Here is a 288,358-nt window from a genome sequence, read left to right as displayed (position 1 = left end):
CCTCCCCTGCAAGTTACTCTAAAAGATCCTGAGCAAGTAATTAGACGAAAGCAGTATCCAATTCTGATGGCTGGCCGAAAGGGGCTGCAGCCAGTAATTGACCAGTTGGTGAAAGATGGTATACTCGAACCTTGTATGTCACCTTTTAATACCCCAATTTTACCTGTCCAAAAACCAGATGGTACCTATCGATTAGTGCAGGACTTGAGGGAGCTGAACAAAATTATTCTCACCCGTCACCCGGTTGTACCTAATCCCTACAATAATGGGTAAAATCGATCCCCATAGTAAATGGTTTAGTGTGATTGACCTCAAAGATGCTTTCTGGACCTGTCCGTTAGCAACAGAGAGCAGAGACATGTTTGCCTTTGAATGGGAAAATCCTTTTACTGGACGCAAGAATCAATACCGTTGGACGGTCCTTCCCCAGGGCTTTATAGAATCACCAAATTTATTCGGCCAGGTCTTAGAACAAATATTAGATGAGGCTCCTCGGAGAGAGAATTGTCAGTTGATACAATATGTTGATGATTTGTTAATTACGGGAAAACGTACGAATTAGTTAAACAGTATACTGTTGAACTTTTGAATTTTCTGGAGAATAAGGGTCTCAGGGTGAGCGAATCCAAATTACAATTTGTTCAAACAGAAGTTAAATACTTAGGTCATCTGGTAAGTCAGGGAACTAGGAAAATAAGTCCAGAGAGGATACGTGGTATTTTACAGATCCCACCTCCCAAGAATGCCCAAGAACTTAGGAAATTCCTTGGTTTAGTGGGATACTGTAGAATCTGGATTGAAAATTATTCTACCCTGGCCAGATTTCTCTATGATAAACTCACGATTCTAGGGGGCGAAGCTGTTGTCTGGACAGAGGAAGAGATTAAAGATTTTAACTTGGTGAAACAGCGCCTTATTAGTGCCCCAGTGTTGGCTTTACCCGACCTAAATAAGCCATTTGACCTATATACCAATGCGAAAGGAGGTGTAGCCACTGGCGTACTAACACAAGAGAGGGCAGGCTGTAGACAACAGAAGTACCTTCACAGGGAGAAAGTACAAACTCCTTACAGACAGGGCCGGATTCAAACCCTGGTCAGTGGTGCTGTAACACCGTTACGCTAACCACTATGCTAAACGGGCTTCACTGATGATGTCTGCTCAATCAGCCTCCATTTCATTGAACCAATTTGACGTTTGTTTTGTGTCCCAATAACGTCATGCATTCTTCTCTCAGTCTACGTCCTTCTGTAACTGGCTAACACCTCTCAAAATCTCCAAAGTGAGCAAACATCTGGGCAAGGACAGACTCTTCCACAATGGTCCTGCAGGGTGTTAGTCATTGATAGCTCAGGCTCTGGTGTACATTGCTTCACGCTTTATGCACATCTTTCAACCTTTCCACATTGCAATGAGATCTCAGATCATTTGTTGTAGTTCCCTGAATCATTTCGGCTCAACGTATCTCACTGCCTTTGTTTCTGTCTCCTTAAAGCTCAACCAAGTCCAAGGGGGTCTTTCTGAAAGGTTCTGGAGTTCTCGGAATCTTTCCGCTTGGTCCACATTCTTCATGTGCATTGGAAAGCCTTGAGCCTTCACTTCCAATTTCCCTTGAAATCTTATTGCTTTAACCAGCATCCATATATTTCTGTTGTTGCATATCTGAAACAACTGAGCCGATTCTATTGCAATCTCTGCAATAGCTCACCCGGCGCTTGCTCTGCGTCTGTTGCATCTCTTTCCTTTCAGTGTTCTCCAGAGTATGTGCATTACAGGACATTCCCTTTGTGAACAGGACTTGGACCTGTGAGTATCAGCCCATTACTAAATGCTCTCTTGCAGTATCCATACTCATTGCCATGTCCTGACAGTTTAGTTTAACTGAACTCATCCTTTCTCAAGACATAGGTATATTGGCATATCAAAACTCCTAAGCGTAAAGCCCAGGACATCACAGGCAAAACCCTCTCCAACATAGAGAACATCTACAGGGAACACTGGCATCAGAGAGCAGCAACAATCATCAAGGATCCACACCATCCAGCACACACTCTGTTCTCACTGCAGCCATCAGGAAAATGGTCTAGGTGCCACACAACTCGCCCCTCCAGGCTGAGGAACAGTTGCTCCCCCTCCACCATCAGACGCCTCAACAACAAACTCAAACATGGATTTGTTTAAGGACTTTTACTGATTTTATTGATTTTTTTCTCTCTGTATTGCACAGTCAGTTTGTTTACATTTCTTATTTGCCTACATGTATACTTTGAGTACAGTTTTTTTTGCACTGCCAATAAGCGGTAATTCTGCCTGGCCCACAGGAAAAAGTACCTCAGGGTTGTATGAGATGTCATGTATGTTCTCTGACAATAAATCTGAGATCTGACTACTTACAATTCCACACATCTTCCTCAATATTTTACTTCATTTTTGTAGTATTCAGAACACTGTATGTCAGAGCATGTCTTGCCTCCAAGCAAACCATGGGCTGAAGTGATAGTCAGCAATGTTTTGTTTACATGTCCAAGTTTATTACAATAATAAAAGTGGTCTGCTTTAAATGAGCACTTGAATGCTTCATGGTTTCCTTGACAATAGTAAATGGGCTCCTTGCCTTTTGCATCATGTAAACCATAGACTTTTCATTTCTCGGGTTTCCATGGAGCCACATTTAAACTTGGTATATTCAGTCAAAGCACAATGCTGGAGAAACTCAGCAGTTAAAACAGTGTACTTTATATAGCAAAGATAAAAATATATTTCAGGTGTGGTCAACCACTGTCGTGCTATGATTGGCTGCTGCCGGGTGGACACGCCTCCTGAAACCAATTTTTCCCATAGTCCTTTGCATGGTCCCCATTTCACTCTGCCTTGATCAGTCAATGAGGTTGATGGCTGTTCCAGTCTATAATTAATAAAAGCCTATCAGTTTCACAACTTATTGATGGTACATTATTGGGCTTGAGCCTTTCATTAAGGTATGACACTTCGATAAGAACATAAGAAATTGGAGCAGGACAAGCCTGCTCCACCATTCAATGTGATCATGGCTGATCTGATGCTCAGCTCATCTCCATCCACCTGCCTTTTCCCCATATCCTTTAATTCCTTGACTATGTAAAATTCGATCCAACCTTGTCTTAAATACATTCACTGAAGTAGCCTCCACTGCTTCAATGGGCAGCGAATTCCACTGAATTCTATTGATGAAGGCCTCAAGCCTGAAATGTTGGTTATGTATCTTTATCTTTGCTATATAAAATAGACTGTGTGATCTGCTGAGTTTCTCCAGCATTATGTTTTTACTTCAACCACGGTGTCTGCAGACTTTCATGTTTTACTTTGTGTAATCAGGATTTTTGGGAGTAGATAAGGTTGACATTGCCATTACTGACTTGCAGTTTTGCCAATAAACTCACAGATTGTATTTTGAGATGACATTTAAGGAGTCTCGGTGCCATTTCTATTGAAATGGCAATTCCGTGTTCTCGTAAATAAGAGTCGTTGAAGAGTTTAGCCCATTGCACATTAATCAGTTCAATGCTCGGTTCAAGAATATTCCAAATTATTCCATCTTGTCAGTTTCTCCTTGACAATGTGATTCTCAATGCCTTTCCTGGCACCTGGTCAAGAGCATAGATCTTGAAATAGTGAAATATTTCAGATATGCTTGGTTGAACAACAGTAAAATCCCTGTCATCCAGAATTCAAGCAAACGGCAGCCTTGAGCAACTGGCAAATAAAATTGTGGAAAATAAAAAGGTAAAAAATATGGAAATTTAAAATACACATGCCTCACTGTTAGTTTGCCAGTCACACAACCTCAAGCAACTGGAAAATCCACTTATCTGGCATCTACTAACTCCTATAGGTGCCGGATATCAGGGGTTTTACTGTAAACATTTGGCTTTGATAGACATCACCAGTATGTTTGTACAGAGTTACCTGTATTAACAATTTCCCAGTCAGTAATCACCACTGTTTATTTTTCAGCATTCTTATCTGTAAAAGCCTCGAAGAATGAGTTTAACTGCCCCACAATAACAATTTCTTTTTATGCCTTGTCATATTTCCCATCTATGATATTTCTGCTGCCTGCCTTGAATTCCTTTCAGCGTGATCTAATACAATACACCAACGTGCTGGATTAACACAGCAGGTCATGCAGAATCCGTGGAATGCAATAGGTTGTTGATGTTTCGGGCCTGAGCCCTTCATCAGGAATGCCAAAAATCTCATGTCATTTTATTTAGTTATATTTGTTAGAGAACATAGAACTTGACAGGCCCTTCATCCCTTGATGTTATATCTTTGTACATTTTCAAACCACCCACTTTTGTTTTTTTTCTTCTTGACATTTCCATATTTCCTATCCTTGTCCCAGAGTCATGTACCATAGGCTCAACCTTCCAAACTTCTTGCACCAACATCCTTAACAGCCAGCAGATAAGTAATGAGTTACAATGATCTCATTTGCCTGCACACAACAGATTCTATTGTTCTAAGATACAAGAATAAGGTCCTTTGCTTAGTTCAGGGTGAACTAGTTGTAAAACAAATATGGAAACATCATAAGTATCCCTGTGAATGGTTGCATGTCACTGATTAACTGATTGTACCTTCCCTCTTATTCTTTACGTGAGGTATGTGAACTTCATTATTGTACGGACTGAGTGTGAGACAGATCCTAGTGTAGAACAGGCAATAATTTAATTTTGGAAACCTGCCCATCTTATTTAAGATTGCAACATTGCACACTAGCAGAAGCTTACGACTGTATATACTCATGCAATAGTGTAATTTTGTGGACCAATTTTTTAGGGAAAAATTTAGGGTGTCGACGATTACATGCATACTACTTTTGACTGTGATAAGTACCTGCGTCTTTCAAGGGATCAGTAGCTCAGATAGGTGGATGGCCATGGCCCAATTGTAAGTCAATTTTCGAGGCATCAGGAGCTCGAATGGGTAGATGGCCAGAGCCAAGGCAAGAGTCCACAGTCGGGACGTCTGAAGCTCTGGGTGGGCGGGGATAAAAATAGGGGAATGACTTTTGGACAGTATCAACTGTTACACGAGGACAAATGGCAGCCATATTTCTAGCAGGGATGGGCAACCTTTTAATTTTTAATTTAGACATTAACAGGTCATTTCAGCCCATGAGTTAATTGGGTGGCATGGACTCATGGGCTGAAATGGCCTGTTAATGTGCAGTATATTGAAATAAAAATTAAAAGGTTTCCCACCTCTGTTAGACATTTTGTATGCCACATGCAATTAACTACATAAACAATGTATTATTTCCATATTGACAAATCAAGGTGCCTAATGCATAGCCAGTTGTTAAAAGCAGCTGTGAGATTCTGGTCAGTTGTATATTTTTGGTAACAGTGGTAGGGGAAGAAGCAATGGCGATGACACTTGGTGCTCTCTTCAAGTAAGGCCAAGGAATCTTTAATGCCAATATCAACCTTTGGAATTGGATTTTAATTTGATATCCCTTGTGGAGGAGAGCAGGAGTCAAAACAAGTCCAATTTATTGTCATCTGATTGCACAAGTACAACCCGACAAAACAGCATTCTCCGGTCCTCAGTGCAAATCACGCAGACACACCACCAGACACCACACATGAAGCATTGGTTATGTATCTTTGATCTATAAAAGACACTGTTTGATCGACTGAGTTTCTCCAGCATTGTGTTTTTACTTCAACCAAGGTGTCTATAGACTTCTGAGTTTTACTCTCACCACACACATACATACAGACATGCATATGCAAGGCAAGTATTTCATCTATACAAATAAATAACTATTGTTTTGTGCACATGAGAGTCTCGGAGGGTCAGTGTGAGCAGTTCCTTTGGTTGTTCTACATTCTCACTGTCCGTGGGAAGAAGCTGTTTCTCAGCCTGGTGGAGCTCTGATACTCCTTTCTCGATGGGACAACTGAAAGATGCTGTTTGCAGGGTGGAAGGGGTCTTCATTGATTTTGGGCACCCTCTTCAGACAATGATCTTGGTAGATGATGGGTGGAGGGAGTGAAGCACAATCAAAGGGAGAAACCAAAAGGATTTAAAATTTCTGATTGAATATATTTTTCCTTTACTAAAAATGTTGCTTTTACACAGAAAGCCACTTCTGAATGGGTCCATTAAAAGCTTTGGTCATGTTATGTGGATTAAGCTTTTATCTGTCTGGACAGTCATGAATCATTTTAGTCATCAATACGAATTTCCCTGGAGGAAGAAGAAACCCTTCTGCTCGACAGCAGGAGCAAAGGGTTGATTTTGCCTCTTATGTTTAAAATTACCTACTTCAAAAATAGACCCCCCTTTTCACAGTTTGCTGGTAATTTTGGAAGAACAGTTTTTGCTTCATCCAAATAATGTAACCATGTAACAAAATCATTAAACTCTTCGAAACATGGGGTTAACAATTTTCTTGCACGTTTTGCAGTAACTGGTCACTGTTTTATTCAGAGTTGGCATCAGAAGAGATCTAATCAGGGGGCATTCGGGTAACCGTGGTGGGGGGGAGGGGCACAAATTGCTGTTCAAGAATTCACTCAGTGGGGAGCAGGTGCCATCCCTGTCATCTGCTGCGCCGTCGCCTTCTCTCCAGCGTGTGCTTATAGCATGTGGAGATAAAACCACATTATTCATTTTGATGACATCCCCTCTGATGGCGTCACCCAGTCCATAAGCCCCTAGTGACGTTAATGCTGCAGGTGGGGGCGGGGCATTATAGCTCATCTGGGTAGCAAATACCACCCCCTCCCCATGATGCCAAGTCTGCATTGCCAATCTTTCATGAGTTCTAAGGGACATAGCCTCAAGATCCAGGGGAGTAGATTTAGGGATGTAGATGAGGAGGAACTGTTTTTCCCAGGGGGTGGTGAATCTGTGGAATTCGCTGCCCATTGAAGCCATGGACGCGACGTCAGTGAATATACTTAAGACAAGCTTGGATAGATTTTTTACATAGTAATGGAATTAAAGGATATAGGGGAAAAGGGAGGCGGGTGGAGATGAGCCTATCATCAGATCAGCCATGACTACATTGAGTGGTGGAGCAGGCTCAATGGGCCGGATGGCTGACTCCTGCTCCAGTTTCTTATGCTCTTTATGCTACAATGCTTCTTGTGCTTTTACTCTTAGTTGGACTAGATAGTGGTAAAAAAAAACTGCAATTTGGGCTGCACTGTTAATGAGGATTTGTTTGCCCTCTCTGTTGGATGTGAAAGATCCCATGGCACTATTTATAATGAAGTGAAGGTTCTTCCGATGTGCTAACCAACACTTAACCCTCAACCAGAAAGTGAAAAAACAGATGACCTGGCAATTGGCTTAATTGCTATTTGTGGGATTCTCCATATTTTGTACATTACAGCAATGATTACAATTCACACTAAGTGTTCAGTTGTCCGTAAAAGTGTTTTGGGAGGCTCTGAGGTTGTAAAGTCTTTCTATTGTTTCCACCAGCTGTGTTCACCAGAATAATCAGTCTGAATTTGCTAGAAAACAATGGATCAGCAGCTCCAAATAAATGTGAAGTTCCTCTTACATTAAGGGCAGTTTTTGGTTTGAAGTGAATGTCTGAGTAATTTCTAAATCTCAACGTTAATAGCAAAGTGCACTCATCCTGTGGCTCAGTACGACAGCATCATCTGCCAATTAGCTGACAATACCACAGATTCATAGTGGGTTGTTTGAAAAGGGTCAATGAGTCAGCGTACAGGAGGAAGATTGAAAACTTGGCTGAATGGTGCACCAATAACAACCTTGCACTCAATGTCACGAAAACCAAGGAGCTGATTGTTGACATCAGGAAGGGAAAGCAAGAGGTGTAATGATCATTGGGGGATCAGAGGTGGAGAAGATGAGCAAATTTATGTTCTTGGGAGTCACTATCTTGGAGGAACTTTTCTGGACCCAATACTAATGGCATCATGAAGAAAACACCTCAACTCCTTTACTTCCTCAGGAGTTTGCAGAGGTTTGACATGACATCAGAAACACTGTCAAATTTCTACAGATGTGTGGTGGAAAATGTGCTGACCGGCTGCTTCACCAATACCCCCCCGAGCGTAAATCCCTAAAAAAGGTAGTGGACACAGCCCAGAACATCACGGGTAAAACTCCCCACCATCGAGAACACTGCTGATGGAGAGCAGCAGGATTCATCAAGAATCCACATCACCCAAGTCATGCTCAGTTCTCAGTTTAGGAAAAGCTGTTACCCCACCACCATCAAACTCCTCAAGAATAAACTCAATCAGGGACTCCTTTATGCAGAGAAATGGTTAATCTCTGCTGTAAGAAATAAACTGATAGGTGACAAAGATGACGAGGAGAGATCAATGAAGGTGTTTGAAAGGGGGAGTCAATGACAAAATGGAGCACGGGGTAGATTGGAACCAGTGGGATAAGGCAGGTGTGGTAAGGATCTAATGTAAAGGGGAAACTTGTCCCTGGTTTAGTGATGTAAGCAAGTGTGCAGGAGCACAAGGAATTGGCAGTGTCTGGGAAAAGAGAAACAAACTCCCTTTACTACCCTAATTTAAACCGTAAACCTCCCTGACACCACAAAAAGATTTGTGTGCACGAATGAAACATTACTTTTTTCCTTGCATGAACTGCATCTGTGAATATTTATTAATGGATGCTTTTATTTTTATTTTGCCTTTTTCTATCTTGGTATGTTGGGGTAACTTATTTCATCTTACCGTAGTTGGTGTACCCTGGGTACCTGTGTGACTGCAGCAAGTAAGAATTTCAGCGCACCTGCACATTTAATTTTTAATTTTGAGATACAGCACGAAAATAGGCTGATGAACCTGTGCCGCCCAAATTCACCAATTAGCCCCGTTCACTTTAGGAGGGTGGGAGGAAACCGGAGTACCCAGAGGAAACCCACGCAGACACAGAGAGAATGTACAAACTCCTTACAGACAGTGTCTGATTCGAACTCAGGTCGCTGGTGTTTACCATGCCACCCCAGGATATGGCAAAAACCTCTGATCTCATCTAACACACTATGATAACTAATCTGCCATTGTACACTTATATCACATAAGTATGATGCTTTACTGTACTTTTCTAACAATTTTACACAGTGTACTACTTTAGTTTCCGCAAAACAGGACGTCAAGCGCTGAAGAGCTGGCTCTGAATGGGCAACTAAAGCGGCATCGTCTCCAAAGAGTAGTTCACGGACAAGTTTCTCTTGTGTCTTGGTGTGAGCTTGCAGGCGCCTCAGATTGAAGAGACTGCCATCCGTGCGGTACCGGATGTAAACAGCGTCTTCATTGTTGAGGTCTTTCATGGCTTGTTTCAGCATCATGCTGAAGAAGATTGAAAAGAGGGTTGGTGCGAGAACACAGCCTTGCTTCACGCCATTGTTAATGGAGAAGGGTTCAGAGAGCTCATTGCTGTATCTGACCCAACCTTTTTGGTTTTTGTGCAGTTGGATAACCATGTTGAGGAACTTTGGGGGGCATCCGATGTGCTCTAATATTTGCCAAAGCCCTTTCCTGCTCACGGTGTCGAAGGCTTTGGTGAAGTCAACAAAGGTGATGTAGAGTCCTTTGTTTTGTTCTCTGCACTTTTCTTAGAGCTGTCTGAGGGCAAAGACCATGTCAGTAGTTCCTCTGTTAGCGCGAAAGCCGCACTGTGATTCTGGGAGAATATTCTCGGCGACACTAGGTATTATTCTATTTAGGAGAATCCTAGCGAAGATTTTGCCTGCAATGGAGAGCAGCGTGATTCCCCTGTAGTTTGAGCAGTCTGATTTCTCGCCTTTGTTTTTGTACAGGGTGATGATGATGGCATCACGAAGGTCCTGAGGAAGTCTGCCAAAATGTTTGGCCTGGAAGTCAGCCTGAAGAAAACGGAGGTCCTCCATCAGCCAGCTCCCCATCTTGACTACCAGCCCCCCCACATCTCCATCGGGCACACAAAACTCAAAACGGTCAACCAGTTTACCTATCTCGGCTGCATCATTTCATCAGATGCAAGGATCGACAACGAGATAGACAACAGACTCGCCAAGGCAAATAGCGCCTTTGGAAGACTACACAAAAGAGTCTGGAAAAACAACCAACTGAAAAACCTCACAAAGATAAGCGTATACAGAGCCGTTGTCATACCCACACTCCTGTTTGGCTCTGAATCATTGGTCCTTTACCGGCATCACCTACGGCTCCTAGAACGCTTCCACCAGCGTTGTCTCCGCTCCATCCTCAACATTCATTGGAGCACCTTCATCCCTAACATCGAAGTACTCGAGATGGCAGAGGCCGACAGCATCGAGTCCACGCTGCTGAAGATCCAGCTGCGCTGGGTGGGTCACGTCTCCAGAATGGAGGACCATCACCTTCCCAAGATCGTGTTATATGGCGAGCTCTCCACTGGCCACCGTGACAGAGGTGCACCAAAGAAGAGGTACAAGGACTGCCTAAAGAAATCTCTTGATGCCTGCCACATTGACCACTGCCAATGTGCTGATATCGCCTCAAACCGTACATCTTGGCCCCTCACAGTTCGGCGGGCAGCAACCTCCTTTGAAGAAGACCGCAGAGCCCACCTCACTGACAAAAAAAGGAGGAAAAACCCAACATCCAACCCCAACCAACCAATTTTCCCCTGCAACCGCTGTAACCGTGTCCCGCATCAGACTTGCCAGCCACAAACGAGCCTGCAGCTGACGTGGACATTTACCCCCTCCATAAATCTTCGTCCGCAAAGCCAAGCCAAAGAAAAAGACTACTTTAGTGCAGTGAAATTTCAACCATGATATGGGTTTGGAGGTTGTGTTGCAAAGGGTGTCAAGCAGGATTCAGTAAGATCAAAACATGGAAGTCTGCAGACACTGTGATTGAAGTGAAAACACAATGCTGGAGCAACTCAGCAAATCAAACAGTGTATTACAGATACGTAACCTATGAGCAAAATTTCGGCAGGAATTAAGGTAATTCATTATCTGTGAGATAAAATTTTGTCCTTGGTCTCTTGCTTGAAAGCAGCAGAGAATCACCTGCTTTTTCTCACTGTTCTGCTGAAGACCAGCTTCATTGACTTCAAAACAGACATGAATTTTCGCCCTTGAATGCAAGGCGAGTTCAGAGAGTGTATGGTTTCCGACATGCAGCAGCCCGATGGTTTAATAAATCAGTTGGCAGGAAGTAAATGATCATTAAAATTGTTGGGGTGTCGAGGGAGTATCCTCGCATCAACTGGTCACTGCTCAGAGGCAATTGTTCGCAGGGCTCACATGGAGTGAAGTCACTTTCCCAATCCGAATATTTGCATGATTCATGGCACTTAAAACACATTGTGCCTGGAGAAAAATTACTGGTTTGAATGGGCCAATTAAGTTAATTAGTTAACTAACCCATTACACTTTGCTTTGCAAAGGAGTAGAATATTAAATAATAAGTCAAATCAGGTCAGACATCCATCAGAGGAGGTGTAAGATTTATCTTGCTGCTTCGAATGAGGTGTTAAATATGGGTTGTCCTGCTGTCAATGGTCGTCATTCTCTCCGCATTTCCTCTTTTCCCATTGGATTCTTCCTAATGGAATCAAATTTGTGTCCAAAAGTAAAAATATATTCACAGCTGTAGAGTTGTCTGCCTTGATGTCTTTTACATGTAGAATATTTTTTCAATTTCCTTAACTCTAAAGCCTTCTGTGGTCGTGAATTGCACAGATTCACTACCCTCCTTTAGTGAAGAAATTTCTCCTTATCTCAGTCCTAAATCTCTTGCTGTTTCACCTGGGGCAGTGATTCCTTGTTCAGATTTCAGATTTAATTGACAAGAGTACCTGCATTTTTTTGAATGTTTAAACAAAATTCCATACATGCATTAATGTCCAAATACAGAAAAATATCCATTGTACATCTCAAATCAATAACACAGGCTATTATTTACCCTCCTGCCCCTTCACCCCCCTCCCCAAACAATAACCTCAAAGACCAGAAAAACAAAAAGAAAGAAGGAAAAAGAAAAGAGAAAGAAAGAAGAAAGGTAAAAAGAAACCCATCTGGTTACTAAAATTTCACTACATTCAGCCTTTACATCATATTCTGAATTCCAAGGAGTTGATAAGTTTCTCTGAGGTTCAGGGGATACCTTTCATAAACTAATATCTATATTATATAAATATGGGCACCAGATTAAAAAAAAATTCATATTTATTTCTTAAATTATATGTAATCTTCTCTCGAGGTATAAAATGATGTATTTCAACCTGCCATTTGTCCATTCCCAAATGTGAATCTGATTTCCATGTCATTGCTCTATACCAGTGGTACTCAACCTTTTTCTTTCCACTCACATCCCACCTTAAGTAATCTCTGTGCCATCGGTGCTCTGTGATTAGTAAGGGATTGCTTAAGGTGGGATGTGAGTGGGAAGGGAAGGTTGAAAATCACTGCCCTTGACTCAATTGTTACTGAAATATTTTGCTTGAGAAAAATTGTCATTGGCCCATTTCCTTTGGAGTTCTGAAACCGAGCGCATAGCAGTGGTTTTCAAACTTTTTCTTTCCACCTACATTCCACCTTAAGCAATCCCTTACTAATCATAGAGCGCTGATGGCATAGGGAATACTTAAAGTGGTGTGTGAGTGAAAAGAGAAAGGTTGAAAATCACTGCTCGATATTCTTTAGTTTGATTTTGATTTGTAATAGATCTATTAAGTTTATTTCAGCTATGTTTATTGCAAAAGGGAATACGAAAACAAGGAATTCATAGATCTAGAATGACAGCGTACATTCATGAACCATAGAACTAGAGCACACTGCAGCACAGAGAAAAGGCCATTCAGCCCCTCCAGTCTGCGCTGAAAACATCACACCGCTAGCCCCACTGACCTGCACCCATTCTATAACCCTCCATTTACCATGTCAGATGGAAACTCGTTCCACACTCCCACCACTTGACATCACATACAACCCTGAGATTCTTTTTCTTGTGGGCAAGACAGAATGACTACTTAATAGTGGTGCAAAAAAACTGCACTCAATTTACACATGTAAACAAATAAGGAAATGTAAACAAACTGACTGTGCAATACAGAGAGAAAAAAATCAATAAAGTGCAAAAATACAAGTCCTTAAATGAGACCCTGATTGAGTTTGTCATTGAGGAGTCTGATGGTGGAGGGGCAGCAGCTGTTCCTGAACCTGGTGGTGTGAGACTTGGTTCACTAATAACCTCTTTCCTAGTGGTATCAGTGAGAACAAGGTGTGCTAGGTGGTGTGGATCTTTGACGATTGCTTCTGCTCTCTGATGGTAGCATTCCCTGTGGATGTTCTCGATGGAGGGGAGGGTTTACCCATTCTAAGTGGGGAAATATCCTCCCTGCATTCAGTCTGTATGCCTTATCAATATGTAAGCTTCTATTAGATCTCTCATTTTCAATCCTCCTCTGACAGTCATGTTGGCCCAGGAACCATCTGGTGAACCTGCACTCCACTCGCTCTATGGCAAGGGTATCCTTTCTTAGCTAAGGACTCTATAACTACATATACAGTGGATTGTCACCTTGTCATGACAGAGAAGCTTGTGTGATCCTGAGATCCGAAGAGTGTTGCTGTCGGGAGCTCTGATCCTGGTAGGATTACCCATGGTGGTAAGGTCGAGGGTGAGGGTCCTGACAAAGAACAATGCAACCAAGTTTTCAATGGTGGAACAGGCGGATGAAGTTACTCTGAACTCAATGGCTGTGAAGGCAGACGAAGACTGCAACAAATCCATCAGCTCTAATCGTCGTGGAATTCGTTATTATGTGCTTCTTGGAGTGCAACATCAAGTACATCTTAACAAATATACGCACAGGTGTCTTCACTCAGTGGGTTATTTTCCAAGATGGGGCTCATAAGCCACTTGAGAGCCCATAGGAACGAAGACCATCATCCTCGACCTCAAGGGACAGCCATGACAATACAGTGAAATCCCCAATATTCTGAATTCAATCAACTGGCAGCCTCAAAAAAAATCAGAAAATAAATGGATAAAAAATGTGAATGTTTAAAAATAGCATTAAAACTAGTGGTTAGTTCAGCATTTGGCAACACGCAACCTCAAACAACCGGAAAATTCACTTATCTGGCATCTACCAATCCCCATGGGTCCTGGATACCAGAGGTTTGACTGTAATACTCCACATTGGTTTCACTACCACCCAGAAGACAAAGGCACAGAAATAGACCATTGAGTCTGCCCCACCATTTATTCATGAGCTGATCCATCTCTCCACTCAGTCCCATTACCCAGCTTTCTCCCCATAACCGTTGATGCCTTGGCTAATCACTGCAGACAACTTTGGTTCCTGTACTCAAATCATCTTGCTAACCATTTACCTTTATAAACATGCGCTGCACCTGTGTTTGCTTTTGTTGACTCGTGTACAAGGGCACCATGTCTCTTTGTATATCGCCTCCCCAAATAACACAATTTAAACAGTGCACACCTGCTTTTTGCTTTTGTCAGTTCACTTTAATCCATGTTTTATTAAATCCACATAATATCAGAGGGATATAAACCAGCCAATCTCCTTTGTATCCAATGTACCACCCAAGAAATATAAATACACCCAACAATGTATGAAAAGAATGACTGCAAACATGTTGGTTATACAGCTTTATCTCCTGTGTATGCTATGGGATCTGCTGAACTTCTCCAGTACTTTTACATATTTACTACGATCACAGTGCCTGCAGGCTTTCCTATTTCACACCCTTGTTGACCTTTTCTGATGGTGGGTTACGAACTGGTGATGCCCTTGAGGTTTGGGAATAAGAATGTGTCTCAGGCCTTGAACTGTGAAGTCAGTTGTCACATTTGAAGTACTTCTGAATGAAGCCACTGGGTGGAGCACCTTGTTGCACCATCACATCAGGCCAGCACTGAGAGGTCTGGGTGAAAGCCACTTCAGGGGCACTTTCTGCAGCAAGCATCTTGCCTGGGACGACGACAGAAAGTAAAAAGACAGGAAATAAATGTTCTGTTACCCTGATCCATATTGCTGTTATGAGTGACTTTATTTCTTAACTGCGAAAGCAAGTTAACACCCCAGACAGTGGTACATGCTCGATGGGCCGATTAGCCTACTTCATGTCTGGCCATGGCTTCATGCACTGTCAAGGCAAGTCTCTCTGTAAATTGGAGGAACAACACTTGATTTTCCATCTGGGCACTCTCCAATCGGATGCCATTAACATTGACTTCTCTGGATTCTGCTAGTCCACTCCCCAGTCTCTGTCCTTTCCTTCTGTCTCCTTTCCTCCAGTTCTCCACCCCCTTTCCTCTCCATTCACAGAGACATTACCCCTCCCCCTGATTGCTGGTGTGCTCTACCTCCCTCATTCAACTCTTACCTCCTGCCTGTGGGACCGTGCTCTTCCCCCTGCCCCTCTACCATTTAATTCAGACGCCTGCCTACATTTTTGCTCATACTTTAAGCCCAAAACGTATTTGATCCATAAAGTATGCTGTTTGGCCTGCTGAGTTTCTCCAGCATTGTGTTTTTACTTCAACCATGGTGTCTTCAGACTTTCGTGTTTAACCCCTTGGCTGACTTCTGCTCCTATATCTTGTGATCAATCATTGTTAACGATGCCCTGTGTGCTCACAATTGCCCTTGGACGCAGCTGTGATGGGAAAGCTCCCTAATGTCTAAATGTCATCATGAAAATGATGGGGAGGGGCTGAAGAACAGGTGCTGAGTCCTTTGGATTAAAAACCATTATGGATATTATCCCACTTAAAGCAGCAAGCTTGATGCTCCATTTCCAATCAATAGGGGAGCTGAGATCTGGCTGGTCGAGGCCAGTGTGCCACAGGATGGATGACGGTAATTAATCCGTGCGCTTTGGGGGCAGAGAGGAAGAGTATCCTCTCTCCACAAATACATCAGAAATGAAGAGTTGCTGTTTAACTGCCTAGATAAGACTTTAATCTCCCCTGTTATCTTAGCTGGGCCATTAAAAATATAGCAAAGCTACCACGCACACTGGTATAATCAGGTCCATTAGTTGCCACGGCAACCAAGACAAAGGTTAAGTCATTTTCCAGTAGACGAGCACCGCAGATTATAGCAATATGCCACCTTATTGTCAATCTTTTTAATTAAAACCTCCTCCTTAGGCTGTGTTAACGGAGGGGGTCTCGTGGCCACAGTAAACAGAAAGGGTTGAATTACTTCTCTCTAATTTCCTGTTGCCCTTTGAAGCTGCTGATCTTGCAGAATGCTAGACTGCACCACATAGATACACGAGGTAAACACAGGGCTGGGCAACAAAGGGGCAGGAATCATTAACTCAATAGGTACATACGAGGTTGTCTCATGGTTTCCAGACCAGAAGTCTAGCCCAGCCATTCTCAACCTTTCTTTTGGTGATGGCCCCCTTGGGTCTCTGCTCAAAGTTTATGGCCCCACATCCCTGTGATTTTTATAAATTTTAAATTTAATCATACAGCCTTCTAGCCCATGCTGCCCAATTAACCTACAACCCCTGTTTGTTTTGAAGGTTGGGGGAAACCTGAGCACCTGGAGAAAACCCACGCAGATGCAGAGAGAAGATTAAAAACTCCTTACAAACAGTGCCAGATTCGAACCAGGGTCGCTGGTGTGTAACTACATTGCGCTAACTGCTACGCTAATCGTGCTACCCGTTATGATTCCTTCCATACTTCTACCGAATACATTTAAAAATTACGATTTCAGTCCACGACCCCTCTGAAATAGCTGAAGCCCCCGCTGAGAATGGGTGATCGAGACAGAGAAGTGAATTCAGATCTCACCAGACTGGCTGGGGAATATAACACCAAGAAATCAAAGTCAGCGGATCCAAAATCAGTGAGAGGAGGTGAGGAGAAATGACACTACTGCATTATTATATTAAAACAACTGATTGTTCAGAGAAGGAGATCCATCAACTTTTTCCTGTTTCAATCTTACACTTTGAATCAACATATTAAGAAATTGGAATCCAAGATATTTTGTCAGCATTGAATAATCACAGCACAGGAGACCATTCATCTGATCAAATCCACGCCGATCCTTTGTCACGCAATCTAGCTGGTCTCAATCTCCCACTCTTTACTTTGGCTCTTGTGAGCCTATTCTGTCCTTGATTAAAAGCTCTGATCATCTCCGTTAATTATCCTAACAGGCAATGAGTACAATGTTATAACTGCTCTCTGGGTAGAAGACTGCACTGACAGAGTGTATAATAAAATAAAAATCACTTGTCCGATTCTGATGGGGTGAGTGGACATGGTTGCATCATGGTTGTATGGGTACACCTTAAGTCTGGATTGAGAAGATGTGATTTAAGATCTCAACATGGCAGGTCGGGGAATATAACTTCAGATAGATCTGGAAAGAATAAGATAGTATCGATCAGCGTGAATTTAAATTAAAATTTTATTTACAGCGTGGTGGAAGCTGGTTCTGGCCATTTAAACGTGTGCCACCCAATTACACCCAGATTAACCTAACATTTTGGAGGGTGGGAGGAAACCGGAGGCCCCGGGGAAAACCCACACAGACACAGGGAGAATGTACAAACTCCTTACAGCCAGCGAACCCAGGTCGCTGGCGCTGTAACAGCGTTGCACCAACTGATACACTAATCATGAAGCATCTGTATTTCTATAAAAATCCATCTGGTTCACTTTAATCCTTTTGGAAAGAAGATCTGTCATCTTTACTTGGTCATCCAAACATTTTATTACTTTTCAATGATAAGTGGTTCTTAACTCTGAAATCTATTGCTATCTAACAGCATCAGTGATTAGGCTTCATTCCTGACTTCTGCTGTCCTTGTGGAGTTTGCATGTGGTGTCTGTGGCTGTGTGGGTTTATCCTGAATGCTTCAATTTCTTCCTGCACCCCAGAGAGGAAAACAAAATGGGTGCTTAGTTTGGGTTGGGTGAGATGAAAGGCCTGTTATCATGCTAAATCTCTTTATGACTCTTTGACTATGTACTGGTTGAGAAGTTAATTGGTTATTTCCCCTTGGTATGGGTAGGAGCATTGAGTGGAATTAGAAGGAGAGAATAGTGTAGTGCGTGTCGAAAAAACCAAAGACTTGTTGATCCAAACCAAGGCTTTTATTAACTAAAAGACTGGAGCATATCACAAGTAGGTCGACCAGTCCAGAATTACCTGGTCTGGCTAGGAGCAATCCTTTAAGACCTGCCAGTAGGTGTGGCTACACTCTCAGCCAATCACTGTCATCCTACACTTCCATCTGTACATATGTACATATACACATTGGTGATAGAATCTGTACTGTCACATTCACCCCTTGATTGAGAAACGACCCCAGGGTGGATGGAGGTTAGGGGCTGTACCAGTCAGGGGGTCTGACCATCCGGCGTGACTGCCGTGGCACCGGGATTGGGGTCGCCGGAGTCGTGTCGCCGGCAGGCCCGTAGGGTGCGGCCACTGCTTCGCTCAATTCCCCAACGCCGTTGTCAGCAGTCTGGCCTGAGCTGATAGGGTGGTGCTGTTCAAGCACATGACCTGGGGGAGAAGGAATAGGGGGAAGTGATAAAATTGTAGAGTGCATTGAAAGAACCAAAGACTTGTTGATCCAAACCAAGGATTTTATTAACTACAAGACTGGAGCATATCACAAGTATGTCGGCCAGTCCAGAATGACCTGGTCTGGCTAGGAGCAATCCTTTAAGACCTGCCAGTAGGTGTGGCTACACTCTCAGCCAATCACAGTCATCCTACACTACCATCTGTACATATGTACAGAAACACATTGGTGATAGAATCTGTACGATCACAAGTAGGTTAAAGGCAAACAAAATGGGGGACTGGGATCCCTGGGATTGCTTTGAGAGGTAGCATAGCTTTGATGGACCAAAGAGCTCTTTCTACGTTGGAAGAAATGTAAAAATATATAAAGGCACAGGTTAACGAATGAACAATAAATATTCGATTTACCAGCACTAGCATTATCTCATGGATAAAAAATGTCAACCATTTCTATTTTGGAAAGAAACATTAGTAATAGGTCTAAACCAATGGTTTTCAAACTTTTTCCTTCCACTCACATACCACTTTAAGTAATCCCTATGCCATAGGTGCTCTGTGATTAGTAAGGGTATGCGAGTGGAAAGAAAAAGTTTGAAAACCACTGTTTTAATCGTTCCTTATGATATGCTCTATCAATGACTCCAAAAACTGAGTGAGGACCGATAGGCTTTAATACACATTAGATTTCGGCTGACCCAACTCCATATGCTCGAATGAATGGAAGGGGGCAGTGAGGTTGACCTTTATGGCCAGGTCACAGTGGGGAGGGGTTACATGGGGTCGAGTCATTAGTGGGCAGGCCAGCCATTTATCCACGGAGCAGCAACATATCACAACACATTGACACGTTAAGTGCACAGTTTCATAACTCCAAAGGAAATGAGCCAGTGACAATTTTTCTCAAGCAAAATATTTCAGTAACAATTGGGTCTGGAACAGTGATTCTCAATCTTCCCTTCACACTCACATCCCATCTTAAGCAATCGCTGGCTAATCACAGAGCCCCTATGACAGGGATAACTTAAGGTGGTATGCGAATGGAAGGAAAACGTTTGAAAACCACTGCTCTAAACAAAGTCTGCAGACGCTGTGATTGTAGTTTACACGAAATTGCTGGAGAAACTCAGCAGGCCGTGAAGGATTCTTTATATAGCAAAGATAAAGATAGAACACCAATGTTTCGGGCCTGAGCCCTTCATACAATGGTGAGAGGAGGAGCGGAGTCCCACAGGCAAAAGGCCATAGGTGGAGATGGGTCCCTCGTTCTTCATTACCCCTTGAACCATCTCACTGACTGTACATCTGCTCTGGTAAATTATTTCACCTTAATACTTATCTTCTTACCTGGAAGTTAGTCCTTTTAACATTCATTGCTCATCAGGATTAGCCTTTTAATATAGGTTCTCTATAAATCCCTTTCAAAACAATTTATGAATTTGCAGTACTGATGACAAGCTTTGAAGAGGTTTAACTAAGAGCTCTTTACAATATTTTCGAGGCTCTGACAAAATGAATAAGCCGGAGCAGAAATCTAATTCATTCACCTACCCTCATGCAGGCTATCACCACCCTGCTCTTCCATTCCACACAATGCAGTGTGTTAGTGTTAATATGTCTGCCACTAATGACTTTTGGAATTTAGAAGTGTCATGGCAGATGCCCCGAGGCACTTTATTGAACCACTCACTTGGCCATTGAACTAGAGAACATAACAGCACAGAAACAGGCCCTTCTAGTGTGGCGATCCATTTTTCTGCCTAGTCCCACTGATTTGCATCCAGTCCATAGGCCTCCATACCCCTCCCATCCACATATCTGTCCAAATTCTTCTTAAATCTTATAATTGAGGCCACATTCACCACTTCAGCTGGCAGCTCGTTCCACACTCCCACCATTGTCTGTGCAAAAAAGATCCCCCCTCATGTTCCCCCTAAACTTGCCCCTTTCACCCTTAACCCATATCCCCTGGTTTGTTCTCACCTACCCTCAGTGGAAAAAGCCTATCTACATTTACTCTGTCGATATCCCTCATAATCTGAAATACCTCTATCAAAATTTCCTCTTATTCTTCTACGCTCCAGGGAATAAAGTCCAAATCTGTTTAACCTTTCTCTGTAGCTTAGTTCCTGAAGTCCGGGCAACATCCTAGCAAATCTTCTCTGTACTCTTTCTATCTTATTGATATCTTTCTTGTATTTAGGTGACCAAAACTGCACACAATGCTTTAAATTTGGCCTCACCAATGTCTTATACAACTTTACCATAACTTCTCAACTCCTATACCTCTCCACACTTTACAATGGGGCTACCTTCCAACAAGCTCATTGCAAGTTGAAAAAGAATACAGGTATACCTTGTATAACACCGACAGCCCTTTGTCAGTCTCCACACTGATCCCGCTGCCCCACTCTCTCCAGACATCACTGTATCAGTCCCCACACTGATCTCACTGCCCCACTCTCTCCTGACATCACTGTATCAGTCCCCACACTGATCCCGCTGCCCCACTCTTGCCCAACACCACTGTATGAGTCCCCACACTGCCCCACTCTCTCCCGACAGCCCTGTATCAGTCCCCACACTGATCTCACTGCCCTGCTCTCTCCCGACAACGCTATATCCGTCCCTGTAAAAGAAGGGATTGACCAAGGAGGCTACAAAGAATTCACCTGAGAGGAATTATCAATTTTTATTGGAAAAATCAACAATGTTTGTGATTACCTTACGACGGTCACGCTATGTTACAATCGTACCTTGGAAAAATCATAAATCAAACCATCATAAGTAGGGGAGTACCTGTATTCAATACTTTGATTGATGAAGACCAATATGCCAAAAGCTTTCTTTTGATTTCAGATTTCAGATTTATTATCAGAGTACATACATGACATCACATACAACCCTGAGATTCTTTTTCCTGTGGGCGCAGCAGAATTGGTAGTGCAGAATTGTGCACAGCGTAAACATGTAAACAAATAAAAGAATTGTAAACAGATAACGAATGTGAACAAACTGACTGTGCAATACAGAGAGAACAAAAAGAAAATGAATAAAGTGCATAAGTAAGAGTCCTTAAATGAGTCCCTGATTGAGTTTGTTATTGAGGAGTCTGATGGTGGAGGGGGAGCAGCTGTTCCTGAACCCTAGACCTAGACCTCTTTCCTGATGGCAGCAGTGAGAGCAGAGCATGTGCTGGGTGGTGTGGATCTTTGATGATTACTGCTGCCTTTCTATCTGTGATGCAATTTTCAGGGAATTATGTATCTGTATTCCCAGGTCCCTCTGTTCTACTGCACTCCACAGTGTCTTTACCATATGTAGTAACTTGTGAGGGAGGGAAACGTGGCAAAAGCTAAGCACATGGCAAGTGTCATTAAACAGGAAGAACTATACCATGTACTCGCACAAAAGTTGAATTTTCTCAACTATTTTTTAATGTTAAATTCATAAGGTCAACTAAAACATAGATACGACTTTTGAGGGGTTGAAATTCACGTCGATGTATTTCGGCCGAATCAGCCTAGCTGCTTCCACAACTGTGTTTACATCTGTGAATGGAAGCAGACCACATGTTGTGTTAACATACTGCAATTTTACACTAATGAAGTACCCATTCAGAGATCTGATACTTATAGTGAAGTACTGTAAATGCATTTCGTCCCAGTTTTTGATAGTGGTTCAAATTGACTTAGTAATAGGTTAATATAATGTTAGTGATTTTTGGCCACTCTGTGTTCTTATCCGTGACAGTTAATATCTGCCAACGACATGCAGATGAAGGGTGGTGTTAAGGCTTCTGTGATTTTATGGTACGTACAGAATTAAATTAAAAAAAATTTAGATCTACAGCACGGTAACAGACCATGAGTCCATGCCACCCAATTTACACCCAATTAGCATAAAACCCCTGGTACGTTTTGAATGGTGGGAGGAAACCAGAGCCCCCCCCCCCTGGGAAAACCCACGCAGACACGCAGAGAACGTACAAACTCCTTACAGGCACCGTGGGATTCAAACCCCGGTCCCGATCGCTGGCGCTGAAAAGGGAAGTAAATACCCATTTAAGGATACAGTCATTATTGTGAAGAAAATTCCAGCCATTTTTGCTAAAAAATAGGGGTTGACTTTTACATGAGGTCGACTTTTACAAACGGTAATTGATTTAGGGTGGAAATTGGCAACATTCAAGGAACCACAACTTGCATTAGAGCTCTGTTCTTTTACAAATAATGCCAGATAATAAATAAAGAGCAACTGAAGCCTACGTGACTTCCTACCCAAGTAAACACATGCAGTCAGAAAGATGAACGGAGCAATTTCTCTCTCTCTGTGAACAAGAAGATAATTGGCTGCAATCAATCTCTTTAAAATCAGAGACATGCAACATTAATTTACCTCTCTTTTTAACATTGGGTTTAATACGTTTATCTGAAGCAGATTTGCACTTTTGTTCATAAAATGAAATGACCAACACTTTGTTATTCTCAGAATTGAAACTCAAGGAAATTAATCTCGATAAAAGATGCCAACCCAAAATGTTCCAATTACTGTATATAATCATCGATAGTTGACCCCTGTACAGCAGCTACGATGCAAGAAACTCACAGCCACCACGTTGGGGGTTCTCATTGACTGTTTATTTCAAATCCTGCGTGCGTCCCTTTAAGGGCAGCTTGAGCTCCACCCCCGTGTAGGCGGTGACGTCATAACATCTGCCCGAGCTGCGCACTGGATTAAAACCACGAGGCAAGGACGTCCCCTGACAGTGCCATCTTCTCGTGGCGATACAAGCGGGGCCGGTTCGCAACTATTATGTGCCACACAACCCCACCCAGAACTGGCTTACGCCACTTGGGCGGATAGCCTCAGCGCTTGGGCTGAGCCGTTTGGATCGGTTGCGAGAGGTCCAGGTATGCCTCCTTCAGGCGGTCTACCGTAAACAGTTCATTTTTAACCCCAATGTCTAATGTGAAGGTTTTTCCGGACTGCTGGAGGACTTTGTATGGGCCTTCATAAGGGCGCAGAAAGCGCACAGTGTGTGGGACGTGCCGGAAGAAGACTAATTTTGCCGTACCCAGCTTTTTGGGCAGTCCGATTGATCAGGTGCCATGGTGTGTAGGAGGCGGGGGGCCAGCGAGGTGAGTTTGTTACGGAGATCTACCAACAGGGTCGTATGGTCAGTCGTGGAGGCTGTTTCCGGGCTGAAGAACTCACCAGGTAGCGACAGTGGCGCGCCATACACCAACTCTGTGGACGATACTTGCAGATCTTCCTTTGGAGCCGTCCTGATGCCAAGGAGGACACAGGGCAACTTGTCTGCCCATCTGGGAAGGTGAGGCGAGCCATGAGGGCCGACCTAAGGTGGCGGTAAAACCGTTCCACCAGGCCGTTAGCTTGCGGTGGTATGGTGGAGCTTAACCCCCAGAAGGCTCGCCAACTGAGTCCAGAGGGCAGAGGTGAAATGAGCGCCCCTGTCACTGGTGATGTGTGCCGGGATCCGAACCTGGCGATCCTGTGGGCGATCAAGGTCCTGGTGCACGTCTCAGTAGAAGTGTCTTTGATGGGGATGGCTTGATGATGTGGCCCAGTCAACCACCATCAGCAGATAGCCCGCCTCCCTGGACACTGGTAGGGGGCCCACGATATCAACGTGGATGTGCTGGAACCTTTTGATCTCCGGGTTGAACTGTTGAATCGGGGCCTTCATATGTTGGTGAACTTTGGAGGCCTGGCACTGTGTGCAGTTCCTGGCCATTTGGGCGACCTCCTTCTTGAGCCCGTGCCACACAAACTGCCATTACTGACAGTGCTCCACCACCATCTGCACCGATGTTTTGACTGAGGGGTGTGGTAGATCGTGGACCATGCTGAAAGACCACAACCTCCACTGCGGCGGGACTACCAGGCGCAGTGAACCGGTGGAACCATCGCAGACGAACATGTTCGGGCTGTCCGGCAAAGAGATGTTCTGGAGATGGAACCCAGTAATGGCGGTACGGAGGGCCTGCGTTTCTTCATCGTCCTTCTGTGCTTGTGCCAGCTGAGTGTAGTTTAGGCCGGGTGCGAGGCTGTGGTTTGCGGGTAGAGATAGCGGGTCCGCCAGGATGTTGTCCCTACCTGCTCTGTGCCGGATGTCGGTGGTGAATTACGACACGTAGGAGAGGTGGTGCTGCTGGCGACCCCACCATGGATCTTCAGCCATAGCGAGGGCCTGTGAGAGTGGCTTGTGGTCAGTGAACGCGATGAATGGCCCTGTACCTGGCCAGGAGCTTCCGGTCAAAAGCGTTGTACTTGAGTTCCGGGAGTCGAATGTGCCTGCTAAATAAAGCCAGCGGGCACCATTGGCCATCGACCCACTGTTCCAGCACGCCCCTAACGGCCATGGCTGAGGCGTCTACAGAGAGCGTGGTGTGGGCCTCTGGGCGTGGGTAGACCAAAAGCGTGGCATTCACAGTGCATCCTTTGTTGCTGTGAAGGCGCCCTCTGCCTCTTCCGACCAAACAAGGACCTTGTTTTTTGCAGTGATCATCGAGAATGACAGCCACATAATGCGGGCCACACCGGGGATGAAGTGATAATAAAAGTTCACCATATTGACCAACTCTTGCAGACCCTTGAGAGTGGTGGGTTTGGGTAACTGATCCATGGCCACGACTTTTTCTGATGCTGGGGCGGCTCCAGCCGCCGAGATGGTGTGTCCCAGGAACTGCAGCATCTACTTGCTGAACTCGCACTTGGCAACGTTGACAGTGAGGCCAAACTGTGCCAAACAAGCAAGCAGGGTGTGGAGGTGGACCTTGTGCTCCTCGTGGTCATGGCTGGTGATACGAATGTCATCGAGGTATATGAGCACAAAGTCCAGGTCCCTGCCCACTGCGTCCATCAGGTGCCAGAAAGTCTGCGGCACGTTTTTAAGTCCAGAAGGCATCCGCAAGAATTTAAACAGCCCGAACGGGGTGACGATCACAGTCTTACCAATGTCCTCAGGGTGGACCAGGATCTGATGGTAGCCCCGTACCAGGTCGACTTTCAAGAAGACCTGGGCGCCATGGAGGTTTGCTGTGAAGTCCTGGATGTGCAGGACTGGATATCTGTCAGGCATAGTCGTGTCGTTCAAGTGCTGATAATCCCCGCCGGGTTGCAGCCCCCGGAAGAATTGGACCATGTGGAGAGGGGAGGCCCAGGGACTGTCGGACCGATTGACGATCCCCAACTCTTGCAGGCAGGAGAACTCTTTCTTGGCCAGCTGTAGCTTTTCGGGGGGTAGTTGCTTGGCCTTGGCATGCAGCAGGGAGCCTTGTGTGGAGATATGGTGATAGACCCCATGCTGGGGCATGGCGGCGGTGAACTGCCGCTGCAGGATGGTGGGGAACTCGTCGAGTATGCTGGAATACTCGTCCCTGGGAGTGGTGATGGTGGCTATATCCGGCTTCCGTGGCATCGAGGTGGACTGAGTGGAAGATGGGAGCGTTGACCAGTCATTTGCCCTTCACATCTACCAGTAGGCCATGCGCCCTGAGGAAGTCTACCCCCAATGGCGCAGTACCCACTGAGGTCAGCATGAACCTCCAACGGAACTTGTCTTTCCCAATCTGGATCTGCGCCCTGCTGGTGCCGAAGGATTTGATGGTGGACCCGTTGGCTGCCCGCAGGGTGGAACCCCGTGCTCGGGTGTGGGTCTCGAGGGCAGTCGGGGGTAAGACATTCAGCTTTGCTCTGGTGTCCACCAGGAAACACAGGCCGGTGGACTTATCAGTCACATGGAGGAGGCTGTTCGCATGGCCAGCCGCCACAGCCATCAACGGCGGCTGGCCGAGTCGTTTCCCTGAAAGGTACAGGATTGTCTGCACTTATGAACCTGGGCTCCCCAGTGTTGGTGGTAGAAGCACCAGGTGGGATGGGGCTCTGCCGGCTTGTGCTTGGGGGAGGGCTATGACCGGCTGGTTCCTGGGCGGGAGACCTGGCTGAGGGCGGCCTCATTTTCCTTTGTGGTACGCTAGAGGGTGTCTGCTTGGGCTGTGACTTGCCACGTGTCAGTGAAGTCCTCATCCGCCAGCAGGATGTCTTCAGGCATCTGCTCCAAGAAGATCTGGTGGAACAAGAAGCAGGGCTTGTGATCCTCCGCCAGCGCCAGCATCTCGTCCATCAGGGCCGACGGTGCTCTGTCTCCTAGCATGTCTAGATGCAGGAGTCTGGGGGAGCGCTGCTGTGGGGAGAGACCAAATGTGCCCAGAAAGAGATTTTTGAGGGCAGGGTATTTACCCTTAGCTGGTGCATTGTGGATGAGGTCATCCACCCTGCTACAGTTTCCTTGTCAAGCACGCTCACGATGTGGTAAAACATCTGAAGAAAAGTTCCTGAGGCAAAACAGCGCCTCCGCCTGCCTGAACCACATACGTGGGCGATGGATCCAGAAGGGGGGCAGTTTTACGGCAATGGCGTTGATCTCTGGGGGATCCACGTTGGGAGACCAGAAAACCCCAGCTACGATTCAAGAGACTCACAGCCACCACATTGGGGGTTCTCAACGACTGTTTATTTCAAATCCTGTGCACGTCCCTTTAAGGGCAGTGTGAGCTCCGCCCCCGCTTTGGCGGTGACGCCATAACATCTGCCCGAGGCGTTTGCTAGGTTAAAGCCACAAGGCAAGGAGGTCTCCCGACGGTGCCATCTTCTTGTGGCTGCCCCACCACGTGGCGGTACAAGGGGGGGCCAGTTCACCACGAGTATGTGCGCTGCCACAGCCCCTATTTTTGCCCCGAAATTTGGAGTTTTTATATGACCTGTGTAAAAGTCGACCCCCACCCCTAATTTTCGACACTGCCGGCCCATCTGAGCTCTCGTCGCCCTGACAGTGGACCCTCACCACGGATGCCTGCCCACCAGAGCTCCCGACGCCCTGGCTTCCCAGAGTTCCTGATCGCAGACGCTCTTTCAGGGCACCCACCCATCCAAGCTCCTGACGCCCCGAACGCAGACTTACCACCTAGTCCTGGCCATTTGAGCTCCTAATGCCTTGAAAGTTTGACCTTAAAAAAGTGGTCCAAAAAAAATTCATTTATTACATAAGTATATACAGTATCCCTCCTTTTCCCTACTCAGTAGTTTACTTGGTTCCTTTCAAGAATTCTGATTACAGGCAATAGAAGGTTTCAGATCCTTGTCACTCTCTGGTAAAAATATATTCACTAACAGAGATTACACTAAAAGCATATTGTGTTGCAGTTTGCATGGTGACAGAGGACAGGCTGCAGAGCATCTTGGTTTTCCATCTCTCAGACAAAGAGCCACACTTTAGTCTCGGGGCAGGTACAGATACTGAACCTAGAGTCGGTGTTTGGAGCTACAAGGAAATAATATGAATTGTTTGAAACACAAAAGTGCTGGAGAAATTGAAATGGTCATACAGTGTTCTTTATGGAGGTACAAAAACAACATCGAAGTATGAGCAAAAATACACAGAAGCCTGATTAAAATGGTGACGAAGGGGTGTGGGGGGGGGGGGGTGGGGAGCACAGGGTTACAGGCAAGAGGTGGATATGGGTGGGAGGGCACAATAAAAAAATAAGAGGGAAAGTGACAGGGGAATGGAAAGGGTAGGGAGGTGGGAGCTGGAGGAAAGTAGACAGAGAGAGAGAGAGGGAGGAGGCAATGATCCTAATAGAAATTGGAGAAGTTGATGTTGATTCCACCCGGTTGGAGAGACCCCAGTCGGAATATAAGGTATTGTTCCTCCAGTTTTTCAGTGGCTTTTGTTTGGCAGTGCATGCAGCCATGGACTGACGTGCCAGCACAAGAGTGGGGTGGAAATGGTTGGCGACTGGGAGGACCCAGTTATTGTAAGCAGACAGGCAATGAAACCTTCACCCAGTCTGCGTCCATTTTCTCCTACATAGAGGAGACCAAAATGCGGTCACAGCAGATGACCCCTGAAAATTCCCAAGTGAAGTGTTGGAAGGATTGTTTGGGGCCCTGAATGGTGGTGAAGGAGGAGGCATGGGAGCAAATGGAGCATTTCCTGCGATCACAGAGGTTGGTGCCAAGGAGGCGATAGGTGGGAAGGGAGGAGGGGACAAAGGAGTCATGGTGAAGGGAGCAGTCCCTGCTGAAGCCAGAGAAGGGAGAGAGGGAAAGATGTGCCTGGTGGTGAGATCATGTTGTAGAACCATAGAATGCTACAGCACAGAAAACAGGCCATTCGGCCCCTCTCATCTGTGCCTATCATTGTCATCTGTAGTTGGCGGAAATGGTAGAGGATGATATGCTGGATGCAGAGACTGGTGGGGTGGTAGGTGAGGACAAGGGGAATTCTGTCGTTGCATCTGGGGGAAGGGGGCGTCAGGGCAGATGTGCGGGAAATAGAGGAGTTAAGGTCTAAGTTGATTGGTGGGAGAGGGGAAGCCACGTTTTTTTGAAGAAGGACATCTCAGAGTATGAAATGAGGACTTTTTTACCCTTTACTACAGGTGGCAATAACAAATCTTTTCAAGACAGTAAAGGTTTTTTAAAAATTCCTTTATCTTGGGAAAAAAATTAATAGGTTCAAATTAGTTGGATATGGATCCTTAGGCTATAACCAATTCAGTTAAGTTCAGGTTTATTATCAACCCGACGAAACAGCATTTTCCGGTTCTCGGTGCAAACACATATAGAGTCAAACGATACAAGATGCAGGAGGTGTAGTGAACAGATGTACCCCACTTTATGAAGGCAGAGCATTGTATGACTATTTCAATTTATCCAGCACTTTTGTGTTTTAAACATTTCATAAACTGAAAATTCATAAAACAAAGACCCATTGACTATTATTGGAGGCAATTTTTGTAAAAGTGAAAACCCGTTATAATTTCTTTGTAAAAGCAAACACGTTTCTTCGTATATGCAAATTTTCATAATTTAAGTATTCATATTACCTGTATGCATATTTATAAATGAGTAAATATAGTTTAATGGATAGTAGTCTCTCGAAGGGTTGATGTTAGGGATTCATTTAGTCGTTCCACAATTTCCCTGTCCGTGGGTAGAAGCTGGCCCTGATACTCCTGATTCTCTTTCCAGCTGTGAAAGCTGAAAGATGCTGTGAGAGGGGCAAAAGGCAAAATAAAGACTGATATGAAACAAGCTTTTCTGAAATGTGGGATATTGGAGGCAAAATGCAGGTATCAGTGAGGAAAATATGTGTGAATAAGGATGGTCCTTATACCGTTGGCATCTGTATGAACTTTCCACCAGTTCCTGGCTGCTGTATTTCCTACATTACAGCGTTTGATGGCTTCATTGATTGAAATGTACTTTGGCACATCCTGTTGGTTGTGTGAGGTGCTGTATAAATAAATGTTTTTCCTTTAAACCAGTGCAAAATCTTTCTCTATTAGCTTTTATTGTTTTTTTTAATGTCGTGTGGTCCCTGAAAGATTGGTAAGATCCGAGAATGTAATTTGTAGGAAAAGGGAGCTTGAATGATTGTTATAATAAATGTACAAAAACATGCAGAGATGCTGGAGGATCTCAGGTGGTCTGGCAGCGTCCACAGGAGGTAAAGATATATTACTGACATTTTGCACCTGAGCCCTTCTTTTTTTTTAAATGAACCATTTCCTATTTTTTATTAATATGAATACATGAATACAGACTGGAGTTACACAGGAAACTGTAGATGCTGGAATCTAAAGCCAAATTCAGTCTGCTGGAGGAACTCACAGGGTCAAGCACCATCAGAGAGAGAGAAAAGAGTGGTCAATGTTTTGAGCCAAAGCTCTTAATCAAGTCCGAAAAAAAAATGAAGTTCAGAAGCCAGTGTAAAGAGCAATGCCATCACTAGAGTTGGTGTCACTCCCACCCCATGGACCTCTTCTCGTACCAAACCATACAGAATCCTTAGTAATGTTTTTTATACTAATGATACTAGTAAATCGTAATTACCTATATCACCAAATGTAATGGCAATAGTAGTGATACAGACAACTAGCAAAATTAAAATTACAATATCATAGGTACAACCTAAATGTAAAAAAAGACAAATTAGCAATATTTGAAAAAATATATACAGGTACACGATCGTTTATCCGGAACCCTTGGGGGACAGTGTGTTCCGAATTTCGGATTTTTCCGGATTTTGGAAAGCCCACCCGAATTGTGCTGCTTATCCACCCCCAACCCCTTCCAGTTGCCCAGCAGTCTCCCCCAACGGCTGTCTCCCCTGACCGTGATCCCTCGGCCATCTCCCCCGACAGCGGTCCCTCTGTTGCCAGGCCGCCTCCCCCGACTGCCGGACCCTCGGCCGCCAGTCCCTCGGCTGCATGGCTGCCTTCCTCGACCGCCCGTCCCTCGGCCACCCTGCTGCCTCCCCTGACCGCCAGTCCCTTGGCTGTCTCCCCCGACTGCCGGTCATTCGGCCATCGGACGCCTTCCCCCGACCGCTGGTCCCTTGGTCACCTTCCCCAACCGCCAGTCCCTTGACCGCCGGTCCCCTGGCTGCAGTCCCTTGGCCACCTGGCCATCTCCCCCGACCGCTGGTCCCTCGGCTGTCTCCCCCAACCACCAGTCCTTCGACCGCCGGTCTCCCAGCTGCCTCCCACGACCGCGGTCCCTCAGCCACTCGGCCGTCTCCCCCAACTGCTGATCCCTCGGCTGCCGACCGCCTCCCACAACTGCTGGTCCCCACTTGCCAGATTTTGGAGCTTTCCGGATTTTAGGTGTCCGGATAAAGAATCATGTACCTGTAGTTGTAAAAATATAGAATAGAATGTGATAAATATAGTTGAAGATTGCTTAAATGTAATATTTCCTACATGAATACTAACAAAATTGTTTTGTAAAATCTTTCTATATTGGATTACAACTTTATTAGTATCAGTCTTTTTTGATTTTTTTCCCTTTAATTATTATTTTTTTTTTAAATTTTTTTTTATTTTTCACACCATAAATCACATTAACCATGGTACACACTTTTTCCTTTTCACACATATACAGTGCCATTTTCTCCCCCCCCCTCCCTCCTCCCATCCCACCCTCCCTACCTCCCCCCTCCCGTCCATTTAAGGTATAAAATCTAGAATACATTAAACCAGTCAGACAATGTTGTCATTCAATAAAAATACACCAGAAATTCTACTGAGTCCATTCTTTTCATTTCCTTTCCCTTCCGTTAACTTAGGTAATGATTGTCCCCGGTAGGTTTTCGCTATTGTATTTAATGTAAGGCTCCCATATTTGTTCGAATATTTCAATATTATTTCTTAAACTATATGTTATTTTTTCTAATGGAATACATTTATTCATTTCTACATACCATTGTTGTATTTTCAAATTATCTTCCAATTTCCAGGTTGACATAATACATTTTTTTGCTACGGCTAGAGCTATCTTAACAAATCTTTTTTGTGCATCCTCCAAATCAATTCCAAATTCTTTGTTTTTTATGTTACTTAGGAGGAAGATCTCTGGATTCTTTGGTATATTGTTTTCTGTTATTTTATTTAATATCTGATTTAGATCTTCCCAAAATTTTTCTACTTTCTCACATGTCTAGATTGCATGAATTGTTGTTCCCATTTCTTTTTAACATCGAAAACATCTATCAGATACTGTTGGGTCCCATTTATTTAACTTTTGAGGTGTGATGTATAGCCTGTGTATCCAGTTATATTGTATCATACGTAACTTCGTATTTATTGCATTTCTCATCGTTCCGGAGCATAACTTCTCCCATGTTTCCTTTTTTATCTTTATATTTAAATCTTGTTCCCATTTTTGTTTAGTTTTACCATTTGTTTCCTCATTCTCCTTTTCTTGCAGTTTAATATACATATTTGTTATAAATCTTTTGATTATCATTGTATCTGTAATCACATATTCAAAGTTACTTTCCTCTGGTAAACTCAGACTGCTTCCTAATTTGTCCTTCAAGTAGGATCTCAATTGGTAATATGCCAGCGCTGTATCTTGAGTTATATTGTATTTATCTTTCATTTGTTCAAAGGATAATAATCTATTTCCTGAAAAACAATTTTCTATTCTTTTGATCCCTTTTTTCTCCCATTCTCTAAAGGAAAGGTTATCTATTGTAAAAGGGAGTAACTTGTTTTGCGTCAATATTAGTTTTGGTAATTGATAATTTGTTTTATTTCTTTCTACATGAATCTTCTTCCAAATATTGAGGAGATGATGTAATACTGGAGAACTTCTATGTTGTACCAATTTTTCATCCCATTTATATAATAAGTGTTCAGGTATCTTTTCCCCTATTTTATCTAATTCTAATCTGGTCCAATCTGGCTTTTCCCTTGTTTGATAAAAATCTGATAGGTATCTTAATTGTGCGGCTCTATAATAATTTTTAAAGTTTGGCAGTTGTAAGCCTCCTTGTTTATACCATTCTGTTAATTTAACTAGTGCTATCCTCGGTTTCCCCCCTCTCCATAAAAATTTCCTTATTATTTTCTTTAACTCCTTGAAGAATTTCTCTGTCAGTTGTATTGGCAATGCTTGAAATAAGTATAATATCCTTGGAAAAATATTCATTTTAATACAGTTTATCCTTCCTATTAGTGTTAGTGGTAAATCTTTCCAATGCTCTAAAGCGTCCTGTAATTTTTTCATTAGTGGATAATAATTGAGTTTATATAGTTGGCCGAGATTTTTGTTTATTTGTACACCTAGGTATCTTATTGCTTGCATTTGCCATCTAAATGGTGATTCCTTCTTAAATTTTGAGAAATCCGCACTATTCATAGGCATTGCTTCACTTTTATTTACGTTTATCTTGTAACCCGACACTTCTCCATATTCTTCAATTTCTTATATAATTCTTTAATTGATAGTTCTGGTTCTGTTAAGTACACTATAACATCATCCGCAAATAAACTGATTTTATATTCCTTGTCTTTTATTTTTATTCCTTTTATATTATTATCTATTCTTATCAATTCTGCTAGTGGTTCTATAGCTAACACAAACAATAAAGGTGATAGTGGGCATCCCTGCCGTGTTGACCTGCTTAAGTTAAATTGCTTTGATACATGTTCATTTACTGTCACTTTCGCTAACGGTCCCTTATATAATGCTTTAATCCAATTAATATACTTCTCTGGTAAACTGAATTTTTGCAATACTTTGAACAAATAATTCCATTCTACTCTGTCAAAGGCCTTCTCTGCGTCTAAAGCAACTGCTACTGTAGGTGCTTTATTCCCTTCTACTGCATAAATTAAGTTAATAAATTTACAAATATTGTCTGTTGTGCGTCTTTTTTTGATAAATCCAGTTTGGTCTAAATTTACCATTTTCGGTACATACTCTGCTAATCTGTTTGCTAATAGTTTAGCTATTATCTTATAATCTGTGTTAAGTAAAGATATTGGTCTATATGACGCTGGTGAGAGTGGATCTTTCCCTTGCTTTAGTATTACTGTAATTATTGCAGTTTTACATGAATCTGGTAAGCTTTGTGTTTTATCAATCTGGTTGATTACTTCCAGGAGGGGCAGAATTAATAAGTCTTTAAATGTTTTGTAGAATTCTATTGGGAATCCATCCTCTCCTGGTGTCTTATTATTTGGTAATTTTTTTATTATCTCTTGTATTTCTACTATTCCAAATGGCTCTGTTAAATATTTTGTTCCTCTATTTGTAGTTTTGGTAGTTCAATTTTAGTCAGAAATTCATCTATTTTCCCTTCTTTCCCTTCGTTTTCAGTTCGGTATAATTGTTCATAGAATTCTCTAAAGTTTTCCTTAATTTCTTTTGGATTATATGTGATTTGTTTGTCTTTTTTCCTTGATGTCAATACCATTTTCTTAGCTTGTTCTGTCTTAAGCTGCCATGCTAGGATTTTGTGCGTTTTTTCACCTAGTTCATAATATTTCTGTTTTGTCTTCATTATGTTCTTCTCCACCTTATATGTTTGTAGTGTTTCATATTTTATTTTTTTAATCTGCCAATTCTCTTCTTTTAGTTGTATCTTCCTTCATTGCTAATTCTTTTTCTATATTTACTATTTCCCTTTCCAATTGCTCTGTTTCCTGATTATAGTCCTTCTTCATCTTGGTTACATAACTTATTATTTGCCCTCTAATGAATGCTTTCATTGCATCCCATAGTATAAACTTATCTTCCACTGATTCCGTATTTATTTCAAAATACATTTTAATTTGTTTTTCAATAAATTCTCTAAAATCCTGCCTTTTAAGTAACATGGGGTTTAATCTCCATCTATACATTCTTGGAGGGATGTCCTCTAACTTTACTGTCAATAGAATGGTGAATGGTCCGATAATATTCTAGCTTTATATTCTGTTTTTCTTACTCTATCTTGCATATGAGCTGATAACAAAAATAGGTCTATTCTTGAGTATGTTTTATGTCTAGCCGAGTAATATGAATATTCCTTTTCCTTTGGGTGTTGTTTCCTCCATATATCCAAAAGTTGCATTTCTTCCATCGATTTAATTATAAATTTGGTTACTTTGTTCTTTCTGTTAATTTTTTTTCCCCAGTTTTGTCCATATTTGAATCCAAATTCAGGTTGAAATCCCCTCCTATTAATATGTTCCCTTGCGTATCTGCTACCTTCAAAAAGATATCTTGCATAAACTTTTGATCTTCTTCGTTAGGTGAATATACATTGAGTAGATTGCAAAACTCCGAATATATCTGACATTTTATCATAACATATCTCCCTGCTGGATCTATTATTTCCTCTTCTATTTTAAATGGCACATTTTTACTAATTAATATAGCTACTCCTCTTGCTTTTGAATTATACGATGCTGCTGTTACGTGTCCTACCCAATCTCTCTTTAATTTCTTGTGCTCCAATTCAGTTAAATGTGTTTCTTGCACAAATGCTATATCAATTTTTTCTTTTTTCAGTAAATTTAGCAGTTTCTTCCTTTTAATTTGGTTATGTATTCCATTAATATTTAAAGTCATATAGTTCAACGTAGCCATTTTATACTTTGTTTATCTTCCCTTTCCGTTTCTCCATCATTACCTTCTTATCCATTTCTGTTTTCTTGTTTTGAACCCTTTATAAGACAACATTCCTAAAACATCAAACATTTTCCTTATTCTCCTATTTAAAACTTCTTTAGCCCAATCTCCCCTTCCCCTCCTGAGTTGTCCTTTATCCCTTGTCGGACAACCACATCTCCCCTCTCCATTTGGATTTGCGAATTCACTCGCAAGCGTCAGCTGATTTTGCAGTGACCGCAACTCCTCCCCACCCAGTCCCCCCAGAAAAGATTTCACTTTTCATATGTAACACAGGTCACTCTTTTAGTTCCCTCCTTATTCCCTCTATTCCATTTCTTTCCCTTCTTAATTCTCGCCTATACTATCTATATTTTCCTCTAAATACGGATACATTCATGTATGCACATTATACATATACACACATATACCTCTTTACCCACATACATTTTTACTCTTATTACATATCTTCATCTCTCTGGTTATTTTGTAGTTGTTCTGCAAATTTCCTTGCTTCCTCTGGATCCGAGAATAGTTTTTTTTTTCCATAAGATCGTTTTCGATGTATTGAACTCCTTTCTCTTCTTCAGGAGTTCAAAACTTATGTGTCTTTTTAGTTCTCAGTCTTTTGTACTCTCGTTACACGTCTTCATCCCTCAGTCTATTTTGTAATTGTTCTGCAAATTTTCGTGCTTCCTCTGGATCCGAGAATAGTCTGTTTTGTTGTCCTGGAGTAAATATTTTCAATACCGTTGGATGCTTTAGTATAAATTTATACCCTTTCTTCCATAAAATCGCCTTTGCTGTATTGAACTCCTTTCTCTTCTTCAGGAGTTCAAAACTTATATCTGGATAAATGAAGATTTTTTGCCCTTTGTACTCCAGTGGCTTGTTGCCCTCTCTTACTTTTTCCATTGTCTTCTCCAGTACCTTTTCTCTTGTAGTATATCTTAGGAATTTTACTAAAATAGATCTTGGCTTTTGTTGTGGTTGTGGTTTAAAGGCCACTGCTCTATGTGCCCTTTCTATTTCCATTTCTTGCTGTAGTTCTGGACATCCTAGGATCCTGGGGATCCAATCTTTTATAAACTCTCTCATATTCTTGCCTTCTTCATCTTCCTTAAGGCCCACTATCTTTATGTTATTTCTTCTGTTATAATTTTCCATTATATCTATTTTCTGAGCTAACAGTTCTTGTGTCTCTATAACTTTTTTATTAGATTCCTCTAATTTCTTTTTTAAGTCCTCTACCTCCATTTCTACTGCTGCTTCCCGCTCTTCCATCTTGTCCATTCTCTTTCCCATTTCTGTTAAGGTCATATCTATTTTATTCATTTTCTCTTCTGTATTGTTTATTCTACTTCTTAAATCATTAAATTCTTGCGCTTGCCATTCTTTAAATGACTCCATGTATCCTTTAATAAGAGAAAGTACAACCTTTATCTTGCCTTTCCCTTCTTCTTCTATTTCACTGTACTCTTCCTCTTCCTCTTCTTCTTCCTCTGGGTTGGCCATCTGTTGTTTCTTTGTTGCCCTTTTCTTCTCTTCTTTCTTGTTTTCGTTGTCTTCTATGTTCTCCTCTTGCTGCAGGTGTTCTGCAGCTGTCATTGCCGGCTGTGGAGATCGACTCCCCAGCTGGTCACCCCTCCCGTCGGTGTGTTTTTTTGCATGCGCATCGCGCATGCGCGACTCCTCGCGCATGCGCGGTTGCGCACTTTTACTCGGCTCAGCGAGCCATTTTTGTAGTCCACTTTCTACCGACCTGAGGGAGCGGGTTTCTCTCTCCACCGCGGGCCTCTTCGAACAGGTAAGGCCTTCTCCTTCTTCTTCCGTTGTCTTCTCTTCCTCTCTTCTTACCGTTGATTTCGATTTTTCTTTTTTCGTCGCCATCTTCTTTCCACCTTTATACTCACTTTTCTTTAACTTTTATTTCTGTGCCTTTGTGTTTTCCTTTGTTTTTTCCGACTTTTCTGGAGAGGGCTGGAGTTCACCGTCCGGCCACTACTCCATCACGTGACTCCCCCTGAGCCCTTCTTCAAGGAATAAGTACATCCACAGTAGCTCCCCACCCTTATCTGCAGGGATGTGTTCCAAGACCCCCCCCCCCCAGCAGATGCCTGAAACCATAGATAGTACCACACCCTATATATACTATGTTTTCTCCTACATACCTATGATAATGTTTAATTTAAAATTAGGCACAATAAGAGATTAACAACAATAATAGATAATAAAATAGAACAATTATTAGAATATCCTGTCATAAAATTTTTGTGAATGTGGTCTCTCCCCCTCTTGCTCTCCATTTAATATTTTCGGACCGTGGGTAACTGAAACCACAGAAAGCGAAACTGCGGATACAGGGGAATGACTGTACCTCCTGTTGCCCTGTTAGCATTACAGGGAAGCCGTTCATTCCCCAGGATCTAACCCTGCAGTTTACAAACCTGTGTCCAAGGAAAAGGGACCTATCTTGAGTTTTCTTTTAGTGGCCAATAGATCTTATGTCATTTACTTAGAGCTACAATAACTCATCAAATGGATCTTTCCGATGTACCACAGGATGGTTAGGCAGATGACCTGCTAGAATGCTCCGGCAAATGTCCAGGGACTACAGCTTTAACAGCATAAACTTCAATAAAATGAAAGAGAAAACATTTTAACTTACAAAAATCCATACACTTAAAACCACTGTGCTCACTTAACAGGTAAGTGGAGCAGAGTGTACCCACTTAGGTGAGTAAGAGTGATAGCTTGTTGTAAAACAAGGAGAAACGTTTGTCATACCATCAAAACTAATGTATTATAGATAATGCTGAAAATTTAAAAATCCGCGTATGCATGGAAATTTGTGTTGGTAAGCGGATAGAAGTAAATGCTGGGTGACGAATATAATCAATATTGTAATAAATAGGAAATGGGTTGTCCATCGCAAATGATGTATTAATCTCTTCTGTTAACCCATTGAGGATATCTTCCTGAGTTTGCCAAGGTGCTTTTATATTCTGAACTCGCTTGGTTCCGATTGGTAAAGAGTTGCATCCTTGTTTTGATTCTTGTCTTTTGAAACTGGAGACTCAGCTTTTTTGGTGGAGATAAAGGGCCAGCAATATTCTTGCTGATTTGGGTGGCCGCTTCTTCACTGTCTGTTACTCTATCCTGACGGCAAGGAACCTGGGGAGAGCAACAGCGAGGGAACATGTATGGATGTGGTCCTGTGATCTGATCAAGTCATGTCCCCTGATGATTATAGCAAGGTTCCACCAGGCTGTTCTGTAGATTTTCATTGTTTGGTTTAGACTATTTTGGAGTGAAACAGATGCTGTGATTGTAGTAAAAATGCTGGAGGAACTCAGCAGGTCCCACAGCATCCATAGGAGGTAAAGATATACCATCGACATTTTCAGGCCCAAAACATGGGTTTTACGGTAAAACCCCTGGTATCTGACACCTTTGGGGGAATGGTAGATGCCGGAGAAGTGTATTTTTTGGTTGCTTGAGTTTGTGTAGTTGCGTGATTGTGTGAACTAATGATGTGGTGCACCAATTTTAAACGAGGTAAAAACACATTGCTGGAGAAACTCGGCAGGTCAACCCGTGTACTTCATATAGCAAAGATAAATATACATAACCAATGTTTCGGGCTTGAGCCTTTCATCAAAGTAATGTATTTATTTTCCTCGATTTTTTTTTTGCCGGTTGCTTGAGGGTGCTGGTTGCTTGAATGCCGGATACCAGGTATATAACTAAACTTCCTTTGGGCACAGTAAGACCTGCTGAGTTCCTCCAGCATTTCTGTGTTTTTGCAGACTACTTTAGTTCTTCCCTCTCAAGTTCAAATAAAATATCACAACAGTGTTTTGAAGATGAATGGAAACATTTTTCAGTGTTTGTCCCCTGACCAACCACACTTGAACAGATCACCTGGTCGTTATTGATGTTTATTCAAGTGTACAGAGTACTCATTAGCCGCTGCCTTTCCAATCTACCCACAGTGATTACCATGAAAACATTTGGGACACACTGAATGGTTGTGTCCTAGACATGATCGTTTCAAAGGACTTGTCCTAATTTGATTTTTGTGTTGCAAATTAAGATCAGACTCGAATCTCAATTTCAGAGGGTAGTTGTCTAGCTGCTTAAATTTGCATTTGGTTTCACATTTGGACTTCCTGCTCGCTTTTGTTTTTCAAATAGAAATCACAAAACCAAGAATGGGCCTTTTCGCACTGAGCAGTGTGTTATTGGTACGATCATGACCTCTTGCCAGCTGCCCTCTGACGGAAAGACATGACTAATTCCAAATTGTGATTATTTTTCTCTATTCTGGCTGAACGTAATTAAGTAGAACTGTCAGGATTTCAATTGAAAATTGCAAAACCTGTTATTGAGTCCTGACTTCATTGCTAAAGGAGGGTCAGACCATTCACCAAGGGAAGGCAATCAATGCAGGAGTGCCTACAACGCCAATCATGTCCTAGGCCACATATCAAGGACAATTGAAGTTGATGTAAGGTTAACAATGAGAGACTGATTGGTTATATTTTATTTACCTTCAGATGCTTGAGAGAATTTGGAAAATAAAACCAAGCATCAGGTGAAAATCTTTTATGTCTTGCTGAAACTTACGACTGATGCAAATGGCATTGAGATGAGAACTCTCCAACCAGCACATGTTCTGCTCCTTTGCCTCGAAACAAGAGGCAAATGAATAGGACTTGATCATCAACTCTCTTAAAAGGGTGCTGCCTGTTTCATCTTGTGTGAGTTCTTAGACAACACCATGGATGAAGGAAAAGGTTCTTAACATTAAAGTTGATGTAAACATCACATGAGGCATGCCATGAGGCTGCAAGCCTCCATTATAGATCCTGCATACTGTGTGTGTGTGTGTGTCCTGCCCCTGCTGGCAGCCAAGTATAATCAAACAGTAAGGCATTGCTAGTTGTCTTGCAACCACGATCACCATCATTACACTGCCATTTTGTTAGCCATGGACATGGTTTCTTATTCTCTAGAACCACATTCTAAATGGCATCTCATCAGTCTGCTATTGGAGAAATGGACATTACATTTTAATCAGGTTTGAGAAAAGCACTATCTGGGGTTTTCATAATAAAACTGCCAGTTTTTGCAACTGGTCACTTATGGATTTGCTAACTTGACATCATTACATTTTATGTTGGTTCCAACCAGATCCTCCTTTTCATTTCTGAAAATTCAAATGAAGGCCAATGGCAACAGACTGACACCAATTGCCATTCTGAACTACTTCACTGTTACTTTTAGTGCTGGGACGAAGGTTTGTGGAGTGTTTCCAAATCTTTCAAAAGACTCCAAAGGCTGTCATCAATGCTATAAAATCACAAATTGGTTTGAAAGGGATTTGTAGGCAACCTATATTTAAAAGGTGAAAATTTACACACTTCCAGGGGTTCCTGGTGAATCTCGATTTGGACACCCACTTTACCAAAACCTATGATGGTTGATTACAGCTGCTTCCAAACTTTTTAAAAGACCAAGGGAAGCAAAGGAGAGTTGTTGTGCTTTTGTAAAGACAACAGTAATAATGCAAAAAATTCAGCAAAGTCTGGATTATTTTCTTCAAATCCAAGTTTAATTAAAGTGTTCAAATTAATGAAAGATTTTGTAATAGATTAATTTCTACTAACTAGCAAATGCAGATTTAAAATAATTTGCAAAAGCAAAAAAGGAGAGCTTTTTTTAAATTAGGTTCTGGTCTATAATGTGTTGTCCTAAAGGGTAGTACTGGAAAATTCAATAGTAAATTTTAAAATCTTACCATTGAGCTAACTCATAATTTATATGGATCTTGCAGAATTGTGCTTGTATATGAATCTGACTAGACACTGGGGAGCCCTTGATTCAACAATCAAATCATTGAATGCAATAACTTTGTATGGCCGAGAATGATTATTCTGTTACAGGAGATTCTTGCACTTGGTACCACTTGTCTGCCCTCAGATAGTTCATATAGACTTCACAACCAAGAAAATGTGTTGAATGTAGTTATTGTTGCATTAGTGAATTTTACTAATTTCCTGCCAGGGAAGTTTAATTACATTTGAACATTTCAAGATTGTTAGAATTTTCAAAAGTAATTGTGTGTGCTATTTGAATTGTTCTTTTACCTGTAACGTTCGCAATTCCAGTTGATTGTAGTTTCCCTTTGAATGATGTGTGTCCTTTACAAACAAACTGTTTAACTTGAGAAATCTCTCGCCACTTGAAATTTCATAGAGGATACCAAAAGCCTTTGCTGCCCTGCAAACTCACCTTGTGTATGAAACCCATCTTCTGCTCCCTTGATTCTCATGCCATCAAATTGCTACCTACCAATCACCCCTTCCTGGGGGAGTTTAAGGGGGAGATTGATAAGGATCTAATTAGTCAGGGTATCAAGGCATCTGGGGAAAAGGCCAGTATTCAGAGCTAGATGTGAGAGCATCAGGGTGGATTTATGGAGCAGACTTGATGAGCCTTTATCTTGTGATCTTGCGACCCTTATTAGTCCATAATATTAGCAGTTATCATGCCTCCTCTCTCTAAAATCTCAAAATAAAACATTGACTTCCTTTTTTATTGCTTTATCCTCTACTATTCCTTCTACAAAAAATTTTGAATGAAGCTTCTGAGTTTTTCAGCCTATAGAATTCTTCCCATCATAATAGAATATCAAGCAGGACAACATATTACAGGTCCTTCACCCCTCAATGATATGTTGACCTACCTATTCATAGCAAAAAAAAGAAACCCTTCCTACCTCATCAACCTCTATTTTTCTTTCATCCATGTGCCTGTCTAAGAATCTCTTAAATGCCCCTGATGTTACAGCCTTCACCACCTCCCCTGGCAAGGCATTGCAGGCACCCACAACTCTCTGTGTCAAGAAAAAGCTTACCCCTGATATCTTCCCTAAATTTTCCTCCCTTCACTTTGTACAGATGTCCTCTGGTGTTTGCTGCTCCCACCCTGGGTAAAAGATGCTGGTTGTCTACCTTATCTATGCCTCTCAGAATCTTGTAGTAATGATACAGCTTTGATCAAAAGCATGAACGAAGGCCCATGTCATTGTGACAAATGTATTCCATCCTTTTTCAAAGTGTGTGCAGCCTTTGGCCCAGTTGACTGCACCAATCGTTCCAGCTCCCTCTCGTCATTATACAGGTGTGTGTGGTGATTGTGCACATCTGGCTTTATTCTTTTCATTTGAAGCGTCAGCCTCTGAATCACCAGGTATGGCTTCTCTCGATCAATCCCACCGATGTTCTGTGAGGATCCTTTCATTCCCTGATGTACTTCTCTTCCACAGCAACGTCACCTGGTGACAGTTCTTCCATGGACACCTCACTGGGTCTCTCTTAACCCTTCCCCTACATTGCCTTGTTTTTGTGATGTCCAGTACTAGATGAGCCAAAATATTCTCAAACTGATTATTGGGAAGATTAAACTATCAAATTCAAGTTCAAGTTTATTGCCGTCATACAATTGTAAAGTATAACTGGACGAACAGCGTCCTTCGACCCTCAGTGTAAAAAACTTGCAAACATAGCAGATTTATTTACAGTATATGTAGTACGTATATAAAATAAATCAATATTGTTAAATCATAGCAGAGTCTTGGAGGGATTTGTATGAGCAGTTCCTTTGGTCGTTCAGCATTCTCTCTGTCCGTGGGAAGAAGGTGTTCCTCAGCCTGGTGGTGCTGGCTCTGATCCTCCTGGATCTCTTTCCTAATGGGAGCAGCTGAAAGATGCTGTGTGCGGGTGGTAGGGGTCGTTAACAATTTTGTGATCCATCTTCAGTCAACGATCCTGGTAGATCACATCGATGGAAGGGAAAGAGACCCCACTTTTAGTTTATTTATCCTTTAGTTTAGTCTTCAATCATAAACTTATTCCATACTCCCAGCTCTGTTCTATTTCCTGGGAACTGTACCAGACCTCAGGGTCATACTTGAAGGTAAGATGAGCTGTGGTCAATGTATCCAAGTGGCCACAAACCTTACCTTCTGATCAAACCTTAATCTATTAACACCACCCTTGTTGACCATGGCTGTGTTGCCAATGCCCAAAGCTCTTGAATTCCTTTCCTAACTCCCTTGCTGCTACTGTTTCTTTCTTTCATCCATTCCTTCAATCTCTTTTCCAAGCACTTGTCAGTTCATAAATTTTAGCTGAGTTGATCATGTTCTTGAGAATCAGGTTGGTGTATCTTTGCTGCTTTAGATTTCTGATTTATTGTCAGAGTACATACTTAACATCACATTCAACCCGGAGATTCTTTCTCCTGCAGGTGAGGCAGAATTACCACTTATTGGTGGTGCAAAAAAAAATTGTACACACATAAAGAAATGGAAACAAACTGACCATGAAATACAGAGAGAATAAAGCCAAAGAGTGCAAAAGTGAGAGTCCTTAAAAGAGTCCCTGATTGAGTCTGTTGTTGAGAAGTCTGACGGTGGAGGGGGAGCAGCTGTTCCTGAACCTGGTGGTGCCAGTCTTGTGGCACCTAGACCTCTTTCCTGGTGGCAGCAGCGAGAACAGAGCATGAGCTAAAGAAGCCATGTAAATGTAAATTATTGTTGATTATTTTCTCATTCATATTTGAAGATGTTTCTACTTCTTTACGACATTGAAAAGAAATTAGGAATTAAAAATGAAGGATTGTTGAAGAACACCATGAACAACAATGTATTTCATTTAGACCAGTGGTTCTCAACCTTTTTGTTTCCACTCACATACCACTTTAAGCAATCCCTATGCCATCGGTGCTCTGTAATTGGTAAAGTGGTATGTGAGTGGGAAGGGAAGGTTGAGAACCACTGCTCTAGACCTAATTATTATTGAAATATTTTGCTTGAGAAAAATTGTCATTGGCCCATTTCCTTTGGAGTTATGAAACCGTGCACATAATGAGTCAATTAAGTACCATGAAAACAGAGGTTTTCAAACTTTTTCTTTCCACTCACAACCCACCTTAAGTAATCCCTTACTAATCACAGAGCACCAATAGCATAGGGATTACTTAAGGTGGGTTGTGAGTGGAAAGAAAAAGTTTGAAAACCACTGATTTGGACTAAATTTTATCTTTGAACTTCACACATTAATCTGATCAAGAACCTTCATCTTAAAAGCACAAAAGTCTGCAGTTGCTGTAGTAAAAATATAGAAATGCTGGAGGAACACAGTGCTCAGAGGAAGTAATGAGATATTACCAATGTTTCAGGCCTGAGCCCTTCCTCAAGGTTCAGGCCTGAAACGTCGGTTTTATTATCTTCATTATACGCAATGCGAAAGGTCGAGTTCCTCCAGCATTTCAGTGTTTTTATTTCAACCCTTGGCCTTTACAGCCCACTTTCTTTTAATCACACCTCGACATGTTAATCCACTGATTGTTAGTTTGCATTTGCTTTGTCAGGAACTCTGACTGGACAACAAGGCTAAACCAAAAACCGCTATGTTAACTGTGCCGCCCAGTTTGCATTACCAGATAAAAAGCACAGGACACAATATATTATGGATATTTTTCACTGCTTTATACAAATGGAACTTGGCGTATAATTAATCAGGAAAGTTGCCTTTAATCTCAAGCTCATTATTAAATTTAACACTGTGGCAATTTTAGAGAAAGTGCAAAGTTTGGGTTTTCTCAAAGAATTAAGCTTTGAATTTTTTTTCTTGATTTTTCACTTCTCTGACAGTCCAACATGTCACCCCATAACCATCGGGGAGTATGTTTCTAAAACCCCTTTTGACTAGTGCACTTTTTGGAGGCATCTGATGGAGCTGAAAAGCAGGGAGTCAGGCAATGAAAGCAAGGACCTGAAAACAGATGCAGAAAGCAAAGGCAGCGTTTACACTTGATTATTGTGCCTCAGAACTGTCACATGGAATGAACAATGGTTAGTCTGGGATATCCAGATGGTGATACTCCACTACCAACTCGAGGGCTTCCTACCTCAACACCATACAACTAAGATGTGAGCTGGATAGTCACTGTCTTGATGCTGCTCTACTTTGGAATAACAGGAGATCTAATCAACCTGTAATGTTGCCACAGAAGAATAGCTCACAACTGACTTGAGAGGTGCTGTAGTTGGGTGTGCTAGCCAAGAACCAACAGTAATTATCAGGTCAAGTCAAGTCAAGCTCATTGTCATCTGATTGTACAATTGCAATCTGACAAAACAATGTTCTCTGGTCCTCGGTGCAAAACACGCAGACACACACCTGGACATAACACACATACAGACAAACAATACACATGCAGGATACGTATTCATAAATAAATATTGTTTCATGAATATGAAAGTCTCAGATGGTTAGTGTGAGCAGTTCCTTTGGTCGTTCAGCGTTCTCACTGGCCGTGGGAAGAAGCTGTTCCTCAGCCTGGCGATGCTGGCTTTGATATCCCAGTATCTCTTCCCTGACGGGAGCAGCTGAAAGATGCTGTGTGCGGAGTGGAGAGGCCCTCTTCAGACAATGATCCCAGGAGAAGTCAGTCACGCTTGGTCCCAGGCAACGTTATAAAATTCTTCACATGAAGTAGATGGTATACAACATCAGGCACACCACACCAGAGTCTTTGCAATATCAAATACAGGAGCAAAATATACGCACGAAGCTGAAAGCACAAATCCGTTCCCATTGAATCATGGTAATTTTTTTATGAAAGCAATAAATCAAAAATTATCTGGGAATTAATATTCATCAGAGGTCTGCAACCTGAGTCTCTGGTGTTATTGATCAGCATATTCCTGAAGGTTTTAAACCTCAAGTCAGTTTTGAAAGAAGTGTAATTCTGCAGGCCACATGCTAAGAATCTGCAGTACCATTCAGGGAACATAATACATTTTCTGTTGGGATTGGAGGTAGGTGGAGGTGATGGTGGAAGGTGGGTGTGGGGACACTGGCTTAAATGACTTGAGGGTAAATTCAACATTGGAATAAAAGTGTGATTGATGTGGCACAGAAGGGAAGTGAGTGACCAAGATGAGGAGCTCCCACTGATTCTGATTGTCCTGCTGAGCTCCTCCATCAGATTGTGATCCACGAACAAAATAAGAAATGGTTTAAAAACCAACTGCTGATCAACAGTTCTCTACTCCATTCTTGGGACATCCTTGTATTGGGAGATCATACCCCTCAGTCTAAAGCCCTGCAAAAGGTAGGGGACATTACAGGTAAAACCCTCCCCACCATCGAGAGCAGGGAACAAGGAACTCTACTGTTAGAGAGCAGCAGCAATCAGCACGGATCAATACCACCCGATGCAAGCTCTGTTCTCGCTGCTACCATCAGGAAAGAGGTGCTAGTGCCACAAGACCCGCACCACCAGGTTCAGGAACACCTGCTACCCCTCCATCATCAGACTCCCAACAACAAACTCAATCAGGGACTCATTTAAAGATTCTTACTTTTGCACTTCATTGATTTTTTTTCTCTGTTTTGTACAGTTTTTTTTTAACATTTCTTTATTTGTTTACCTGCTTGAGTTTTTTTGCACTCATCAAGTGGTAATTCTGTTGGTAAAAGAATCTCAGGGTTTTATGTGATGCCATGTTTGAACTTTAAAATTTTTAATTTAGACATGCAGCACAGTAACAGGCCATTTTAGCCCATGAGTCTGTGCCACCCAATTTACACCCCATTAACCTACACCTCTGGTGTGCTTCGAACAGGGGGAAAACCCACACAGGCACCAATTCCTTACAGTCAGCGTGGGATTCGAACCCCAGTCCCGATCAGTGGCGCTATCTGCAAAACCAACCATGCTGCCCTGACAATAAATCAGAAATCTGAGAAAGCTTTGGTTATAGTGAACCTCAGTTTTGCTCTCGTCCAGTCCATGAACAGTTAGAATCGTTTGCAATATCCTTTGTTGTCAATCTCAAGTTGCACATCTGGATTCACTCATGCTCACAATCCCACAGAGAAAACTTATTGGCAACCCTTGTCCAGATTTCACCTCTGATTACTGTCAGCATGAATGATATGTTGTCCTCCAGAAGGGCGAGATTGTTTCTGAAGAATTCCACATTCTGCCCAGTGTTTGCAGAATACGGTGGTGGCTGGAACAGTTGAGGGTAAGCTTCAAATCACAGCAGCTAATCTATAGCAGAGTGGGACACCAAAGATCAGATTAGATTCGCTTTATTGCCATGTAATATAACAGAAATGTAATATTACATGAAATTGCCTTTAGTCTGCCACAAGGCAGGCACAGATTTGCCATTAGCATTGCCGACACCCCTTGCAGTCAGAGAAAGAGAAGCAAAAGACAATCCCATCAGAGACACTGAGTGTCCGTGAATTTGCCTCCAGCGCTCCCGAAGCCTCTTCAGCCACACAAGACTTCAGTTCAGTTCAAACCATCGACAATCTGAGCTCGTCCAAACCTCCAGCGTGAGGAGGAAGCCGAGAGCATCTGAGGAGGGTCCTTCAAGAGCCCTCAGTACCGGTTCTGATACCTGGTCTCATGAGCCAGTCTCCAGCGGCCTGGCGTGAGTCCTTTGACCTCAAATCCCCAGTGTGGGGTGAGGAAGAGGGTTTTGGGTATCATCTGAGTGAAATGTTTGTGACATTTTTTTAAAATTTATTTTAAAATTTTTTTATTTTTCACACTATGAACCATACTGACCAAAATACACACAAACATTTCCTTCTTGAATATACACAGTGTCATTTTCTCCCCTTTTCCCCCCTCCCTTCCCTCCCTCCTTCACCCCCCCTCCCTACTCACTCAACATTCAACATATATGATACATTAAACCCATTAAACAATGTCGTCACAATGAAAATAAACAAGAAATTTGTGTCTTCTATTTTTACATACTGGGTCAGTTAATTTCGTCTTCTTCTCCTTCTGTCATTTTAGGCGGTGGAGGTCCGCGGTAGGACTTCTCTATTGTGTTCCATGTACGGTTCCCAAATTTGTTCGAATACTGTGATGTTATTTCTTAAATTATATGTTATTTTTTCCAATGGGTTTTTTGTGATTTTATTTAATACCTGGTTTAGATCTTCCCAAAAATTTTCCATTTTCTCACATGCCCAAATTGCATGTACTGTTGTTCCCATTTCCTTCTTACTGCGAAAACATCTGTTTGATACTGTTGGATCCCATTTATTTAACTTTTGGGGCATGGTGTATAGCCTGTGTAACCAATTATATTGTATCATGCGTAACCTCGTGTTTATTCTATTTTTCATAGTTCCGGAGCATAGCTTTTCCCATGTTTCATTCTTTATCTTTATGTTTAGATCTTGTTCCCACTTTTGTTTAGGTTTACAGCTTGTTTCCTCTTTCTCTTTCTCTTGGAGTTTGATGTACATGTTTGTTATAAATCTTTTAATTATCATTGTGTCTGTAATCACATATTCAAAACTGGTTCCTTCTGGTAACCTCAGTCTGCTTCCCAATTTGTCCTTCAAGTAGGTTTTCAGTTGGTGGCATGCAAACATTGTACCGTGAGTTATACCATATTTGTCCTTCATTTGTTCAAAAGATAATAATTTATTTCCCGAAAAACAATTTTCTATTCTTTTGATCCCTTTTCTCTCCCATTCTCTAAAGGAAAGGTTATCTATTGTGAAAGGGATTAGTTGATTTTGCGTCAATATTAATTTTGGTAGTTGATAATTTGTTTTATTCCTTTCTACGTGAATCTTCTTCCAAATGTTGAGCAGATGGTAAATTCCCATGTTGCACCATTTTTTCATCCCACTTATATAGTATATGTTCAGGTACCTTCTCCCCTATTTTATCTAGCTTTAATCTGGTCCAATCTGGTTTTTCCCTTGTTTGATAAAAATCTGATAGGTATCTTAATTGTGCTGCTCTATAATAATTCTTAAAGTTTGGTAGCTGTAAGCCCCCTTGTTTGTACCATTTTGTTAATTTATCTAGCACTATCCTCGGTTCCCCCCTTTCCATAAGAATTTCCTTATTATTTTCTTTAGCTCCTTGAAGAATTTCTCTGTTAAGGGAATTGGTAATGATTGAAATAGGTATTGTATCCTTGGAAAGATATTCATTTTAATACAATTTACCCTTCCTATCCGTGTTAGTGGTAATCCAATTAATATATTTTTCTGGTAGGTTGAACCTCTGTAATACTTTGAATAAATAATTTCATTCTACTCTGTCAAAGGCTTTCTCTGCGTCTAAGGCAACTGCCACTGTTGGTGTCTTGTTTCCTTGTACTGCATGGATTAAGTTAATGAACTTACAGATATTGTCCGTTGTTCGTCTTTTCTTAATAAATCCAGTTTGATCTAGTTTTACTATTTTTGGAACACAGTCAGCCAATCTGTTTGCTAATAGTTTAGCTATTATCTTATAATCTGTGTTAAGTAGAGATATTGGTCTATAAGATGCTGGTGTTAGTGGATCTTTCCCCGTCTTTGGTATTACTGTAATTATTGCTGTTTTGCATGAATCTGGCATGTTTTGTGTTTCTTCAATCTGGTTCATTACTTCCAGGAGAGGAGGAATTAATAAGTCTTTAAATGTTTTACAGAATTCTATTGGGTGTCCATCCTCTCCCAGCGTTTTATTGTTTGGTAGTTTTTTTTAATATATCCTGTATTTCCTCAATTTCAAATGGTTTTATTAATTTGTTTTGCTCCTCTTCTTGCAATTTCGGTAGTTCAATTTTAACCAGAAATTCATCTATTTTGTATTCTTTCCCTTCGTTCTCAGTTCAATATAGTTGCTCATAGAATTCCTTGAAGTTTTCATTGATCTCCGTTGGGTTATATGTAATTTGTTTGTCCTTTTTCCTTGATGCCAATACCGTTCTTTTAGTTTGTTCTGTCTTAAGCTGCCAAGCTAGTATTTTGTGCGTTTTTTTCTCCTAGCTCATAATACTTCTGTTTTGTCTTCATTATGTTTGTAGTGTTTCATATTTTTTTTTTGTCTGCCAATTCTCTTCTTTTTGTTGTATCTTCCCTTATTGATAATTCTTTTTCTGTACTTGCTATTTCCCTTTCCAGCTGTTCTATTTTCCTATTGTAGTCCTTCTTTATCTTAGTTACATAACTTATTATCTGCCCTCTGATGAACGCTTTCATTGCATCCCATAGTATAAACTTATCTTTCCCGGATTCCGTATTTATTTCAAAGTACATTTTAATTTGTCGCTCAATGAATTCTCTAAAATCCTGTCTTTTAAGTAGCATGGAGTTTAATCTCCATCTATATGTTCTCGGTGGGATGTCCTCCAGCTCTATTGCTAATAACAGGGGCGAGTGATCCGATAACAATCTAGCTTTATATTCCGTTTTCCTAACTCTCCTTTGGATGTGGGCTGATAACAGGAACAGGTCTATCCTTGAGTATGTTTTATGTCTACCCGAATAACATGAGTATTCCTTCTCCTTTGGGTGTTGTCTCCTCCATATATCCAAAAGTTGCATTTCCTGCATCGATTTAACTATAAATTTGGTTACTTTGTTCTTTCTGCTAGTCTTTTTTCCAGTTTTAGCCAACTTTGAGTCCAAATTAAGGTTAAAATCCCCTCCTATCAGTATTTTCCCCTGCGTATCTGCAATCTTCAAAAAGATAACTTGCATAAATTTTTGATCTTCTTCATTAGGTACATATACATTGAGCAAATTCCAAAATTCTGAATATATCTGACACTTTATCATTACATACCTCCCTCCTGGATCTATTATTTCCTCCTCTATTTTGATTGGTACATTTTTATTGATTAATATAGCTACTCCTCTGGTTTTTGAATTATATGATGCTGCCATTACGTGCCCTACCCAATCTCTCCTTATTTTCTTGTGTTCCACCAGTTAGATGTGTTTCTTGCACGAATGCTATATCAATTTTTTCTTTCTTCAGTAAATTTAACAGCCTCTTCCTTTTGATTTGGTTATGTATTCCTTTAATATTTATAGTCATATAGTTCAACATGGCCATTTCATACTTTGTTTATCTTTCCTTTCCGTTTCCTCATCACCACCTTTCCTCCTTATCCATTTCTATTTTCTTTTTTTGAACGCACTGTAAGACAACACTTCTAAAACATAAAATATTTCCACTATTCCAACATCTAAAATTCCCTTCACCCAAAAAGTTCCCCCTCCCCTCTCTGAGTTGCCCCTTGTCCCTTGCTGGGCAACCACATCTCCCCTCTCCATTTGGATTGCGAACCCGCAATCACTGATTTCGCAGTGACTGTTATTCTCTCCCACCCAGCCCCCTCCAGAAAAGACTTTTATCTTCACATATAACAAAGCTCACACTCTTAATTCCCCCCTTAATTCCTTTCTTCCCCTTCTTAGTTCTTACTTATACTTTATTTTTCTTCTTTATATGAAGTTTGTTGTCATTCTTGTTCTTGTTACATCTCTTCGTCTCTCTGTCTGTTTTGCAGGCGTTCTGCAAATTCTCGTGCTTTCTCCGGATCCGAGAACAGTCTGCTTTGCTGCCCTGGGATAACTATTTTAAGCACTGCTGGATATCTTAACATAAATTTATTGCCCTTCTTCCATAGGGTCGATTTTGCTGCGTTAAACTCCTTCCTCTTCTTCAGAAGTTCAAAACTTATGTCTGGGTAGAAAAATTTTTTTTTAACTTTTGTATTCCAGTGGTTTTTTGTCTTCTCTTATTTTTTTCATTGCCTTCTCCAATATATTTTCTCTTGTCATATATCTCAGGAATTTTACTAGAATGGATCTTGGTTTTTGTTGTGGCTGTGGTTTAGGGGCTAATGTTCTGTGTGCCCTTTCTATTTCCATTCCTTCCTGTAATTCTGGCATTCCCAGGACCCTGGGGATCCATTCTTTTATAAATTTTTTCATATCTTTGCCTTCTTCATCTTCCTTAAGGCCCACTATCTCTATATTGTTTATCCTATCATAGTTTTCCATTATATCCATCTTTTGAGCTAACAACGCCTGTGTTTCTTTAACTTTTTTTATCAGATTCTTCCAATTTCCTTTTTAAGTCATCCACTTCCATTTCTACGGCTGTTTCTTGTTCTTCCACCTTGTCTACTCTTTTCCCTATTTCTGTCATGACCATCTCTAATCTACTCACTTTTTCTTCTGTACCTTTTATTCTTCTTTTTATTTCATTAAATTCTCATGTCTGCCATTATTTTACTGCTTCCATATATTCTTCAAAATATTTCCTATCTATGTACTGTCCATTCCCTTTATCTTCTATTTCTCTGGGCAGAGCTTGATATTCTCCCTCCTCTTCCCCTGAGTCCACTCCAGGACCTGTGTCCTCTACCTCTCTTCCTTGTATCTGTGTCTCTTCTGACTTTCTTGTTGGGCTGTTTATCTCAGTTTGCTGGGTATTTTTTTAAAATTAATGATGTCTTGATGTTGGTCCTTTTCCTCTGGGCTGGTCATCTGTTGAGTCTCTGATTTCCTTTTTTCATTCTCCTCCCTCTCGTTCCCATTATTTTCTGTATCTTCCCGCTGGGAGCCCTGCTGTCAGGTCTTTCTCAACTGTTCAAGCTGTGGAGTTCCACAGCTGGACCCTCTCCCGTCGGTGTTGTTTTTGTCGTGCACATCGCGCATGTGTGATTCCTAGCGCATCGCGCATGCTTGATTCCTAGCGCATGTGTGATTGCGCTCCTCTGTTTGGCTCCGTGAGCCATCCATGTAGTCCTGCGCTTGGTGGGTCATGACCCTTCGGGGTTTCCACTGACCTCCGGGAGTGGGCTCCTCTTTCCACGGCGGGTCCCTGCTTCTTCGTGTAGGTAAGGCCTTCACCTTTCTCTTCCGACGTCTTTCCTTCTTTTCTTCCCGTTGTTTTTGGCTTTTCTTTCTTTGGTGCCATTTCCTCCACACCTTTATTTTTTATTTGTTGTGGTTTGTGTGTCTGTGGCTTTGCTATTTCTTTACTTTTTTCCTTCTTTCCTGGAGAGGGCTGGTATTCTCCTACCGGCCACTACTCCATCACGTGACTTCTCAAATGTTTGTGACATTGAAGCACTTGCTTAATTGCACTGCTGAGTCAGTCTGGATAAGTTTTCTGAAGTGGAGTCAGAGACCAAAAGTTACCTGGTGCGAACTGATGCAAAGATAAAACCCATTTTATCATGAAGCACGTCAGCGCCTCTACTTCCTCAGGAGTTTGTGGAGGTTTGGCATGACACCAGAAACCCTGGCAAATTTCTACAGAGGTATGGTGGAAAGTGTGCATCATGGTCTGGAGTGGGGACACCAATACCCCTGAAGAGAAAACCCTGCAAAAGGTAGTGGACACAGCCCAAGACATCACAGGCAAAACTCTCCCCACAATCGAGAACATCTACAGGGAACGCTGCCGTCGGAGATCAGCAGTGATCATCAAGGACCCTCACCACACAGATATGATCTGTTCTCACTGCTGCCATCAGGAAAGAGGTGTAGGTGCCACAAGACTCACAGCACCAGGTTCAGGAACAGCTGCCACCCCTCCACCATCAGACTCCTCAACGACATATTTAATCAGGGACTCATTTGAAGACTCTTACTTTTGCACTTCATTGATTTTTTTTCTCTCTGCATTGCACAGTCAGTTTGTCTACATTTCTTTCTTTCTTTGCATTTCTCTCTTTTGCATCCTTTTCTTGCATACAGTTTTATTTTTGCACTACCAACAAGTGGAAATTCTGGCTGGCCCACAGTAAAAGGAATCTCAGGGTTGTAGGCGATGTCATATATGTACTCTGACAATAAATCTGAATTTTGAACTTAGAATTTTTGCTGACCCATGAACAAGAAGTGATAAAAAGAAAAAAGGATCTTTATTTGCCATTCCTATGCTTAACATGTGCTTTAAACAATTCTTAATCCAACTGCAATCCTAATTATAATATATTTATATATATATATATATATATATATATATTATATATATTATAATATATATTATTATATATATTATAAAGAGGAGGAAAGATTAAAACAAGAGGACATGAGTTAAGAATTAAGGGGCAGAGGTTTAGAGGTAACATGAGGGGGAACTTCTTTACTCAGAGAGTGGTAGCCGTGTGGAATGAGCTTCTGGGAGAAATAGTGGCGGCGGAGTCAATTGTATTATTTAAGAAAAGGTTGGACAGGTATATGGATGAGAAGAAGATGGAGGGTTATGGGCATTGTGCAGGGAGGTGGGACTAGAAAGGGGTGTTTGGTTCGGTGCGGACTAGAAGGGCCTAATGGCCTGTTTTCGTGCTGTAATTGTTATGTTATGTTATATGTTATGTTATATATATATATATATATATATATATATATCTATATACACCCACACATTTAACAAAGGATGATCCTTTATTTTATTTTTGTGAAAAAAATAAAGTTGGTATCAATAATTGTATTGATGAAACTTGGATCTCGAGAGTGTCTTGAAGGTAGGGGGACCTGACCTGGTCTATCTGTCTGACCTTATTTCTTTTAAAATAACACAGGTGGTGGCTGTTTGGCTCATTACGCCATGCCTTCTGCTATCCCACATCCCATTTCTTTTCTCTTTGTTTCTTTACTCGTCTGAAGTAGCGAGTCCAGATTCACCCACATGGGCCCTTTCCTGTTTCCACACAGATTCATCAATTTATGAGGATATTCAGAAAGAAACAATATTGCGGGTCTCTCCAGCGATGCTTGTACAAGGGCAACAAATGGACTGAAGATGTTATTCTCAGATCATTGACTTGTCCCCTACAGCTCATTTGAACATTTGCAGCTGATGGCCACTGTAGTTTCTCTGACTGAATTGAGTTTTATTCCACACGAAAACTTTGTCCCTTCTGAAAGTTAGCATCTGAATTTTTAAGCAACCCATAAAGAATTCTTCAAGTTTATTCTAATCTGATTATACATATACAACCCCCCCCCCCTCCTCCAGATCATGTTGCATGTACAAAAATACAAATTACACTGTGCATAATAATCCCAAAAATAAACAAAATAAATGTACATAAATATTTGGATGATTTTCAGTTACAAGATACCATTGCGCTGATGGACCTCGAAGAAGGGTTCAGGCCTGAAACGTCTTTACCTCCTATGGTCGCTGCGAGACCAGCTGAGTTCTTCCAGCATTTCTGCGGGTTTTTACAAGAGGCTGTTCATCAGCCTCACAGCCTGTGGGAAGAAGACTGGATGCTCCCGCATCTTCTTGATGGTAAAGGTTTGAAGATACTGTGTGCTGGATGGAAAGGGTTCCCTATAATTCCTTGAGCCATATTTAGACAATCCTCCCAGTAAATGTGGTCTGTAGATGGAAAGGAAACCCCAGCGAACCTCTCAGCCCTCAATGGCATAATTAAGTAAAAGCTTTGTTTTCACTTCATGTAACATAACTTTTTAAAAAATGTTTTTTGATGTAGTCGATAGAAGAGGAGTAAAGAAGAAACCAAAACTTGACTGGTTCACAGGGAAGGGTGCCCATAAACTTAGCACAGAGTCCTGGGGTCCTGGAGGGGGAGGAGGGGGACATAGTTGAAGAAAGGTTGAGAATGGCTGCTATGGTGGATCGGTTAGCGTAGCGGTCAGTGCAATGCTGTTACAACACTAGTGACCGGGTCCAAGGTTCGAATCCCATGCTGTCTGGAAGGAGTATGTATGTTCTCCCCATGTCCGTGTGGGTTTCCTCTTGACGCTCCGGTTTCCTCCCACCCTTCAAAGCGTACGTGGATTATAGGGTTAATTGGGTGGCATGGGTTAATGGAACGAAAGGGCCTGTGACTGTGTTGTATGTCTAAATTTAAAAAAAAATTAGAGTAAGGAGGTGGTTTCACAGGTGGTATGTGTATCTAGTTCTTTAAGAATTAATTTTACGATTCAACCTATGAAGTTACTTTCTTTTGTTTGTGAATAATGGGCACAGAAGTGGACAGATTACTTGCTGTCCTGGAAGCTTTTTGTGCCAGACGAAATGTTGCTCAGTTTCACAAAATGACAAAGGACATTCCAGTCTGTGGTTGTCCAGACGAACTCCATGTTATCAGTGTCAGGCATTCCAGAGTGAGCACTTGGTCTGCAATATTCCGTATTAACATGCAATTATTTGTTTCTCACGTAGCGGAAAAGATAGCTTGTTAATCCAGTTTCTGAAAATATTGATGGCAATAATCTGATTCAGGCATTTCTTGTGGGTTACGATTAGATCAACTATTTGATACCATATGATTACTATATGAGTAATTGCTTCTCTTTAAAGGCCACCACCTCCTCACGTAGTTTCATAAAACCTTTTAGTTTAAGAATTTGAGATGAAACACGAAAGTCTGCAAGACGCAGAAATGCTGATGGAAATCAGCAGGTCTCGCAGCGTCCACAGGAGGTAAAGGACGTATATCACCGACATTTCAGGACTGACCCCGTCTCCAAGGTATGAATAAAAAGACTGGAGAGGATGAACGAAAGGGCAGGGGGAGGAGCACAGACCAACAGACTAAAGGTGGCATTTGGGCACGGAAAGGTGGACAGGAGAGGAAAGGTGAGACTTGATCAGGCGAGGGGAGGCTCTGAAATGCAGAACTGGAGGAAAGGAGACAGATGGAAAGGGAAAGAGAGAGAGAGAGAGAGAGAGAGAGAGAGAGAGAGCAAGCTATAGGAAAGGAGAAATAGGGATAAATGAAGGGTGGGGACATGGGTTAATAGAAACCAGAAAAATTGATGTTAATGTCAGCCTTTCCTCTTGCTCTCTCTCTTCAAAGAAGGCTCTTTCAAGCAGGGAAAACACCAGTCTGTAAAGGCGAGGTTCTTTGCCCTTACAGCTAAAGACATACTTTTCTGAATGCTCTGTGGCCAGCTCTGAGGCACCAATTCCAACTCTTCTCGGGGAAGGATAATCAGAGGAGTGCTGCGCTCCACTACCTGACCTGATTGTTCAACCGATGCAAGTGGCTGGTTAGGGGTGGGCTGATGAGGCCGTCAGCCCGCGACTCATCTCCCTACTCACCCCTTTCCCTCCAAGGCAGGGGTGGCAGGTGGGAGCCAGTGGGGCAGCAGGAGCCATCAGTGGGGGCTGGTGGAGTAGAGGTAGTCATCAGGTGCCGGTGGGGTAGAGATAGACGTCAACGGCGGCCATCAGGGGGCAGCCAGTGCAAGATGCTTCGGCCTTTGGGGTCGCTCTCTGTGGCTCAAAATACGGCAGAGCAATGGCCGTCTTCCCTACTCATAATCCCCCACGCAGCTGGAACTGTTCTGGGAACCACAGAGAGGTTCCAGCTGCATGGGGCATTATGGGTAGGGAAGATGGCCATTGCTCTGCCACATATTAATGATGGGTGGCACTATGGCACCAGTCACGCCGCCTCCATTGGCTCCAGAGGGCGCTAGGAGGTGCCTCTGGATATGAATGGGATGCTGGAGCAGCCCTTTAGGGTTGCTGTCTGAAAGGTAAGTTTTAAGTTTTCAATCCATTCTTGTAGCCGGCCTTCAGGTGAAGGCCTGAAATGAAATGGGCTATCCTCTCCTGTCATCCTATCCATGTCCAATGATCACCTTTTGTCTGTTAATCTGCGCTCTTCCCTGCCCATTCTTCTCTTCCCCTCAGCCCTTTTATTCAGGCCCTTGCCTGCTTTTTACCCGTTCCTTGAAGAAGGGATCAGGCCTGAAACGTCAGTAACGTATTGTTACCTCCTATGGACACTGCGAGACTTGATGAGTTCCTCCTGAATTTAATCAAGAGCCGCAGACCACTGACCAAAAGTAAGGTACGTGAGCTGCCTTGTGATCTTTAAGACCCCATTTGGCTGTGTGTTGGTTTCATCGATCGTTCACTGGACCTATCCTGGAGGGGTGGGCAGGAATGGGAGGGGCAGAATTCCATCTGTGGCAGGTCATGGATTTTGGGATTGGAAATTTTTTAATTAACCTGCTGAAGTCAGAAATGTGGATTCACCAGGATGATGTTCAAGTTGAGGTAAAGTTTGGTAAAATTGTACCATGATGATTATGGACTTCAGGAGGTCCAGGAATAACCACCCACCACTACACATCAATAACTGTGGTAGAGAGCTTCTTGGAGTCCACTTAACTAATGATCTATCCTGGACTCATGACATCTCCTCACTCGTAAGCAAGGTGCAACAGTGGTTACACTTCCACAGAAGACTGAAGTGGGCAAGGCTATACCACCCACGATCATGTCAACCTTCTACAGCAGCTCTGTTGAGAGCGTCCTGGCCGGCTGCATTACTGTGTAGAAAGGTTGCTTCAGAGAAATGGATCAGAGGTCAACCCTCAGGCCCACAAGTGTGGCAGAGAGGATTGTACTCGCTGGAGTTTAGAAGATTGAGAGGGGATCTCATAGAGACATATAAAGTTCTGGCAGGACTGGACAGAATGGATGCAGATGGGATGTTTCCAATGATGTGAAAATCCAGAACCCGGGGCCATGGTTTGAGGATAATAGGCAAACCATTTAGGACCGAGATGAGGAGGAATTTCTTTACCCAGAGGGTGGTGAATCTGTGGAATTCATTGCCACAGAGGGCAGTAGAGGCAGGTTCATTAAATCTATTTAAGAGGGAATTAGATCTATTTCTTCAGTATAAGGGTATTAAAGGTTACGGAGAGAAGGCGGGGACGGGGGACTGAACTTTAAGATCAGCCATGATCTCGTTTAATGGCGGAGCAGGCTCGAAGGGTCGAATGACCTACTCCTGCTCCTATCTTCTATGTTTCTATGATCACTGGAGTCTCCTTCCCACCTCCCCCCCACCCCCAAACAACGTGATCAACCGGGATTTTCTGAAGAGGGCGTGCAAAATCACCAAGGACCCCTTTTACCCCACACATAGCATCTGTCTGCTGCTCCCATCAGAAAAGAGATGCAGGAGTATCAGAGATAGCACCACCAGGCTGAGGAACAGCTTTTACCCACAGGCAATGAGAATGCTAAACAATCAAAGGACCCCCTCGCACTAACCATCCAAGACTCTCATATTTCCAAAACAACACTTATTTACTTATTTATTTGTGCATATGAATACTTATCCTGCATATGTATTGTGTGTTACATCTGGTTATGTGTCTGCATGTTTTGCACCGAGGACCGGAGAACGCTGTTTTGTCAGATTTTATTTGTGTAATCGGATTAAAATAAACTTGACTTAACTTGATGATCTCCATGCTCCTGCATTTAAAAGTCCAGCTAATGACAGCAAGCTCTCTATATGCCTTCTTCAACACCATATCTACTGCACTATCACCTTCAGAGATCTGTGAACTATAATGTGAACACAGAGTACATATGTATGTATGTACTCTGACAATAAATCTGAAATCTGAAATCAGATAAGAAGAGGCTGTATGCATCTCTGACACTGATTGAATAGTAATATGTTTAAGAGCAGTGCAATATTTACAAGAATGGAAGTGTGGCCAGGCTGTAGAAACAGACATGAAATCGTTTCATGCACTTTGATAAGCCCTTGGTGATTTTGCATGTCCTCTTCAGACAATCCCGGTTGATCACGTTGTTTGGGGGTGGGGGAGGTGGGAAGGAGACTCCAGTGATCATAGAAACATAGAAGATAGGAGCAGGAGTAGGTCATTCGACCCTTCGAGCCTGCTCCGCCATTCAACGAGATCATGGCTGATCTTAAAGTTCAGTACCCCGTCCCCGCCTTCTCTCCGTAACCTTTAATACCCTTATACTGAAGAAATAGATCTAATTCCCTCTTAAATATATTTCCTTTCCTTTTCTTCACTTCAACTCTCCTGACAGAAATTGCATCTAAAAATGTTATGCCGGGTGCAATTTAGAGCACATCTCTGAATAAAGATGGTTTTTAATTAAGTAATGAGCTGATTTTAATAAATCTCGTGCAAAGAGAGTGCATCCAAGCCCAGGGTTAATTCTCCATCCCACCAATGATTTATGTGATGCTGATGTGCGTGTTCTATCACATACAGAGTGCTGACCGCACTTAATCACTCAAGCTGCTTCATTTTGGCAGTTTTCCTTCGTGTTGTTTTAGAATTATTGGTAATACTTGAAAGGCCTCATTCTTCCAGCCCAGCTCTCCTTCTATACCCATGTCACATTCTGATCAATAATGCTAATCACGAAGGAGGTCTCGTGGAATTATAGGGTTACATAAAATATGAATATCTCGGTGACGTGAGCGGGCGGAGCAATTCAGCGTGGCCATTGGTGATTCTGCCCAATAAAACGCTCCTGATCTTTCTGTTGTTGCAAAATCCATATCTTACACGTATTTCCACCAAACAACACCTCTGCAAACAGTGCCCGACTTGGGCAGCCACAGTCAATCAGTGATCTTGTTTATTGGTCTTGAAAGTACACGGTAAAATTCTCAGATCCCTGAATTCAGGGGAAGTACTACGATTACCAACGTGGAAGGGAACTGCAAATTACCAGCTGCTGTGGGAGTTCAGCCGGTCACACACCATCCATGGGTGGTATTGGTCAGTCACCGATTTGAGGATGGGACCTGGTACTATGCAGCTCAATGTTTGTTCAAGATTCCAGCATCTCCAGTCTTTGTGTGTTCTCTGTTGTAAATGAAGTGGCCAAGCTGATCTGTACACTGATATTTACTCAGTGTAATTCTTAACCTTTATTTCAAGATTATTTTATTGGGTTGTGTTCAGAATACCATAGACATTGTCGTACAGGATGAGCCTGGAGTTTCCACTTAAAATGTTATTTTTGAGCAATACCCTTCATATCAGATGACCCTCCCCCCACTCCAAATTTTGCACTTACCCCTGTGGCCAGTGCCCTAAAAGCAAATCACTATTTTTTAATAACACATGATCATTTTAAGGTTTAAATTTATTTGGCTATTTTATAATAAACCACTGTCGGCCTTTTAAAGCCTGAACAGAGCCGACAGGAGTCAAACCGGGCAGATGGACCTGTGGAGGAGTGCTGAAATTTTGCAGATAACTAACAGGGCATTGTTGGATAGCGTCGGAGGTGGCAGGAAGATGGCTGGAAGATGGTGTCGAGATTTTGCCGTCAAGGTAAGAATTTTAGGACAACCCCAGATTATAAGGGGAAATTTGTGAGTTTCAAGGATCATTCTTTACATCGGCAGATATGGTAGGTTTGACGGATTCTAAGAGAATCAAGGCTGGACACGTGTTATGAACAAACAGTGGTCTTAATTTACTCACAGGGGAATTCACAAAAGATCACACGCTCACACAGACTGGAATAATACATGAATAACTACACAACGGGTGCAAATAAACCACTGCTAAACATTCTCAACTCCTGATTGGGAATGCAAGATTTAAACACCCACTCTCTATCTCTAGCAGGCACAGCACACTCAAACAGAAAATTAACAAGATTATCAAATGAACCTGGTCTCCAGCATTGCCCATGGCTCAGGTCCCGGCACAGGCCCATTGCAGAGAGCCTTCTGGAGCTGCCTGTGGGCTACAGCCTGGAATTCAGTCTCCGTGCAGCAGAAAAAAACAGAGTGTGGCAGAAAGATTTAACTTGATGCTTTTCCAATGCAGGGGCCGACCACATGACCTGCGAGGACCAATCACAATCCAGCCTAACCTATGGGCAGATTGATTGGCAGGTGAGATGATTTTCAATGAGGTTCCAGTCTGAGAGGTCACAGGACCCTCCACATTTCACACAATTGTCATATAATGAAACAGAAAATGTGATACTACACAAAATCTCCTTTAGTCTCCTGTAAGGATTCACTATCAGTAAAAATTGCCCAGTGATCCTTACAGTCAGAGAAAGGGAATCAAAAAAGAGCCCCCCCCCCTCCCCAGGGTCACTGAGTGTCCAGTTCTGAGCCTCCACAGCCACACAGCCTTCAGTCCAAACTATCAGCAACCTGAGCTCCAGATGCACACCTCTAACATAATCAGGAGGCCTCCAGCACCCTCTTGCATCCCTGTTCCAATACCTGGTATCCCTTCAGCCGGTTCTGAGCCAGACTCTAGAGGCCAGGAGCCTGCCGTCGCCAGCAGCCTGCACCCTACATGGGTTCCTCGCTTCGAGTCGCCAACAGCCCGCCGCCACCTGTGTGTTCTTCAGCTTTGGAACCCCTCACTGGCCCACTGCCAAGGTCGCCATCCCATGGGTGGTCTCCTCTCAAACAAGGGTGGTCTCCCTGTTCTCTGGTGCCTTGCGCCAGTCCTTTGCATCCCTGGAGGCTGTACCCTCGTGGACACTGGCATACATAGGCACTGCCATCTTGGACCAGACCCCCTGCTCACAGGATTATAAAATAAATCACCATCAGCTCCTTTTACAGGCCATTTAAAGCCTGTATGGAACCAACGCCATTTCAGGAGAGAGTGTGGAGCATATTTTGATCATGAGATGTCACAGCTGCAACACAAGCCCCTTTTACACAGCCTCTTCAAGGCCGGAACATTGCGCCATGCCGTTCTATGTAAAAGGTATGAACACAGAATGGGGGAGGGGGGGTGTCAATGTAGTCCTGCCTTTAAGCTGGCAGCAGAGGTAGTCACAGCACTGAATCGATGTCTGCTTAAAAATGGTGAGCCGTAACACTGTCGTGTTACACAACATGCCTCTTTTGCTTCCAGAATGCCAGTGTGGTTTGTAAAATGACACACTGGGGCAGTATTATGCTGGTGTTGTTTGGTTCGGAGTGAAAAAGCAAAGCTGCCTTAACGCCGGGTCTTCTTTACAGCACTATTGCAGGGATCTCACTGCAAAAAGGGCTCTAGATTAACGGGACTTTGCTGGAACCAGAAACTCACCAGGTGTGAGAAGGATGCCTTGTACTGGATTCCTATTGGCACAGCAGAGCGAGGAGTGATGCCTTCTGGCATCAGCTACGAGAGCAACAGCTTTAGACCATTATCACTGCTCCAGTTTTATTGGACGGCAGATGCTGGTAATGATCCTGCTGTCTCCATTTACACCTCTTTTATTTCTTCTTTTACTCCCCTGCCCTATTTCTGGCTCGTTCGATCATCCGTGTTGTTATTGAATTTAACATGATTTTGTCTTTTACATGATTATTGACCCTCTGCTGTCATTTCCCATGATTCCTGTCCACCTTCTATCAACCTTTACCGAAGCTATGGCTAAATGTTGTAATAATACAGAGACATACGATGGCTTTCAGGGGAAGATTCTCTACAGTCCCAACTTTTTTTGAATAATGATTCAGAATTTATTGCCATAAACGTCATGAAATTCTTGTTTTGTGGCATCACAGTGAAAACATCAAAATAAACGACCTCACAAAATGAATATCAATAGTGCAAGAAAAAGAAAAAAAAAAGAAAAAGTGGTGTCTGTGGTTCACTGCTCATTCAGGAATCTGATGGCCACGGGGAAGAAGCTGTCCTTGTGCCGCTGAGTGCTCATCTTTAGGCTCCTGTACCTTTTCCCCGATGGTAGCAGAGTGAAGAGGGCATGTCCTGGGTGGTGGGGGTCCTTGAGGATAGAGGCTGCTTTCTTAAGACACCGCCTCATATAGATGTCCTCGATGGAGTGAAGGCTGGTGCCTGAGATGTTGCAGACTGAGTTAACAACTCTCTGGAGTTTATTCTTGTCCTGAGAGTTGGTGCCTCCAAACCAGACAGTAATGCAACCAGCCAGAAAGCTCTCCAAGTTTACCAGAGTCTCCAGCGACATACCAAATCTCCTTAGAATTTTTTCTTGTCCTGAACATTGGCACCTCAGTACTAGACAGTGATGCAACAAGTCAGAATGCTCTCTATGGTACACCTGTGGAGGTGTTTGAGAGTCTTCAGTGACATATCGAATCTTCTCAAACTCCTCATAAAGTACAGCTGTTGGTGAGCCTTCTTCATGATTCCATCAACATGGAGGCTCCAGGACAGATCCTCAGAGATGCTTATACCCAGGAATTTGAAGGTCTTGACCCTCTGTTGACTCCTCGATGAGGACTGAGACATGTTCCCCAGACTTCCTCCTGAAGTCCACAATCATCTCACTGGTTTAGTTGATGTCAAGAGCGAGGTTGCTGTTGCAAGAGCGCACTTCCTTGTATTCTTGCAGCTGATTCTCTCTCACGCATATCCATCAGCTAATCTTTGATTCATTTTCCATTGGCCTGCTCTAAGAAATAATTCAGTTGCCAATTCACCTACCTCCTCTGCTTTGGTACATGGGCGGTAACCAGAGCACCACGCGTGACCATCACAGGGAGGAAACGCCTGTCCAGGCAGTATCCACGGTCAGAAATGAATCCATATCGTTGGTTCTTAAAGAAGTCATGGATTTGAAACTGTTATTATTTCTCTCTTTTGTTTACTCCAGCATTTCCTCTTCACTCTGTGCTGATACGTCTGTCCGTGTTCTCATCACTGCCAACCCAAGGCCACCAGTAAATTGCAGGAGAAACAGCTAATATTCTATTTGGGCTCTCTCCAACCAGACTGTATTAACATCAACTTTTAACTGTATAAGGTACTGGTGAGACCGCACCTGGAGTACTGTGTCCAGTTCTGGTCTCCATATTTGAGGAAGGATATACTGGCTTTGGAGACGGTCCAGAAGAGGTTTATTAGGTTGATCCCTGGGATGAAGGGGTTGACTTATGATGAAAGATTAAATCGTCTAGGATTGTATTCGCTCGAGTTCAGAAGAATGAGAGGAGATCTTATAGAAACATATAGGATTATGAAGGGTATGGATAGGATAGATGTAGGAAGGTTTTTTGAGCTGGCTGGGGAAACTAAAACGAGAGGACACAGTCTCAAGATTCTGGGAAGTAGATTTAGGACAGAGATGAGGAAAAATAGTTTTTCCCAGAGAGTAGTGAATGTTTGGAATTCTCTAACCAGGGAAGTGGTTGAGGCTGCTTCATTAAACATATTTAAAATTTGGTTAGATAAATTTTTACATGATAGAGGAATTAGGGGATATGGGGAGAAGGCAGGTAGGTGGAGTTAGGTCATAAATTAGATCAGCCATGATCATATTGAATGGTGGAGCAGGCTCGATGGGCCATTTTTGGCCTACTCCTGTTCCTACTTCCTATGTTCCTATGTTCTCTGATTTCTGTTACCCTTTTGTAAGAGTACATGCATGACATCACAAATAACCCTGAGATTCTTTTTCCTGTGGGTGAGGCAGAATTACCTCCTATTGGTAGTGCAAAAAAACTGTTCACATCGTACAAATGTAAACAAATAATGAACTGTAAACAGATAATGAATGTAAACAAACTTGCTGTGCAATGCAGAGAGAATTTTAAAAAAATGAATAAAATGCACAAGTAAGAGTCTTTAAATGAGTCCCTGATTAAGTTTGTTGTTGAGGAGTCTGATAGTGGAGGGGGAGCAGCTGTTCCTGAACCTGGTCGTGCGAGTCTTGTAGCACCGACACCTCTTTCCTGATGGTAGCAGCGAGAATAGAGTGTGAGCTGGGTGGTGTGGATCCTTGATGATTGCTGCTGCCCTCCGATGGTAGTGTTCCCAGTATATATTCTCAATAGTGGGGAGTGTTTTGCTTGTGATGTCCTAGGTTGTGTCCACTACCTTTTGGAGGGCTTTCCGCTTAGGGGTATTGGTGCCCCCATCCCAGACTGAGATGCAGCCGGTCAGCACACTTTCCACTACACATCTGTAGAAATTTGCCAAGGTTTTTGGTGTCATACCAAATCTCCGCAAAATCCTGCCTCCTTTTCTCCTGCTCTCCAACCCCTTCCCCCTCGATTCACAGAGCTATCCCCTCCTCCAATCAGTTCTCCCACCCAAATCCACCAATGACCTCTTGCCTGTGGGACTCTGCCCATCCCCCACCATTTTATTCAGACGCCTGGCTTCTTTTTGCTCTCACCTTGACAAAGGGCTCAGGCCTAAAACATTGGTTATGTATCTTTTCAACATAAGGAATGCTGTGTGACCTGCTGAGTTTCTCCAGCATTTCAGTGTACGATTTCCTCTTTTTAATTCCGATTTTCAGCATCTGGAATTTCTATTTTTACTTTTTAAGTAAATAGTGAATTTCTCCAACATTATCAATCCAGATCAATACAAAAGATCACTTTTAAAAAAAAATCATAATAAACTCCCAAATTGTGCAAGGAAAGGAAAGTTAAGAAATTCATTCAGTCTTTGATTTCCACTGTCGACCATTCTCCGTGACACCTCCACCTTTTGCAAGACCTTTATTGTTGTTGACATGACCACGTATGCACATTTTAAAAAAAAACTCTGGCTGTGATCATCTGTGAGAGTTTCTAAAACTCAGTTATATTATTCTACTGCTGGTGTAAACCAAACCTTGGGGGCTAATTGTTCATTCCAGCATTTTTTATTTTGGCTGTGTTTTCCTTCCTCCCCAGTTCCTCCCCAAGGTATATTTGTGATTTGATTCCCAGTGCACTTCAGAGAAAATGGCCCAAATCTCTCTTAATTTGAGGGAAGAGGGAGGAGGTGGGGTCACAGGCTGCAGAGTGTGCACACTAATCCACTCTTGTGCAGCTGGTGGTCTGCATGTGATGGAGAAGCTTGTAGTGCATAGAGGGAGGTCCCACAGTGATGGGAATGGTGAGAATTGTGTACTGCAGCGAGGGGGCTTAGGCAGTGAGTGATGCCCTATCAGCCCAGGGGAGGGGGAAGCAGTAGGGTGGCACAGATAGTGTAGCAGTTAGAACAACACTGGTACAGTGCCAAGGAGTAGGTTTGAATTCAGCGCCACCTGTTTGCTGTGCTGTAGAGTTCTATGGTTCTATGTGGAATGATGTTTCAACAAAGACTAGAAGAGCCAAATGGCCTGTTTTCTGGGCTGCAATGTTTTATGCCAAATAATGTTTTGACACAGACAAGAAGGGCCAAATGGCCTGTTTTCTGTGCTACAATTTTCTATGGTTTTATGCGGAATTATATTTCAGCACAGACTAGAAGGCCTGAATGGCCTGCTTTCTGTGCTGTAGTAGTGTCTGTAAGGCATTTGTAAGTTCTCCCCATGTCTGCTCCGATTTCTACCCATACTTCAAAACGTACTGGGGTTGTAGGTCAATTGGGTGTCATTGGGTGGCACAGGATCGTAGGCCAGAAGGGCCTGTTACTGTGCTGTATGTCTAAATAGAGTGTAATAAAGTACAAAGATGTGAATGTATTGACATAACACTAAGGGTGTGAAGGGATTCTGAACAATTTTCTTTATTGTGAATAAAGTCTTTCATTTGAAAAAAAATCTTGCAGTTCACGAGGAATAAGTAAGCGAGGAGGATTGGATTCTTGGTAGGTTTTACCTTGAACTACTTCTGGTGAGATCCCTGACTGAGAAGACAATCTGTTCTGAAATAGTGAAATTATTGTAGTTATGTAGTTGGTGCTTTTTATGTCCATTTCTGGAATACCAATGCTTTGAAGTAAATGATGTAGTTTTAAAAATAATGTAGGAAACGCAGCAACTAATTTTGAATAGCCAGCTCTCATGAATGGCATTGCAATAATTTGGTTTAAAGATAGATAGGCCAGAGAATTAAGAGAAGCTCCCTTGTTCTTTGCAAGTTAATGCATGTAAAAACACATGGAAATGCTGGAGGAACCCAGCTGGTTTTAAAGCGTCCATAAGAAACGAAGATATATTGCCGACGTTTCGGGCCTGAGCACTTCTTTAAGGAATGAGCAGAATGATCAAAAAACTAGAAATCTCAGAAAACAGAGAGTGGTGGCTGGGGGAGGAATCCAGACCAACAATATGCATAAAAGGGGAGAGGGGAGAATGATTATGCCTGTGAAATGATTACTGTCCTGTCGCACTCACGCCATGAAGTGCTTTGAGGGAATCGTCATGAGGCACATCAAGTTCCTGCTGCCCCGGCATTAGACTTGCTGCAGTTTGCATACTGATCCAACCACTCCATGGATGATGCCATCGCCACCCTCCATCTGGCCCTTACCCACCTGGAAAACAAGGACTTGTATGTTCGAATGCTGTTTATCGACTTCAGTTCAGCATTCAACACAATCATACCTCAGTACCTGATAAGGAAGTTGAACCTACTGGGTCTAAACACCTCCCTCTTGACTTGCTGTTGGAGAGACCTCAGGCAGTCCACATGCACCTCCAAGACACTGAGCATGCCGCCCCCCAACCAGGGCTCAGTCCACTGTTGTTCCCTCTGATGACCCACAACTGTGCAGCTAAACACAGCTCGAACCACATCAGCAAGTCGTTGACGACACAACCGTGGTGGGCCTGATCAGTAAGAATGATGAGTTAGTGTACAGAGATGAGATGGAGTCACTAACAGTCTGGTTCAGAGCCAACAACCTGCATCTGAATGTGGAAAAAACAGAAGAGATGCTTGTCAACTTCAGGAGGGCCCAGGGGGACCTCGCTCCACTGACTATTGATGGCTCCACTGTTGAGGTCATCAAGAGTGATAAATTCCTTGGAGTACACTTGATGGAGAATCTTACCTGGTCCCTGAACACCAGCTCCATAGCCAAGAAAGCCCAGCAGCACCTCGACTTCCACGAGGCTGAGGAAAGTCCATCTCTTACCCTCCATCCATCTCTTACCCTCCATTCTCATAACATTCTACAGAGGATATTTTGAGGGCTTCCTGTGCAACTTCAGACTGCAAGACCCTGCAGAGGATAGTGAAGTCATTAGGGATTCTCTTCCTACAAAAGACATCTATAACACTCGATGCAGGCAAAAGGCAATAAACATTGTGAAGGACTTCACACACCCCTCACGTAAACTGTTCTCCCTTCTGCCATCTGGTAGGAGGTACTGTAGCACTTGGGCCCTTGTGTCCAGATTGGGCAACAGTTTTTTCCCAACCCATCAGACTCCTGAATTCCCAGAACAGATCTACCTTGGTATTGGGGACTCATACAATTTATGTCTTAATATTTAATATTTTATGTGTTTAACTATCTTAACTTATATTTATGAAAATATGCTTCATGGTCCTGGAGAAATGCTATCTCGACTTTACCGTGCGAGCATGGTATGAATGATAAATAAAGGTGACTTGACTTGAAAGGAGACAGGGAAAAGGGAGAGATTCAGAGCTGGGGAAAGGCAATGGGGAAAGAAGTGGGGGGAGGGTGGGTTTAAACGAATGCTAGAGAAATCATTATTAATACCATCTGGCCAAGTCAGAAGAGGAGGTGTTGTTCCTCCAATTTGCAGGTGGTCTCAGTCTGGCAGTGCATGAGACCATGGTCAGCAAGAGAATGGGACAGAGAATTGAAATGGGTGGCCACTTTACTTTAAGGTCCCATCTGAATGGTGCCTCTGCCATTCCACCGCTCCCTCTGTACTGTCATAAAGTGCCAGCCAAAAGTTTTCTGCACACATTCAAGTGAAGCCACAAATTTCAGACCCAGAGATAAAAATGCTCCCCTTTAGTATAAGCTTATCACTTCTTATTGCGTTCCTTTCTCTGTCTCTGGAAGGAGTCCAGTGGTTCTGCCATAAATGTGACATTCCTTTCCACAGTTACAGAATAATGTTTTGCCCCCTTGCCCAATTAACCACGAATTCTGAGTTAGACTTGAGAGGACAAGATAGTTTAAGGGCCATGTATGTTTTGTATCACTTGCTAGGAAGGTGTGTCCTTCAAATGCTACTGCCTTCTAAAAGGATGCTTTTTTTAAAAAAATGGTTATGCAATGAAACACCGCATATTTGTTTTCTTAATTAAAAAAACAAATCTCATCATCAGGCAGCCCTGACTTCATCTTGGCCAGTATGGGAGGACATGTGGCATTGACCTTTGGGTTCGGGTAGATAGGGTAGGTGGAGGACAAAGTAGTGTGGAGGAAACATGGAGGTTGCAGCAGGACTAAGACCATTTAGGAAAATGGGTAGAGAAGTGGCAAATGAAATACAATGTCAGAAAGTGTAAGGTTATGCACTTTGGTAGAAAATATAGATGGGCAGATTATTTTTTAAATGAGGAAAAAATTGAAAAGACTCGGATGCAAATGGGACTGGGAGACCTTGTGCAGGAATGCTTGAAAGTGGACTTGCATGTTGAGACGGTGGTGAAGAAGGCCAATGCAATGCTGGTGTTCATTTCAAGAGGAATAGAAAATAGGAGTAGGGATGTGATGTTGAGCTGTTATAAGGCCCTGGCGAGACCTCACCTGGAGTATTGTGAGCAATTTTGGAATCCTCTTTTAAGAAAAGGTGTGCTGAAGTTGGAGAGGCTTCAAGGGAGGGACACTAGGATGATTCCAGGAATGAAAGGTTTATCCTCTGAGGAGAGTTTGACAGCTCTTGGTCTGTATTCAATGGAATTTAGGAGAATGAAGGGGGAGATTATTGAAACATTTTGAATGTTGAAAGCATGGAGGGAGTAGATTCAAAAATGTTGTGTCCCATGGTTGAAGAATCTAGGAAAAGAGGGCACAACTTCAGGTTTGAAGGGTATCTACTTAAAACAGATTTGAGGAGGAACTTCTTTTCTGCTGGAGGGTGATAAATCTGTGGAACTTGTTGCCACAGGCAGTTGTGGAGGCAGAGATTGACAGGTTCTTGATTAGCCAGGGCATCAAAGGTAACGGGAGAAGGCCAGGCAATGGGGGTGTGGGAAAATGGATCAGCTCATGATTGAATGGTGGGGCAGTCCAATTGGATGTATCTCTAAAAAAGAGAGAGAAATTAACCCGTTGACTTGTGAATTTCTACCCTCTTGTGGATGACTTGATTATATCTTTAGGACCAGATCTGGACTCTGGTTAGTGACATTCTCATTTACTGAGATAAATACCCTGAATGGATATTTATCATCATACTGGATTACAGTTTACTTTGTTACTTCCTGCTACTTCAATGTGTACAATTGTAATTGGTGTGCCTTACAAACCTGTTTAGCTGCATCAAGTAAGAATTTTGGGGCACATTGTTATTTATGTACATTGTACTTATGAGTATGACTCATTGTTATTCAAGGTCCCTGAACATATCTCCATTCGACTTACTTGGCTATATCTTCCTATGTAAACTGTTAATTCACAATACTAAATGAGGGCTCATGAGCCAGAAAGTAGTATCGCCGAAAAGTAGTTCACTTGAAAGGTGGTTGGACATGGGTTTTGGAAAGGTGTTTAAAGGTAGTTTACAGTTACCTTGCAAGTAGAAATTCTACCTGGCCCACAGGAAAAAGAATCTCAGTGTTGTATGTGATGTCACGTATGCACTCTGACAATAAATGTGAACTTTGAATTTGGAGAACAGAAGTGCTGAGAAGGCAGGGAACTCAGAGAGCAAGGGAGAAGATCCCAAAGATGGGTTGAAATGGTGTTCAGGGAAGAACTTGCAGAGATGGTTTCCAAAACCATCAAGGAAACTATGATGAGAGCAAGGATTTAAAATGCGGTCAGATGACTGTTCCTGTTGTGGTTTCATTCATGTGAGTGGGCACTCCAGAAATACACAAGGCCTGGAATATGTCTGTGCATCTCCTGGATAATAGGAGGCAGTCGTAGCAATGAAGCAACTCGTCACACAGATGCTGCCTTCAGTGATTTATACTGCCACACAAGCCAGTTGTCTTGAGTCTGTCTTAGCACCTCTTCTGTTTCCCTTCTGTTCACGTGCTGGGAATTTTGGATGATTAGGTCTCCCGGGCCACACTCAGCTGCTATGGGAACTCTGTTCACTTGATGGGCTGTTCTTTTTGATTTAATGGCTCACATTACAGAGCTTGCTTGGGGATATTAGATAATCATATTCTGTCACAAACAAACTGAAAGGCGGAATGAGAGGGCATCCATCTTCCAGCCTGTTCACCCCAAATTTAGAACTCTTGTGATGCTCTTTCAATATTCAGGCCCCAGAGGCCAGAGCATGCATTTGCAAAGCATGTATTTGAATACAACATTTAACTTCTAAACTATCTAAACAAATGAATACTTTGTCAAGTTATTGCCAGGAAGTTGTAAGAATCATGAATCTTGCAACATGCTGTTTCCCTTGCACGGTAGAAGTCCTAAAATCTGGATTGCTCGGGAATCGGGTCGGTCTGGATCTTTGGATTCTTGTGCAGTACTTTTAAAATTCAAATTTAAGGAGGAATATCTAGGAGATGAGCAGGTAAATTTTGATTGTTTATTCATTAGCAAATCGCTTCATTTATCACGGTGGCTCTCAACCTTTTTCTTACCTCTCACCTACCACTTTAATTATTCCCTAGGCCATCGGTGCTCTGTGATTAGTAAGGGATTACTTAAAGTGGGATGTGGGTGGAAAGAAAAAGTTTGAAAACCACTGTTTTAATTGTCCCTAATTGACTCGTTATGTGTGCAGTTTCATAACTCGAAAGGAAATGGGCCAATGACAATATTTCTCAAGCAAAATATTTCAGTAAAAATTGGTGCTTAGAGCAGTGATTCTCAACCTTCCCTTCCCACCCACAGACCACCTTAAGCAACCCCTTACTAATCACAGAGCATCGATGGCATAGGGATGACTTAAAGTGGTCTGTGAGTGGAAAGAAAAAGGTTGAGAACCACTGGTCTATCAAAAAATAAAATAGGCATTTTTGCACTTAAGAGGGTTAAAGACAGACAAGATTTCAAAGGCCCTGCTTCATGATGTAGTTGTTTTATTGAAATAACTGATCTTGTACTAAAGCAGAAAACTAAAATTAGTGCAGAAATTATCAGTAGATCTTGGTGTTAAAATCATTAATTTCCATCGTGACTTTTGCAGGCTTGTTATTTTTATCCTTTTTTTATATTATCTTTTAGAGAGTTACTGTGTGTGTGTGTGTGTGTGTGTGTGGGGGGGGGGGGGGGGGGTGGATGGAACAGGGAAAGACACTGATAGAGTTCGTAATAACATTTTGAACAGACAACCTGGCACCTAAGCCAAAGCCATAAAAACAGTGTTTTTGTTCCCAATTGAAAACATTTTTGTTATTTCTTGTCAATGCCTCAAGGTATCCTTGTGGATGGATATCAATGGTGCTCTGAAGTGAAACATGAAAGTCTGCAGATGCTGTGATTGTCGTAAAAATGCTGAAATGCTGCGGATCTTGTTGCGCCAGAGGAAGTAAAGATATATTATCGACATTAATGGCCTGAGCCCTTCCTCAATGAGTGAGCAATAAGTGGATGGATATCTGTAACGAGCAGGATCAGATGTCATCTCACCTGCCAATTAAGGCCTAGCCCACCCGCAGGTGAGCACACGCCTTGGGACTGGCTCGCTTAATCACCTTGCCTCATTTGGGCCCCCTCCAGCCTGCTGCAGTGTGAAGCCTACCACGTAGAGCAGCTCTCTCTCTTCCCCGGGAACAAACCCTAGCTTCACTCTAGGCGGCAAATGGTGGGCAGTCCTGAAGAGATCATTTGTAAGGTGTGTGCCAGTAAAGAGAGAGGGGAGGGGCTTTAGTGGTGGTTGCTTATGAAGGACTATGGGAGAGGGTGGTGGGAGGATGAGGGTGGAGAGGGATTAATGGGAATATTGTGACACATCTGTAGCCAATCTGGGTGCTGTTCCTGCCCATTAGCAAGGGGTGATGGGTTTTACTGTTTATGTTATCTTTTAATTTTATTTGTGGGAATTGCGGGTTGAAATGAGTATTGAGAGTAAAATACGAAAATCTGCGTATACTAATGATTGAAGTAAAAACACGATGCTGGAGAAAATCAGCAGGTCAAACACTGTGTTTTATGTAGCAGAGATAAAGGAACATAACCAGCGTTTCAGGCTTCAGGCCTTCAGCAAGGTATGAGCAAATGTGGGCAGGTGGCCAAACAAAATGGACGTGGGGAGGGGCACAGTCCCACAGGCAGGACGTAATAGGTGGATAAGGGAGGGAGGGCATATCAGCAAACAGAACGGGGGAAAGGCTCTGTGAATGGAGAGGGAAGGGGGTGGAGAGTATTGATTAGTTGAGTCCAATGTGTATGAACTGTGTGTGACCTCCATCCTTGTTACCACTACCCGACGTGTAAATAAAGATTCTTGTTCATGGTTAAACTATGTTCACACTCATCACTTCTTGGACCCTTTGAACCTCTTCTCCACATCACAATACCAATGCGTAAGGAGAGTTGCTGTGATACAGAAGTAACTCCAAAACACACACAATGTGGCACAATACAGCAAAAATCAAATAATCCACCACTATAGGGTCTTTCATGGTGCTGGACTGGCAGATTTTCCAGACTACTAAACTTTTCTTCTATTGAGCATCGATACTCTTATTTCATCTTCTGACAGACATGACACAATAGTCGGTGTAAATTCACCAAGTCCCTGCTTCCTATGCTCCCTAATGTCTTTTTCTCTTTCTCTTCCCTCTGCATCCTTTCACAGAGCCAAAATCAATTCTCACCTCTCCTCTTTTGTCTGTTGGCTGGTCTCCTCCCCCTCCCATTCTTCCCCCTCTCTCTCCCAGTCTTTACTGAGACACCTGCCTGTTCTTTGCTTATACCTTAAAGATGGGATCATGCCCGAAACGTCGGTAATATATCTTTACCTCCTATGGACGCTGCGAGACAGGTTGAGTTCCTCCAGCATTTACTGTGTGTTGTTACTACAATCACAACGTCTGCAGACCTCTGCGTTTCATCCCCTTTTAACTAACTGACTTACCTCCAGTGAACAGGTGACTCTGCAGAGCCTGAAGGAATGATGGCGAACAGAGGCCCTGGTGAATTTAAAGGGAATGGGACCTTGGGGACCTGAAAGGAATCATGATAAACAGGACTACTGATGGGTTGAAAGGAAGTGTGGGAAATAGGGCCCTAGTAAATTTAAAGGAGTGTAGAAATGGGACCCCGGTGAGTTGAAAGAAAATGTGGGAATGGGGCTCAGTTAGCCAGGTGCTGAACCATTTGGGATTCCAAACAATGGGATACTGTTTAGCACAACTCTGTTCAAGACATCTCTGTATAACACGACACCACATAACGCTGCATTGTCCAACATTGCAACACAACTGTGCTTCACATTTTACTGCACTACACAACCAAATCACACAACAGTTTCAATATGACCTCCCTTGGTATTAACAGAAAGTTTCCAAAGGGTTTCATGCAAGTGAAGACACGGTTAGCGCGATGTTTTTCCAGTGCCAGCAATCAGGACCGCACTGTTCGTAAGGTGTTTGTACGTGCTCTCCATATCTGCATGGGATTTCCTTGGGGTGCTCTGGTTTCCTCCCACCATTCAAGACGTACAAGGGGGTTGTAGGTCAATTGGGTGTAAATGCTCGTGGGCCAAAAGGGCCTGTTACCATGCTGCATGTCTGAATTGAGATAAACTTTTTTAAAAATTAAAAGTAATTTAAATTGAAGTCATAGCAATGCTAATGTGACCATAAAACTCATCATGGACTCAGTTTAGGCATCTTTAATTATCTCACATTCCTCTCTTTATCTTAAATTTCAGGAACTCTACTGTACCACTGAGATTTTTGATTTAGGAAGAGCACTGCAGACAATCAATTTGGTTCTAAAGGCCTTTATTGGATTGCAGGTAAGAATGATGAGTGAACTTCACTGACATCAATACCAGTTTCAGGTTCAAATTGATTTTCCCTAATTCAAAAGTCCAAGTTTAAGAATTTCATTTCCAATCATTTTCATAAAACAACCTGCTTTCATGAAATGAATTGCTTAACAGCACCACCATAAAGGAAATCAAGAACAGATGATATTTTCTGGATGGTGCACAGCTTGGATCTTGATAGTTCTTTTGGAACTTTGCTGGAAGAAAGTAGTAATTAAGGTGCAATGTGAAATAACTTGGATTCACCCAAGTGATTCATGCTGGAGGAGCTCAGCAGGTCATGTAGCATCCAAAGGAGGTAAAGATATATAACCAGTGTTTCGGGCCTGAGCCCTTCTTCAAGATATGAGTGAAAAGTGGGGCTACCTTTTGCTCATACCTTGGAGAAGGGCTTAGACCCGAGATATTGGTTATATTACTCTGGACAACTTTTTTCCCCAAACGTTGGCTTCCTGAAAAAACCAGGGATTATGGTTGATGACTTCAATCTGATCATTTTAGACTTGCTGTATCAAGTAGGAAGTTGGAAGTGGAGAAACATTAACTTTTACAGAATTCAGCCTGTTTAATCTCATCATGGTGCTGACACATTGTACTAGTTCAACTGACCTGAAAATGTTTTGCCGCTGATTTTCGTTTGTGCTCAGTATCTGATGCCTCTCGTGTCATTGTCCACCAATAGTCGGCAACCTCAGATCGATTCCAGTTGCCCTGATAGCGCTTTTCCTTGGTCGTAATGTCCTGGTGAAACCTTTCACCATGTTTCTCACTGACAGCACCAAGATCAGCAGAAAATGAATTTTCAATGACATGTGGCACTTCATGGTTTTGTATGTTTGAAATATGATAAATCAAATAAGGTTATATTTATAAAAAGGTAAGGTACATGATAGGAAAATCGTAAAATGATTTTTATGATCAACAGTCCAGAATCCATAAAAAACTCCCAAAACTGATCAAGAAGCAAAATCATTGTTGTCCACTGTTGTCTTTACCTCCTATGGATGCCACATAACCTGCTGAGTTCCTCCAACATTTTTGTGTTCTTAGTACAATCACAGCATCCGCAGACTTTTATGTTTCAGTTCTGCAATGTGACCGTGAGTTTTCAACAGTATCCATTGTTTCTATTCATGAAAGCAAATAGAGGGCAACACGTACTGGTTCCAACATGACCCTCATGATTCTGACAAAAGATTAAAACAGTCAACTAGCTTTACCTTGTTGGTCACATGACTAGATTAGCAGGAAGAGGCCTGGACCATTGGCTCAGGAGCACAAAGGGCTTTAATCTACCTTTAAAAGCCTGGTATCACTAATGTTAACCAAAGTGACTGGATTGTTGTGTAAAATCCATCCGAGGTCTTCCTTTCAAAGAAATCTACCATCTTAAACCAGGCTAGGCGAGGTGAAATCAAACTCTAAACACACCAATGTAGTTGACCCTTGGTTGAGAGTCAGTTAGGAAATTGCCACCAATTATGTCAATAAAACAAAACATTTTGCAGTTCATGGAGAACCAAACAAAAAAGAAAATCCAATGATAAAGTGCATTAATCATCCAACACTCACCTACACTAATTCTACACAGTTGGCATAGTGGTTAGTGCAAGCCTTTACAGGACCAGTGATCAGGACCGGACCTGGGTTCAAATCCCACGCTGTTTGTAAGGAGTTTGTACGTTTTCCTGTCTGCATTCGCACAGGGCATAGAAAAAGAGATGACTCACAGAGCTATTTTTCAGCATTTATTCACTCTCTTTAGAAAACAAAATAACACAACCATTGCCTTCTGTTTTCTCCCTTTTCTGCCCCTTTTTCTCCCTTTTCTGCCCCTTTTTCTCCCTTTTCTGCCCCTTTTTCTCCCTTTTCTGCCCCTTTTTCTCCCTTTTCTGCCCCTTTTTCTCCCTTTTCTGCCCCTTTTTCTCCCTTTTCTGCCCCTTTTTCTCCCTTTTCTGCCCCTTTTTCTCCCTTAGTAAGTAACAAGCAGTGTCTGCATTTCTATTCCTCAACTACATACAGATACTTAATTTTAGAATTTCAATAAGTACTCAACCCAGTGCACACAGTATGAGCCAAGAGCTTTTAAGATTTGCCCAGAAAAACATTTCGTTTTTTACAATCCTTTAAAACTATACAAAAACTGTATGTTTTCCTTTTCTGCCCCTTTTTCTCCTCAGTATGCAAAATAACAGAATTTACACTATGAAATCTCAGCAAAGCTTCATTGATCTCAGAACCAGCACATGGTTATGGAACCAAAACACCAGTAAGATAAAAACATCCATTAAACTTACATCAATGGTTAAAACAATACAAAACCAACTGTAAAACACAATGATATTAGCATGAACAAATACATTAAGATTCATAATATAAGCAATTAATTTTCCAAAGAAAACATTAAAGTAGCCCAGTTGCTAAGTTCCACCACACTTACCCATAGCAAGTTACAAGCAGTGTGAGGAACAGGAATGGAAGGGTTTGGAGGTACAGAAGAGGTGTGCACTGCAAAACTCATTCCCACCAGAAACATTATTAAAATAACATTAAATACAAATACTTTATTGAGGTTAAATTCACAGATACAGAATTGAGAATAAAAATAATTGAAACCCATTTTTAACTCTGTTACATATGCATGGGTTTTCCTCGGTGGGGTCTGGTTTCCTCCCACTGTATCATGCTGTATGTCTAAATTTAAATTTACACCTGTGGCTTTTAAAAAAAAAATTCTCCCAACATTCCCATTAGTTCTCCCCAGATTCTATCACTCATTCACATATGGTGGCCAATTAACCTGCAGATCTTTGGGATGTAGGAGGAAGCCTGGGTCATTCAGAATATTCCATGTGGGCACTGACACCAGAGGTCAGACCATCAGACCATAGGACATAGGAGCAGAAATAGGTTATTCAGCCCATTGAGTCTGCCTGCCATTCAATCATGAGCTGATCCATTTTCCAAATCAGCCCCACTGCTTGTCCTTCTCCCTATAACCTTTGATATCGTGGTTAATTAAGAATCTATCAATCTCTCACCCAATTACCTGGTTCCACAACTGCCTGGGGCACAATTTCCACAGATTTACTACCCTCTTGCCAAAGAAATTCCTCCACATCTCTGCTCTAAGTGGATGCTCTTCAATCCTTAAGTTGTGGCCTCTTGTCCTAGACTCTCCCACCATGGGAAACATCTACTCTGCCTACGTGTTTCAAAATTTGAAATTGTTACAGAGCATATTATATTTTATACTATATATTAATATTTATTTAAAAGAGTAGATTGTGGGAGTTTAGGTAAGTCACTTCAGAGACAGTAACACTTTTAAAATGCCCGAGCTTTGCTCCAGCCAGACATCCAGACTCCGAGTGCCTTTGCAAAGACAATGAAATTGTTTTGGAAGGAATTTCAAAAAGCAGGTGCAAATGGAAGAGACGGGGCTCAAAGTGCTGATAAAGATCTTTCAAGGATTGGGTTAAGCCTGCAAGAGGTTCTGGTTTTTACAAGCAGAGAGAGAGGAAAGAATCATCAGGATTTCTCTTAGAGAAGGAGAGAGAACAGTTCTGCAGTGGCTTTTGAGAGGCTGCAATAAGTTGGCAGGCTTGTTAAAACCCCATTTTGAAGATGGGTTGTGAGTTGTGAGTTCAGCCTGTTGAAGACCCTTACAAGAGGAAATGGCTGGCTAGAATGCTTCTCGTGAAATAAAGGAAACAAGAGGAACTCTTTGGTGACCTGGAAGAAGAGGTTATCATTTGGAAATCCCATGATGGGGCAAGTTTCTTTGGCAAGTCACTGAAGTGCCTGATTGGAGGGTATCAATTTGTGTGCGTCCAATGAGCAATAAATCTCTCTCTGAAACCAACTAGAACCTTCCTGAGTGGTAACCAATTACCTTTAAGCACCAAAGCCTGGTGAAACTTCATAAATGTTAAATTATGTACACAGTAGAAGTGGGTTAAGTTAGGTTAAGTTAATAGTAATAAGTTAAAGTTTGATCCTGTTTTTATGTTTAAAGAAAATTAAAAGCAACTTTTGTCTGTAACAATTTGTCTTGGTGAATTTCTTTTGCTGCTGGGTTTTGGGGTCCTCTGGACTTGTAACAAAATGTTTTGAAATGTCATGGTTGAAATTGGGCCATTGTAGCTATGAGATAGCAGCTCCACTCACTGCACCAACATACCACCAAGTCTTTAATGAGTCTCTAGCCGCTTTCAGGTGCTTGGAGGCTGATAATGCGTCAGCAGACGCGGCTGGGGGAGTGAAGCTGGGACGTTCAGGTGACTGCAGAGAAGACACCTTTCTGTCTCCTGAATGTGCCAGCTGAAGGAGAGCTGCGTCCGAGTGAACGCTGGCTCCTGTGGACTGTGGCCGTAGTCCCACTGTTGCTTTCATGTGCAACGGGTGATTCTCAGAGCCGGAGAATATACCTACAGGAGAAGGGTTAGTGCTCCTCCTGGCTGGGTTCTCCACTTTCAGGTGGCAACCCGACAGCTGCATTGGAGTACAATGGGCAGCTTTACATCGGGATATTTTGGCCACCTGAAAGTGCCTTCTGATTGAGTTTGTTGTTCAGGAATCAGATAGTAGAGGGGGTTCCTGAACCTGGTGGTGCAAGTCTTGAGGTACCTATACCTCTTTCATGATGGCAGCAGCGAGAACAGAGTATGATTGCTGCTACTCTCCGATGGCAGCGTTCCCTGTGAATTTTCTCGATGGTGGTGAGAGTTTTGCCTGTGATGTACTGGGCGGTGTCTGCTACCTTTACTGGGTTTTCTGCTCAGAGGCATAGGTGCCCCCATACCAGGCCATGATACAGCTGGTCAGCACACTTTCCATTACACCTCTGTAGAAATTTGCTGGGGTTTCTGGTGTCATTGCAAACCTTTTCATGATGACACAAGATACAAATTGGGTGATTCAGTGAAATGTTATGGGGATGGGGTTTTCATCAGTAGAATTGAAGTATAGACAGAATGAGCTTCAAAGGGCCTGGAGATTAGACATATGTGGGAAGGAGAGAAAGTTTTTAATATGGTTCAAACCAATTCCAAATCAGTCACACCCTGCTGCAAATTCAGTGTTTTCTCGCACTCTGTGTACACACTGAATTGTCTCCATTAGAAGCTCCCGCTGAGAAGAGAATAAATGAGGTGCTGCTGCTAAATGCCTTTTAGCTGTTACGGCAAAAAGTATTTTCCACACAGAAATTCCATCCAAGGAGAGAGCCGTATGCTTGCTCTTGTTCGAAGTTCAGATGTCTTGTCAGACTACACCCATGACATCACGTACGACCCTGAGATTCTTTTTCCTGCAGGCAAGGCAGAATTCCCACTTATCGGTCGTTCAAAAAAACTGTAGACATGTAAACAAATAAACAAACTGACTGTGCAACACAGAGAGAGAAAAAAATATCAATAAAGTGCACGAGTCCATAAATGAGTCCCTGAATGAGTTTGTTCTTGAGGAGTCTGATGGTGGAGGGGGAGCAGCTGTTCCTGAACCTGGTTGTGCGAGTCTTGCGGCACCTGCACCTCTACAGGATCTTTCTTCCTGCAAATAATGCAATTACATGCAGGGGGATAGCCAGGATCTAACATTAGGGGGAGCGAGCACATAAAAAAGTCGCCATGACACACACCAGATGGTGAGTCCAAGGCTGAAAGGCAGGCCACGCTGGTTTTTCGGCAGCGCCGGACCTGAGTGGGGGTGGGGGCGGGGGGGGGGGTGGTGGCAACATCTGACGGAGGTTGGGGGGAAGCATACCAAATAATTTTACATTTATTATACATTTTTATTTTCTATTTAACATCAAAACATAAGGAACTTAAGTAAGATACAGTTGAAAGGAAGTGCATAATTGTTATTTGTAAAAAATCAAAACAAAATAAAAACACTTTTATTTAATTATTTTACATTTTAAACATCAAATAAAAACAAAATGAACATCACTAACTTATAATTTTGAAAACCAAGGAGAAATAAATACCTTTGGAGCTATTCTTCCCTAGATGCCAGCGGCCAGACCGCTCCACCGAGCCTATTCTTCAAAATGGTGCCTTTTTGAACTGTGTGCTCACTGCTCAGTGACCTGATGACCCACCAGTGCATCATAGGAGACTGACCAGTGAGCACACAGTTCAAAAAGGCACCATTTTGAAGAATAGGCTGGGGGGAGGGGGGAAGCAGTTGCTCCCCAAGCTATGCCACTGATTACACGACAAGCATAGTGTAGGGTCTCTCTTTTGTTGGAGATCATCATTGCCTGGCATTTTTATGGTACAACCTTAACACAAGGAAAGGATCGGTGTCAATCCTCCATCCAAGTTCTGGGGTTAGGTCCCAGTCAGCAGTCTACTCTCTTGAGGAATGAAGGACGCAGATTTTTCTTCAGCCAATGCCCTTTATTTGTGGAAGGTTTGTCACCTCTGCAGAAGATCGAGGAACTCCCTGAACATACATATGCATAGGTTTAAATTCCCCAACACTATCTGTCACTAATCAATCTTAAAACAGTCACCTCCTGAGCAGTAGGCATTATTCCATCAGCATTAAGCTATACAATGCCCATCTACATGATGCACCCTATTATGGACCGATCTCAAACATGTCCCCACTCCCATCAGGTATTTTACAGTTTTGGTTCTCCTAATTCTTGTATATCACCTGATTTCAGGGAGAAACTGGATTTTGCAGAACCTCTCATTGTCTTTGGTCAGGGCGAGTGGAATTTAAGTTTGACTGTGGTTATCAGGCACCACACATCCTGGGGTGGGGGGGTGGGGCACACCTTCACTTGTCCTTGGGACCTGCACATGTCTTAGTAAAAGCATTAACAAAGCTGCATTTATGCATGAATATTTGGTTAATTAATGACCATATCAATGTATCTGATGTGCTAATCAACACCAATCTAAACTAGAAGGACCCTTTCTTATCAGCCCATGTGGAGATCCAATTATTAGTGGATATCCCCACTCATAGAAGGAGGAGGGTAATTGATAGGACAGCTGAAAATGGTTGTGCCGAGAGAACCTTGTGGAGGGGATATAAAGCATTGAGTTTCTGGGCTAAACAAGGACTAGTTTTGCTTTTTTCCTTTGTGTGAGATATGATTCCAACAGATGAAATGTTTCCCCTACATTCCCACTTTTACCAGATCTTCTTCATACCACTTTCCTCTCCATCTCACTCTGACATCAGTGTGAACTTCTGTACTGTTACAATGAGGCCAGTGCAAATTTAAGGTACAGCATCTCATCTTTGTCCAGATGCTATCCACAGTGTAATATTGAATTCTACTTCAGGTAAGCTGATTTTTATGTCTGTGTCAGTCCTCCTTCTGTGATGTTAGCTCAGCTTTTCTCTCCCTTATTTTTATTTGAGATGGTGGGTCCCGTGATTGGCACCAGCCAAGAGGTTGGGGAAGTAGGGCACCAGAAAATGAGGAGATGACCCACAGGGCGGTGATCACGATGATGGACTAGTGATGGGTTCTGTGGCTGTTGTCACAAGGGGGTGGGTAGGGGATGAAAATATCATTCCCCCTGGAATGTCTGTGATTGCTTGTGGAGAGTGGGTGACAAACTTAACTTTTCAAGTTTCTTTTATTGTTGTGTAATAAAAACAGTTCAATATTACACAGAATTTGTTTTACTATGCTGTCAGGCAGACAGATTTGCCATTGGCAGAAATTGCCTGAGGTGTCTGAGTCAGAGAAAGGGCAGTAAAAGAGAGTCCTTTCCCTCCCTTCCCTGAGTAACTGAGGGTCCATGGATTTGCCTCCAGCACTGTTGCAGCCCCCTGCAACCACTCCTCTAGTCCAAACTATCAGCTCCAGATCTAAACCTCTGATGTGATCAGGAAACCTTTAGTGCCCTCAGCACCTTCTCACATCCTGGTTCCAATAGCTCATACCCCTTTAGTGAGTTTCGAGCCAGTCGCCAGTAGTCTGTGGCCTGGTGAGAATCCCTCAACCACAGTTGCCATCAGCCCACAGCCTGTGTGGGTTCTTCGCCTTGAGTCTCCATTGTCCCACTGCCTGCATATTCTTCAGTTGCAGAACCCGTCACTGGTCCACAGCTATGGTCACTGACCTGTGGTCATTCCTCCTCTCAAATGGGGTGTTCTCCCCAGTCTTCTGCTCCCCCAGAGTCTGCAATTCCTCATATGCTGCTAACTTGACCACAGAATTTTTAAATACAGATGCTCTTCAATGTGCGATGGGGGTTACGTTCGTGCAAACCTATCATAAGTCGAAAAAATCCTAAATCGACAAAGAAAACCGCACTTTGCATTTTTATAATTAAATCTTAAATACCTTTATTCCACACTGATTAAAAACAGCTGAAAACATACTGGGCATGAAGAATCAAGAGAGTCGGCTGTACAATACTCTTGTTTGATACTGCCTTCCCCAGCATTGCGAGAGAGTAACGCACTGCGTATCGCAGGCACAGGAATAGATCAGAATTCAAAATTGAAAGTACTGATTTGTACAGTCGTAACTTTGAAAAATCTGGACCATCGTAGGTAAGAGAGCACCTATAAGTCCATCGTGCAGGCATGTTAAAGCCTGTACAGAACTGAAGCCAGTTGGATGTTCCTCAATGTTATCATGCAGGTGGTCATAGGTCAGTCTGTCGGTGTGAGAGTGGGATGGAGAGTTAAGTGAAATACCTTCAACTGCCGTTGGCAGAGAGATTTCGAAGGTTCTACCACTTGTTCTGTTGAAGGTTCCCTGACCTGAAATGCAAACTCTATTTCTCTTTCCACACATGTCGCTGCCTAACCCGCCGAGCATTTCCAGCACTTTTTATTTTTCTTTGATTTGGCACAAGGTTGTTTGTTTGTTTGGTGGAACTATTTTAAGTTTACTGAATAAATTAAGGTTATCGTTCAGCTGAACAGTCAAATTCAGCCACAGAATTAAGAGTGCGATCTATTAAAAAATCGCTTTATTTGTACTAACTACATGAGCATATTTTTCTATTCTTTTGTACTTTTATGTGGTAACGTAATTGAAAGTTGTTGTCTGTAAATGTGTAGCTGCAGCAAGTAAGAGTTTCAGTGCATGTATAGGACCTGAAAATGACAATAAACTCTTAGCATCAAAGACAATGTGACAAAGAACAACAAATGACCACTCATCTAAGCTCTTTGTGCTTTCTCTAAGTTTTGTTTCTTGGCATTTTGGGAGGCGCTGGGTTTTTGCTGGCAAGGCTGTAACTTGTTGTCTGTCCCTGATTGCATTTGAGAAGATCAAGGTGAGCTTCATTCTTGAACCACTGCAATCCTGTTGGTAAAGGATCACTCTGTGCGATCCCACTGCACCCATGACTGTGTGATCCGGCACAATTCAAATGCCATCCACAAATTTGCTGACGACACCACGGTTGTCGGCAGAATCACAATGAGGAAGTGCGCAGGCGTGAGATAGATCAGCTCGTTGAGTGGTGTCATGACAACAACCTTGCACTGAACGTTAGTAAAACCAAGGAACTGATTGTGGAATTCAGGAGGGGAAAATTGGGTGAAAAACAAACCAGCCCTTATCGAGGGGTCAGCAGTGGAAAGGGTTAAGACCTTCAAATGCCTGAGCGTCAACATCTCTGAAGATCTGTCCTGGGACTTCTACTTTGATGCAATCAGCGGCTATATTTTGTGAGGAGTTTGAGGAGCTTTGGTTTGTCACCAAGTGGGGGACACAATTTAAGGTGTGTGCACGTGCTGGTGCTGGCTGGCGCATGTGTGCAAGAAGAAACATGGCCGCACATGGCGTACGGACCCCGGGACGCTGCATTTAACATGGTAAGTGCCCCTACAGCCCCAAATGGAGGACAAATTAATGTCCAGCTCCAGGTGGTGCTGGACAGATTACCAAAAAGCTGGACTGTTCAGCCTAAAACTGGATGTCTGGCCACCCTTATGTGGCTGGGATTATAATACCTCGTTCTTGGGGAGGTAATGTCCCATGAATCTCCCCACCCTGGTGCTGACACTGCACCAAAGACCCCAGCAAACATGTACAGGTGTTTCATGGATACCATTCTGACTGGTTGCATCACTGTCTGATATGGAGTTGCCCATGTACAGGACAGGAAAAGACCATATCAAGGGTGAACTTGGCCAGTGCCATCATGGGCATCATTAATGACATCTAAATGAGGTGGTGTTGTAGCTACTATCCTCAAGGACCTCCACCGCCCAGGCCATGACATCTTCTCACTGCTACCATTGGGAAGCAGGTACAGGAGCCTGAAGAGGAACACCCAATGGGTACAGAAACTGCTTCTTCCCCTCCTGAATTGACAATGAGCCACAGACACTGCCTCACTTTCTCTTCTTGTAGACTAATTTATTTATTTAAAAATGTAATTTATAGCAATTTCACACCTGTAACGCTGCCGCAAAACAACAATAAATTCTGATTCTGCGCTGCTCGTGTGGGAGTTCCAGAATTTTGATTCCATGATGATAAAGGACTGGTGATAGTTTTTCTACATCGAGATGCTGTGTGATTTGGAGTGGAGTCTACATGCCCTATGGTGTTCCTGTGATCTTGGTGCCCTTGTTCTTGTTGGGACATAATGTTGAAAGAGCAGAGATGAGTAACTTGAGTCTGTTTTTATAGATGTTGCCTGCTACAGCCACTGTGAGCTGGTAAAAAGAGGTTTGTTCCACATGATGTTGAGTTTTATGAGAGTTATTGAAGCCGCACTCATCCTTCAACACATCCCTAACTTGCTTCACCCACTGTAGACCCAGTTTTCTTTCCAACAAAGTAACCAATTTTCTTCCAAAGAATCGTCAAATTTAGTTACTCAAAAACCAAATTAGAATTCTAATTGTCTATTTCATTGTTTTGACAATCAGTCTGAGTTATTTTGGACCCAAAAAGGTAGAAATTCTGTCTTGGCCACGAATATCGTGCTCTGCACGATAATCAGAAATTTATTTTCATGGTTTCAATGGAATCAAATTTTGGAAGTGGACTACAACACGTAGATGACACTATATTGTCCAATGACAAAAGGCAGAATTTAGTTTTGCTTTCCGAAAAACGTCAGATGTTTGCAGGATGAAAGTCTGTTATTCAGCCTGTCAAATTCATGTGAAGTGATCCAGCCTGCCCTGCTCCCTCCTCCTCTCTCCCTCTCCTTTCCTTTCATACTCTAATGAACGCCACAATTGGATCACTACTCTCCCTGTCTGTGCATTCCAGCCTTGGGCATGATTCTGACTTCAGTTGTAATCGTATGGATGGTAGCTCCATAAACGAGTTTCACTGCTGCTTTTGTCAGAAGTCCACATTTTATGTCAATAAAAATAATGAGATGGTTCTGTAATCTTGTGTGATGGTGAAAAGCAATAAACAGAGGTATTAATTATTTTCCTTTTACTGATATCAAAACGTGCCTGGGGAGTAAAATACAGGCTGGACGTTTCACTGCCAAGCAACTCATCCCCTCATAACCCTCTTATTCAGAGGATGAACTTCAGATTTTAGCAGCAAGAGATTCCAGACAGATAATGTCATCACGGCTGATGTTCTCTGAAGAATTTATGATATCATTAACTCGATGTTAAAGGTTAGAGAAGATATGGTCTGTCTGTGACAAGGTTGGGATAATGGAAGTGGTTCACCTTTTTTAATCTGAGTGCTTGGAATGATTAAATTAATATTTCAGTTAAGAAGGAAGTAGCAAATCAGTAACTATTTGCAAATTGAAGACCTGCTTAAAAATTGCTCGGAACAGACAGAGCAAGAACTGCAATATCAGGATTGATTTACCCTTTGTACAATGGACTGTATGCTCAGTGCAATGTCCTTCAAACCCTTAACTTGATGGATGAGTGATGTCCATAAACAGGCTTCAATCTGGCCGAGAGATCTGGCAGGAATAGCTCTGCACTCTGGTGATAAATTACATGCAACTTTTTTTTGACAGAGGCGTTCTCTTTCACTTTAGCCCAGTAAAAATGATTGAAATTCCACCTCTCACTAAAGTCCTTAGACGATGGGTGAGTAAGAGACGACGGCAACCTTCGATTAAAGTAAATAGCCCCTGTTTGCCCATTTGTTGTTTGCAGCTGAGATTGAATTTCTACTCCTTTAATCTCCTTGGATGATCACATCCCAAGCAAATGGATATGACTCTTCTAAACGTGGGCAGCACGGTTAGAGTAGCAGTTAGCACCACCCCTTTACAGCACCAGTGGATTGGCCCAGGGTTTGAATTCTGCGCTGTCTGTAAAGAATTTGTATGTTCTTCCTCCCCCCCCCCCCCCCCCCCCCCCGTGTCGGTGTGGGTTTTTCCTCCGGTTTCCTCCCACAGTTCAATCGTATTGGGGGGTGTAGGTTAATTAGGTGTAAATTGGGCACCACGGGCTCTGGGTTGAAATGGCCTGTTACCGTGTTGTATGTCTAAATTTAAACCCTCAACTGACTTTGCATCTGTGACCACATAATGTGTTTCACATACCTTGCCTTCTAGAAAGGACTTTTACTTCCCCAAATTTGATTTTAATTCATTTGTATTCGTCTGTTTTTTCTGAATGATTTCTGTAGGTTTGGCTCAGCAAAGGACATCTGTGGCAGAAAATGGTCTGGTGAAGTAAAATAACTTGTGGCACTATTTGCTGAAAGATATACTGATGTCCTGTGTAAGTTTCTGCAAACAACATTAAATAAAGAATAGTAATTGGTTATTATTGCTTTTTGTGGGATGCTGAATTAAAAAAAAAATTAAGGCATACAGGACTTTGAGCCTGTGCCCCCCCCCCCCAACAAATCAATTAAACTACAACCCCAGAATGTCTTTGAAAGGTTGGAAGAAACCGTAGCGCCCGGAGGAAATCCACGCCGACATGAGAGAACATACAATCTTACAGACAGTGGAGGATTCAAACATGGGTCACTGGCGCTGTAATAGCATTGTGCCAATGGCTATGTGACCATGCTGCTCTTGTTGGGTATAGAATGGCTCTCACATTTTGAACAGAACCATACTATAATTTCAATATAGTTTGGAAATTCTTCCTAATCAGTTGTGTGAAACATCTACCATAGTTTCAACGGAGTGTTCTCAAAGTTCATGCAATCATCTTCAAGGAAATGATTTTTGGAACCAGAAAACAACACCAAGATGAGATGATGTGCTTTTGATGGGGAATTAATTTGAAGTCAAATCTACTGTGAAATGTGATGGTGTATTGTGATATGTTCACATTTCACACACGGATGCATACAAAATACTTTAAAATTGTATTTTGAAAAACACTGAAGTGGTTTGAACTGCTTGTGAAAAATTCATGCTCTTTCATTTCAGACCTTCTGAGCAGAAGGTCATTCTTGCCATAGCCCTATGAGTTTCCAGGCTGTAATAGCAATGGGACATGGGGGAATTTTAGTGAAAAATCTCTTTAAATATTGAGGTGAAAAACAATTGCAGGGATGCCAGAAGTCAGAACTCTGCAGTTCATTCATGACAGACCCAAATTCTCATCACTTACAACATTATGAGATGTTGTATTTTGTATTATTTGTTCTCATTAATGTCCTCCACCAGTTTGCTTAAAAATTCAGTTAGTCTATTTTAAGTAATGGGTGCTTTTAGGAAATCAGTGTGGAAACAAACTCCTTACAGATGTCTGCACATAATTCTACCAATGCTGCATGTGGAACACATCAGGATAGAAATTGCACGTAAACCTTTCAATGCCAGAGTCAATTCTGTAGTTGGAACTTGGTGACTAGTTTGTCAGCTATAGTTTGTTTGTCTTGTGGTGTCACAACCCTCTTCATGCTTTGTTTCCTGTGGGCTTTTTGATCTGTGTTTTTGTTTTGCCGGAAATCACAAGCAATTCCTGAAAGAGAAATCTTCCCTTTTTCCCCCTTGTTTGCAAGAACCGTACATACTCAAATGATTGGAAAGGAATTTTGGCCTTAAAAGGGGGTAATATAAAAATACTTGGCTTTTGTGAATTAATTGGCAGCTAACCCCTGAAACTTCATCTAATTAATTTGATGAAATTTGGTAATGGTCACCTTGAAGTCTACACAGCTGCGTGGGGGGGAAAAAGCAAAGGAAAAGGTTTCTGGGAATGTATTATATTTCCACCTGACTCGCATTAGCAGCGATGCTGTCTACACAAAAACTCCCAGTTGGTTCCAGCTGCCTTCTGATGTCACTGGGACTCATTGAGAATTCCCTGTGCATCCTCCAGACGACGAGGAGAAACATGCTGGAGAAAATTCCATTGCACAATTTAAAGAGACAGATATAGTCCTTGTTGAAAGGCTTTCAATCAGCTGTCACAAGAAGAAAAAATAATTTATTTACTTATGGGAGCTAAGTAGTTTGGAAATGGTTAACAACACTTTGAATGTGGGGTTGGGGGGGTGGGGGGGGTGTTGTGGTCCAGGCATTATAACTGCAACATTCAGTTAATTTTACAAGAGAAGTTGAGATGGCCTCTTTCTTCCTTTTGAGCTTGAATGAAAATCAGAACATTGAGTTTCTTGTGACTAATCTGCCAACAACAAAGAATGAAATTGCTTTCATTTATATCCCATCTTACCACTTCAAAATACCTCAAAAATTTCACACAATTTGAATGACCTTCTAATACAGACAACCCATGTTCCACCAACAATAAGATGAATGACCAACTCATCCATCTTCATTTGTTTCTGCATTGTAGATGTTATTAATGGAATCAGAATAACAACCTGCGTATTTGGCCTGAAGTTATTAACAATTTGGGTGATTACCATATTTTTCCGCATATACCCCCATGCATTGTGTGTGTGTTTATGAGAATATTTTTACATGTTGACTTTTGTGGGTGCACAATTAAGTGGGTGTGAGAAAGTCACTGGTTCTTTATAGCAGGTGTGGGAATCTAATAATGGCATTGAATGTGCGCACAATTAATAGCGGCCATAGGGAAAGATGCAATTTATAGTGAGTGTGGGAATATTATAGTGAGAATGTAGTCATGGCAATGAAAGAACGGGCACAATTTATAGTGGTTGTGGGAAATGTTGATGCTGGGGATATCTTTGTACTGAATGCCATGATATTCCTATAAACAGGACATTCTGGCTAGGTCACTGTTCAATGTTAATTGCCCAGACACGTCCCTGAGGGAGGAGACTATCCTATCAAGTGGCTCTGATGTGAGACAACATTAGAATTAAAATCCTGCTTGACTCTATTTAATTGATTTCTCCAAAGCTTGTTAATGTGGTGCAGGAGGATATCATCTATATAATGAGTGATTGACACTGCTGGGGGAAGTTGAATGGCTGTAAATCACGGGAGATTAACGGTGGCAGATCCTGGTTTGTGCTTTGTCTCGTGTCCCATTTAAATGCAAATTGCTTTTGCCAGTTAGAATTAAGAATATGCATGTTATACACATTATATCCATGTGCGCGTTATGTGTGTGCGTGTTACGAGTGAAAATATTGACATTCCAGAAATAAGCCACTCCTTCCAAGTCGGTCTTCAGGCTCTGCACGTGACTGCTTCCACCCTAATGAATTTTACAGAATTTAATAGGGTCCCAATGCTGAAATTTAATATCTCAATTGCTGAAAAGAAACACAAGGTGTTCCACTTTTTTTCTGAGGTGGGGTGGGAGCGCCATTGAATTTATCCAACTTAAAAGTGGAGAAATACAAGCAAGTCGGTGATTTCATCTGCTAAAGATCTTGAAACTGCACCACTTAAGAGTTCATAACAACCCATAACAAAAGCAAACTGCTGCAATGCATGGATAGAAGTGTTTCTTTGGCATTTGCTACTTTGGAAACTCATGTTTACACTTTTCCAAACAGCTACAGGTTTAAGGAGTTAGTAACATATTTGGAAACTTGCAACAATTTTCTATACACACCTCTCAAAGTGTGAACTACTTCGTATGGTTAGCGTAGCAGTTAGCACACGCTATTACAGCACCAGCAACATGGGTTCAAATCCCGCGCTGTCTGTCAGTTATTTGTATGTTCTCCCTGTTACTGTGTGGATTTCCTCCAGAAGCTGTGATTTCCTGAAACCCTTCAAAACTGTATGGGGTTTGTAGGTTAATTGGGGCAGAAGGCCCTGTTACCATGCTGTACATCTAAATTTATATCCTCTTTCTTTAGCTTGGCTTTGCGGACGAAGATTTATGGAGGGGTATGTCCACATCTGCTGCAGGCTCGTTGGTGACTGACAAGTCCGATGCGGGACAGGCAGGCACGGTTGCAGGGGAAAATTGGTTGGTTGAGATTGGGTGTTGGGTTTTTCCTCTTTTGTCTTTTGTCAGTGAGGTGGGCTCTGCAGTCTTCTTCAAAGGAGGTTGCAGCCCACCGAACTGTGAGGCGCCAAGATGCACGGTTGGAGGTGAGATCAGCCCACTGGCGGTGGTCAATGGGGCAGGCACCAAGAGATTTCTTTAGGCAGTCCTTGTACCTCTTCTTTGGTGCACCTCCAATTCCACATGTACATGCTTTTAAAACCGCATGGTTTGAGCTCTGCCTTTTTGAATTTCTGAATCAAAAGTATTACATTGTGTCTAATTGGACATGAGTGTTTGCTTTCATTTCAGTCATTTGAAATGCTTTATGGTGCTTTGAATGATTTGATGGCTATTAAATTATTGGAAGGATGAGTTCAAATCCCTCCCAGCTGCAATCTGCCTGGACACTTTTATTCAAGGTGGCATTGATGGAATGCTAGACTGTTAGAACTATCCAAAACCAGAAACCCATTCCCTCAACACAAAGATCCTACAACATGGTTCAGAGATGAAAGGATGTTCTTGCTGCGCTGTGGCCAACAATTTTCCAATAATTACGGATTACCACCCAACCAGAATAAATAGCCATTTACCTCACTCAAGCTGGAGAGAAAAGTGATTGTCTACAAATCGCGAACATTTCAAAGTAATTCTTTATGATAAAGAACCTGTATTTGGGGGCGTGGCAAGATGGCCTAAGGATCAGACGTGCCTTCCAGTCCTCTCCTGACTCTATCTTATTGTTTTGTCTAGAAATGCCTGTTAAAATTCTTTAAAAGTTTAGATAATTTCAGTGCTGTTAATTTAACTTATGATGGTACAATTGGTGGAAAAGAGCAAAAAAAAACGACAACAGATCATCAAAAAACTACATTTTCCAAAAGTTCAAGTTTTGGAGCCTACCTACAGGAAAGACACCGGGACTCAGCGTGAAATGGATCCCAGGAGAGAGGTACAGTGTTCGGATGTAGAGCTCTGTTACATCGGTAGAGCCCCCTAAAGAGGGCGCCAAACAGCCTTTAGAACAAAGAGTTACTCAAAGGCATTTGTCAACTGTAGAGGTGGCGCTGCAAACTGCATCTCTTGAGATACAAGAACCTATACAACTTGATGTACTGGGAGAATTTAATACATTATGGACTGGGGAAAACCCTGGCCAGCGTCCTCCAGTCATTGCTGGAGAGGCTGTGGCTGGGGTTTCCACATGCAGTCATACTACAAGGAAGGCAACCAGAATGAAGGAAGGAATAGAAGATCCTTTGGAGAAGAAGCAGGAATCTGTTGAGCCAAAATCTCTTCCAATTGAAAAGATTTTTGTGAATCTTAAATCTAAATTATCTTATACAATGCAGGGATTATCCAAGATTATGACTGAACTTGGTACTAGGTTTAATACTTTGGTGAAAATACATTCTCAACAGACGGCTGAGTTTGGAGCTTTTAAGCTTGAAGTGAGAGATGAATTTAATTCGTGTGAAGAAGATATAGACGAAATACGGGATCAAGTTTTTGATGTGACCAAAATGGTCGAAGACTGACAAACTCAAAATAAAAAATTTGGTGAAAAAGATTGATTATTTGGAAAACCAATCCAGATGGAACAATATAAAGATTATTGGTTTGCCGGAAGGTATGGAGGGACCAGACCCAAGAAAATTTTTTACTGAATGGATTCCGCAGGTGCTGGATCAAGAACATTTCCCGAAAGGTATAATACTGGAACGTGCTCACAGAGCCTTGCGTAGAAGACCTATTTCAGGTCAAAGTCCAAGACCTGTTTTGGTTCGTTGCTTGAATTATTACGACAGAGAAATAATTTTACGAGTGGCTATTAGAAATGCACAACAGAGAAAATCACCCTTGATGATTCAAAATAATCGAGTTTTCTTCTATGCGGATTTGAGTCAAGAAGTTATGTTCCAACGACAGGAATTCAATCCTGCTAAAGAGTTGTTGTGAAAGAAAGGTTACAAGGCAACCTTTAGATATCCAGCTGTTTTGAAGGTTTTTCAAGATGGTTGCCAACCAAAATTCTTTGATTCTCCAAAGGAAGCTATAGCATTTGCTGAAGAGCTGCCAATTACTCAGTTTCAACAGAGACATAGTCTGCCGCGATCTCTAAGGAGACGAGATGGAAGAAAAGAGCCGTGCTCCAAGAAGGAATGGTTGTAATGGTGACTCGACAGTTGGAGCTGATTAAAAGAAGAGTTGTCCTTTTTTTTACTAATGTTTTTTTTTAAAAAAAAAGGGATATTAAATAATGATGATGTTAGTTTAAGATGAAGTGAGAGTTGGGGGAGAGAACTGGATAGGCACTATTTCCTGAGTCATCTGCTATGTGTGAGTTATCTCACTCTCATTTTTTTTTGGGAGTTACCGCATTAAGCGGTTTAGACGGGAGGGGGTATTTTTAACCTCCTATCCATTTTTTCCCCTTTTTTTTGTATTATTAGATTAAAGAGTGAAGGGGTTTTTGTTTAAATATAAAAAAGCATAAGAAAGTATTTGATTGTTTAAAAAAACTAAAAATTGATGTTTTTTTTGTAAAGTTTATTCAGTAGATGAAGAATATCTGAAATTTAAATGTGAATGGGATGGATAAGTTTTAAAATTTTTTTCTTTAACTTTAAGGTGAAAGGAGTAGTAATTCTGGTGTATATTATTTTGCTATTTTAGTTATAGAATGAAGGGAATAATGGTGAAAGTTATAAATTGAATTGTACAATTCTTAATGAGGCTTGAATTTTGTTTGTGGTTTATGCTCCATTTGTTGAAGATATAGATTTCGTTGTAGATGTGTTTTTATTATTTGGATATCTGAATTTTAACGTAATGATTGGGGATATTTAAATGTGGTATTGGAGCTTTTATTGGATAACTATTCAAGAGTAAAAGGGAAAAATAGTGGAAGAGTACTAGAATTGAATTGTACAATGCTTAATGAGGTTTGAATTTTGTTTTAAGATGGTGGTTTATGTGACTAATATGATGATAGATGTGAAGTTGGTTGATATTTGGTGAAGGTTTATCTCTATAGAGAAAGTTTTTTTTCATGCTACAATTTTTTTTAAGAATCGATTATTGTTTAAAAATTTTTGATAGATAATGTTACCAACTTTACTAATTTTTTATATTAAGTTTGAGTTAAATATATGTTTCATAACTCTGTTTGTTAAATATATGCATTTAAGTTTGATTTAAATGTTTTTTAAGTCTGATATCTTAGTATTAATTACTTTTCTTTTTGTTAGTATTTTAATCGGTTATGTTTTTGTTTTTTTTGTAAGTGGGTTTTTTCTCACATTATTAACTTTATTAATTCTTCACTCTTTATTTTGGGGGGAAGGGGGGGTTGGACTAATTTGAGTTGGGTTATTAATGTGTAATAATTATTGGGGAGGGTATAGTTTATTTAGATTACTGATATTGTAATTTTATTATTCTTAATTTTTTTTTAATGTAATCCTATGTTATTCATGTTATAAAATCTTAAATAAAGTTTTTTAAAAAAAAAAAAAGAACCTGTATTTTTCGGAATAGTCACAGACTGATTCGAAACTGCTATTCCAACTATTCATTCCAATTACTAAATTCAGTGCAGAAGTTGGAACCGTAGCACTTTATGTTCAGTAAGTTGTGTGTAAATTATACAGCAGCACGATATACAATAAACTCCTGTTATCTGGAATTCAAGAAACTGGCAACTTCAAGCAACAGGCAATAAAAGGAAAATAAATATATTTAAATAAATAAGATGAAAAAAAATATTTAAATACTTACCCTTTGGTAAAGATGGGAGCAAATATTCAGCCAGCGGAGGGCCTCAGTCGTGCTTTGCTCTTAGTGGCTGTTTGAATAAAGTTGTGTGAAACATCAAAACCATCACCCAGGATGAAGAGTTGGTCGATGCTACTCGCTACTGGGGTGACTCTCTTGAAGTATCTCCTTATCCCTGCTTAGTAAGAGTCACCCCAGACAGAGGTTTTATCTGTAAACTTGGGGGAGGTGGGGGGATTAATTATCTATAATGTTATTGTTCATCTTTTGGGCAGCTCTGTGGAAGGGGGAAGAATCTGCAGATGCAGTGCCGGTTAAATGTTTTCAAAGAATGTGACTGAAAATAAAGTAAAATGCTTAAATGTTTATATATTCATGAAACTAAAGTTCATTCTGTTTAAGTACAGTATTGTATTTTTGTATTTTAAACTGTTTATTCTTAATGCAGGGGTATTAGTCAGGCATTATAAGAGTGAGTCTTAAGCAAGTGGAAAACTCACTTATCCGCCATCTACCAATCTCCATTGGTGCCAGATACCAAGTGTTTTACTGTACTGTTTTTCAAATGATGCACAATAAGTTTCAGAATATTTATTCACAAGGTTGGGTCATCAACTTGTAGAGATGAGATGGTGAGGTAAATGACAAAACAAGCTGGCAGTTAACAGATGGGTAAGGAACGCAGAAACCTCTGGTAAAATAATTTTTTTCAGTAAATGCCATGAATGAAAGAGTTCAATATAAATTCTCTAGAAAAATTATCAACCTCAGGGTTTATAAACTTGACAGAGGAATTATCCAAATAACTTCCACACTCTGACCACAATCTCGTCACTCTCTGTACCCAATAAGCAGTAGAGTGATTGAAACAAAAATGGGATAGAGTGACATTTCTTGCTCTTAAATTTATTTTTATTTTTTAAACGCATTAGGCATGTAGCACGGTAACTGGCCCTTTTGGCCCAATGAGCCAGTGCTGCTCAATTACACCCAATTCCTGGTATGTTTTGAATGGTGGGAGGAAATCAGAACTCCTGGAGGAAACCCACGTAGACATGGGGTGAACTTACAAACTAGGCCAGATTGGAACCCCCGGTCGCTGGTGCTGTAACAGCGTTGAACTAACTAATATGATAACCATGTTGTATGCATCTAGTTATTTCAATACTTCATTGCATCATTGTTCATTTAATTACACTCATTATCAATGTCTACCTTGCTCTGGAAATTAATGATATTAACAAAGTTTATATTCTCACAGTCACAGGCTTGCGATTGTTTCAGAGAAACACAAAAGTTGTAGATGCTCAAACTTTTCAGATCTGAACCCTTTATCAAGACTAAAATAGAATAGGTGAAATAACATGTATAAAAGGGGGCAAGAAGCTGGGGAGGGCCCAGAACTGATACAGAATAGGACAGAAGACATGGGAGTCTCCCTCTCCTTGTCTCTCCACCTCCACCACAGAAATGGTGATGTTTCTCTGCTGTTCATTGAAGTGTTCTGTCAGCTGGAATGTGAATGGGGACAAATACTTGAAGAAAATAATTTGGGATTGTGAGGAAAGAACAGATAGTGGGACCAACTCAATTGAAGGAGCATTTGTAGACTCAGTGGCCTTAATTGGTCTCTTGTGTCAATCTTTTTATCTTAACTATAAATGGGATTTCTAATGTCCATCTAGTAAGTACATGAGTGTAGATGCAAAGTAAAATCCCTGGGGTCCAGCATTTATGCGAATCGCAAATGCAGGATTTGCAAATTCTCCTGTTGACTAAGACGCATTCTTATAATGCCTAACTTGCCCTTCTGAATTAAGAATAAAGAGTTTAAAAGACAAAAGACAGTGTAAAAATGTAAAGTAATTTGAAAGAAGTAAGTATTGTTGCCTTAATGATTTAAAGTTCCCTTTAATCAGGAAATTCCTGTAACTTACTAGGACGCACAGCTGCAGCAGGAAGCAGACACAAAACTCGAAAGACTATACAAAAGGCTTTATTCAGCTACAGTGGTAGCTGTACTGGTGGCTTCCGAGTGACTGCCTCGGGAGGGGCCAGCTCAGGATTATTATCCCAGGTGGTTGATTGACATCTGGCTGGGTGGAGTTAGGTCTGTTCAAGTTGGCTGATTGATAGCCGGGCAGGTGTGGTCTGTCCTCCGGTGATCTTCCTGCAGGTACAGAGATCTCCCCTGCAGTAGGCGAGTGGTATATCACCACACTTACAAAATTTAAATTCTATCCCTGGTCGTTGGTGCTGTAACAGCCTTGCACTAACCGTGTCCCCGTCATAGTTAAACCCCCTCCCCCAAGTTTGCAGATAAAGCCTTACTAATGTATTTAATATGAATGAAGATAAAGATTCTTATCAGGCAGGGATTAGGAGAATCGACCCAGCATGAGCGGCATCGGCCAGCTCTTCATCCTAGGCACCGCCATTTTATTCAAACAACTGCTGCGGGCGGAATATTTGTTTCCATCTTCAAGGGATTGTGTGTTGCTTTGGAGAACATTTACTTTTAGAATTTTAATCTTTCATTTACATTTTTATTTTAATTTAAAAAAAAATTATTTATTTTAGTTTTTTTGTCAGTTGGTAGTGCTGCCGATTGCTTGAATTCTGGATTGAAGTTTTGGAGGATCTACGTTATGAAACCACATGAGCAAGAATTGGGCAGAGCAGTTGCCCAGTTAATAATCCATTGATTAATGCCTGGTACAGACTGGTTCACTACAATTTCCTTCATCACTGTACCTTACCCCACAGAAACTACATAGATCTGAAACTGAATTATCAGAAATATTCTTCAGGTGTGGTACAGAGGCTGGCTCCTTCCTGCACTCTACCTGGCCTTGGAAAAAGATGAGGTCCTTTTGGTATGACCTTGACCAAGGTCACAGGAGTCACATTCCCATTAGATGCTGAGCTTTGCTTATTGGGGAATTTCATGAGTGTCGGTACATCTTTAACCAATTCCCAAATTAAATTTATGGAAATATGCTTTATGTGTGGTCAGGAAATGCATAACAGTGACATGGAAATCTGATTCCCCTCTCCTCATTGATAGATGGTCTTTGGAAATGAACAGTTGCATTCCTCTTGAAAAGATCTCATAAAAAAGGATACAACACCTTTCTGAAAGTTTGGCCGGCTTACCTAGAATATATAGACACTTCACTGATGTCACCATAGGGACGTGATCAGTTCTGGTTAGACAGAAGACATCTGTAAAGGATCTCACACTGTGTTCATACCATGTCTTGATGAGTTTCACTGGATGCACTGACAGTTTATTTTTTCTTTCCTTCAATTGGGTTTATTTACGCAGGGTAGGGATGTGGAGTTTCTTTGGTGTTTTGTGTTCTGCATACTTGTTAAAAATAAGTTTGAAAATGAAAATAAAATAAATGTTAAAAAATAATCCACTGATTCAGCTTTTTACAAACCATGCAGTTGCCTGAACGACTTGCAAAATTTGTAGCACCAACATATAATTTCTTCCCTCCCTAAAGATGCCTGCAGGTGAAAGTTGCAATAGGGACGCAATATTTAATAACTTTATTTTCCTCAATTATGGTTTCTGATCTATCCAGAGTTTTGACACCATTCTTCTTCCGATGATTTTTAAATGCACTCAGAGCTACAGAGCAGCTGGGCTCTGGAGCCATTAGCAAGGAAGTTCTTAGAAGCTGCCATCATCTTGGAAAGCTGAAATTTGTCAATCAGCACCCTGTTATAAAGGAGTTGAATTGAATGAATGCTTCTCATGCTGTTGTGACTTGCTTTGGAAATTTTGATGGTTGGTGGTGAAATGTTCTTTGATTGATGATCTGGTCTGCCCTGACCAACAGCTGGTGACCATGTGCTGTTCACACCTCACCAGCACTAACTGGAACACAGGCTTAGAAAGCTCACCTTCATCACGGCAGAATGCATGACCTGTCAGTCCACCTTTCCCCTACATTAGTAAGAAGAAACCTTAAAGAAAAAAAAATCTTGACAATTGAATAGTGAAGTGGTTAAAGCCAGGGATCCACATTGTGGGAGCACAGGATCCAGGAAGGTTATGGAGTGGTAGAAGGGGCTGAGGGGGGAACTCATCAAGGTTCATAAAAATCATGAGGGGTGCAGGGGAATTTAAAACTAGAGAGATTTAATTTAAGGGGAGAGGGTAAAGATTTAAGAGAGACCTTTACACACAATGTGTTGGGTAAATTGAACATGGTGTTGTAGACGGATACATCAGTAACATTTCAAAGAAATTTAGAAAGGTGCTCAGATAGGAAGAATTTATAGAGATGTGGCAAATGAGACTAGCTTGAGTAGACAATTTGGTTGACATAAACAAGTTGGGCTGAGGGGCCTACTTTTGTGCTATAAAGCATGATGACTCGATGGCTGAGATGTTATGGCATCTCCTGGTATCCTGACACCTATGGAAGTGATAGATGCCAGATAATTGAATTTTCCGGTTGCTTGAGATTTAGTGTTGCGTGATTGGAGAAGTAACGGTGAGGTACGGCAATTTATAAACTTGCGCACTTTTCACTTATTATTTTCTGCCTTTTTTAAGCTGTTGCCTGAGGCTGCCAGTTCTTGAATTCAAGCTGATGGAGATTTTACTGTGTTATATTGATGTACAAACTCTGGAGTTTTATGCAAGAGTCAGTTTCTTTTAGATACAAGCTCATGCATGATGCAGCACAGAAAAGACCTGGCACAAATCTGGGGGTGTGGTGCCATTGCATCTGTCTGGCTTGAACAGAGTGAACAAAACTGATTTAAAGAAGCTTATTATTGTAAAGGCATGAAGTCTTCAATTTTTAAACTGTTCCCTTTTGTAACACCAACTTAATTATTGATGATAACTGATATGATGAATAGTGCCTTATCTTGGAGCCTTTAATGTAGAAATATAAGTATTTAATATACATTTTTCAGGCTTCATTAAAGTACATTTTGGGCTTGCCCTAGTTTAGAACATTTTTAGAAATTGTTTTTCATGCTTTATCAATTATTTTTTAAGTTCAAATTAGAACTGTGCCCTATTAATTGCTTTTCTCAAAAAGAGGAAATATTATTGACTTCATCTCCGAAGCAAATGTTAGCTTTTACCTCATTGATAGCAAGATGGGAAATTTTGATGGAACAGAAAGACAGCCCTCCACCTATTCGATGGTTACAGGAGGTCATGTCCTTCCTAAATTTAGAAAAAAACAAATCAGATTTAACGTTAAAGATGCAAAGGTGAAATTTTTCCAAAACATGGGGCCCATTCTTGGAGTATTACCATTCTTTGAAGAATTGGGGTGTTTGGATGTCCTTGAGCAGCGTTGTCTGGTTTCCGAATGTCGTCCTTCATTTCCTCTGTATTATTGCATATGCAAGTTTCCCTTGTTTAGAGGGAGGTGTTTGATTAATTGGGGGAGGAGTTTTCTTTTTTGTTTTTTTTAAATATTTTGATATTATGGTTTCATAGGGAGGGTCAAGATTGTACTATGAATGATCAAGGCTTTATTTGAAATGTACAAATTATCTGACTTGTATTATGTATTGGATTTATAGGTGTGTATTTTTTAATTGAACTCAATAAAAATATTTAAAATAAAAGAAATATTAGTATTTTTATGGATTTTGGCGGTGTGCGATTAAACAACTGCCCACTTGCAGGATGTAAATGCTTTTGTGGGAAATCAATGCATCACATTATCTTGTTCCTCAATAGATTCCCAAGAAACAATCAGGCTGCTTACTCTGTGTTGGAACATCACAATTTTGTAGGTGGTTTAAATCAAATTTCACATTTTTGGCAAGTGAAAATAATCATAAACCCATCAACAATATTGGAATTAAAAACATAAAATTATTGAAACTCTCAGAAGGGTCATTGACTTGAAATCTTGGAACTTTTTTTCTGCACAACATTTCCAGGTTATATTTCAAATCTGCAGATTTTGTTTTTCATGTACTCCACTGTACTCTTTGTTTGGCAAATAGACAGATACTGACACTGAGCTTAGCGTGAAAAGATTACACTTCCAGCCCCGTTGTGAAATTGTAAACCGGACTGGTATAAAAGGATGTCATAGTTGATCCTGTGCAAAAGTTGACCCCCTCCCACCCCCACCACCCCTCACCTCAGCCGCCCGCCTATCTGATCTCCCAGCGTCACGACTGCAAACTGCCCACCAGAGCTCACGAGGTCCCGGCCACACACTCTCTCCGAGGCCCCAGCCACACCCTTCTGAGCTCCTGGCACACTGGCCAGACTCTCTCCTTGGCCCACCCTTCCAAACTCCCGATGCCCCGTTCACTGACTCACCACCCAGTCCTAGCCATGCAAGCTCCTGACATCTTGAACAATGCAGGAACTTACCACGGTCAAAAACATGACCTGTGTAAAAGTTGACACCCCCCCACCCCCAAATTTTACCTGAAAAAAAAATTAGTCCAAACAACTTGACTATTACAGGTATATGTGATGTATTGGAGGCAACAATATGTACTACATCCAGTATGCCCATTGCAGTTTCCTCTACAGACTGGGAGATCATTTCATGAGCATTTTCGCTTTGTCCACTATAATAATGGGGTTCTCCCACTGCCAACTGTTTTAATTGAACATCCCATTTCCACCCTGACACTATCCATGGCCTCGAGCACTGCCGAGGTTATCCGCAACTGGAGGGACAAGACCTAATATTCTGTCTGGGCCCTCACCAACCAGATGGCATCAACATGGACCTCTCCAGTTTCTGTTAGATCCCTTTCCCCATCTCTCATGCTCCCTCTATCTCTATCCATCTGTCTCCTTTCCTCCACCTCCCCGCCCCCTTCCTTCTCCATTCAGAGAGCTACCTCCTTCCCTGTTACTTCTCAGGATTTTTCTCTTCTACCCCCCCCCCCTGCCTATGACCTCTAGTCTGTTGGCATGTGCTCCTACCCCTTTACACCTCCCCCATCATTTTATTCAGGCACCTGTCTGTATTTTGGTCATACCTTGACAAAGGGCTTGGGCCTGGAACCTGGGTTATATCCCTTTGCTTCTCATAGATGCAGTGTGATCTGCTGGGTTTCTCCACCACTTTTGCTGATCATGTGTGAAATCAAATCTTCATCCAGTTCAGGTGATGGTGGAAATCCAATGAAGAGAAGCCAGGGAATTTTCCTGGAACAAGCCAGCATTCTCATCTTAACCAAGACCATACAAGCTCACTTAGCTCTCTCTTGGGGGTGGGGGTTGAGATGTGCAAAGTAGCTGTTGCATTTTCCAGAAAAACAATGTCTGAAAAGTTAACAAGTCCTCTGTCGGCACACACTGAGGAAGTGGTGAGATCAACTTAGATTTAGGTGTTTCCTCTTTGCTCTCCATTGAACTGTGCATCAGTTGGACACAAAAGAAGGAACCAAGTTCCCCTTTCCAAAACCTTGCAGTATGATTATTAAAGAGTCACTAAAAGAGAAAGAAAATGAGGATTAGTACTCCAGTCCAACACCTCCTGGAGAGTTAAACTAAAGTTGGATAAGCAATTAAGAGTTCATTATATTCTGCTGTGGATTCTCTTGTGAATTAACTACTAATTATTTTTCAATAAGCTTTCAGTATTGACGTCACAATCATTAATCCTGTAGTGTGAATATCTGCACACACTAATGACATGGAGTACATTGGCAATGTGCCCAGAACTAGACAAAGATAAACCCAATAAAATTATAACTGAAGTTCATGCTAAAGGAACAATGTGATTCTGAGTCCAACAATTGGATTGATGTGGAAAATTGTATATTGCATGTTTATTAAGCCTCCTAATCTTTGTTTTGTAATTGTTCCCAATGCATCCTTAAGAAACAGCACAATGATCAACAAAATCCCTTTACTTAATCTGCAATGAAGTTTTCCCTGAGTTGTTATGTGGCTGGCTGATGTCATAAGATCCACCTAATACCTCCTGCCTATGGGGCTTTGCTCGTCCCCCTCCCCTACCATTTTGTTCGGGTGCCGGCACACATTTTGGCTCATTCCTTGATGAAGAGCCAGAGCCCAAAATATCGGCCTTTATCTTTGCTACAACTGGTGTGCTGTTTGACCTGCCGAGTTTCTCCAGCATTGTTTCTTTAATAGTTCAGTGGAGGGTCAGACCAGGCAGCCTGGAAGGGGCCTTGACGACTGGCAGCAGGTGGAGGTGGCGTGATGGTGGGATTGCTTCGGATAATTTGTAGTAATTGAATGGAAGCAACTTTTGCCAATATATCAGAGATGGAATGGAGTTGAAAAAAGAATCTCAGAGTTGTATATGATGTCGTACATGTACTCTGACAATAAATCTGAACTTTCAGTTCCAGTTTGAAAAAATAAAATTGGTCCAGTTGACACACTACACCCCAATCGCCTATTGGTTGTATCAGTAACTGGACTGGGCTTTGGTACTGAAGGCCATGAATCACAATTTAACCCACCGGAACACATCCAGGGTCCTGCATATTCAGGCTGAATCAACCATGTTTCACCAGATGTTGCTTCAGTTTTCAAGACCTGCTACTCTCCCAAACACCTGACCCCTGTTCCAATTCCTGAGCTCCTCTGCTGAATATAATTACTGCTCTCCCCCACCTCCCACACCCCCCCTCCTCAATCTCTTCACAGGCTGGAAAGATCATTCTTGCATATCCCCCTGACAATTTCAGCATCCTCAAGAGGTTTCTAATCTGGGCTATTTTATTGGTAAGTGAAGTTGGCTGCACTCAGAATAACCCACTGAAATCATTGAACAGTTTGGTGTCGGGAAAAGCTTTCTAAGGCAGCGAGGTTAAATTATTGTCCTGCTGAACGAAATGGTATCTGCCAAATTTTGTACAAACCTGACTATTTGAAATGAATTTGTTCCCAAGTTTGTTAAAATAATCAGAAAAAAAAACTCGATACACAAAAGTGCTGGAGAAACTCAGCTGGTTATGCAGCATCGATAAAAGAGTAACCAATATTTCAGGCTTGAGCCGTTTGTCAAGGCTTGAGAAAAAAAATAGGCAGGTGTCTGGAAAAAAATGGTGGGGACAGGAGAGGAAGAGGCAGGGGGAGGTGTACATGTTGACGGGTTGATCATAGGTGGATATTGGTGGGAGGGTCAAACAGCAAATCGACTGAGGTAATGGGGAGGGAGGGGGTAGGTGTTTGAATGGGGAGGGAAGGATGTGGAGAGCTGGAGGAAAGGAGTCAGAGGGATGGGGAAAGAGATGTGGGGGAGATGTTTAGTGGAAGTCCCGATCACTTCAGCTTTCTTTCGGCCCTTTCAAACTGCCGTGTAAAATGGGATTAACTGGGCAATTTGTCCGGTTAGTGCCTCAGTTACGCAGCAATTAGAAAGGGTCTGACCCGGTCAACCCTGTCGGAATCCAATTGGGTCCTTGACCTACTGCAGAGGTAGTCAGGGAACCAAGTTAAACTTACCTAGGTATTGTCCACAGGCGACTTGAACAGGAAAATGGCTGACCCGCTTATTTGGTGACATCAGCACTTGCGTGCATGAGTCACAGTGTCTGAATATCTGGCAGTACTTCTGGTGATTGCAAGGGTGGGAACCCCCTTAAATTGCCAGGTTGGTGATTTTCTGGGTTGATCCACCTACGATTTAAAAAGATGTTTCCAGCACCTTTGCCCTAGTGACCACACCCGGATCCCAGGAGGGCTTTACCCAGGTGCTGGAGTTTTTCTCTCATTTTACCTGCCCACTTTTTGCACAAACCTGTGACCAAGGGCTCAGGGCTGAAAAGTTGGTTACCCTCTGCTTCCTATGGACACTCCATGACCTGCTGAGTTTCTCCAGTATTTTTTGTGTCTTGCACTCCAATCATAGTACCTGCAGGCTTTCTTGTTTGACGGCAAAAAGACGTTAACTGTGTTGTTAGCCTGAGTCACAAGGAGGATGGGGTGAATAAGGATAGCGGATTTCTTTCCCTGAAGGATATTAATTAATTGGTCCATTTTCTGACAATTACATAGCTGCATAGATACAATAACTTGGGCGAGCTTTTGTTTAAAGTTCACATTATTTAATTAACTGAATATAAATTTCACAGTTGCTGTGAAGGCCATTTATTTAATTGGAGGACTGGGCACAAATTAGTTGCCACATTGCCTTTCTTTGAATTAATGCAGACTCAACCACCTCATCATTTTAAGAGACCACTTACTTGACAAAGCTTTTGGTTCTAATTATTCCCCCTAATTTTCCTTTGGCTTGGTGTTCTAATCTTGCCTTCACAATAATGCCCCAACACATTTCTCAGCAGCCAAATGAAATGATGTCTCCATTAAAAGTGAGGTACAAACCGGGATGTTAGAAATTATATTGGACACATTTTGATTATTCTCTTTCCTATGTTGCAATGTGAGTTATTTTGGTTGAGCAGAGAACAAGGTGCATGGTCAGGATGCCATCCTTTGGATGTGGTGCTAAACTGAGGTCCCTCCAGCCTGACCTTCGGATTAAAGATCCCATGGCACTAATGAACCAAGCACCCTTCTTTAGACAGCATCCCCAATATCACACAATCTCTTAATTCATTCATCTGATCTTTATGGTTGCCCCACAGTACTAACAACAGTTAATCAATTCAAACTACAGTAAAACACCCATTATCCAGAATTCAAGCAACCTCAGAAACCGTCAAAAAAGGGAAGAAAATAAATAAATTGAAGTAAATAACATTAAATAAAAGTTTAAAATTGTAGAAGTAAATGTTCTCTGAAGTAACACATAAACTTATGGTGAAGATGGGAGCAGATATCCAACCAGTGGAGGGAGGGCCTTGGTTGTGCTTTGTTAAAGTTGTGTGAAATAGCAATGGCGTCGCCCAGGATGAAAGTGTCTCTTTATCTCTGCTTAGGAAAAGTTTTATATCTTTGTTAGTATATTATTAAGGGTTTATCTGTAAACTTGGGAGACGGTGGCACAGTTAGTGTAACTGATAGCACAACACAGTTACGGCGCCAGCAACCGGGGTTTAAATTTAAATTTTGTAAGCCAAGAGAATTATTCGGAATTTTACATAATTAAGGACTACAATACTGATTTTTTTAAAAAAAGACATTTTTTGTCTTTTGAACTGATAATTCTTGATGCTGGTGTATTAATTCGGCATTGTAAAAGTGAGTCTCAAGTAACCAGAAAATTTGCGAATCCAGCATCTACCAATTCCCTTAGGTGCTGGTTACCAGGGGTTTTAATGTAGCTCATTGCATCTTAAGTACCTTTGGCTTTTTGAAAGAGTGAATAAGGAAATCATAAAAGTTTCTTTGTTGAGATTTTCCTGGCTTGTTGCTTTGGACTGTGGCAAATAAAAAGGGATGAATTGTTAAATGGAAATTATGTGGAATTTAAGATAAAACTATTGGTGAGTGGGATACAAGAGCACAATTTTGCCAAAATACTGTAAAAAGGCTCAGTATAATTGTGTTATTTAGTATTATATCATTATGGTTTATGTAGTGCTGGGTTGGTACCACCGTATCTACCGCAAGATTCCTTTGTCAAGAGGATGAGTCACGTGATGGAGTAGTGGCTGGTCGGGTGGAACCAGCCCTCTCCAGAGAAAAGAAAAAGTGTGAAAAAACAGAGCTCAATAAACATAAAATACAGGAAGAGAAAGATAAAGTTACAGACAGAAGATGGCACCCAAAAGAGAGAAAGTAAGAATAACAGGGAAAAGGGAAGAAGGAAAATCACTGGAGAAGAAAGAAGAAGGCCTTACCTGCACATTGGAGCAGAGAGCCACCGTGGAGAGGAGTGGCCGATCTCCGATGTTGGTGAGTCCCCAGAGGACCAGTGCCCTCCTGACTGCAGACTTCAAAAATGGCTCTCAGAGCCAAGAAGAGGTGCGCACATAAAAGAAAAGGTCAACGCTGACAGGAGGGGGACTCAGCTGAGGAGCGGCCAGCTGTGGAGTGGACAGCTGAGAGATGCCCAGTATGGGGCATTTGCCTGGGGGAAGTAAAGAAGAAAGAAGAAAAGAAGAATAGTGAGAAAGAGAACGAAGGGCGGGAAGAGGATGAGTGGCAATGGGGCGAACAGCAGGGGGACGACCTGCGGCAGGAGACCCAGCAGCGGGTCGACCTGCAGTAAGGGGCCCAGCAGTGGGTCGACCTGCAGCAGGAGGCCCAACAACGGGTTGACCTGCAGCAGGAGGCCCAACAACAGGAGACACACCAGCTGGAGGCCCAGCAAGGATAGAGAAGCAGCTCACCAGAGAAGGATGAATACTCAGATACAGACATAGATACAGACACAGAAGAAGAGGAGGAAGAAGACCAAGAATTTCAAAGGAAAGAAGAAGGTAAAATAGAAGGACAAAGTTTAGATAAAGCCTTTTTCGAAGAACAAATGAGGTCATTAAAAGAATGGCTATCATTAGAATTTAGTTCAAACAAAAGAAAAATGAAAAGAGCTGAAGACAGAATGCAAAGCTTAGAGTTGGTCATGACTGAAATAGGGAAAAGAGTTGAAAATGTGGAGGAACGAGAAGCTGCTGTAGAAATGGAGATAAATGATTTAAGATGGAAGTTGGAAGAGAGCGAAAAAAAAATTAAAGAGACACGATTTATTGTCACAAAAAATTGACGTCTTAGAAAACTACAGTAGGCGAAACAACATAAAAGTAGTGGGCCCGAAAGAAGGCGAAGAAGGGTCAGATATGAAGGAATTTATAAAAGGATGGATCCCAAAGGTGCTCGTAATAACAGACTCACATGAAGAAATAGAAATCAAAAGGGTGCATAGAGCGCTAGTACCGAAACTGCCACCACATTAAAAACCGAGATCCATAGTGGTAAAATTTCTAAGATATACGATAAGAAAAAACATACTAGAGCAAGCAAGAAAGAAGGTTAGAGAAGACAATAAGCCGTTGGAATATAAGGGACAAAAAATATCTTTTTACCCTGACATAAGCTTTGAACTTTTAAAGGAAGGAATTCAACACGGCGAAAACAATCTTATGGAAGAAAGGGTATAACTTTATATTAAGACATCCAGCGGTACTCAAAGTATTCATTCCTGGGGAACGGAATAGACTGTTCTCGGACCCAAAGAAAGCCCAAGAATTTGCTGAACATTTGCAGGACAGGAGAAGAGAGGAGGAGGAGTGACAAGAAGGATGACCGGCAAGAAAATATACAAAAATATGTAAAAATATAAAGTAAAGATAATGTATATATATATGTAAAGATTTAAAGATGGATAAGAGAAAGGGAAGAAGGAAAAAAAAGCGAGAGAGCTTTGTTATAAGTGTAGGAAAATAGTGTTCTCTGGGGGGGGAAGAATAATGGTTACTGCGAAATCGGTTGATGCTTGTGAGTAAGTTCGCAAACCGAATGGAAAGGGGAGTTGTGGTTGCCGTCAAGGGACAGGAGGCAATCCAAGGAGGGGAGGTTCATTTGGGGTTAAAGGGTTATTGCTTGTGGGGATTGTTGGGGTATATCATGTCTTAAGTGCGTTGTCATATATTGAGATTAAAAAGGAAAACTTAAAAAACAGTCATGGAAAAAAGGGATGGAGGTGATGAAGAGGAGGAAAAGAAGTGAAAATAAAGATAAGATGGCCACGATGGACTAAATTACTATAAACATTAATGGAATATGTAACCAAGTTTAAGTGTTACCCATTGGAAAAAAAAATCACATATAATTTAAAAGATAAAGTTATAATGATTGGGAAAACCTGGGAACAATATATGGAACATGGCAGAAAGAGCCTAAATGATAAGAAGATAAACACGATCAGATTTAATGTGAATAAGTAAATGATACGTCTTTTTTGTTTGTATTTCTTTTGTATAAAGATATTGTTTTATTGTATTTTATATGTCCAATATTTACTGTTTTTGGAGGGGGGTGGGAAGGGGGAAGGGAGGGATGGGAGGGGAGGGGTGGGAAAAATAAAAAATAATGTCACTGTGAATATTTAAAGAGATTTATCTGCAAATATATTGGATGATAAATAAAGAATTACAAAAAAAATGATTCCTTTGTCATGTGATAATACACACATTTCGTTGGCGTTTGCTTGCCATAAAGGCACACAAAGAGGAGCCACCAGTAAACCTAAAGCCTCACTAATAAGAGAAGCAAAAGGGAGTCTCTTTGGAGGCTCCAAGTGCTAGTGGATTCATCACCAGCCTCCTGCCAAAACTCTCATATCCAAACTTCTGATACAATCAGGAGATTTTCAGTGCCCGAGGCCTCTTTAGATCTCTTCTTGCCCTCAACACATTCTCGAAACCTGGTCCCAATACTTGGTCGCCATGAGTCAACCTCCAGCAGCCCACACCCTGCACAGTCCTTTCGCCCCCACCCCCATCTCCACCGCCCTGCGCGGTGCCTTCGCCCCGTCTCCAGTGCCCTGTGCGGTCCCTTTGCCCCCCACCCCCCATCTCCAGTCCCCTGTGCAATTCCTTCAGAGTTAAGATTTCAGATTTATTGTCAGACTACGTACATGACATCACATACAATCCTGAGATTCTATTTACTGTGGATGAGGCAGAATTAGCACTTATTGATAGTGCAAAAAAAATCTACTCAATTTACACACATGAACAAATAAAGAAATGTAATCAAGCTGTGCAATACAGAGAGGGAAAAAAAATCAATGAGGTACAAAAGTAAGAGTCCCTGATTGAGTTTGTTGTTGAGTCTGATGGTGGAGGGGGAGCAGCTGTTCCTGAGCCTGGTGCTGCGAGTCTCCCTCCTGATGGTAACAGTGAGAACAGAGCATGTGCTGGGTGGAAGATCTTCTTGATGGTGAAGAGGGTTTTACCTGTGATGCCTGGGCTGTGTCCATGACCTTTTGCAGGGCTTTATGCTCAGGGGTATTGGTGTCCTCATACCAGACTGTGATGCACCCGGTCAGCGCACCTTCCACTCCACATCTGCAGAAACTTGTCAGTGAATGTAGAAATTCAGCTCCCATCCCAGGTCTCCAGCAGCTATGTGGTTACTTGAGCTGCCATCTCTCGATCTGACACCCAGACTCCGACCACCTGACCTGGCCAGAAACCCCAGCCTCATTCCAACTTCTAGCTCTGACCACACATTTCTAAGCCCTGGGCACGTACCTATTCATTTTCCCAACCCTGGCTCTGGTGCATGCAGGGCTCCTTCACAACTTTGATCCTACTTTGCACAATACAAGCTTATTTTCTGCACCAAATACCTTTACTTGTTAGTTCAAAGAGCCAACTATCCTTCAATTTCCAGTAAAACTCCTGGTTTCCGGCACCTCAGGTGATTGGTAGATGCTGGATTATCCAGTTGCGTGGGACTCACTCTTATAATTGCTTAATGTATACACTTGCTTGAAGAATAAGCAGGTTAAAAGGCAAAAATACTTATATTGAATTACACTCAACAAACTTCACTTCATGAATATATCAATGTTAAAGCAGTTTACTTTTTTCTTTGAAAACATTTAACCGTCGCTGCAGCTGCAGGTTCCTTCCCCTCCATGAACCCACACGAAAGACAAACAAAAAAATTATAAAGAATTAATTTTCTTCCCCCCCCCCCCCCCACCTAAATTTACAGATAAAGCCTCTGACTGGGACGACGCTTACTCAGGAGGGATAAGGAGACAATTTAAGAGAATCGTCCCAATGGTGAGAGGGATCAACCAGCTCTTCATCCTAGCTTGAGGCTGCTGGTTGCTTGAATTCTAGGCACCAGGGATTTTGCTGTATGCCATTGAGGAAAAGATAAAAAAAATACATGGAGGATGCAGTAATGACACCCAAATGAAACTTGTTTGTAAATTATTTTAACATTTTGTTGTTATTATTTATTTTCTCTACAAGTTCTCACAAGTAATGGACCAGTTCACCTGGGAAAGCGATGGAACTCCATCCTGCTCCTGTTGGCAAACCATCTGCCTGTTATTCTCCGCTTAACCGCCAGAACTGCGCTCGTGATAACACCACGCTCTTTTCACTTGACACAGGAGTATCATCTCAGACCATATTCAAAGTTTAGATTGATTTGGGTTGTTACAGAGTCCAGAGGACCCCAAAAACCAGCAGCAAAAGATATGCACCACAACACAGGGTCACTTAAACAAAAGTTATTTATAATTATATTTGAACAAGAAAACGGAATTAAACGTTAACTTATTACTTAACCTACCTAACTCCTTAATTTCCCCCCTCTAACACTAAGCGCAGTTGTAATGTAATCTAATGTACATTTAATGTAATTTAATTTAATACATTTGAGATTAGAAAGGTTCTTTGGATCACAGTCCAATCTCATTGGTTGCAGGCACAATCCTTGTACTGTGCACAGAAGTTAGCATTAACAAAAGTCACCAGTCTTTGGTGCTTAACAGGCAAATGGTTACAACTCAGGAGGGTTCTTGCTGGTTTTCAGAGAGAGAGATTCCTTTTCCAGGACATTCGCAACTGATTCCTTCTCAATCAGTTTTACTGACGAAACTTGCCCCCTTCAGGGTTCTCCAGATGATTCTCTTTCTTTCAGGTCACCTTTCGGACCGCCAATCTCCCCCTTTGACTAGGCAGCCTTCCAAAGTTTGTCAGCTTGTCTTCTGGAACTGATTTCCGTCTCCTCTCTCTCTGTTTCATACTCTCCCTCTCTGAGAGCAAAACTGTTCTCCTCTGCCTGCAAAGATCACATGCTCTCCCAGGCAAGCTGCTGTCAATACTTTGTTGCCTCCTGCAAAAAGCATTCTGTAAAAGTTCTGCAAATATTCTGTGTTTTAAAATGTATGCGTGCAAGCTGCTCTAATAATTCCTCCCAAACCACCTCTAAATATTTTGTCACAGGGTATTGGGTGTAGTGGTTTGTGTTACAGCGCCAGCTATCAGGTTTAGACACTGTCTGTAAGGAGTGTGTATGTTCTCTCCATGTCTGTGTGGGTTTCCTTCGGGTGCTTTGATTTTCTCCCATCATTCAAAACGTACCAGAGATGTCAGTCAACTGAGCTCATGGGTCGAAAAGCTCTGTTACTGTGCGGTATGTCAACATATAAAGTACATAAATAACATCATACAACCCTGAGATTCTTTTTCTGTCGGTCAAGCAGAGTTTTTTTGACCTGTAACTGTAAAACAAACTATCTGTGCAAATACAGATGTAGTTATCAATGTACAGTAATAAATAATGAGTAAAATACGAGTCCTTTAATGAGATTTTGTACAGGAACCTGATAATTGTGGGGTAGCAACGATTCTTGAACCTGGAGATTTGCCGTGCAGGCTTGCAGCCCACACGATTGGGATTATAGGATCTGAATCTTTCTCATCTGCTTGATGAACGATGAAAATCCCTGTTTGATGACAACCCCTGTCACTTGGTTTTAGAAGCACAGGCTCCTTTTTTTTTAACATGGTGCACAGCTGTGCAGCCCTTCACAACGTATGTGGCTCAAATCACCACAGCTTGGGATAAATCACGGACAGTAGGATTTGATTTTAACAGCAACCTTCCTCTATTTACCTATTCCCCAAACAGAAGCATGCTCCAAAAGTTAATGGGTGGTTGCTCGAGATCCGTTCCCTTAAAATTGATGAAGCCAATTTTCGGAAAGTGATGATGTAATGATTTATAAGCTGCCTCCGGAGCATTTCCTATGTCTGCACAGAATGTTTTAACTTGTGCTTTGAATCCATCTGAGATTCATTGAAAATTGTGCTGTCTCAGTGGTACTTTACGAAGAAGTGTACATCCGATGGCAGGCTAGGAAAGAATTCATTACCTTTTGTCCACGAGGTTACCAAAACCACAAGGGTGCAATAAATACATTGAGATGGCGACTTTCATGTTGATCATTTTCAGGTTCCGGAGGTGAATGGATAGTTTTCTATCAACACTGCTTTGCCTGTATAGCTGTTGAAGAGAGCAAATCTTTTCTCTACCCCCCCTTCCATCTTGAGAGATTTCAACAAAATGCTACTTTTTTAGCAAATTATATCAGCTAGCTGTTTAATAACACAAACGAGAGAAAAAAAAACACATCCACTTCGATTTCAATCAGTGAATAATATGGCAAGACAGAGAAACCATCACGAAGCTTGGGAACAAGGGTGCCTGAAGTACAAGTGAGGCATGGTTAGCGAAGGTGGCAGGGTTAATGCAAAGGTTGGCACAACCTTATTACAGCATCAGCGACGTGGGTGTCTGTAAGGAGCTTGCAAGTTCGCCCCCATGTCTGTGTGGGTTTCCTCCGGATGCTCTGAAATTTAAATTTTAAATTTAGACAGGCCATTTCGGCCCACAAGCCCATGCCATCTAATTAACCTACCACCCCGGTATGTTTCAAACAGTGGGAGGAAACCAGAGCCCCTGGGGAAAGCCCACGCAGACACAGGGAGAATGTACCAACTCCATACAGACAGCACGGGATTCGAACCCCTGTCCCAATCGCTGGTGCTTTAACAGCATTGCGCAAACTGCTTCACTAACCGATTTTTCTGCACTGCATTGGGCCTTAGCCCTCATCATTGCAACCACCTTATGTCAATATTATGATGCTCTAGGATTGAAGTGTCATACAAATGAGCCGCTGATTGAAATCTTCCTTGCACTAAGTGAGAGCTATTTACTCAGAATTTAGCCACAAGGCAGAATCCTTTGACTCTAAGCTAAAATTTTCCAATTGACGAAGGGAATTTTCCTGCAGTCCTAATCCTTAAGGGCACCTTGCCCAGAGAAATTGCTGAAGTGCTCCAACCTATTTCATATAAAGCTCGTGCTAGAGGAGTCCAGTTTTTCAACACTCAGAGGAATTTTAGTTCCAGTGCCTCTTTTCTTCAGAACCTTGGCAATCCTTCAGATTTCAGCGGGAGTCCAAATGAATTGGATGAAACCTTTGCCTCTTAGAGGAATAAAACAACAATCGAAAACTAGAAAATTCCAGAAATCTTCAGGATGCTGGGCAATTGTCTGTAGAAACCGACCACGCAGGATGACAGATGAAAGATGAAGATTCAAGAGAACGTTTACAACGATATCAATTCTCACCTTTCCTCTTATCATATCCAATTAACACCTTTTGTCTATTGGTCTGGACTACTCCCCCAGCCAGTCGTCAGTCTTTATTCAGATGCCTTCCTGTTTTTTGCTTATACCTTGAAGCCCGAATCATCTGAGTCTATCTTTACCTCCTATGGATGCTGCAAGACTGGTTGAGTTCATCCAGCATTTCTGTGTGTTTTTATTGATAAGAATGATGCCAGTGGGGCAAACATATCAGACCAAGCATTTTTTGTCTTGAGAAGAAAACCAAAGGTGAGTTAATACAGTTCTGAAGTAAAACACGAAAATCCGCAGACCCCGTGGTTGAAGTAAAAACACAATGTTGGAGAAACTCAGCAAGTCGAACAGTGTCCTTTATAGAGCAAAGGTAAAATAAACAGAACAATGTTTCAAAAAGATATCTAAAACAATTTGGAGACGATGCTATAGCCTTGTTGCTTCAGTCTGTGGAGAACGGTGCCTCATACGCAAGTTCATTGACTTCAGCTCGACGTTTAATAGAATCATTCCCCAGAGGCTGGTGGAGAAGCTGTCCTTGCTGGGAATCAATACCCCTCTCTGTAACGGGATCCTGGACTTCCTAATGATAAGACCACAGAGTGACTGGGTGGATAGGAGAATATCAAGCACCGTCACGCTGAGCACTGGCGAACCTCGGGGCTGTGTGCTCAGCCCACTCCTGCTCATGATACTAACCTACAATTGCATCGCCAGATTGAGTTCCAACTGTGTCATCAAGTTTGCCGATGACACGACAGTAGTTGGCCTCATCAGCAACAATGCGAAGAGGTGGAAAATTTTGTGAAATGGTGTGAGTGTAATAACCTGAGTCTCAATGTGGACAAGACGAAGGAGACGTCAGGAGGACCAGGAATGACCACCCTCCACTACACATTAACAACTCTCTAGTAGAGAGAATGGAGAGCACCAAGTTCCTTGGAGTTAATTAGTGAACTACCATGGACACACATCTCCTCACTTGTCAGGAGGGCACACAACAGCGACTGAACTTCCTGAGAATATTGAAGCAGGCAAGTCTATAGGCCACCATTAAGTTAGCATTCTATAGGAGTTCTGATGAGACCATCTGAGCTGGCTGCATCACAAAGTGGTCCAGTTGCTGCAGAGAAATGGATCTGAGGTCAATCCACAGGATCATAAGAGTGGCAGAGAGGATCATGGAAGACTATCTCCCCCGCCACCCCTCGCCATTGATGTGATCTACTGGGATCATTGTCTGAAGAGGACCCCTTCCACCCTGCACACAGCATCCTTCAGCTGTTCCCATCAGAGAAGAGATACAGGAGCCTCAGGGCCAGCACCACCAGGCTGAGGAACAGCTTCTTCCCACGGGCAGTGAGAATGCTGAACGACCAAAGGAATTGTATACACCAACCATCTGAGACTCTCATATTCAAGAAACAATATTTATTTATTAAATTTTATAGATAAAATACTTGTCCTGCATATGTATTATTTGTCTGTATGTGTGTTATGACTGGGTGTGTGTCTGCATGTTTTTCACCGAGGACCGGAGAACGCTGTTTTGTCGGGTTATACTTGTTCAGTGAGATGACATAAACTTGACTTCAGATGTCTTGAAAATGTGGATTGGAACCTAGGTCGTTGGCTCTGTAATAGCTTTGTGCTGACCGCAATTCTAACTGTGTCAGCCTCTGTAAAGTACTCCACAACAATCTAATCCTTATCCCACCTCACACCCATGACCCTCTACTTCCCGGACCCCCACGACACTCTACTTTCCTGACTTCCATGTGCCTATCTAAATTCTTTGTAAGTCCCCATTATGCCATATCTTTAAGATGAGAATGAGACGATATTGTTCGATACATACAAATGCACCAAAAGTTTAACTTGCTGCACTCATTTAGGCACATAAAGTAAACCAACAACAATAGCATAAATTAAATTACCACAATAGGTCATGAGACAGGAAATGACATATCAAATATAAAAAGAAAGATAAATAAATATTCACAGAAGCATTTAGTGCATAAAGAAACTGATGCAATGCTTTTGAAAATTTCAGTGAAATGCTTTATCAAAGCAAATCTTATTTTCTGAATTAAAATTGTGGGTCTATCAAGAAATAATTGAAACAAATAATTGCTCCACTGAAGATTTAATTACACAATGGTTCATGCTCATCTGTCAACGCCTGCTTTCAAATCCGCAACCCAGTGAAATATGGCCTGGTGTCTCATTATTGGTTTGTGTCACCAGCTGTGTTGCCTTGTCACTGATGTAAATGATCAGCAGAAGGAAAGAATCAAACCTAATTCTCTTTAAAGACAAAGCCAGAATGACGAGATCAATTGAAAATATGGCAGAAAGCACGTTAACCAACGTTAATTGTAATGCACTGGTGTGATTTCTGGTTTAATACTTTGTTTTTGAAAAGCAGCTCCAATTTTACTGTCCATTACATTCTTTCAGCAATAACTTGACTCAATGGTACATCTCTCCAGTCTTTCACATGCAATGATTTCAAATGAAGTGCAATGACTGGTGTGTGAGTTAAAAACAGCAGCAGATACTTTCTACAGCAGGGTTCAGCAAAAAAAAAGGTGATGAGTTGATTAACAAATGATCCGCTCTTTTTGATTTTTGCCTGGAAGGTTGATTTTTGACAGTGCACGTTTTCATAAGTCCTTGGGATCTGAGGATGCATTGGAACATATGGTGAAGCAATTAAGTGGATCTGGAGTTCAAAATCTGGCATTAGTTATGGCGATCCTGAAGCTATCATTTCGTCCTGGAACTCTCAGGAAAGGAAATCCGCCGTCCTCACTGAATCTGGCCTGATTCCAATACAATACTAAAGGAGATCATTCATCCCATTGAATTCATGGTGCAATCCCATTGCCCTACTAATTTTCTGTGGTTGAGGAAAGAATGGTGAGAGCCATACCTAGTAAAGAGTGTGCTAATGTAGTAACAGAGGGAACTGAAGATAGGTCCAAGAATCAACCAGTAAACCTTCCACCACCTGGCCAAATTTCTCATGTAATAACTTTTCCTTTGACTCTTCTCACTTCTTTCAAATCAAAGGAGTAGCCATGGGACGCCACTCTGCCTGCCTGTTTGTGGGTTTTGTGGAGCAATCCATGCACAGGCAAGGCTCCTCAACTCTTCCTTCATTATATTGACGAGCTCATCAACTTCACTCACTTGGCTGCCAACTTCCATCCCAATCTCAAATTCACTTGGTCCATCTCTCACTACACTCTCTTTCTCCACCGACACATTTTACAAACCCACTAATTGGATTACACTTTCCCTCATCCAGTCCCCCGCAAAGATTCTATTTCTTTCTCACAATTTCTCCGTCTCCGCAGCATTTGTTCCCAAGAAAAGGTCTTCCAGTCCAGAACATCTGAAATGTCCACCTTCTTCCACTAACATGGTTTCCCCTCCAACACCATCAACTCAGCCCTTACTCAAATCTCTTCCATTTCCTGATTATTTGCCTGGCCCCCTCTTCCCCAGATGCAGCAAAGGATTTTCCTTTCCTTACTGACCACCCCACTAGCCTCTGCATCCAACATAATTTCCTCCATAATTTTCGCCACCTTCCACATGATCCCACGACTAGACACATCTTTCCCTCTCTGCCTTCCATTGGGCCTGGTCCCTCTGTGACTCCCTCTTGCCTTCATCCCTCCCCAACAAATCACCCCCCCCCCAGCACCTTCCCCTGTAGCCGAACGAAGTGCCACACTTGCACCCACACCTCCTCCCTCACCACCCCAAGCAAGCCTTTTCAGTGAAGCGACACTTCACTTGTGTATCCATAGGAGTGATCAACTATATCTGATGCTCCCTTTGTGGGCCTCTCTTCATCAGAGAGATTAGAAGCAGACTGTGAGATCACCTCACTGTTTTGTCCACATCAGCGACAGGAATCTCCAAGTGGCCAACCATTTCAATTCTGCGCCCCGCTCTCATGCTGTCCTGCCCATTTATGGCCTCATGTACTGTCCCACCAAAACTAAGCATAGATTGGAGGAACCACACTTGATTTTCCACCTGGGCACTGTCCATCCAGAAGGTATTAACATCGATTTCTCTAGTTTCTGCTAACCTACCCTCCATTCTCCCTTCCTTCCCTTGTCTTCTTTTCCTCAGCTCTCCACCCCTTCCCTCTCCATTCATCGAACCATCTCCCCTCCCCCTGTTTGCTGCAGTGTGCCCTCCCTCCCTTATCCACCTATTACCTCTTGCCTTGAGAGCGTGCTCTTCCACCCCTACCATTTTGTTCGGGTGGAGCAGTTGGCAGAGTGGTTAGCGAGACTGGACAGGGGTTTGAATCGCACTCTGTCTGTTAGGGGTTTGTACATTGTCCCTGTGTCTGCTTGAGTTTTCTCCAGGGGCTCCAGTTTCCTCCCACTGTTTAAAATGTACCAAGGTTGTTGGTTCATTGGGGGTAAAATTGGACAGCATGGACTTTTGGGCCAAAATGGCCTGTTACCGTGCTGTATGGCTAAATAAAATAAATAAGTATTAATTTTCCAGATGTATTGAATTATTAGCATTTAATTCCCGCAGCTGGTATTGTGAGACTTGAATTTATGCCTGGCCCTCCTTGGTACTAACCCATTGACATAATTGTGACTCTGTTGGGTCATCCAACTTGCTGAAGGTCAGAAGCTTAAATCTAGATCATGTGTTTGATGGGAGTGTAGAGTGAATAAAAGCTCTCATGACTGGAAGGAGAACATACACTTTTATTAGCTTATAACTGAGGGTAGGGTCTTCAGAAGGGCTCAGGGTTTAGGCAGGAAACCAGGGTTATATATGGGTATATTGGGGTGGAGCCGCATCACCAGTGAATCTCAGTTCACTGCAGGGAGGAACTCCTTTGTGGAGCTCGTCTACCTGATCTGAACCTGTTTGCATCGGGTTTGTTGTGAAAAATACTGATGTTCATCAATGTGTTCAGACCATCAAAATGGTGGATAAAATGGCGGTGTTGCTGGAGCTGCTGTAACTGCAGTGCTCTCCCTGGTATAGGGTCACCCGTTGGGTCCAACCGCCCGGTCTGACTGCTTTAAACAGCCTTTAAAGGAGCTCACGGTGGTTTTAAGTAAAATTCCGCAACCGCAGGGCTTGGCCCAAGATGGCAGCACCTGTGATTGGCAGCAGCCACGAGGGGTTGCAGACGCTGGGGAAGCAGAGGGCTGGCCCAGGGCTCCAGAGAAAGGGGGCGCGACCCCTCATTTGAGAAGGAGAAGCAGAGGAGACGACCGATGGGGCATCACCGCGGTGGAGGACTAGTGAGGGGCTCAACGACTGAGTAACACACAGGCACCAGACTGTTGGTGATTGGCTGTGGGCTTCTGGACACTGCAGTCAAAGGATTCACACCAGGGTGTGGGAGTTCTGGAGGCGAATCCACGGAGACTCGGTGACTCTCTTTTGCTTCTCTTTCTCTGACTCTAAGGGGCACTTCAGGCAATTTCAGCTGACCACAAATCTGTCGGCCTTATGGCAGACTAAAGGCAATTTCATGTAATATTACACTGTTTTATTACATGACAATAAAGGAATCTTGAATCTTGTTTTATAAATAAGAGTATGTGCGCTTATGTCATTACAAACAAACTATTACGGCACCAGTGACCCAGGTTCAAATATGGCACTGTCTGCAAGGATTTTGCACATTCTCCCTGTGTCTGTGTGGGTTTTCCCTTGGTCCTCTGGTTTCCTCCCTCTGTTCAAAACGTACTGGGGTTGTAGGTCAATTGGGTGAAATTTAGCAACATTGGCTGATGGGCTGAGAGGGCCCTGTTACTGTGCTGTAAAGTTTTAAACATTTTTTAAAATTTAAAAGCATAAAAAGGGTTGAAAACCTCACGTTTAGTTACTACCTTTTTTCACACAAGTTCAATGAGAAGACAATTTGTTCCACCCCTCAAATCTTTGGAATGTGATTTGTGAATTCCGTAAGGGTGAATTTCAGTTCCCCAAATGACCACAACTCGGTGACCGTCTGGAGTCAGGTTCTGATTCCCTGTATTTGGATCAGTTTGGATCTGTGGAGATCTCTGGCATGTTGATAACTGAGCCATCTGTACCTCTGGAAAATGAAAAGGGAAGAGGCTCTGTGTTTGCACCTATTCAGGAAATGAGGAGGCTGTGATCTAAACCTCCTCCAAAAGGTACAATGCAGTAAAACCCCTGATATCCGGCAATTACGGGGATTAGTAAATGCCAGATAAGTGTATTTTCCAGTCTCTTGAGATCGCATGCATTGCAATTTTAAACTTAAGTATTACATGTTTATTTTCCTCTTTTTTTTGCCAGTTGCTTGAATTCTGGATACCTGGGATTTCACTGTAGTTTGTTCTTTCTTACATGTGTGCACTGTAATTGTACCATAAAAATTGCTCATTTCATTTCATTTCAATAATTTGTAGTCTGTCCATAAAGATGTGACCAGTGGGATATAATTTCCTTATACTTGGAGAAGCTACTTAAAGATCAATATCAATGAGGATCGGTTTTCAGCAAAAGGGATTTCTACCTCTTTGGATTTGTTGGCAAAGCTTTATCTGTCTGTAAATATACAATGAAATACTGTCATTCAAGTAGTAAAACAGCATCTCTGCCCTGACAGTATGATTGTATCAATTATTATTACCTGACCTTGAACTGAAAGGTTTGTTTTAAACTGGTGTCCATGTTTAAACAAAACAGTGTCTCAGTGGATTTGTCCATCTTTCTCAAACCTGACCAAACCCTGAATATAAATTGAACACAAATTCTGGTCTGGATCACATGATCTTCTCTGCTGTAGGATCAAATTCACAATGTTCTGATCCAGCACGGGGAGAGATATCACTGGCTGAGATGGCACTTCTTATCTGAGGATGGAAATGGAGCATTCATCTGCAGATCTGGGATTCCGAACTCAAAACAGAAAATGCTCAGCAGCAGCTGTCACAGAGAAAAACGAGCGCGACCCAGTCCTCATCAAGGGGGTCAGCAGTGGAGAGGGTCAAGAACTTTGAATTCTTGGGTGTCAACATCTCTGAGGATCTCTCCCGGAGCCTTCATGTCGATGCAAAGAAGGCTCGCCAGCAGCTGTATTTGGCGAGGAGTTTGAGGAGATTCGGTAGGTCACCAAAGACTCTCGTAAACTTCTACTGTGGAGAGCATTCTGGCTGGTTGCATCACTGCCTGGTTATGGAGGTACCAATGCTGAGGATAAGAAAAAGCTTCAGAGGATTGTTAACATCACGGACACCAGACTTCACTCCATCGAGGACATCTACAAGAGGCGGTGTCTTTAAATAGTAATCTCTATCCTCAAGGATCCCCATCATCCAGGCCATGCCCTCTTCACTCTGCTACCATCAAGACAAAGGAACAGGTGCCTAAAGACGAGCACTCAGCAGCACAAGGGCAGCTTCTTCCCCGCTGCCATCAGATTCCTGAATAATCAATGAACCCCAGACACTGCCTTACTTTGTCTTTTTTCTTTTTCTTACACTCTTTTTTATTTATTTTGTAATGTGGTTTAAATAAATGCTTTCACTGTGTTGCTGCCACTAAACAACGAATTTTGTGACATGTTCATGACAATAAATTCTGATAAATCCTGATTGTTAGAGAATGCAGGCGAAGGTTCACCAAGTTGATTCCTTGGACAGCCCCCAATCAGTGTGGATTGATAACATCACCTCCTCACTAGCCATCAACACAGGGGTTCCTCAAGGCAGTATGCTTAGTCCCCTGCTCTAATCCTCAACTCTCATGACCGAGTAGCTATATTCATCTTCAACACTATCTATAAATTCGCTGATAGCATTACTGAAGTTGGCGAAGACAGGTAGACTTCAACTTACAATGAGGTTCGATCCTGGGGTTTGTATCGTGTCAAAATTACCATAACGAAATCAAGCAAAAACACACGAGATTTGCCAGAAAAAGCACGAGATTTCCCGAAAAAGTGATATTTTGCCAAAAATATGTGAGAACAGAACCATCGTAACTGTGAAATATCTTATGTCGGAATATCGTAAGTAGGGGTCTATCCGTGATGGGAAATGCTGAATCAGAATACAGAATGGAGATCAAGAACCTGGTTGAGTGTTGTCAGAACAACAATCTTGCTCTCAACAACACAAAGACACGAAGAAGCTTATTGTGGATTTTAGGAAGAGGAAATCAAGGGATCATGCATCCATCTGCATTCATGAGATGGAGGTGGAGAGGGTTGGTACCTCCGAGTTCCTGTGAAACAACATATCAGAGGACCTCTCCTTGAGCCAGCACATTAACCATGAAAAAGGCACACTAAGGCCTCTACTTTCTCTGAAGAGATTTGGCATGTCCAAACTTCTCCTGAGTGGAGTTAACTGACTGTTTGCATCATGGCCTGGTTTGGTAAATCGAGGAATGTAGAAGGTAGCAGATAAAGCCAAGTCTATCACAAGCTCCGACCTCCCATTCATTGTAGACATCTATTTAAGGTGCTGCCTCAGAAGCCCGCAAAAATCATTAAAGACCCCCATCACCCTTGGGGTGAAGCCTGAAGCCCAGCAACTCTAGGTTTAAGAGCAGTTTTTTTTCCCCAATGACTCATTGTGACACAGTTGGTGTAGTGCAATGCTGTTACAGAACCAGCGATCCGGTTTAGAATCCGGCACTGTAAGGAGTTTGTACGTTCTCCCCATGTCCGCGAGGGTTTCCTCTGGATGCTCCGGTTTCCTCCCATGTACCAGGATTGTAGGTTAATTGTGGTATTTGGGGCAGCACAGGCTCATGGGCCGAAAGGGCCTATAACTGCTGTATGTCTAAATTTTTTAAAACCTTGAAACCTTATAAACGTGATCATATACTACTCCATCACCACAAAAGGATCTGTCTGCACTCTTAAACACCACCTTGCATTATTGTAATTGTGAATATTTATTATCTCTTTCTGAATAGAAGTTTAATGTATTCCACTGGAGTTGCTTATTTTAACAAAGTAGATGTTTAGCATGGGGATGGCCAAACTGCAGCTCTTTGATGTATAATGTGTGACTCGTAGAAATGTGTTGGCTGAGACAGGAATTGTACGTTGCTCACAATGGAAGTGTTAGTGGGTGTGGCTTGCAATTTAAAATATTTGGTATGTGTACCATATACAATATATGCGTGTAATAGTCGATACCTCGAAAAGGTCAGCCCCCTATTTTTGACCCCGGCCACCCACCCATCCAAAATCCTGATGTCCCGACTGCAGACTCTTGACCAGTCCCCGGTCGTTCACCATCCGAGCTCCCAAAGCACCAAACTCGGACTTACCACCCAGTCCTGGCCGTCCGTTCACTCGTTGTCATTCAGTGCTATGGCAAGTTATAATCAAAACACGATAGGTGACCACTACATTATCAGGTACAATAGCAGCTATTGTTCAATGCCGCCCACAAGTTTACCGACGATGCCACAGTTGTCAGCAGAATCAAAAATGGCAATGAGGAAGTGTATGGGAGGGAGATAGATGAGCTTGTTGAGTGGTGTCACACCAACAACCTTGCGCTTACATCAGCAAAACCAAAGAGATAATTCTGGATTTAAGGAGGAAGTTGGGGAACGTGACCCAGTCCTTATTGAGGGCTCAGTGGAGAAGGACAAGGACTTTAAATTCATGGGTGCCAAGATCTCTGAGGATCCATGTTGATGCAATCACGAAGAAGGCTTACCAGCGGCTATACTTTGTGAGGTGTCTGAGGAGATTGGTATGTCACCAAAAACTTCCACAGGTTTACTGTGGAGAGAATTCTGGCTGGTTGCAGCGCTGCCTGGTAGGGAGGCACCAACTCTCAGGACAAGAATAAAATCCTGAGGGTTGTTAACTCAGTCTGCAACATCACAGGCACCAGACTCCACTTCATTGAAGACATCTACATGAGGCAGTGTCTTAAAAAAGCAGCCTTTATCCTCAAGGACCCCCACCACCCAGACCACACCTTTCACTCTGCTCCCAGGAGAAAGGTACAGGAGCTGAAAGACGAGCACTCAGCGGCACAAGGATAGCTTTTTCCCTGCTGCCATCAGATTCTTGACTAATCAATGAACCAAAGACACTGCCTTACTTTTCATCAACTATTTTGTTTTTCTTTTAATGTATTGCTATAAAAGTGGTTTAAATAAATGTTTGCACTAAAGATGCTGCCGCAAAATAACAAATTTCATGACTTGTTCTTGACAATAAATTCTGATTCTGATTCTGAAATAGGTCATTATTTTTGCATTCTATGTTTTTCCATGTACTTGAGAAAAGTAAGCTTTGCTAATTTTCTCTCAAGCTATAGGGAAGCAAATTGTTCTAACCTTATAATCAATAGAAAGCAGACTCACATTCAATTAACCAAGAGGATATCAACAACGCAAGCCATAGTTTATGACTCAAAATATATAGTGAATACAAACTTCTATACACTGTAAATATGCTTCAACAGACAGTTATTCCAATCAATCACTTGTAATTGTGATGACCGTTGTTAGGACCGTTGGCCTCTTACATGTGGTGCATCAATGGGGCTGTAACCTAAGCCAATGTTTTCCACTGTAAAATCAAGTTTCTTCTGGACTAAATCTGGGTGGGCAAAAGGAGGAGGCTATTGGTGAAGAGAGGAAAGAAGGCCAATAACTCTGGACAATGAAGATTTTTCTTCCTGAATATATTTGGGTGTACTTATGAATTTTGAGCAGCTGATCACAAAAATCACCTTAAAGCTTTCTTATCATGTACCATTCTTTTTGGATATCACCTATTTTTGTGATTTCCTGTCCTATTTTTAACGTGCTTCAAGCAGACAAACCACAAAGTGCAACATGTCATTGAAAATTCATTTTCTGCGCTCACACGGACTTCTTCTCTGCTGGTCTTGGCAACAAACATGGTGAAAGGGTACACCAAGACATGGTGATCTTGGAAAAGTGGTATCAGGGTAACTGGAATCCATTAAAGCTACAAAGCTTTTGTATTGTTCTATTTTTAGGATCAGGTATGTTAATGTATCATCAGGTTGTCAGAGAACAGATATGACCGAATCTGTTCAGACTTTTAAAAACAAATGTTTGGGTGTGAGACCTGGACAAATCAAAATCTGCAATAACAAAGTTGATTCTTGAAATAAAGTTCAAACATTAAACAAGGGCCCAGGCAGTGAAGAGTTTAGCTTCTGCTTGTATTTTGGCCCAATCTCAAGAGGGAAAATATCAACAAGGTACAACCCTGTCCAGATGTAGAGGTAGTCTCCTTTCAAATGGACTATGTGGTGAGTTGGCAGTTTTTGTATTAAGTGATTGCTATCATCAACTAAAACAAAAGCAAAAACATCCATTATGAAATGGAAATCACTTTTCCTGACATGATGTCAAACCAGTTCTGCGATGTAAGGCAGCAGTCAAATCTGGTTTATTATAATGGGTGAATTTATGGTTCATGAAAAGTATCTCAGGATTCATTGTGCAGGTGATGAAATTCATTGGAGAATAGTGGAGGGAGAAGATTGATGGGGAAGGGGAAAGAATTGATGGAAATGGGAAGAGGATTTATGAGGGATGAGAGAATTGATGGGGAAGGGGAGAGGGTTGATGGGGTTGGAGAAAGAGGAGAGAATTGATGGCAATGGAGAGAGAATTGATGGGGATAGCGTGAGAGAAAGGAAAGAGATGGAGAAGGGAAAAGTGAGCAGATGGATGGGAAATAGAGCAGGGAGTGTAGATGGGGAAGAGGGAATGGGAGTTGGGTAAGGAGAGAATGGATGGGGAGAGTATTGATTGGGATTGGGTGAGGAAAGGGGATGGGATTGTTAAAGAGCTGGGAAGATGAGAGGGGTGATGGGTATGGACGGGGAGAGCATTGATTAGATTAGAGCAATGAAAGGGGGGGGGATTGATGGGAAGGAGAAAGGGGAGAGGGTGTATGGGTGACAGAGCAGGAGGAGAAGGTGGATTGGGAGAGAGTGATGGAGAGGGGGAGAGTATTGGGATTGAGTGAGGGAAAGGGAGATTGATGTGGAGAGGGAAGGAAACAGGAGCGCAGTAATGTCAACAAATGCAGAGGATCTAAGTATAGAATTTTATCAGTAGCGACATTACTGTGCTTCCCTTTGATGGACTGAAATGAGAAAATAATGATGCCAATTGATCAGAACTTTAATTGAATTGGAAATAAAGGTGGCTCTCTGCCAACGATTAAAGGACATCAACTCATTAAAATAATCATTCTTAATATTTGTTGTTTATTCATTTTTATTTTTGATTGAAATTATTTTGCATACATCATCATCTGTTGGAAACCACAATGTGTAGTATTGTTCATTGATTATCCGCCGCTTGACAAACCTGAGCGGCAGCCACGGGGCAACAATGTATTTCCTTTCAATGTCAGTTGTCATTAGAGGGTCAGGTTATGATTGGAGAGGCAGACAGTGACAGTTAATGTACTTAAATGCTGGCTGATCTCATATTTCCAGTGATCCGAAAGAGACTGTCTTTCTCCTCTTGACCCTCATCCACGGAAATATTGTTATTGCAGTGAATATTCTATTAGGAAACATTGATTCTTGTAGGAGAGTTGCTGCCTCTAAAGAGTTGTTTACCTCTCTCTCCCTCACTATCACCTTTGCTCTCTCTCGCTCTCTCTCTCTGGCTCCCTCATTCTTATTTTCTCTCTCCTGCTCTCTCACTCTCTCTTCACGTCTCTTTTGCACGCTGTCTCATTTCCGCCCCCCCCCCTCTTTTTTCTCACACTGTCTCTCTCTTCCCCTCCTGAATGTGGGTTGACGTCACTGGTACCCAAGAGCATGGTTAAATAGACAAACTTTACTTAGAAATTCAACCACGTGTTGATGAAATTTGTTTACTTGTTCTGTGAACAATCAATTGAATCAGAAGAGGTCCAGACGTCATCCTTTAAAGTGATTAGTTGGTCAGAGCTTTGACTACCTTTAGCCTTTCTTGTTAGACAGCTACAAAATAGTTACCTTCCAATTCCTTTTGCTTTCTCCCGAGACCATTTTAGGCATCCCAGGGTCCATGTTTATCAGCTTTTTGGTTGTTTCATATTTCTATGCATTAAGATTTGGGGAACTCTATTTGTGACCTGCTTCTCTCCTTCCGGAAATTATATAGTTGCATGATGCTATCAGTCTTGACTGGTTCAGCCAATTGGCTCAAGCAGTTCTACCCCGTCAGCTGGTAAGAACTTAACTCTGGGTGATAATAGTGCCAAAGGTAGGTTCTTTAACACCGTTCTTGAAATAGGCAATGGGAAAATAATGGCCAGTATTTATAAATGTAGTGAAATGTTCCAAAGGTGTGGTCAAGCAAATTTTGACAACAAACTACAGGGATATTTGAATTTCTTTTAAATGACTGCATTTGAAGGAGGAAAGAATGGTGGCGATGTTAAAGGAGAGAATCAGAATCAGAATTAATTGTCGTGAACGTGTCATAAAATTTGTTGTTTTGCGGCAGCGTCACAGTGGAAATATTTATATAAACCACCTTACAAAAATAAATAAATACCAGGAAAAGACAAAGTAAGGCAGTGTCTGTGGCTCATTGGTCGCTCAGAAATCTGATGGCAGCGGGGAAGAAGCTGTCCTTGTGCCGCTGAGTGCTTGTCTTCAGGCTCCTGTATCTTGGTAGCAGAGTGAAGAGGGTATGCCCTGAGTGGTAGAGGTTCCTTAAGGATTGAGGCTGCACCAGCTCTTGTAGATGTCCTCGATGGAGTGAAGTCTAGTGCCCATGATGTTTACAACTCTCTGGAGTTTTTTCTTGTCCTGAGTGTTGGCACCTCCATAACCAGACAGTGATGCAACCAGCCAGAATGCTCTGGAGAAGTTTTTGAATCATTGATGACATGGCAAATCTCCTCAAACCCCTCACAAAGTATCACCGCTGATGAGCCTTCTTCATGATTTCATCAACATGGAGGCTCCAGGACAGATCCACAGAGATGTTGACACCCAGGAATTTGAATTGCAGAAGTTAGAAGATTGGTAGCTGAAGACATGACCAACCATAGTAGATAAAAAAAGTTAGGGATAATCAAGTGACCGAAATGAGAGGGATGCAGAGATTTCAAAGATAGTTGGGGAGGGGGCAGGCGGCGTATGATGGAGGTGGGCGAGGGGGGGGGGGGCGGGGTGGACGGTTGATAGAAATTCAAAGCAGGGATGAAAATTTTTAAATCTAACTATTTCTTAATTATGGATCAATTTAGGTCAGCAGGCATATGAGTGAATGGGACAGTGAGAGCTGAAGAAATTTTAAAAAAGTGACATACTGAAAATTGGAAATTGAAGTTGAAATTGTTATGGCTGTAAAGTCACGCATTATAGGTAGAGGAGGAGAAGTAGTGAAGATGTGGTTGGAACGCACATCTATAAACGGAGGAAACTCAAGATGTAAGCACCCAGTTATGTTGCCGTTGTTATGGCAAATAATTTCCCATATTTGAAAAGAGATTGGCAATCAAGAAAGGATAATTTAGCAAGGGATTGGGTTCTAAAAACTCTAGCTCTTGTAATTGAAGGAGGGCTCACCATTTGGCAGATTTCTGCTGTGCGGAATGACCACTGTAAGGGAGACAACCAGCATGGTGATCTCTCATCAATTTCATGGGCTCCCTCTCACTCTATCTTCCACTTTTTAACCTGCTCCCATCCCATTATGGAAATTTGGTATTGAATATCGTGTATAGTGAAACATGAAAGTCTGTAAACTCTAATAAAAACACAGGAAATTCTGGATGAATTCAGCCAGTTTCACAGAGTCCACAGAAGGTTAAGATATATTACCGACATTCCAGGCCTGAACCCTTCTTCAAGGTACAGGTACAGTATTTTACAAACACTTGCTTTACGAAAATTTGCTTTTAGGAATAAACTTGTGTTTGGTATCCGAAAGAAATTTGAAAGGGTTTTCACTTTTACGATAATAGCCTTCAATAGTATTTGCTTTACACTATTTCGGCTTATAAAAGGCTTCATAGGGACGCTCTACTTTCGGAAAGTGGGGTATTAACTGTATAAGGAAGGCATGAGAACATCATATGCACGTGCCAGCCCAGCCCCGAAATTTAGGAGCAAACAAAATCTGTAAGGCAATGAAATAAATGCGTCTACTCTGTGGAAAATGGTCGCTTCTTTCTCAAGCCGCATTTCATCAGTCTAAAGGAAGCGTATACCAGTGCCTGACGGACAACCAAGATCATCATTCATAATACTTGGGGTAAATGAGAACAGATGGAATGTGGAAGGTTTAATGAGGAAGGAGAATATCTTGTGGAAATGATTTTCTGTCTGTCTGTTGCCATTAGAAAGTGTATCATTTAAAGTGAACATGCTCAGTATCTCTTTATAGTCGAGCTCATGCGGTTATTCAGGAAGTGATTTCATTAACATTAATATAAACATACTAATTGGCTAGCCAGTTTCTACATTTAGCCTACATGCAAATTGCAAACTGCAATTCGAGGAACAGTTCACTGAAATATTATGTCCTTTCTCGTTGCCAAAATAAATGTTTTTCTGTGTTATCCAGTTGTGAATTGATTTTACCTGTAGTGGAATGAGAAAATGACTATTTTGTGGATTGTATTGATTCACTATGAAAATTTCACTGGGCATACCTTCGGAGATCCAGCCTTTATACTTGACACGATGCATGCATCAAGTCAAGTTTCTTGTCATCTGATTGTACAAGTACAAAACAGCGCTCTCTGGTCCTCGGTGCAAAACACGTAGACACACAACCAGACATAACACACGTACAGATAAACAGTACAAGTATTTCATCTATACAAATAAATATTAGTGAATATGAGAGTCTCAGATGGTTAGTGTGAGTGGTTCCTTTGGTCGTTCAGCGTTCCCACTGTTCCTCAGCCAGGTTGGACTGTGTTCGTTAGAGTACAGAAGGATGAGGGGGGACTCGTAGAAACATTTCAAATGTTGAAAGGCCTGGACAGAGTAGATGTTGTGATATTCTGTGTTGCATTCACCACCTTCTCCCAACCTTGCGCCGAGCAGCATCTGTACCTCACTGCGATGCATCCAGCAAATAGCCTCTCAAAGATGCACCTTGTATAAGTTGTTGAGAGGCATTAGTCTTCTAAGAAAACAGAGGCATTGGTGTTCTTTCTTATGGGGACATGCCAACAAATTTGGACTGGAAAGTATTAGATCGGAATCAATTTATTGTCATGAAATTTGGTGTTTTGCGGCAGCGTCATATTATAACCATCTTAAAACATTACTATAAAAATTAAAATAATAGTTCACGAAAAATGAGGCAGTGCCTTTCGTTCATTGTTCATTCAGGAATCTAAGTGCAGTGGGAAAGAAACTGTCCTTGTGCCACTGAGAGCTCGTCTTTAGGCTCCTGTACCTTTTTCTCGATGGTAGCAGAGTGAAGAGAGCTTGGCAAAGTTGGTGGGGGTCTATCCTCAGAGGCTGCTTTTTTAAGACACCGCCTCATGTAGATGTCCTCGATGGAGTGAAGTCTGGTGCCCGTAATGTCGCAGGCCGAGTTAACAACTCTCTGGAGTTGTCCTGAGAGTTGGTGCCTCCAAACCAGACAGTGATGCAACCAGCCAGAATGCTCTCCACGGTCCACCTGTAGAAGTTTAGCAGAGTCTCCAGCAACTTACTTAGTCTCCTTAGACACCTCACAAAGTATAGCCATTGGCGAGCCTTTTTCATGATTGCATCAGTGTGGAGGCTCCAGGACAGATCCTCGGAAATGTTGACGCCCAAGAATTTGAAGTTCTTGATCGTCTCCACAAATGAGTCCTCGATGAGGACTGGGTCACGTTCCCCTGACTTCCTGATAGGCATTTCACAGCAAATTCTATCCACCTCAGTAAGGAAACTCAGTGACGGTGAATTTTACTTCAACATGTCTCTCTCATGAGGCCCCTCTTTGAGTATTACTGGTTTTTATAGCTTGTCAATATACAATGATGCACCCTGTCCATCAGGGCAATGATTAACAGTAATCGGCCAGATAAACTCAGTGACATTTGTTTTGCACTCCTGTGTATACCTTGAACAGTGAGGAGATGTATCTGATGACTGCAGTGATATTCAATTCTAAAGTATGTGCTAAAACTAAATATTTGTAAACCATGTTTAATGACAGAGCTCTGGCACCAGCTCTCTTTCTGGAAATCAATGTCCCTGTCTGCAGCTATTAAGGGCTATTTTGATGGCAATTATGAGGTAATTACACTCAGTTTCCCCCCAACCATTAAACTAGCAATTGTCTTTTACAATGATAGTCATACGTCAGGGACAGTAAATTAAAATGTCCCACAGAGCATTGCAACAATGTCTTGACAAACATTCCTGACTAATCTCCCATATGGAATATTGTCAAAGGCCTATGTAGACAAGGTTCAACAGCATTCTACAGTGCTCTTTGACTAGACCTGTTGAATTCCTTGAAACTTCCAGTTGAACTCCAGGAGAGAGTACACTGCTTCCAGGTATGACCTCTGAACAGCTGCCAGATCCCACGTAAGCAGGATGATGGCTGAAGTGCCTGAAAGGGCCAGTAGCAGATATTTTTGCATTTAATCACAGAATAAATGTGCCTCTGCTCATTTGTGACAACTGATGGTTTTAACATTACCTTGAACACTTTTGGGTTCTAGCAGTCTGTTGAAATACTTGGCATGGATGAACCAAAGTTTCAGATCACCACATTACAAGAAGGGAAGATACAGGAGCCGAAGTAGGCCCATTGAGTCTGTTCCACCATTCTAATCCAGAGCTGATCCATCAGCCCCACTCCCTGGCTTTCTCTCTGTAACTCTGATGCCCTGACTAATCAAATACCTGTCAATCTCTGCCTTAAATGCACCCAGTGACCTCGCTTCTGCAGCCACCTGTGGCGACAAGTTCCACAGTCTCACAATTCTCTGACTGAAGACATCTTCCATTTCCCTGTTTTAAGTTGACGCTCTTTTATCCTGAAGTTGTTCCCTCTCATCCTAGTCTCCCCTAATGTGGGAAACATCTTTGCAACATCTACTCTGTCCAGGCCATTCAACATTTGAAATGTTTCTACGAGTCCCCCCTTATCCTTCTGTACTCTAACGAGCACAGTCCAAGAGTCAACAAACATTCTTCATATAAGGCCAGGAATGAAAATTCCTGGTATTAGTCGAGTAAATCTTCTCTGAATCCTGTCCAACACCGGTTCATCTTTCTTCAAATATGGTGCCCATAACTACACAGTTCTCCATGTCTTCATGTGAGGTCTCACCAGTGCTTTATAGAGTCTTAACATTACATCCCTGCACTTTATATTCTATTCCTCCACAAATTAATGCCAACATTGTATTCCCATTCTTCACCACCGACTCAACCTTTAGGGTATCCTGCACGAGGACTCCCAAGTCCCTTTAACCTCCAAATTTTGAATTTTCTCCCCCTCTAAATAATAGCCTGCCCGTCTATTTCTTCCATTAAAGTGCTTGATCGTACACTTTCCAACATTGTGTTTCACCTCTTTGTCCATTCTCCTCATCTCTCCAAGTCTCTCTGAAGCCTTTCAGCTTCCTTAGAACCACCCACCCTACCACCTATTTGGTGTCTGTAAATGCAGCCACAAAGCCATCCATTCCATAACCCAAATCATTTATCTACAATGTAAAAAGAAGTGGTCCCAACACTGACCCCTGCGGAACACCACTGGTAGCCAGTAGCCAAACAGAATAGGATCGCTTTATTCCTACTCTCTGTTTCCTGCTGATCAGCCAATGCTCTATCCATCTCGATGTTTGAAATAACTTTGCTACTTTTCACTTTTGATCTTGAAACGAACCCCAGTACTTGATTTGCCTTTATTCAGCTCTTAGGGATTTCTGAATCTGACGACACTTGATCTCTTTGCCTCTCGACCTACTTAGATTGGAACTAACATATCTGAAAGACCCTCACCATCCAAAGCCAGGTTTGGTATATTGGCCCCTTACCAAGGATCTTGTTCAGAACATGGCTTTGACCCTACGGCACGGTGACCTTGGCAATGGACCAGTGAGGGGCTCTGAGGCTGAAGAACACACAAGCTGCAGGCTGCTGGCAATCTGCGGTCAAAGGACTCACGCCTGGTTGTGGACTGCTGCAGATTGGTTTGAGACTGGCTGAAGGGGTACCAGGTATTGGGACCGGGATGCAAGAGGGTGCTGAGGCCAGGAAGGGCTCCTAAGGGGCTTCAGATACTGAAGGCTTCCTGATGGTTTGTATCTGGAGCTTGGGTTGCTCATGGTTTGGACTGAAGGCTCTGTGGCTGCAGGAACACTGGAGGTGAATCCACGGATACTCCAAGCGCCTGAAGGGACTCTCTTTTGCTTCCTTTGCTCTGACTGTAAAGGGTGCCGGAGAATTTCCCCTGATGTCTGCCTTATGGCAGGCTAAATGCAATTTTGTGTAATATTTCATGACTGTAAAAGTATTTTGAATCTTGAAACCTCTATGTTTCCACCAAAATACTCCACCTCACCATCAACACTGAAATTAACTTCTAACGTAGACATTGTGTCTGTAGCATGAAGAATGTACTTGACCACAGTCTCTTCGTCGAGTTTGATGCAGTCTGCAAATCTGGAATTGGAGTTGTTATTTGTGAATCAAAGTTGCAATGCCCTCCAGCATCAGTCAGGAAGAAGCTGGAAGGAGATGTTAACCGTTACTTATTGAGCTGCAGTTGCTATGTCCCCTTGATGACATCACCATATCCCTGAAATATGCAAATTTATCAATCTGTCCCTTTGATTGTAGATCAACTCTTCCACATTCCTTATGTTCGACTGATCCTGGATGATGACTTTTTCCATACATTTTCATTCTGCAAGTTCCCTTTGTTCTACTTTAATCTTTGTTATTCATTCATTCTGATTCCTCGTCAATTTTTTTTTCATGTTACCCCAGTCCTTTGTCACCGATTTCCAATCCAGGCAATGAGGAAAAAGAGAAAAACTCCCATACAATAATGAGCCCAAGTTAAGGTGGGAAGATTAGCATAGCGGTTAGTACTGCGCTATGACAGCTCCAGTGATCTGGGTTCAATTCCGGCGCTGTTTGTAAATATGTTCTCCCCAAGTCAGCACGGGTTTCCTCCAGGTGTTCCAGTTCAAAATGTAACATGGTTGTAGGTCATTTAGGTGGCATTGGGTGGCATGGGCTCATGGGCCAGAAGGACCTGTTCCTGTTCTGTAATACCGCACTGCGTTCCTAAATTTAATATTTTTAAAATAAATAAAAACAACCTTTCATTTCACCCTCTCTCCAGGACCCTTTCAAAAGGTGTTGATATACTTGATTTGCATTAACTTCAGTTGGCAAGAGGGTGTTGAAAAGGTTACCAGTTATATGATATTTAACTAAAGATACAACAAATGCTGCTTTGGGCCGGGGGTTGGGGGAGGGGGTGAATGGTTCAGAGGCTTTAACATCAGTAACTGCATGCACTTCTCAAACATGTTGCTAAAACTGTTCAAACAGATTATATTACAAATCTTATGAAATGTCAGGAATATATAAGTCATGGAAACAGTCGTGTGTTTGAGAATTCTTGTCAAAATATTGAGAGCTAAACACAGGTTGAACTCTTTCTCAAGCTTCCCATTTCCCACTCATTCTTCCACACTCAGTTCTTTCCAAAATACTATTCCTTGAGCTTTTCCAAAATGACACTGAACAATTTTTTTCAAAAGGTTTACTTCCTAAAAAAAAATGGGGATTAGGATAGTCAACTTCAAGCTGAACATAAATATAATTTCAGATTTGCTGTTATCTTTTTATAATTTTAAAATTAGACATTCAGCACAGTAACAGGCCATTTCGGCACGAGTTTGTGCCACCCAATTAACCTAAGAGGAAAGAGGAACCTGGATCCCCCGGGGAAAAACCACACAGATACGGGGAGAAGGTACAAACTCCTTACAGACAGGATTCGAAACCCCTCATCCTGATTGCTGGCGCTGTAAATGCGATGCGTTAACCACTACATCAACCGTGCCGTCCAAACTTCCTACGCGATGCATAGCAAGTTGGAGAAATAATAAACTTTTATTGAATTTAGTATATTTAATCGCATCATGACACTGACACATTGCATTAGTTCAACTGACCTAAAAATGCTTTGCCGCTGATTTTCATTTGTATGCCTCTTGTGCCAGTGTCCAACAATAGTCGGGCAGTATTGATGGATTCCAGTTGCCCTGATCCCGCTTTTCCATGGTGGCAGTGTCCAGGTGAAACCTTTCACCGTGTTCGTCACTGACTGCACCAAGATCAGCAGGGAAGAAGTTCAAGTGCAAATGTTATCCAATGAAAATAGGCTGAAATCAGTCATATCTAATCTATTGGCCTGGCTTCATTTCACATTTATACACCCCTTCACATCTCTCAAGTTCCAATTGCCTTCCTCTGACCTACCACAACCTCCAGCTGAAATCATTTTCTGAGCATCACTTTGTCTCTGTTGCTGTAAGGCCTCTCTTGGATCAGAACATATCAAAGAACCTGTCCCACCCTGGCCACAATTACTTCTCTTCCCCCCCCCCCCCCCCAACTTCTTCCAGGCAGAAGGTACATGAGCTTGAAAGTGCAAGGCTCCAGATTCAAGACTGTTTCTCTCCTGCTATAAGGCTCTGAACTGGGTCTCTGTATTGCACAGTTTGTTTGCACTTCCTTCTTGTTTACATTTCTCACTTCTATACATATATTTTCTTGAGTACAGTTTTATTTTTGTACTACTGATAAGTTGAAATTCTTTCTGACCCACAGGGAAAAGAATCTCAGGGTTATTTGTGATGTCTGACAATAAAGCTAAACTTTGAATCTGAACTTTGCCCTTACACTGTTTGAAGTGAACTCTTCTCCACTCCCTGCCTCTTTGACTTCCTGTAATGTACTTTTGTTTTCTGATTGCATGGCCTGTTGTGCTTAAGTTCAAAACACAATGCTGGAGAAACTCACCAGGCCAATCACTGTACTTTATATAGCAAGGATAAAGATATATAACCAATGTTTCAGTCCTTCATCAAGGTATAAGGACACCCAAACAAAATGATGGGGGTGGGGGAGTCAGGGGAGGAGCACAGACCCAAAGACAGAATGTAATAGGTGGATAAGGGAGGGAGGGCACACCAGCAAACCAGGGGAGGAGGGATGGCTCTGTGAATGGAGAGGAAAAGAGTGGAGAGAAGTGAGGGAGGGAAGGGAGCTTAAATACAGGTTGACTTGGCCTGGATGGGACACAAAAGAAAGCTTTTCACTATATGTACATGCACAATCAACAATTTACTTCAATATCCTCTTAATGCAGATGCTCCAGTTCAGGATGGAAGAAGTTCTGTCACTTATTTTAAAACATTATTGTTTTTAGACATATAGTATGGTAACAGCCCATTTTGGCCCATGAGCCCTTGTCTCCCAATTTACACCCCATTGACCTATACCCCCAGTACATTTTTGGAGGATGGGAAGAAATCGGAGCCCCCGGGGAATACCCATGCGGACTCGGGGAGAATGTACAAACTCCTTTCAGACAGCATGGGATTCAAACCCCAGTCCGGTCCCAATCGCTGGTGCTGTAAAGGTGTCAGCGTTGATATACTTCAAGTCAGATGTAAGAACAAGTTTCAGTATGATTTGCTTTGTGAATCGGTTTGTTGGTGCGGTTACATCCTTGGTCCTCTGTCTGTCACCATTTGCTCTTCTTTGATGACATCATCCGTATATCTTGGGCTTGCCCTTATCTGCAAATTCATCAATATCCTTTTGATTTTGGAATACCTCTTCCACATTCGTTGAGTTCTTCTGATCTTGAACGATTATTTGCCCAGACATTTTTATTCACCATGTTTCTATTTTAATCTTTATTTTTCATTCACTCTGATCTATCATCATCAGTTATTCACTTAGCTTCAGACTTTTGTAATTTTTTTTGCTGAAACCACTTTAACTCGACACGTCCACTTTATAAATATCCTTATTCACAACTTCAATGGCTCCCATCAATTTTATTGGCACCTCCTTCACTTTATCTTTGGAGTTAGAAACACAGAGATGCTGGAGGAACTCAGCTGGTCTCACAGTGTCCACAGGAGGTAAAGCTGTAGAATTGAGATATAACCTTCCTCAAGGGGTGAGCAGAAAGCAGGCAAGGGGACTATATGGAAAAGCTGGTGCTGGTGGAAGAATAGGAGGGGAAGGAGAGCAGACCAACAATCAAAAGTTGTTTATGATGAGAGGAGAGGAGTTAAGAATAGATAGGGGGAGGGGTAGTTTTTGGCTCTGTGAAAGGAGATGGAGGGAAAAGGGGAGGGAGAGACCCAGAGGAAAGAAGACATGGTTGGTGTAGGGGTTAGCGCAACACCTTTACATTGTCAGGACTGGGGTTAGAATCTCGCGTTGTCTGTAAGGAATTTGTACGTTCTCCCCCTTGACTATGTGGGATTTCCCCAGGGGCTCTGATTTCCTCCCACTGTTCAAAGATGTACCGTGGGTGTAGGTTAATGGGGATAAATTGGATGTGGGCTGAAATGGCCTGTTACCGTGCCTTATGTACGTAATCCTAAATTTTAAAAATTTAAAAGACAAGGAAAAGATGGAGGGATTGGCTAATGGAAACCAGAGAAGTTGATGTTAATGGCATCCGGTTGGAGGGAGCCCAGATGGAAGATGAGGTGTTGTTCCTCCACTTTGTGAGTGGTCTCTGTCTCCCAGTGCATGAGACCATGGACACAGATCAGCAAGGGAATGGGTATTTGGAATCCATCTCAGCCTCTGTAAGAAACCTTGCTGCATTCCTCTTTCGACATGCAGAAACAGGGACTGCTGGAGGTTTTTGGCAGCTCAGGCAGCATCTGTGGAAAGAGAAATGCCATCAACACTTCAGGCCAGAGGCCCTGTGTCAGGAGAGAAAAATTTGTTTTAAGGTGCTGAGAAGATAGGGCTGGGTTGGAATTGACAAGGGGACATTTTTACCAGTTCTGATGAAGAGTCTCGGCTTGCAACTTTCATTCTGTATCTCTTTTGACCTGACTTGCTAATTTTTCTGGCATTTTGTTTTTTAATTTCAGATTTTTGATTTTTATTTAGAATTTTATACAGACTGTATATACTTGTATAATAGTTGAGATATTTGGACCAGCTTTTTGGGTCATATTGGGGGAGGGGGTGGGGGGGTGGCATCGACCTTTACATGGGTCTTACTTTTGAGGGGCTAAAATTCACACAGAAATCCAAAAGTACCATATATACCATAATAGTCAAGTTTTGGGGACCAATATTTTGGGTCAACTTTTTTGGGGGACTATTTACGTATCTACGTTGTTCAAGATGGGAGCTCAGATGGGCATGTGGCTGGGGCCGAGGAAAGAGTCTGTGGCTGGGGTGTCAGGAGCTCTGGTGTTCGGGCGGCCAGGGCGAGGCTCCGCAATCAGGGTGTTGGGAGCTCAGATGAGTGAGCAGTTGGGGCCAAAAATGGGGCAGGGGTCGACATTAGTATAGGTCTAAAAGAGTGGGGTGGGGGGAGTGGGGGGAGTCGATTATTACATGGTATATACAGTAATCTTCCCATTTTCACTATGGTTTCAGCTACCGTGACTGACCAAAGGCCCTAGTAAGATGTGTTGAAACATGATGTTTTAACCCTGGGATGGAAGATCTATATAAGACAAGATGTGGATCCAATCAGTTGTCAGCTTGGTGGATTTAATAGAGATATGGTTCGACCTAAAAGAGGAGGCAGGCCTCTTCAGCCTGGTTAAGCAACCTGCATAGGAGAAGGACACTCCGATATAAAACCTACGGCCCAAGGACCTCGCTGCCACGTCCCAGCTTGCTTGGCCATGGCACACGAACCATGGGTGTAAAGGTTGGGGCCAGTACTGTGCACACTGCACTCCACCTAAAAGCTCCTTTACGCAGGTCTGAGGACATGTCCACGTCCTCCCCCTCAAAAGATGCACACAAACTCAAGCAAGCATGCTGGAACATCAGAACCATGCTAGACAAAGCTGACAGCCACCGACCTGAACGTCGGTCTGCTCTCATCACACATGAACTCCTCAGACTCAACATCAACATAGGCGCTCTCAGCAAAGTCTGCCTTGCAGATGTAGGCAGCCTCCAAGAACACGGCGCGGGCTACACACTCTACTAGTCTGACAAGCCTCAGGCTGAACGACACCTATCTGGGGTTGGCTTCATGGTCAAGAACTCCATTGCCTCCAAACTCGAAAACCTCCCGACAGGCCACTCTGACCGGATCATGTCCATGCAACACACCTTTAAAACAAGCGACGCATCACCCTCATCAGTGTCTATGCTCCAACCCTTCAGGTGGAACCAGCAGAAAAGGACAAGTTCTACACTGATCTGCGCAACCTCATCCAACGCACCCCTACAGCCGACAAGGTTGTCATCCTTGGCGACTTCAACGCTCCCGTTGGCAAAGATTCAGAAACCTGGCCAGCAATCCTTGGCAAGCATGGTGTCAGCAAGTGCAATGACAATGGGCGCCTCCTGTCGGAGCTCTGCGCAGAACAGCGGCTTGTCATTACAAACACCCTTTTCCAGCAGAGAGACAGCCTGAAGTCTACCTGGATGCATCCCCGATCCAAACACTGGCACCTCCTGGACTACATCCTGGTGCTAGGAAGAAACAAACGAGATGTGCTCCACACCAGGGTCATGCCCAGCGCGGAATGCCATGCTGACCACCAGCTTGTTCACTGAAAGCTCAACCTTCACTTCAAGCCAAAGTTCAAGAACAGTGGAGCCCCCAGAAAGAGGTTCAATGTTGGAAACTTGCAGTCAGATGAAGTGAGAGGAAACTTCCAGGAAAACCTCCAAGCAAAGCTCGAGAATGCAAACTGCCTCACGGACACGACTCCTGAAACCCTCTGGGATCAGCTGAAAACGGCCATACTGCAATCCACTGAAGAGGTACTGGGCTTCTCCTCCAGGAAAAACAAGGACTGGTTTGATGAAAACAACCAGGAAATCCAGGAGCTGCTGGCAAAGAAGCGATCTGCCCACCAGGCTCACCTTGCAAAGCCTTCCTGGCCAGAGAAAAAAAACGAACCTTCCGTCTCGCATGCAGCCATCTTCAGCGCAAACTCCGGGAGATCCAAAATGAGTGGTGGACTAGCCTCACCAAACGAACCCAGCTTAGCGTCGACATTGGCGACTTCAGGGGTTTTTATGAGACACTAAAGGCTGTGTACGGCCCCTCACCCCAAATTCAAAGCCAGACAGCGAAGTCCTCCTCAGCGACAAGATCTCCATCCTCAATCGATGGTCAGAACACTTCCAATCCCTTTTCAGTGCCAACCGCTCAGTCCAAGAATCTGCCCTGCTGCAGCTCCCTCAACAACCCTTGAGTCTAGAGCTGGATGAGGTCCTTACCCGGGAAGAGACATATAAGGCAATTGAACAACTGAAAAGTGGCAAAGCAGCAGGTATGGATGGAATCCCCCCCCCCCCCCACCCAGAGGTCTGGAAGGCTGGCGGCAAAACTCTGCATACCAAACTGCATGAGTTTTTCATGTTTTGCTGGGACCAAGGAAAGCTGCCTCAGGACCTTCGTGATGCCATCATCATGACCCTGTGCTGACCAAATAACCCATTTCGCCGTACGTTTTGAAGGGTGGGAGGAAACCAGAGTGCCAGGGTCACTGTGTTGCGCTAACCATGTGGACAGCGTGACAAGGTCGAGCACACAAAATATTCTGATTTCAAACACAGCATGAAGCTTTGAAGAGCTACAAAAATAGTGTGTTCATATAATAGTAGATTGGCAGATAACTGCATCAACCTTTAACCTGTGATGTCCTTTCTAATTGTCAAATTTGGATATCTGTATAATATTTCAAAAGGCATAACAAACTTCCCATTCATTCCCCTTCAAAATGTTGAAAGACATCAACGGGAATTTTTTTGTGCAGAGTCGGGAGGATACTTCTGTAATATTCCTGCCCTTGAATCATTTAGCTCGAGAAGGTTGCTCGAATATCAAACTCTTTACCGTTCTGAGGATTATTCCACTTGTAGCCAGTTTGTCTCCCCTGCTTCTTATATCCAAATGTTCTGCTTCTAAACTTGTTAATAATGCAAAATAATTAGTGAATCATTATCTAATCTTCTGAAACCTCAACCATTGGTTTGACTCGGGAATGCTCTTGTCTCCAGGCTATGATATAAAATCCATGCCAAGGATTCATGGTTGAAGCTGCCAATTCATGCTGAGAAGGATTGGAGTTTTGAACTGAGTTGAATTGGTTCTTGTCACATGTACATGTACAGTGAAGAGCCAACACACAGGTATGGCTTGAAATTCATGTGATAGTACAGATTCTATCACCCTTGGGTATATGTACAGATTGTAGTGTAGGATGACTGTGTTTGGCTGAGAGTGTAGCCACACCTACTGGTAGGTCTTAAAGGGTTGCTCCTAGCCAGACTAGGTCATTCTGGATTGATCGACCTACATGTGATACGCCTACATGTAATAAAAGCCTTGGTTTGGATCAACAAGCCTTTGATTGACGCTGTTTACATTCGGTACCGCACGGATGGCAGTCTCTTCAATCTGAGGCGCCTGCAAGCTCACACTAAGACACAAGAGAAACTTGTTCGTGAACTACTCTTTGCAGACGATGCCGCTTTAGTTGCCCATTCAGAGCCAGCTCTTCAGTGCTTGACGTCCTGTTTTGCGGAAACTGCCAAAATGTTTGGCCTGGAAGTCAGCCTGAAGAAAACGGAGGTCCTCCATCAGCCAACTCCCCACTATGACTACCAGCCCCCCCACATCTACATCGGGCACACAAAACTCCAGACGGTCAACCAGTTTACCTATCTCGGCTGCACCATTTCATCAGATGCAAGGATCGACAACGAGATAGACAACAGACTCGCCAAGGCAAATAGCGCCTTTGGAAGACTACACAAAAGAGTCTGGAAAAACAACCAACTGAAAAACCTCACAAAGATAAGCGTATACAGAGCCATTGTCATACCCACACTCCTGTTCGGCTCCGAATCATGGGTCCTCTACCGGCATCACCTACGGCTCCTAGAACGCTTCCACCAGCGTTGTCTCCGCTCCATCCTCAACATTCATTGGAGCGCCTTCATCCCTAACTTCGAAGTACTCGAGATGGCAGAGGTCAACAGCATCGAGTCCACGCTGCTGAAGATCCAGCTGCGTTGGGTGGGTCATGTCTCCAGAATGGAGGACCATCGCCTTCCCAAGATCGTGTTATATGGCGAGCTCTCCACTGGCCACCGTGACAGAGGTGCACCAAAGAAGAGGTACAAGGACTGCCTAAAGAAATCTCTTGGTGCCTGCCACATTGACCCCTGCCGGTGGGCTGATATCACCTCAAATCGTGCATCTTGGCGCCTCACAGTTCGGCGGGCAGCAACCTCCTTTGAAGAAGACCGCAGAGCCCACCTCACTGACAAAAGGCAAAGGAGGAAAAACCCAACACCCAACCCCAACCAACCAATTTTCCCCTGCACCCGCTGCAACCATGTCTGCCTGTCCCGCATCGGACTTGTCAGCCACAAACGAGCCTGCAGCTGACGTGGACATTTACCCCCTCTATAAATCTTTGTCCGCGAAGCCAAGCCAAAGAAGAAAAAGAACAATTCGGAAGACAAATGGTATTGTTGCCTTCATTACAGGAGGATTTCTGCACAGGATTACAATAGTAATGGAGGGCACTACTACGAGAGGCCAAAAGATGGTGGAAATATGAAATAAACATTTGTAAAATGCTGAAAATAATCAGGTCAGGAAGCATCTGTAGAAACCGAAACAGTGCTTATGTTTCAGGTCTGAGACTGAATTACGGTACCAGCAATTTTTTTAGACATACAGCACGCTAAAAGGCCATTTTGGCCTGAGCTCATGCTGCCCAATTAACCTACAACCCACAGGACGATTTGAAGAGTAGGAGGAAACCAGAGCCCATGGAGGAAACCCACACAGACATGGGGAGATAGTACAAGTTCCTTACAGACACTGTGAGATTCGAACTCCGGTCCCGATCGCTGCCGCTGTGATAGTGTTGTGCTAACTGCTCCGCCAACCGTTTCTCTTCCCACAGACGTGTGTTTCCAACAATTTCTTTTTATTGCAATAATATAGGATGTTGGTGAGACTACATTTTTGGCCTTGACCTCTAAATGGGATGGGCGCCAAGGAGGAAGTGCATCAGGGATCTATTGTAGTAAAAACACACTGAAATGCTGGAGGAACTCAGCTGGTCTTTCAGCAAGACAAAGATAATATTGCTGAAATTTCGGGCCTGAGCCCTTCTTCAAGGAATAAGCGGAATGAGCAAAAATAAATCTCAGAATAGAGACAGTGTTGGCTGTAGGAGGAGAACAGACCAACAAAAGATGTTAATTGGATCTGATAAGGGGAGAGGCAAGAATTGAGGAGTACGATAGCATTCTGGCTGATTGCATCACTGCCTGGTATAGAGGTGCCAACTCTCAGGACAAGAATTCATTCCAGTGGATTGTTAACCCAGCCTGCAACATCGCGGGCACCAGACTTCATTGAGGACACCAACGTGAAGTGTGCCTCTATCCTTAAAGACCCCCACCACCCAGGCCATGCCCTTTTCACTCTGCTACCATCGGGAAAGTGGTACAGGAGCCTAAAGACAAGCACTCAATGGTGGGGAAGAATATATCAAAATATATATTTAAACTGAGGAATCAAGGAATATATTAAAATTTCCATCGCCTTTCCTTCCTACCATCAAGAAGGTCAAGAGGAACTCCCCCACATTCAGTTAAAATATCCTCCTTCTCTGTTAATATTAAGAACTTACTGAAATTACAGAAACATCAAAGGAAACAATGAGGAAAATTTTTATGAGAACCATCCTCTGCTGTACTTATAAACCTGCACTCCATCAAGGACATCAATGAGAGACAGTGTTTTAAGAAAGCAGCCTTTGTTCCCAAGGACCCCCACCATCCAGTGGAGCGAACTAAGATTTACTGGTGGTGTGTTTTTTCTGATGGCTGGCTCCACCTCCCAACTCCACCCCCATCTACCCATATATAACCCTGGTTGCCCGCCTAAACCCTGAGCACTTCTGAAGACCTCTGTCAGACCCTACCCTCAGTTATAAGCTAATTACAACATTTGTTCTCCTTCCAGTCGCGAGAGCTTTTATTCATGTTACACCCAGGCCGTGCCCTCTTCACACCGCTTCCATCGGGAAGGAGAAACAGGAGCCTGAAGATGAGCACTCAGTGGCACAAGGACAACTTCTTTCCCTCCGCCATCAGATGTCTGCATGGACCGTGAACCACAGACATTGCCTTCCTTCTCTGATTTGTGTACTAATTCATTTATTTTTAAACATAACTTCAGAGCAATATTTATATTGTGAAGCTGCCGCATAAAATTGAAATCTGTGACATGATTACGACAATAATTCTGATTCCTATTCTAACACTGGCAGCCTCTTAACGAATTACAAAGAAAAGTTGGGGGTGGGGAGTTGACTCTAGGGTCAAATGATGAACATAAACTACTTGACTTTTGTGGTTTATGCTGTAATCTAACTCCTTTGATTGGATTGCCCCCAACAGTAGGAAACCAGTATCCCTTTTGCAAGCCTGTTAACACAACGCACTAGGTTTAAGGCCACGCATCAAACACTGACTTGCACTTTCTGCTGCCAATATTACATATTAGCCCCTCTCAGTGTGTAACTGTAAACTGGGATAGAATGATTGAAATCACCTAAATGTTGTTGCTTTTATTTTCAAAATAAGAGGAGAAAATCAATACTAATCTTTTAAGTACCTCTGTTTCTTTTTAATGGTTTCAGAAATTACCTGTTTTTCTTGACTCATTGGTTAGAATCTGAGCAGCCACTATAACTGTGAGGTTAGATGGGGTCAAAGATTCCACTGGAAATGTGAATCTATCCAAAATCATTAACAATAAAGCTGCCTTAGGAGAATTCCTGAAGCTTTACGTCCCAAAAGCTTGTGGGCTGCAGCCTTTATTTAAGAGGTTTCTGCCTTTTACCGCAAAGTGACATGTAGAAACTGGAGTTGATTTATCAAAGCCATCCTTAGAAAATTTCTAAATGTTTTGGTGGTTCCACTTTTTAAATAGCAAATGCAGACGCTTGCAAATGCATTTTGGAGCTTTGTGCAGTTTTGTCTGCCTGACCCCGTTGAGTGACAGTTTAGGACAGATCTGTATTATAGGAGAATATTGATCAGCCGTGGGCAGCATATGGCTCTAATCTTTATCTGATAGAGAGCCATCTGATCCCTACAAGACCCCAGCAGGCAGTTATCTGATCTGCCCCACTATATTTTCACTGTCATTCCGACAGATTAGAATTTGGACAGAAATTCTAACAACAGTTTCCTGGACTCTCCTATGGAATTCTCCTTGAGTGGATAATGCCAATGGAGATTCCCAGGTTAAAACTTCAGAAAACTAGGAATCACAAAAAAGAACATATTTTTGGATTGTGGGTTTTTTTTTTGGAACGTGTTTATAGGTTGCAGATCAAGTGCAGAGCACCTGACGTACATCCAGCCTTAACGAAAGGGTTGTAAAGCAAAGAGAACCAAGAGAGAGAAGACACATATTTTATTAAAGATTGTCATTTTGGTGGAGAGGGAGTGAATGCATGGAATTTCATGACAAGTAAAAATCCCAGGTTTAGATCTAAAAACATAATCCTGGAGAAACTCAGCAGGTCAAACAGTGTCCTTTAAAGAGCAAAGATAAAGATACAGAACCAACGTTTTGGGCTCGTGGCCTTCATCAAAGTATGGGGAAAATGTAGGTAGGCGCCCAAACCATTTTCTGCTGTACTATATAATATATGGGACATGGCAGCGAGGTCCTTGGGTCATAGGTTTTATATCAGAGTGGCCTTCGCCTATGCAGGTTTAGTCCCAGCTTGCTTGGCCACGGCACACGAACCATGGGTGTAAAGGGTGGGGCCAGTACTGCGCGCACTGCACTTCACCTAAAAGCTCCTTTGCCCAGGCCTGAGGACAGGTCCACGTCCTCCCCCTCCAGGTCCTCCCCCTCCACGTCTTCCCCCTCCATGTCCTCCCCCTCAAAAGATGCTCACAAACTCAAGCTAGCATGCTGGAACATCAGAACCATGCTAGACAAGGCTGACAGCCACCGACCTGAATGTCGGTCTGCCCTCATTGCACATGAACTCCTCAGACTTGACATCGACATAGCCGCTCTCAGTGAAGTCCGCCTGGCAGATGTAGGCAGCCTCCAAGAACGCGGCGCGGGCTACACACTCTACTGGTCTGGCAAGCCTTTGGATGAACGATACCTATCTGGTGTAGGCTTCATGGTCAAGAACTTTATTGCCTCCAAACTCGAAAACCTTCCGACAGGCCACGCGGACCGAATCATGTCCATGCGACTCCCCCTTCAAAACAAGCGTCGCATCACCCTCATCAGTGTCTATGCTCCAACCCTCCAGGCGGAACCAGCAGAAAAGGACAAGTTCTACACTGACCTGCGCAACGTCATCCAACGCACCCCTACAGCCGACAAGGTTGTCATCCTTGGCGACTTCAACGCTCGCGTCGGCAAAGACTCAGAAACCTGGCCAGAAATCCTGGGCAAGCATGGCGTCGGCAAGTGCAACAACAATGGGCGCCTCCTGTTGGAGCTCTGCGCAGAACAGCGGCTTGTCATTACAAACACCCTTTTTCAGCAGAGGGACAGCCTGAAGACTACCTGGATGCATCCCCGATCCAAACACTGGCACCTCCTGGACTACATCCTGGTGCGAGAAAGTGACAAACGAGATGTGCTCCACACCAGGGTCATGCCCAGCGCGGAATGCCACACTGACCACCGGCTGATTCGCTGCAAGCTCAACCTTCACTTCAAGGCAAAGCCCAGGAACAGTAAATCCCCCAGAAAGAGGTTCAATGTTGGAAACCTGCAGTCAGACAAATTGAGAGGAAACTTCCAGGCAAACCTCAAAGCAAAGCTCAACGATGCAATCCGCCTCACGGACCCATCCCCTGAAACCCTCTGGGATCAGCTGAAGACTACCATACTGCAATCCACTGAAGAGGTACTGGGCTTCTCCTCCAGGAAAAACAAGGACTGGTTCGACGAAAACAGCCAGGAAATCCAGGAGCTGCTGGCAAAGAAGCGAGCTGCCCACCAGGCTCACCTTACAAAGCCGTCCTGTCCAGAGAAGAAACAAGCCTTCCGTCGCGGATGCAGCCATCTTCAGCGCAAACTCCGGGAGATCCAAAATGAGTGGTGGACTAGCCTCGCCAACCGAACCCAGCTCAGCGCGGACATTGGCGACTTCAGGGGTTTCTACGAGGCTCTAGAGGCTGTGTACGGCCCCTCACCCCAAGTCCAAAGCCCGCTGCGCAGCTCAGATGGCAAAGTCCTCCTCAGCGACAAGATCTCCATCCTCAACCAATGGTCAGAACACTTCCAATCTCTTTTCAGTGCCAACCGCTCAGTCCAAGATTCCACCCTGCACCAGCTCCCTCAACAGCCCCTAAGGCTAGAGCTGGATGAGGTCATCACCCAGGATGAGACATATAAGACAATTGAACAACTGAAAAGTGGCAAAGCAGCAGGTATGGATGGAATCCCCCCAGAGGTCTGGAAGGCTGGCGGCAAAACTCTGCAAGTCAAACTGCATGAGTTTTTCAAGCTTTGTTGGGACCAAGGAAAACTGCCTCAGGACCTTCGTGATGCCACCATCATCACCCTGTACAAAAACAAAGGCGAGAAATCAGACTGCTCAAACTACAGGGGAATCACGCTGCTCTCCATTGCAGGCAAAATCTTCGCTAGGATTCTCCTAAATAGAATAATACCTAGTGTCGCCGAGAATATTCTCCCAGAATCACAGTGCGGCTTTCGCGCAAACAGAGGAACTACTGACATGGTCTTTGCCCTCAGACAGCTCCAAGAAAAGTGCAGAGAACAAAACAAAGGACTTTACATCACCTTTGTTGACCTCACCAAAGCCTTCGACACCGTGAGCAGGAAAGGGCTTTGGCAAATACTAGAGCGCATCGGATGCCCTCCAAAGTTCCTCAACATGGTTATCCAACTGCACGAAAACCAACAAGGTCAGGTCAGATACAGCAATGAGCTCTCTGAACCCTTCTCCATTAACAATTGTGTGAAGCAAGGCTGCGTTCTCGCACCAACGCTATTTTCAATCTTCTTCAGCATGATGCTGAACCAAGCCATGAAAGACCTCAACAATGAAGACGCTGTTTACATCCGGTACCGCACGGATGGCAGTCTCTTCAATCTGAGGCGCCTGCAAGCTCACACCAAGACACAAGAGAAACTTGTCCGTGAACTACTCTTTGCAGACGATGCTGCTTTAGTTGCCCATTCAGAGCTAGCTCTTCAGCGCTTGACGTCCTGTTTTGCGGAAACTGCCAAAATGTTTGGCCTGGAAGTCAGCCTGAAGAAAACGGAGGTCCTCCATCAGCCAGCTCCCCACCATGACTACCAGCCCCCCCACATCTCCATCGGGCACACAAAACTCAAAACGGTCAACCAGTTTACCTATCTCGGCTGCACCATTTCATCAGATGCAAGGATCGACAACGAGATAGACAACAGACTCGCCAAGGCAAATAGCGCCTTTGGAAGACTACACAAAAGAGTCTGGAAAAACAACCAACTGAAAAACCTCACAAAGATAAGCGTATGCAGAGCCGTTGTCATACCCACACTCCTGTTTGGCTCCGAATCATGGGTCCTCTACCGGCATCACCTACGGCTCCTAGAACGCTTCCACCAGCGTTGTCTCCGCTCCATCCTCAACATTAATTGGAGCGCCTTCATCCCTAACATCGAAGTACTCGAGATGGCAGAGGCCGACAGCATCAAGTCCACGCTGCTGAAGATCCAACTGCGCTGGGTAGGTCACGTCTCCAGAATGGAGGACCATCGCCTTCCCAAGATCGTGTTATATGGTGAGCTCTCCACTGGCCACCGTGACTGAGGTGCACCAAAGAAGAGGTACAAGGACTGCCTAAAGAAATCTCTTGGTGCCTGCCACATTGACCACCGCCAGTGGGCTGATATCGCCTCAAACCGTGCATCTTGGCGCCTCACAGTTTGGCGGGCAGCAACCTCCTTTGAAGAAGACCGCAGAGCCCACCTCACTGACAAAAGGCAAAGGAGGAAAAACCCAACACCCAACCCCAACCAACCAATTTTCCCCTGCAACCGCTGCAACCGTGTCTGCCTGTCCCGCATCGGACTTGTCAGCCACAAACGAGCCTGCAGCTGACATGGACATTAACCCCCTCCATAAATCTTCGTCCGCGAAGCCAGCCAAAGAAAAGAAAAGAAGAATATAATATATTGTTTGGGTGCCTGTTGGCATTTTTCTGTACCTTGATGAAAGGATCAAGCCCAAAACATTGGTTAAGTATCTTTATTTTTGCTGTATAGAGTTGTTTGACCTGCTGAGTTTCTCCAGTATTGTGTTTTTTAGTTTAATCACAGTGTCTGCAGACTTTCGTGTTTTACTCCTCTCTTCTCTTTTATTTAGCTCTATTCTGACAGGTTTCAGCTCTTGACGTTATTACACCAAATGTAATCTGCCTCATGATGGGATAATGATTGGCCTCCATCCAGCAGCCGAGCAGTCTGAGCTGATCCCAGTGGGACACTAGACTCGGTCTGCTATTTGGATCAAGCATTGTGTTCACCTGTGAGCTTCTGCTGCAAAAGCCAAGACCTTCCTCCAACAATTGTGACCTCGTTCAGGACAATTGTACAGCTTCATTGGCGCATGCATTGGACAGAAGTTCCAATTCAATCTAGTTTATCCACTGAGCTGATTAAATTTGCAGCCTGATGACACACAATGGCATTGATTTATCTTGCGGGTTCCTTTCAGCAGTCTTTGGGAGATTCAGAGACAATTCTAGGTGGTTGATAATCCTAGTGGTGTAGGAAACAGGCGAGGGCCAGATTACGGCCAACTGATGCCCATAGCACAGCCCAACAATGGTTCTCCCTTGATCCTTCCATTGTCTAACTGACAAGACATTTAGACTCAATAAGTGCTGAATGGGTTGTGAAATAATAGTTCAAAAACTCAGCTTTCTTCCAGGCCTGACCCCACAACTGTATTAAATATAACTAGGGTGGCCATTTCAAAGGAGGACATGGTCATAGGTTGCCATATATTTTTCAGTATGTTTGCATTTGTTGTTTTTGCAATACTGTTTAAATCTTATATATAGATGGTAACCTATGACCATGTCCTCCTTTGGAATGGCCTAAATATAACCTGTATATATGGATATTTTTTATCATGGAGGGGTGGCTTTTCGTGGGACCCTGATTTAGATGTACCACAGTAAATCTGGCACTGGATAAAACACTCTGGTGCCCTGTACCACAAAGAAAAGCTCTCACCACTGGAGGGAGAACACAAGCTTTAATTACCTTTTTACAAAGGGTGTGGCTCTGGGTTTAGGCAGGAAACCTGGGTTATATATGGGTAGATGGGGGAGGAGCCAGTCATCTGCACAACCCGTCTCCAGCGAATCTCCAATCACTGCATGCCCTTAGCATGTGCTTATTTTGCCTGATAGTTAATCCAGGCCTAGAACAAGCACACAGCTAGGTCAGTACTGGGACCATGACTTCAAATTTGTTTCCTCATGGAACAACAAAGCTCGCTCCTTGTTGATGAACAGCAAACATTTATTGAGCATTGATCATAATAATGAGTTTATTGTCACCTTCTTTGGCTTGGCTTCGCGGACGAAGATTTATGGAGGGGGTAAAAAGTCCACGTCAGCTGCAGGCTCGTTTGTGGCTGACAAGTCCGATGCGGGACAGGCAGACACGGTTGCAGCGGTTGCAGGGGAAAATTGGTTGGTTGGGGTTGGGTGTTGGGTTTTTCCTCCTTTGCCTTTTGTCAGTGAGGTGGGCTCTGCGGTCTTCTTCAAAGGAGGTTGCTGCCCGCCAAACTGTGAGGCGCCAAGATGCACGGTTTGAGGCGTTATCAGCCCACTGGCGGTGGTCAATGTGGCAGGCACCAAGAGATTTCTCTAGGCAGTCCTTGTACCTTTTCTTTGGTGCACCTCTGTCACGGTGGCCAGTGGAGAGCTCGCCATATAACACGATCTTGGGAAGGCGATGGTCCTCCATTCTGGAGATGTGACCCATCCAGCGCAGCTGGATCTTCAGCAGCGTGGACTCGATGCTGTCGAGCTCTGCCATCTCGAGTACTTCAACGTTAGGGATGAAAGCGCTCCAATGGATGTTGAGGATGGAGCGGAGACAACGCTGGTGGAAGCGTTCTAGGAGCCGTAGGTGGTGCCGGTAGAGGACCCATGATTCGGAGCCGAACAGGAGTGTGGGTATGACAACGGCTCTGTATACGCTTATCTTTGTGAGATTTTTCAGTTGGTTGTCTTTCCAGACTCTTTTGTGTAGTCTTCCAAAGGCGCTATTTGCCTTGGCGAGTCTGTTGTCTATCTCATTGTCGATCCCTGCATCTGATGAAATGGTGCAGCCGAGATAGGTAAACTGGTTGACCGTTTTGAGTTTTGTGTGCCCGATGGAGATGTGGGGGGGCTGGTAGTCATGGTGGGGAGCTTTGTATATATGGCACTGAAATTACTTGCTCTAACCAAACAGGTACTTTGGAAGAAAAAAACGACAATAATATATGGAATTGAATTAAAATTAGACAATAAATATAAAATGTCGATGATAAATATTCACAGTTATCCTCGTGCAAAAACAAGACTTTTGCAAGAGTGCAAACAGACCTTTTGTGATGTCAGAACAATCCATGATTAGTGGAATAAGGACAGGTTCAAGAACCTGTTGTGGGGGGGGGGGGGAACTGTTCTTGAAACTGGAGGTGCTGGTCTTCAGGTTTCTGCCCCAAGGGTGGAGTGAGAAGAGGCCGTGACTGGGGTGATGGGGTTTCTTATGATGTTGGCTGCCTTCTTGAGGTATCACTTCACAAAGGTGTCTTCGCTGACTTGGAGGTCTGAGCTATGTTTGTTACTTTCTACCATATTCTGCGTTCCTGGCCTTTTGACTTCCCAAAGCAGGCTGTGATGCAACGAGTCGGTCGACTTTCCACGGTGCGTCTGTAGTAGTCGTTTCAGCAATTTTTAGTTTTTGGTCTTCATTCTGCCATTTTGTGGGGGTGAAGCCTCTCTTCAGTCAATGTAAGGAAACTAGGGGTGGTGAATTCCAACTTACCGAAACGGAGGGTGTGCGGGGTCAGCGTCAGAAACTCTCTTGGGGTTGGGGTGGTCCGCCGCCGTCACACTTCCCTCTCATTGTGTATGTGCGAGAAGAAACAAGGTAAGTGCCCTTTCTGCCCTTTAATTTGTCCTCCATTGAGGGGGTGTAGGGCCTACACCCCCCAAATGAGGACAAATTAACATCCGGCTCGAGGTGGCGCCGGACGGAGGACAGAAGGCTCAAAAGCTGGAGTATCTGGCCTAAACCCAGACATCTGGCCACCCTAAAGGAAACCATTTAAAGACATGATAGAGTTTGCCTTTCACCTTAGTGATACAAAAATGTCAAAAATATTCCACTGTGGTTATACCCTTTGAGAGCTCACTCAGAGAGGCTAAAGCGGCCATTCTCAATGGGTGCAATAAACTGAAATCATAAGATTTTGTTATGCCTTTTATGTAGTCAGTTAGAGAGAGGTATGGAAGAAACTAACTAAACTTGACTGCTTCACAGGGAAGGGGGTCCATAAACTGAGCAGTGTCCTAAGGGGGTCACAGGCAAAATAAGGGTTGAGAATGGCTGGGAGAAAGGATGGGAAAGAGCACAGGACAAATATGTGATTTAAATTTCATAAATGGTTCTCAATATGAGATTAAAAATGCAATGCTGGAGAAACTCAGCAGGTCAAACTGAACTTTATACAGAAAGATAAAGATACAGAACCAAGGTATGAGCAAAATGGTGGCCTATTTTCTCCCCTGGTCCAATCCCTCCCTTCTTACATTTGTGATACCTCACATGCCCTCCATCACTTCAACTACTTCCAATTCCCTAAACTTGACCGCAAGCCTGCCTACATTTTGCTCAGATCTTGATGAAGGGCTCAAGCCCGAAACATTGGTTATGTTCCTTTATCTTTGCTGCAAAAAGTACATGGTTTGACCTGCTGGGTTTCTCCACTATTGTATTTTTAACTTCATTCATGGTGTCTGCAGTCTTTCGTATTTTATTCCTCGCAATATGGGATATTGGATTTGAGATGGTAAAAAGATTTCTTTGGCCTAGGACACCAAAAAATATATATCTAAAATGGATGGATGAATTCAGTGCTCAGCATGTAAAAAAATCAGTGCGATTCAACTTAAAAAAGAGGAATATTTCTGCCGAGAGGTTTATTGCAGATTTTTAACTTTTGCATTTGCAGCATTTATAATTCGTAGAGGCAAACAGCCAGGAGCTCCTCAACTTCTTTCAGCAAAGAGTGCTGTGTAATTAATTAGTTTTGGGTGGTTTCTTTCTACTTTGATGGTCAAGTTATCTGTTTGCTGGTCTATTTTACTATGCATACATTTAGGGTTCCTGTAGGAAGGTCTCAGCTTGTCCTTCTCCAGCAGCCAACCCTCTGGTGGAACAGGTAGCTGGTCCTTATTGCAGTCATACGCATACCTTTCAGGATAAAAGGGCATCAATTTAAAACAATGGTCCAGAGGCGCTTATTGCTACAGGCGGCTGTGGAAGTGAGGTCGTTGGGTGTATTTAAGGCAGAGACTGACAGGTGTTTGATTAGTCAGGGCATCAAGGGTTAATGGGAGAAAGCTGGTGAGTGGGGCTGAATGGGTGGATGGATCAGCTCATGATTAGAATGGCTGAGCAGAGTTGATGGGATGATTGGCCTACTTCTGCCCCAACATCTTGTGATCTTCCTTTCCAGCTGATTCATCAGTGACCTCAGAAATAAGCACTCCATGGACAACAGTTACCCCTCAACAGGTTTTGCTTCACGAGCAGAGGGTACTTTGAAATTCTAAGAGTTTTATGATAAAAATGACATTTTATGAACTATTTTAGATGAGATTTAATAAAAGGCTGTGGCAATGGGATGGGCAACTTCAGCAATTCACGGTTTTAAGAGTCTATTTCATTCACTTTAAATTTACATTGCTGTTCAAATTGGCAAACTATAAGTTATGTTTGTAAAAGGATTTCGAATGTCCTTTAAAACCAAGTAAAAGTTTTCCAAAGTACTTCTGAGTGGACTAAGTTTAGCCTGTCAATAGGATGCAATGCACAGTTCCACAGAGCAGAGGCTGGGGGATAATGCTCAAGAAATGTAAATAAGGGTAATTCACAAAACAGAATAGTTTTGCTTCTAAGTGTTGAGGCAGAGGATATTGATGGTGAGATGGAAGTTGGTGGGTGATGGAATTTTGGAGGATTAATGGCTTAGAATATTCTCGTTGCATGTAGAGTAAATGTAATCTCTAGCAGCCCACAGCCTGCGTGGTTTCCTCACCTCAAGTCACCAACAGCCCACCGCCTGTGTGTAAAAAGGAAATTTTGTGTAATATCACATTTTCTATTTTATTACATGACAATAATCTTGAATCTGGAACTTTTAAATTCAGGTCTTTAAACAGATGAGTAAAATTTCCTCTCTGATGTTTCAGTTACAGATTGACCCGGTCCTGAACGATGGCCACAAAACAAAGTGCTCGGGCCCCAAACATCGGTAACTCTCTTTACTTTCCCTTTGAAGCTGTGAGGCGCTGAGCTCCTCCAGCATTACTACAATCTGCAGACTCCATTTTGTCCCCAGGTGAAGGGATTTACCTTAAAACCATATATCTAAAACACGGAGGCTGCAGTAGATTTCTGCTACCACTTTGTAAGTTAGTTTATGTTAGTAAACAGACCTTGGCCATTTTCAGAAGCATTGAAACTAGTTTTAAACTCAGTTTGATTTAAGAGAAGCCGAGAACCTTCTGTGTGAATGTCAAATTGCTGTCTGATTGTCTCACACGCCTTCTTCCACTGACCATACTCTGGTTTTTAAATTAATAATTAATTGTGATGGATTTTGGTTATGGATTGCTGGTTTTAAGGCACGAGTATAATAAATCTCTCTTATATTCCCTTTCTTCGGTTCATTCTCAGCCAATTAAAGCTGGCACAGATTTACTCTAGATTTATGATTTGAGTCAAAGCAAATATAATCATTATCTAGCTAGATGCTGGATTAAGGTAAATATTGTCTGATAGCTACAATAAAACCAAATAAAATCCAATGATTGGAATCAGATGATTTATCAACCTCCTCTCTCTCTCCAGCAATCTGTAAATTCTGCTCATTTGTTATTGCCAATAAAATGTACATACTTAGGATTAAAATAATGGCTAATGTTGGGACATGGAAAAAGATCAACCTGCATTCAGAGTTCTTTCTTTTCTTCTTCTTTGGCTTGCTTCGCGGACGAAGATTTATGGAGGGGGTAAATGTCCACGTCAGCTGCAGGCTCGTTTGTGGCTGACAGGTCCAATGCGGGACAGGCAGACACGGTTGCAGCAGTTGCAGGGAAAAATTGGTTGGTTGGGGTTGGGTGTTGGGTTTTTCCTCCTTTGCCTTTTGTCAGTGAGGTGGGCTCTGCGGTCTTCTTCAAAGGAGGTTGCTGCCCGCCAAACTGTGAGGCGCCAAGATGCACGGTTTGAGGCAAGATCAGTCCACTGGCGGTGGTCAATGTGGCAGGCACCAAGAGATTTCTTTAGGCAGTCCTTGTACCTTTTCTTTGGTGCACCTCTGTCACGGTGGCCAGTGGAGAGCTCGCCATAGAACACGATCTTGGGAAGGCGATGGTCCTCCATTCTGGAGACGTGACCCACCCAGCGCAGCTGGATCTTCAGCAGCGTGGACTCAATGCTGTCGACCTCTGCCATCTCGACTACTTCGACGTTAGGGATGAAAGCGCTCCAATGAATGTTGAGGATGGAGCGGAGACAACGCTGGTGGAAGCGTTCTAGGAGCCGTAGGTGATGCCGGTAGAGGACCCATGATTCGGAGCTGAACAGGAGTGTTTTGCGGAAACTGCCAAAATGTTTGGCCTGGAAGTCAGCCTGAAGAAAACTGAGGTCCTCCATCAGCCAGCTCCCCACCATCACTACCAGCCCCCCCACATCTCCATCAGGCACACAAAACTCAAAACGGTCAACCAGTTTACCTATCTCGGCTGCACCATTTCATCAGATGCAAGGATTGACAATGAGATAGACAACAGACTCGCCAAAGCAAATAGTGCCTTTGGAAGACTACACAAAAGAGTCTGGAAAAACAACCAACTGAAAAACCTCACAAAGATAAGCGTATACAGAGCCGTTGTCATACCCACACTCCTGTCATTCAGAGTTATGCTGCATAGAAACAGGCCTTTTAAATCAAATCAAGTTTATTATCATCTGATTGCACAAGTTCTCCGGTCCTTGGTGCAAAACACACAGACGCACAACCAGACATATCACACATGATGACAAACAATACACATGCAGGACAAGTATTCAGAAATACAAATAAATAAATATTGTTCCAAGAATATGAGAGTCTTGGATGGTCAGTGTGAGCAGTACCTTTGGTCATTCAGCATTCTCACTGCCCGTGGGAAGAAGCTGTTCCACAGCCTGGTGGAGTTGGCTCTGATAGTCCTGTATCCTTTCCTGACAGGAGCAGCTGAACGATGTGTGCAGGGTGGAAGGGATCCTCAACGATTTTGCGCACCCTATTCAGTCAATGATCATGTTGATGGGTGGGGAGTGTGGGAGGGAGACTCCAGTGACCCTCTCTGCTGCACTTATGGTCCTGCGGATTGACCTCTGATCCATTTCTCTGCAGCAACCATACCCACACTTTGAGGCAACTGGCCAGGTCAGACTCTTCCACTCGGCCATCAGATTTCCGAATGGAAAATAAACCACAGACATTACATCACTTTCTCTCCTTTGTGCATTAATTTATTCATGTTTAAATGTAATTTTCAGTAATATTTGCCCCTGTAATGTTGCCACAATACAACAAGTTTTGTGACATATAAATGACAATAAAGTTACTACAGGGTGTCACAGTGATGCAGTCAAGCTTCGAAATGGCCATCAAGTGATCCCATTTAATCCCCACATTCACCCCAGATTGTACCCTCACCAAAGCATTATGGCTGATTTACAGTAGCCAGTTAACCTACCAATCTGTAGGTCTTCAGGCAACTCACAGAAATCAGAGTGACCGGAAGAAACTCTTGCCGTCAGACAGAGAACATGCAAACTCTACATTGAAAACATAAGTGGTCAGGATCACTGGAATCAGCAGCTCGATTGGCTGCACAATTTAGAAGAAGGAGAATCAGAATTTATTGTCATGAACGTGTCATAAACTTTCTTGTTTTGCGGCAGCTGGTGACTGCGGTTGAGGGATTCACACCAGGTGGTGGACAGCTGCAGATTGGCAGAATGGGTACCAGGTATTGGAAATGGCATGCGAGTGGGTGCCAAGGGCACTGAAGGGTTCCTAATCATATCAACATTTTAGATCTGGAGCTTAGGCTGCCGATGGTTTGGACTACACTCTGTGTGCCTACAGATGCTGCAGCAGCGCAGAGCTGAGCCACTCAGTCATTCTGAGGGGACGCTCTTTTGCTTTTCTTTCTCTGACTGTAAGAGGCGCTTCAGACAGTTTCTGCCGATGCCAAATCTGTCCGCCTTCCGGCAGATGAAAGCAAATTCTGTGTAATATCGCACTGTCTTACATAAGCAATAAAGGAATCTTGAATCTTGCATTATGTGCAAATATTGCTATAAATTACTTTTAAAATTAAACAAAAAAGAAGAGAGAGTGAGGAAGCGTCTGTGGTTCATCCATTCCGAAATCTGATGGCTGAGGAGAAGTTGTCCTTGTGCTGTGGGGTGTTCATTAGTCAGGTGAATACCTTTGGATCATGGTTCCAAAAGGAACAAAATTGCATGGTTTCATGACCTATCTTCCTTGCTTCAATAAATGAGCTTTGTGAAGGGCATCAATAACCCAGAGTACAAGGAGGGAGTACTGGACCTTGAGGTGAAACCATTATTGAACAGACTAAAAGAATTAGTTGCAATTAATCATATTATTCTGGAAAATGTATTGAAACTGTTTTTATTATGACATAAAAATGTTGCAAACATTATCATTACCCTTTAGTGAACTGATTAGGAAAAATAGTTGAGTGATTTAATTAGTACCTCTGAATCCGCATCTTGTTACAAAGACATTATCTTGCATTTAAATTATAATAAATTCAAATTAAAATGTATAATCTTGCAATTAGATACAATTTGAAGTGCATCTGGATCATAATGAATAAATTTGTATATGAGCTGATCTGGCTTAAGAAATTTAAATTGCGTTGAGATTAATGTGGTAAATATGTCAGGGGTTTGGTTTCAGCCTTACTCTCTGGTTCTTTGCTGCTCAACAAACTCCTCTGTCTTCCCTCTCAAACTTGCCTGATCTTCAACACAGCCTGAAGACGAGTGGTTCTCAACCTTTTCTTTCCACTCACACACCACTTTAAGTATCCCCGATGCCAGAGGAGCTCTGTGATTAGTAAGGGATTGCTTAAGGTGGTATGTAGGTAGAAAGAAAAAGTTTGAAAATCACTGTTTTAATTGTCCCTCATTGACTTGTTATGTTGTGCACGGTTTCATAACTCCAAAGGAGATGGGCCAATGACAATTTTTCTCCAGCAAAATATTTCAGTAACAAATGGGTCGAGCGCAGTGATTCTCAACCTTCCCTTCCCACTCACATACCATCTTAAGCAATCCCTTACTAATCACAGAGCACCGATGGCCTAGGGATTACTTAAAGTGGTTTGTGAGTGGAGAGAAAATGGTTGAGAACCTCTGTTGCACTATTAACAACTTCCATCTCAAACCCCTTGAACCTTCCTCCTTCCCTTATTACCTGTGAGAACTTTCCTAACCAGTCATTCATTCATTTACATTTTCAACATATGAGTTTCCACATAAAATGTAGGGTTTGACCTATACTCATTGTATAAGGACTGCCCCATGTCTGGCACTTACTGCTGACCAGTCATGCTGATAGGGGTACATTTAAGATACAAATTCACAATATTTTAGAAGCAAATTACCCAGTAAATTTTATTAGCATATTTTAAAATAAACCACCGCTGGTTCCTTTAACAGGCTGTTTAAAGCCTGCGCAGAGCCAACGGCAGTCAGACTGGGCAGATGGACCCTGTGGGGGAGCACTGAGACTTCGCTGCTAAGGTTCATATTTTATACTTGGCATATAAGATGATCCCTGGTTTTTGGATGGTATTTTTAAAGTTCAGGGCCGCCTTGTATGCCAGCAGATATGGTAGATCTTCCAACAGAGAAGGGAGTCAGTTCAGTCCATTATGCCCATCCCAGCTCACAGAGTGATCCCATTCCTCACTACTTCTCCATATAACCTCTTCTCCCCCAATTCCCAACAGGATGTACCAATTATCCAGAGAAGAGGGGAAATTTACAGTGGTCATTACCTTCCCAACCCACGCACCTTTGGGATGCAGGAGGAAGCCAAAATATCGGAGGGAAACCCCATGAAGTTGCAGGGAGGACATGCAAACTCCACACAGGCAGCAAATGTGGTCAGGTTTGAACCTGCATCTCTGGGGCTATGAGAAGGCATCTCTACCAGTAGAATTTCACATGTTGGCTTATTTCAGCTTCATATCTTGACCCCACTGAAGAATCCTCAGGTGTAATTTCCAATTTACCACTCGTGTTGAGCAAGTGTGCCAACTAAATTCACGGTCTTTGCAATGGACTGAAACCAGAGAGTTAAACTGAAGTGTTGAGGTCAGGAAGATGCATGGACAATTAACAGATTTGGCCACAAGCAGATCTTTCAATCCCTACCCTTAAATCATCTATTAGAACGTCCAACAGTAGAGCGCAGAAACAGACCCTTCCATCTATGATTTCTCCGCCAAACATTGAATAAACGGTCTCTGATAGTTGCATAATGATACATTTCCCCTCTCTGTATGTGTTTATATCTGGTTGTGTGTCTGAATGTTTTGCACCGAGACTGGAGAACGCTGTTTTCTCGAGTTGCACTTGGACACTCAGGTGCCAATAAACTGGACTTTTCCTGCATCCTCTCAAATGCTACCTGCTTCCCCAGCTCTCTGTTCCTGGCTTCGATGTAAAAAGGGTGCCCTGCACATCTCCCCGTTTTAAATCCGTGCCATTTTTTTAAATCCTGGGAACAAAAGATTCTGTTTGTCTCCCCTATCCGCGCCTCTCAGAATTTCATGAAGGATACGACAGAGTTTGCTATGATGGGATTCTCCCTCAGCCCCTAATGCTCTAGACCACCCCAAGGTCTCTCATTCAGCCAACCTGCTGGCAAATCCCTCCTGTCCCTTTCCCACATCCTCCCTGTCGCGGGGCGATCGGAACATGTGGACGAGGCGCCACCCCGGGAAAGGCGCAGAGCGCACCGCCGACACCGGACCCGATGACACTGTACCCTTTCCGGAGGGAAAAGGCCAGCCTCTTGCGCCCAAACAGACACCCCCTTCACGTTGTAAAACATAGCAAACACGCGGAGAAACTCTGCTGTGTCCGGCAGTGTTTCAAGCTTGTGGTGTGGGCGGAAACACATTCAATCTTTGGTTGGACATGTTTCCATCAGTCCCTTCCGATCAATCATAATGGCCAATCTCCATCATTTGCAATTTTCTCTTATTTATTTCTTAAGGCTGTAGTTTGTCTCGCTCCAGTTTATTATCTCTTTGCCTTCCAACATTTCCATCTCGCTTGTTTTTGGGGGAAATCTTTGCGTGTTAACTTCGCTCTGACAAGGGCTGGGTCGAATTTTTACCCAAAGTCTCTTTCTTTTTTAAAAGATTGGGGTTTTTTTTTGGTCGACTTTCACTGGACTCGTTCTTGATCGCCGGTTTCCCGAGTTCTGCATTTTTCACACCCTGCTGGATTCGCCTAGACTGCAAGGTGCCAGGGTCTCTGCAGAGGTTCCGAAGGAGCTGCTCTCCTCTTCCATCCCGCCTGAGGAGTACCTGGAGCAAAAGAAAAAGGAACTCGGCGGGTCGAGCAGCGTCTGCGGGAGAGAAGGAAGGGTCAACTCTCCGGGCGGGGACGGATCCGACTGTTCTCCCACTTGCTGCTGCTGGACTTCCTCCGGCAGATCGGGTGGCATTGCTCCAGATTCCAGCGCCTGCCTTCTCGTGTGTGTGTGTGTGTGTGTGTGTGTGTACAGAGAATTGCCTGGCCCTCTCTCCACGAGGGTCACCTGAGCCCCTCAAGCGTGTCCCGCCTTTTCATACTCCCTCCCTCCCATCTATCTATTATTGATCTCTCTCTCTATCTATCTACCTTTCTCTGTATATATATATATATATATATATATATCTATCTACCTATCTCAATCTCTCTCTCTTATCTACCTATATATCTCTCTCTATATCCACCTGTCTCTATATCTCTCTCTCTACCTATCTCTATCTACCTATCTCTTCTATATATATCTACCTATCTCTATCTACCTATCTTTATATCTCTCTTTATCTACCTATCTCTCTCTCTCTATCTACCTATCTCTCTCTCTATCTACCTATCTCTCGCTCTCTCTATCTACCTATCTCTATCTCTCTCTATCTACCTATCTCTATCTCTCTCTCTCTCTCTATCGACCTATCGATCTCTATCTATCCATTTCTATCTCTGTTTTTCGGTTTATTTTATTTATCTATTTATTTGTCCACCCTCCCATCCATCTATTAATTAATTTATTTCTCTGCCTCTCATTTAATTTTTATTTCTTTACTACTTTCTGCTTGTGGCTTTATTTCGTTCCCTCCACCCACCACCTAAACTCTGTCACTGGAGTCAAAACGCTTCTTTCTGGGCGCCTCCCACATTTTGCCCAGACCCTGATGACGGGCTCAAACCCGAACCGTTGGTTCTGAATCTTCATCTTTGCTGTACAGAAGCCACTGTCTGAGTTTCTCCAGCACTGTGTCTCTTGACTTCATCCACGGTGTCTGCAGACTTTTGTGCTTCATCTCCATCTCCGCATGAATTTCCTCCCACTCTCTCTACCTATCAAAGTTCCCCTGAACCGTCTGATTTTCAGAGCGTTGCCACGGCCTCGTCCTCTGCTGGGGTTCGTCCTGTTCCTTGGTGGCCTGACCCTTCCCTCTGACTTGGTTCGCTCTCTCCCACTTCCCTCCCCACTTGAGTTTGGCCCTCTCCATCCATCACCCGCTCCTCCTCCCCCATGGGGCATCCAGCCAACTCCTTGTTCTGACCTGCAGCGTCCCCAGGAGTCCTGCCGCTGAATTTCCCGGGCTGCTGAGTCGGATTTGCAATTAACTTTGCGCCGCGATCAACGAGAGAAAAATAACCATCTCCAGCCAGGACGAGGATGGGGGCGGTGTGGTTGTGAGAGACGGAAGGTACAATAATACTACAGGCAACCTCGCAGAACAACACCACCAAAACGCAGGCTGGACCCAGGAGAAGCGGCAACTGGAAGGAATAGAGCAGGAGAGAAAGCACAAGTGGATGGAGGATGTGTTCGCTGCGAGGTCCCTGCATTTTATTCGCCTTATTTCTGACCCAAGGTAAGAGGCTTCTTTTTTCCCCTGGATATAATCAGTGCAGGGTGAAAAGTTGAGGAGCTTGTGTGCTCAATGCGATTTCCCCCTGTGTAACTGACATGGGATGAGAACTTTAGTACATTCTGCGCCACTGACATCTTTTCCACAGGATTCCGCAACTAGTTTCGAGAAGGTTTGGATTTTAAAATGGTCTGGGGTTTGCTTTCAGGATCCGCTTCAACTTTGCTGAGAGAACAAGATTTGGGCGTGAAGTTTCTTTTTTTTTTGTAAATAAAAAGGACAAGAATCCAGTTCCCTTGTGACTTGGCGGCCGGACCCCGAGGTCCCTCCGTCTCTCTCGCTGAAGGTCTCCTTCCAACAGCAGATGCAATCCGCGGGATGGGTTCAGCCCGGGCGTCTTCGCGCAGCCGGGGAAAGGAAATGTGCGCCCCGCGACAGAGCTGCAGAGAGAGGATCAATGGGGATTCTTCTGCTCAAGAGACTGACCCAATCTTGGGGCGGAATGAAAGCCATGCAGGCTTCGCAAGGGGGGATCTCAGCCTCCGACCCCCTCCCCGAGATATTCCCGGCGTGGCTTGGAAATGTATCAGGTAGGATGAATGCAAAGACCCGGTGGAGATGATTGCTGAAGCTCGGCTGTCAACACGGGCAGGGGGTCGGATTGGGACACTGGAAGGCAGAAATGATGGAAAGAGCCAAGGAAGGGAAAGGTTGACCCTTGGGGTAGTCGGGACTTGTTCAATTCGCAGAAGGTTTTGGTGGATGTTGGGGGAGATCTGGGCTTGTTTCCCGGTGCCGTGTTCCCTTGACACTGGATCCCCATCCTTGCACCGTTGGCCCTGGTTTGAAAACTCCTCTTGGGCCAGTCCCTGTTTCAGGGATCGATGCGCACACGGGACAGGGCGCGATGGACTTGAACCATCGAAGAGTTCACTATCACAGGAATGTGAGGTTTTTTTGGCGGCCCCCCCCCCACCCCCCCCCCCTATAATTAAAAATTCCGTTTCAGACGTCTGCTTCCTGAGTTTGTCTTCATGGTAACAACGTTTGAAATATGCAATTGTTCCTAAATCAGTGGAATTTATAGATTATCGAAAGAAAATAACCAGGGACCTTTGGAGCATCTACTTTGAATTGTTCATCTCCAGGTTCTACTGACAAGCTAGTGTTTCATTGTTGCTGTTTTCGGATTATAAATATGATTTTTGATTTATTTTGGGCATAAAGACTCCCCGAGAAACGGGGGCAATTTACTATTTCTGTCCGGTTATAAATTTGCAGCAAAATTGAGGAGTTCTCCTCACCAGAACAAAAGCAATTATTGGAGTGGAAATATTTATATAAAATGGATTGCATTGAACGGCTCAAGCCAAGGTTTCTAATTAGCAGCCTTGCATCAAACAGGGCTCCTTTCCATGCAAGGGATAAGTATAACAGGAGGAAGGATGTTGGATTGTACACCTTTTGTAACCTAAGGCGCTTGATCAAATGTTTTGGAGCGAAGTTTCCTGGTGATGCAAAATAGATGGGTGAACTGGGGCCAAAAGGGATAGTGAAGGGATACAAGTTGTGTGAGGGGGCAGGGATTTGGCAGATGGAGGATAATGTGGGATCACGCAAGGTGATCCATTTGGGAAGGAAGATTTTTTTTCAAAAAAAAAAAGAAGCAATTCCTTATCTAAAAGGAGGAAATCTACAAAACCTTTGAGTATCTAGAATTAGGGGTGGATGATTGTGTAATAAGAGTTCACACATTTCCGTTGAAGAATTATTTTTAAACCAGGTTGCACTCATGGTCAGCATAGACTAGAAGGTCCTGTTTTTTGTGCTGCAGTGTTCTCAGGATGGAAAATCTTTGGAATTCTCTACCTTAGTTGTTCTCAACTTATTATGCCCATGCATGACCTTAAACATTTATTAACTTACTGTTGACAACCTGTAAGGGGGCATGAGAAGGCCTTGGCATAAAGGATGAAGGGGAATTCCAAGGTGTTCCATGTACCTGTGAAGAACAGAAGGATGATGAGAATAAAGGTGTTGCCACTAAAGGATAAAGGAGGCAACATGTGCCTGGAGGTGGTCACAATAGAAAAGGACCTTGATCATGGTGAACTTGGCAGTGTGCTGGATGGTGTTAAGGAAGAGGCAATGTTGGATCTTCTTTTTAAAAACAATAAGCTTAATAAGTCCCCTGGGCAGGATCCAATATATCCCAGGTTGCTGTGCAAAGTGAGGGAAGAAATAGTTGGGACAGTAGCCATGATCTGTGAGTCCTCTTTGGCTGCAGGGGAGGTGCCAGAGAATAGGAGAATGGCAAATGTTGCCATCTTGTTTAAAAAAGGTAATAGGGAGAATCTAACTAAACTTGACTGCTTCACCGGTGAGTCTTACGTCAGTGGTGTGCAAATTATTGGAGAGGATTCTATGAGCATTTGGAGAAGTACAGTCTCCTCAAGGCTAGTCAGCATGGCTTTGTAAGGGGACTTCATGAATCTAATTGAGTTTTTTTTTGAGAAGGTTTAAAAAAAGAAATTGATGAAGGTAAGGTGATAGACATGGTCTACTTGGATTTTAGTAAGGCATTTTATAAGGTCTCTGTGAGAGACTTGTTCAGAAAATCTTGAGACATGGGATACATGGAAGCTTGTTGGTGTAGATTAAAATATTGGCTTGCAGGTAGAAAGCTAAGAGTAGTAGTGGAAGGAAAGTATTCTTCCTGGAGGTCAGTGACTGGTGGAGTGCCATAAGGATCTGTCTGGGACTCCTGCTCTTGGTGATTTAAAAAAAAATTAATGACCTGGATGAAGAGGGGGAAGGATGGGTAAGTAAGTTTGTGGATGATACAAAGTTTGGTGGAGTTGTAGGTGGAACTGAAGAAGGTTGTTGAAGGTCACAAAATGATATAGAAAAGATGCAAAATTGGGTGGAACAGTGGCAGATGGTGTTCAATCCGGCTAAGTGTGAGGTGATGCATTTGGGAAGGACAAACCAGTAGGCTGAGTACAGGGTTACTGCTCAGTTACTTGAGAGTAAGGATGAACAGAGAGACCTTGGGGTCCAAATCCATGCATCCACAAGCTTGCCACACAGGTTGATAGGATAGTTAAGAAGGCCTGTGGGATGCTGGGCTTAATTAATAGGGGGATTGAGTTCAAGAGTAGAGAGGTCATGTTGCGACTCTACAAATCTCTGGTGAGATCACACTTAGTGTTGAGTTCAGTTCTGGTCACCTCATTATAGGAAGAATGTGGAAGCTCTGGAGAGGGTGCAGAGGAGATTTACCAGGATGTTACCTGGATTGGAAAGCAAGGTTAGCAGGGCTGGGACTTTTTACTTTGGAATGTAGAAGGATGAGAGGAGACTTAATGGAGGTCCACAAGATTATGAGAGGCATAGACAGCAAACACCTGTTTCCCAGGGCAGGAATAACATACACCAGAGGACATGAGTACAAAGTGAAGGGAGGGAAGTTTGGGGGAAAACATCAGGGGTAATTTTTTACTCAGAGTTGTGGGTCCCTGAAATGACTTGCCAGGGATGGTGGTGGAGGCTGAAACACGAGGGACATTTAAGAGACTCCCAGACGGGTCCCAGGGTAGGGAGAGTTTAGTACTTTAAAAAAAAAGAAATGTATGGGTCGCCGCCACATCGAGGGCTGAAGGGCTTGTACCGTGCTGTGATTTCTATGTTTCAATAGACAATAGGTGCAGGAGTAGGCCATTTGGCCCTTTGAGCCAGCACCACCATTCCCTGTGATCATGGTTAATCATCCACAATCAGTACTCCCCTTCTGCCTTCTCCCCACATCCCTTGAATCTGCTATCTTTAAGAGCTCTCTTTAAATCTTAAAAGGATCCAGAGATTTGACCACCACAGCCTTCCACAAATCCTCAACTCTGTTCTAAATGGCCTACCCCTTCATCTTAAACTGTGGCCTCTGGTTCTGGACTCCTTTCTTCCCCCCCAAAAAAATTGGGAACTGAAAGAGGAGGAGGAGGAGTAGTTAATAAGTGCTGGTGAGCTTAACCAACAATTTTTGCTTTGGTTGAAAAATGATTTAAGGAGCTTTGTTTTATTTTTATCATCAAATTTACAACCTTGTTTTGTGTATTAGAGACACTCTAGTTTCGACCCGTGGAGCTCCTCTGGCAGTTAAAAAAAAAATTTGTTTGCATATCACTCGTTTATTATGTTAGTAATAATTACCTTTGCTGCATCACTGCCAATAACAACCTGTGGAAACACGTTGAGAAATACTGCGCTCTGTCTCACAGCTCTGGAGGTGGAGTCATTGACTAGCAGAAGTTGATTGATATTTAAACTGCGGGAAGTCCAGAGGCATGGAAGGGGCGATTGGGTAAGTTAGGTTGAGACCACCAAGCAGAGCAGGCTTGAAGGGCTTCTGTTTCTTTGGTTTAAATGTACTTATTGAAGCCTGATTAAAATATACCCTAGGTAGGATGCACAAAAGTCAACCTGCACAAAAAAGGTTCTTTCATAAATGGTTTTTTTAATTGAATTGCTCAGTGTCATATGTATAGCGATAAGGTGAAAGATCTAGTTCCCTATGCAATGCAGATAGCTCGCGAAAAGCAACCACACTGTTGTGCCATTTTGGATCCATGTTAAAAGTTCACAGAAACCGATTGCAAGATTAATCTTGGTTATGGAAGCATTGACCTGTAACGATGAGATGGGCAAATCAAATTTAAAACTTAAATCATAAAGAAAAATGACCAGGGTTGTTTTTTTTTTGGATATATTGATTGAAAGATGTATATTGGCCTGGAGGTAGAGGAGAGTCCCTTGTAAATTTGGTGAATGATGCCACAGAAATTGGATATCTCAGAGGCAAGTTGATCTAGGTCAATTTTTCATGTAAAGGGTGACATTTCTAGCTCTGGTCTTACTAATGTGCTTAAGTAACTTTAATTAGATTAAATTAGTAATGAACAACGAGAACCATTCCAATCCTAAACAGAGTATATCTCACAGTTGAAGGAATAGAGCAGTGGTTCTCACCTTTTTCTTCCCACTCAAATCCCATTTTGTAATCCCTATGCCATTCGTGCTCTGTGATTAGTAAGGGATTGCTTAAGGTGGGATGTGAGTGGGGAAGGAAAGGTTGAGAATCACTGCTCCAGACCCAATTGTTACTGAAATGTTTTGCTTGAGAAAAATTGTCATTGGCCCATTTCCTTTGGAGTTATGAAACCGTGCACATAACGAGTCAATGAGGGATGATTAAAACAGTGGTTCTCAAACTTTATTTCCACCCACATCCCACTTTAAGTAATCCCTTACTAATCTCAGAGCACTGATGGCATAGGGATTACTTAAAGTGGGATGTGAATGGAAAGAAAAAGATTGAGAACCACTGGTATAGAGGTTTCCCATGATAGGAAGATGGAACAAGTACAAAAAAAAGTTTTAGCATGAGCATTCTTCAATTCAAATTATAAGTCCCAGTGATGGCTTGGGAGATGATTTCAAACAAGGCAGAAATGTGAATGGTAGCTAACATTGAAAGCATGCTGACCAGAAATTCAACAGCAAAATACTTTTCAATGTTTTGTGATCGAAAATTTGACACTTTATCTTGTTAAGTAAATTCATGACCATTTCTTGCTTGTTTTGCATCAATCTGTAGGTTAGGCCAGGCACCTTTGAGCAGGAGATGATATTGCTTCCCACATAGTTCCCTTTGCCAATCTTTCTTGGGGATATTTTGATCAGGATTGGCCGAAGCTGAACATTCCTGGGCTAACCTGATTGCTCTGACCCTGGACCCCTCTCTGAACCCTTACCTTTCCTCCTTTCCCCAAATTCAGCCCCTCTTGGTATTGATTCCTATGCATCCACCAACTTCAATCTCAACCCTAACCTTCTCCATGCCCAATTTCCCAATCCCTCAAGCCTATCATTTCTCAGACCACATTTCCTGACCTCAGGATCCTGATGTTCTCCATTTACAAGCATTATTCCTGCTCCATTTTACACCGACTTCGAACCTTGTTGATCCTTAATTGAATCTCAGTCCATTGCCTCTTCCTTCTCAACTCGAGGACCATTCTGCAATGCTTCTCTACTTTTAACCTCTACAAAATCAATAAGCTCTGATAGCCCAACCAGCATAACAATGGTTGCAGAGCCCAATGCATCTTCTGCAGCATCTCCCATCATAAGCCGCAGCTCAGACCTGGCCATCCCCACCCCCATCCCCAGCTCCCAATCTAGAGATAGATCAGACTGCATTTTTGATGAAGGAAACACAGGGAAATGTAGATGCTGAAATCCTGAGCCAAATAAACCATCAGCAGTGGGCTGAGCAGCATCTGTAGTGATGTGAGGGGCTGGATGAGTGCAGAGACTTGGTGATGTTTTGAGTTGAAGCCTTTCGTCGAGATGGCAAGTCTTAGTAAGTGGCTGGAGAGCAGAAACCACAGAAGGGGAGCAATGAGAGAGCAATGAGAGATCCCTGACAGATGAAAGTGAGTAATATGACACCCAGGGTGGCACCGTTAGTGTAGTGGTAAACGCAACAACGCCAGCAACTGGGGTTCAAATCCAGCTCTGCCCATAACGAGTTTGTAAATTCTTTCCGCATCTCCGTGTGTTTCCTCCCGGCTATTCCAGTTTCCTCCTACCCTTCAAAACATATGGAGGTTGTAGGTCGATTGGGTTTCATTGGGTAGCACTGGCTGGTGGGCCGTGCTGTCTAAATTAAAAAAAACCATTAAAATTAACTCCCTTCCAGTGTGGGTGGGTGCACCAAAATATTTCAGCTACATCTTCAAACACGCACTTACAAAGCTGCTCTGTGTGCTGTCTGCCTGCTTATAAAGGTCTTGTCTAGTGCAAGCCTATCACGCAGCGAACATCAACTGAAGAGAAGGTTTACTGAGCATGTCACTGCCCTGGAGTCTAGAACTAACAATGGCGTGCATTCTGCAGTTAAACTATTGACGGCCTCACCTTTGTTTATAGAAAACCTACTAGTTTGTGACCGTTCATCATAACAGAAGGCATTCTGGATTGAAGAGAACAAACTCACATTGATTTAGAGCCTTTTAGATCTCCAGACTTTTTATTTAAAAAAATACACTTTGCAAGGATGAAATTAATCCTTGGTTTTGCTTTAATTGAAGGACAGTGGAAGCAGGATTAATAACAATGAACAAATTTTTCACAAGGTTAAATAACTTCAAGCTGAACACAAAGATAATTTCAGATTTGCTGTATCGTGTAGGAAGTTGGAGAAATTTTAGCAGGTTTAATTACATAATGATGTTGACACGATGCATTAGTTCAACTGACCTAAAAATTTTTTGGTGCTGATTTTCATTTGTACTCAGCATCTGATGCCTCTCCTGTCAGTGTCCAACAATAGTCGGCCAGCATTGATGGATTCCAGTTGGCCTGATGCTACGTTTTCATGGTCGCAATGTACCAGTGAAACCTTTCACGGTGTCCGTCACTGATTGCACAAAGATCAGCAGGGAAGAAGTTCCAAGTGGAAATGCAGAAACTGAATTTTCAATGACGTGTTGCACATCCTGGTTTTGAATGCTTGAAGTAGAATTAAAATATGACAGGAAATAGGTCATATCTAAAAAAATGGTACATGATAGGAAAATGTTAAGGAGATTTTCATGATCAACAGCCCAAAATCCACAAAATCCACCCAAAAGCTTTTAAGGGAGCAAAATCTTCATTGCCAGTGTCATCAAAAGAGAGCTGGGTAACTACTTAAAGGGGGAAAACTCTGCTGAGATTTCTTTAATTGTTTAGTCTTTACAAAAGGCTGACTCAAACAAAATTGAACAATTGGTTCCAATCAGCACTGAAGGATTGAATAAGTACTTCACAGTTCTATTATAACCTCAATTATTCCATTACATTTGAGGAGTCACGTGATGGAGTAGTGGCCGGTCGGGAAAACCAGCCCTCTCCTGGAAAATAGGAAAAAATGTTAGGAAAAAGCAAAGCATAACCGAAATAGAGTACAAGAAATAGAAGATAAAGATAGAGAGAAGAGAAAGAAGATGGCTACCAAGAAGGAGAAAGTAAGAACAACTGGAAAAAAAGAAGTAAAAAAGTCGCCAGGGAAGAAGGAAGAAGGCCTTACCTGCACGAAGGAGCAGGACGCTGTGGTGACGAGGAGCACCCAACCCTCGAGGTCAGTACCTGCTCTACAGAGTCGTGCCACACTAGCCGGTGCACTACAAAAATGGCTCTTGGAGCCAAACAAGTGTGCAGCTGCACAATCAGAGGAGAAAGCAGACACCGGTGGGAGGGGGCTTAGCAGAGGAGTGGGCTGTCACAGACCGAACATCTGAGGGACGCCCGACACCAGGGCTCTCAACTGGAGGATAAGGAAGACAGCAGAAGAGGGTGCAACGAAACAGACGTGGAAGACAGACGGAGGGAAGACCGACAAGACGACCAACGTCAAGAAGCACAACAGACGAGCAGCCCAAGAGGGGAGGAACAGCAACAAGAGGCCCAGCTAGAAGAGGCCTGACAAAGAGATACAAGCAGCTCATCAGGAAAAACAGAAGAGACACAGACATAGAAGAAGAGGAAGAAGACGACCAAGATCTTCACAGAGAAATAGAAGGTAAAATTGATGGACAAAGAGAAATAAAAGGTAAAACTGATGAACAGAATATAGATAAAGTTTTTTTTGAAGAACAAATGAGATCACTAAAAGAATGGTCATCATTAGGGTTTAATGCAATTAAAAGGAAAATGAAATGAACAGAAGATAAAATGCAAAAGTTAGAACTGGTCATGACAGAAAAAGGGAAAAGAGTAGAGAATGTGGAAGAGCGGGAAATGGCTGTAGAAATGGAAGTGAATGACTTAAGAGAAAAATTGGAAGAAAGTGGCAAAAAAAATTAGAGACACAAGAGTTGTTATCTCAGAAAACTGATATGTTGGAAAATTATAGTAGGCGAAACAACATAAAAATAATGGGCCTGATGGAGGGTGAAGAAGGCACAGACATGAAGGAATTTATAAAAGGATGGACCCCGAAGGTCCTGGGAACGACAGAAATACAGGAAGAAATGGAAATAGAAAGAGGACCCAGAGCATTAGCTCCTAAACCACCGGCACATCAAAAACCAAGATCCATCTTAGTAAATTTTTTGAGATGCACGACAAGAGAAAATATACTGGAACGGGCAAGGAATAAAATTAGAGAAGATAATAAACCATTGGAATACAAGGGTCAAAAAATATTTTTTTTACCCAGACATAAATTTTGAACTCTTAAAGAGGAGGAAGGAATTTAATACAGTGAAATCAACTTTATGGAAAAAAGGTTACAGATTCATATTAAGACATCTAGCCGTGCTTAAAATATTTATACACGGGGAGAAAAACAGACTGTTCTCAGATCCAAAGGGCAAGAATTCGTAGAACGCGTGCAGGACAAGAGAAGAGATGTAACAAGAATGAAGAATGGTGATAAAGTATATATAAAGATGTAAAAACAATGTATATGTAAAGAACTAAAGAGGGGGAAGGAAGGGTGTAAGGGGGAAAAAGAGAGAGAGTTTTGTTATATGTGTTTTTTTTTTAAACAAGTGTTTACTGGAGAGGGTTGGGTGGAGGGGGAATAACAGTCACTGCAAGATCAGTTAACGCTGCGAACAAGATCACAACCCAAATGAAAAGTGGAGTTGTGGTTGCCTGGCAAGGGGTATGGGGCAACTCAGAGAGGTGGGGGGGGGGGAACTTTTGGTGTTAAGTTATTAGTGGATGTGGGAACTGTGGGGTTACTTTATGTCTTAAATGTGTTGTCGTATATTAAGTGAAATAAGAGAAAACTAAGAGATGAAAATGGGGAAAAGTGGGATAGAGGTGGCAAAGAGATGTATGCAAGATATAAGATGGCCATGTTGAACTATATGACTATAAACATTAATGGAATACATAACCAAATTAAAAGGAAGAGACTACTAAATTTATTGAAGAAAGAAAAAATAGATATAGCATTTGTGCAGGAAATGCATCTAACTGAAGTGGAACATAACAAACTAAAGAGAGACTGGGTAGGACACATAACGGCAGCATCCTATAATTTAAACGCTAGAGGTGTAGCCATACTAGTTAACAAAAATGTACCAATCAAAATAGAAGAGGAAATAATAAATCCGGCAGGGAGGTATGCAATGATAAAGTGTCAGATATACTTAGAATTTTGGAATTTGCTCAATATATACACACCTAACGAGGAGGATCAAAGTTTATGAAGGATATTTTTTGAAGATTGCAGACACACAAGGAAATATATTGATAGGAGGGGATTTTAACCTTAATTTGGACCCAATGTTAGATAAAACTGGACAAAAGACAAGTAAAAAGAATAAAGTAGCCAAATTTATGGTTAAATCAATGCAGGAAATGAAACTTATGGATATATGGAGGAGGCAATACCCAAGAGAGAAGGAATTTTCATATTATTCGAGTAGACACAAAACTTACTCAAGGATTGATATGTTTTTGTTGTCGGCCCATATTCAAAGGAGAGTTAGGAAAACTGAATATAAAACTAGACTACTAACAGATCATTCACCCCTATTATTAGCAATAGAACTGGAGGACATCCCACCAAGAACATATAGATGGAGGTTAAACTCCATGCTACTTAAAAGACAGGAATTTAGGGAGTTTATTGAACACCAAATTAAAACATATTTTGAAATAAACGCAGGATCAATGAAAGACAAATCTTTCTTATGGGATGCAATGAAAGCCTTAATTAGAGGGCAGATAATAAGTCATGTAACTGAGATGAAAAAGGATTACAATCGGGAAATAGAGCAGTTTGGAAGAGAGATAGTAAGTACAGAAAAGGAATTAGTAAAAAGGATGATATAACGAAAAGGAGAGAATTGGCGGACAAAAAAATTAAATACAAAACATTACAAACGTACAAGGTGAAGAAGAACATATTGAAAACAAAGCAAAAGTATTACGAACTGGGAGAAAAAACACACAAAATATTAGCCTGGCAATTTAAAACAGAACAAGCTAAAAGAACAATTCTGGCATCAAGGAAAAAGGACAAACAAATTGCATAATCCATCTGAGATTAATGAAAATTTTAAGGACTTTTATGAAGAATTATACCAAACTGAGAAGGAGGGGAAAGATGATAAAATAGAGGAATTTTTAGCTAAAATTGAACTGCCAAAATTGCAAGAAGAGGAACAAAACAAACTAATAAAACCATTTGAAATAGAGGAAGTATAGGATATATTAAAAAAGCTGCCAAACAATAAAACACCAGGAGAGGATGGATTTCCAATAGAATTTTATAAAACATTTAAAGAGTTATTAATTCCTCCTCTCCTGGAAGTAATGAACCAGGTAGAAGAAACACAAAACTTGCCAGATTCATGTAAGACAGCAATAATTACAGTAATACCAAAGACTGGGAAGGATCCATTAACACCAGCATCATATAGACCAATATCTCTACTTAACTCAGATTATAAGATAATAGCGAAATTATTAGCAAACAGATTTGCCGATTGTGTAGCTAAAATAGTAAAACAAGTTCAAACTGGATTTATTAAGAAAAGACAAACAGCAGACAATGTCTGCAAACTTATTAATCTAATCTACACAGTTCGAGGAAATAAGAAACCAACAGTGGCTGTTGCTTTAGACGCAGAAAAAGCCTTTGATAGAGTAGAGTGGATTTACTTATTTAAAGTATAACAGAAATTCAATCTACCAGAAAAATATATAAATTGGATTAAAACATTGTATAATGGACCATTGGCGAAGGTAACAGTGAATGGATATGTATCGAGTACTTTTAATTAAGTAGGTCAACTAGACAGGGATGTCCACTATCCCCCCTCATTGTTTGCCTTAGCAATAGAACCTTTGGCAGAAGTGATAAGAATTGAAAATAAAATAAAAGGGATAAAAATAAAGGAGAAGGAGTATAAAATCACCTTATTTGCAGATGACATCATAGTATACCTTATAGAACCAGAGGTATCAGTAAAAGAATGACATAAAAATTGAAGGAATATGGAAAAATATCGAGGTACAAGATCAATGCAAATAAAAATGAAGTGATGCCAATGAGTAACGCAGATTATACAGAATTTTAAATAGAATCACCATTTAAATGGCAAACACAAGCAATCCGATACCTAGGAATCAGGTTAGATAATAACTTAAGCCATCTGTACAAACAAAAATATCAGCCACTAATAAAGAAATTGCAGGAAGACTTAGAACAATGGAAAGAATTACCACTAACATTGATAGGGAGGGTAAACTGCATTAAAATGAATTTGTTCTCAAGGATACAATACTTATTTCAAACATCACCAATTCCCTTAACAGAAAAATTATTTAAGGAACTAAAGAGAAAAATCTTGTGGAAAGGGAGGAATTAACAGAGAGGTATAATCAAGGTGGTTTACAGTTACCAAATTTTAGAAATTATTATAGAGCCGCACAATTGAGGTATTTATCAGATTTTTACCAGACAAGGGATAAACCAGACTGGACTAAGATAGAACTAGATAAAATAGGGGAGAAGGTACCGAAACATATACTTTATAAGTGGGATGAAAAGCTGGAGCAATATAAAAACTCACCAGATTTGCATCATTTACTTAATATATGGAAGAAGATCCACTTGGAAAGGAAAAAAAAACAAATACCAAAATTACTATTGAGGCAAAATCCACTAATCCCTTTTACAATAGACAACCTTTCCTTTAGAGAATGGGAGAGAAAAGGAATCAAAAGAATAGAAAATTTTTTGGGAAATAATTTATTAACATTTGAACAGTTGAAGTATAAATATGGAATAACTCATGGTACAATGTTTGCATATCATCAACTGAAAGCTTATTTAAAGGATAAATTGGGAAACAGACTGAGATTACCTTAAGGAAGCAGCTTTGAATATGAGATTACAGACATAATGATAATCAAAAGATTTATAAACAACATGTACATTAAGCTGCAAGATAAGGAAGATGAAATAAACTATAAACCTAAGCAGAAGTGGGAAAAGGATCTAAACATAAAGATAAAAAATGAAGTATGGGAAAAGTTATGTTCTGGAACTATGAAGAATACAATAAACACAAGGTTACACATGATACAGTATAATTGGTTACACAGGGTATATATTACTCCTCAAATATTAAAAAAATGGGATTCAACATGATCAGATAGATGTTTTCGCTGAAAGAAGGAAATGGGAACAACATTACATGCAATTTGGGCATGTACGAAAGTAAATGCGTTTTGGGAAGAATAAAATCAGGTACAAAAGATAACATACTCAAAAAACCAGAGATATTTCTTTTAAGTAACATAAGAAGTAAAGAATTAGGCCTCAAATTGGATAAAGTGCAAAAGAAATTCATTATGATAGCCTTAGCGATAGCAAAAAAATGTATCATGTCAACTTGGAAAATGGAAGAGAGCATGAATATACAACAATGGTACATGGAAATGAATAAATGTATTCCATTGGAAAAAATAACATATAATTAAGAAAAATAAAGTCACAGTGTTTGAACAAATCTGGGAACCATACATGGAACATAACAGAGAGAGCTTGCCTACGTCCTCCATGAGAATGAAAATGATAAGAAGACAAAACTACTAGATTCAGTGTGTAATAAATAGATGACACATTTTTCTTGTTTATTTTCCTTTGTGTGAAACTATTGTTTATAGTTTTATTGTATTGTATATGTTGAATATTTATGGGTATTGGAGGGTGGTGGGTAGAGGGGAGGGGGGAAAGGGGGGGAAGGGGAGAAAAGACCACTGTGTAAATTTAATGAGATACATGTGTACATATTTTGGTTGATATGGTTCATGGTGTGAAAAATAAAAAAAATATTCCATTACATTTAAAGTAATGATCTGAAAGAAATGCTTTGGTGTCAGGTTATTACGTGATGTCATGTATTTACTCTGACAATAAATCTGAAAAAATCTGAATCCTATTGATACCTTTTAGCGGTTGATAGATCTTAATTGCCATATTGTCCAGGACTGCTTTTGAGGATCTGTTCTAAGTAAATGCCTTTTGTGTTGATTTATTTACAAGCAAGTTATTGTTCTTGACTGACAAAAGGGTACTTGAGGAAACAGAGGTACTAGTTTCAGCTTAATATCCAGTCTTGCTGAACTATCTGTTATCTTCCTCCAATCCTCCTGGCGATATCTGAAACTGATAAAGCAGAAAACTCTCATTTCCTGGTGATATTTCCAATCTTGAAGACTTGGCTTCTAATAACTTCATTCAGCAATGAATCTTTGTACTTTTTTCTTGTGACAGGGTGTGGAAAATAGGTGGTGGCGCCAGCATTTATTGTCCATCCCCAATTGTCCCCAAACTGTAAAGAATCAATCACGTTGGTGGGATTAGAATTGAGGACGTAGCCAGCTTCTAAAGTTGGGGGGAGAGAGCACATTTAAAAAAAAAGCACCACGACTGTAATGCGCATCGAAAGAACCAAAGACTTGTTGATCCAAACTAAGGCTTTTATTAACTAAAAGACAGAAGCATATCACAAGTAGGTCGAGATGGCAGTGTCAGGGGGTACCGGATTGGCGGCGGTGGGTCCCTGGTCAGCGGCGGCGACAGGCGTTGAGGTCGGGGCTGGGGCCTGGTCGGACATTAGGGTGAACGTCATTGCGGTGAGGGTGGGTTGTACCTTGCGCGCTCGGCGTCTGCCCCGTGACGTCAGGTGCTGCCAAGCTCTCATTGGACGAGAGCTCTGAGGAAGAAGTGTTTGAAATGGAGAGTGGCGATTTGGCTTCACACGAGGCATTGTGTTTGACGGTGGCCATTTTGGAGCGACAGACTGCAGCAAAGTGGCCGTTTTTAAGGCACTTCTGGCACCTGGCTTTTCTCGCCGGCACTGGGACCTGCTGTGCTTGTTCCTCCCGCAGAAATAACACTTTGGGGTTGCATCGGGCAGCGTAGCGGCAGTAGTAGGGTAGAGGGAGGGTATCCTACTTACATCAGAGTGTGGGGTCCAGCCCCAAGAGTACGTCCATACTTAAGACTGCAGCCTCCATCGTCTCTGTGATCTGGATCACATCCTCTAGGTTTTCTCCCCCATGCTCTAGCAGGCACTGCCTCACCTCATTCGATCGAACCCTGGCCACATAGGCATCCTGAATTAGATCGTCTGTGGTCTCCACAGCAGTTCTGTCTGTGCAGGCATAGTCCCTGCCCATTGCCCTTAGTACCTGAATATAAGCCTAATATAAGCTTTATAGGACTCACCGGGCTGTTGCCTCCTTGTAGCAAGTTTGTACCGAGCAAAGACCCCGTTCACTAGTCGCTTATAGAGCCCTTTCAGCACCTTCATGGCTGCGGCGTAAGTGGTTGCGTCCTGGACACTCTGGTAGACTCTCGGGGACACCATAGTCATCAATATTAGTAGTCGATGGCTATCCTTTATCACGGCAGGATCAGAGAGCTGTAAGTATGTTTCAAAGCACCTCACCCAGTGCTTAAAGTCATTCGAGGCTATAGCTGACTGTGGGTCGATGTCAAGGCGTTCCAGCGTAGCATACGCTCCATCCCTTCAAAATTTATTTTTAGTTAATAAAATTGTAATGCGTGTCGAAAGAACCAAAGACTTGTTGATCCAAAACAAGGCTTTTATTAACTAAAAGACTGGAGCATATCACAAGTAGGTCGACCAGTCCAGAATGACCTGGTCTGGCTAGGAGCAATCCTTTAAGACCTACCAGTAGATGTGGCTACACTCTCAGCCAATCACAGTCATCCTACACTACCATCTGTACAATATGTACATTTACACATTGGTGAACGACACATACCAAATGGGAGGCAGTGGTTGAATAGTGGGCCACAATTATTTTTTGGCGTTGGACTGTGGGTGGGGTGGGGCCATCCCCCTAGCTGATTAGAGTGACTAAAGCCCTGAATGTATAAGGATAGCAAATTCCCTTCCCTAAAGTACATTCATGAATCAAATAGATTTCTTTTTACAATTGAGATAGACCATAAAACTAACAACTAGCTCTTTAATGACTTGAATTTAAATTCTCCGGCTGATACGAAAGGATGTTGAATTTGCGTCTCTGGACATAGGCAGAGCAACATAACGACTATTACTATCATATCCCTGGCTGTTCCCTGACACAATGCACTCACTGCGAATTGATCCGAGGAGATCTGTTAACATGCCACTCATCGTAAAAATTTCTTTGTACTCTCTGGTTTTATCTGAATCCGCATTGATTCTAGTTACTATTTTGTTTAGGAAGAATCATTATTGTGAATTATATTTATCATTATTATTCCTTGGGTAGGAGGTATTGTCCACTCATCAGAACCGATATTGCATTCACCTTCCAAGTATTTTCCTCGTCCATTAAACCCAGCTCCTCTTCCTTGAGGCATTCTTTTAAACTTGGGCATGGGTTGTGCCTCCAGATGCTCTGTCGCCTTGGTGCAAACTGTACTTTAATCTTGCGCACAAAGAATTACTTTGGGGACTCAACAGGGCAGGCAGCATCCATTGGTCTGAAATGGTCAGTCAACGTTTTGAGTCGAATTCCTTTGGCAAGATTAGTCCAGAAGAAGTGAAATTGCATTCTGTATATAAAGTGGAAAAGAAGCTGAGTGAGGAGACTGGAGGTGGGAGAGATGGAGAGAAAGATAGAGATTAAAAACTATTAGGGGGTGAGGAAAGAAAAGTGCAGGAGTCGGTATCAAAGAGATGGAAAGAGTAGAATCAGATGGTGGTGGTGGGTTGGGGGGTGGTCACCTAAAATTAGAAATATCAACATCCATGCTGTTAGGTTTAAGACTGTTCAGGAAGAATATAATATGTTGTTGCTCAAGTTCATGTTTGGCCTTACCCCGACAATGGATGAGTTCAAGGATAGATGAGGGAATAGTTGGTGGTGGGATTAAAATAGTTTGATCCACAAACAGAGTGTAAGTGTTTGGCCCAGAATCCAATACAAGGTGAGGAGGACTTGTTTAGGAATAAAGCTGGGGTCCAGATTACTCTTGATCAAAAGGCACTGGAAGTGGAACTTCCAAAAGGGGATCAGATGAGTATTTACATCAGAAAAAAAAAATTGAAAGGAACCAGCAGAAAAGTTGGTGAAGTGGGCCTCTCAGAAAGGTGACAGATGTAGTACATGACAGTGCATGTTGTACTGGACAGTCCCCTTCTCTGCTGTCTCATTCGACAGCAAATGGCTTCACGTGTTTCTTTGAGACCCCATCGTACGCATACCACTGGGCTATGAGTGGTACTTTAGGGGTAAGGAAGTCCTCATTTTTTTCACTCAGGGACTGACAGAAGCCGTCCATAATTTATCTGCAGGTTTCATTGTCAGGCCCCATTCCTTCTGATACATTAACTGGCATTTCACTTTAGAATCAGAATTTATTGTCACAAACCTGTCACAAAATTTGTTGTTTTACATCAGCATCACTGTCCAAACATTTATATAAACCATATTACAAAATAAGTGGAAAAAAAATTAGTGCAAGGAAAAGACAAAGTGAGGCAGTGCCTGTGTTCATTGTTCATTCAAGAATCTGATGGCAGAGGGGAAGACTTTCCTTGTGCTGTTGAGGGCTCGTCTTCAGGCTCTTGTACCTTTTTCCCAATGGTAGCAGAGTGATATCTGGGTGGTGAGGGGTCTTTGAGGATAGAAGCTGCTTTCTTAAGACAAAGCCTCTTGTAGGTGCCCTCGAAGGAGTGACAAGTTGAATTATCAACCCTCTGGAGAATTTTTTTTTCTCTTGTCCTGAGTGTTGGTGCCTCCATACCAGACGGACAGTGATGCAACCAGCCAGAATTGCTGATCGTAGGATCCAAGACCAGCGATCCATGATAAGAACCATTGGGATTCAGATTAAATGGCCTCAAGGGGTCAAACAGGTTGTGGTCAGTGAAATAGAAAAACAGCAATTAATTTCCCGATGGGAGCTGACTGTGTCACATGTGACTCCCATGTTAATATTGTCGCCCAATCATTTAGGACCTCGTGAACATGAATACGTGTAATCATAAAATATTGTCTTTAGAAGAAATAATATGACACAAGCGACTGCAAATCAATGCTGCCAACTAAAAAAAAATTGAAAAAAGATGGATCATTTTGAATGATTAATGCTGGTGTTGAAAGGGTTACGTTTTTGAAAGAGACATTTCCTTTCAGAAATACTACATTGCTTTCCATGATTAAGCTGAAGACTTTGAACGATGAAAATGCTGTTTATGTTATCAATGCGACTAAATTAATTCACAGCTGTTAACTACTTGTAGTCAGATATGAGGGCAGTGCCCCATTAAGGTTCCTTCCATGGTTGAAAATAACGGCTCCATTCTAGTTTTGTGAATGCATCTCTTCTGCGTGACTCCTTTGCATTTCCCTCTGATCGCCTCTCCCCAAGTGTTCCACTTCAATTTCCCTTTTCCTTTCTCCCCATTCATCTTCCACCCCCAACCCCCAATCCTAACTGGATCAATCTGACTAATAATGCGACCAGATATCCTGACCGTGAGATGATGATCAGAGTCTGCCTGGCCTGTTTTCACTTTGTCTTTTGACCCACTACATGTCCAGCATACAAGTGTAAGAGGCTCTTTCACATTATTTATTTATTTATCTCTTTCCCTTCCATATAACCATATAACTATTTACGGAGCGGAAACAGGCCATGTTGGCCTTTCGAGTCCGCGCCGGTTCACTGATTTTGTGCGCCCCCTTCAGGCATTGGTCCCGGTGTGCTATTATTGTATAATTAATTGTGGAGATGCATTGTTCATGAAGCACAATCGTGAATATTAGGACTGGGTTAGCTGAGCAGTTAAGCGCCACACTATTCCAGTGCCAGGTTGGAATCTGGCGCTGTCTGTACGTTCTCCCCGTGTCTGCGTGGGTTTCCTCCGGGCAGTCTGGTTTCCTCCCACCCTCCAAAATGCAATTGGGCAGCATGGGCTTCAATGGTTGGAATTGGCTTCTACCGTGCGGTAGATTTAAAAAAATTAAAAAGGAATAATAGTTTGAAGCCATATTGTATTTAAGGTTTGTTTCTGGATTTGGATCTGTTCGTTGAGCATTCCAGCCACATCCTGATTATGGAACAGGTTTGAGGGGTGGAATGGCCTTCTGTTTCAGTGTTCTTAAAGGAACAATTCTTTAATTCTATAAGTTAAAGTGAGTGAAACTCAGCTGATCAAAACAGCATTACTTTAAATAGCAAATGTTGTGGACTTGAGCCCTTCATCAAGGGATGAGTTAAATGTTGGCAGGCGTCCGAACAAAATGTGGGGGTGGGGGAATAGTCCCACAGGCAGAAGGAAATAGGTGGATAAGGGGGAGGGGTGGCTCTGTAAATGGAGACTGAAGGGGTGGAGGGCTGGAGGAAAGGCAGCATGGTTAGCATAGCGGTTAGTGTGGCATCATTCGGGACTGGGATTTGAATCCCTTCCAGTCTGTGAGGAGTTTGTGCATTCTCCTCGTGTCTGCATGGGTTACCCCGGAGCCTCCCACCATTCGAAATGTAGCAGGGGTGTAGGTTAATTGGGTGCAATTGACATAGGCCGAAATGGCCTGTTATTGAGCTGTATGGCTAAATTTAAATTTAGAAAGAAGACAGAGGGGTAAGGAAGAGAGGGAGAATGGTCTAGCAGAAACTGGAGAAGTCCATGTTAATGCCATCCAGTTGGAGAGTGCAGAGGTGGAATATTTTAGAGTTGGGCTTGGTTTGGATCCAAGTACCGCTTAGGACCAAAGCCTGTCAGTCCTCCTGCTTGCTGCTGGTTACTCCCCCCGTGTCACTCTCTCTCTCAATTTTTGCTTCCTCTTCATTTCAAAGATCCAATTTTGGTTCAGAAATTAAACATGGTGATGCAATTATCCAAGTTCCTGCAGAGGAAGTGATGCAGGGAGAAGCAGGCATGGCCATTGCTTCCTTGTCAGTCTTGATAAAAACAGGGCATAGCAAATGGAAGATAATGGCCGCGTCTAAATGAATTACAATGTAATAATTTAATCTCGGTCATCAGTCGAATCATGTGCACAACAGTTGAGTCATGTGTGAATATCACTGAATCTTGGTCTGGATTCTGTGATTCAGATCCACTACAGTTACTCAGTGAGGGTTAGCTTTACTCTGGAGCTCCCCTTCACTTTGCCTTCAGGCATTACAAAAAATGCATGGGTATAAATATGAGATGTGACCCACCACACCAGTGGCATCGTGAAGAAAGCAAGTCAGTGCCTCTACTCCCTCAGGAGTTTGCGGAGGTTTAGTATGACACCAGAAACCCCGGCAAATTTCTAGAGGTGTGGTGGAAAATGTGCTGACCTGCTGCATCTGAGTGAAATGATTTTTTTTTTCTCTCTCTTTATTTCAGTTTAAATTAGCAAACTGCTAATCTCAGTATCTATTGCTTTTCATTCTGATTCACCAGCCAGATTTAAATTTAAATTCCTGGGAGTCACTATCTTAGAGGAACTTTCCTGGATCCAAACACACTGATGTTATCATGAAGATGGCACGTCAGCACCTCAACTTCCTCAGGAGTTTGCAAAGGTTCGCCATGACATTGAAAATCCTTGCAAACTTGTCCAGATATGCAGTGGAAAGTGTGCTGACTGGCTGCATCATGGCTTGTTATGGGGACACCAATACTTCAAAAGGTAGTGGGTACATAACAGGCAAAACTCTCCCCACCGTCGAGAGCATTTTCATAGAACGCTGCCGTTGGAGAGCAGCAGCAATCATCAAGAATCCACACCAACCATGACATGCTCTGTAATCACTGCTGCCATCAGGTAAGAGGTGTGGGTGCCAAAATACAAACTGCAAGGTTCAGGAACACTTGCTACCCCTCCACCATCCGACTCCTCAATGACAAATTCAATCAACGACTCGGTTAAGGACTCTTATTTGTGCATTTTATTGATTTTATTTTTATTCTCTCTGAATTACACATTCAGTTTGTTTACATTCATTATTTGTTTACAGTTCTTTATTTTCTTACATGTTTACATTATTTACAGTTTTTGTACTACCAAATAGTGGTGATTCTGCCTGGCCAGCAGGAAAAAGAATCTCAGGGTTGTTTGTGATATATGTACTCTGACAATAAATCTGAAATCTGACTGACAAAGCATGCATTTATTGCCCATCACTCAGTGTACTTGAAAAGATTGCAGAGAACTGGAAGGTTACTGCACAGTACAGTCCTTCAGCCCACAATGTTCTGCTGACCTCTGTAAACCTACTCTGTCGAATTCTAATTTTTCTCAACCTTGCACCCATAACACTCTATTTTTCTTACATCCATGTGCCTTTCGAAGAGCCTTTTGAATGTCCCTATTGCACCATCCTCTTCCACTTTACCTTCTTGACCAGCTGCAGTCTGCAGTTCAAAGATGCTCTCACCCTGCTGCTCGGAGTTCCAGGACAACGGCTCAGCGACAAAATGCTTTCATGTGAAAGGTGTGAGAGGAGCCTGCACGTTATGGGGTTCCCATGTTCTTTCTGCCCTGAGCATCTTGGCCTTGGATGACTTGCCGAGAGCAGGATGAAGGAGCACTAACGCACTTTGTCGTTGAGATAGTGATGCCACAGTTTTTTTATGGGTTTGTGAAAGGGTGCCACATTCCTTAGCTTTACCAATCCTTGAAAATGTTACAAGCCCAGAGGACCCCAAAACCCAGCAGCTAGAAATATTCACCAAGACAAATGGTTACTTAAACGAAAGTTGCTTTTAATTATCTTTGAACATGAAAACAGGATCAAACTTTAACTTATCACTATTAACTTAACTAACCTAATTTAACCCCCTTCTAATTCTAAGTGCCCGCGTATGTCATGTGTGTGTATGTTCGGAAAAGTTCTTTGATTCACAGTCCAATCTCACTTCTCATTCCTCCAAGTTCATTGGTTACAGGCAATTCTTAGACTGTGCACAGAATTTAACATTTATGAAATTCACCAGGCTTTGGTGCTTGAAAGGTAAATGGTGACTGCTCAGGAAGGTTCTTGTGGGTTTTCAGAGAGATTTGTTGTTCGTTGGACATCTGATTCCTTTAAATCAGCGACTTCTGTTTTTTGCCTAAGAAACTTGCTCCCTCAGGATTCTCCAGATGATAACCTTTTTCTTTCAGGTCACCAGAGTTCCTTTCTGTTTCTCTTATTTCAAGTGAAATCTTAGGCAGTCAGTCCTCTCCTCTTGTATGAACCACAAGGGCTTTGACCAGGCTGAACTAAGCACTCACAACCCATCTTCTAAATGGGGTTTCCACAAGCTTTCCAGCTTGTCCTGTTCCAGTCCCCTCTCTCCCTCTTGGCCCCTCTCCCTCACCCTCTTAGAACAGCAAGTTCCACTCTAGACAGCCTGCAGCTCTGACAAGTTTTCATCTCTTGCCTTTTTGTAAACAACAATCCATGAGTGATGTCTCTTGGGAACTATATAAAATTTTTGCAAAGGCTCTTGGAGCAGGCCTGTCTAGCATGAGCAGAGCTCCAGTATTTTAAATAAGATCTGTTTTATTGTTTGTATGTACTTATCTCCCAAAAACCTATCTACAATCTGACACAGAATATGGTGTAGAATACACACACAAGGAGTGGTGGCAGGAGGAGAGAATGATGGGACATTTGGAGGAAGAGAGGCCCATTCTGAAAATGAGGTCCCCCTCTTTTCTTTCCAAATGGAACTGGTCTGCCTTGGATGCTTGAGTGATAAAGACAAGGGACGTGAGTCCGATCACCGGACAACCTTTTTTTAAAAAAAGATTCGCTTCCTGAAAAAGAAAATTGGGGGATTATGTTAAGAAACTTCAAGGTGAACACAGTTAATTTCAGATTTTGCTGTATCACATGGGAAGATGGAGAAACAATAAATTAACCTTTATTAAATTTGGTTGTTTAATCGCATAATGATACCGACACATTGTGTCAGTTCAAGTGACCTAAAAATGTTTTGCCGCTGATTTTCATTTGTACTCAGCATCTGATGCTTCTCGTCAGTGTCAAACAATAGTCGGCCGGCATTGATGGATTCCAGTGGCCTTGATACCATTTTTCCATGGTTGCAATGTCCTGGTGGAACCTTTAACCGTGATGGTCACTGCACCAAGATCAGCAGGGAAGAAGTCCAAGTACAAATGCAGAAAATGAATGTTCAATGACATGGTTTTGGATGCTTGAAGTAGACTTAAAATATGACAGGAAATCACAAAAATAGGTTGTATCTAAAATACAGTACATGAAAGGAACATTTTAATGTGATTTTCAGGATCGGCAGCCCAAGATTCATAAAATGCACTCAGAAGTGTTCAGGAAGCAAAATCTTCATTGTTCAGTGTTACTGCTAAAATGTGGCCACATCTGTTCAAATGAGCAGAAAATTGGCAAATGGAGCTTAACTCCAGAGCAGTGTGAGTTAATGCATTATGAAGGGCAAGCAAGGTGAGAGATTGTGTGATAAATAGAAGCCTGCGAAGGAGTGGCGGCAGGCCATTTGAGGTGTCTAAAACCAGCAGCCACAGGTTTACTTCCATGTCCAAAGAGGTTCAGAGGGGATCTGAGGCAGAACCTCTTCACCCAGAGGGGCTGGAGAGGCTGGTATCCTAACAACTCCAGAAAAACAAGACAAGTCATTAAATTGCCAAGCCATAGAAGTCTGTGGATCGATAACTGGGAATAGAATAGATAGGTATGTTAGGTTCAGCATGGAGTTTTCCAAGGTCCTGTTTCTGTGTTGTATGACTCTATGGACATTCACAGATGATTAAAGACCATTGACTAGGCAGGCCAAGTGCCAGTGAAACTATGTGAGATTCTCATATGAGTATAAAAACCATGGCAAACACCATTTCAATGACCTGGGTTCAGCACAGATATCTGGTTCTGTTTAAGTGGAGTTTGCACATTCTCTACCTACACATGAACTCTCTCCTTTTCTTCCCTACACTTAGACGTATATCTCTAGAACAGAGGCTCCCCACCTTTTTCTTTCTGCTCCCATAACACTTTAAGTAATTCCTGTGCCATCGGTGCTCTGTGATTAGTAAGGGATTGCTTACGGTGGAATTGAGTGGGAAGGTTGAGAATCACTGCTCCAGTGTTACTGAAATATTTTGCTGGAGAAAAATTGTCATTGGCCCATTTCCTTTGGAGTTATGAAACCGTGCACATAATGAGTCAATGAGGGACAATTAAAGCAGTAGGTTTCAAACTTTCTTTCCACCCACATCCCACCTTAAGCAATCCCTTACTAATCACCAATGGCAGAGGGAATACTTAAAGTGGTATGTGAGTGGGGGATTAAAAAGTTGAAGGCTCTTGAACATAACGAGTGTATTTGCTTCCACCACTACCCCAGCAGCTCTATCCAAGCACCCACCACCTCTAAGTGTGTGTTTTTTTATTTAAAAAATAATAAAATAAAAACACAACCCGGCACAACACCTTGAGCTGTTGTGGCAGTAGCAATATCAATGATAGAGACCTGGGGGGAGCGGAGACACCTTTGCAGGGTCCTACTGCCTGGTGGCAAGCATACTGTTAAAGAGACCGGTGGTGTTTTATTTTGTTTCAACTTGAAACCATGGAGGTTCGTGGCCATGATTGGAAATGGACCATGAGGGGTTGTGGACTCCAACTGCAACAATGTCTTTATTTATCTACCTTTCATTTGAAATTGATTACTTTTTTCTTGCTATATTGTGGTAATTAAATTTGTACCATTGTAGTTGGCATATCTTACATATGTGTGTGACTGCAGCAAGAAAGAATTTTGTTGCATCCAGACATTATTCTTGTATGACAATCCACTTGCATTGCACTCTTATCTTCAGGCATGCAGACGTGGGCTGCCTCATTCGTTGAGGGGTTGTGAATTGAATTGAACGTTGTGCAATCTTTGGTGACGTGTACAGGGGTGCAGTGCTACTGGAACTCACTGGAGCACCGTTCCGGCACCTCATGGGGCTGCTCCAGCACTTCCCTGTCACCTTTGTTTTGTTGAGCTCTTGCACCCAAACACCCCTGGTCGTGCATAACATTATATGGGGTCTGGGTGGAGTTCATTAGTTGTCGCAGTTCACTTAAAGGCGGTTCTATAAGCAGGCACCATCAATTTAAAGAGATCAATGGGAAGATTGGAGGAGAACTGAGAAAAGCTTTGCCCAGAGGGTGGGCCGTTGGGAACTCGCTGCATGGGAGATCGTGAAAGCACAAATCCGCATCACATTTGAAAAGAAACTGGGTCTGTAATTAGCGATTGCACTAACAGGTGTTGTATCAAGGTAAGGAAAGTAGCTCCTTCATCCTTAATAAGCAGTTGGTTCATTACACTCAATACTGTCGGTGAGTGACAGTGAATAGAATTAAAAATACAAGTTAATAGTGCAACAAAGTGTAGAAAGTGACGATCTTTATTATTTCAAGTGCCAGACCTCCTAATTTGCGTACAACAGCAGTCAGGGATGAATACTGTCGACTGTCCAAGAAGAGCTCCTTTAATAACTATTGCCCAGTAGCACTCACATCTACTGGGATGAGAGGCTGGTCATTGCCACAATTTACACCCACATAAGAAAACAACTGGACCACTGAAATTGGTTGACCATCACAATGGCTCCACAGCAGATACAATCTCACTGGCTCTCCACTCCACTCTGGATCACCAGCCTTCAACAACATTGTTCCCTCAGTGCTGGTCAACAAGCTACAAACTCTGGGTATCTGCATCCCACTCTGCCACTGGATTCTTGACTTCCTTATTAGAAGACCACAGTACGAATTGGAAACCATGTCTTCACCTTACTGATTATCAACCCAGGCAGACCTCAAGGATGTGTGCTGCTCTGTTCTTTCTACCCTCATGATTGTGTGGCAAGGAACAATTCAAATGCTATCTTGACACCATATCTTCAGCAGAATCACAAATTACAATGAGGAAGTTGTAGGAGGGAAATAAATCAGCTAGTTGAATGGTGTTATGACAACCATCTTGCACTCAACCTTAGCAAAGCCAAGGAGGTGATTATGGAAATCAGGAGATCACAAACCAGTCCTCATCAAGGGGTCAGCAGTGGAGACTATCAAGAACTTCAAATTCCTGCATGTCAACTACTCCGAGGATCTGTCCTGGAGCCTCCATGTCAATGCAATCATGAAGAAGGCTCGCCAGTGGCTATACTTGTTGAGGAGTTTGAAGAAATTTGGTATATCACGGAAGGCTCGCAAACTTCATTAGGTGAACCATGGAGAGCATTCTGGTTGATACACCATCTGGTATGTAGGTGCCAATGCTCAGGACAAGAAAAAACTCCAGAGGGTTGTTGTCTTGCCCTGTAATATCCTTGGGCACTAAATTTCACTCCATGGAGGACATCTAGAAAAAGTAGTGTCTGAAGAAAGCAGCTTCTATCCCAAGGACCCTCACCACCCAGGCCATACCCTCTTCACTCCATTGAGTGAGGTGGGGGGGAAAGTACAGGAACCTAAAGATGAGCATTCAATGGCACAAGGACAGCTTCTTCCCCACTGCCGTCAGATTCCTGAGTGGATAATGAACCACGGACACTGCCTCACTTTGGCTTTTTTTGTCCTATTTTAATTTTGAAAGGTGGTTTATATAAAAGTTTGCATGGTGACACTGCTACAAAACACTAATTTCAAGACATGTTCATGACAATAAATTCATGAACCAAATGCAAAATAGATTCACCTTTCTCCTATACTCCTGGAATGTGTAATTAGTTCAGGTGTCCCAGTCAGATTTATGTTTTTATGCTATTTATTGATTTTTTTAAAAAGGATTCTGTTTAATTATATAATTGCAAGGCATTGGAATGTAAATTTTGTGGAATTAATCTGTATTTTATCCCACATGAATCATAAATAGTATGTCAAAGGTATATCCAGGACCTGAAAGATGAATCTGATATTGTTCAAGAATTTTCAGGAAGACGTGCCCAGAACAGTGGGATGTAATGATAAATTATCTGAAGGTGACATGGCAATAAATTGCAAGGATCTGAAGAGACACAGCGGCTTCTATGTAAACATAGTCATGTCTGGTTTCTCAAACCACCACGCAATGTGCAATGAATTACTTGAAAGTGTTGTTGATTGGTCACGAGAGAAATTTTGACAAGCAGCAGGGCGCTACAAGTGGGTGAATAAATGAAGGAGCTGCGTGGGTCAGGATATTAAGATATGCCAGCTCTTTGATTTGTTTCCCAAGGTGGGAGAGGTTAGGACAACAGGCCACATCTTCAGAATTGAAGGGCGTCCACTCGTTACAGGAATTTCTTTAGCTAGAGGATGATAAATCTGTGGAATTTGTTGTCACAGGTGGTTGTGGAGGCCAGGTCATTGGGTGCATTCAAGTCTGAGATTGCTAGGTTGTTGATTAGCCGGGGCATCAAAGATTATGGGTAGAAGGCCGGGCAGTGGGGCTGAGTGGAAAAATGGATCAGCTCATGATTAAATGGCAGAGAAGACTTGATGGGCTGAATAGCCTATTTTTGTTCTATGGTCTTGTGGTTTTAAAGGAATGTGTGAACCCAGAAGAAACCGACTTGACCTTCCATTGAAGAGAATTTACCTGCAGCAATTTCTGAACTGGAGTTCGAGCTTAAGCATGATCCCAAAAATTTGGAGTGGAGTCCAATCTTCCCTTTTCTGATTTACTGTGGTGGGCGATGAGTTTACCGGAAAGCAATTCACGGCAACGTACAGAATTTGGTCTTGGTTTTAAATAAATAATTTTGCCATTGCCCATCAACCCAACCCCTCCACTGGTCCCCACTCAAGTTTGTGAATTTACAAAAGAATGATACAAATCTCAAGCCTGCTGCACCATCAGCAAAATCCTGCTGATCTACACTGTATGTCCTGCACAGCTTCCTGTCCAACTGGATTACCGTAGCATGCAAAATATCCATTTTTTTTTAAAAAAAGGAAAGGACAAATTATGGCAGAATATGGACCTGTTCAAGTTGTATGTTGGTTTTGATAACTGGATAATGATTTGTCTGCAAGATTGGGAGGCATAGATGAGGTGGACAGAGAGTCACCCATTTCCCCTAGCGACCCTAGTGTTACGGAGTCCTGAGGACCCCAAAAACTAGGAGCAATGGATATGCACCACAACACAGGGTTACTTAAACAAAAGTTGTTTTTAATTATATTTGAACAAGTAAACAGAATTAAATTTTAACTTATTACTTAACCTACCTAACTACTTAATCCACCCCACCCCCCAATACTAAGCACAGGTGTGTGTAATGTATATTTAAGATTAGAAAAGTTCTTTGGATCACAGTCCAATCTCACTGGTTGCAGGCAATTCTTGTACTGTGCAGAGAAGTTGGCATTAATAAAGTTCACTAGTCTTTGGTGTTTAACAGGCAAATTGTTACCACTCAGGAGGGTCCTTGCTGGTCTTCAGAGAGAGATTCCTTTTCCAGGACAACTGCAACTGATTCCTTCTCAATCAGTCTTGCTGACAAAACTTGCCTCCTTCAGGGTTCTCCAGATGATCCTCTTTCTTTCAGGTCACCTTTCAGACCGCCAACCTTCTCCTTTGACTGGGCAGCCTTCCAAAGTTTGCTAGCTTTGTCCTTCTGGAATGGATTTCTGTGTCTCTCCTCTCTGTTTCACTCCCTCCCTCTCTGAGAGCAAAACTCTTCTCTGCTGGCTGCAAAGATCGCATGCTCTCCCAGGCAACCTGTATGTCAATACTTTGTTGCTTTCTGCAAAACAATAGTATTCTGCAAAAGTCCTGCAAATATTCTGTGTTTTTAAAATGTTTGTGTGCAACCTCCTCTAATAATCCTTTCCAAAACACCTCTAAATACTCTGTCACAGTAAATTTAAAAAAAATTCTCATGTGTGGTGGTGTAGGCTGGTACAATAGATCTTTAAAAGACTTTTAAGTAGCCACATGGATGCAAGATAAATAGAAGATGATGGGTGTGAGGTAGGTTGAGATTGTTGAGTAGTTTAAAAAAATTTAGGTCAATGCAACATAATGGGCTGAATGGCCTTTTTTGTGCTGTTATATTCTATAAAAGCACCAGGGTGAGTTAAGTGGGTCCCCTTCTTTCCTTGAATATGCATTCAGGGTGGGAGTTTTCCAATGTAAACAGTATCTTCAAGCTTGAATTCCTCATCAGTTGAACATCTGTTCATTGGATAACACCAGTGTTTCACGTCCTTCTAAGTGAAGTGATTTTTATCTATCTCCGTTTAAATTGCCTAACTGCTAATCACAGTATCTATGACTTTTCGTTCCGATTCACCAGCCAGATTAAAATTTAAATTCCTGAGAGTCACTATCTCGGAGGAACTTTCCTGGGCCCAGCACACTGATGTTATCATGAAGATGGCACGTCAGCACCTCTATTTTCTCAGGAGTTTGTGGAGGTTCGCTATGACATTGAAAATCTTTGCAAACCTATACAGATGTGTAGGGGAAAGTGTGCTGACCGGCTGCATTATGGTCTGGTATGGGGGCACCAATACCTCTGGGCAGAAAGCCCTGCAAAATGTAGTGGACACAACCCAGGACATCACAGGCAGACCTCTCCGCACCATCGAGAAAATCAACACGGAACTCTACTGTCAGAGAGCAGCAGCAATCATCAAATATCTACACCAACCACGACATGCTCTGTAATCACTGCTGCCATCAGGGAAGAAGTCGAGGTTCCAAAAAACATATCACCAGGTCCAGGAACAGTTGCAATCTAAATATCAAACTCAATCAGAGACTCATTTAAGGACCTCTTACTTTGCGCATTATTTACACTGAATATTTATTTTGTGCTGTATTTGCAGTCAGTTTGTTTACATTTCTCTTTTTTGTACATGTATTTTTTTTCTCGAGGACAGTCTTTTTTTGCACTACAGTCAAGTAATTGTGCCAGCTGGCAGGAAAAAGAATCTCAGGGTTGTATGTGATGTCATGGATGCACTCCCCCGATAAATCTGAACTTTGTATAATATTAATCTAGTGGAAACACCACTGTAAATTTATTTCACCCATAGAGCGAACCAGTCAAGCTCATGATAACAAAAACTGCGTACAAATCAATGAATTAGAATTGTTTTAAAAAGATGTCAGAATGCTAATGCATAAGATCTGCAGCTGCTGGAGATATTTGGCATGGATGCATTCACCAAGGGTCCTGACACAAGCAGTTCATGAAATTCCGTGCGAAGTTTTAGCATAGGATAATGAGACGTATTCAAGTTATAACTGGATAATTCTCAAAATAATCTCTATAATTTTGGGAATTTTCACACCATAGTATTTTAAATGTCAATGTGAAACCATTATTATACACTGCAAAAATTGAATCACCCCATTTTGATAGATGAATCATCTTGTGACAGCATGGAGCCTCACCTATATTGGCATGCTTTATAATGGAATTAATGGGGAAGGGTGCAAGGTTATCCACTTTGGTTGAAAAGGTAGAAAAGGAATATTTTAAAGTTCAAAATGTCAATTTCACTTTGACATCACATACAACCCTGAGATTCTTTTTTTCCCTGCAGGCCAGGCAGAATTTCTACTTAATGGTAGTGTAAACTATACTTGAGAAAAAGAAATGTGTACAAAAGAGAGAAATGTAAACCAACTGACTGAAAATACAAAACAAAGTAAATATTCAGTTATCAATAATGTGCAAAGTAAAAATCCTCGAATGACTCTGAGGCTAATGGTGGAGGGGTAGCAACTGTTCCTGAAATGGTGGTGTGGGTCTTGTGGCACCTGTACTGAGGGCAGCAGCAAGACCAGAGCTTGTGCTGGGTGGTGTGGATCCTTGACAATTGCTGCTGCTCTCAGTGATCCATGTTGATTTTCTGGATGGTGGGGAGATGTTCAGGGTTGTGTCCACTACTTTTTGCAGGGCTTTCCACTCAGAGGTATTTGTACCCCCCACGCCAAGCCACGATGCGGCTGTTTAGCACACATCTGTAGAGGTTTGACAAGGTTTCCGATGTAATAACAACCTTTGAGATCTCCTAAGGAAATAGAGGTGCTGACGTGCTTTATTCGTGATAACATTTGTTTGTTGAGTCAAGGAAAAGTCCTCTGAGATGGTGATTTCCAAATATTTAAATTTGCTTATCTATCCACTTCTGATCCCCTCATGATAAATGCATCTTAATTACTGGATTTGCCTTACATAGGAACATAGGAAGTAGGAACAGGAGTAGGCCAAAAATGGCCCATCGAGCCTGCTCCGCCAATCAATAAGATCATGGCTGATCTAATTTATGACCTAACTCCACCTACCTGCCTTCTCCCCATATCCCCTAATTCCTCTATCATGTAAAAATTTATCTAACCAAATTTTAAATATGTTTAATGAAGCAGCCTCAACCACTTCACTGGTTAGAGAATTCCAAACATTCACTACTCTCTGGGAAAAACTATTTTTCCTCATCTCTGTCCTAAATCTACTCCCCCGAATCTTGAGACTGTGTCCTCTGGTTTTAGTTTCCCCAGCCAGCTCAAAAAACCTTCCTACATCTATCCTATCCATACCCTTCATAATCCTATATGTTTCTATAAGATCTCCTCTCATTCTTCTGAACTCGAGCGAATACAATCCTAGACGATTTAATCTTTCATCATAAGTCAACCCCTTCATCCCAGGGATCAACCTAGTAAACCTCCTCTGGACCGTTTCCAAAGCCAGTATATCCTTCCTCAAATATAGAGACCTGAACTGGACACAGTACTCCAGGTGCGGACTCACCAGTACCTTATACAGTTGCAACATTACCTCCCTATTCCTGATTCAATTCCTCTAGCGATGAAGGCCAACATTCCATTTGCCTTCTTAATAACCTGCTGCACCTGCCACCTAACTTTTTGCGATTCATGCACAAGCACTCCCAAGTCCCTCTGCACAACAGCATGCTGTAGTTTTGCACCCTTTAAATAATATTCAGCTCTTTTATTTTTCTTGCCAAAGTGGATAACCTCACACTTACTAACACTGTACTCCATCTGCCAGACCTTTGCCCACTCATCCAGCTTAACTATATCCCTCTGCAGACTCTCCACATCCTCATTACAATTTGCTCTTCCACTCAATTTGGTGTCATCTGCAAACTTGGCTACAGCACATTTTGTCCCCTCCTCCAAGTCATCAATGTAAATGATGAACAGTTGTGGGCCTAACACCGACCCCTGCGGCACCCCACTTACCACTCTCTGCCAACCTGAAAAACTCCCATTTATCCCAACTCTCTGCCTCCTGTCAGACAACCAATTTTCAATCCAGGCCAATATACTTCCCCGGACTCCATTTTGCTGTAACTTACTGATAAGTCTCTTGTGCGGCACCTTATCAAACGCTTTCTGGAAATCTAAATATACAACATCAACCTGTTCCCCTCTATCCAACGCACCCATTAAATCCTCAAAGATCCTAACAAGTTTGTCAAACAAGATCTTCCCTTTCTAAAACCATGCTGCGTCTGCCTGATTGAACCCTTACGTTCCAAAAGTTTCACTATTTCATCTTTAATGACGGCTTCAAGCATTTTTCCAACTATAGACGTCAAGCTAATTGGCTAACCATTTCCAATCTTCTGCCTACATCACTTCTTAAAAAGTGGCGTGACATTTGCTGTCTTCCAGTCTGCCGGGACCTGCCCAGAATCCAAGGAATTTTGGTATATGACCACCAATGCATCAACTATAACTTCTGCCATTTCCTTCAGAACTCTTGGATGCATATCATCAGGACCAGGTGATTTGTCTGGCTTTAGTCCCATTAGTTTCTCCATCACTACTTCCTTTGTAACAACTATTTTATCAAGGCCCTCCCCAACATTCGCATCCTTAACTCCGCACTTGGGCAAGCTGGACGTGTCTTCCACCGTGAAGACTGACACAAAATATTACTTCAACGCCTCGGCCATTTCCTCATTTTTTGCTACCAGTTTTTCTTTCTCATCCTCCAAGGGTCCTATGTTAACTCGAGCCACCCTCTTCCGTTTTATATATTTATAAAATTTTTTGCTTTCTGTTTTTATATTTTGTGCCAATTTGATTTCATAACCCTTTTTCCCATTTCTTATTACCCGCTTTTGTAACCCCTTGTTGTCTCTTAAAGTTATCCCAATCTTCCAGTTTCCCACTGCTCTTTGCAGCTTTGTACACCTGCGCCTTCAATTTTATACTCTCCTTTATTTCCTTTGTTAACCACGGTTGATTTTTCCCTCCCTTGCTGCCCTTTTTCCTGACCGGAATATATTTTTGTTGAGCATTACAAAATATTTCTTTGAAAATCTTCCACTGTTCCTCAACTGTTTCATCAATTAGCCTGTGCTCCCAGTCCACTCTGCTCAATTTCTCCCTCATCCTATGTTAGTCACTCTTGTTTAAACATAATATATTAGTTTTAGATCTAACTATTTCCCCTTCCATCTGAATGAGAAATTCAATCATACTATGATCGCGATTTCCCAGATGGTCTCTGACTATTACATCACTATTACTAGACCCCTTCCGTAAGTCTAAACTCAGCTGCCTAGTTTTGGTAACGTTGACTGTGAGATGGTTGAAAACTTGGCTGAATGGTATATTTACAATCTCCCTCCCTCCTGTATGCTGAATAGTTAGAAATTTGGTGTTTAGAAGGACCTGGATGTCCCAATAAACAAACTAGTATTTATGAGAATACTAGAATACAAGAATTCAAATGATTGGTGGGGCAGACTTGATGGGCTGAATGGCTTACTTCTGCTCCTAATGTCTTCTGGTTGTTACTGCGAAAGTATTTAATGCAAGATGTCTTGCTGCAGATATTAGATGAGACTGCATTTGGAATATTTTGCAAAAACACAAATTCCTGAGGAACTTGGCAGGTCTTGCAGCATTCACCCTTCTTCAAGGTGTGGACAGGTGTTGCTCCCCTGAGCAAAGGAAGTATAACCTAATGACAAGGGGAATGCAACAAAGCTTCACCAGTTTGGTTCCCAGGGTAGAGGCCTTGTCCTACGAAGTATGATTAACGTGACTTGTTTATGTTAATGGCTGTAGCATGATAAAAGTTGCTGGAGGGAGAACATGATCTTTTATTAGCATATTACTGAGGGTAGGGTGTTACAGTAGTCTTTAGAGACAGGAAACCAGGGTTATAATGGGTAGATGGGGGAACTGGGAGGCAGGGCCAGCCATCAGTATAACACACCACGTGATTCTCAGTTCACTGCAATGGCTTAGAAGAATAATATGAGATCTCTTCTAAGCATACAGAATTGTAAAAAGGTTGACAGCTTCTAACAATTAGATTTGAGGGGGGCGGGGGAGAAAATCATAAAGTCGTACAACATGAAAACTAGCTTTTCTGGTGACCAAATTATTGTTTTTTTCTGGATGGGGTATCTGGAACCAGCGATTACAAAACTCGATGTTAGCGGGTTGGCCAGTCAGCAGGTCAAATGAGAGTTTTTCTTTCAGGAAGTTGTGATTCTCTGGTATTCCTTCTGCAAGAGGATTCGGTGGCTCTTAAAGGAGTCTCTCTTCTCTTTCTGTAATCATCGTGCAATACTGATTTGACTTAAAACGGACAAACGTGAATTTTGTATATTATTGCATTTTTACACTATTATGCAGAAGTAAAAAATGTAATTTATTGTGGAGCCTCATTCACTGATTACCAAGTGCATCCCACACCAAGGTTAATAGACTGGTGCATGAGAAAGGATCATGAGATTCGTACTAAAAATTGCTGTGGGTTTATGGGGTACACCATGATCTTATTGAATAGAAAGTTGGGGTTGAGGATCATACAATCTGCCCCTGCTTCCATTCCTTGCTTTCTTAGACTTCCCCACTGAAGCAATTAGTTCCAAATTTGCGTGCTCAATGAACCTGAAAGGTTCCAAATATTTAGGAAGAGGATTAACAAGAATAGGGATCGATTTGAAGCTTGTAATCTGATTAAAGGGATTTAGTTAAATCACATCAGTGAAATCAGCGATGTCTATAACATTCATTACAGTCCCCATATTAGATTATTGCCTTTCAAAACAAAATGGGTGATTCAAATTGGAGTTGATATCTTCTAGTAGTTTGGGTTCATTGATTGGAGATGGACAGTTTCTCAGTGATAGTTACATGTTCATAAAACTAAGGCAATATCAAAAGCTGAGTTTAAATACTGAGAATATATGTACGCTTTTCTATTATTACATGACCATCCACAAAATTTTATGAAGAAATAGTGTTTAACTTATTACCGAATGGTTCTCCATTGCAAAAAAACCTGAGTAAAGGGTTTCCATCGGAAAGGTTAACAATTTGCCTCCCACTGATGTTGCTGACCTACTGGTTTTTTTTTTTGTTGTTGCTCTTTTTACACTGAACAAAATGTTTCGAAAGGTTCGCTTCCTGAAAAAGATGAGGGACTATGATCAACAACTTCAAACTGAACCCAAAGATAATTTCAGATTTGCTATATAATGTAGGGAGTTGGAGAAACATTAAGTGAACTTTTATTGAATTTAGTGTGTTTAATTGCATAATGATGTTGACACATTGCATTAGTTCAACTGGCCTAAAAAATATTTTGTTGCTGATTTTCATTTGTACTCAGCATCTGATGCCTCTCATGTCAGTGTCCAACAATAGTCGGCCAGCATGGATGGATTCCAGTTGCCCTGATACCACTTTTCAATCGTCACAATGTCCTGGTGAAACCTTTCACCATATTTGTCACTGACTGGACCAAGGTCAGCAGGGAACAAGTCCAAATGTGAATGCAGAAACTGAATTTTCAATGACATGTTGGACCATGGTTTTGTATGCTTGAGGTAGACTTAAAATATGACAGGAAATCACAAAAATAAGTTGTATCTTTAAAATAAACTGTGATAGGAAAACTTTAAGGTGATTTTTATGATCAGCAACCCAAAATCCATAAAATGCACCCAAAATGTTCAGGAAACAAAATCTTTGTCCAATGTTATCTATCACATCTCATTCTTCTAAACTCCAAATGTGAACCCAATCACTTAATCTAGATTGAGTTCAATCTTGTTGAAGATGGCAGTGCTAAAGGGTCAAGTTAGGATTGAAAATTGGCACAAGACAAACAGGCAGTTCATCCCATTGTGTTGACCAGGATAACAATCTCATGAATACCATTATCTGCCCATGTTTCATAATCTATTTGCATTCTAAATTTAAATTTTTAAAATTTTATTTACATCATGGTAGAAACAGATTTCAGCCATTTAAACCTGTGCTGCCCACTTACACCCAAATTAACCTGTATGATTTGGAGGGTGGGAGGAAACCAGAGGGAATCTATGCAAACACAGGGAGAATGCATGTACTCCTTACAGACAGTGTGGGATTTGAACCCCAGTCCCAATGGCAGGTGCTGTAATAGCTTTGCACTAACCGCTGCGCGAACCGTGCCACCAGATCGTTGAAAATGCATTCTCTGCAATCGCACTTGGACGTCTTCCCTGCTGATCTTGGTCCAGTCAGTGACCAACACAGTGAAAAGTTTCACCAGGACACTGTGACTATGGAAAAAGCGGTATCAGGGCGACTGGAATCCATCAATACTGGCCGACTATTGTTGGACACTGACACGAGAGGCATCAGATGCTGAGAACAAATGGAAATCAGCAGTAAAATGTTTTTAGATCAGTTGAACTTGCCCAATGTGTCAGCCTTATTAAACATGCTAAATTGATTTAAAGATAATTTAATGTTTCTCCAACTTCCAATGTGATACAGCAAATTTGAAATGATCTTTGTGTTTAGATTGAAATTCTTTTATATTCCCCATTGTTTTTCAGGATGGAAACCTTTTGGAAAAAAAAATTGTTGTCTAATGTAAGTGGTAATTCTACCTCCCCTGCAGGAAAAAGAATCTCAGGATTGTGTGTGATGTCATGTGTGCACTCTGACAATAAATCTGAAATCTAAATTACTGAAATTGGTTGAAATGTAAAAATTGACATGGTTTCCTGGAGAATTCCAATGCTTAGGTAATGCCCAAGGAGCTGTAACTTCCATCTGAGAGGATGGGTAGGACCTGGGTGGATGATGCAACACCCCATCAGTCGGATGCTGACATGTTGTGTCTCTGGAGTGAGGCTTTGATCCATGACCTTGAATCCGAGACAAAAACCAAAGGCCCTGCTTATGAGATGATCGTTGATTTCCATTCCTCACATTTGATTAGAAAGTTATCATTCATGTTGGTGTCAATTTTTTTCGTGGACTTTTCTGGCCATTTTCTCTGTGGAGCAGTAACTGTTCACAGGGACATGTAATCAAATTAAATTTTGACCTTGTCATTTGATCTTTCAACCTATTGGTTATTTCTGATGCATGGACATTTTCAAGTTATTTATAAGCAGTGTTTGACATAGTTTTATTTAAAGATGAAGGTTTCTTTTTAGATTGTATGGCTTGAGTTATCCTGAGTATGTAGAATTATGAGTTTAGATTTATTTTTAAACTGAGTTGTGCCAGTTTATTTTTGATTCTTTGATTTTTGGACTCTATTTTAAACTCCTTTATCTCTGAACCCTTCTCAGGATTGAATAGCTTCCTTGTCATGAGGAGATCGTATATTTAAGTTTTCTTAAATTGTTGCGTCCGATTTACTGCAAGTTTTTACCCAATCACACAAGCCTCTCCCTACGTATTGGTTTAAGAGCATTGCCCATAAATGTTGTCCACGGTGTGGGCATTGTTGCCATGCCACAGGAAAGATGAGTTACATTGGAGAAGGTGCAAAGAAGATTGATGGGAATGCTGCTGGGACTGGAAAATTAAAGCCACGAGGAAAGATCATGTAAACTAGGATAGTTTTGAATTGCAGGCTTTGAGGGGAGATTTAATTGAGGAATTTGAGATCATGTAGGATTTAGATTGAGTAAATAGAAAGGACCTATTAACTGCAATGGAACGGCCAAAATCCTACAGACCTTGTTTTAAGTAGTTGGTTGATGATCAGTGTAGATGGACTTTTAAATTTTATTTAGATATGCAATATGGTAATGGGCCATTCTGGTCCACAACCCAATGCCACCCAATTAATCTACAATCCCCGTATGATTTGAAGGGTGGGAGGAAACCAGAGCTCCCAAAGGAAACTCATGCAGACACGGGGGAGAACGTACAAACCTCTTCCAGAAGTTGCTGGATTTGAACCTGGGTTTCTGGCATTGTAATAGTGGAGATGATTTTGTTCCAAGGGTGGCAAGGATGCCTGAAAGTTGAGAACCCCTGATCATTTACAAACTACAGGATGTGCAGTGGAGGTGCGGAGACCGGCAGGACAATGTGTTTGGTGCTGGAAATGAAACACTAAACACTGCAGGTGCTGTCATTGTAAAAACACACAGAATTGCTGGAGGAACTCAGCCGGTCTTACAGCGCCCATGGGAGGTAAAGATATATTACTGACGTTTTGGACTTGAGCCCTTCTTCAAGGAAGAAGCAAAGAACAAGAATGGTAATTGCTTCTTCCCTGAAGAAGGGCTCAAGCCCGAAATGTCAGTAATATATCTTCACCTCCTATGGATGTTGTGAGACTGGCTGAGTTCCTGCAGCATTTCTGTGCTTTTTTTTTACTGGTGCAGGGAGGTAGAGTTAGCTCTTCTGTAACCTGCACAGACCGTGGGCTGAATGGTTTCCTCTGGCGCCCTAATTTTACTTTCAATGGCACCTCCTACTAGATTTGTGTTCACTTTATCAAGCCCCAGAATGATTGATGTCATCATGAGACTCACAGACTTCTGGCAAACTGAACACATGACTGCACTAACACAAAATTATTGAACCCCAGCATCATTAATCCTTGATATCAATAGGAATGTATATAACATTAGATAGAAAGAACATATTAACACAGGAGCTCTCCCATTCTTCATTATGTCCCACAGCAAATTTTGACCAATGGGTTATCTATGTGGCCCTTGGTTATAAATAATACCAAAATTCTTTACAACCAGTAGAGTACCAGGCAAATGCAAATACTGTAATAATAAAGTCAAATCCCTGTTGTCTGGATTTCAAGCAAATGACAAAAAAAGAGAAAATAAATTGGTAAATATATGAAAGTTTAAATTTAGCATCCCAAGTGACCAGTTCGCTACTCACGCAATATGCAATTTCAAGCAACCGACAAATTCACTTATCCGGCATCTACCAATCCCTTATGTGCTGGATACCAGGGGTTTTACTGTATTGATAACATGACTTAGAAAGTACGGCTAGTGTTGTGGTTAGCGCAATGCTGTTACAGCGGCAGCAACTGGGCTTTGACCCAGGAGCTGTCAGTAAGGAGTTTGTATGTTCTCCCCATGTCTGCATTGGTTTCCACTTCGTGCTCTGGTTTCCTCCTTTCCTTCAAAACGTACGGGCTTGTAGGTTAATTGGGTACAATTGGGTTACAGCGGCTCACAGGCTGAAAAGGCCTGTATGTCTAAATTTAATTTAATTTTTTTTAAAAATTCACAAACTGCACTGGGGAAATAAATAGACTGTTTCATTGAAGTTGTTTGAGAGATAGAAATTTACCAGGTTCCAGAGGACCTCTGCTGCCCTTCAATATAACGTGATGGGGTTCAAGTTCGACTGAGAGGGGAGGATGTTTTTTTTCCCCAATAAATGGCACTATTCTTCACGTTGCAGTTGATCTAGATTTGCGGTTCCTGTCCCTGGAACGAATTGCTGATTCAGAGATAACGCTCTGGTTGAACCCCACCAGCCAGTTTGTTCTCCATATGTGGCAATGGGATAACCAACCACTTAATCTGATTTGTCTGTACTCATTTTGATAAGGGGCTTTGCAGAGCCACAGCACCTTGCTTCATGTCTCAGTTACATCCCTCTCTCTCCCCCATCCGTATTATAATGTCTCAGATACTACCCCCCTGGACTGTATTCTTTCAGGTTTTTCCAGAGTATTTTTATTTCAAATCACTATCCACTTCATGCCAAAGTATTTGCAGGCTGGTTTAGGACCATTCTGTCATCATGTGGACATTGACAAGTTTGCATTAACCCATAGAACATAGGTAGTTTTGAACTGCTGTAGTGAATTTGAGGTCACTGGTTAAGATTGAATGTATCTCTTTACATGGTCAATACCTTCCAGTCTTTCTTTGTCCCTGTGCCATAGGTGGTCTGTGATTACTTAAGGTGTGATGTGGATGGAAAGAAAAAGGTTGAAAACCACAGTTTTAATCGTACCTAATTGACTCATTATGTGCACAGTTTCATAACTCTAAAGGAAATGGGCCAATGACAATTTTTCTCAAGCAAAATATTTCAATAACGACTGGGTCTTGAGCAGTGATTCTCAACCTTATCTTCCCACTCACATCCCACCGTAAGCAATCCCTTACTAATCACAGACCCTCAATGGCATCGGGATTGTGTGGTTGGTATGGTTGTGTCTGATGCCATCTGATGTTCAGTGCTTGAGAGTGAATTGAAATTTGTTTGAAGTGTGTGTATTGAAATATTACATGAGTGACAACTTCTGTAGTGGGGGTGGGGGGGTGGGGGGAGAGAGTCCTTGTTTGATTGTTGGAATTGTAGGGATTAATGGAGATGTCAGATGTTGATTGGGAACATCTGAGGGCCGGCGCGAGGTAAGCAATGATCAGCTACAGCAATATAGCAAATTAGGTGTGAGATATGATTTTTGGAATTAAAACTCCAGATGGTGTTTGACTCCTAAACACAATTAAGAATTTTGTCGTATTTTTTGTAATGGTTAGAAATTGCCTTTTGTTCCAGTCTAAAGTAAACGGAATGATGAAGTTTAGTTTTATTGGAAGATGAACAGTTTAAATTAGATGCTGCAAATTTGACAGTTTATTCCTTTGGACTATCTCCATCTACACAAAGGTTACGCTGGGCGCGAAAGAATGATAAATTTGATCGATTCAGGATGTTCATTTATGGGTTTAAATGTCATGTTTGATTTTTGAATTCCCAATATAGATTTTGTTATTTTGGGTTATGTTGACTGATGTTTAAGTCTGAGCCAGGGAAAACTGGGCATTCAGAATAGATGATTAATGACTTCTCTTTGGTGAAGTTTGCGCCTTTGCGATGATGGGTTCCTTGCATTGGAAGGAGCCTTGGGGAGGATTTGGGACATTACCATGGGTGTGTGGTGATATGATTGGTTGGAATAACGTGAAATGGTTATTGGGGCTTGAGAGTGAGTGGCAGCTGCTGGATGTTTAAGGGAAGGTGTGTGAGGCTTCACTGGCTTTATCCTTCAGTGTGCTGTTTAAATGTCACAATGGAAGTTATAATTTTTTTACAGTTACTTCCAAAGATGCCTAAAATTACAAGTAAAAAGACAATGCTGGAGAAACTCAGCAGGTCAAACAATGTTGTTTTATACAACAAAGATTCTTAAGCAAAGTATTGAGCTTGATGAAGGGCTCTAACCAAACTACTAAGTGAACTGGATGTCACTTCAAGCACAGTGGCTGCAGACTTTCGTGTTTTACTTCTAAAATCACAAACCTTCTCTTTTTATGTTACTTCTTTTCTTTTAAAAATTCTATTTCCTTAGTTTTTGGGCATTCCCTTTATTTACAACACAACTCCGATTTATCTGAAATAGTCGGGACCGGGCCTATGTCAGAAAAACTTTTTTTTTCAGAGAACTGGTCATTTTTAAAAAAGAGCTCAGTTGCAACAGCAGGTCACTTGTAACAGTGTTTGAACAACCACAAACAATAAGGGAAGGTTTTATAAGCATTAAAATAATGTTTAATTCTCCCCCCAAAAAAATCCATGCCACTGCTGATCACCAACACCTTCCCACCGAGGCTCCACTCTTGCCCGGAAAGCTTGAGGTCCGTGCCCCTGCCCAAGGACCATGACTTCTGCCTGGGAGCCCGAGGTCCCCGGTCAGTTTGGCTCTTTAAAAAAAAAATTGGGTAAATGAGGATTTCTGATTTGTTTCCGATATCCTAATTTATCCAAAATATTACAGATTTTTTTGGATAAATGAGGATTTTGTTGAATCCTATTCTGGATAATCAGAGTTGCGTTGTATTTTTTCTGACTGCACTGTGAGTTATTGAGTCTGTGGCTCGGGGTATGGGATTCATGCATGTTGAACTTGTGAGGGGAGGTTAGCAGAGCAGGGACTTTCTTCTTTAGAGCAAAGAAGGATGAGACTTGATAGAAGTCTATAAGAGTCTGAGAGGCATAGATAAGGTAGGCAGCCAGCTATATATATCTTTGTCTCCTATGGATGCTGAAAGACCAGCTGAGTTCCTGCAGCATTTCGGTGTGTTTTTAGTTGAGCTCTGTGTACTGGATCCAGAAATGATCAGGAAATATTGGCCAAAGATGCAGTGTAATGTGTGATGTTCCATCCCCCTTGATCCGGAGAAACCTTTCAAAAGTGACAAGTGTCCTAAAGAGTTACAACATCAGTCCTTTCCATGAGCAAACAATATTTACAGAGCAGAGAACAATATAGCACAGGTACCAGGCCTTCGATTCACTCCGTCTGTGCTGAACATGATGCCCAAATCAAACAAAAACTCTTGTTGCCTGCAAATGATACGAATCCTCTCTCTCCCCTGCATACCCACATGTTGATCTGGAAGGCTCCACAATAGTCCTCCCATACCTGCTTCCACCTCTATCCTAATTTAATTTAATCTGACTTTTGATTTATTTCATTATTTTAATTAAATTTAAATCTACAGAATGGTAACAGGCTCTTCCGGTCCATGATCCTGTACTGCCCAAATACACCCAATTCACCTACAACCCTGGTACGTTTTGAAGGGTGGGAGGAAACTGGAACACCCGGAGGAAACCCAGAACATTCAAATGCCTTACAGACAGCGCGGGATTCGAACCCGGGTTGCTGGTGCTATAAAAGTATTTGTGCTAATCGCTACATTAACTGTGCTGCCGTTTATCCAAGATATGTTTGTATTACCTCACAAGAAAGGATGAAGTCTTTGACCTTGTCCTGTGTGATGATTCGGGTAAAATTAATGATCTCCTAGCAGTGATCTTCTCGGGGGGGGGTGGGCGGGATGATCATTATATGGAATAATTTCCGATGAAGATTGTGAAAATTGAGATTCAAAAGTAGTATCTTGTGCCTAAATTGACGCAGAAGGAAGATTTGGTGAATGCAGGCTTTAGATGGACCATCTGTGGAAGCTTTATTGTAATGGAAGCTTTTTCAGGTGCTGCTGAGCCCAAAGTTCTTCCCATCGAAGCATCCGTCCTGTGCAAACTGATGAAATGGGTCAATGAGACAAACGAGGTCAGTGTACATGGTCTTAGAAAGAATGAACTCGTCCGTAACAAAGGGAAAAGTTGGAGTTAATTGTCACACGCAGACTCTTTTCTATTATAAAAGGAGTGGGTTGGGGACAACCCTGGGCACTTCTCAAATTGGGAAATTGATAGCTACACATCTTATGGACAAGGGCACCTTCACAATGAAGCAGGGATTGTGCACCATGAAAATATAAAGAATGAGATGGAAACCATCCAGTAATATTGCCAAGTGCAGTCGGTTAGGTCAGCCATTCTCAACAGCACATTTAAGTAAAAGCCTTTTTTCTTTTCACCTCGCATCACATAAATTTTTCGTATGCAATAGGTAGGAGAGAAGTATAGAAGAAACAAAAATAAATTGTCTGCATCACAGGGAAGGCACCTCATAACCATTGAGCAGAGTTGTGGTTGGGGGAACCATAGCTGAAAAATCAAGTTGAGAATGGCTGTGATAGGTTACAGGGAGTTCCCCAACCTACTGCCTGATCTTTGGAGCTGAGACTGTCCTTGGGGTACGTCGTGTCTGGTTTCTTGGCCAATGGGTATTATTGTGTGACAAATTGAATTACAGATCATCCTCAGCTTACAATGGGGTTACATTCTGGCACTCTCATCGGATGTGGAAAAAATTCTGTCAAAAAAGGTCAGTGGAATCAGTGTGGGAACCAACATGGCTCTGTTGGGAGAGAGTGTAGCAGTGGGATCAGTGTGGGGACTGACATGGGTCTACTGGGAGAGAGTGTGGCAGTGGGATCAGTGTGGGAACCGACACGGGTCTGCTGCGAGAGAGTGTGGCAGTGGGATCAGTGTGGGGACTGACATGGGTCTGTTGGGAGAGAGTAGGTAGTGGGATCAATGTAGGGACTGACATGGGTCTGTTGGGAGAGAGTAGGGTAATGGGATCAATGTAGGGACTTCCATGGCTCTGTTGGGGGAGAGTGCGGCAGTGGGATCAGTGTGAGAACTGATACAGTGCTGTTGGAAGACTATGAAAATTTGAAGTACAGTATAGATATGAACTATCGTAATTTTGAAAACTCGTAAGTCGGACCGTCTTAGGAATATAGAAATTTGGACGCCATATAGATGGAACCAGCAGGAATAATTGGCCTGGGCCCAATGAAAGAAGCATGGAGAGAAGCATCATGACTGCCTTTGGCAGCAAATAAATGAAGGAATTTATTAGGCCAGTGACACCGAGATGTTGCAGAGATGTATGACAAGAGGCTGTGGGATCGCAGCTTGTTTGGGACTGCTTCTGCCATTTTAAATTGAAAAGCAACCATGTATTTTTGACATTATGAAAATTGCACCCAGCTTTAAACTGGGCAGAAGTAGATGGCCAGCAAACATGAAACATGGATATCGAATGGGACTTCTTCTCTTTTTAAATGCACTTTTCCTTTTGAAATGTTTCCTTTTGGTTAATGTGTATAATTCATCTTAAACTAAATGATGAGTTAAGGCACACCTGTACTCTAAATGGAGGCTAGAACATAGAACCCTTAGGCCCTCAATGTTATGCTGACCCTTATATTCCTTGCCAAATAAAAATGTCCTAAACCCTTTCTGCCTTGTAACTCTCTATTTTTCTTTCATTCATGTATCTGAGGCAGGAAGGATTTTGTACTTATTTTTCCATTTTTGTTTGGGAGAAATATATGGATTGGCACTGCATTAAAGGCCGAAAGGCCTGTATTGTGCTGTAATGCTCTATGTTCTGTCCTCCATCAAATGGACAGACCTGCCTGTACTTTTGGATATAATTATACCCAGATTGTGTCCATTTTCAATCTTTTTTTTAAATTGAATCGATGATTTCAAAATGGGAGTGAATTTTATCTATGTGGCCTCTACCCTGCTACACCAGATGCTTAAACTTGATCTGACACCTTGCATGAAATGCAACAGCTGATCTGTATATGTTGATGTGTGTGTGAGTAGCATGTCACCCAGACGGGTCGGAACAATGCCAAACTGTGTTGATGAATGGGAAGTATGTACAGCCAATGCAACAGCGGCTGAGGTGATTGGTCGGTAAGCAGCACTGGCCACCCAATCATGCTAGCACTTAAAGGCATGCTGTTTCCATGAAAATGTGAGTGTGGAAGAATGACATGGATGGGGAAGGTGCTTTGGAGATTTACTGGAATGTTACCAGGATTGAGTTTTTTCACAAGAAAGGAGAGTCCAGGACATTGGGTCTCATCCTTTTTTTTCCCACTCCTATGGCACCTTCAGTAATCCTTTCCTAACCACAGGATGCCATAATTGCTCTGGTTAGGAAAGGATTACTGATGGTAGTTTGGGAGTGGAAAGTAAAAGGTTGAGAACCACAGAATACAAGGACCTGCCTTTCGAACAGAGATGAGAAGTTTCTTCAGCCAGAGGGTGGTGAATCCATGGAAGTAGTAAGCACAGACGACTATGTAGGCCAAGTCTTTGGGTGTATTTAAAGCAGAGATTGATGGGTTCTTGAATTGTTAGGGTGTCAAAGGTTATTAAGGCAGGAAAATGGGGTTGAGAGGTGGAGCAGACTTAATGGGACGAATGGCCAAATCTTGCTCCCATATCTTGTGGTCTCAGCTGGTTGACCACCATGGAGCAGAGAAGGTTAAGGAGAGATAATAGAGACATTGAAAGTTATTAGGGGTTGGGATGGAGCAGGGCAGGAAGAGAAGAAACTAGGAGCATTGATCCAGGCTGACATAGAACCCAAGCTGAAAGGAAGAGAAATCTAGTGTGCTCAGTCAGTGGGGGTGAGGGAGGGAATGGAGGAAAATGTGAGTGGAAACTGTGGTACCAGTGAGTGGGGGAGGAACATGGAAACCGGGACCCCGGTGAGTGATGGGGAAGGACATGGAAACCAGGGCATTGGTGAGTGGGGAGGGATGTGGAAATTGGGACCCTAGTGAGTGGGTGTAGGACATGGAAATTGGAGCATTGGTGAGTGGGGGAGTGCAGTGAACTGGGATTCACTGGTAGGGTGTTGTGCTGATGGCTGGCTCTGCCCCCATCGGTTCACATATCACCCTGTTTTCCCGCCTAAACCCAGAACCCTTCTGAAGACTATTGTGAGACCCCTACCCTTAGTTATAAGCTAATAAAAATGTTTGTTCTCCCACCACCCATTATGCTACAGGGAAGGACATGGAAACTAAGATCCCGGTGAGTGGGGAAGGATGCAGGAGGGGCCTAAGTGAATGAGGAGAGACAGGGACCAGGCCCCGGTGAGTGGGAGTGAACCCAGTGAGTGGTGAGGACTGATAGAAACTGAGGCTCTGGAGAGTGGGAGAGGATACCGGATCTGAGCCCCTGGTGAATGGGGGAAGGAGCATAAAGAACATCACCCAGTGGCCCAGGGTTCACAACCATTGGGATTTGGGTTTTTTTAAAAAAATTGAATTAATCCTTGATCTGAATGAATGATGGAATAGAGAGGTTAAGTGGCCCATTTCAATGTTCTCCTATAATTCAACCAACCCTAGAGCCCAGGGCTTAAAGATAAAAATGTCTTGAGAAAGTTAAGAACCCAAGGGTTGCAGAAATTTAATGAGTTTAAAAGCTTGGTTTCCTGTTGGATCAGTGCCAGGTCTCTTAAACACCATCATGCCAAACTGTTGATTTCACAGAAGCTGCATTTGACTTTGTTTGGGAAACTTCAGGCAGAGGTCGGATTGTGTGTACAAACACACATATAATACTAGCCCTTCATGGTAACTGCTGATCGAGACAGTGTCTCGGTGCAGCACCAGGTGTCCCCAACACTGTGCAAACACACTGTTTGCCCAAGAGACAAGGGTTTACTGAGGAGAGATTAGTTTTTGCTCACCTGTGCTTGCAACTGGATGTATGCTCTCTCGCAAATTATTGTAGTGTGGTGCGCTGTTAGACAGAACCAGACACACACAAGGTAAAGTCTGTACAACAGGCTTTAATCAACAAAGACTTCCACAGACCAGGCTGCCTGTGGCTGCAGCAACTCTGAGTGAGACTTTGGAGGCTGGCACAGGCTTTTATCCTGGAGGGTAATTGACACTGGACCGGGTGGGGCTTGATCCATTCAGGTTGACTGATTGACAGCCGGCTAGGTGTTGTCCTGTCTCCCTTACACTCCTGCAGATATAGAGGTTGCCCCCTGCAGTAGGCCGATGGTGTACCACCACATGTATTTTACAGCAAAATATTATTTTTATGATTTTAATAATGCCCCTGAGGTTCTTTGTGTCCACTGGGTGCAGAAATCACACTGTTACCATCAGGAAGTGGGTACAGGAGCCTGAAGACGAGCACCCAGCAGCACAAGGACAGCTTCTTCCCCTCCGTCATCAGATTCCCAAATGGAACACGTATCTTAGTTTCTTGCACTTATTAATTATTTTGAAATCTACGTTAAAGCAATATTTGCACTGTAATCTGCTGCAAAGCAGCACATTTTGTGACTGGTTCATGATGATCAATTCAGATTTTAAAAAAAATTGGCTGCTGTTTTGGCTATTCTTGCCGTTGAGTGGTTCTGACTCTAGCTTTCGAGTGGGGAGTGAACCCAGTGAGTGGTGAGGACTGGTAGAAACCAGGGCCCTGGAGAGTGGGGGAGGACACACGATCTAGTTGCTGTCAAGTGGGGCAATGCACCAGTGTTTGAAGTGGGGCAGTGGGGGATGATTTGCACTGCCCCATTTCAATGTGGCTGTGTACATTCTCCCGCAAAGCCACAGTGTCATTCTGATCCGTCAAATCTCGTACATTGTGTTAACATTCCTGGCTTAGCGTGGCAAAGGCAACAAAATTTATGCAAATTTAAAACCTCTAAGCCCATTGCCTCATCCACAGGGGAATATCTAATGGCGGCTGCACGAGAGAGAGAGAGAGAGAGAGAGAGAGAGAGAGAGAGAGAGAGAGAGAGAAAGAGAGAGAGAGTGAGAGAGAGAGTGAGAGAGAGAGAGAGAGAGAGAGTGATGAATATTAGCTTTTACTCTGTTGAAGTCTTTTTTTATGTTTGGTCTTCACAAGCCAAACATGAGATGAAGAGACCCACCTATCAAACTCGTCCCTTTTATTCAAGATTATTTTACTGTCATACAATAAAACAGAAAATGTGATATTACACAATATTTCCTTTTGTCTACTATAAGGCAGATAAAGATTCATTATCAGCAGAAATTTCCTGGCACCCCTTACAGTCAGAGAAAGAGAAGCAGAATCCCCTAGAGTCGGTGAATGCTCATGGCTTCACCTCTAACACTCCCGCAGCCTCTGTAACCACACAGCCCTCAGTCCAAACCATGAGCAACCCGGTGTCTTATCTGGGTTCATCGCCTTGGGTCCATTAGCAGTCCGCCACTGGTGTGATTGTCAGATAATGATTCAGGGGAACATTTACAAGAATAATGCAGAACCGAACACAGTCAGCCTATTTTCCCCAAGACCAGCTATGGTTTGCTTGAATGATAGCGGGGTGAGCCGTGAGGAAGTCTTACCAAGTTTGCTCCTCGGATTTTCAGGGAGTGGACTGCGATCCTGGTGGCTGCGGATGTTCACTCCATATCAGGCAGACCTGGCAACAAGGGCATCAAATATAATGCAAATGCTCCACAGGTCAGACGGAATCCGTGGAGAGAGGAAAACAGAATCAAGATCCTTTATCAAGGATTCGTAAAGAGCAGAGTTAACTACAAAATTTAAAATATAAATAAATGTATGGCGGGGGGAGGAACACGAAACCAGATCTTGTGTTCTTGGGATCCAGTTATACACCTGGCGCATGACATGATATCTGAACTATAATGTAGCTAGCTCAAGGTTCTGCTGATATCGGACTCCAGTGTGCTTCCATTTACACCGTTGCAGAGTTAGTAAAGTACAATTGAATCAATGAGATCAACTTAGCTTGTTCCCATCTGTGTGATATGATTTATGTAGCACAGATACCAGTCGATATGCGGTGGAGAACATTGGCAAAATGAGGAAAAATAATGGCTTTACTGTTTCCCATCTTTGATCTCTGTTAGGAATTGAAAAGATTTATCTGTTTTTCACAATGCTCTATCAGTTTTCATTGTCTAATACTGGAAGTGCAGGTCCTGATAGAATAGGGGCAGCATGGTTGGCATAGTGGTTAGTGCCACACCTTTACAGCGCCATCGATCAGGACCAGGGTTCAAATCCCGTGCTGTCTGTAAAGAGTTGGTACATTCTCCCCGTGGCTGTGTGTGTCTTCCCCTGGGGCTCTGGTTTCCTCCCAATGTTCAAAACATACCGGGGGTTGTAGGTCAATTGGATGCACGGACTTGTGGGCCGAAAGGGCCTGTTACCATGCTGTATGTTCTTATTTTTAAAAAAACTTAACAACATACAGTAATCTTTGAAAACACAACACCTGCAAAACTTAGCTGCAAAACTTCTAGTAGTACTCCAGTAACTCCAGTGTATGATCCCGTGGCTTGTATTTTCCATTTACCATCAGGAGTTTGCAGAAATTTGGCATGACATCAGAAACCCTGGCAAATTTCTACAGAGGTAGAAATTGTGCTGACCAGCTACATTACGGGCTGGTATGGGGACACCAATGCATCTGAGCATAAAGGTCTCTAAAAGGTAGTGGACACAGCCCAGGACATGTGGGAAAACCCTCCCCACCATTGAGAACATCTCCGGGGAACGGTGCCGTCGGAGAGCAGCAGGAATTCATCAAGGGCCCTCACCACCCAGTACACGCTCTGTTCCCGCTGCTGCCATCAGGAAGGAGGTATTGGTGCCACAAGACTCACCCCACCAGGTTCAGGAACAGCTGCTCCCCCTCCACCATCAGACTCCTCAACAGCAAACTCAATCAGGGACTCATTTAAGGATGTACTTGTGCTCTTTATTGATTTTGTTTTATTCTCTCTGTATTGCATAGAGAGTTTGCTTAGATTCATTATCTGTTTATTGTTCTTGTGTACATGTATACACGACGTATAGCTTTTTTGCACTACCAATTAGTGGCAATTCTACCTCTCCCACAGAAATCTGTAGTTATTATCTTTTCCATTATTCCAGTGGTTCTCAACCTCTTTCTTTCCACTCACATACCACTTTAAGTAATCCCAATGCCATTGATATTCTGTGATTGGTAAGGGATTGCTTAAGGTGGTATGTGAGGGAGAAGGGAAGGTTGAGAACCACTGCTCTCGACCCAATTGTGACTGAAATATTTCGCTTGAGAAAAATTGTCATTGGCCCATTTGCTTTTGAGTTATAAAACCGTGCACATAACGAGTCAATTAGGGGCGATTAAAACAGTGGTTTTCGAACATTTTCTTTCCACTCACATATCAATTTAAGCAATCCCTTCCTAATCACAGAGCACTGATGGCAGAGGGATTACTTAAAATGGTATGTGAGTGGAAAGAAAACGGTTACGAACCACTGCATTATTCTATAAGTACAGTTGGTTCCATTTAGTAATCTAACTTATCACTTAACTTTCTAATGTGCAGCTAAATCTCTGCAATTGCAAAAATCTCCTTTTATGCTGATTTACAATAGATACGTAACTTACTGGCTTCCATTAAGTGCAATTCCGTAGTTTAGAGATGCTGTACTGTGTCAGGAACTTTAATTGCTACCTTTAAATGCTGCCTCATCAGCTGAGTGTTTCCAGCATTTCTTTTATTTGTTTTGATGATGCCAGAATCTGGAGAAAAAATAAATCAATCTGCTGGAGGAAGTCAGGGTCGAGCAGGAGATAAGTTATGGTCAATGTGCTAACACTCTGAAGGCCTGGATCACTGACCGTTCTTTTTCTCCGATGCTGCTCGACCTGCTGAGTTCCTCGAGCAGACTGTTTATGGTTTCGAGTCTTTTGATTTTCATTTTTGGCTGAGAGAACATTTCCTTTTTAAATTTAGTTTTACTTAGACATTCAGCACAGTATCAGGGCCTTTCGATGACCCCGTGCAGTCCAATTAACTTACTACCGCCGGAATATTTTGAACGTTGGGAAGAAACTGGAGCTCCTGGGACCCTGGGAGAATGTACAAACTCCTGACAACGCCGGATTTGAACCCTGGTCACTGGTGCTGTAACAGCGTTCTGCTAACCGCTACGCGAATCGTGCCATCCAGTTAAGGATAGAAAAGTTCTTCTCAGAGTTGGAATTTAGTTAAAATGTAGAAAATTATGAGATGTGTGGTTGCGATGAATAGGATTTATTTCCCTCAGTAGAATATCTTGGGAGTAGATTGAAGGAAATGCTAACAATGGTTATGAAGAATTGACAAAAAAAAATTGAATGTAGATGGAATAGATGACACTTCTTTCAATATATCCTAATTTCAAAGTATCATCTTTCAAAGTGTGAGCTGCGATATTCCAAAATTAGATCTCTTTAATTCAATAAATCCAACTCTGTGACTGTATTTTATGTAGTTTTAATTCATTGATAAAACAGATAATCATTTTGCATAGCTTCACATAATGATGAATAACAAAACATTTACTCTACAATGATACAAAAGATATTTAAAAAAGCTTTTGAAGAGATACACAAACTTTAAAGAGATACAAAGTATTCAGTCAAAATTCAAAGAAAAATTTGTCGTGCTCGCTCTTTCTTCACATCTGGTTGAATGAGCAAGTAGTTAGCCTGGGCAGATATTATGACATATTACATCATAGTCACTTTGGTAACACTGCAAACAATAGTTCTCTTAAAGAAACAGGCACAAAATTAACTAAGAATCAAAACATGAGGTTTTAACCTTTACAGATGGGTTAGTATAGATGTGATGCACTGAAGGGTCTGTTTCTGTGCTGCAAGCTTCTCTCAGTGACCAGTTTCAGCAATTATTGATTGAATGCTTGCCTGAACACTCCTTGAAACAACCAGATCAGTGGTATTAAATAGATATCCCAAAGGGTTTGGAGATGGTAATTAGATCAGCCAGACATTGAACAAATGTTGCTGCCCTCTTCTGTATTCTCTAAGATCATCTACTCCAGCCAAGCATTAATAGATGTGTTTTCTCGGTACAAACACAGGCTTTAATTGAGGATGCAGTTACTGGATTAGCAAGCAGGAGGAAAGTGATGGTTAAAGGTGCAGGGATGACGGTGGTACCATGGTTAAATTGTCATCCTTCTAATCCAGAAATCCCACCATAGCAGCTGTGCAATCGTAACTTAGTTCATCATTGGGAATTGAGGGAAACACTTGTGAGTCATCATTCCTACAAAGCCTTGAGGCTGTTGTGAAAACTCTTTTTTTTTCCCTAATGTTCTTCAGAGCAAGAAATCTATCTTTCTCATCCCCCACATCCTCTATCATGGCTGAGTTTTCAGTAAAACACGAAAGTCTGCAGACACCACGGTTGAAGTAAAAACACAACACTGGAGAAACTCAGCAGGTCAAACAGTAGGTTTTATGTAGCAAAGATACAGAAACATTACCAACGTTCTTGGCTTGAGCCCTTCACCAAGATGTGGACAAATGTTGGCAAGTGTCCGAACAGAAGGGGAGGGGTGGGGTGGGGGGTGGAGCACTGTCCCAAAGACAGGAGGTAATTGGTGGAGAAGGGGAGGGGGTGGAGGGCACAACAGCAAACAGGGGAGGAGGAGTGGCTTGGTTAAAAGAGAGGGAAGAGGGTGGAGAGCTGGAGGAAAGAAGGAGATAGGGAGGGAGGGAGAATAGGTTAGCAGAAAACGGAGACGTTAATGTTAATGGCATCCAGTTGGAGAGTGCCCAAATGTAAAACTTACAGATAGTCTTGGTGGGACACTGCATGAGGCCATGGACAGACATGTGAGTTTTAATTGGCTAATAAGCTACTCTGTTGCAGTCAACTCGAGATCCCAGGTCTACAATGATCTGGACACTACAACACCTGCTGAGTACCTCCAGCATTTCTGTGTTTTCAGTTGGCTAAAAGTGCTGTATATTGACAAACTCCTTTTCAAACAGTCTGATCTTGGGCACTCTAATTTTGTCTCGTCTCGCAAGTAGAAATGATCCCTTGGTGTTCATTGGTAGCTGTCGCTCAGGGCCCCAGGCTTTGGAATTCTTTAAATTTGTCCATCCTGCACTGCAGAAGTGAGAGGGGTGGTAGACACTTGCACACAGACTGAGCAAACAACGCTTGCCAACTCCTGATGCAAACTGTGACCTTATCTCAGCAATGTAATCTCATCTGTTGGCTCAGCAATGAGGCCGACCTCATGATTTATAACACAATTTAAAGGCTTTGATGAGATTACAGGGTTGCAATCTCTTGCAGGCAGCCATTGTTCTCTAAAGGTTCCGAAACCTCATTAAACTGTGGCCTGCAGCAAATATACTACTTCCATTCAGCCTGTCCATCTCTAACCAGAAATGGCTTCTCTCTCATCCTGATGGCATCTCATTTCTGCTGCTGTGTTTTTGAAGATGAATAGGCAATTAGAACATGTAGATACCATGTTAGTCTCAATTAGCTCATGCTCCATCAACCTCTCCATTATTTTGTAGAAAAGTAAGGAGAAACAATGAATGAATGTCTCTAGTGTTATTGAGATGTAAATACTGGTGTGCTCCATTGTCAGAAACCCACCCCCTCCTTGAACAGGAGATTATGGGGAATAATTAGATATGGGCAAGAATAAGAAGACCTATCTAGACATGTGGGAAATAAATTCAAGTAAATGAAAGTGATGGACTTTGGCGCAATCTTAATTTAGGCGGGGACTTTAATGCAGCAAAAATGTCCCCTGATGTTTTCTTCACTGGAGTATAATCAAGCAGAATGTTGGGCCACAAGGGGTGATGTTAGAACAGTGGGGCAAAGGAAGTAGATTTTGGACATAGGGGGAGTGCAAGAGAAGCTCATTGCCCAGTTAGCTGAAAGCATGGTTGCCAGTTTTAGAGTCACCACATACATGGTGGAAGCCATTAATGGTGGAGTGCAGATTCTTCAGAGATTGCAAATAACTGAAGAGGGATGAAAATGTTAACATACAATATTTTGTAGACTTTTAAATTGAAATTTTAACACTGCACCTTATATAAATGTATTGTTTTGCTGTTGGAATGATGTGGCAGTAGGAGTGATACATGGGTATTGGTTACCTCTTGAATGAGATTATAAAGAACTCTTATGTCCCAAAGTGATGCCAACACCGGCTCTTTTTAAATACTGAATTGTTTTATCCACATGTTCCGTGATGCATTAGAAATTACACAGCCAAGCCCGTTAGGATCAATCCTTGAGCATTTAATTTAATGACCTAAAGTAGCTGTGAGCTGCTCTTGCATTTCATTGATTCCACTGGTGTTTAATCGCTCTTCCCTTTTTTTGATATCAAGAGCTTTACAATCTGTATTCCCAACTCGTGCGTAGGTGCTTACATATACATATGCACCAAAATTCTAACTTGAACAATTACATTGTTTTATTTAAAAATGACAAAACAACTAAAACCAAATGCATACTAAATCCTGAATTGAATTCTTTGGCTTGGCTTCAAGGACGAAGATTTATGGAGGGGTATGTCCACGTGTGCTGCAGGCTCGTTGGTGACTGACAAGTACGATGCGGGACAGGCAGGCACGGTTGCAGCGGTTGCAAGGGTAAATTGGTGGGTTGGGGTTCGGTGTTGGGTTTTTTCTCCTTTGTCTTTTGACAGTGAGGTGGGCTCTGCGGTCTTCTTCAAAGGAGGTTGCTGCCCGCCGAACTGTGAGGCACCAAGATGCACGGTTGGAGGTGATATCAGCCCACTGGCGGTGGTCAATGTGGCAGGCACCAAGAGATTTCTTTAAGCAGTCCTTGTACCTCTTCTTTGGTGCACCTCTGTCTCGGTGGCCAGTGGAGAGCTCGCCATATAACAAGATCTTGGGAAGGCGATGGTCCTCCATTCTGGAGATGTGACCCACCCAGCGCAGTTGGGTCTTCAGCAGAATGGATTCGATGCTTGCGGACTCTGCCATCTCGAGTACTTCGATGTTGGTGATGAAGTCACTCCAATGAATGTTGAGGATGGAGCGAAGACAGCGCTGATGGAAGCGTTCTAGGAGCCGTAGGTGATGCCGGTAGAGGACCCATGATTCGGAGCCGAACAGGAGCGTGGGTATGACAACGGCTCTGTACATGCTGATCTTTGTGTGTTTCTTCAGGTGGTTGTTTTTCCAGACTCTTTTGTGTAGTCTTCCAAAGGTGTTATTTGCCTTGGCGAGTCTGTTGTCTATCTCTTTGTCGATCCTTACATCAGATGAAATGGTGCAGCCGAGGTAGGTAAACTGGTTGACCGCTTTGAGTTCTGTGTGCCCGATGGAGATGTAGGGGGGGTGGTAGTCATGGAGGGGAGCTGGCTGATGGAGGACCTCAGTTTTCTTCAGGCTGACTTCCAGGCCAAACATTTTGGCAGTTTCCGCAAAATAGGATATCATGCGCTGAAGAGCTGGCTCTGAATGGGCAACTAAAGTGGCATCGTCTGCAAAGAGTAGTTCACGGACAAGTTGCTCTTGTGTCTTGGTGTGAGCTTGCAGGTGCCTCAGATTGAAGAGACTGCCATCCGTGCGGTACCGGATGTAAACAGCGTTTTGATTGTTGAGGTCTTTCATGGCTTGTTTCAGCATCATGCTGAAGAAGGTAGTAAAGAGGGTTGGTGCGAGGACGCAGCCTTGCTTCACGCCGTTGTCAATGGAGAAGGGTTCGGAGAGCTCATTGCTGTATCTGACCTGACCTTGTTGGTTTTCGTGCAGTTGGATAACCATGTTGAAGAACTTGGGGGGGCATCCGAGGTGCTCTAGTATTTGCCAAAGCCCTTTAAGACAATAAATACACAAAAATAGATGTGGATGTTCTCGATGGTGGGGAGGGTTTTGCATGTGATGTCCTGGGCTGTGTCCACTACCTTTTGCAGGGCTTTACACATGCGGGCATTGGTGTCCGCATACTAGAGGGAATTTTAAATAATTAAAGCCTCCTACTTCAACTTGGAGACCTCTTCTGTGAAGAAGGTTTGTTTATCAAAAAGACATTAAAAGCATTTGAATCCAAGAAGGAGAAATGTGACTTTAATCGCAGTTATATATTCACAGTTATCCTAGTGCAAAAAAAAGCGAGTTAGCAATCAATCAGACAGTCCCTGTGGTGTTGGAGGAGTCCCTGTGCAGTGAGTCAGTCTTGTAGTGATGGTAAATTCTAAATGTAACCATCTATAGGAAATGCCAGGAATTTCAGGGCAAGGGATTGTACTTGATGCTGATTAATAGCAAGAGATGATCAGAATGATGCCTTTCTGTTGTGCTCCCATGAGCAACTTCTGTACTTACACAATGACCATTTGGGGATGTTGATCAGGTCATCAGATTTAAGCATGTCTGAGATCAGCGTCCTGCTGCTATGACCACAGCCTTACGAGTAATATTTCGGTATTTAACGTTAATCATGCAGCAGGAAACATGCCTTTTGTCCTGTCCAAGCCAACCGTCACTCATCCATTGAGGCAACTCACATTCTTATTTTCCCCACATTCCCATCCTCTTCCCCCTCCCAATGTCGTTCTGCTAGCCTGCACACGCGGGGCAATTTACGGTGATCAATTCCCCCCAAAATTTGCTGTGAGCAAGTTCTGAGATTTTAGCCCAGTTGACAGTGAATGATGATCTGACCAGAGTTGTGAGGAGAGATTGGACAGACTGTCACTGTTTTCCTGAGAGCCTGGGGGGATGGCCTTGTGGTTTTACAAAATTATGAAGGGCATGGATAGGGTAGAAAGTCACAGACATTTTTCCCAAGGTAGGAGAATCAAAAGATGAGAGGACATGGGTTTAAGCTGAGAGATGAAAAATTGAAAGAGAATTTCAGGGACAAGGTGGTGGGAACCTGGATCTAGCTGTGGAGGAACTGACAGAAGTGGGTACAATGCTAATTAAGAAATTTGGACTCTATGGTTAAGGGGGATATGAGGAAATTCAATGAAATGGGAATGTTCAGGATAATATCTGGGTTGGTATGGGCATTGTGCCAAAGGGCATGTTTCTGTGGTTGAAATCTATGAATCTGAGTGCACAATTTGAGATCGCAAATTTCAGATTTTATTTTGTCAGTGCACATACAAGACCTCCCAAACAACCCTGAGATTCTTTTTCCTGCGGCCGAGGCGGAATTACTGCTTATTGGCAAAGCAAAAAAACTACTCAATGTATACATGTGAATAAATAAATGTTAACAAATTACAATACAGAGAGAAAAAAATTCAATAAAGTGGACAGGTGAGAGTCCTTAAATGAGTCCCTGATTGAGTTTGTAATTGAGGAGTCTGATGGTGGAGGGGGAGCAGCTGTTCCTGAACATGGTGGTGCGAGTCTTGTGGCACCGAGACCTCTTTCCTGATGGCAGCAGCGAGAACAGAGCGTGGACTGGGTGGTGTGGGTTCTTGATGTTGGCTGCTGCCTGTGGGTGTTCTCGATGGTGGGGAGGGTGTTGCATGTGATGTCCTGGGCTGTGTCCACTACCTTTTGCAGGGCTTTACACATGAGGGCATTGGTGTCCGCATACTTGAGGGAATTTTAAATAATTGACGCCTCTAACTTCAACTTGGAGACCTCTTCTGTGAAGAAGGCTTGTTTATCAAGAAGACACTAAAAGCATTTGAGTGCAAGGAGAAATGTGACTTTAATTGCAAGTAGTTGGAGCCTAGGGAGTAGGTATGCACGTGGTGGATTGGGTTTACCCTTTCAAAGTGACCTCTAGGTTCAGTAGCTCCATGTTCTCAAATTTCAAAGTGAGGTCTTCCCAATCTTCAGCTTCAATCAGCTTTCAATTTGCAATCGATATAAATTGGTCCCAGAGGGCTCAGCTCCAGATGTTGATGCCTCCCCTGGCTGGAACACCCTCTAGTGCTCATCTTAAAAATCATCTCCTATTTTCTTTCCCCCTGTTGGTTGTTATGCAGTCATTTCCCTAAGATGCTCCCTGGGATATTTCATTTTGGGCCAGGCTTTTCCATTCCCAAGCCAGTCCCAATTCTCAGACTTGCCCTCGGACTAGAGGTGGAAGGAACATTTGGCCACCTTAATGCCAGCTGACCCAGTCTTACACTGGTAGCAGGCAGGCGGGGATCAGGAACAGGGCCACAAATAAGGATTCAACAACATGACAAAAGACAAATTGCACACAGAACTATGTCTAAACCCCTGGAATCTGGCTCTCATTGGATCTGGTGTATTTTCCGGTTGGTCTTTCAGAGCCTTACACACTTGCAATGGGAATAAACAGTTTAAAAGATTTTAAAAAATACTGTACCTGCGCTGAACAAAATTCACTACATGAATATATAAATCTTAAAGCATTTTACTTTATTTTCATTCAAATTCTTGAAAAATATAACCATCCCTGTATCCTCCTCCACGGAGTCACCTGAAAGTCAATCAGTAATATTATAGATAATTAACACCCCCCCCCACCCCCAAGTTTACAGATAAAGCCTCTGACTGGGGTGACTTTTACTAAGCAGGGATAAGGAGACACTGTAAGAGAGTTTCCTGCCCCCCACCCCCCCATAACAGAGAGCGGTAACAACCAGTTCTTCATCCTGGGCGACACCATTGCTGTTTCACACAACTTTATTTAAACAGCTACTTGGAGCAAAGCCTGACCAAGGCCCTCTGCTGGCTGAATATTTGCTCCCATCTTCACCGAAGGGTTCTGTGTAACTTCAGAATCAGAATTTATGGTCATGAGCAAGTCACGAAATTCATTGTTTTGCTGCAGCAACACAGATCAAATATGTATATAAACCACCTTTTAAATAAAGAGAACATTTACTTCTACAATTTTAAATGTACATATTTTATTATTTATATACATTTTTAAAATTTATGTTCCCTAATTTTTTTTCCCAGTTGCTTGAGGCTGCTTGAATACTGGATACCAGGGGTTTTACTGTATTTACATTGTTGGAAATTTGCAAGAAGCACTAAATCAATACGGCCCCTTGGTGACAGACTATTTGCATTTTCAAATTAAAATCTATGATGCACTCAATCCCCTGGGGGCCTACTGTTCCTGGATCTAGGCCACCGTTCCCCTCAGATACCATGTGCTCTGACTTTAATGACACACGGGCCTGGACAAAGTTCAACCTGTTGAAACTCATTGACATTTAATGAGAAGAAAACAGCACCCAGTGAAAGTGAAAACTGAAGACTTTTAATTATTATTTAATTAAAACATTTATCTTATTTTAATTTTTTTTTAGCAAGTTTCATGTTAAAAATAATTAATTTTTAAAAATTGATATTTCCAAACTCCCAGATATCAGTAATTAAAAAAAAAAATCGATAAACCTGCAGATCCTGGAAGCAGTTAAACAGGAAAGTCTGCAGGTGATTGGGGGGCAGACACAAGAGTGCTGGAGAAACTCAGCAGGTCATGCAACATCTATAGGAAGTAAGGAGAACCAACAATGGGCGATACAGTTGGTGTATCAGCGCGATGCAATTACAGCACCGACGATCCTGACGGGGGATTGAATCCCATGCTGAATGTAAGAAATTTGTACGTTCTTCCCACGTCTGCGTGGATTTTCTTTGGGGGGCTCCTGTTTCCTTCCATCCTTCAAAACGTATTGGGGGCTGTAGGCAAATTGGGTGTAATTGGATGGGCTCGTGGGTCGAAAGAGCCTGTTACTCTTCTTGCATGTCTTTAAAAAAAAACATGCTTTTGGCCTAAGCCCATTGTCAAGGTATGAGCAAAACTAGGCAGGCCCTCAATATAAAGGTGTGCTTTGGAACACCCTAAGAACATAATTACATTATTGCAAGGTTTCCTTCAAGTATCTCCAGGCACTGGATGCTGGGAGAAAGGGATTTAAGCCACCAATGGGACTATTGCACTAAAAAGACACCCCACTGGATCACGAGGCCTTGTCACTCCAAGCAAGAACAACTAGAATGGGAATGAGTGTCCTGGACTGGACTGCTGGGGGTGCCATGTGCTTGTATATCCCAGTAGAGTCATAGCTTGGATGTTCAACGCTACAGTGCTCAGCCTCCATTGCTGTAGTTACGGGATGTACAACATGAAAGCCACATTTGTGGAGACCAAACTTTATCTTCTTCAGTAGGTTTGACTTTGTGTGTATTGAATGCTTCTACTATTAAGGAGCAGATGGCTAGGGTGTTCTCTCAGACTGAAACAAAGATCTTCACAGGATGCATATTACCGGAAACGAAGCTATTTCATGAATGTAATCATATCCACACACTGCAAAAAAAAAACCTTGCACATTGGTTAACAGGGTTTTACTAATGTCATTAAAAAAAGCAATATCGATTTATTCTATTAATAATCTTCTATTGATGGCTCTGGATAGATTTCACCAATTAAAGGAGTATCAGCTTTCCTTGAATATCATTATTCAGGGTGAGCTTTCAACTTTTGATCCGGTGTGATACCCCGTTGGCAGGGCGCTAATGATTGTACTCAGAACAGGCACAGATATTGTTAGGGATGAGGGCAGGGGAGGTTGAAACAAGAGGCCATGAGTTAAGTGTAAGGGGGCAACACTTTAGGAGAAATATTAGAGGTGGCTTTTTCCACTCAATGAGTGGTGGCAGAATGGAATGATATTCTGAATGAGATAGTTGCAGCACGGTCCCTTCTGTCATTTCAGAGAAGGTTGGATGTGTACATGGAGGTGAGGGGGGTGTTGGAGGGTTATTGGCAGAGAGCGGGAAGTTTGAGTTTGTGGAATTGTTCTATTGGACCGGTGCGGACTCGAAAGGCCGACATGGCCTGTTTCCGCTCCGTGAATGGTTATATGATTATATGAAAAATGTAGATACTGATTAAATGCATCCGTCTTGTTACCCTTGCCCCCACCACTCACCAGTGACTGGCCTTGCCTACCTTATTTGAAAAGAGAATTGTAAGTTCTTTTAAAACTGGTGAACTTGGGGATGGAAGTAATCGTTGAGCAAGATGGAACATACACGACCATTATGGCCCTTTGGCCCATGATGCTGTGCCACCACGTGCATACCTACCAAAAAAAAAGGTCATTCCTACCTCATAACCTTCTATTTTTAATTTCATCCATGATACCTATTTATATTTCACCCGTTAACCATTTTGGAACATCCCAAGATGGTTTAAAAATAATGAAATAATTACTGTAAGTAAGAAAGAATGACAGTGTAAAGTGTGCACAGCAAGATCCCACAAGCTGAAATGGATACCGCCCAGATAATCTATTTTAATGATCCTGGTTGGGAAAAGTGAGAACTGGTGCTGGGATATGTGGATGAGTGAGTGTCAATGTTTGTTGCTGGATTTGAAATGCAGGTATTGGTGAACTCTATCATGGAATCGGGCATGAAGGTGAGTGAGAATGGTTCTTATTTAACCTTGAAGCTGACTGATGGGGATGTGACTTGTTAAAGAGACTCTGTTTAAATTTTTTAAATTTTAATTTTAGAGATACAGCACAGTAACAGGCCCTTCTGGCCCACAAGTCCATGCTGCTCAAATATACCATGTGACTAACCCCATTCATCTTTGGGAGGAAACCCATACAGAAGTGGGTGGGGGGGGAGGAAGGGGAAGATAGTGCCGGATTTTATTCACGTCGCTGTAAAAGCATTGTGTTAACTGCTATGCTAACCATGTTCTCTTGGTCTGTTCTGGTTGGCAAAGGCTTTGAAAGCTCACTCGCTGTTTCCAATGCTGTCTATTTAACTATTACTTCATATCTGTGTCAGTAGATAAATATTCTCCATTGGCTCAGTTATCGTATATTTCGGCGTATAAGTCAAGTACTGAAACCTCAAAAAGCACTCAAAAATGAGACCTTAAATTCAACTAAAAAAAACACGATGTAGATTAGGCCTATAAGATGACCTGAAACACCAAAAAAGAACCCAACCTGGATGTCTTGGCCACTTCTATTACTTTTAGCTTAAAACTCGCTTCATACTTTTGTCAGAGGCTCCATGATAACAACCACCTTCCGGCCATGCCCAACAGCTCAGTCAACGCGATTTTTGGGGGGGGGGGGGTTAACTCGTATGCCTGATAAAACCATGAAAACGCGATCTGACTTACCTGAATGTCGACTTGTACGCCGAAATATGCGGTAGTTAAAGCGAGAAACTCTCTGCTAGGGGACTCGAGCAGTTTGTACAGCATTAGTGGGAGGAAAAGAATTGTCGACATTTAAATTCTGGGCACTTCATTCAGATCGCCAGTAGTTTGGTTTTGTGTTCTTGAGTAGGGTGGGAAAGTGGCAGATGGAGTTCAATCTGGATAAGAGTGAGCTGATGCATTTGCAGGGTCAAACCTGAAGGCTGAGTACACAGTTAATGGTAGCATTCTTAACAGAGGGACCTTGGGATCTAGGATCAGCACCAAAGAGCAGTATTTGCAGGCATTTCCCCCTTAAAACAAGATACTTAAAACCCCCACCTGCTCGTGGCCATTGCCCCCCATCCACCCTCAGCCTAGCGTCTACTGTCACTAGTCTGAAAAATAAGCAGCGCGTTTGTCTTTTACATCAGAGGGCAAGAAAAGGAGAAGGTGGCAGTTGCGCCACATGAAGGAGGTTCATGGTAGGCAAGTAGGCACCACCACCACCCTGCTGAGCGGGTTTTCGAAAGTCAATTGTGCCCCCCATGGTTAAAACGCACTATTAAGTCACCTCATTCTTCTTTGCTACAACAAGAAAAGCCCTAGTTTTGTCAACCTTGCCTAATAAGCCATGTTCTCCAATCCAGCAACATCCCAGTAAATCTCCTCTGAATAGTTTTCACATCCTTCCTATAATGAGGTGACCAGAACTGAACACAATATTCCAAGTCTAACCAGAGTATAATAGGACAGTTTGACCTATGAGGTCAAATACCAGCGCCCATCAGAGTGATCCCATCTGTCCCATTTTTACAGCTACTGTGTCCTGCCCTTTTTCATTCTATTGGTACTTGCCTACGTGAAGGGGTAATATACAATGGCCACTTGATGCACCCCCCCCCCACCCCCTCCAATGTACTCCTTTGGGATGTGGGAAGAAGCCAGAGCACGGTTACAGGAAGAGCCTGCATGGAAAGCCCCTGAGGTCCGAATGAACCCTGCTTCCTGAGGCTGTGAGGCCGCAGAACCTACTGCGGCAATGCGCTGGCTCATGGTAAGCAGACACATCCTTGATATCAGATTCCTCACTTCCCACAGAGGGGGCAGGCAAAGATTCACCCTGCAACCGACTCGAAAAATTCCTGTACACCGGAGCTGCTCTCCCACATGTATCAACCTCGACATTCCCATACAAGTCTCTGAAGTGGCATTTGAAGCCACAACTTTCTGGCTCCAAGATTACCATGCAACCCGCTGAGACAAAGAGGTCACAACTCCCGCACTCAATGTACAACAATAGATAATGATGTTCACTTCTCCTATCTCAGTTTCCCAGCAGCTGATCTCTGTCTGATGGGGTCGTTCTGACATGCATTTCTAAATTTATCTTTTGTCTTCACAATATGTTTCCTTTGTAGTTCACTGTTACAATTGAAATTTAAACTGTTTTCAGAATATTTATCAGTTCTGTGTAGGTTTTGTACAATATACAGGCATATCTTGTATAAGTGCTATGTAAAAATGCACTGTTCAAAACATTATTCCAAAGTATTTTAATGTAATACATTCCAATCTGATAAAAGGGATGTATAAAACTGATCTTTATTGGCCAAAAGTGAACATCATTTATTTAAGAAAATATTTGTCTAATGTAGCTTTACATCAAATTGCCCACATGAGACTTACACCGAAGTTAGATCAGTACCGCTGCGGGATAGTGCACAGAGCCCGATCACAACAATAACTTTCAACAAAGCCACTCAACTCTCTCTATTCCACAGCTCAGCATCTGTATTTCAAATATTTTAAACTAGAGACTTGCAAAGATTTAAAGAACACCAAGAATAAAACTTGAAAGTTACAAATTTAAAACTGCGGGTCGGAAATTTCAAACTGTGTTATACTAAAACTCGTGCTGTTTAAAACTGTGTTATGCAACTGTTATGTACTCAAATTCCTGGCTCCAAATGAAAATGGTGGTGATGCTGCAGCTTCTATAATGGCAGCCCTGCCACTGGCCCAGACCCAGGAGAGGAGAGAGCAGAGTAGGACCCTACTCCTTAGGGTCCTACTCCCTGGTTGTGATACCATTAGCTCTGTACAAGCTTTGAACAGCCTATTAGGGGATCTGAAGGGTTTTTTTTAAACATCCTGTAAGCATGGAAGTCTGTATCCAAGATGGCATCGCCTGAGGTATGATGAGGGGTTGCGGACTCCGGGGAGCAGGGATGTGAAGGGCACCAGATGCAGGGAATGCCCAACCATTGAGAAGGAAATGCCTGGGTGACAATCCTACAGGAAGATGACCAAGGTAGAAGATCAGCAAGGAGCTCAGCTTCTGAAGTGCTCAGAGTGTTCGTGCTGAAGGAGTCTCACCAGTCTGTGGACTGATGGCAACTGACTCATGGGAACCAGGTTTCAGAACTGGGTTTCAAAAGGGTGTTGAGAGCAAGGAGTTCTTCCAAGGGCAGATCTGCTTCCCAATCATATCAGAGGTTTGGATCTGGTGCTCAATCAAGCTGCGGGAGCACAGAAGGCGAATCCGTGGGCACTCGGTGTCTCTGAAGGGACTCTCTTTTGCTTCTCTTTCTCCTATTATTGGGGGAGCTGTCAATGCTCATAGTGACTTTTTGTTTGCCTTTATGGCAGGGAAACATCAACATTTATTGTGTGTATTACATTTTTAAAAATTCATACCTGACAATAAAAGGAACCTCGAAGCTTGCATTTTGAAAGGAGGCAAGATCCTTTGAAGCAAACAAAAGGAAAAATATTTGAACAAAGATACAAATTCTAATACGGTAAAACCCCTGATATCTGGCACCTCTGCGATCGGCAGATGCCAGGTAAGTGAATTTTGTGCAGTGTGTGTGGCATGATTGGAGAACTAATAGCGAGGTGCACCAATTTTAAACCAATTTTAACCAGTGGAAAATAAACAGGTTTATTTTCCACTGGTTGCTTGAACTTGAATTCTGGATAGCAGGGATTTTACTGTACTCCATGCAAGATTGGACAAAATGCTTCTTATTAAAATGCATGCTAGATAATGAAGGTCTTGTTCAAACAAAGGAGGCAGGATTAGACATGAGACAGTGAATCTGAGATTTTCTTATAGTCAAAGCTAAAATTTACACCTCCTGTGTCTCTTTTCATTTGTCTCTCCATTTTCTCCTGTCTCTCATCTTACACCTTTACTCTCCCCATCCAGCTACTGTTGGATTATACTTCCCCAGGAAGACCTACCAGACAACTGTGTATATTGGCCAGCCAGCATCCACTCCACTTCTCCAGGTGTATGCTTTACCTGACGAAGGAGATCGCAATGCTTACTTTGGATTCTGCAGCAACCCTTTGAGCGGATTCCGACATCACTGGTTCAGAATTGATGAGCGGACTGGGGTCTTTTACCTTAACAAGACACTAGAGGAGAGTGACCTTAATCTGCTGGGTAAGCAAATCCTTTGTATCTCATGGCACGTGGTGACATACTTAATTATCTTACAGATGACATTATCTCATAATATTAATAAATTTAAGCCAGTTATTCAGTGGTTTTGGGGAAAATAGCATTTATATAATTTAAAGTTACAGTTAAATTTTCACACTTACACGCTTCCGTTCCGTGGCCCCATGTGACCCAATTGACTATAACCCATACTTTTTGGAAGGTAGGAGGAAACCATGCAGACACAAGGAGAACATACAAACCCCTTACTCGGGATTTCAGCACTGGCCCCGGTTGCTGCAGCTGTAATAGCGTTGTGCTAAAGGCTACCTAACTCTGCCACCTTTTGAAATACCAATTGCTTTGCATCCTAATGGCTCAGAATCTGGTTCGCTCATTAATTCGGAATGTTAGCCATGGATGCAGGTGGGGTGTGTGCTCAGAGGTGGGGTCTGCTAGCGTGGATGAGGTTGGGGCCCAGACTGTAAGTGCATGATCGGAGCCAGGTTTGGGGTCCTGCATGCCCTAGGTAAGGAATACTGGTGGGTTGGTCCAAAACACCTGTATGTCTCCTGCTCCCTTTAAACTCAGAATGATTTTTTTCAGAATCAAAATTTATTGTCAAGAACATGTCATGAAATTTGTTATTTTGCAGCAGGATCACGGTGCAAACATTGATATAAACTATCTTGCAAAATAAATCAATATAGTGCAAGAGAAAGTCAAAGTACAGTACCAGGAAACATATGAAAGAAGGTGAAGGGAATTCTTTATAGATCGGATTGGTAAATGGAGCATTAACTTGAATCACCTTGTAGTCGTCCTTCAGGAGGATAGTGTGTTCAAATCCCAGCCTTGATATATGAGCACAAAATTCTCGTGGGCAAAGGGATAATGCTAACTTAGGGTCTCTGTTCTCTTTGGTGCCATGAAGTCGATAGGACACTGTTTTAAACAGAGTGATGGGGTTTTCTTGTACAGATTATGCTATATTTTATATGTTGTAAAAGGAGATAAATTGTGGCAGGTTTTTTTTTAGCGTAGGTCACATATAAACACTTCAAAACAGATCTCATTTAAAATGCCAGCGCTCTACTCAAGCCAGACAGTCCAGGCTCTGAGTGCCTTTGCAAAAACTTTGAAGAATGCCTATTAGGACTTTACAAGTAGGTGTTAATTGGACATGCTGTGGAGTAGTGGATTATTGTTTTGGAAAGCAACAGATGAACAAACTCAGAAGATTGGGCGAGTGCAGTTTGATGCTCTAAAAGAGAGAAAGAATTCAGTTCCACAGTTCAGCAGCAGCAGCTGGGACTGGAACAGGACAAGCTGGAAGGTTTGTGGAAAAACCCCATTTTGAAGACAAGTTATGAGTTCTTAGTTCAGCCTGGTCAAAGCCCTTGTGGTCCATACAAGAGGAGAAGATTGGCTGGATAATGTTTCACTTGAAATAAGGGAAACAAAAAGAACTCTGTGGTGACCTGAAAGAAAGAGGTTATCTGGAAAACCCTGATGGGACAAGTTTCTTCGGCAAGACGCTGAAGTGGCTGATCTAAAGGAAGCAGTTGGTGTCCAAGGAGCAACAAATCTCTCTCTGAAAACCGACAAGAACCTTTCTGAGTGGAAATCATTTACTTTTCAAGCACCAAAGCCTAGTGAACTTCATAAATGTTAAATTCTGTCCACATTATAAGAATTGCCCTGCAACCAGTGAACTTGGAGGAATGAGAAGTGAGATTGGACTGTGAATCAAAGAACTTTTCTGAACTTACACACACATTACATACATGTGCACTTAGAATTAGAAGGGGGTTAAGTTAAAGTTTGATCCTGTTTTCATGTTTAAAGATAATTAAAAGCAATCTTTGTTTAAGAAACCATTTGTCTTGGTGAATTTCTACTGCTACTGGGTTTTGGGGTCCTCTGGGCTCATAACAGTGTCCTGGTCAGTATTTAATTTGACCAGTCTCAAAAGCAATGAATATGTCCACAGAAGCACTACTGTTGTGGAGACTTGCTGAGTGTTATTTGGTTGCTGTGTTTCTGCCTATCCAACAGTGAGACATCCGGAGGCAATGGAAAGTACTGCAGAAAAGCAAGAGCAATCTCTCCATTGGTAATTTTATTCCAGCTGCTCAACTGGTGAATGAAGTATCAGGGCAGGGTGGAAAGGAGGTCAAGTAGGTTGAGTCAATTTTTTTTTCCTCTCTGCAACCCCAACCCGTGTAAGTTTAGTCAGCTAATTTAAAATGGGGTGGCTGTAATCTGGGTTCAACTCTTCAAAAGCAAATATTAGATGTTCCTGATTACAAGCCATGGGTCAAGAGAGAGAGAAAGAGAACCATTTAGGATTTTTAGACTGCAGGCATGTAACAGCACAATCAACGAAATTTGCCGTAACACGGGCAGTCTAAAAAGGAAAGTGCAGGAATTATTAGTCAATTCCGGCACCGCAATTTATCCTGCAGGACCCCTACTACTTTTTGGGGGAAGCCTACAGTCTAAATCGCACCGCAAAATTCACCTCATGAATTCGACATCCAGCTGATGACTCAGGCCACGTTGCTCCATGTAAAAGCACCAGGACGAACTAGGACTTAAGGGATGCAGTGTAAACCACCCCAAGGTGAGTAATTATGTTAATTTATGTTGAATTTTTCACAGATTTTTCCAACATTGCTGTCTAAAAAACACTTGTCACTCTCTTTCTCTCTCTCTCTCTCCTTCCCCATTTAGTCTCTGTTCTTTGCACATTCGTTATTTTTCAACAAACATTAATTATTTCATGTATTCTAATTTTCATTATATCCCATTCTCCACAATTCCCTGCTTACTGTGAAAGCGGGGAACAAAAATGATTCTTTCACAACTCCACAATTTGGAAGGTGATGGGAAAGGGGCATTTAGGGAAACCTTCTTGGCTGCACGGGGAGTGTAAAACCTCCATGCAGAGGCCACTGGAAGTTGGAACTGAACCCAGGTCACTGGAGCAGTGAGGCAACCATTCTAGCTGAGGATACAATGTTGCATTGGGAATGTGTTAGTTGTTTTCAGAGCTCCCTCAAAGGACCCTTTCACCTGCGCCACCAAACTGGTGGTAGATAGTGTGATGGACAATGTCAGAAGAATTATCATTATTAACCTGTCCCCACTTTACTTATCGTGTAACCTTGTCAAACATCAACACTCCAGGTCCCAGTGCTCAGACCCCAATGATGTCATAGACAGACAAGAGTCCACAGAACAGAAATCCATTTGATTCAGGACCAAGCATTTGATCTTCTGTAAAGATGAGGGTAGAGCCCCTTTTTAGTAGAGGGTGTTGATGGTGATCTCCGCTCCTGAGAATCTTCCTGTTGTCAGCTGCAAGGTGACATCCCTCTGACTCTGACATGAGGTGATCACAAAGTTAGGCAGATGCTTGCGGGCAAAGGTCACAACCTATCTGCGAATTTAATTTAAATTTTTAAAAAAAAATAATGTAGAAATACAGCACATAACAGGTCCTTTTGGCCCATGAGGCCATACCGCCCCATTGCTTCCAATTGTTCTACAACCCTGGTACGTTTTTGAAGGACGGGAGGAAACCGGAGCACTGGAGGAAATCCACGCAGTCACGGGGAGAAAGTACCAACTCCTTACAGACAGTGCGGGATTTGAACCCCGGTTCCGATCGCTGGTGCTGTAATGGCATCGTGCTAACTGCCTCGCCAACCGTGCCACCCCATGTGATTGGCAAATGACCCAAAGATGTGCTGAGAGCATAAAGTGAACATAATTCCACTGGAAATGTTGCACGTTTCCTGAACAACTTGCCTTTGGGTTGGCCAATTCGGGCAGTAAATTTTAAATTTAGATTTACAGCTCAGTGGTATGCCCTTTTGGCCCACGAGTCTATGCCACCCATTTGACCAGCAATCCCAGTACCCTTTATGAAGGTTGGGATGAAACTGGAGCCCCCGGGAAAAACCCATGCAGACACAGGTAGAATGTACAAACTCCTTACAGATAGCACAGCATTCAAACCCCAGTCCCGAATGCTGGCGTTGTAACAGCTTTGCACTAACCGCTCTGATGACTTTTGTGTGTCGTCCGACCAAATTTCACCCAGTCGCAGAAAACCAGAACTGGGCCAAGGATGTAGATTGAAGAGGGTACTTTGAATGAGGTGACTGCTCCCCAATCTTCGTTGGATTTTGTTCTGGATGCTTTGGTCTCGTGCATTCATTTAAGGGGTGAAATGCAAAAATTTGCAGGCTCTGTAATTGTAGCAAAAATACAAAAATGCTGGAGGAATTCGGCAAGCTGTTCAGCATTCATAGGAGGTAAAGATATAAAGGATCGAAGAAGGGCTCAAGCCCGAAACATTGGTAATATATCTTTACCTCCTTATGGACGTTGCCAGCATTTTGGTATTTTTTTATGTGGATTGAGTTACATTTTTTTTCTTGTTTTTTTCTGTTGCAGGCAACATGGGTGGACCAGAACTATACAAGATCATGCTACGTATCTTTGCTGTCCCTGAACCAAGTCATGAGAAGGAGTGCAAGGCACAGATCATAATTATTGTGGTGAATAAAATTGTGCCATCCTGTGCCAACATCACAGCAGAAGACCTTTGCTTTGGAGAAGTGGATTCCAAGGTTCAAATCATTGAGAACAAAGATCCTGGAACCTTTTTTCAAATGAATTCATTGCCAAATCAGTACCAGTGCCAACATGCCAACATCTCCTATCACCTTAGGACAGGTAACAGTGGTGTTTTGAGGGGTGGGTGTGGATGGATAACGTTGGACAGTTCTGTAGGGTTTATCTCTGAACTACTTGTGGGTGAATCAAAGTGTCCATCCTTATAATGTGATGTCCTGGCATTTTTGAAAGGAATTGGTAGAAGAAATAGATAGAAATATCTTCTGGCAATTGAGCAGTTCAAGTCAAGTCATGGTTACGGTCATCCAATTCACAAGTATAACCTGATGAAACAACGCTCTCCAGTCCTCAGTGCAAAACATGCAGACACACAACCAGAAATGCCACACATACAGATAAACAATGCATGTGTAGGGAAAGTATTCATACATACAAATAAATTAAGTTCCATAAATATGAGAGTCTCAGGTGATTAGCGAGCAGTTCCTATGCTCGTTCTCATTTCCCCTGGGAAAAGCTGTTCCTCAGACTGGTGGGGCCGGCTCTGATTCTCCTGTGACTCTGTCCTGATGAAAGATGCAGTGTGCAGGGTGGAAGGAGTTCTCAATAATTTTGCAATCCCGGTAGATCATGTCGACATGGGGGAGGGAGACTCCAGTGATCCTCTGCCACAATTGTGGTCTGGTAGATTGACCTCCGATCCATTTCTCTGCAGCAACCATACCACACTGTGATGCAGCTGGCCAGGACGTTCTCCATAGAAGGCCACCAGTCTTACCCATTTCAAGCTTCTCAGGATGTGCAGTTGTTGTTGCACCATCCTGACAAGTGAGGAAACGTTGTGTGTTCACGATAGGATTAGAGTTAAGTGAACTCCAAGGAACTTGGTGTTATCCACTCTCTCCAATCCAGAGTTGTTGATGTGTCATGGAGGGTAGTCATTCCTGGTCTTCCTAAAGACCACGATCATCTCCTTCATCTTGTCCATGTTGAAACAAAACTTGAAAGTCGGATTCACAGGAGTTGCCAACTCCCAAATTTAAGTGTCTCTGTTGGAGCCCCAGCAATCTCCCTACTCTTACCTTCTGTGTGTCCTGGAAACATCTCAGCAGGCCCTGGGGATTCATCCACTTCTGAAACCTTGTACATTGAGAGGGCAGATGTTCCAGAAGTGAAGTGAGAGATGTCTGAGGCGGAGAAGCTGCATTTCTGATCAGGGTGATTGTCAGGGAGGTGGCACTCAGAAGACCTCCTGAGGATTCATCGAGTAACATGACATGGATAGAATTCAGGATTAAAGCAGGTTCAATCGGTATGAAAAACTACTGAGAGATGGAGGAACAGATATGAAGGAAAATTATGGAAAGATGTAAAGATTTATTGCAGAGTGTGATTTTTAACTTGCCCAGTATCAAGAGGAACTCTGTAGTGCCAGAGGTTTAGAAGGGGTTGAATTTGTTTAACACATGCAAGATGGTTTCTGGAAAGAATATGCAAATAGTTTAACTTCAGATGGAGGCGTACCATACCTTGCCTGGAGAATGTGCCTTGCCAGGTGATCAAAGTTTCAGTGGGACAGCGTTTTGGGAACAGTGAACATCTTTCTGTAAATTTTGATAGTGAGTTTGAGTGAGGAGAGACTGGATAGACTGGGATTTTTACCCTGGGGGGGTGGGGGAAGGGAGAGGTGGTCTCAGAGAGATCTATAAAATCATGCCGTGAATGGTCACAGTCTTTTTTTCAGGGTAGGTGATTTGAAGGCAGTATGGGAAAGATTTAAAAGGGACTTGAGGGGGTCCTTTTTCACACAGAAGGTGGTGGGAATATAGAATAAGTTTCCAAAGGAAGTGGCAGACAAGGGTTCAATGACAATGTTTAAAGAATATATAGGTTGAGCACACACAAATGGGGCCAGTTTAGGTGGACATCTTACTCAGCATAGAAAAGTTGGGCTGAAGGGTTTGCTTGGTGCTGTAAAACTCCACAGTGTGTTTTTAAATGATTTTATTTTGAACTTTAAATTTAGACATACAGCACGTCTAATTATATAATAAGCCATTTCGGCCCATGAGCCCGTGCTGCCAATTACTGCCAATTCACCTACAACCCCTGGTAAGTTTTGAATGGTGGAAGGAAACCATGCAGACATGCTGTCCACTTACAGACAGCGCGGGATTTGAACGGTAGTCCTCATCGCTGGCGGTGTAACAGCGTTGTGCTAAGTGCTATGTTGATTGTGTTTTTATCAGATATTAAAGCATTTGTATCTGAGGAACCTCAGGGTGCACAAATTTCCTGCTGTTGTTCCCATATTCCAGCACTAACTGCTCTTCATCATTGACTATGAAATGCTCCAAGATGTCCAGGACAAGGATGCCAAGGAATGTTTGACCTTTGTCTTTCTTTCCGTGTCCTGAGCCATTAACACTGGCCAAGCTCTCTGGACTTTCAGAGCAGATTGAGCACATGACATTATTTATTTATTTGGAGATAGCAACTGGGAAAATTCATAAGATTGAATGACATCTCGACTTCAGAGAACCAGGGGAAAGCTTGCCTCTGGCAATATGTTATTTCCCTGCGAATGTATTGAACTCGAGACTGTCAGTACTGTGGGATCATTATTGAAGCAGACAAATTAGATTTTGCCTTGATGCCTTAAACAAGGTTGACAAAGCTAATCTTTCACATTTGTTAAGCACTGGGCTTGATGGATTTGGTAAGTAGGGCTGATTTTTCTGAGGACACATTGGAAGTAACACAAAAGCATGTGGTGGACGTTGAGGCCCTTGAACTTGGCTCCTTCTGACATTAGATCTTGACTCATTTGCATTGTAACTCTATTGCAAAATTATTGAGGACTCCACATCTTTAAGGTGCTCCCATTGGGAAAGAAATAGAGGAGTATCAGAGCCAGGCTGAGGAACAGCTTCTTCCCACGGGGAATAATAATGTTGAACGACCAAAGGAACTGCTTACACTAACCATCCGAAGTTCTCATGTTCATGAAGCTATTTATTTGTATAGATGAAATATTGTCCTGTATTTGCATGTGTGTGTGTCCGTGTTTTTCACTGAGGAGTGGAGAGCGCTGTTTCGTCGGGTTGTACTTGTGCAATCAGATGACAATAAACTTGACTTAACATGTGTGAGATTCATAACCCTAAACATTACTGCTTGAAAAAAAATCAGTTTTGTCATAGAATGCATGGAAGTAAACAACACAGGAGCAGGCTCTTCGGCCCATGTTTGGGTGTTGACATAAGAAATAGGAACAGGAGTCGGCCATCCAGCCTGTGGAGCCTGCTCTTCCATTCAACGAGATCATGGCTGATCTGCTGACAGGCTCATCTCCACTGACCTGCCTTTTCCCCATATCACTTAATTCCCCTTCTATATAGAAATCTATCTAACCATGTCTGAAGTATATTTCCTGAGGTCACCTCCACTGCTTCAAAGGGCAGTGAATTCCATGGGTTCACCACCCTCAGTGGAAAAGCAGTTCCTCTTCATCCTAAATCTATTACCATGAATCCTGATTTCTGGTCTCCCCCACCACCAATGAAAACAACTTGCTTACCTCTACCTTATCTATGCCTTTCCTAATTTTATGTTTCTATAAGATCCCCTCTTATTCTTCTGAATTCCAGCAATGAGCCCAGGGTAAACTCAAACTCCACTGCTTGCACCATGATCCGTTTCTCTCTATTCTTGTGTATTTGTCTGAATATGTTTGCATGGAAGTCTGCTCTCCACTTCCCTGACAACTGCATTCCATGAATTTGTAAGGGACCCGCACCAAGTGTGATGCTTTTGTCTTCCAGGCACATCCTCTCCATTCCGGATCAATGAGGAGACATCCGAGGTCAGTGTGTTGCAGCCTCTTGACAGGGAGCAGGCAGAGACATACCACATCATCGTCAAGTGTACATTGCAGACGCTCTCCCAGACCACACAAGTTGGAAGATCGTTGCACGTCACAGTCCTGGACGAAGGTGATAACGCACCATACATTCTGGACGGCAATGACACTGCTGAGGCTTGCATTGAGTTCAATAGGAAGGAGGTAGGGCTTCCAGCAGGATTTGGCTGAGGACTAATGTCTGTCTCTCCTCAAGGATTTTGGTTGTAGCAGTGCTGGAAGTGACCAATTGAAATGTTCTGGGGTTGTCTGATGAATTGAGCTCTTAATCAGAATCAAAATATATTGTCCTGAACACATCATGAAATTTGTTGTTTTGCAACCACATTACTATAAATTACATTTCAGAAATAAATAGTGCAAGAAAATAGGATAAAGTGAGGTGGTCTGTGGTTAATTGTTCATTCATGAATTTGATGGCTGAGGGAAGAAGCTGACCTTGTGCTGCTGGGTGCTCATCTGTACCTCTTTCCCAATGAGAGCAGTGTAAAGAGGGTGCAGGTCTTTGAGGGATAGAGGCTACCGTCTCTTATGGATGTCCTTGATGGAGTGAAATCTGGTACCTGTGATGTTGCAGGCTGTTGACAACCCTCTGGAGTTTTTTTCCTGTCCTGTGTATTGGCAACACCTTTCCAGTGATGGAATGCTGCTCTCCATGGAAATTTTCAAGAGTCTTTGGTGACATGCCGAATCTCCTCAAACTCCTCACGAAATATAGCGACTGGCGAGCCTTCTGCTTGACTGCATCGACATGATGGCTCCAGGACAGATCTTCAGAGATGTTGACACCCAGAAATTTGAAGTTCTTGACCCTCTCCACTACTGACCCCTCGATGAGGACGGTTTCGTGTTCTCGTGATTCCCCCCCCCCCCCCCGCCTGAAGTCTACAGTCAGCTCCTCGGTTTTGCTAACATTGAGTGCAAGGTTGTTACTGTGACACCACTCAACTGACTGATCTATCTCATTCCTGCACACTTCCTGGGATTCGGCCGATGACCGTGCTGTCATTGGCATATTAGTAGATGGCATTTGAATTGTGCCTTGCCACACAGTCATGGATGAAGAGTGAGCAGAGCAGTGGGCTAAGATGCATTCTTGAGGTGCGGCTGCATTGATCGTCATTGAGACATCTCAATGTCTGCTCCTTCTATTATCTGCCTGACTCCCTTAAGTAATTCTGCACAGCTTTTTTTAAAACCAAGCATTCAACCCTCACCCCTGAAATCATCTAGTAATTCCTGTAAAAGTGATTCACTGCGTGGCCTTTTATTTCTATCATTCTTCCTCACCCATGCCCCAGTTTATATATCCTCGAGCACCTTTTCTCCTGATATTGTCTCTTCTGAAGATTTTATATCTTTCCAATTATGTATTCCATTAATGAAATCATTTCATCATGTTCCTGAAACACTTAATGATTTCCGATCTATCAACCCCGCAACAGCTCCAGATTGTTGATCTTATTAGATATTTTTTGCATATTTGCACTATTCCTCTGCCCTTTTCCTCTCCCATTTGCTTTATTAACATTTTGACTCTGCTTGTCTCCGGCTATTTAAATTAGAAATTAATTGAATATTTTATTTGCATTTTCACTTGAGAACTCGAGTTTGCTCCAGTCTACAATCTCCTTATAAAATGCTTAACTGCTGCTACTTCTTTCCACCTGTGGCACCCTGTCCTCCACTTTGCCTGGGCCGAGGTCATTTCGTCTCCACAGGTTCCCAGTGCAAAATATTTGATGGCCTGTTTCCTATGGAAACATCTTGGCCTTGGGATGGTGCCTTGTTTATTACTTCACCAAGCTTCATTGAGCTCAAAAGCTCTATATTAGTTCACTTCCACCTATTATCAGAGGTCAAATAAAAATCATCTTGCTAACATTCTGTCAAACTAAAGCCTGATTCCTGACCCGCACAACTGGCAAACAAGGGTATTCTGACATAAAAACACACAGAAATGCTGGAGGAACTTAGCCTGTCTCGCAGCGTACATAGGAGGTAAAGATGTATTACCAACATTTTGGGCCTGAGCCCTTCTTCAGGGAATAAATAAAGAACAGGAAGGTGTCAGAAAAAAGACAAGATTGGCTGGGGGAGGTGTCCAGACCAACAAAAGGTGTTAATTGGATTTGATAAGAGGAGAGGTGTGCATTGGTTTGGGCTCTGTGAAAGGAGACAGTGGAGAGGGTGGGGGGGGGGGGGGGGGGGAGAGAGAGAATGAGACTTAGTTCGGGGAAAGAAGAGGGGAAGGAGGTTTATTGGAAACTTGGTATCTGGTTGGAGAGTGCCCAGACGGAAGTTAAGGTGTTGTTCTTCCAATTTGCGGGTTTGGCAGTGCATGAGACCTTGATCAGACACTTCAGCCAGGGAATGGGATAGGGAATTGAAATGGGCGGCCACTGGGAGATCCATACTATTGGAGCATACAGAGCGGAGGTGTTCAACTAAGTGATCTCCCAGTCTACGCCCAGACTCTCTGATGTAGAGGACACCACAACAAGAGTACTGAATGAAGTCGATGACCCGTGCAGATTCACAAGTGAAGTGTTTCTTCACTTGTTTGGGACCCCGAATGGTGGTGGAGGGAGGATGTGTGGGCAAAAATGAAGCATCTCCTGGGGTTACAGTGGTAGGTGTCAAGGGAAAATTGCTGGGGATGGAGGACATGAAGGGAACGGTCTTCTCTGAGCTTCTTTGAACCTCTTCTTAGAAAATGTCCTCTAAATACCAAAAAAATCAAATCATCTGTCTGCCTCAGCTTTTCTTCCTCCCACCTTCCTGAACAGGTTGCTTTGATCAGCACTGTTTGCTGTGGCTTTCACCTGTTAGCCAGAAGAATGTGAGTTCAAGCCCCACTCCAGAAGCTTGAGCACATTGTCCAAGTTGATAATGGTGGGTGGGCTACCCTGTGGTCAGAGCGGATGGGTTTTGGATAAAATATATTGTCATGAACAAATCATGAAATTCAGTGTTTTTGCGGCAGCATCGTGGTACAAACATGCATATTATCACCATCTTCCAACATCACTATAAAAAAGAACATAATAAAAACAATAATTGTACATGAAAAGTAAGGCCGTGTCTTTGGTTCATTGATCATTCAGGAATCTGATGGCAGCGGGGAAGAAGCTGTCCTTGTGTCGCTGAGTGCTCGTCTTTCAGCTCCTGTACCTTTTTCTTCGATGGTAGCAGAGTGAAGAGGGCTTGGCCTGGGTGATGGGGGTCGTCGAGGTTAGAGGCTGCTTTTTTAAGACACCGCTTCATATCGATGTCCTTGATGGAGTGAAGTCTGGCGCCTGTGATGTCACAGGCCGAGTTAACAACCCTCCGGAGTTTATTTTTGTCCTGAGAGTTGGCCCTTCTATACCAGGCAGAGATGCAGCCAGCCAGAATGCTCTTTATGGTTCACCTGCAGAGGTTTTTGAGAGTCTTCATTGACCTACCGAACCGCCTCAGACACCTCACTAAGTATAGCCGCTGGCGAGCCTTCTTTGTGATTGTGAGGCTCCAGGACAGATCATCAGTGACGTTGACCCCCAGGAATTTGAAGGTGGTTGCAAAAAGTTCCATTTTGACCAAGGTCACTCTGTGCCTTGGCCAATATTTAACTTGACCTATTAATTAACCACTGTGTGCAAACTGTCATCTTACCTGCATTAAACCTATTCTCTGTGAAGTGGGTTGAAACAGCTGTGAAAAGTGCCATATAAATGAAGACCTTCATCACAGCCATTTCTTGAATCTCCTTCTCAGAGAACAAAGACGGTAGGTGAGAGTACGGTCAATTTGGACACACCCTCCTTTTCCTATTGCAACACAGCATCTCTCTATTTCTTGGAGATTTGAGTGTTTTCTCCAGAAATCCATCAGTAAATCTTACCCCTCTCTCATACTTTGGTTCCAGTAACATAGATGGTGTGAAGCTGAGAATACATTGGCCATTGTGTAGATTAATCCTTCCAAGGTGCTGAGGGCAAACCCACACATCTTTAGAGTATTCTGTTGTCATAAGGAGTGTGATTATTTGACAAACTCTCTTCAATTATATTTGCAGAACCTGCCATTTCTTTCATTTTGCAATTTAGATAAGGCTTTAAGCAACACTAAATATAAGCTCTGACTGTCAGATTGTTCTAATCAAGATCAGGGGAAATTTTTAAAAAGGGCACCAGAGTATATTCATGCTCGTTTGACTAAAACAAAGCTCTCAATTATATTTTGTGAACTCCCTGCCACTTTTATTTCCCCTGCATCTGAACCCATTCCCTTCTTCCCTGTGTCATAGAACCATAAAATATAACAGCACAGAAACAGGCCTTTTTGCCCTTGTCTGTTCTGAACTATTTTTCTGCCTAGTCCCACTGACCTGCACCCAGGCCATAGCCCTCCATACTTCTCCTATCCATGTACCTGTCTAAATTCTTCTTGAATGTTAAAATTGAGCCTGCATTCACTACTTCAGCTGGTAGCTCGTTCTGCATTCCCACCCACTCTCTTAGTGAAGAAATGTCTCGGTCGTGCACTTGCCTTCATCGGGAGGAGAGTCCCATTCTGATGTGGAATTTTTTCCTTGAGGAAGGGCTCAGACCTGAAACGTCAGCAATATATCTTTGTCTCCTGTGGGTGCTCAAAAGACCAACTGAGTTCCTCCAGCAATTTTTTTACTAACACCTTTTTTCTGTGGGTCTGTACTTCTCCCCACCCATTCTTAGCTTTTAATTCAGGACCTGCCTTCTTCTTGCTCATTCCTTGAGGAAGGGCTCAGGCCTTTACCTCCTATGGATGCTGCGAGACCGGCTGAGTTCCTCCAGCGTTTTGGTGTTTTTACTTTTCCCATTCCAACTGGCTGGAAAGTCGTGATTCAGAGGTGCTCCCTAAGCTTCCAGCTCCCTCTGCTGCCCTGTGCAACCAAGTACATCACTGCCTGCAAAGAACATAATGTCAGGAATGGAGAGATGAACAAAAGCCAGGAGGGTTGAAGGGGTGAGGCTATGAACTGTGATGACGTTCTTAATTGCCAAGAACCAAATTCAATCCCATGGTCATACTACGACAACGAAAATGGACCTTGATGTCATGCAATCCAATGTTCTAATTAAAGTCAATGGAGGCCAGAATTAGCATGAATACACACTGGTGCCCTTTTCATATTTTTTAAATTTCCCTTGACCTTAATTAGAACAATCTGACAACTCAGTGGTTATATTTATTGTTGCTTAAAGTAAAATGGAGGAAATGGCAGATTCTGCAATTTCAGATCTGTATTGCAATGGGCCAGATCACCTGTGCTGCTCCCTCTCCTGCTCCTGCCCCCCCCCCCACCCAACTCCTGTCCTCAGCACTTACTATTTACTCACCTAATCCCAGACTCAGTTAGAATATAGAACATTACAGCACAGTACAGGCCCTTTGGCCCACGATGTTGTGCCGACCTCCATTTACTTTAAAAGAAACCTTCCCTACCTTATAACCCTCAATTTTTCTTTCATCCATGTGCCTGTCTAAGAATCTCTTAAATGCCCTTGTTATTCCAGGCATCCACAACTGTGTAAAAAAAACTTAGCCTTGATGTCTCTCCTAAACTTTCCTCCCTTCACTTTGTACAGATGCCCTCTGGTGGTTGGTCGTCTCACCTGGGGGAAAAGGTGCTGGCCGTCTATCTTGTCTATGCCTATCATAATCTTGTAAATATCTAGTACAGTGGTTCTCAACCTTTTTTGCCCCAGGCCCTTCTTTAATTTTTCAAAAAATGTACGCCCCACCATTAGCAGAAAAAGGTTATATATTCAAAATAATTTTTAATTAAATCATTTACTGTAAGTGTATTTCAATACAATTAAGGTCAGGAGTACACCGGAACACATCTTTCATATTCAACGACTACTTCAATATGTCAACTATCTCAAACACTTGTCGTCACTTCAGTGGGAACCTTGCTCCTGATGCTGGCTGCAGAGTTTTTTGATTCGAGGGACTAACTTTGTTAGTTTTAAATCTCCATGTTTTGTAATTTCCAGTTACTCATGTAGCAAATCACTAACGGCACTGAAGCCACATTCTACTAAATAAGACAATGGAAAATGTATCAATAGTTCCCTTGCTAAAGTAGTCGAGTTTGGGTATCTCACGTATACCAATAACAGAGCCTCACTGTCCCGTACGGTAGATTCATCCATTTGTATTGAGAATTTTCGTGAATTCAACTTCTCTTTTTTAAATTTTTTTATTTATTTTTCACACTATGAACCACACTGACCAAAATACACACAAACATTTCCCTCTTGAATATACACAGTGTCATTTTCTCCCCTTTTCCCCCCTCCCTCCCTCCCTCCTTCACCCCCCCCCCCCACACCTACTCAATGTTCAACATTAAACCCATTAAACAATGTCGTCACACAATGAAAATAAACAAGAAATTGTGTCTTCTACTTTTACATAGTGGGTCAGTTCATTTCATCTTTTTTTCCTTCTATCATTTTAGGTGGTGGAGGTCCGCGGTAGGACTTCTCTGTTGTGTTCCATGTACGGTTCCCAAATTTGTTCGAATACTGTGATGTTATTTCTTAAATTATATGTTATTTTTTCCAGTGGAATACATTTATTCATTTCTATGTACCCTTGCTGTATTCTCAGGTTATCTTCTAATTTCCAGGTTGACATAATACATTTTTTTGCTACAGCTAAGGCTATCATAATAAATCTTTTGCGCTTCATCCAAATCGAGTCCAAGTTCTTTACTTCTTATATTACTTAGAAGAAAGATCTCTGGATTTTTTGGTATATTGCTTTTTGTGATTTTATTTTCAACTTCTCAATACACTGTTTTTCAACATCTTGGCCCATGTCATCTATTCTGTTGCAAGCAGTACTATCACTCAATGGCATTGCTTGGACATCTTTGTCATCCTTTTGCAGAACTCTTTTGAGAAACAATGATATTGTGGGTTAAATCGGTTCCTCCCCATTCATATGATTCTTCCAATGTTTTGCTATCAGCAGAGAAATTTCAGAGCTATTTTCAAGGGTACAATTCAGGGCTGTAGTTTGCTCAGTGATTTTTTTATCTATTTTTAAAGTTCTCTTTCAGTGATTTGAAATATTCCAATTTTGAATGACATGGTTAGGATGTTTTACCCTCAAATGAGCAAGACAGCCTGATTTCCTTGTTTCATTTGTCAAAGTCTTCTGGCATAATCAGCAAAAAGGTGCATGTTCATCATGTATAAACAGCAGGTATAAACCCAAACTCCACACAACCTAGACTGGTACGAATACTCTGCAACCAGTTTTAAATCTCACCTCCCTTCATTTCCTTTAACACTGTGTTAAAAAAAAAACATGGTGACATTGCTCATTTTGAATATACAACAGCGCGAGCTCCCTGAAACAGATTAATCAATATTTTATTATATCTTAGAATAGAAAAGTAATGAATCAAAGGAAGAAACCTGACCCTAAAGAAAAATGGAAAAAAAAACCTAGCGCAGTTTCTGACATTTTTTTCTTGCAGAGAGGGCATCAAACTGCACTAGTCTCGTGCTTTACTTTCTGAGGTCCCTATTATTTTCCAATTTTTGGCATCCCCCTCCTCAGGCTGGCACCTGAGGAAGACCCCTTCCCCCGCACCTCCCCATCAATATGCTAATGCACAAAGATGCATACAGATACAGGTCTCACTCACTACTAAACTGAAAAAATAAAGGGGTATGGATGGAGACATGATTATTGAAATCATTTGGAATCCTTGTCGCCAATGAGAAAATTTGGAATGGATGATAATATGGCCAGTCAGAGGAAAAAAAATAATGCTAACCAAGGATAACAACAGTTAAAATAAGAAAAACAATGGAGAAGCAACAGAGAAACATTAGAAGAGCAAAAACACGTGATGAAAATAAAAAGAACAAAGTGATTTTTACTGGAAGTTACCACAATTGTGTGGTACTGACAGTGTTACCAAGTCACATCTTTCACACCAACATAACGTGTTTTTTTTCAAACCAACTTTTTAATTATTTCCCAAAATATTCCTACACCCCACCAAAATGTTCTTAGGCCCCATCAAAATGTTCTTAAGCCCCACCAAAATATTCCTACATCCCAGCTTGAGAATCTATGATCTAGTAAGTCACCCCTCATCCTTCACTCCAAAGAGAAAAGCTCCAGCTCAGCTCACCTTGCCTCATAAGACTTCTTTTCTGATCCAGGCAACATCCTGGTAAATCTCCTCTGCACCCTCTCTCTAGCTTCCACATCCTTTCTATAATGAGGTGACCACAATACTCTAAGTGTGGTCTCACCAGAGTTTTATAGAACTGTTACATCACGATTCCTGAACTCAATCCCCTGATGAATGAAACCAAGCATTCTATAGGCTCCTTGATTATCCTTCTGTACAGATCCCAAAAACCAATTACATGCATGGATTGGAGCAATGGGGTGCAGTGATGAAGAAAAAGAAATAGCTACTTAGATTAAAAACTCAACGTTCATGATACAGATGTACAAGGTCATGACTCACGGAACTTCTGTATTCATATTCTCTCTGTATTGCACAGTTTGTTTACATTCGTTATCTGTTTACATGTTTATGCTGTGTACAGTTTATTTTTTTGCACTACCGAATAGTGGTAATTCTGCAGTCCCCGCAGGAAAAAGGAATCTCATAGTTGGATGTGATGTCTTGTTTGTACTCTGACAATAAATCTGAATCCAACAATCTGAAACTTAATCTATGTGGGAATGTGAAGAATAGGATGATGAGAATGAATGCTTAAGGATAAAGGAGGCAACATGTAACAGGAGGGAGAGGAGGTTGGGGAGGTCCTAAATGAATACTTTGCTTCAGTATTCCCCAGAGAAAGGGACCTTGATCAGGGTGAGGTCTGAATAGAATAAGATTGCGTGCTGAAAGATCAAACCAGAAGACTGAGTACAGAGCTAATGATGTGGAGGAACAGAGGGTCCTTGGGGTCCAAATCCACAGATATCTCAAGGTTTCCTTGCAGATTGATAGGATCATTAAGAAGGCCTATAGGATACTGGTCTTCATTAATAGGGGGATTGAATTCAAGATTAGAGGTCATGTTGCATCTCTGGTGAGACCACAGTTAGAGTATTGAGTTAAGTTCTGTTCACCTTATTATAGGAAGGGTGTTGAAGCAATGGAGAGGGTGCAGATGAGATTTACCAGGATGTTTTCTGGATTGTGAGACAAGGTTAGCAGTGCTTGGATTTTTCTCTTTGGAGTGAAGAAGGATGAGAGGAGACTTAAGAGGTCTACAAGATTCTGTGAGGCAGAGATAAGGCTGGTGCCTTTTTCCCAGGGGCAGATATAGCAAACTCCAGAGGTCATCTGTACCAAGTGAAAGAAGGGAAGTTAAGAGGATAAACAATTTTATCAACAGAGAGTTGTGGGTTTTTGGAATGTCTTGCCAGGGGTGATGGTGGAGGCTGAAACAATTGGGGAATTTAAGAGAATCTTAGAAAGCACAGAGATGAAAGAAAAATAGAGGGTTATGAGGTCAGAAGGGTTTCGTATTTTTAGGTAGGAATATACAAAATTGAGGGCTGAAGGGCCTATTCTGTGCTGCAATGTTCTATTATTCATCTCTGAAAGAAACATTGGCAAATAATGATAATTAAAGGAAATACCTTCCATAATTTTGTCTTTCTTTTCCAGAATTTGGCTAGAATTTTTTGGTTTGCCCCAGAACTGAGAGAGGATTTAATGTGCAAATTCATGATCTACTTTGTTTCTCATTTGTCGTTGTCATCAGCGAGATTTGTTTCTAAACCTATTTTACTTTTGCAGCGCGCTGTGGTGGCAGCTCTCTTTGTGTACGACACGGACAGCACCACGAAGTACACGACCACTGTGACACGGAATGATTCATGGATCACAGAGAACTTCCGTGTCAAGTCCACAGCTTTGGAGATCCCTGCCAGTACAGAAAGGCCTGTTCGGGGGACAGTCAACAAATATGGTAAACCCTCGCCAAAAGCCATGAACTGGCCAAAGAGTGGCTGGATATAATAGATGTTAAATTCCAAAATCATGGTAAAGGAGGCTGATGGTGAATAGTTTAGGGCAGTGGTTCTCAATCTTTTACTTTCCACTCATACTACTTTAAGTAATCCCTTACTGACCACACAGCACCTATGGTATCCTATGCATTGGAGCTCTAATAAGGGATTGCTTAAGGCAGGGATGGGCAACCTTTTTAATAAAATTCACATTTCACCTGAAGTAATCCCTATGCCATAAGTGCTTTGTGATTAGTAAGGGATTGCTTCAGGTGAAATGTGAGTGGAAAGAAAAAGGTTTGAAAACCACTGTTTTAATCGTACCTAATTGACTCATTATGTGCATGGTTTCATAACTCCAAAGGAAATGGGCCAATGACAATTTTTCTCAAGCAAAATAGTTCAGTAACGATTGGGTCAAGAGCAGTGGTTCTCAACCATCATTTTTTCATGTATTTTCCACATATCATGTGTAAAAGTCATTTTTGTCCCTGGTTGCTGTCCTGAAGGCCTGAACACTGACTTACCACCCAGTCCCAGCCATCCGAGCACCTGGCACCTTGAACGATGCAGGTATTTATCACGGTCAAAAGTAGTATCCGTGTAAAAGTTGACTCCCAAAATATGACCTAAAAAATTTGTCCCCTGTGATAGTACAGATTCTATCACCAATATGTATATGTACATATGTACCGATGGTAGTGTAGGATGACTGTGATTGGCTGAGAGTGTAGCCACACCTACTGGCAGGTCTTAAAGGATTGCTCCTAGCCAGACCAGGCCATTCTGGACTGGTTGACCTACTTGTGATATGCTCCAGTCTTTTAGTTAATAAAAGCCTTGGTTTGGATCAACAAGTCTTTGGTTCTTTCGTCGTGCATTACCTCCCCAAAACTCGATTATTACACGAGTATGTGCAGTGCACAACATTTGCTTTAGTGTGCCATAAGGCAGATAGCTTCACCTTCAGCATAAACAGCCGGGCGCCTCTTACAGTCATAGAATGAAAAGCAAAAGAGAGTCCCTTCAGAATCGCCAAGTGTCCATGGACTTGCCTCCAGTGCTCCCACAGCCTGCATCAGCAATCTGAGCTCCAGATTTGAACCTCCGACACAATCAGAAAGCCTCCTGATCCCTCGGCTCCCTCTTGTATCCCGATACCTGGTACCCCTTCAGCCAGTCTCCAACGGTCCTCAGTCTGGTGCAAGTTCTTTGACTGCAGTTGCCAGCATCCTGCAGTTTGCTTGGGTTCCTTGCCTTGAGTCACCAACAGCCCGCCGCCTGTGTTCTTCAGCCTCAGAACCCCTCATTGCCTGCTGCCCTGGTCGCTGTCCTGTGGGTTGTCTCCTATGCTTCTCCTTCTCAAACGGATAGTGTTCTTCCTGTTTTATGGTGCCCTGCACCAATCCTCCACTTCCCCAGAGTCTGCAACCCCTCCTAGCTACTGCCATTCATAGACGCTGCCATCTTGGACCCAGACCCCGCGGTTGCAGGATTTTAAAATAAATCACCGTCAGCTCCTTTAGCAGGCTGTACGGAACTGTCAGTAGTCAGACTGGCAGTAGAACCTTGCAGAGGAGTGCTGTGTCCCTGCTCCTTGCTCTCCGTGGGTCTGCATTACTGATAGTGCTGCTGTAGTAGCTGCCATGGCAAAGCCGCCATGTTTTTTTAACAGTGCTAAAGGAAATGAAGGGAGGTGAGTATGTGTGCAGATTTAAAACTGGTTGCAGAGCATCAGTACCAGTGTAGGTTGTGTGGGTTGAGGGGCCTATTTCTCTGTTGTGGACCCAATGTACTTTCCTCTGTTTTATCCAGAGCTGATACTGAAGAGAAGCCTGTCCGTCTCTGAGAACCGATCTTTCAGTTTGGATGTGCTGGTCCAGGACACTGAGTACAGTGGCCCCAACAGTTCCATGATGCTTCATTTCAACATTACGGTGCGGCCCATGGTCATCGAGTTCACCGAGAGAACGTTCTACTTTTCAGTAAACAGGAACGCAGGGCGTTCTGCAAAGGTGATGGCTGATTTGTCTTAATGGCCCTGGTTTCAGCAGGATGAAAGGAAAAACTAGGACAACTGAGGGAATTTGATAGCAATTTGTACCCAGATGAAATATAATATTGGCTGTGTGCAGCCATTAATCTTAGCCTTGAGCTCTGACTCTGCTGTGGAGGACACAGCTTGTAGGTTGTGGCTATTTTTAACAGTGAAGTTACATCCAATTCTCATAAACCAACTTGCATTGAACCACTTCTAGTGTAATGTCTGCAGCATCACTAACTCTAACAGAATGTTCCACCTCCTCCCGATCACCGGTGAAACTTCCCTAATTGCGCATTTATGTCCTACTTGTTTGAGTTAATTACCAGAAAGAATCTTCTGTCCACCTATTCCAATCTTCCAAAAAGAATGATTGGCATTTAATCGTGTTTCGTACAATTTAGGGCACGACTTCACGATTGAAGGGCGTCAATTTAAAACAGATGCGGAGGAATTGCTTTAGCCAGAGAGCGGTGAATTTGCTGCCGCGGGCAGCTGTGAAGGCCAGGTTGTTGGGTGTATAGGCATCTAAAAATGAGAGGGAAACTTGTAATCTGCAGCACCCGTGATTGTAGTAAATGCTGCAGGAATTCGGCTGGTTTTGCACGTCTACAGGAGGTAAAGGTACATAACTGAGATTTTGGACCTGAGCCCTTCTTCAAGATAGAAGCAAAGAGCAGGCAGGTGTCTGAATAAAGACTGGGGAGAGAAAGGGGGAAGAACAGGAGGGTATCTGAATAGTCAGGGAATTAAATGCTGAGGAGTGGGGCTGAGTAGGAGAATGGATCAGCTCATGATGTGGCGGAGCGGACTTGACGGGCGAAATGACCTATTTCTGCTCCTATATGTTATGGTCTTCTGATATTCAGCGAATGCAGTACTTCTGAAGAGCAGTCACTGTTGTTATAAAGAAAACATATGGAGGAATAACCAACATCTGGTCATTTTCACATTCCTGTTTGTTGAATGATGAATATTGATCAGGGCAGGAAGGGTAGCTCCCTGGAGCTGTGGATTTATACCATGGTTTTTTTGTTTACTCCAGCTGGGCGTGCGAGTTAGGCCCATATCACCTGGCTCCACACACAGACTGATACACAAAAGTGCTGGAGAAACTCAGCAGGTCATGCAGTGTTCTATTTGGCAACTACCTGATAAGTTTCTCCAGCACTTTTGTATATGAAACTACAAATCACAACATCTGCAGACTTTCTTGTTTGACTCCACACGTAGATTACATCTTGGGTTCCTAAGGGGACCCAGTCTTTCCCAGGCTACCCCCTTGCTCCTCTATTTAATAAAATACTATAATTTAGAGGTATTGTAGAGTTCTGGATTAGCCAGGGCATTAAAGATTATGGGGAGAAGGCCAGGCAGTGGGGCTGAGTGGAGAAATGGTTCAGATCATGATTAAATGACGGGGAAAACTCAATGAGCTGAATAGCCTGTTTCTGCTCCAATGTCGTAATGTCTCTAAAATACTGAAGTGTTTGATGAGAGATAAATTATATCTGTGGGCTTGATTAGGCCATAGTTGGGCCAAGTTTGTTTGACATTTCCTACATACCCAAGTAGATTGCTACCATTGATGCTGTCTTTGGCATTGTCATCTGCATTTTTTTATATAAGATTTCGGAGCAGAAGTAGACGAATCAGCACATTGAATCTGCTCCACCATCTTATCGTGAGCTGACTCATTCCTCCCCGGCTTTCTCCCCGTAACCCTTGATGCTCTGACTAATCAAATAACTGTCAATCTCTGCCTTAAATACACCCAACAACCTCGCTTCCACAGCCATCTGTGGCCACAAGTTCCACAGACTCACGACCCTCTGGCTAAATAAATTTCTCCTCTGTATGAAATTGTCTCTTTCATCCTAAAATTGTGCCCTCTTGTCCTAGACTCCTCTACCCTGGGAAATAACCTTGGCACACCTGCTCTTGTAGCCTTTTGGCATTCAAAATGTCTCTGAGTCCCCTCTCATCCTCTGTACTTCGAGTACAGTCCAAGAGCTCACAAATATTCCTTATACGCTAACCCTTTCATTCCTAGTATCATTCTAGTAAATCTTCTCTGAAGCCTCTCCAACGTCCTTTTTCAAATAAGGCACTCAAAACTGTATGCAGTTCTCCAAGTGAGGTCTCACCAATGCTCTATAGAGGCTCAACATTACACTTTATATGCTATTCCTGTTGAAATGAAAGCCAACATTGCATTCACCTTCTTCACCACCGGCTCAACCTGAACGTTAACCTTTGAGGTTAACTCGTATATTGAAAAAAAAGCAAGAGTTTGAGCTTTCCAACTCTGAGGAGGGAATGTTGACGAATGTAATGTTAGCCACGGTGCATTTAACTCTCCGTTGTGAATTACAGATTGGAAGAATTTGCATCGCTAACTGTCAGAACTTTCAAGCTCTAAGTATAAATTACACACTGGTGCCGGTGATCCACAGCGAGGAGAATGTCACGCAACAGGACAAGGGCTGTTCATCTATTGTAGAGGTGCTGAAACAAGCAGAAGACATATTTGGGATCATGTATATTAGTGATGTGAAGATGCTAAGAAACAGCACGTGCCACATACTTCACTACATCATCATTGCCAATGAATCACTGAGCAAGGAAGAGGCAAAAGCCGACATCATTGTCACTCTTGAGGGTATATGTGCGTATCAGTGCTTTTTGTTTTGAGCTCCTTTATTACATCTCTTCTGATGTAAGGGCAGATGGGAGAGAAGGGACACGGTGATTGTTGGAATCTAGGGGTTAAAACATTATGAAAGAAATGATTAATTAATAATTTTATATTTACTGCATGGTTCAGGGAAAAAGAGGAATGTGATTAAGTGGCAATCACAGCATGGAGCAAAGTTGGCTGAGCAAAATGGTCTGCTTCCAAATACAGGGAGAGGAAATGCATAAAACGATTTAGCTCAAACTGAAGGGGGTGGTGAGTAGCACAGGAGACACAGGCCAGACCAGAACAAAGAATGGCCTGCAAGAAACAAAGGGAATGGAAAACCAGTCTAGGAGGAAGATTAAGGCATGAGGAGGAGTTAAAGAGAACAGCAGAAATTGGCCAGACAGGAACAGAATGGTGATTAGAAATATCTGGGGATGAATTAATTTCTGATCGAAACAACAGGATAGTCTGGCCTGGAGGATTAAGATGGGAGCGCTACACCCCAGATATCTGCAAAACAGGAGATGACTTGTGATAACCCTTATGCAAAAAGATCTAGCAAAGGAAGACAACTTTTGTTCCGTATGATAATGAAATCTAGCAAAGGAAGCCAACTTTTGTTCTGTATGATAAGGTTGATCTATATAAACTGAGCCAACTGGACAATAGGGGTCAGTCTTGGGGAATAGCTCACTGTGCAGGTGACCTATGAACTAACAACTGACCCAGAGCTCTGTTAAGTTTTATTCTGTGCTGTGTAATAAATTGACTGTTGAACCGAATACCTTCTCCTATCACTTCATTCAAAGAACACGCTGGACTCAGACCATACATAGACTAAATTAAGAGTAAGGTAAAGCCAGAGTCCGACATGATGCTGATCCATGATCGTATGGAATGGCAGAGCAGAAACTAGGGGCCATTTTGCTCAAGACTATTTCCCCCCCCCCCCCCCATCACTGCCCAGCTCTAATCGAAAAAATGGGGGTAGTTTTTAGAACTTAGCAACTGATGGATTGCTCAAGGAGGGAACGGAACTCGCCAGTGTTCTTTCAATACATTAGAGGGCCTGTTTTTGAAAAGAAAAATCCCAGGCATTGCTGGTAAGGGAACTGTTATTTGGCATTTCCCAAATGTTTTGAGAAGGTTTGATGCCACCTTGCAGGTTACAAAATCACTTCAGAAGACAGTGATCAGGCAGGATCAATACTGTGTGCCAGAATCATATATAGACCTGGCCCATGACTGAAAGAAGCACTTCATTTAACTTTCTGCTAATGTATCTGTGTTTTATGTCTGAATGAAGTTAATTTTGTGTAATAATTGCACTTTATAACATGATAATTGAACTTTGATGAAGATCTACCGGGACCAATGCCTGAAGAGGGCGCACAAAATCAGTGAACCGGTGCGGACTCGAAAGGCCAACATGGCCTGTTTCCGCTTTGTAAATGGTTATATGGTTATATGAGTGATATCCACCCCTGAAGAATCCACAGTCCAACAATTCACCTTGGCCCCAACCAACACCATTTTATTTTTTTTAATTTTTAAACTGACTTCAAATTTTTGGGCAATTGTCATAGGATTTGAACTCATTGCCCCTGGATGATTAACTCAGGAATCTGGATTCTGAGCACTGGTTCCCTAACTGTATTCAAACTAGTTTTGGGAGAGCTACTTTAACGCACTAAGCTTCCTTATGACCTAGCGAAATAATTCAGACTAATTAGGATATTATCATCCGATTGTATCAGTACAACCCAATGAAATGGTGTTCTGCGGTCCACAGCATTTGGCATTCTCAATACCTGTGGGAAGAAGCTGCTCCTCAGTCCTGGTGGTTCTAGTTCAAATATTTTTCTCTCGATACAAGCAGCTGGAAGATGCTACATGCTGGGTGATAGGGGAACCTCGCTGATTTTAAGAGCCTTCTTTAAACAACGTTCCTGGTAAATTTCATCGATGGTGGTGGGTTGGGGGGAGGGGTGGGAAGGAGGGAAACCCCAGTAATCCTCTCAGCCATGTTTATGGTCTTGTGGATTGATCTCCAAACCAATGCTCTAAAATGTAATTTTACCTAATTGACTCGTTATGTGCACGGTTTCATAACTCCCAAAGGAAATTGGCCAATGACCATTTTTCTCAAGCATAATATTTCAGTAACATTTGGGTCTAGAGCAGTGATCCTCAACCTTCTCTTCCCACTCACAGACCACCTTAATCAACCCCTTACCAATCACAGAGAGATCACTTAAGGTGGAATGTGAGATTAGGGGGATCTTTTTTATGAATCAAAAGGTTAACCCTTGGGTTCGTACACTCCAGAGCAAAAGGTACCTCCCTTTGTGATTCTGTAAAAACCAATGCAGCAGAATGTTCTCAGCACATTTCTCATGTACCTCTGACATGTTGGTGCCTGCCAGTGGAAGGAAAATCGGAATGGAATAAATGCTGCCAAGGATGAAAACTGAATTCCTCCTCCAGTTCTCTCCCTCTTACCGGATTTTTTAATTCATCATGCAAAATGATTATTAACAGATAACTTTATAATAGCAAAGGATAGTATTTCTGTACATGTCTGAGAAGAAGGTAAATCTCTGAAATTCTCCACACCGAAGGATTGTGGAAGCTAGTATTGAAGTAATTACAGAAGACAGATTGATTTTTGAAAGATAGGTGTGATGATAGAGTGTTAGTGATAATCCTGACCACTAGAGGGAGTCAGAGATGAGTTGTTGCAGCTAGGAGTAGATTCAAAATGGATGCCTCCATGAGGTTGTGAGTGCTTTAGCTAATAAAACATAGTTATAAAAGAATGCAAGTTTCTTTATTGCTTAAAAGAAACATCACAGTTGGGAATTGAGGGGCTTGAGAAATTGGCAAACAAGAAGAGTTGAGACCTGGTTGAAGATGATTATACTGAAAAGCAGGACACACTTGAAGGGCCAAATGGCCAATTCCTCCCCTTAATTTCATGTGTACTTCTCTGTCTTCATATGAACATGAAAAAAGTTTTGGCCATTTTGTTTTTCACAAGGTGCACTGACTTGGCCTAACTTCACTATTGCTATTTTGAGATCAGTTTCTGTCTTGACTTGGATGTGATTCACTCCTCTGCTGCTTGTGACCAGAAATGTCCTAATTTAATATTGTCCAATAACAACCTGTCTGATGTTTCATACAGCACGCAAAGGAGGATTTGAACGAAGGATGAAGTGCATGGAGTTAACACATGTTCCTTCTTCTTAGACAAGGACAGAAACAATAATTGCCCCAAAATCTGTGCCACAAATAAGCAGCGCTCAGAGTGTGAGGAATGTGGAGGACTTGGAACGTTAAATGGGAGATGTCAGTGGCGACAGGGCTACGAAAAGGGTAAGAATGTTCAGTAATCATTCCACCCAATAGTTCTTCTTCATGGCATACAAGTTCATGTTGATTTCTCAAATGTACAAGCACAACCTGACAACACACATAAATGAATCATATGCATAGTACTTATTTACAAATATTAAAATAAATATTATTGCTAAATAAATAGTTGTGTCACAGAGGGTTTGTATGAGCAGTTCATCAGACTCACTGCCCATGGGAAGAAGCTGTTCCTCACCCTGGTGGAGCTGGCTCTGATAAGCCTGTATTTCTTCCCCAATGGGAGCAGCTGAAAGATGCTGTGTGCAGAGTGAAAGGGGTCCTCAGTGATTTTGCTTGCCCTGTTCAGACAATGATGTTGGTAAATCCCATTGAAATGCCGGGAGTCTTGTGGTCCTGTGGATTGACCTCTGATCTGATGCTCTGCACCAACCATACCACAATGTGATGGTGCTGGCCAGAACACTCCTGATAAACATACCACTTGCTTTTGAAAGAACGATAAGGATTCATGTCTGGGTGAATCAATATTTAAAATCACTTGATGTTTTCACATCTCAGCAATGAGTGAATTATTGATCAGCAGGCCATGAACATTTTGAAAGGTGGAAGACAGAGCAATTGATCCACGACCTCCTGATTTTTTTCTAGACAGTGTTTTGCCAATTATTTGAAAGGCAGATGTACCATATGATAATTATTAGTTAACATTATGAGGTTCTACTTTCTCAAACTATTCCAAGAGCGATCATGTTTAAAAAAAAACATGTTTCCCAAACCTCTTCTAAATTTTCCTGATCCGTATATCCCATAAGTCCACAAAGTGTTCAAGATTTATCAACAGGAAGATTGACTTCAGAGGTGGAAACAGCTTTGATCCAATTTGGTTCCACCTAGTCCAAGCAATGAGCTTTAATTAAGAGAGGTTTGGACTCTCTTTGAGGGATCCCTGCCTCTGAGTAGAAAGGTTGGGTGTTGTTAATGGTAATATTTCACCACTGAGAGAGAGAGAGGAGGGATGCACTTTTAGTAGTGTTGTCTGATCTGAGACAATGAACAGGAGATATTCCGTGACAGGATTTGTTCTGGATGTGCAACCAGAATTGCCTCCATTAGTACCACCAGAAAACTATCTTGTGTGTGATTTTGCTGTGTACAAATGTTTCCATGTAGCCAGAATAGCACAAAGTGCGCATGACTTTACAAAGTTTTTTTTAGACGTGATGATCTCGTTGAATGGTGGAGCAGGCTCGAAGGGTCGAATGACCTACTCCTGCTCCTATCTTCTATGTTTCTATGTTTCTATGACAAACATGACAGATGAAACTGGTTTGAATACATGAGGTGGAATGGGGAAAAAGAACATATTTGTAGGGTAGGTGAAGAAAGTTGAGACAGACATGGAGCTAGAATGGCCTATTACGATATAACTACCATGCAAGTCAACCCATCTCTGAAAATTGCTTAGAACCCAGCTGCATATTAGAGAAGGCTCGCCTTGGTAGATGTGTTTTTAATTGATTTATTTTTTTTCCTGCAGGAATATCCAAAAACTACTCTACCTGCTCACCAGATCTGTCCAGCTGCCCTGATGGATATTGTGACGTGGTGGAGCAGAAGAAGAGCACATGTCCACAGGACTGTATCGGTATGTAACCAGAACCCCCTGCGCTGCATTCTAGATTTCCAGCAGGTCGCTAGAAAGAGCAAATAGAAATTGAATTGTTTACTCAGACAAACCTGGCTGGCTTTCAGTTCTATTCAAACTCTGGATCCATAGAAACATAGAACACTAAAGCACAGAAACAAGCCCTTCAGCCCTTCTAGCCTGTGCTGAATAATTATTCTGCCTAGTCCCACTGACTTGCAGCTGGACCTTGCCCCTCCCATTACATGTGCCTGTCCACATTTTTCTTAAATGTCAAAATTGACCCTTCCTATACCAATTCAGCTGGCAGCTTGTTCCACACTCCTTTCACTCTCTGTATGAAGAAGTTATTTTTGGAGATCTTTGGCTGTCATGTTTTGTAGTTCCTAGAATCATCGACCTTGGAAACAGTTGAAATGAAAGGAGTACCTTTAGAACTAACCACGTTTCTGAACTTTATCTTTTTCCTAAGCAACCAACAAATTGTTGAACTGCAGTTTGGGGCAATCCATCTCTTTGTTTATTTGTTGCCCCCTGTAACCCCACAACAGTTGTATGTAGAGAATGGGAGGGATTGTGCTTGAGCTTTGTATCACTGCCATTCCTGCTTTGAGTCGTACATTCAGACAAAAAAAGACCATCCTGTCATATCTGGCTTGCCTCTGTGCTACAATACAGAATGGGAGCTTGACGGGATGGTGAAATTAGGACTGCGGTCAACTTCCTTTCACAAGTAAAACTGAGTTCTCATGGCAATAATATCTGTGCTCATTAACCTATCTTGTGTGTTCTTTTTAATGATTTACTTAGAATGGGACAAAGTTGTTGGTGGATTTGAACCCGGAGAGCTGGGAGGAATTAAAGGAGGCTTTGGAACTTGTGTCTGCTACTCTGATAGCAAATGCATTTGCCAAAAGGAGGAGTTTGTTGGTACGTTTATTATGTTATTTTCTGCACTGTAGCCAATAAGGAGTAAAATTTTCAAACTGTGAAGCACTGAGGTCTCACCCAGTGGTTTGAGGTATCACAAAATACCTGGGAGATGATGATTGGATCATTCTTGAATGTGGATGGGGCACTGATGTATTTTCTATTACAATAGAACCAATGGGAACTGAGGCTCTAATTCACAAGTGAAAACACAAAAAGCTGGAGAAACTCAGCAGATCAAACAGTGTCCTTTATGTAGCAAAGGTAAAAATGCATAACCGACATTCACAAGTATTCAATTAATTGTAGATAAACAGCACTTCTGGCCCAAAAGCCTATGCCACCCAAGTACCCCAATTAGCCTGCAACACACGTACTTTTTTGAAGGGTGAGTGGGAGGAAACCAGAGTGCCCGGAGGAAACTCACATACCCCTTTGACACAGCGATCCCTTTTAATTGACGTGTGAACGACCCGTGTTTAAAACCAGATTGGGTCGTTCACACTGAACCAAGAAAAGCCGGGTGAGTGCGACCTATTACATAGGAACCCAACATCCCGTTGCAAAAGGAGGCGGAACCTGCAGCATTCCAGCATTGACGTCCCGGCAGGGCAGGTAAGACTTTTACACAGGAGTCGATGCGAAACTACCCACCTTGGCAAGTGATTAACAGGATGAAAATGACCCACCCCCACCCCCCCCCAATCCTGCATTCGTCATGTTCACCCAGGTAAGTGAAGTGGTTAAAAGGCGGTGAATTCCCATCTTTTAAGTGTAATATACATGGAGAGGATGTGAAAACTCCTTGCAAGCACCACTGAGTGAGAAATGATAGGAGACAGCATCACATTCCAACCCACTACATGATGCGACTTTGTACCCCACCCTTCCCAATCACCAATACTGACCACTCCTGGAGGACCCAATGGGATGCTGAGGTAAATTGCCTTCCGTTTAATCCCTAGTCTAAAGAATGTTACCTCCACAAAGCAATGCTCTCTCAGTATAGCACTGAGGTATTAGCATCAACCCACCTCAGGAACTCCAAAAGTTGATTCAGATGCTTTCTTGTGAAACAGAAGGAGTTCCTTCAGCTCATCAGGTCTCAGAGCACTCCATTAGACCATAAGACATAGGGGCAGAAATAGGCTATTCAGCTCATCAAGTCTGTCCTGCCCACTACCCCCTCTGCCTGGCCTTCCCTCCACATTTGATACCATGGCTAATTAAAAGCCTATCAATCTCTGCCTTAAATACACTCAATGACCTGTCCTCCACATCTGCCTGTGGAAACAAATTCCATGGATTCACCATCCTTTGGCTAAAGAAATTCCCCTGCATTGCTGTTCTAACTGGATGGCCTTCAGTCCTGAATTTAATTATAAGTTAGGTATACAGCACTATAACAGGCGAATTTGGCCCATTGAGTCCGTGCTGCCCATTTTACACCCCATTAACCTACACCCTGGTACGTTTTTGATGGGCGGGAGGAAACCAGAGATCCCGGGAAAACCCACGCAGACATGGGGAGAATGTACAAACTCCTTACAGACTGCGTGGGATTCGAACCCAGGTATGGTCCCAATTGCTGGTGCTGTAAAGGCTTTGTGCTAATCACTACACCAGCCGTGCCCTCTCTTCCTAGACTCTCCCACAATGGGAAACCACCTTTCTGCACCTATTCTGTCCAATTTTTCAGCTTTCAAAATGTTTCAACGAAACACTCCCAATCCTCTATTAATTTTTCTCCATTCCATTCCATGACCCACCTGCAGATGCTAACAATCTCCTACACATATGGAGCAATTTACCCGCTGCCAATTAGCAACACATAAATGACCATGCCTTTGGGATGTGAAAGGAAAGCAGAGCATGCTTGAGAAGCTGACACAAGCACAGAGAGAACTTGCAAACTCTGCAGGAGGTCACTGGATCTGCTGGGCAACAGTTCTCTGGTGGAGATCCGTGGAGAAAGTTTGTCATTATATCCTGACTAGAGTTAAATGAGTGACAAGGTTGGAGGAAGGAACCACTTCTCTCTAAGGTTCTTGGTATTGTTCTGCAGAAAGGTGCATTGATGTTAATCATCCTGGTTGAACCATCATGGATTTTCTGTTCCATTTCATTCACAGAGCTGGTTTGCGATGATCTGTGTAAAACCATTATTGCAGCTGCGGTGTTGTTGTCCTTCATCCTGTCTGTGCTGCTCTCTTCCTATTTCATTCATCGATACCATAAAACCACTCCCAAGCCCCCCATCGCCTCCGCAGAAATGACCTTCAGGAGGCCAGCTCAGGCTTATCCAATCAGCTACTCCTCCAATAATATCCGGAGGCCTTCTGTAGATTCCATGGAAAATCAAGTGGCTGTGGATTCCTTCAAGATACCAGTGAGTGGCATTTTGTTGCATTTTCTACTTAGTTCTTTAAGGATCAGTGTTATGGAAAAAGATCTTATGCAAACATTGCACATTTATATCAAAAGCTTTAGACAAAATCAGTAAATACCTGTGTCTGTTTATTTACTTACTAACATTAAAACATAAGGAATAAAAAACAGAGAATACTGGAAAGACTCTACTGGTCAGGTAGCATCTATGGAGAGATTATTGGTTACTGTTTAAAAAATGACAGGAGTTGAGTGCGTTTGAATTGCAGTAAAGATAGAAGAGTGGAAAGAACAAAGCAAATAAGACTGAGAGGGAATTGAATGATGCCATGTGACGATGGTGCCGTTGAGAGAGGATTTGTTGATCACAACTGATTTATCTGGAGGGGAGAGGGAGAGAGAGAAAGCTGAGCTGTGAGAAATAAATGTCTGCTGAAAATATTCCATAGGTCGGGCAGCATCGATCGAGGGAAAGAAACACAATTATTGCCACCAGCAGGTGCACTTTTATCAGAACTGTCTGGTTCTGAACAAACTGGAAAGGCTGGTTATATGAATTTTAAAAAATTTAAATTTAGACATAAAGCACGTTAACAGGCTATTCCAGCCCATGAGTCCGTGCCACCAAATTACACCCATTAACCTACACTCCCGGAACATTTTGAACAGCGGGAAGAAACCAGAGTTCCCGTTTATATATTTAAAAAACCAAGCAGACAAAGGGAGAATGTACCAACTCCTTACAGACAGCGCCGGATTCAAACCTCAGTCCAGTCCCAATTGCTGGCGCTGTAAAGGTGTTGCGCCAACCATGCTGCCAAAGTTACTGTTAATTCCTGAAGGCTGATATGGGCCAGGCAGGTCAGATGTTGATATGGTCAACATCAATGGAAATGTGTAAGAAGTGAAATCTAACTCAGTTTGGAATTAAAGTGGTAGCAACCGGAAGAATCTCTCTCCAAGGTTGCTACTTGACTTGCTAAATATTTATTGCCTTTTCTGTTTACAGACAGACAGCATTTGTTGTGGTCCTGTCTCTCACAGTTACAGCAATGTTTTTTTCTCTTTTACTTTCATTGCCTTTCACGTCTTTTGACTTGCATTTCATCCAGACGAATCTGTTACAATCATCTTCACGCCATTTCTCAGCCAGCGCTGGCAGCCTTTGTTATTCTGTCTTATTTGGTCTTGACCCTATTAGCGACATCCCCTTTGTTCTCTCGACCTCTCTGCAACTGAAAATGTATTTTTCATAGTTTTGATGAAAGGTCATCAATCTGGATGTAAACTCCAATCTCCAACCCACTCTGTCCCTGTTCCTAGTGAATATTTCCAATCCTTTCAGGTTTTTTTTTTCCCAAGACTTCCATAATCGGCATTTGTCTTGGCTTTTCATTACAGGGTGGGTCATTTGAAACTTCTGCTAACTTCAACCGCAAAAGCATTACTTCACTCCTCTATCTCTCAATTCCCTGATGGCAACCTTGAAAATACTCAACCATTCAGCATCCAGAGCTCTTTGGGTTAGCAAGTTCTGAAGCTTCACAAACATTGGATTGAAGGAATTCCACTTCTTCTCCATCTTCAGTAGGCTAACCAAGTTTAAATCAAATGACCCAGTGGTTTTCTGTGTTCCATCCAGTGTGTACATCCAATTAAATAAATGGGCCAGAGCATACAGAACAACGCATGACGTGCCAACTTATAAAAACCTACTCAACAATCTAAACTAGCCCTGCGCTGCCCCTGCGCCCACCCCCCACCACGGGGGCCACAACACATTAAAGTAAAAACCTTATTTTCTTTTCACCTCACGTAACATAAATATTTTTAATCTAGTTGATAGGAAAGAAATACAGAAGAAACCAAAACTTGACTGCTTCGCAGATAACAGGGCCCGTAAACTTTGAGCAGTGTCTTGGGGAGTGGGGGGGGGGGGGGGTGGGTGGGAGGGGAAATAGCAAAAGAAAGGTTGGGAATGGCTGCTCTAAACCCTCACACCCATAACCATCCATGTGCTTTTCTAAGATTCTTTTAAATATCCCCAATGCACCACCCCTGGCAATGCATTCCAGGCATCCACTACTCTGTGTGCAAAAATAAACTTATGCTTGACGTCTCCCCTAAACTTTCCTCCCCTCTCCTTAAAAATATGACCTCTGGTATTTGCTGCAGTGACCCCTGGAAAAAGATGATGGCTGTCCACCCTATGCCTCTCATAATCTTGTCTCTTTCTCTTTGGCTTGGCTTCGCGGACGAAGATTTATGGAGGGGTAATGGCCACGTCAGCTGCAGGCTCGTTTGTGGCTGACAAGTCCGATGCGGGACAGGCAGAGATGGTTGCAGCAGTTGCAAGGGAAAATTGGTTGGTTGGGGTTGGGTTTTGGGTTTTTCCTCCTTTGTCTTTTGTCAGTGAGGTGGGCTCTGCGGTCTTCTTCAAAGGAGGTTGCTGCCCGCCGAACTGTGAGGCGCCAAGATGCACGGTTTGAGGTGAGATCAGCCCACTAGCGGTGGTCAATGGGGCAGGCACCAAGAGATTTCTTTAGGCAGTCCTTGTACCTCTTCTTTGGTGCACCTCTGTCACGGTGGCCAGTGGAGAGCTCGCCATATAACACGATCTTGGGAAGGCGATGGTCCTCCATTCTGGAGACGAGACCTACCCAGTGCAGTTGGATCTTCAGCAGTGTGGATTCGATGCTGTCGGCCTCTGCCATCTCGAGTACTTCGATGTTGGAGATCCTCCAATGAATGTTGAGGATGGAGCGGAGACAACGCTGGTGGAAGCGTTCTAGGAGCCGTAGGTGATGCCGGTAGAGGACCCATGATTCGGAGCCAAACAGGTGTGTGGGTATGACAACGGCTCTGTATACGCTAATCTTTGTGAGGTTTTTCAGCTGGTTGTTTTTCCAGACTCTTTTGTGTAGTCTTCCAAAGGCGCTATTTGCCTTGGTGAGTCTGTTGTCTATCTCATTGTCGATCCTTGCATCCGATGAAATGGTGCAGCCGAGATAGGTAAACTGGTTGACCGTTTTGTGTTTTGTGTGCCCGATGGAGATGTGGGGGGGCTGGTAGTCATGGTGGGGAGCTGGCTGATGGAGGACCTCAGTTTTCTTCAGGTTGACTTCCAGGCTAAACATTTTGGCAGTTTCCGCAAAAAATGACGTCAAGCACTGAAGAGCTGGCTCTGAATGGGCAACTAAAGCGGCATCGTCTGCAAGGAGTAGTTCACGGACAAGTTGCTCTTGTGTCTTGGTGTGGGCTTGCAGGCGCCTCAGATTGAAGAGACTGCCATCTGTGCGGTACCGGATGTAAACAGTGTCTTCATTGTTGAGGTCTTTCATGGCTTGTTTCAGCATCATGCTGAAGAAGATTGAATAGAGGGTTGGTGCGAGAACGCAGCCTTGTTTCACGCCATTGTTAATGGAGAAGGGTTTAGAGAGCTCATTGCTGTATCTGACCCAACCTTGTTGGGTTTTTGTGCAGTTGGATAACCATGTTGAGGAAATTTGGGGGGCATCCGAGGCGCTCTTGTATTTGCCAAAGCCCTTTCCTGCTCATGGTGTCGAAGGCTTTGGTGAGGTCAACAAAGGTGATGTAGAGTCCTTTGTTTTGTTCTCTGCACTTTTCTTGGAGCTGTCTGAGGGCAAAGACCATGTCAGTAGTTCCTCTGTTTGCGCGAAAGCCGCACTGTGATTCTGGGAGAACATTTTTGGCAACACTAGGTATTATTCTATTTAGGAGAATCCTAGCGAAGATTTTGCCTACAATGGAGAGCAGCGTGATTCCCCTGTAGTTTGAGCAGTCTGATTTCTCGCCTTTTTTTTTGTACAGGGTGATGATGATGGCATCACAAAGGTCCTGAGGCAGCTTTCCTTTGTCCCAGCAGAGCTTGAAAAACTCATGCAGTTTGGCATGCAGAGTTTTGCCGCCAGCCTTCCAGACCTCTGGGGGGATTCCATCCATACCTGCTGCTTTGCCACTTTTCAGTTGTTCAATTGCCTTATATGTCTCTTCCCGGGTGAGGACCTCATCCAGCTCTAGCCTTAAGAGCTGTTGAGGGAGCTGGAGCAGGGCAGAATCTTGTAGACTTCCATTAACTCACCTCTCATCCTTTCCTTCAAAGATAAAAGCTCTAGCTCTGTTAACCTTGCCTCATCAGACACATTCTCCAATCCAGGCAACATCCTGTTAAATCCCATGTGCACCCTTTCAAAGCTTCCATGTCCTTCCTGTAATGAGGTGACCAGAACTGAACAAAATATTCTAAGGGAAACATGAGAGTCTGCAGACACTGTGATTGTAGTAAAAACACACCAAAAATGCTGGAGGATCTCAGCTGGTCTCGCAGCATCCATCGGCGATAAAGACGTTTTGGTCTGAGCCCTTCTTCAAGGAATAAGTAAAGAAAAAACAAGAAATATCAGAATGGATACAGTGCTGGCTGGGAGAGGAGTCCAAGAGGAGTCCAGACTAACAAAAAGTATTAATTTGATATCATAAGGGGAGAGGTGAGAATTGATCTTGTCTGTTTGAAAGGAGACAGAGGGAAAAAGGAGAGAGACTAAACTGTTTGAAGACTATGGGGGTGGGGGGGGGTTTAACAAAAGCCCGAGAAGTCAATGTTAATGCCATCCAGTTGGAGGGTGCCCAGATGGAAGATGAGGTGTTGTCCTTCAACTTGCGGGTGGTCTTAATCTGGCAGTGCATGAGACCAATGACATACATGTCAGCAAGGGAATGGGAATTGAAATGGGTGGCTACTGGGAGATCCAGGCTATTGTGGCAAACAGAGCTGAGGGTCTCAACGTTGCGACCTCCAAGGCTGCGCCCAGTCTCTCCGATGTAGAGGAGACCACTACATCCAAATGTGGCCTGGGGTACAATAATCTAAGAGTGGTCTAACCAGAATTTTATAGAGCTGTAACGTCACCTCAGGCAAACATGAATTTCAAGTGTCTGAATCGAGCTCACCTATACCGAACCATGCACAAGAGGTTCGATGAGGGCCCGTTCATTTCTGCTAAATTAGGCAGCGAGCCAGTGGGGGGAGAAACAGCAATTCCCTGATATCTGTGTTAACTCGAGTGCTGAAATTACATAACGTCTGTCAATTTCATGGAGGTTGTTGACTATCCTGCCATTAATACAGGAGTAAAATCTGGGGCATCCTTGCCAAATAGGCGATCATTTCTATCTATGTGTTGTACATCATCTTCACATAGGGCATAATTTCCATTTGTTCACATCAGGCATATGAAAAAGGTGATAACCCACAAGGGATATAATTTAAGATTAAATTGTTCATGCACTTTATCTGTGAGATAATATTTCAAGTTGTGGATTTTTTAAAATTAGTGATCACAAATATTTCATGAGGGGACTTGGATTGTATTCTATTTTATGTGGCTGTGTGTCTTTCTCCATGGCAGGAAGATCCCAAGTGGGAGTTTGCAAGGAAGAATCTAGTTCTGGGGAAAACTCTTGGGGAAGGAGAGTTTGGGAAAGTTGTGAAGGCCACAGCATTCAAACTCAAGAGCAAAGCAGGCTACACCACCGTGGCTGTCAAGATGTTAAAAGGTTAGACTGAATGTCTTCCATGTTTTATTGTGACGAGCAAATTTTGTAACCTCATACGGCTGCCACTGAATGGCTTTTGCTGCCAATGCAAAAGAAACTTTTACAATTGCTAATTATCATTGGTATAATAGAGAATCCTGATTGCAGACATAACTTCAGACTCGATTGGTACTTCACCAGAAATCCAGCCTGCTTTTCAGTCAGTGTCCTGAACCCAAGTACATCTTTACAAATCTATTAATAAGATGTAGAACTATTGAATGACATGTCTGGGAAAGAGAGCAGGTACTGATTTCCATCAGTACTCGAGCACCTCAGGGCCCCCTGCTCTACTTGTTATACACCTATGACTGTGTGGCTAGGTATGACCACAACTCCATCTACAAATTCGCTGACGATACCATGGTAGTGGACTGTATAAAAAGAGACGATGAGTTAGTATATGGGAGGGAGAATTTGGCGGAGTGGTGCACTAACAACAACTTTGCACTCAATCGCACCAAAACCAAGGAGCTGATTGCTGACTTCAGGAAGGGGAAATCAGAGGTGAACGATCCAGTGATCAGAGGTTTTTAAGATCTAATTTAATGAATTAGATCTTAATTAAGACTAATTTAAGATCTTGGGAGTCACTATCTTGGAGGATCTTTCCTGGACACTAATGGCATCGTGAAGAGAACATGTCAGCGCCTCTACTTCTTCAGGAGTTTGCGGAGGTTTGGCATGACATCAGAAACCCTGGCAAATTTCTAAAGTGTGCTGACTGGCTGCATCACAGTCTGGTGTGAGGACACCAATGCCCCTGAGTGTAAAGCCCTGCAAAAGGTAGTGGACACAGCCCAGGATATCATGGGTAAAACCCTCCCCACCATTGAGATTATCTACAGTTGGAGACCAGCACCAATCATCAAGGATCCATAACCACCCAGCACGTGCTCTGTTCTTGCTGCTACCATCAGGAAAGAGCCACAAGACTTGCACCACTGGGTTCAGGAACAGTTGCTACCCCTCCATCATCAGACTCCTCAATCAAGGAGTTTATGGGTTTTTCACTTTAGTGACTCAGAGTCAGTGCTGACCTCCGGTGCTGTCTGTGTGGACGTTGCACATTCTTGCTGGTACTGCATGAACTTCCTTCGGGGGCTCTGGTTTGCTCTTTCTCGTTCTAAAACATGGGATGGTGGGCTAATTGGTTGTTTCGAGGGTCTAGGTAAGAGGTGGAGTCTATGGCAATGTGGGCAGAATAAAAGAATTATTATAGGATGTGTAAATCAGTGCCTTGAAATTGCAAGGGTACATGGATGGGAGAGGGATGGAGGGATATAGTCAAGATGCTGGTCAGTGTATCTTGCCTCTGATAATATTCCGCTGGGGGTCGCTTTTCAACCCCCTTTGTCCAGGTCCAGGGTGGTGCTCTATCCTTCAGCAAAAGTTTCCAGAAGGATTGGAGGACTCTGACACTTTGTTTCCCCAGTGCTTCTTTATTATATACAGGCTTGGCAGTAGGTCCACCCCCCTCCCCCAAAAGTAGGGGATCCAGGAGTTCCCTGAACCATACGAACACATCGGTTTGTATATCCCACCACAATCTGACTCGATCAAACCAAACTACAGTCTTCTCCCATGTGACAAGCATAACCCTATCAGCATTAAGCTACACACTATTCACCTTCAAATTGCATTCGTAATGTGAACCAGGTTCCCCTTTCCTCAGGCATTCTTCTTGCATGCCACTTGAATAAGTAAACTCTAGGCTAGTGGAAACTTACTGGTTGGGCAGGGGTTGCCCAGCAACAAACATCATCGCCATCACACTGTTTAAATTATTTCTTGATTACATTACATGTTCAGGTTCTTTCTTCCACAAGATACCTGACTTGCCTCTGCACAGGTAACACTCCCACAAGAAACTGAGGGATTGAAGGATCCAGCCCATCCAACTTTCTAACTCGAGGAAGGGGAATCACTAAAAGGCTTGTGTTTTCATCCCACTTTTCTTCACCCAGTTTTGAAGACATTATGTTGGAACCAGAGCAGATCATTTGTGCACAGGAGCATCCCACAAATGGCACTAATGACCAGGGTTTTTTCATGATGTTGATGAATGATATTGGCGAGGAAACTGAGAAGAACATCCCTCATTTTCAGGATCTTTAACGTTCACTCTGGAGGAAGGATGGTTCCCAATTTAATCTCTCGATTGCAGGAAGGCACATTTGAGTGAAAGAAGGTCTGCTGTGCTGCATCAGAGTCTCTATTTTTGTGCCAATATAACTGGAAGTAAAGGAGAATTTTTTAAAAAAAGCATTATTTGCTTTCTGGTCTTTTAATTATGGTTCTCTAAAGTACTCTGAATGAATGTCATGCTACTGCCAACTTGTGCAGTATAGCAATAGAGGTTAAATGCAATGGTACTGTCTTGAAATTAACCACACTCCCTACTTCTGTCTGGCAGAGAATGCATCTCAGAGTGAACTACGTGATCTTTTATCAGAGTTCAACCTACTGAAACAAGTGAGTCATCCCCATATCATCAAACTGTATGGAGCCTGCAGTCAGGATGGTAAGAAAATACAGGTCACAGAGGTGATATATGCAACAACTTTATTAATATTATGTTGCACTTGTTTTTTTGAAAAAAGATGTTAATTCATTTATTTTAGAGGATGGGATATGATTGCACATGGAAAAGAATTATGGTCATTAATAAATACAACCTTGAGAATGTGCATGGTTGATGGAAATTAGAAAGATACATTGAAGAGGGTGGATTGATGCATTGTTGAGAAAGGAATCGAAGGATAAAAAATGCAAGAGCTGTGTGTGTGTGTATGTTGGGGGGGGGAGTTGATGGTTGGTGATGGGGGAGCATTTGGGTGATGCACAAACACCAGCATGGATTGGTTGGGCAGAATGACCTGTTTTGCCTTTGGTTAGTGATTGGAGATGGTCCGACTTACTGGTATCACTGATCATGGTGTCTAAATGACCTTCAAATCACCGCTACTTCTGGGTCTTCCAGCTGAAGAAGGGGGATGGAAAAGAGCCAGAATTTGTTGTCAGCAGTAGGATGTCATTGCTGAGTCTCAACACTTCAGACTTCTCTGAGGTAGCTCTCCCAGTCAGTACTTCGAATGCCTTCCAAAAGGCCTTTCTGTTGGAAAAGGGTTGGAACCAAAATAAGCTTCACCTACTAAACTCTTTGTCCATGGCCTCATGCATTGTCAAACCAAGACCACCTGTAAATTGGAGGAGCAACACCTAATTTTCCATCCAACTGAGTGTCATTAACATAGGTTTCTCCGGTTTCTGCGAGCCTTCTCCCTGTTCTCCCTCTCTCCCCATCTCTCTGTCTTCTTTCCTACAACTCTCCACCCCTCTTCCCTCCAATCATAGAGCCATTCCCCTCCTCCTGTTTGCTGGTGTGCCCTTCCTCCCTTATCCACCTATTATTTCCTGTGGGACTGTGCCCCTCCCCCCACCATTTTGTTTGTGCACCTGTCCACATTTTGTTCATACCTTGATGAAGGGCTAAAGCCCGAAATGTAGGCTATGTATCTTTTATCTTTGCTCTATAAAGTACACTTTTTGACCTTCTGAGTTTCTCCAGCACTGTGTTTTCACTAAAACCTTTAACTGATGTCTAAGCTTCATACTTAATTGCTTTAAAAAGGATTTAAATAATTAAAAATTTTTTTAAAAAAACTCAGAAACATCTGAAAGTTAAACTATTTTCAATGAAAACAGAAATGTTCTAAATACTCACCAGATTAAGCATCATCTGTGCAAAGAGAAACAAAGTAAACATTTTAGGCCAAAGGCCCTTCTTTATTTAAAGTTCTTTTAAAAGTGCTTACAAATGTGTGTATTTTAAATAATCTACATCCAATCCTCCGGAGGTTTTGAGTAAATAGGATGATTGTGAAAATTCCAATGAGGCATGATCTGATTGAAACTTATGAGATCCTTGGGAAGATGTTGACTCTCCCACTAATGGGAGAATCTTCAATGGAGGGATCCGCTACAGGATTATTGGGGTCAAACAACACAGAAGCAAGCCCTTGAGCTGATTGAATCTACGTTAAACGCCAAGCACTTATTTATGTTAATCCTACATAATCCACATTCTTCCAATCTTCATTCCTTTCCATTCTCCCCACATACCTTAAAAATTCTCCTAGATTCTGACACTCATCTGTGCACTAAGGCAATTTCCAATTCTAGTTAACCTATTGACTTGTTCTCCTTTGGATAATGAGCATGCGGGATGAACCTTTACAGGTGCAGGGAGAATGTGCAAACCCCACACTCACAGAACCACCAGTCAGGATTGAATTCGAGTGAGATGGCATCTTCACCAGCAATGCAACTGTTCCATCCAAAACCTAATTTGCATCTGAGCTATTAAACCTATATTAAAAACACATAGTAACTACTAGGAGGAACTTGGCCAGTCTCGTAGCATCCGTAGGAGTGAAAGATATAGTACCGGCATTTCAAGCCTGAGCCCTTCTTCAAAGTATAAGCAAAAAGCAAGCGGACACATGAACAAAGGGTGGGGAGAGAAAGGGGGCAGAATTTTGTGGTTCATTCTATTAACCTTCTGGACTCCATGTCCCTGTTTACAGGGACTACCAACAAGCACATGTACTCCGTATTCTGGTTTTCAGGGACCACCAACAAACGCATAAAGTATGTGTCCCCATTTTCCAAGACTGGTTTTATACTCAAACACCAGCTGGTTCATACTGGTGTTTGTACTGTAATATGGACCCAGTCTGGAGTAAGTATTATGAAAGGTTTAAAAAATGACCAGGTCCAAAGGTTAAATATATTTATTATTTTCCCTGTCTTTTAATGGCTGCCCCTCAACCTTCAGTTCTCCAGTGAAAGATTTCTCACCTGTCCAAGAGAGTTTGACTTGAATCCTGGGTTTCACCTTTATCACAATATGGCACTGTGAAATATGGTAGTCAGTATATAGAGACCTGGGAAATCCTGTTTCATACATTTGCAGGTCCTCTCTATCTTATTGTGGAATACGCCAAATATGGATCACTGAGAAGTTTCCTTCGGGAAAGTCGTAAAGTGGGTCCCAGCTACTTGGGCGAAGGCAATCGAAACTCAAGTTATTTGGATAATCCAGATGAACGGGCCTTGACCATGGGAGACTTGATATCCTTTGCCTGGCAGATCTCCCGTGGAATGCAATACCTGGCTGAAATGAAGGTAAACCATAACCTTATTTGTTGTTGACCTGAACTTGTGTGAGTTTTAACAAGATGAATAATGCATTTATATAGAACCATAGAACACTATTTTAATTGTGAATTAGAACCATAGAACATTACAGCCGAGAAACAGGCCCTTTGGCCCTTCTAGTCTGTGCCCAGCTATTCTACCTAGTTCCACTGACCTGCACCCAGACCATTGCCCACCATACCTCTCCCATCCACGTACCTGTCCACGTTCTTCTTAAATGTTAAAATTTAGCCCGCATTCACCACTTCAGCTGGCAGCTCATTCCACACTCCCACTACTCACTGTGTGAAGAAGTTCACCTTCATGTTCCCCCTAAATTTTTCTCCTTTAACCCTTAACCCATGTCCTCTGGTTTGTATCTCACCTGCCCTCAGTATAAGAAATCAACCTGTATTTACTGTGTTGATATTCCTCATAATTTTAAGTACATCTATCAAATCTCCCCTCATTCTTCTACGCTCCAGAGAATAAAGTCCTAACCTGTTTAATCTTTCCCTATACTCAGTTCCTGAAGTCCAGGCAACATCCTAATAAATCTTCTCTGCACTCTTTCAATCTTCTTGATATCTTTCCTGTAGTTTGGTGACCAAAACTGCACACAACACTCCAAATTTGACCTCACCAATGACTTATACAACTTGACCATAACATCCCAACTCCTATACTCAAGACTTTAATTTATGAAGGCCAATATGCCAAAAGCTCTCTTTACAACCCTATCTACCTGTGACACCACTTTCAAGGAATTATGTATCTGTCTTCCCAGATCCCTACCATTTTTCTACCAGATTCCTCAATGCCCTACCATTTACTGTGCAAGTCCTTTCTTGGTTTGATCTTCCAAAATGCAACACCTCACACTTGTCTGCATTAAAGTCCATCTGCCATTTTTCCCGTTGGTCCAGATCCCTCTGCATGCTTTGAAAGCCTTTCTTGCTGTCCACAATGCATCCATCCTTTTTATCATGTGTAAACTTGCTGATCCAATTTATCACATTATCATCCAGATCATTGATATAGATGACAAACAACAATGGTCCCAGCACCAATCCCTGAGGCATGGCACTTGTCACAAGACTCCAGTCTGAGAAGCAATCATCCACCACCACTCTCTGGCTTCTCCCGTATACCCAATGTCAAATCCAGTTTACTGGATTCCTCAGTTGTCCAACTGAACTCTTGACTTGGAGGTAGCATCAGAAGGGGGCCGAGGTTGAACCACACTCTTGCCATCTCTGACCAAGAGTCTGGGATTCCAGCTCAGAACTCTAGATTAGCATCACTGGGATGCTCACCTGGTGATGGTAGATGTTTTTCTCCTCTGTCTCAGGGACCCCACAAAATGAACCTTGGTACTACTGTATATTGGTCATCCATAAACATAGACACAACCTTAAACACTAAATCTTCCTCCAAATCAGCTATTCTCAACCTTTTTTTGGCTATAGCCAAGTTTATGGTCCCCCTTCCCTGTCAAGTTTAGTTGTTTTTTTCTGTACTTCTCTCCTTCCAACTACATAAAAAATATTTTGATTTCAGTCCATGGACCCCCTTAAATGTGCTGTGGCCTCCAGGGACCATGGCCCCAGTTGAGCATGGCAGCTCTACATTACTCTAAATTCACAAGTGAAATGCCATTTGCCATTTCTGGAGACATCTCTCTCAGCAATAAGTGAATAACCTAGGTGATCAGTTGTAAAATTCTTTCCACACAACAAAGGTCTTCTGTTTTGCACTTCACAACTTATGATTCAGATCCAATGAGCTCAGTGTTGAACTTGCCATCTGTCTATCTAACTGTCAATGTTTATATTTTAAATTTAGACATAATGCACGGTAACAGGGCCTTTCGGCCCATGAGCCCATGCTGCCCAATTACATCCAATTGACCTACAACCCCCAGTACCTATTGAACGGTGGGAGGAAACTGGAGCACCCAGAGGAAACCCATGCAGACACAGGGAGAACATACCAACTCCTTAAACACAGCATGGGATGCGGAGCCCAGTCCCGATCATTGGCGCTGTAACAGTGTTGCACCAGCTGTGCCACCTTTGGTCATTTACTTAGTTTGTTCTTGTTGTTGGTGATTTTCTTAGCTTGTTCATCGTGACTTGGCAGCACGGAATGTACTAGTTGCTGAGGGGCGCAAGATGAAAATCTCTGACTTCGGGCTTTCCAGGGATGTGTATGAGGAGGACTCTTACGTAAAAAGAAGCAAGGTATTGTGTACCTTCCTTAGTGATTCATCGTGTTGTGTTAGCTCTCTGATCTCCATTATATGTAAACTCTCACTTCTTGTAGACAACCATTTCACAGCTCCAACCACGGTCATAACTACTGTCGGTTATGACCAAGTCTGTTTACTGTTGATTATTCAGAGTACTCATGAAGTGTCTGTCACTGTCCTCATGCAGTGGCTCTCAACTTTTTTCTTTCCACTCACATACCGCCATAAGTATTCCTTACTAACCACAGAGCACCTATGCTATAGTGGCAAAAAGAGATTGAGAACCACTAGCCTAATGGGAAATGATCTTGCTTCTGAGCCAGAAGCTGACTGGTTCAAGCCCCATGTCTGAAGAGTCATCTTTTGGATGAGATGTTAAACCAATATCTATCTATAACTTGCAGCTCCAACGTAAATCCTCACATTGCTGAGTGTGTCAGCTTGCTGTGAACCAATTTCTGAAAAATTTACCACAGTTTGAGAGAAACAATGTTTTATTGGCTATATATTATCTTGAATGTTCTTAAATGAATGAGAAAGGAGCTAGAAATGTACAAGGTTGGATAGATTTTTACATGGTAGTGGAATTGTGGGATGTGGGGTAAAAGGTAGCAGGAGATGAGCCTATTGTCAGGTCAGCATGATCTAATTAAATGGAGGAGTAGGTTCGACGTGCCGGATGGCCTACTCCTGCTGCTATTTCTTATGTACACCTTTCCTTGAAGAAAGACTCATTTAGACAATGTCCCTTGGAGCCAAAGTGTTTCACAACAAACAAAGCACATGAGAGATAGTGTAAGATAGGGACGGGGAGAAGGGAGATGATTGTGGAATTGGGACTGGAGGTTCAGTGGGCTGTTGTTAACAGAGACTGTGGCATAACATAAGAAGCAGTTGAGTTTTTCCATCCATCCATCCAATGATTTTTGTGGAGATGAACTCATAGTTGTGGGTTCCTCTGTCCACCGTCACATTTATTCTACTGTGCCTTCTATTCTCTCCCTCTAGATCACAATTCTGACCTTCCTTGTACAACATCCATGACTCGTCTGTCATCTCTTTTCTTTCAACAAGGTTCAATTATCTCTGCCCTGGCCTGTGGAATATCTTCCTGAAGCCTCTCAAATTTTTTCTCTTCAAAAGCCTTTGCAAATTCCATCTCCATGAAGAGTTCTTTTGCTCACCCATCATGTTTTAAAGTCCCTTTTTGTTCATCGGGTTCCTTGCGTGCATTTTCTATCACCAACATTAACAGTTATGAATAAAGTTGTTTATTAAAACATTGATGTACAAAGTGCAGGGTCAGAGTCATGAAATGCAATTATGCCTTTGGACCATCAACCATACCAAACATCAAGCACCTATTTCCACTTCAAAAGCAACAATGTTTTATTGGCTGTAAATTATTTTGAATGGCAGAATCTGGATGAAGTTAATGTGAATGTGAAAATAATCTAATAAGCATTCCCCTACACACACGAGCACTAATTAATCTACCAATCTATGTCTTTGTGATCCGAAGGAAACTGGAAGCACCAAAGGAAATCTGCATGGTCACAGGGTACACACTCCATACAGACACTGTCCTGCCATTGGACAGGACAGGCTTTGCTCCATCTGTAGTTCTCTCGAATGACATTTTTCTGTGGGTCTCTCTCACTTTTAGGGTCGAATTCCTGTTAAATGGATGGCAATTGAGTCTTTGTTTGATCACATCTACACGACGCAAAGTGACGTGTAAGTTTTGCAGACTCATCATTGTAGTGAAATCAAGGTGGTCCTCGGTTTATTTTAAAGCAGAATACCACAAATGCTGAGGAAAGAAAAACCCGAAGTGAAACACTAAAGTCTGCAGACACAGTGGTTGAAGTAAAAACATAATGCTTGAGAAACTCAGCAGGTCAAACAGCATGTACTTTATAGACCAAAGAAAGATAAAGATAGACCAATGTTTTTGGCTTGAGCCCTTCAAGGTATGAGCAAAATGTGGGCAGGTGCCCAAACAAAATGGTGGGGGAGGGGAGCAGGCTCAGTCCCACAGACAGGAGGTACTGGGTGGATAAGGGAGGGAGGGCACAACAGCAAATGGGGGGAGGGGGAATGGCTCTGTGAATAGAGAGGGAAGTGGTTATAGAGCTGGAAGAAAGAAGAGAAAGGGAAAAAGAAGGGAGGGAGTGGGCTAGCAGAAACCGGAGAAGTCGATGTTGATGCCATCCGGTTGAAGAGAATCCTAGCCTGTCAGGTAGTTTTAAAAAAAGTGTCTTTGATCAAAGACCTTTCAGCAGATGATCTGCTATAAATGCGAAATCTTGATGGGGCATGAATAAAGGTAACTGAGAGAAAGAGGAGGAGGATTGTACACTTCAACCCCTTTCCCCTGTTTCAAATACGGTGAAGCCCCTGTTATCTGGAATTCAAGCAACTAGCAAAATAGTCACGGAAAATAAATAGGTTAAAAAAAATTCATGTTTAAAATTGGGATGTCTCACTGGTAGTTTGCCAATCATGCAACATGCAATCTCAAGCAACTGGAAAATTCACTGAGCTATCAATCCAGATAGGTGCTAGATAGCAGGGGTTTTACTGTATTTATCCGTTAATTTCATCTCATCCGCCTCAATGTCTACTGTCAAATGATAAGACACAGAAGGAAGTTGCAAGACTCATTGTTGGAACCTTCTAATATTAATGCTATTCTTTTTCTGACACTCTTCAGGTGGTCATTTGGTATTCTACTTTGGGAAATAGTGACACTGGGTGGAAATCCCTACCCTGGAATAGCCCCTGAGCGCCTCTTCAATCTGCTAAAGACAGGATACCGGATGGAGAGACCAGAAAACTGCAGTGAAGAAATGTAGGTCAGCCTTCCAAAGTGTGAAAATAATGGATAGAATTTCTGGATTAGTTTGGAGCAATCGTTTGCACATCAGAATGTGTTTGGCTCAGAGGGTATGTAATGGATAGAAGATTGTATTGGAGCGGAAGGTTGTCGCGCAGCAGGGACACTCTGGGCAGACGGGTAAGGCTGTCACGCAGAGGGGAAGGTTGTCACGTGGAGGGGACAATCAGGGTGTGGCTGGGACAGTCGTGGGGCATCAAGGAAGGTCATCGTGTGGCAGGGAAAGTAGACCCGGAGGGGAAGGTCATTGCATGATGGGTGAGATTGTTGCATGGCAGGGAAGGTCGTCGTGCAGAGGGGGAGATTTTCACATGGCTGGGTAGGTCGTCATGCAGCGAGGGCAGTTGGCCATGGTTGGGAAGTTTGTCATGCAGCAGGACAGTCGGTGGGGTTGGAAAGGTCATCGTGTGGAGGGTGAGGTCAGCGTGCAGCAGAGATATGGTTGTACAGTGCACAGCAGGGACGGTTGACAGGTAGTGGGGAAGGTGTAATTCTGCTTCGATCTTCCTCAGGTACAACTTGATGTTGCAATGCTGGAAACAAGAGCCAGATAAAAGGCCAACATTTGCAGAAATCAGCAAAGAACTGGAGAAGATGATGGTGAGGAGTCGGGTGAGTACAGAGTTGTCTCTTCCAGCTTTGCTGAGAAATAGGCAATGAGGTAACTGAATGTAGGACATACACCAGGATTGGAAGAATAAATGCAATCAGACGAATCAAGAAATTCCGACACTTGGTTTGGTCTTTGTCTTGGTGTGGTGGGGAATACAGTAGCTCAGATCTGGCAGAGGATTGACCAGGAGACTGAGTGATGAATCTTCATTTCAGCAATGAGCTGGGAGAGCAGAAAAACTATATACTGTTGGAACAACATTTTTGAGCAGCGCTGACCATTAATAGCCAGATATAGAAAGATGAAAGAAAAGTTGGTTGGAGATAGGGATTTCCTGTTGGCCATCAGGTTCTCCCCTGTGTGCAAATGGAGAAATGTTTAATAGAAGATCTTTGTATTTTGAGTTCAAGTGAGAAATTGGCTCCCAGCATTAAATGCCACGTCAATTAATGGCTTGGCATTGACTGTCCTTGTGCAAAGAGAAATAAAATTATGTTTTTAATTGTCTTGTACATGGCCATGAAGGAGATAACCATATTGTGATTCAGCCAATGAACAACTGTGCACTTTGAGAGTAAGCTGCAAGAAATTGTTGATGTAGAGCAGTGGTTTTCAAGCTGTCTCCTAAACTCGCCTTCCACCTTGAGAAATCCCTATGCCATAAGTGTTCTGTGATTAGTAAGTGATGAAGAAGCTGTCTTTGTGCCGCTGGGTATTCATTTCCAGGCTCCTGTACCTCCTTCATGATGGTAGCAGAGTGAAGAGGGTCCTTAAGTAAGGAGGATGCTTAGACACTGCCTGTTGTAGATGTCCTCAATGGAGTGAAGACTGGTGCCTGAGATGGCGCTGGCTGATTTCACAACTCTGTAGCTTTTTTTCTTGTCCCGAGTGTTGGCACCTCCATAGCAGACAGTATTGCAGCCAGTCAGAATGCTCTCCATGCTACACCTGGAGAAATTTGCAAAATTCTTTGGTGACGTACCGAATCTCCTCAAACCCCTTACAAAGTATAGTCAATGGTGAGCCTTCTGCTTGATTGCATCGACAAGGAGATACCAGGACAGATTTTTAGAGGTGCTGTCCCTGTCCTTTGCTGTTAACATCTCTGACTTTCACTGCTTGCAGCTTGAATAGAGCCTTGAGCAAGTCAGCCTCACAATTTTGAGGATCGTCTCCACACTGGTGGCTATTCCCTGAGTATTAAATCCTCTTTCTTCAGAAGTTTTGCTTGAATTCTCTTCACAACTAAATAATGTTGCAGTGCCCAATGTAAAAGACCTGTAAATTGCACCATTGTGCCAGTCTTCAGCCTGACTGTATTCACTGACCATTGCTCAAGGTTGTTGGTTCATTCAACAAATTTTGTAGCTTTTGAAAAACTCCATCGGTTAAAACTTCCCTTTAAGGTTTTGAAAACTTCTTTATGGGAGACCTTGGCTGTAATTCATGACATTGATTGACTCATAAACACCCTGCGTATCTCCAACTCTGCCACCTGCAACTAGATCACATTCTTCTTCTGTCCCAGACCGCAATGATATTGTTTGCATTTGGAAATTCCCATATACACAGGGCTTTCCCAATTTCTCCCCTCTGACCACTACCTATGAACATTCCTGTTCCACCATTCTCATTCGCCACAAACCATATCTACCCTCTCAAGTGGCAAGATGCCAGAAAAGTGACTGTTGAATCTTTGTATTGCAAAATGTGTTTGCAAATAAGCAGAGATAGATCCTATAAACAAGGTAGCTTCGAAGTACAACAGAGATGAGATTGCAAAGATTTCCAACTTGCTGAGTGAAGAAATACCTTCTCTTCTCAATTTTCATGAAGCATTACAACAAAGATTACTTGATTGCATTTGCTCTTTCATGTTTTCTTTTACCTGGGAGGGCTTGCGGGAGTTTGCACACTCCTTTAGAGTTCAGTGGGTATCAACTTAGATGTGGTGCTCTGGTTTCTTGAATGGTGGTTAAATCGACACTCGGCTGACCCAGAGATTGGGAATGTCTGAAACACAATGTGAATCAGGTAAGGCACAGCATAGCCAGTGGCAGGAGGATTTTAATGAAGAGAAATTGTGATTCAGAATTTACTGTTTTAAATTATCCATAATTATCCTCTTTCATTCTTGTGTTCATTCTATCTCTCTCCTTTTGCTCACCCTTCATCGTTTTCACTCTATCTCCTTTGCTACATGACTCTTTCCTCTCTTTTTCTATCATTTTCTGCTTTTTTGATCTAAACTATTCCAGATCTGTCTGTTCTCCATCTTCTTTCTGGCTCCTGCACCTAAGCCTGACTTATGAAGCTGCAATACTCTATCATCTCCATATTCTTTTTCTCTTCTGAAATTTACTCTCCTTTGTTCTTTTTCTCAATCTCCTTAACTCTTGTTTATTTTACCTTTTTTTTCTGTTTTCTTTCTCTTCCTGTCTTTCAATCTCCCATTTCTCTATCCCATTTCCCTTCTCTCCACTCTAACTCTGTCCTTCCTCTATTTTCTTTCCCTTCACCTCCTCTCTTTTGTTTGTGCCTCATTCCACTTTTTTAAATCAAGTGAGTTTGAGTTTCTGCTTTTGCTTCCAGGATTACTTGGACCTTGCAGCCTCCACGCCATCAGACTCCCTGCTCTACGATGACGGAGTGGCAGAAGAAGAGACGCCGTTGGTAGACTGTAATAATGCTCCCCTCCCTCGGTCCCTCCCCTCTACATGGATTGAAAACAAACTCTACGGTAGAATTTCACATGCATTTACTAGATTCTAAGCTCATTTAAGGAACCACTGCTGCAGCCGATGGCCCCGTTTACACAGAGCGCCTCCAAGATTCGGCGACAGAGGATTGAATCAAACCTACAAATACTCCTTCTCTCTGGATTCCAATGAATTCAGACTCAGTGCATGCATTGTGGAGCCTGTCCCCTCCCTCATTGTGGAAACCTATCTATGCCAGCCATGGAAAGCCCAGGCTCCGTTTCCACGGTATAATTAGTCACCTATGTATTTTCTCTGTTGGTTACTGAAGAACATTAGGCAGCTTTTGGGAATCCTTAACTCGCTCTCATTATCACTCTAATGTATAGTTGGTAGTATTTCTTGGCTATTAATTGCCGACTTTTAAGTAGATCCTAAATATTGGCATCCTTTTGCATTAAGGTTATAAATTAGCTGCCATTTTCATTGCGCATAGAAACGCACAGATACACCTGAGCATTTGTAAAAATACGCACCTGAGGAATTACTCCAAGAGGCAGTTCCTTAATTTTGGAAGTGAATGACGATTAACATCTAGGAGCAACTATTTGTTACCATCACCCATTTCTCGATCTGTTTGTTATCTTGTAATCACTCCCAATTATTCTTTGCTGTTCACTCACTGAGTTCCTGGGTCTTTCTACAGTGCACAGCAAATTGATTGCTGTTGGCAGTTCTGTTGAGGAACAAGTTTCAGTTCAGATTTTTTCTATCTACACTCCTATTCTATATTTTCATCCATCCACAATTGCTTTCTGAAAGCTCACCATGTTAAATCACAGTTTCTGCCACATATCAATGTAATTCCATAAAATTAAAATTCTGCTCTTTAGTGCTAGCAGAGCACACCAATGAGAAATTCTGCGGGCAATCACCAATGCAGCTCCTGATGCCACCATTGAGGAGCCTTTGGAGACTCTGCTTCAGCTGAACATCTCACAACTCTAACATGATGCAAGTCAGGATTTCCAAACCTCAGGACAGTTTGTGAAATGATCGCAGAGGCTTTTAAAATTCACAGGTGTCTGCGTAGAAGGATCTTTATTAGTTCATGGGTTGAGGACATTGCTGGTAACAGCAGCATTTATTACTCACTTCCAATGAACCCGAAAATGAGGAAGCAATTAAAAATCAAGTGAGACCATGCTGGTCAAAAACGGAAGATGTCCTCCCTCTCGTGCTCATGAATGAATGAACCAGATGGTTTTAGAATTAACAGCTCGACCTAATTTGCTTCTAAATTCCACATTTATTTCATATGTTATTAAAACTCCCAGCTACTCTGATACAATTTAAACTTGCGCTTCAGGATTCTTGGTGCAGAAGTTTGTCTGATGGTCCAGTGACTTAAATTGTACTATACCAACCCCTAGTGGGAAAACAGTAAGATGCAGGAGGGTCTCTGCAGGCCAACAAGTTTCCATGAGCAAAATCAGTCAGTCAAAATCCATTTTCAATAAATGGATGGAACCTGCTGAGTTCCTCCAGCCTCTTAGTGTTTGCTTAAGATTCCTGCATCTATATTCTTTGTGTTTCCCTGGTGGGAAACCTTGAGTAGAATCTCCATTCTTACAGTCTGAACTTTAGTTACTGGTCTTGGATCAAGTTTACCATTGGTTTAATTCTTGGGCTGATTGTTGCAACAACCTTTCTGACGCTCCATGAACCCATAGTAAAAGGCTCTCACACACTCTTAACAACATTCTAAGTATTCCACCTTCTACTGGCAGCGTTCAAAACTCTTCGTCACACAGTACCTTCCAATGCAAGCCCCTGAGTTACATGGTTTGCTTTGTAATAAAGCTAACCATAGAACATTACAGTACAAAAATAGGACCTTCGGCCCTTCTAGTCAGTACCAAACTATTATTCTGCCAAGTCCTATTGACCTGCGCCCAGTCCATAGCCCTCCATACCCTTCCAATCCAAGTACCTGTCCAAATTCTTCTTAAATTTTAAAATTGAGTCCGTATTCACCATTTCAACTAGCAGCTTGTTCCACACTCCCACCACTCTCTGTATGAAGAAATTTCCCCCTCATGTTCCCCTAAACATTCCCCTTTCACCCTTAACCTATGTCCTCTAGTTTTTATCTCACCTCCCCTCAGTGTAAAAAACCCACCTACATTTACTCTGTTGGTACCCCTCATAGCTTTAATTACCTCTATCAAATCTCCCCTCATTCTTGTACGCTCCAGGAAATAAAATCCTAATCTTTTTAACCTTTCCCTTTAACTCAATTCCTGAAGTCCTGGCAACATCCTAGTAAATCTTCGCTGCACCCTTTCAATCCTATTGATATCTTTCCTGTAGTTAACATCAACAAAAGATTCCAGTATTATCTGATTCTCTCTTGACACCCAAAGTATACTGAGGGCCCAGTGTTAGAAGGTGATGATACAAAGCCTGCTTAAGTTGGAGATCTTGAAATGATACCATGCCCATGTGAGGGTCCCAGGATTTGTTGCATGTACAATAGACACTTTCCACCCTAATTCTAAATCAGCTGAAAGAACAGAAATGGAAGCTTGGCCCCAACAGATGGATAAATAATAGATAGTAAAACTCCCAAGGAACGGCTGGGGGAGTTGGAAAGATTATTGATCATGATAAATTTATCAGAAACTCATGGTAGTCAATCAAGGCAAGGCAATGTCTTCCAGATAGTGCAACCATCCCACCCCAATGATCTCCACAGGGAGATGGCTGAGTCAGCCATTTAGAGATTGGATCCCCCCTGAGGCGCAATGTGAAAAAGTATAAATTTCCACCTGATTTTATAAACAATCGAGACGTGTAAGCAGAGGCAAAAACCATCGCCGCTGCAGCAGTTTTTTTACATTTAATATATTATTTATTATTGTTTTTAAAATATTTCTGCCCCTTAACGACGGGTCTTGTGTTGAGTTGTGCACAGAATTAGATGTGGCGTGTTTGGTGAGAGTAATTGTCAGCGCCTGAATCTTTCTTTTTTGTTGTGCTTTGCCCCCGTGTGCAGAAAAAATGATCTGTTTTCGTTTTTAGGCATCTCGTACCCCTGCTGGTCTGAAGACAGCCCTGTCCCCATCACAAGATTCGATGGAACTAACTCAGTCTTTACAAGATATGCAAATGATAGTGTTTATGCAAACTGGATGGTGTCACCGACAGCTGCAAAATTAATGGAGCATTGTGATACTTAAAAAGCCCAAGTCAAGCCAATTGCAACGTGTGCACATTCATCCCCTGTTCCCTCAGCGCACTCACACAGACCCGTACACCCTCCACCACAAGCTGAACACTGGGTGAAATGGAGCAATTCCACGCTGCTCGCTCCTGACATGGCGTGAGGGATGGGTGACCTCTGAACCCTCACCCAGTGACCTTTTGCTTCACAGAGGCCATCTCTTCACCTTGAACCTGCCCATCCCATTTCCCCAGTGTGAATAATGATCTAGTGCTTTTTACCAAACAGAATTGAGGCAAGCAAGAGGCATTGGGAGGTGGAACGATAGGTAGAGGGGCCTTGCGGTGGAGGAAGGAAATATTGGAGACAGAGTGAATGGAAAGATTTGTGAGTTAACATACATAGCTTTAATGGTTACAGCAATCTGTGTGCCAATCCTAATATTATGTGGCTGCAGGAATTAGATTTTTAGAATAATTTATCTATGCGCTTGAAGTAAACCAAAGCTCTCTGGATTTGTAGCTGGCTCACAATGACTAACTTATTTCTGAAAATACAACACTAGATTTCAATCCTACTTGCTGGATCAATTGAGCAGAATTTGCTGCCCCTGGCTGGGAATCAGTTCCTACTTGTCGTGACTTGCTCACAATCACGTCCCAACGTTTCTCCATCATGGGTACATATCCTGGAAGTCATTAGTTTTGGGAGTATCGTTAGCACAGCATTAGAACATGGGTAGGCTATACAGCCTTTCTGGCCTATAGTGCCATTTGGATAGATTTAGACTAACCTATCCTTCAAAACCCTTAGTACTTTCATTGAATGTATCAATCTCCATTTTGAATATTTTTAATTAGTCCTCATCTTCAACAAAGAGAGATTCAGATTTCTGACTCGTTATGGACCACCAATGTCTGTGCTCCTCAGGTTTCCAGACCATTGTGGCAAGTTAAATGATATTGGTTATTGTAAACCAGAAGACATCAGGGCAGGGGAAATGATGACCCTGGGCGCAGTAGGATTGATGACCAGCTGACTTTGATTTGACCAGTGGAGCTTCAGTGCTACAGCAAGCCTGATGAACTTCGGAACCTGTACCAATTTGGCTCTCCACAACCATTGAGTGCACTGTGCAAACCAACTGAATTGGGATGGGATCCTGCTATGGTAGATGTAGTCACAGCTGACTCATGGGCTGAGGTTTACTGAAAGCAATTGCTGCTAATTCTCTGGCTATGATCCAGTGATGAAAGATGTATTCACAGTCTAACACTCTGTTATTTTTTTACAGAAATTGACTTAACCACAACCTACATTTATATTGTTCCTTGAATATAACTAAGCACATTTTTGAGGAGTGTTGTTACACAAGATGTCGCCCCGTAGGAAGATATTAAAGCCTGGTTTTAAAACATTGGTGCATTTTAAAAGAGGAATAGAGAGTTGGTAAGGTTGAGGGACTGGCCATGACTACCATTGGTGCCATTATTAAATTCAGGGTTTGACAAAGAAGTTGAAAACTGGAAGGACACCGAGATGTCTGCAGAAATTAGCAAGAAAGGGAGGGTGAAATCATGGGGGGGGCGGAATTTGATGGTGGGAATAGGGATTTTAAGATTACGGTGCACCTTAAGCAGGAGTCTGTGTTCAACAAGCCTAAGGTTGAGTGCTGAGTAAGGCTTGGGCAAGCTGGAAAATGTATCAATGCTGGATATTATTTGGTTAAAACTGGGAAAGACAATTTAAAGGGTTGAGCTAGCAAACAATACAAACAAATGTGACAAGCTTAAAATCCAGCTGTCTCGCTGCACATAGTCCACAATCTGAATTGAGACATCCATGCTAGGAAGGCCAGGAATTGGCACTGGCTTTGACCCACTGCTGTGGCTCCCCTGTATTTCTGCTGAAATCAGGTTGAGGACCCAATTTCACCATTCCTCCAGTCTGTGGAAAGCATCCTATTGTGACGGAAATGGTTTGTGTTGCTTGTGACGTTGAGTGGCCTCAGCTCCCAAAAGCTTAGGGTACGATTGCCCTGCTGTGACTATAAGTTGCGTGTGCATCAATAGTTCAGAACCAAGCAAGGGTGCAGTGACCTCTTAATAAAACTGCTTTGAATGATTTGAATGGAGAGAGGAAGGCCAATAATATAAGATTTGTGACCTTGGGAGCACTCACTCGAACAGCTCTGGTCTTTTAAAGAGTTGGAATGAGGAAGAAAAAAAGGATTTTTTTCATTTCCCTTTTAAGGAGCTGGTTGTTCCACACAATGACAAGAGGGTAGGCTGTAACACTGTGATCTACTAGCAAGTCCCAGATTAATTCCAATGCTGACACAAGAACATAAGAAGTGGGAGCAGGAATAGGCCATCCGGCCCGTCGAGCCTGCTCCGCCATTCGATAAGATCATGGCTGATCTGATGATAGGCTCATCTCCAGCTTCCAAAAATCCCTTCATTTCCCCAATGCAAAAATTTATCCAAATTGGTCTTAAATTATATTTGCTGAGGAAGCCTCCATGGGCAGTGAATTCCATAGATTCATCATCTGTCCTAAATCAACTACCTTGGTTCTTGAGGGTACGTCCCCCAGTTCATGTCTCACCTACCAATGGAAAAAACATCTGTTCCTTTCATAATATTTGACTGAATATTGAGTAAATATTCAGGAGAATGCAGCAGGTAATGTTAATGTATTAAACAGTGAATACTTTCAATGGTAAAGTAATTACTTGTTTGTTTCAAATAGGCTATCTCCTTTGTTGAAATGTTAACCAATCTGAGCTAACCACAAATATAAATAGAACTGTTTAAGTGATAATTCCTGATTACATGAGAATTGATGTGATATTTGATTTACACAATTCAATATGTAAAGTAGATTTATAATCATTCCCTAAACGATTCTTTGAATCAGTAAACTCTTTGGGAGTTATTTTGAAGATCCATTCCTCTTTCCAAGTAACAACAAAATTATTGAAAGAAGGAATTCTCATAATCTAGACCATCTGTTCTCAATAGGGGCCACTCCTGGGGACCATAGCACATTTAAAGGGGGGGGGGTGGGGAGGGCATGGAGTGAAATCATAATTTTTAAAAATGTTTTTCATGTAGTCAGTAGGAGGGAATATAGAAGAAACCAACTAACCGACTGCTTCACAGGGAAGGGGGGCTGTAAACCTTGAGCAGAGTCCTAAGAGGGTCATAACCAAAAAAAAGGTTGATTTAGATATTCTCTTTCCTCCTAATCCCTGTTACTCCTTGTCCCTCCCTGAGAAAGGATTACACCATGATCACGTTTCCTTAATTTCTCCCCCCTCCTTTTTGGTTTGTAGTGCAACTTCCCATTGCTCTCAGGCACTGATTATGCTTGACTAAAGCATTCGTGCAATTGTAATCACTGCACCAGAATTACTAAATTATCTATCCTTCCAAACTATCAAATGCTTGAAATTGAGCTTGACTATATATCTGATGAATATATATCAGATAATCAGTGGACTTCATGACTCAACTACCAATGCCTTGCTGTAACTTAGATATCCATTCATTCATAGATGATGAATTCTGTGGTACAATCACTCGATACATTAAAAAAAAGTTGTCCTCGCATCCTCCTCAAATGCTACATTATATCCAAAATTGCCTACTCTCTTAATCCATCTGAAGGAAACGAGAGACACTGCAAATGCTGGGAAACTGGAGCAACACACTTTCCCAATGGAAGGGTTCAGACTAAAATGTTGACTGTCTATGAATTCCTCCAGCTTTTTATGTGCCTGCTCCTTAATCTATCTGCTAGCTTCCTGTCTAAAGTAATCATGATCTTGCCCACTCCCATCAAATCCCCTGTCAGTAGAAGCCTGCAGGTGAAATCCTTCATTCTGGAACCATTCCTGGAAACCTTTGCTGCCTTCTGTCTTTAGGACCATTATATAATTCCTTAAGTGAGATGACCAGGACTGGGAGCAATACTACAGTTTTGGCAGAAGCCGCATTTTACACAAGTTCAACTCTCTGGAGGTTTGGAGGATGGAGAGCAGGTCAGAGACAGGATTGCATAACCAAGGAGTTGAATCCGTCATAGAGGATATCCTGCCCTGCAAGGCTGATTGTTAAAATTATTCATTACACATTCAGTGCCTTGTCATGAACACGCATGTGTTGATGTGCTTTGCACCCAGTCTAATATTGCAAGGCACAGTTAGTGTAACAGTTAGTCCAATGCTTTTACAGTGCCAGCGACTGGGGTTCAAATCCTGCACTGTCGGTAAGGAGTTTGTACATTCTCCCTGTGTCTACCTGGGTTTCCTCCAACAGACCGGATTTGGTGGGTGTAATTGGGCGGCACGGGCTCGTGGGCCGAAACGGTTTGTTACTGTGCTGTATGCCTAAATTTTAAT

At 42.5% G+C, this 288,358-nt stretch overlaps 1 protein-coding gene and 1 long non-coding RNA gene across 3 annotated transcripts; both read left to right on the top strand.

The window, feature by feature from the left end:
• The first annotated feature begins 15,670 nt into the window (after positions 1-15,670).
• On the top strand, positions 15,671-17,272 carry LOC138736273 (uncharacterized). The gene is made up of 2 exons (XR_011340189.1): positions 15,671-15,861; positions 16,538-17,272. It is a non-coding gene; the product is annotated as an uncharacterized lncRNA (long non-coding RNA).
• A 146,388-nt stretch (positions 17,273-163,660) lies between these two features.
• ret (ret proto-oncogene receptor tyrosine kinase) lies at positions 163,661-285,514 on the top strand. Of its 2 annotated transcripts, XM_069885504.1 has the most exons (20): positions 163,661-163,848; positions 229,539-229,778; positions 234,243-234,524; positions 238,250-238,491; positions 248,168-248,339; positions 250,195-250,394; positions 252,797-253,088; positions 256,359-256,484; positions 258,022-258,129; positions 258,940-259,059; positions 261,192-261,448; positions 266,877-267,024; positions 269,480-269,587; positions 272,042-272,253; positions 274,386-274,508; positions 276,183-276,253; positions 277,233-277,370; positions 277,928-278,027; positions 280,621-280,768; positions 283,812-285,514. In XM_069885504.1, the coding sequence occupies exons 1-20, from the start codon at positions 163,797-163,799 to the stop codon at positions 283,967-283,969; spliced, it is 3,297 nt and encodes a 1,098-aa protein (XP_069741605.1). In that variant the 5' UTR covers positions 163,661-163,796; the 3' UTR covers positions 283,970-285,514. The 2 variants fall into 2 exon arrangements, with proteins under 2 accessions (XP_069741605.1, XP_069741606.1); XM_069885505.1 differs by lacking the exons at positions 163,661-163,848; positions 229,539-229,778 and adding an exon at positions 232,126-232,401.
• The last annotated feature ends 2,844 nt before the right edge of the window (positions 285,515-288,358 follow it).

The sequence above is a fragment of the Narcine bancroftii genome, chromosome 6 (genome assembly GCF_036971445.1).
Source record: "Narcine bancroftii isolate sNarBan1 chromosome 6, sNarBan1.hap1, whole genome shotgun sequence".
NCBI lineage: Eukaryota > Metazoa > Chordata > Chondrichthyes > Torpediniformes > Narcinidae > Narcine > Narcine bancroftii.
The sequence above is the reverse complement of the archived record's forward strand: the minus strand, read 5'-3'. Positions and strand labels throughout refer to the sequence as shown.

Excerpts from the sequence above, each read along its gene's own strand:
- ret (XM_069885504.1), top strand. The coding sequence starts at position 163,797 with ATGTGTTCGCTGCGAGGTCCCTGCATTTTATTCGCCTTATTTCTGACC. Across the intron at positions 250,395-252,796 it reads ACGCAGGGCGTTCTGCAAAG|ATTGGAAGAATTTGCATCGC; the intron begins GTGATGGCTGAT and ends TGTGAATTACAG. Across the intron at positions 269,588-272,041 it reads TGGAGCCTGCAGTCAGGATG|GTCCTCTCTATCTTATTGTG; the intron begins GTAAGAAAATAC and ends ATACATTTGCAG.